Source organism: Nyctereutes procyonoides, unplaced genomic scaffold (genome assembly GCF_905146905.1).
Source record: "Nyctereutes procyonoides isolate TBG_1078 unplaced genomic scaffold, NYPRO_anot_genome, whole genome shotgun sequence".
NCBI lineage: Eukaryota > Metazoa > Chordata > Mammalia > Carnivora > Canidae > Nyctereutes > Nyctereutes procyonoides.
In genome coordinates, this window is record NW_026575048.1 from 36,210,391 (window position 1) to 36,483,760 (window position 273,370).

The 273,370-nt window shown below is 43.1% G+C and overlaps 4 protein-coding genes, 1 long non-coding RNA gene and 1 pseudogene across 7 annotated transcripts; 3 read left to right on the forward strand and 3 right to left on the reverse strand.

The window, feature by feature from the left end:
• Positions 1-7,407: 7,407 nt before the first annotated feature.
• On the reverse strand, positions 7,408-8,494 carry LOC129511058 (actin, cytoplasmic 2-like; annotated as a pseudogene).
• A 13,079-nt stretch (positions 8,495-21,573) lies between these two features.
• Positions 21,574-136,239, forward strand: MERTK (MER proto-oncogene, tyrosine kinase). The gene is made up of 19 exons (XM_055327181.1): positions 21,574-21,833; positions 53,601-54,012; positions 64,335-64,435; positions 66,361-66,534; positions 83,588-83,674; positions 87,169-87,284; positions 92,650-92,833; positions 97,357-97,508; positions 105,852-106,005; positions 108,372-108,525; positions 110,981-111,066; positions 112,756-112,851; positions 113,526-113,606; positions 116,861-116,953; positions 118,303-118,421; positions 126,218-126,327; positions 128,504-128,663; positions 129,321-129,457; positions 135,174-136,239. The coding sequence occupies exons 1-19, from the start codon at positions 21,773-21,775 to the stop codon at positions 135,685-135,687; spliced, it is 2,991 nt and encodes a 996-aa protein (XP_055183156.1). The 5' UTR covers positions 21,574-21,772; the 3' UTR covers positions 135,688-136,239.
• Positions 136,240-153,260: 17,021 nt separating this feature from the next.
• Positions 153,261-205,913, forward strand: TMEM87B (transmembrane protein 87B). 2 transcript variants are annotated; one of them, XM_055327183.1, is made up of 19 exons: positions 153,261-153,639; positions 157,352-157,412; positions 163,290-163,381; positions 165,400-165,537; positions 166,630-166,683; positions 168,290-168,380; positions 169,801-169,862; positions 170,109-170,292; positions 174,683-174,782; positions 178,835-178,928; positions 180,495-180,565; positions 185,965-186,074; positions 186,159-186,217; positions 188,839-188,942; positions 190,314-190,387; positions 196,305-196,378; positions 198,665-198,717; positions 201,280-201,310; positions 202,443-205,913. In XM_055327183.1, exons 1-19 carry the CDS (start codon positions 153,481-153,483, stop codon positions 202,500-202,502), a joined length of 1,671 nt encoding a protein of 556 aa, XP_055183158.1. In that variant the 5' UTR covers positions 153,261-153,480; the 3' UTR covers positions 202,503-205,913. The 2 variants fall into 2 exon arrangements, with proteins under 2 accessions (XP_055183158.1, XP_055183157.1); XM_055327182.1 differs by lacking the exon at positions 180,495-180,565 and adding an exon at positions 184,208-184,279 and having other exon boundaries at positions 185,966-186,074.
• On the reverse strand, positions 186,466-188,826 carry LOC129510891 (cytochrome c oxidase subunit 6B1-like). The gene has a single exon (XM_055327184.1). It carries the CDS (start codon positions 187,154-187,156, stop codon positions 186,896-186,898), a length of 261 nt encoding a protein of 86 aa, XP_055183159.1. The 5' UTR covers positions 187,157-188,826; the 3' UTR covers positions 186,466-186,895.
• Positions 205,914-212,031: 6,118 nt separating the features above from the next.
• On the reverse strand, positions 212,032-216,285 carry LOC129510893 (uncharacterized). 2 transcript variants are annotated; one of them, XR_008664713.1, is made up of 3 exons: positions 216,209-216,285; positions 214,553-214,712; positions 212,032-212,525 (listed from the first exon to the last, which is right to left on the reverse strand). It is a non-coding gene; the product is annotated as an uncharacterized LOC129510893 (long non-coding RNA). The 2 variants fall into 2 exon arrangements; XR_008664712.1 differs by lacking the exon at positions 216,209-216,285 and adding an exon at positions 215,543-215,706.
• On the forward strand, positions 215,961-264,065 carry FBLN7 (fibulin 7). Its single transcript, XM_055327186.1, has 8 exons — positions 215,961-216,189; positions 237,166-237,325; positions 241,771-241,941; positions 252,680-252,805; positions 255,715-255,852; positions 256,779-256,916; positions 257,979-258,117; positions 259,587-264,065. The coding sequence occupies exons 1-8, from the start codon at positions 216,109-216,111 to the stop codon at positions 259,957-259,959; spliced, it is 1,326 nt and encodes a 441-aa protein (XP_055183161.1). The 5' UTR covers positions 215,961-216,108; the 3' UTR covers positions 259,960-264,065.
• Positions 264,066-273,370: the final 9,305 nt, after the last annotated feature.

Consider the following 273,370-nt stretch of genomic DNA (forward strand, 5'->3'; position numbering starts at 1 on the left):
GCCATCTGCCAAGGAGATTTTTTTTTTTTTTTTTTTTTTTTTTTTTTTTTGCCAAGGAGATTCTTGATGTGAAGAGCACCAGCACAGTACTTCTCATCTTTCCTGCTTCTTTTCCTCTTTCCTTCATTTTCTCCCTGTGGACTAAAGCATCAGCGCTCATCAAGCTTGCTTCTGGTTCTGTCTTTTAAGGAACGAAGGCAGCACAATCTTATGCTCCTAATTATCCAATCTGTAAAGCAGAATCACTGAAAGGATTCATTCAGCTCTCCCTCCTGGGTGTTCCCCTGCTGCTCACAAATTCTCTAAAGATGCTTCGACCGCAGCCCACAATGTTCACTGTGAGGAAACCAAGGATGATGCTGACATTGCCCCTCCTGTACTCCCAAAGACCATCCATCCTCAGTTGCCAAAGCAGGGCTGTGTTCCCTGCCGAGTGGCCAAACATGTCATTCTCCCCCACTGCGGCACTCCACTGTCAATACCAGGACTGCTTGCACTCATGGTCTGACAAAGTCTCTTAAGGAAGCAAATCTTCTAGCTTCTGCCACTAACCTCTGCTCATGGGGGTCCAAACCACAAATCCAGGAGTTTCAGAGAATGGTCATCTATTATCTCCATCATCCTTCCATTCTCTTCTGTGAGCATTTGAGGCATCCACTTGGCTCAGAACACAGAAGCCTGGTGTAGACTCCCACAACCAACTCACTGCACTCCTGCCATGTCCTCCAAACAAGCATGGATTACCTTTAGGCCTCCTGAGATTGCATTTTGGATACAGATACAGGTATATCTAGTATTATAAAGTAGACCTCTTTTGTTGGTGTACTTACCTGGTAATTAGCAAAATTCTCCATATATAATTGGTGTGCCAAAAATTTTGATAAAATCCCTGTTTGTCACTTTTAATCTGATTATGAGAAAATAGACAAGTCTCTGCACTAATAGCTATTGCTGCATAAAATATTACCACAAAATGTATGGGTTGGAATAATATATTTATTATGTCATGATTTCTGTGGATCAGGACAGGCCTAGATGGGTCTTCTGCTTAGGGCCTCACAAGGCTGCAGTAAAGGTGTTGTTTGGTGTATGATCTCATCCAATGCTCTGCTGGGGAAAGTTCTGCTCCCAGGCTCAGTCAGAATTCAATTTCTTGGGTTCTGGGACTAAGGGCTTCAGCATTTTTCTGGCTGTCAGCAAGAGGCTGTCTTCAGCAACTGGAGGTCACCCATAGTTCCTTGCCACATGGGGTTCCCCAATATCATCAAAGCTTGCAAGCCAAGAAAGCAATAGCATTTACTAGCAAGAAGTCAATCATAATCTTAGTCTAACCACAGAAGGGACATCTCATCACTTTTGAGGGTAAGAAGGAAGTCACACTCAGAAGTGAGGGAGGGTTACATAAGAAAGGAGGGAGCGTTAGGGGCATTCTCAGAAGCAGCCCCCTGCTATATCCAGTATCTGCCTGGTAAGTATAAGAACTTAAACTAACCATTTTAGCTGAGAGTGAATTGTATGCCAGGTTCTTCCTCTCTTCTGAACCCTTGCGACTGCTTGCTCTCTGCCCTTCCTCTCTGGGCCTGCCCGGGGCCCTATATCTTCCTCTCTACCAGGCCTGCACCAGGCCCACAGCTGGCACCTTTCACCCTCCAGTTCTTGACAACTTCATAGTCTCAGAAATTACAGAAAGACTTTGGTTAAAACTAGGTTTTCTGTGTTTTAACTACTGCAGAGGAGAGACAGGGAAAACAAGCTGCACCTCAAATGCGAGAAATCATACTTGATTTTTATAGGCTTGAAGAAAAAGGACCAAAAAGCCAGGGGACAGTTACCAGTTCATTTACACAGTAAGGGAATAACAAGAGTATGATTAATGAGTTATTGCATAATGTTTTATGAACGTATTCAGTTTTCTGATATATTCTGATATACAAATGTGAAGTCAGTTCAAGTATAGGGGTTCAGATTTATAATTTGAAGTAGAGTGACCAGTCATCCCAATTTTCCCAGTCCTTTGTTCCCAGGACACAGGACTTTCAGTTTTAAAACCAGACATCCTGCATCAAATGAGACTACTGGTCACCCTAATTTGAAATGACAAAAGGCAGGCTTTACACACAGTTGAGCAAACCCTTACCTTCTGGGACCTTGGGTATTGGGACATTTCAGGGAATTAAACCCCACAGCATATTAAATATGCTGTCTTCATTTCAAATATAAGGCTAGCCTGGCTGGTCTGACTCTATGTCTCACAGTGTATTTGCAAAAAACAGTTTCAAGATCAGGAACAATTTGGGTGCCTGGGTGGCCTAGTCAAGCATCTGCCTTCAGCTCAGGTCCTAATCCCAGGGTCCTGGGATCAAGCCCCGCATTGGGCTCCCTGTTCAGTGGGAAGTCCTCTCCTCCCTCTCCCTCTGCCTGCAGCTCCCCCTGTTGTGTGTGCATTCTCTCTATCAAATAAAACATTTAAATCTAAAAAAAAAAAAAAAAGATCAGGAACAATTTTCACCATTACATTGAGCAAACAGGAAGCCTAAAAACCTAGGAAATTAGAAGTTTCATTCATTTAATCAAAGCTTGTCCCATCTTAAAAAGAAAGTTCATATTCCTGATCTAAATTTTTTTCTTTACCAAAAAGAAGGTTTATGATATCCTGATTAGACAATGTAAATGCTACTTTTTCAAATAATAACCCGTTTTCCTCAAGAAAAAGACAACAATCTCAGAGAACTGTTATTAGAGATTAAATTGAGAGTAGGTGGCATGTGGAAACTAAATTATAAAAGACTGTGATTTTTTTTTTCCAAAGGCAACTCAGGTTAGTTTGCTTAGTACATTTTATATCAAGTTCTTGCTTCCCAATTCTGATTTTAACCAGCAGTGCTTTATTATTTTAAGCCTCTGGGTCTCTTTACTATTACTATAATTGCTAAATTAGTAGGCCACAAGACTTGAAATGGTGATGGTAATGGAATTCTTCATAGTACAGTGAATATGTTATTGTATGGTACTGACTTGGGGACCTTAGGTACAAATGGCACCAAACAGTCATTCGGTAAATGGGATGACAGCTCCTGTAACATAACAAAAAACGATTAAGGTAGCGCTTTTTTTTTAAATTTTATTTATTTATTCATGAGAGACAGAGAAAGAGGCAGAGACATAGGCAGAGGGAGAAGCAGGCTCCTTGAAGGAGAAGCAGGCTCCTCGCAGGGAGCCCGAAGTGGGACTTGATCCTGGGATCCAGAATCACGCCATGAGCTGAAGGCAGAGGCTCAACCACTGAGCCACCCAGGCGTCCGAAGATAGTGCTTGCTAAAATTCCTCCATGATAAAGGTATTCTTAGCCATCATTCATGCCTAACTAATCCCAGGTATGAAGACTTTACTAAGTGAGGGTGTGTAGTTAAGGTTGGTGGAGAAGGAGTAACACCATATGCTGACAAAGAACTATACAGCTCGAATTCTCACTTGTCTCATTAATAGGTTCAGAGGTAATTTTGTATAGTATTTACATTTCCACCTCTGAAAAAAAAATGCCTTCCAGTTTCCAAAGGTAAATATGTGCTGTACATCATTCTCTATAGCCTTTCAAGAACTCTGAGAGGTCTGAGATTTTACTGTCTGCCTGCCACAGTTCCATGAGTACCAGTAGAAGCTGGAAAACCACTGGGTCAGAGATGAACTTATAGCAGTAGCAGCAGAATAGCAGCATTATTGTGCCAGCACCCTGAGCCCCAATTCCCACAGAGTTCTGTGAAGAAGGCCAGATGACATCTGCCTACACATCGGGTTGCATCACAGGAAAGGAATAGTGAAGTTAAGAAAACCTTATTAATGGAAGGTAAGAATGTCTGCCCTTTGCTTAAAAGAAGACACGGTCTCCGTCTTCAAAGGCTATAAACAAACCTGCCCTTTGCTCCAGAGACAGATACCATTTCTATCTTCCAAAGTTTCCAGCCAAGACTGCCCCCTTGAAAGGCAAGCATAACTGTCTCCCAATATGGTAAAGTACAACTATCTCCACTATCAAAATTTCTTCCAGACAAGTAAATTAAAAGACACAGATTCTAATTTCACAATGGTTATGTATTAGTCATTTCTTGCTATGTAACAACATTAATACAAACCTAGTGGCGATCAACATTTACTATTATCTCAGAGTTTCTAAAGAATGTTAAAATAATGTTTGTTGTTTTATACCATGAAATTTGGGGTCATTTGTTACATACCAATAGATATCTGGAACAGACAACGAAGATTAACACACATCTAAGGAAACTTCTGTACCAGGTTGACTAGTAGCTCCCACACCCACCCTCCCCTCCAAATTCATATCCACCTGGAACCCCAGAACATGCCCTTATTTGGAAATAGGGTCTTTGCTAATATAGTCAAGTTAAGGTGAATTTATACCAGACTTTGGATAAACCTAATCCAATGACTAGGATCCTTACCAAAAAAAGAAACTTTGGACACAAAGGTATAGATACACACAGGAGGAAGATGGTCATGTGAAGAAGGAGGAAGAGATTAGAGTCATGCTGCCCAAAGGCAAGTAACACCAAAAATTACTGGCAACCACCAGAAGCTAGGACAGAAGGATGGGATAATTTCTCCTTCAGAATCCCCAGAAGGAACCAACCAGATCGACATTTTAATTTTGGATCTCTGTCCTCCTGAACCACGAGAGTAAAGTTCTGTTGTTTTAAGCCACTCAGTTTAGGGTAATTTGTTACAGCAGCCCAAATCGATGAATACAGCCTCTAACATTAAAAACAAAAACAATAAAAAGCGAGTTGGAGTAATGGAGAAAATACATAGAGAAGACAATTTCTCAAAAAAAAAAAAAGAAAGAAAAAGCATGGTTTTCAAAAAGATAAGAGAAGTTAAATTATATTTAGTGTGACTAGGAGTAGTATACCATAAAAAGGGATAATCAGAGAGCAAAAAAGAATTCTAAGAAATTAAAAATATAGCTTTAGAAAGAAAAATATTTACTAAAACAGTTATAAAATGAAGATCTCCCAGAAAGTAAGACAAAAAGATGAGAAAATGAAAATGGGTAGGAAAATATAAGAAAATTAGGAGAAGGGTCCAAGAAATCAAAATTCAAACAGGAGTTCCAAAGAGAGAGAGAGAGAGAGAGAGAGAGAATAGGAAAATACAGAGCACAGAATCAATAAAACCAGCAAAATTATCCAGAACTATAGATATGATATACTTATTGAAAAGACCCACCAATTGTCTAATACAGTGTATGAGAAAAGATATACACAAAATCTTATCTCTGAATTTCAGATACATTTTTTTTCAGATACATTTTTGAAGAGATAGAACAGATCTACACAAAGTGTTAGGAGTCAGAATGGCTTCAGACCCATACGTAGTACACTAACTGCATTAAAGGCCCTAATTAATGGCCTCCCCATATCTGTAAGCTTTGTCCTATAACTTTGAGGTCCCTTTCTACTCTGATAATGGCCCTGGCAATATGACTTACATTGGTCAAAGAGATGGTAGTGTTGAGAACACTTTAAAAAGGTAGGGGAGGTCCTTTAGCTCAGAGCGTGATCCTGGAGTTCCAAATTGAGTCCCACATCGGGTTCCCTATGGGGAGCCTGCTTCTCCCTCTGCCTGTTTCTCTGCCTCTCTGCGTCCCTCATGAATAAATCAAAAGCGAGGGAGGGGGAAATCGGTCAGATGATAGATGTGTTAATTAACTTGATGGAGAGAATCCTTTCAAAATGTATACATATATCAAATCATCAGGTTGTACACCTTAAATATATTACAATTGTAGTTCTCAACTATGCCTCTAAATAAAGCTGAAAAAAAAGAGAGTGGGTTATAGGAGAAAAGATAGATGCACAGATCCATGAGACAGGTAGAGTTGAGAAACAGTTACATACAAATAAGGGCAATTGATATTTTTAGGTCAACTTTACTTTCCCAACAATTTAATTTAACAGAAAAATTGCAAAGATAGTTCAGAGAGCTCCCATATATCCCACACTCAGTTTCCTCTATTATTAATATTTTACATTTATTAAATGTAAGGTGGATACAGTAATGAAAATTAATGAACCAGTATCAAAACATTATTAATTTAAAACCATGCTTTAATTCAGATTTCATTAGTTTTTACCTAAAGTCCTGTTTCTGTTCCAGGATCCCATTCAGGATACAATATTACATTTAAGTTGCTGTGTTTCCTTAGGCTCTTCTTGTTGTTTATAACAACCTTAAAAGTTCTGAGGAACGCTGGTCAGGTATTTTGTAGAATATTCTTCAGCTGGAATTTGTCTAATATTTTTCTCCTGATTAGACTGGGGATATGGATTTGGGGGAGGAAGATTAGCCATTTCATCCTATCATATGTATACCAACCACATGACTTTGTTTTGATTTTAACTATGGTCACCTGGCCTAAGTAGTATTTGTAACTTATTCTTCATATACTTTAAAATTACTGTTATCCCTGGGGCACCTAGGTGGCTCATCGGTTGAGTGTCTGCCTTCAGCTCAGACTGTGATTCTGGGGTCCTGGCATTGAGTCCCACATCAGGTTCCCCAAAGGGAGCCTGCTTCTCCCTCTGCCTATGTCTCTGCCTCTCTTTGTGTGTCTCTCGTGAATAAATAAGTAAAATATTTTTTAAAAAATTACTGTACCCTCTTTCTACATTATTTTCCTCACACAATGACGCGTTGCTGGGGCCTAATGTTCTCACATGACAGTAGAAAACCAAAATTTGTTGTCATCTCTTAAAGAATTGAGAATTGTGTACAAAAAACCTTGCATAAATTAAAAGGATGAATAAATTTACAGTTGTAAATGCAAACCGTTTTCCAACTCAAGGCAATTAACCACCCACAGTGTTCTGGCAGGAAAACATCAGGTAAGACAGGAAAGTAAGTGGGTCCTAAGGCTCGGACCTTCCCAACCCTGTTAGACCGGCAAGACAGAAATGACAACTGGTTCAGACTCTTGCCAGCCTCTAGAGAAATCCTGGAATAGGCGGCTCTTACGCGTGAATACCCTCCACAGATCAAGAACCCGATGGTCTTGTGGATTCTCCAAATCAGTGGATTTCTCTCCCATAAACATGTTCTCAACCTCAGCCGTGAAGTGACCGAGCCGCATGTGCTAAGGGTTTAAATCAAAGATATGTACAGGGTATTAAACATATACCAAGGGAACAGTTAACTTGGATACAAGGTCAAGATCAGCAACAAGTTCTACAATCCAGTGCTGATATCAGATACAAGCTTCAAGGACAAATTTCTTTTCAAAGGCTTATTCCAGTTTCACGAGGCTAGCATGAGGTGTATATACATTTGCCAGGGCAAATTCATACTTCGGAATTCACTCATGCAGCAAATGCTACGCATCTGCTCGCAGTCCATTTAGATGGAGCCTCCGATCCACACAGAGTACTTGCGTTCGGGAGGAGCAGTGATCTTGATCTTCGTTGTGCTGGGGGCCAGGGCTGTGATCTCCTTCTGCATCCTGTCGGCGATGCCGGGGTACATGGTGGTCCCGCCAGACAGCACCGTGTTGGCGTAAAGGTCCTTCCGGATGTCCACGCCACACTTCATGATGGAGCTGAAGGTGGTCTCGTGGATGCCGCAGGACTCCACACCCGGGAAGGAAGCTGGAAGAGCGCCTCTGGGCCGCGGAACCGCTCGTTGCCGATGGTGACCACCTGCCCGTCGGGCAGCTCGCAGCTCTTCTCCAGGGAGGACGAGGACGCGGCCGTGGCCATCTCCTGCTCGAAGTCCAGGGCGACGTAGCAGAGCTTCTCCTTGGTGTCACGCACGATCTCCCGCTCGGCAGCGGTGGTGAAGCTGTAGCCACGCTCCGTGAGGATCTTCGGGAGGTAGTCGGCCAGGTCCCGGCCAGCCAGGTCCAGACGCAGGATGGCGTGGGGCAAGGCGTAGCCCTCGTAGATGGGCACGGTGTGGGTGACGCGATCCCCAGAGTCCATGACAATACCAGTGGTGCGGCCAGAGAAGTACAGGGACAGCACGGCCTGGATGGCCACGTACCTGGCTGGGGTGTTGAACGTCTCGAACATGATCTGAGTCATCTTCTCACGGTTGGCCCTGGGGTTCAGGGGGGCCTCGGTCAGCAGCACGGGGTGCTCCTCGGGGGCCACGCGCAGCTCGTTGTAGAAGGTGTGGTGCCAGATCTTCTCCGTGTCGTCCCAGTTGGTGACGATGCCGAGCTCGAGGGGGTACTTGAGGGTCAGGATGCCCCGCTTGCTCTGGGCCTCGTCGCCCACGTAGGAGTCCTTCTGGCCCATGCCCACCATCACGCCCTGGTGCCGGGGTGGCCCGACGATGGACGGGAACACGGCTCGGGGGCCGTCATCCCCGGCGAAGCCCGCCTTGCACATGCCGGAGCCGTTGTCGATGACGAGCGCGGCGATCTCCTCTTCCTTGGCGATCGGCGGAGGCGGCGGTCGCGGACGCGGAGGACGAGCGGCGGGAGGACACGGAGCGCGGGTCGGCGGCGGCGAGCGAGCAGGCAGATCTTTAGAGACAGAAGTAAATTAGTGGTGGCCAGGGGTAGAGAGTGGAACATAGGGTGGAGATAGGGGAGCAGAAAATGACTGCTACTAGGTATGCATCCCAGCATTTCTGGGATGATGAAATGCTCTAAAAGAATGATGTTGGTTGCACAAGTATGTGTATATACTAAAAACTGCTGGATTATATACTTTAAATAGGAGAATGTTATGCTATTTGAAATATATCTGAATAAAGCTATGTTTTTAAAAAATTTCTTAGATAAAACAACAAAAGCACAATCCGAAAATGAAAAAGAAATAGTGAATTGAAAACCTCAACAAAATTAATCCTTTTTGCTCTGCTAAAGACATTGGGTTTTTAAAAAAATATTTTATTTATTTGAGAAAGAGAGCAGAAAGCAAGTGGGGAGTGGGGGTAGAGGGACAGAAGGAGAGGGAGAAACAGACTTCCTGCTGAGCAGAGAGTCCAATTCAGGCTCAATTCCAGGACCCTGGGATCATGACCTGAGCCAAAAGCAGACGCCTAACTGACTGAGCCACCTAGGTGCCCTTAAAGACATTGTTAAGAAAAAGAAAATCCAAGCCATAGATTGGGAAACAAATCTTGCAAGTCATATTATTGGCAAGTATCTTTCATCCAGAATATATAAAGAATTCTCAAAACTCAAAAAAAGGAAACATACCACCTTGTTCCTTGATAAAGCTCTTATCATTCTTAAATGAGAGCTTCATCATGATCATGGTTACACATTTATTTATCCAATTTCAACCTGGTAAAAAAGAAGACAGATTCTTATTGAAGTTACGCAAAAAAATTATGGTTATGAAAGAAGAACGGTAAATATTGTATAATTTTTAGCCAATGTTACCATTATTCTGAGCGGTTTTATAGACAAGAATAATCAATATATACCATTAACCATAACATAAGCTTATTACATGTGTTCATTGTTAGCTTATAATCTCATCTGCACTCTTTATGGGATTGCTTACTCTGATTTCCAATGGGTCAGTTAGTACAAGATATTATTTAAAGGATGTCTCATTCCAGTTTGAACAAGCGTGACAGTAAAATTGATGGCTAGAGATGAAGGGAAAAAGCTTTTGGATATGCTCACTAAAAGTAGAGTATTACCCATAATTAAATCAAAAATAGGTTTTGTAGCTCCTGGGTTAAGCAGTATATTTTCATGCATTTGTCTGCTTCTGGACTAAGTAGTCTGCAAATCCTACCCCAGCCCTTTAGTACAGGTTGACAGCAGTCTATTGACAATGTCAGTCTATTCTGTATCTATGGTACAGTCTTCAACTGTGGTTCTTTTGATGTTTTTTTCCTGAAGACCAATTCCTCTCAGGTAAGCAGAGGCCCTCACAAGGGGTTAATAGCTGGAGTTAATCCAGCTATTTTGTTATGTGCCCTTAGTGATAGCGCTTTTCTAGGCAGATTGTGGCTGAAGTTATAGACATAGCTTTTAAGATTTAATAACACTTTATTGTTGCACATGGAGCTTTCTCCTCAAACTGAGAGACAAGAGAGACATAGAAAGGGTTATTGATAAACAAGGCTTTGTAAAAGATCATCATCTTTTGTGAAGAAAAGGCTTTTGAGATCCCTGGGTGGCTTAGCAGTTTGGTGCCTGCCTTTGGCCTAGAGCATGATCCTGGAGTCCCAGGATCGAGTCCACCCCAGGCTCTCTGCATGGACCCTGCTTCTCCCTCTGCCTGTGTCTCTGTCTCTTTCTCTGTGTCTCTCATGAATAAATAAATAAAATCTTCAAAAAATTTAAAAATTTTACCCATACAAAAAGAACTACAAGCCTAGGTTTTACAACTTCAGCCAAGGGTGAAAAGGAAATTTGAAACACAAAAACACCGATCCAGCAGCTCCAGCACACACACACACACACACACACACACACACACACACACAATTTTTACACCCTTTGTGGCAAGCAAGTACATCAAAGAGCACAGAGAACAAAAGGAGATGACAAAAGTACACATGTCCAAATAAGCAAATAAGGGCTTAGCTGGGTGGCTCAGTGGTTTAGCTCCACCTTTGGCCCACATGATCCTGGAGACTTGGGATCCAGTCCCACGTCAGGCTCCCTGCAGGGAGTCTGCTTCTCCCTCTGCCTGTGTCTCTGTCTCTCATAAATGAATAAATAAAATCTTAAAAAAAAACTATTATCATCGGATTTTTTATTATCTAATACCTGGCAGATCACCAGACAGTCAGCCATTTCTGAGAAACTACCAAAATGAGACCCCTGTAATTTTAACGTATTGTTCAGGAAGTGGAATCTCATATACTTACCATCTCCATTCTGCCAACAAACTATAAGAACTAGAAACTTCTTATTTTCAGAATGGTTTTGGCAAGCAAAATGGAGTTTTTTTTACATGTACTATCTCAATTCCCCTACAACTGCAAAGGCAAATCATTTCAACTACTATACTAGCATTTTTTTTAAAGATTTGTTTATTTATTCATGAGAGACACAGGCTGAGAGAGAGAGACAGAGACATAGGCAGAGGGAGAAGCAGGATCCTTGCAGGGAGCCCGATGTGGGACTCGATTCTAGTTCCCGGGATCATGATCTGAGCCAAAGGCAGGTGCCCAACTGCTGAGCCACCCAGGCGTCCCACTATACTAGTATTTTGTTCAAGAAGCTAAATGGAGTTGCTCATAAGAATCAGTTCAGTTTCCCATTAAGCTACAAAATCTAGATTGTCATGCTTCTGCTATGTTCTGTAGCATGCTAAATGACTCCATACATCCACCATCTCGATGTCCCCCAGTCTTCAAGTGTTGGACGCTTGTACATCCAGAAAGGCTTTATGCTAATCTGAGACTCTGCTAAGCACCATCTTAGTGCCTCAGTGAATTCTAATATCTAGATGTTTGCACATCCCAGATGTTGTTTAGCATGGTGAGAGACTATCTTATCAACACCATCTTAGGTTTCCAAAAGCTGCAAGGGTTGGACACTGGTGCTTCGGGTTTGTCATTTACCTCTCCACATGCAGTCACCTACATGCTCCAATACTTGTACTTCCCATATATTGTTGACTGGGTGATTTGAGCTTTTTTTTAAAAAAATATTTTATTTATTTATTCATGAGAGACGCAGAGACATAGGCAGAGGGAGAAGCAGGCTCCATGAACCGGGAGCCCGATGTGGGATTCGATCCCGGATCTCCAGGATTGCACCCCGGGCCAAAGGCAGGCGCTAAACCGCTGTGCCACCCAGGGATCCCTGATTTGAGCTTTTTAAGTACACAATCTAAATTTGTCCTCCCTGCCCACACCACATACGTGCAAACAGGTCCAGATACTTGAGCTGGATAATTTCCAATCTGTTGTTCAGCATGTGGAATGAGGTAGTTTATATGCTTCATTATCATACCCCAATAAATACAAGAATTGGGCATTTGGCTTTCTAGTATGTAGTTCAGCTTGCTGGATGAATGAAGTGTCATACAAGAATTTTCAGCCCCATAACAAATTACAAATGCCAGACAATAGTACTTCTACTTTTTTTCACCAACTCACTTTTTTTTTTTTTTTGTAACAAATTGGAACACTTGAATACTTGTTCTTCTACTCTTTCCAGGACACCCAGTAGATTCTGTTACATGCACAACATCACTCCCCCAGCAAATTGCAAAAGCCCAACAATTGTTTTATGAATTGTTCAATACACGGAGAGAGATCTTTAAAGAGTAGTATCCCGGGATCCCTGGGTGGCGCAGCGGTTTAGCGCCTGCCTTTGGCCCAAGGCGTGATCCTGGAGACCTGGGATCGGATCCCACATCGGGCTCCCGGTGCATGGAGCCTGCTTCTCCCTCTGCCTATGTCTCTGCCTCTCTCTGTGTGTGTGACTATCATAAATAAATAAATAAGTTAAAAAAAAAAAGTAGTATCCCTTTTCTGAGCTAGACAATTTTATTTTCAGTAAATTTTTCAGCCTACTGAATGGGTTTTCTTGCAAAAGAGTTCCAAAACCCACAAAAGGAGATGCCTTTATTTCACTATGATAATCACTGTGCTGAATGTAAACCTTTACTTGTACCATTTCATTTTGCAACAACTACAAAAGCTATTGTACCCTGAGGGCCTGGAATTAGCCTGGGCTATTTTGCTAAAGTTCTCACATGGCACTGATTCCTGGTCAGGGCTTAAAGCATACTGATTAATAATGTTGCTTTGTAATCATGGGTTTGTAGAGGTTCAAGGAGATTTGTATCAGCTTGTCAGCAATGTTTATTGCAAACAGACAGATGATTTGCACCTGGTCTTAGTGAGACCCGGAGAGGGCTCTGCTACTGAGGCTGGTTATGCCTTGGAAATATGTCTAGGTGACCAGAAAATATAAAAATTCCCAGCTGAGCCTCTATTTTGGGCTCCCTGTTTCCAAGGTGTTCCAGGTGGTTCCTGATGCAAAAGAGGAAATGCAGTTGGCCATATGCCTTATAGAAGAGAAGACAAAAGACTCTGTACCTGGCTGCCCTAGACCCCTTACCACGAAATAATCTTTAACTGTGTCGCATATGCTTACTTTATTTTTGTTGCTATATTGTATTCTCTTTTTGTAACAAACCATAGGGTTCGGATCTGGCCAATCTTCTTTAACAGTGGATTTCTGTGCAATTACCATTTAGTTATACAAGTGCAGTGGTAGATTTAGTATTCCTAGTGGATTACCTTCCCTACAACACAGTCAGGAGCTATACAATTGTACTCCCAATAGGTTGTTCAGCTCATTGAATGGAGACCCTTCCAACACCATCTGTGTTTTCCAAGAAAATACTAGATGCTGTGCTTTCCTTAACATTTGGAGAATTGGTGTGCCTGGGTGGCTCAGTCAGTTTAGTGTCCTACCCTTGCTGTCAGCTCAAGTCATGATCTCATGGTCATGAGATCAAGCCCCACATCAGGTGCCTCACTCAGCACAGCATCTACTTGAGATTATCTCTCTCCTTCTGCCCCTTCCCCCACTGCTACTACTCTCTCTCTCTCTCTCTCTCAAAAAAAAAAAAAAAAAAGATTTGGGGCATTCCGAGTTGACTGCTTTATTGGCACCACCCATTCCCCAGCAAATTTCAAGAACATGATACTTATTTTTACAACATGTAGCTCAGCACACTGAATGGATGAAAAGATGTCAAGAAGCTTAGAATATGTAGTGTTGGAATGTCATTATATGATACTCAAACCACCAAGAATTGCTATAAGGATACTGTAATGGAGCGACTGTGGTGCAAGTACTAAAATCTTCAAGGAATGAGAGAGACCCAATGGTTGGTGACATATGATTAAAGTGACAGACTTTAGGGAGAAGGGACAGGGAATGGTATTAAGCCAGCAGGGAGAACCCCACCTTGAGGCTCAGGGACAGAAGATAATATGAGGATGGGAACAATGGTTCTGCTAAGGATATCCAGGGTGCCATGACTGGAAGACTGTGGAATGACTGCTAAGCGAGTGAGTCCATCCTATGACTAACATGAGGGTCCATGGGACAGGCTCCCTAAGGGAGGTGCTATGCATATATCCCAGGTGTTGGTGTTAACTTATAATTCAACACAAGCTCAATTGATGTCTGTGGAATTCTGAATGAATGAATGGTTCTCTGGCACTGAAAGAGGGATGAAGCCTTTTCTCAGGACATCCTCATTCAGAGTATCCTGAGGCCAAGCCAGGTGTGTAAATACTATATCAGGTGGCCTGAACTATATGAAATTGGACAGAAGGAATCCTCCCCTGAATTGGGAGGTCCATGTGATAGACAGGAGGTAGTACAATGCCAGGACATATAATAATGAGCCTTGCAAATCTCAGAGACAAAAAGAAAATTCTGAAAGCAGCTCAGGACAAGTGGTATATAACTTACAAGAGTAGAAACATTAGTCAGGCAACAGACCTCTCCACAGAGACCTGGCAGGCCAGAAAGGACTGGAATGATATATTCAGGGTGCTAAATGAGAAAACTATGTCAAGAATAATTTATCCTGCAAGGCTGTCATTCAAAATTGAAGAAGAGATAAAAAAGTTTCCAGGACAAATGGAAACTAAAAGAATGTGTGATCACTAAACGAGTCCTGCAAGAAATATTAAAGAGGATCCTTTAAGCAAAGAGAGAGCCCAAAAGTAACATAGACCAGAAAGGAACAAAAACAATACACAGAAACAGTAACTTTACAGGTAATACAATGGCACTAAATTCATATCTTTCAATAGTTACTCTGAATGTAAATTGAGTAAATGCCCCAGTCAAAAGACACAGGGTATCAGGTTGGATAAAAAAGCAAGCCCCATCGAGACGCTGTCTCAAAAGACTCATTTTAGACCTGAAGATACCTCCAGATTGAAAGTGAGGGGTTGGAAAAACATTTACCATGCTAATGGACATCCAAAGAAAGCTGGGGTGGCAATCCTTACATCAGACAAATTAGATTTTAAACCAAAGACTGTAATAAGAGATGAAGAACATATTATATCATAAAGTGTCTACCCAACAAAAGGATCTAACAATTGTAAATATTTATGCCCCTAATATGGAAGCAGCCAATTACATAAACCAATTAATCACAGAATTAAAGAAACACATTGATAATACAATAATAGCAGGCAACTTTAACACCCCACTCACCACAATGGACAGATAATCTAAGTAGAAGATCAACAAGGAAATAAGGGCTTTGAATGACTCACTGACCAGATGGACTTTACAGATATATTCAGAGTATTCCATCCTAAAGAAACAGAATACAAATTCTTCTTGAGTCAGGTGGAACATTCCCCAGAATAAATCAATACTGGGTCACAAATCTGGTCTCAGTAGGCACCAAAACATTGGGGTCATTCCCCACATATTTTCAAGATCATAATGCTTTGAAACTTGAACTCAGTCACAAGGGGAAATTTGGAAAGAACTCAAATACATGGAAGTTAAAGAGCATCCTACTAAAGAATGAATGGATCAACCAGGAAATTAAAGAAGAATGTAAAAATCCAAGGAAAAAATTGAAAATGAAAACATGATATAGCAATACAAGCCTTTCTTAAGAAACAAGAAAGTTCTCAAATATACAACCTAAACTTACATATAAAGGAGCTGAAGAAGGAGCAGCAAACAACGCCTGAACCCAGCAGGAGAAGAAAATTAATAAAGATTAGAGCAGAAGTCAATAAAATAGAACCAAAAGAACAGTAGAACAGATCAACAAAACTAGAAGCTTATTCTTTGAAAGAATTAATAAGTTCAATAAACCCCTAGCCAGACTTATCAAAAAGAAAAGAGGAGGTCCCAAATAAAACTATGAATAAAGACGAAAGATCACAACCAATACTGAAGAAATATAAACAACTATATAGTTGTTCATATGCCAACAAACTAGGCAATCTGGAAGAAACCGATGCATTCCTAGAGACATATAAACTACCAAAACTGAAACAAGAAGAAATAGAAAGCCTGAACAGACCTGTAACCAACAAGGCAACTGAAGCAGTCATCAAAAATCTCCCAACAAACAAGAGTCCAGGGCTGGATGGCTTCCCAGGGCAATTCTACCAAACATTTAAAGAAGAATTAATACCTGTTCTTCAGAAACTGTTTCAAAAAAAAAAAAGGGGGGGATCCCTGGGTGGCGCAGCGGTTTAGCGCCTGCCTTTGGCCCAGAGCGCGATCCTGGAGACCCGGGATCGAATCCCACGTTGGGCTCCCAGGGCATGGAGCCTGCTTCTCCCTCTGCCTGTGTCTCTGCCTCTCTCTCTCTCTCTCTGTGTGACTATCATAAATAAATAAAAATTTAAAAAAAAAAAGAAATGCAATGAAAACTTCCAAATTCTTTCTATGAGGCCAACATTACCTTGATCCCATAACTAGACAAAGACTCCACCAAAAAGAATTACAGACTAATATCTCTGATAACATGGATGCAAAACTTCTCACCAAGATACCAGCTAATAGGATCCAACGGTACATTAAAAGGATTATTCACCACCACCAAGTGGGATTTATTCCTTGGCTGCAAGGATGATTCAACCTCCAGAAATCAGTATGATACACCACATTAATAAAAGAAAGGACAAAAACCATATGATTCTCTCAATAGATGCAGAAAAAGCATTTGACAAAGAACAGCATTCTTCCTTGATTAAAACTCCTCACAGCATAGGGATAGAGAGAACATACCTCAGTATCTTAAAAACCATATGTAAAAAGCCCACAATGAATATCATTCTCAATGGGGAAAAACTGAGAGCTTTATCCTAAGGTCAGGAACATGAGAAGGATATACAGTATCACCACTCTTCAACATAGTACTAGAAGTCTTAGCCTCAGAAATCAGATGACAAAAAGAAATAAAAGGCATTGAAATTGGCTAAGAAACCAAACTCTCACTCTTCACAGATGACGTGATATTCTATGTGGAAAACCCAAAAGACTCCATCCCAAAATTGCTAGAACTCATACAGGAATTCAGCAACATGGCAGGATACAAAACCAATGCACAGAAATCAGTTGCATTTCTCTACACTAACAATGAGACAGAAGAAAGAGTAATTAAGGAGTAGATCTCACTTACAATTGCACCCAAAACCATAAGATACCTAGGAATAAAGCTAACGAAAGAGCCAGAAGGATCTCTACTCAGAAAACTATAGAACATTCATGAAAGAAATTGAAGAAATGGAAAAATGTCCCATGCTCATGGATTGAAAGAATAAATATTGTTAAGATGTCTATGCTATCTAGAGCAATCTATACATTCAATGCAATGCCTATCAAAATACCATCAACTTTTTTCACAGAGCTGAAACAAACAATCCTAAAATTTGTATGAAACCAGAAAAGACCCCGAATAGTCAAAGGAATGTTGAAAACGAAAACCAAAGCTGGTGGCTACCACAATTCCAGACTTCAAGCTCTATTAGAAAGCTGTAATTATCCAGACAGTACGGTACTGGTACAAAAACTGACACATAGATCAATGGAACAGAATAGAGAACCGATAAATGGACCTTCTGCTCTATGAGCAACTAATCTTTGACAAGCAGGAAAGACTATCCAATGGAAAAAGGACAGTCCCTTCAACAAATGGTGTTGGAAAAGTTGGACAGCCACATGCAGAAGAATGAAACTGGGCTGTTTTCATTCCAACGAAAATGGATGAAAGACCTAAATGGGAGACAAAAACCCATCAAAATCCTAGAGGAGAACAAAGGCAGCAACCTCTGTGACCTCACCCACAGCAACTTCTTGCTAGACATGCCTCCAAAGGCAAGGGAAACAAAGGCAAAACTGAACTATTGGGACTTCATCAAGATAAAAAGCTTTTGCACAGCAAAGAAAACAGTCAAAACCAAAAGACAACTGGCAGAATGGGAGAAGATATTTTCAAATGTCTTATCAGATAAAGGGCTACTATGGAAAATCTATGAAGAACTTATCAAACTGAACACCCAAAGAACAAATAATCCAATTAAGAAATGGGCAGAAGACATGAACAGACATTTCTTTAAAGAAGACATACAAATGGCCAACAGACACATGAAAAAATGGTCAACATCACTTGCTATCAGGGAAATCCAAATCAAAACCACAATAAGTTACCACCTCACAGCAGTCAGAATGGCTAAAATGAAGAAGTCAGGAAAGGACAGATGTTGACAAGGATGCGGAGAAAGGGAAACCCTCTTACACTGTTGGTGGGAATGCAAGCTGGTGCTGCCACTCTGGAATGCAGAATGGAGGTTCCTCACAAAGTTGAAAATAGAGCTACCCTACAAGCCAGCAATTGCACTACTGGGTATTTACCCCCAAAGATACAAAGGGAGACCTGCAGTCCAATGCTTACAGCAGCATAGTCTACAATAGCCAAACTATGGTAAGAGCCCAGGTGTCCATCAACAGATGAATGGATAAAGACGATGTGGTATATGTATGCAATGGAATACCACTCAGCCATCCAAAAAATGAAATCTTGCCATTTGCAAAGACATGGATGGAGGCAGAGTGAAGTAAGTCAGAGAAAGGCAATTATCATATGATCTCACTCATATGTAGAATTTTAGAACAAAACAGAGGATCATAGGGGAAAGGAGAGAAAAGTAAAACAAGATGGAATCAGAGAGGGAGAGAAACCATAAGAGACTCTTAGTCATAGAAAACAAACTGAGGGTCACTGGAGGTGAGGGGTTGGGGGATGGGGTAACTGGATGATAGACATTAAAGAGTACATGGGGGAAAATAAAGAGTGCGTGGGATATAATGAGCACTGGGTGTTATATAAGACTGATAAATCACTGACTTCTACCTCTGAAACTAATAATACATTATAAGTTGATTGAATTTAAATAAAAATAAAAATATCTGAAGATATGAAAAATTTATAATGTCATTTAGTTGCATGGTATACATAAAATTAATACAATAGAGCTGATACCCCACATTGTTAGCTACTTTTTCCTATTTGTGGAAGTTATAAAACATAGTTGGAAATTCTTTGACAATTCCATCATCAAGAGGTGAAAGGGGGTGCCTATGACTCTTCTCTGTGAGAGTGGCATTATGAGTGCTTGCACCAAGAAAGTCTAGGGACATGGAGTTAGGTGACCTCTAAAGATATAAGTCTTAAAAGGCCCTACATCTTCTACCTTGTTCCCTAGAATGAATGCCTGCTCTTGGAGGCCCAAATCACCATGCAAGACTTCCAACTGCACTGAGGCCACCATGGAGAAGCCTCATTAAATGCTCTGGCCTGCAGCCCTAGACTTCAGGTCATCTCAATGCAAATGCCAGCCCAAGCCTTTAGATCAGAGATTGACCAATTTTTTCCTAAAGGTCCAGGCCATTTGTGGGCCATCTAATGTCTGTCACAACTACTCAACTCTGCTGTCATAGCACAAAAGCAGCACAAATGGCTATATTCCAATAACACTTTTTTGCAAAAACATGTGATACTTTGGCAGGCTATAGTTTGCTGACCCCTGCTCTAGATGATTCTAGTCCCCAGCCATTTGAGGCTAAGATCCCAGCAGAGATGGGAGAGCAAAGAGATGGGATGTCTCCCCTGTGCCCTGTCCAAATCTCTGACCCATAGAATCCATGACTCTAATGACTGTCTTATCCCCACTATGTTTGGGGTGGTATGTCATATAGAAATAGATCATTGGAACTGTTTTATGCAAGGTAGGCCTCATGAAGAAAGAGGTTTGAGCAAACTTGAAGGAGTAGAGTTAACCAAGAGTGTGTGAGTCTGGGGGAAGAGCATTCCAGGTAGAGGGAACAGTTGGTGTAATACGCTGGGGTGGCAGACTGTGTAGTATATACAACCCATAACTAAAAAATTGTAGAACAACCCTGTTGAGATGTCCTGGGGACGCTGCATATTTCCACATATCCACGTAGGCAGGGATCGACTACAGTCTAACCCAAGTCTTAACACAGTGCCGTAGAATTCCTCCTGGAACAAGAGGAGGTAAGGCTGGTGAGCAGCTCTTGGAAGGCAGTTTCCTATCCCTATCTTGTGGGAGACTGCAGCAAGCCTGTTTTTCTTCCTTCTCCTTAGTTTTAGTTGAGCACAGGACTTTCCATTTCCTTCCTTCCATTTCCATTCCTCCTCTTCCTCTGAAGGCTACAACTGCGGACCCCAGTGTAAGTTCATATTACTGCTTGGCAGTAGTGTAGAGTTGGCTATCCAGCAGCAGAGCAACCCATTGCTCAACTATATACATCTGGCCCCTCTGGTTTGGTGTCCTATGGGACTGGGGACACAAGGAGCTGACACCATGCTGATTTTGCTTTTGCTGCCAGTATAAATAATAACCTGGCTAAAGGCATTCGGGTTGGTTGTCTCTTTATAGCCAAATTTACCTAAAGAGGCCGGCCAGCCTAAAGTTCAGGGACTGTTTGATGGGAAACCAGCTAAAATGGATGTAGAGCAAGGAGATGAGGTCAGACAGGGTAGGGGACCAGATCCTGTAGGACTTTGTAGGCCGTTGACTTTTAGGCAGCGAGAAAGGAAACACTGTAGAGTTTTGAGAGTTTTGAGCAGAGAAATGACAATGATCTGGCTCATGTTGTCAAAAAGGATCACATTCATATAAATTCATCTTGGAGCACGTGGGTGGCACAGTACGTTAAGCCTCCCACTCTTGATTTCTGCTCAGATGGTGATCTCAGGGTCATTGGATGGAGCCATCAACAGGTTCCACTCTCAGCACTGCTTAAGATTCTCTCTGCCCTCTCCTGCCACCCTCTCCCAAATCCATCCATCCATCCATCCATCCATCCATCCATCTTTAAAAATAAAATAACCCTAAAAATGTTTCCTTTAAGAAAATATGTAAGTCACTGTTGCAATTGTCAGTAAAAGTGGCTTCGCTTTCTTTTACGAGCTGCCCTCTTGGCTCCTCCACACTTCATAGCTTCAGGGTGCCTTTCCACTTGCTAGTCGCAGCAGGGTCGATGTTCATCTCCCTGCCTAAGTGTCACCTCTGTTTGGCTCCTCACGGGGGCGCAGCAAAAAGTTCTTCCCTGGAGGCAGTGCGCTCCTCGACGCCGCGGGGCCGGGTCTCACACCTTTGGCCAGGTACCCAGGGGGCGCTCGGCGGGAAGCGGTGCCACGGTGGCCTTCGCCTCTGGGAACGTTGCTGCCAGGGTTTTCTGGGTCGTGTACGTCTGGATTTGGGGATCGCTGCGGCTTCAAGGTGCTGGACCCTCCTCTTGGGCCTGACGGAGGCCTCGGAAGCCCTCCACTTCCCTCCAACTTTCTCCCTCTCTGTGTCTCTCCCACCCACACGTGTCGGACTCCGGGCGGGCGCACAGGCTGGGGCTCCTTCTCCTCCTCCCCTCCGGCCGCCCCTCCCCTCCTTTTCTCTCCACCCCCGCCCCCCATCCCCGGCCGCTCGGGCTCGGCCCAGGGCCCGCCCCTCCCCGCCCCTGCCGTCCAGCCCAGTCCCCTTCCTTCCCCTTGGCGGCCCGCCTCCCCACCGTCCCCCCTCCCTCCCCACCCCAACTGGCTCGGGTCCGCTCGGACTCGGCCCCCGGCCCGCCCCTTCCAGCCCTAGGCGCCTCCTGCCCGCGGCTTGGCGCCGCCACTTGGGCGCTAGCTGCCGGGAGGCCGGCCCTGGGCCACCGCGCTGGCGCGCTCGACCCGGGACTGGGCAGGTTTGGGACGTCCGTCTGCCGTCGATCGGGGAGAGTTTCCAGCCCCGCGGCCCCGGAATGGGGCGGGCCCTGCTGCCGCTCCTGCTGTGGCTCTTCCTCCGCGCGCTCGGGAGGGGAGGTGAGTGGCGATGGGGGCCGGGGGCTCGCGCCTCGGAGCTCCGGGGACGGTGCGCGCCCGCGGGGGCGCGCCGGGCGGCCGGGCACGTTTGCAAACACCTGGGCACGCGCCACGGTGCCAGGGCGTGCAGCGCAGGCGCCCCCACCAGCCCGCTGACCGGGCGCCCAGGATGGGTCGTGGGTGCGCGTCCCGGTGAAGACCCGCAGGGGTGGGCGCCGAGAGCTCCCCGTTACCGCAGAGGAGGAGTTCGAGCTCCGCCCGCTGCAGGTCCCGAAGTTTTCGATCCAGAGGAATTTTGTCGCAGGTCTGGTCTGGAGGGCGCTGAAAACTCTCCTCTAGACGTCGTTGCTTGGTTGGACCCCGGCTCTGGGCAGTAGTTCTGGGAGCCTCGGGCCCCATCTCCCGCGGGACCGGTGCCGGGAGACCAGCAAGCTGGGGAGTGGGGGTCACATTCCTGGTGCTGCGATCGACCGAAGACGGGGATCTGCCCCCCTGTCTGCTCCCCCTGGGTCCTTAAGGGCAATGTTAGCACCTCTTTGTAGGGATCCCCTGTGAGTGTGGGGACCTTGGACAAAGGGAAGCATTCTTTTAACCCTTGTTATTGCTGCTAGGTTTGTCCCGATTCTGTTACATTCCAATAAAGTTGTTCTAGACTGATAGACGCAAGGCAAGGCGGCTTCCTTTCTGCATCAACAGCCTGTTTGGAGGCTAAGTGATTCACAAGGTAAAAGTTTGGTCGCTGTTGCATTTCTTGAGGAAGCTGGGAGAAGCTTAACCAGGTGTTGCCAAAAAGAAAAATAAATTGGTGTGTGAGTGGGGGAGGGGTATTTTGAATAAACACATCCCTGGCATTTTTCCTTAGTTAAAAGTTTTGTATTTCCATTCAGCATGTGTTTTGTTTTGTTCTGTTTTTGTCTCTTGATCATAAACATGGCTGAATAGCGTTTACCTAATTACAGTCACAGATATTTGTTAAGAATACCTGGAAAGTTCAATTTATAGTTAAGCAATTTACTTAAAATATTTTCTTTCTTTCTTTTTTTTTTTTAATGTTTTCCTTTGAGGATTTCCTTTGAAAGCTTAGTCACTCAAAAAATTCTTAAGCAGCACACATTAAGTTGCACATTAAGTTGCATATGCAATTTATAATTTGGAGGCACATAGCAATTTGAAGCAAACATCAAAAGCCAAAACCAATCAAAGAAGTTAAACAGTTCTGTTCTCCACCCCCACCAAACCCTAAAGAATTCCTTGGCATTTCCGCCAGATTTATTTTTCATAATCTGCTGCAAATCTGTTCTATTTTGCTACTAGTGAGGACTGACCATAAGTAGTCTTGGAGGGTAGTGAATGTGGTGAAAATTGTGGGAAAAGCAACAGAAATGATAGTTTTGGTGTTTCTGAGATATTTTTATATCTCCAAAATTTTCTCCAAAATTTTTAAAAACCATAATCAAAAACCTTTTGCAGCAATTAGCTTTAGTCAAATAATCAATCATAAAAGTTCTGCTAAAACCCACCCAGCAGGAAGAATGAAAAATTTTTCTAGTTTTTCTTCTATGTTTTACTTTTTTTTTTTTTTTTTTGAGAGAGAGAGTGAGCTAGGGGGAGGGCAGAGGGAGAAGGAGAGATAATTTTTTTTTAAGATTTTATTTATTTATTTGAGAGAGAGAACATGAAAGGGGGGAGGGTCAGAGAAAGAAGCAGACTCCCCACTCAGCGGGAAGCCTGATGTGGGACTCAATTTTAGGACTCCAGGATCATGACCTGAGCCCAAGGTAGATGCTTAACCAATTGGTCCACCCAGGTGCCCCGAGGAGAGAATCTTAAGCAGCCTCCATACCCACCCTGATGCAGGGGTCCATCTCAGGACCCCGAAATCATAGACCTGAGCCAAAATTGAGAGTCGACTCCTTAACTGAATGAGCCACCCAGGTACCCTACCTTTTGCTTTTTATCTTGAATTTACCAGTAAGGTGTCTGACAATGTTATATCTTACCTTTTGGAAGCTTAAAGGATGGGATTCTCACTGGCAGAATTAGAACAGAAGTAAGAATGCTATGGGTAAAGACTAAAAATGGAAGTTAGACTTTTTGTCCAGTTTTAAAATTTTAGAGAGAGAGGGAAAGAGAGGGAAAGAGAGAGAAAGAAGTACACAGTGAGGGATGTGTGTGTATACAATGGAGAGGAATGGATAAATAATTAAAATTTACATATCACTTTAACCTAGGGACTCCTCCCACCCCTGCTGAATACATATACACAGATGTGGACACACAAATACCATCCCACAAACACACACACACAGAAAACTGAAAATGCTGAACCAAGGGCATCAAGCTTTCCAATCCGTCCTTTCTGCTCAGTCTCTGGATGGGGGAGCCAGTGAGCAGCGAAACCAGGCAAAGGGTGGATCTCAAGAGGGCCAGGGAGAGAATAGAGGAGGAGAAATACGAAAATGGATAGAAGTGAAGGATCTAACCCATGATGAAGCAGTACGTGCAGCTAAACTCAATCCTTTGAACAAATTAGGCTTTTAAAACCCTTCAACATTAGCATTTCCCTCCCAAGCTGATGCCTTAACCCACGTTATAATATATTGTAAACATTCTCCAGGAGAGAACTTTAAGTTGTCCTGTTGTTTACAGGCTTGATGACAATGGCCTCAAATGCTTTTTGGAAGTAAGCAGGGCACACTTTAAAAATAAATACTTTATAAAGGCATTCTGATCTGCTTTTTTTCAAAGTGATGACTGGAACACAGATATGTTTAAAATTCACAATAATTATGTTTTTCAATTTGATTTTTAGAAATAATTTCCAGATAATCTGAAGAGCAGGGCCAGTGAGTTACCAGTCAGAGCTGGTTTTGAACAAGTTGAATCTTTAGATGCCCTGACTCAGGAACATGCTGCTGAGTAGAAAAGCTGAGCCAGGACATTAGTCCTCCCCACCTGCAAATGAACGCATATGTGTAACCGCTGCTTACTGCATAATCGCCAGAATGAAATCGTGAAGATGAATTGGACTGTGTTGTTCCCTTGTTTAAAATTCTCCAGCAGCTCCCCATTCCTCCCATGGTTTGCAAGGGCGTGAAGAGCCTCCCACTCCCTTTGCCCATTTCCATTTGTTCTGATGTTCACACTGCTCCAGCCACAAGTGTCTTTCTAGCACTTTGGCAGTGGATGTTCTGTCTTGCTGGAATCTTTTCCCCAAGATCTCTGCATGCTAGCTCCTTGGGTTTTAGCTCAGATGTCCTAAAGGAGGCCTTCCCTCACTCCCACCTCAACCAGAGTTACACACACATACACACACTTTCCACTGAATTTAAATTACTGATAATACTTTTCACTACCTGATGGTGAGATGGCACAGTGCTTCACCCATTTCAGAAGCTCAGTGAGTATTTGTGGAGTGTACTAAAGGACCAAGCCTCTGTAGATCTCACCATCTGCTCCTCCCGCTACTCTGCTCTTGCTGGCTCACCCAGAAACAGAATGCAGAAGCTCCCCATGCCCTTGTGCTTGGGGCTTCGTTGATAAAAAATAATCTTGTATTTTGCTGTGATGCCAAAGTGATTGTATTACTAGGTAACTTAGGACATCGAAAGAAGATAGATTTTTGGGCTATATTAATCCAATATAGCAATGTTGACATTTTATATTTTCTTAACTATTCTAGGTGGGTGGGTGGGAAGTCAAAAACTGATTTTTCACATTAAAAATAGTGTTAGCAGCTCCTTCCCAGAGGCAGGTTGCCTGATATCCGGCTTGTAACCCTGAGTGCCTTGACTTTGGCCCATTTTCACTAGTTTAATCTTTTTTTTTTTTTTTTTTTTAAGATTTATTTATTTAACACAGAGAGAGTGCGCCAGAGAGCACAAGCAGGGAGAAGCAGGCAGAGGGAGAAGCAGGCTCCTCCCTGAGCAGAGAGCCCAATGCAAGGCTCTATCCCAGAACCCTGGGATCATGACCTGAGCTGAAGGCAGAAGTTTAACCTTAAGACTCAGCCAGTCAGGCGCCTATTAAAAAAAAGAAAAAAATATATATATATATGATTTTCTTTTTGTGTGTGTGTTTTTAAAATTTTAAAATCAATTAGTTAACATATAACGTATTATTGGTTTCAGAGGTAGAGGTCAGTGATTTATCAGTCTTATATAACACCCAGGGCTCATTACATCGTATACCCTCCTTAATGCCCATCACCCAGTTACCCTGAACCCCCCATCTTCCTCCCCTCCAGTAACCCTCAGTTTGTTTCCCATGATTAAGAGTTTCTTTTTTTTTTTTAATTTTTTTTTTTTATTTATTTATGATAGTCACAGCGAGAGAGAGAGAGAGAGAGAGGCGGGAGACATAGGCAGAGGGAGAAGCAGGCTCCATGCACCGGGAGCCCGACGTGGGATTCGATCCTGGGTCTCCAGGATCGCGCCCTGGGCCAAAGGCAGGCGCCAAACCGGTGCGCCACCCAGGGATCCCGATTAAGAGTTTCTTATGGTTTGTCTCCCACTCTGATTTTCGTCGTTTTATTTTTCCTCTCTTCCCCTATGATCTCTATTTTGTTCTTTAATTCTATTTATCAGTGAGATCATAGGATAATTGTCTTTCTCTAATTGACTAATTTCACTTAGCATAATACCCACTAGTTCCATGCACATTGTTGCACATGGTGTCACTAGTTTAATCTTAACTGAAAGCCCATGGCTCTGGGTTGGTATGAGTCTCAGCAGGAGGTTAATGATTATTAAAAAAACCGGGCCGAAAAAAAAAAACCGGGAAAAAGCAGGTTTACCACATGAGCTTCTTGGGACTGGTATGAAAATGTTAACAGGCAGGCTGGGTAGGCAGCAAGCCTGGCTTCATGTCCTACCTGGCGGGCTCCTGGGGAGCCCTGGGGGCCGTGGGTAGCCCAAGACCTCAGTTTCCTGTCTGGTACCGTGGTTCTCTTCCCTAGTCACAGAACCGGCAGGAGGATGCAATGAGCTAAGGACACATGGTAAATGCTCCAAAAATATTAGCCATCACTGCCGCCTCCATTCTTCTGAGCTCAAAATCCGGGGTAATGTTTTTTTTCCTAGACAAAAGGTGTTGCGGGGAAAGCTTCTTCTTTACTCTCTGAAATGTACCAAAGTTGCGACCTGAAATATGAAAACAGAGCTGTGGGCCACCCTCCACCGGTCAGAGCAGTTTAGGGAAGGAGCTGTGCTTGTCGTCCTAGAGACCTAGAGCGTCCAGGTCCTTGTCATTGCTCTTTAGGGCTTTGTTCCTAGTACTGCTTGCAAAACCCATGCTTGTCACTTGTAGCCTATCTGAGGAGGCAGGGCCTGCCCTGCTGCCACTCCCCACCCCTCCCCCTGCCCTGCTTCCTTCACTTATTGAGTTCCGACTTAACATAGTACAGGAATAGCTTCCCGTCATGTGCCTCTCAGGAAGGTATAAAAATGAAGTCCAATTCCTGCTCAACTTTTCCCACATAATGCTACTCCAAAGTGGGTGTGGTTTGTTTTTATTTTTGCATTTGTTTTGGTTTGGTTGGTTTTAAATGTAAACATCCAGATAATCCCTTTCCTTTTTATCCGCTAAAACTCTGTTTTCCAAGTGAAGCCTTCTGGCTGCAGTGGATACAAAATGAGGCTTTGTTTCTTAGATTAACTGTGTACGTGTGTGAGTGTGTGCATGTGTGGGTGGTCCTTGAGCAAATGGAACTACCAGGAGCTCCAGATGTACTCCTGGCTCCTAGGCACTTCCTATTGGGTGACAGGTATGAACCAGCCCCCAGGACCCTGAGGAAAGCCCTCTGGCTCCTCTGCCTCCTACAAACTCCCATTTGCTAACCTCAGATTGAGAAGTAACTTATTCTGTTTACCCCTCTTCTAGTCCTTCTGCCTCCAGCTGAAGGCTGAAAATGCAGCCTGTCAGCGGTTGAAAATTTCATTACGATCTGTGGGCTCCTCTTGGAGAGCAGACGTACTGCCAGCACCTGCCAGTCAGGCACCTTCTCCCTCGCAGGCCTCAGTTTTCTTTGGCTGAATTGTAGCTATTGAATTGTATAAAAGATTCTTTTTTGTTGTTTATTTATTTATTTATTACGATTTTATTTATTGGGTGCCTGGGTGGCTCAGTAGTTGAGTGTCTTCCTTCAGCTCAGGGCATGATCCCAGGGTCCTGGGTTTGAGTTCTGCATCAGGCTCCCCGCAGGGAGCCTGCTTCTCCCTCTGCCTATGTCTCTGCCTCTCCCTGTGTGTGTCTCATGAATAAATAAATAAAATCTTAAAAGAAAAAGATTTTATTTATTTATTTGACAGAGAGAGCACAAGCAGGGGAGTGGCAGGCAGAGGTAAAGAGAGAAGTAGGCTCCCTGCAGAGCTCAATTTCAGGACCTTGGGATCATGACCTGAGCTGAAGGGAGACACTTAACCAACTGAGCCATCCAGGTGCCCCTATAAAGATTTTTAACCCCAGCAAGGCCCAGGTCTTCCTCAGTCTTGTGAGACCTCTCAGCTTGGCTGCAGCGGCACGTGGAGCAGCTAGACAGCCTGCCTTCTTAGCAGTGTTGCTGTTCCCATTCTCAGGGCCTCTGTCAGGCTGCAGGATCCAGCGGGTGTGACCTGCTAGGGAAGCCCTACACTGCCTCATCCAGGTCACCTCCTTAGTTCCTGGTGTTTTATTTATTTATTTTTTGAATATTTTATTTATTTATTTGAGAGAGAGAGAGAGTGAGAGCACACAGATCAGGAGAAGACTCCCTGCTGAACAAGGAACCCAATGAAGGACTCGATCCCAGGACCCTTGGGATCATGACTGAGCCAAAGGCAGACTCCTAATGACTGAGCCACCCATGTGCCCCAGTTCATGGTGACTTAAAGTAATAAATGAAGAAAGTTTGATTATTTCTTATACACATTTCATAGAGAAACTTGCTCAGTTCTTTCACTTAATGGTAAAATGGATTTTCCATGAGTCTTGGGGATAGTTGGGGAGGAGCAGAGCAGGACAGAGAAAGAGACAGAGGGGACAGATGTTGACTTTTTGTTTGGACCAAGATCTTATAGAAATTTTATACCAAAAACTAAGAATGTTTGAGAGACTTATGCTTGGAGAAAACCCATTTCATTTCTTCTCAATTTATAGGCTTTCATGGAAGCAAATTCTGTGCTCCTATGTCTCCTTATACCCAGTCATTAATGGTGTCTTCTGGATATTTTTCAATCTCTTCCTTCAAAGATACTGTCTGGCGTCTGTGGGGTGAGCCAGAGCCCCAGCCAGATCTGATCATCATGGTGTTAGCACCCTACCGTAGCTTGCTCAGGAGGGGGCCCACCCTTAGGACCTAGGTCTCAGGTTGGCATTTGACAATCAGGCAAATGCTCTGGGACAGATCCCTTTTTGTATAATCTGCTCTTCTGGGGGCGGGGGCCGGGGGAGCTCCGGTTACCTCAGCATTCAGAACAGTAAACATCTTAGAATCTGCTTTAGCTGTGTTCTTGCCTCTCATTAGACACACAAAGGAAAGCCTTGTTTATCTTGGAGAAGCGATTGTTTTTGCTATTTTAAGCTTTAGGGCTTGTTCAAGCTACTAACAGTAGACTGGCCTCATTATGGTTTTTGAAAATGATTTTTTTTTTTTACAAGTCGGAACAAGCTGTCTTAATGGAGAATATTAGAACATGGACTCAAACTTGCTGAAAGTTGTTTTCTATCCCTGCCCTGCTTAGTGAATGCACAGTGAGGTGATAAATATTCATGGGATCCCAAGTGCCGCCTGTTTGGGGGGCTGGTTTTCCACTTGTTGCAGTCCGTGGCAGGCTGCCTCCACACAGGAAGTGAAACCAGCCCTTAAGCCTTTTTACAATTCTGGCTCAGGATTTGAAGATTTGTTGATGAAAACAATGTTCTTTGAAAGTTTTGGAGCAAGGAAAAGAGGAAGCTTTTAGCATTGCATCTTAAGCATTAGTTGAAAAATATAACCACTTTGGGAGTCCAGAGATAGAAGTTCTCATCCGAGCTTTGGTATTAACTTGCAGGGATACCTGGGATATGGTGTTCCACCTTTCTGAAACTCCAGATTCCCACCGATCAGTTGGAGGGGTGGATAGGTGATTCTGGGGCACCTTCTGGGCAGAAAACAGATTCTGTCTGAAGGGGAGAGGCATGATGGAACGCTTTCTCACTGCAGTTCCAGACACACTCCCTTAGCTCGAGTGTGAGCCTCCCAGCTATGCACCAGACTCTGACTGTGGGTGTCCTCAGGCATCAGCCTAGAAACAAGCCAGAGGCACTACAGCATCTTTCTTAAAAATGAGTCATGCCAGTGGGTTCTTTACTGTGGGCAGCTGCCGTTCCCTGCCGCCTGGGCCGTTTGTGCCTCCATGAAATAGCCCTTCCAGCTACACAAATGTGTGTTTCTGAGACCTGCCCAAACAAATTATGGCTTCTTACTGTCCAATCTGCAGGGAGCATGGACTCTCGGATTCTGGAAGACCTGGGGATGCTTATGTAGTAGTCTTTCTGGGCTGGGCAGAGCAGAGCACGTCTCCCAGGGTGCACAGCAGAAATCCCAGCATTCAGGGGGAATTTTATCATTTTTAAAAGTCTATTCATATATGATATAATTTTATATTACAATCACAATATTTTATAATGTGAGTTATAGGATGTAAATCTCCTAAGCATTGTGGCTAGGAGGCCAAGGAAAAAGTCTGCTAGGAAGCTTTTTCAAAATACAGAAGCCCAGGCCCCACCTAGGACCTATGGAACCAATCTTTAGGGTGCAGCCCTGACCAGCAGGAGTCTGAGTCATTCCGTGCACATCTCTTGTTACACTCTACCAATGCAATGTGTCTGATTCTTCTGCTTGGGTTCCCCTGGCCACACTGATGGGGGAACACAGGGCTAGCTGAGGACAAGGTACGAGCTTGGGATAGCACATTGGCAAGTCCTTGAAACAGGGAGAGTGACATTCCTCTACAGACTCAACTCCCTCGATGTTCATGCTTTGCTAAGGGCAGAAGGCAATCTTAGCCCGGCCCCCAGGATCTGGTAAGTCTACTTTAACATATTCCTTTAGACATTTCCCTTTATCTCTAACCCCCCAAGATATGTATTGGCAATCATCCTCCAAGCACATGGCCCACCGATACACATCTGAAGGGTTATGACTCAGGTTTTATTAGACGGTAATAAGTGACCTTTCCCAACAATACCTAACCCCCTCAACGTCCTGGAAACCTTGTTTCCAAAATTCCTTAGCAAGTACACTATCCTCAAACCCCTCCCAACTCCCAGGTATATAATCAGCCACCCCTCACAGGCCCGGGGCGGCCGCTCTTCCTGCCCATGGGTCCTGTCCCCGTACTTTAATAAAACTTCCATTTTGCACCAAAGACATCTCAAGAATTCTTTCTTGGTCGTTGGCTCCGGACCTCACCTATATTCCAAAACTTCATCAATCCCAAGCTGCAGGGAAGAGTGACCAATCAAATGTAACAAGGCAGGTTGCTCCCTGAATGAGATCAGGTCCCATTTGTAGGAAAAGGGGGACTGAGCGTTGAGCAGGATGCTACAGCTGCTGCTATACACATGTGATAAAATTTTACGTAAATAGTGTGTTTGCTTTCAGCTTGCTCTCTCATTCTGTGTTAAGTTTGCTAGGCTCGTCTGGGTTGAACCGTGGTGCCCTAGTTTATTTATCTTCATAGGCAAATATGTGGATGTACTGTAGTTTATTTATCTGGTCTCCTTTTATTGGGCACTTGGAGTTTTCTAAATTTTTCTGTTACAGGCAGTTTTGCTGATGTAGAAATGTTGAGGTTTGCAGTACAGTTGAGAAAGAATTCTTGAGACGTCTTTAGTGCAAAAAGGTGGTTTTATTAAAGCATGAGGACGGGACCTGGGAGCAGAAAGAGCTGCACTGGAATCATGAGGAGTGATTGATTGTGCACTTTCAAGTTGGGAGGGGGTTAGGGACAGCACAGGCCTCCCAGGTATTTTGGAAACTAGGTTTCCAGGACCTTAAGGAGGCTAGCTATTGTTAGGAAAGGGTCATGTATTACTGTTTACTGAAAACCTCAGTCATGAGACCCTTCGGATGTATGCTTGCAGGATGACTGACAACATATATCTTGGGGTAGAGACAAAGAAGTTTCCAAAGGAATTTTCATAAAGTAGACTCACAGGATCCTGGGGGAGTCAGGACAATGTCAAGCCAAGATTGCCTTTTGCCAAAGCGTCAACATCAGGCAGCTGAGCTCCCTGAGGAAGGTCCCTCTGCTTGTTTTAAGGACTTGTCAGTAGGCTGTAAGTAGTGAGGAAATATTTTTTCTTTTGCCTTTGTTTCCCACATCATTGCCATGAGCATTCTTGTTTGTAATCTTTCCCTTATAGAGATTTATTTGCTATAATAAAATGCACAGATTTTAAGTGTCGAGTTTGATGAGTTTTGACAAATAGGTGTCAAAACCACTACTCAAGTTAAGATGGCCATCAACTTGCATGTGTGTCTCGCTGTGGGTGGACATGTATGAGTCTTTAAGGGTAGAAATGCTAAGTTGTAGGTTGTCTTGCAATTTCAGCCTCATCAAAAATTGCCAAACTGACATTAGAGTAGAGAAAAGCGTTCATACTGTACATCTTCTAGGTACATTATTGCCATGCAAGATCTCAACTGAGGCATACCTCAAGTATACTCTAGATAGGTCTGGTAATGCTGCTCAGGACTGGTTGTAGGCAGTCTGCAAAGCAGGCTAGACCATCTAAGCAGCACCCACTGGCCTTCCAGCCTCACCACCCAGAGCCGCCCCCCTGAATGTCCCACCCGCCCCTTGCCTGACACAAAGCACACTGGAGCCCCGTTCTGCCCAGCCCTCAGAACTAACCTCAAGTAGAGGCTTAGGAGCTAGGGCTTGAATGTGACTGGAGAGGGGAGGGTGAGTGTGACTGCGAGGAGTCCCTTCACTCCTTCCTGCCTGTGATGATCTGTGCAAGTTGCTTAGCACCTGTGAGCCTCAGGCTCCTCACTAGAACTAGGGGCAATGATACTCCCTGCCTAGGATCAGAGAAGATCGTGCAGGTAGAAAGGTTGGCAGAGGTGTGAGCGCAGGCAAATAATACAGATGCTATGGCTTTTGCCTTAAACATGGTTGGATTTTTAAGATAACACTTAAAAAAAAACCTTATTTATTTATTTATTCATGAGAATACACACACACACACACACACACACACACACACACACACAGGCAGAGACACAGAGGCAGAGGGAGAAGCAGGCTCCATGCAGGGAGCCCGACATGGGACTCGATCTTGGGTCTCCAGGATCACGCCCTGGGCTGAAGGCGGCGCTAAACCACTGAGCCACCCGGGCTGCCCTAAGATAACACTTTTGAGATAATTTTAGATTCTCATGCTGTTTCTAATAAATAATATGGAGAAGCCCCTGTGTATCTTTCCCCTAGTTTCTGCCAAAGGGTAATATCTTAGGAAACTGTAGTACAGGATGGCCGCCAGACACTGACATGGATACACTCCACCAACACAGGATTCCCTCATGGTGCCCTTTCAGAGCCTACTCTATCCCTCTGCCCTCTCACCTCCTTAACCCCTGGCAATCACTAATCGGTTTTCCATTTCTGTAACTTTGTCATTTCAAAAATGCTATATAAATGGAATAATACTGTATTTTCCATTTGCTGCCATGACAAATTACCACCAATTTAGTTGCTCAAAACAACAAAATATCCTGTCTTACAGTTCAGTAAGTCGGAAGTCTGACATGGGTCTCACTGGGGCTGAAATCCGGGTGACAGGGCTTCTGAGTGGTTCAGTGGCTGAGTGTCTGCCTTTGGCTCAGTCGTGATCCTGGGGTCCTGGGATCGAGTCCCACATCGGGCTTCCCATAGGGAGCCTGCTTCTCCCTCCACCTATGTCTCTGCCTCTCTTTCTGTCTCTCATGAATAAATAAATAAAATCGTTAAAAAATCAAATCAGGGTGACAGCGGGGCATCCTTCCTTTCTGCGACTTGTAGGGAGAGTCTGTGTCGTTGCCGTTTCTAACTTTAGAGGCCATCCGTAGTCCTTGACTCCTGGCCCCTTTCTCCATCCTCAAAGCCAGCAAGCATGGATTGTGTCCTTCTGGCATTTTAACACTGACACTAGGTCTTCTGCCTCCTTTTCTACTTGTGTGGGCCCTTGAGATTACGCATTCCTGACAGCATTTGGTGATACCACTGTTGTTCATCGTAGCCATCCTGACAGGTATGAAGTGTGGTTTTATTTTTTTTTAATTTATTTTTTTTGAAGTGTGGTTTTAATTTGAATTTCTCTGATGGTTTATGGTGTTGAACACATTTTCATGTGCGTATTTGTCATCCATATATACTCTTTGGTGAAACATTTCTTCAGGTTTTTGCCCTTTTCTAATTGGGTTGTTGGTTTCTTACTGAGTTTTGAGGGTTCTTTAATAATCTAGATACTAGTGCTTTGTCAGGTAGGTGGTTTGCAAATAACTTCTCCAAGTCTGTGGTTTTGGGGTTTTTTCCTTCTTAATGGGGTCTTTTGTAAAACAGACATTTTTAGTTTTGATGAAATTCAATCTATCAAATTTTCTTTTTATGAATCATACTTTTCAGTGGCAAATATAAGACTCTTTGCCTAGCTCTAGATCTTGAAGATTTTCTTTTTTTTTTCCTAAAAGTTTTATAGTTTTACATTTATATTTATATCTGTAACCCATGTTTAGTTAATTTTTGAATAAAGTGTAAGACTTAGGTCAAGTTTAATTTTTTTTGTCTTTGAATATCCACTTGTTTTAGCATCATTTGTTTAAAAAGCTATCTTTCCTTCATTGAATTGCTTTTGACTTTTGCCAAAAAGTGTGGATATGTTTCTAGTTCCCTTCTGTTCCAATGATCTGTCTCTACCTCTGCCAATACTATCCAGTTTGATTATTGTGCTATGTAATAAGTTTCAAAACTGGGGAGACTGATTCTTCCTATTTTATTCTTCTTTTTTCAAAATTGTTTTAGCTATTCTAGATCCTTTGCTTTTCCACACAAATTTTAGAAGTATATTGTTTTTATCTACAAAAAAATCTTTCTGGAGGGAGGGGCAAGATGGCGGAAGAGCAGGGTCCCCAGGTCACCTGTCCCCACCAAATTACCTAGATAACCTTCAAACCATCCTGAAAATCTACGAATTCGGCCTGAGATGTAAAGAGAGACCAGCTGGAACGCTACAGTGAGAAGAGTTCGCGCTTCTATCAAGGTAGGAAGACGGGGAAAAAGAAATAAAGGAACAAAAGGCCTCCGAGGGGGAGGGGCCCCGCGAGGAGCCGGGCTGAGGCCGGGGCGAGTGTCCCCAGGACAGGAGAGCCCCGTCCCGGAGGAGCAGGAGCTGCACCAACCTTCCCGGGCGGGCGGAAAGGGGCTCGCAGGGAGGTGGAGCAGGACCCAGGAGGGCGGGGATGCCCTCGGGCTCCCGGGGACACTAACAGACACCTGCGCCCCGGGAGAGTGCTCCGAGCTCCCTAAGGGCTGCAGCGCGCACGGAGGGACCGACCGGAGCAGCTCGGAGGGGCTCGGGCGGCGGCTCCGCGGAGGGGGCTGCGGGGCGGGAGCGCGAATCCACCAGCGCAGGCCCCGGAGCACAGGGCGCCGGGACACAGCCCAGGATCCGGCCTCCCCCGGGACAGGCAGAGGCCGGGAGGGCCCAGGACAGCGAGGACGGACGCTCCTGCCCCGAGCTGAGCAGATCAGCGGCCCCGCCCCGGAGCCTCCAGGCCCTGCAGACGGAGAACCGAGAGCCCCGAGCCCCGTAGTTCCTGCGGAGGCTAAATCCAGGCTTCCAGAGTTGCCATAGCAACTGCGGCTGTTCCTCCTGGGGCCCCACGGGGTAGACAACCCCCACTGAGCCCTGCAGCAGGCAGGGGCAGAGCAGCTCCCCCAAGTGCTAACACCTGAAAATCAGCACAGCAGGCCCCTCCCCCAGAAAACCAGCTGGAGGGACCAGTGATACTCCCCCGTGTTCCAATACAACTTGTTTTTGGCCACTCTGCACTGAGCAAAATGACTAGAAGGAAAACCTCACCTCAAAAGAAAGAATCAGAAACAGCCCTCTCTCCCACAGTTACAAAACCTGGATTACACTTCAATGTCAGAAAGCCAATTCAGAAGCACCATTATACAGCTACTGGTGGCTCTAGAAAAAAGCATTAAGGACTCACGAGACTTCATGACTGCAGAATTTAGATCCAATCAGGCAGAAATTAAAAATCAATTGAATGAGATGCAATCCAAACTAGAAGTCCTAACGACGAGGGTTAACGAGGTGGAAGAACGAGTGAGTGACATAGAAGACAAGTTAATGGCAAAGAGGGAAACTGAGGAAAAAAGAGATAAACAATTAAAGAACCATGAAGACAGATTAAGGCAAATGAACGACACTCTGAGGAAGAAAAACCTACGTTTAATTGGGGTTCCCGAGGGCGCCGAAAGGGACAGAGGGCCAGAATATGTATTTGAACAAATCCTAGCTGAAAACTTTCCCAATCTGGGAAGGGAAACAGGCATTCAGATCCAGGAAATAGAGAGATCCCCCCCTAAAATCAATAAAAACCGTTCAACACCTCGACATCTAATAGTGAAGCTTGCAAATTCCAAAGATAAAGAGAAGATCCTTAAAGCAGCAAGAGACAAGAAGTCCCTGACTTTCATGGGGACGAATATTAGGGTAACAGCAGACCTCTCCACAGAGACCTGGCAGGCCAGAAAGGGCTGGCAGGATATATTCAGGGTCCTAAATGAGAAGAACATGCAACCAAGAATACTTTATCCAGCAAGGCTCTCATTCAAAATGGAAGGAGAGATAAAGAGCTTCCAAGACAGGCAGGAACTGAAAGAATATGTGACCTCCAAACCAGCTCTGCAAGAAATTTTAAGGGGGACTCTTAAAACTCCCCTTTAAGAAGAAGTTCAAGTAACTCTGAACGTGAATGGGCTTAATGACCCTATCAAAAGGCGCAGAGTTTCAGACTGGATAAAAAAACAGGACCCATCTATTTGCTGTCTACAAGAGACTCATTTTAGACAGAAGGACACCTACAACCTGAAAATAAAAGGTTGGAGAACCATTTACCATTCAAATGGTTCTCAAAATATACCCTAAAAACTACAGAACACTTCTGAAAGAAATTGAGGAAGACACAAAGAGATGGAAAAATATTCCATGCTCATGGATTGGCAGAATTAATATTGTGAAAATGTCAATGTTACCCAGGGCAATTTACACGTATAATGCAATCCCTATCAAAATACCATGGACTTTCTTCAGGGACTTAGAACAAATTATCTTAAGATTTGTGTGGAATCAGAAAAGACCCCAAACAGCCAGGGGAATTTTAAAAAAAGAAAACCATATCTGGGGGCATCACAATGCCAGATTTCAGGTTGTACTACAAAGCTGTGTTCATCAAGACAGTGTGGTACTGGCACAAAAACAGACATATAGATCAATGGAACAGAACAGAGAACCCAGAAGTGGACCCTGAACTTTATGCTCAACTAATATACGATAAAGGAGGAAAGACGATCCACTGGAAGAAAGACAGTCTCTTCAATAAATGGTGCTGGGAAAATTGGACATCCACATGCAGAAGAATGAAACTGGACCACTCTTGCACCATACACAAAGATAAAATAGATGGAAGATCTAAATGTGAGACAAGATTCCATCAAAATCCCAGAGGAGAACTCAGGCAACACCCTTTTTGAACTTGGCCACAGTAACCGGAGAAGGACAAACAGTGTATGTTCTCATTCATTTGGGGAATATGAATAATAGCGAAAGGGAATATAAGGGAAGGGAGAAGAAATGTGTGAGAAATATCAGAAAGGGAGACAGAACATAAAGACTTCTAACTCTGGGAAATGAACTAGGGGTGGTGGAGGGGGAGGAGGGCGGGGGGTGGGGGTGAATGGGTGACGGGCACTGAGGGGTACACTTGACGGGATGAGCACTGGGTGTTATTCTGTATGTTGGTAAATTGAACACCAATAAAAATTAATTTATAAAAAAAAATCTTTCTAATATTTTAGGAATTGTATGTTAAATCTGTATGTGCTTTTTCTCTGATATCAAATATATAGTTTCGACAACAGCAAATTCTCCATTCTCCGACCTCAGCTGGGCATCTACAATTCAATTCAGTTCTGATACTAACTACCTAGAGTTAGTGTAGACCTCACAGGTTAGGGGTTCAATTTCATAAGACCACTACGCACTTCACACACCAGCTCAAATCAAGTGTCCAGACTACCCACACTTCTGTCCAGCTGACCACAAATTCAGGGGTGCCCATGCCATCCTTTCCCCTTCAGGTTTGGTAGTTCACTAGACCAGCTTAACTCAGGAAAGCACTATTCTTACAATTACAGCTTTATTATAAATGATACCTCTCAGGAATAGCCAAATGAAAGAGATATGTAGGGGAAGAGGTTCAGAGCCTCCATGCCTTCTTTGGGTGTACCATCCTCCCAGCACATTGACGTGTTTACTAACTCAGAAGCTCCCCAAACCTTGTTTGGGATTTTTACATGGGGTTTTATTACATGAGCATGATTGTTTTTAAATCATTGGCCATTAGTGACTAAACTCAATTTCCAGCCCCTCCCTCCTACCTTGAGGTTGGGTGTGGGTCAGAATATTCTAACCCTCTAAATCCCATGTTTTTCTGATGACCAGCTCCATCCTGAAACATTCAGAGGCCCCAACCTAAGTCATCTCATTAGCATGAACTCAGACGTGTTCCAAAGGTGCTCTCACTCAGGAAATTTTTTTTTTTTAAGATTTTATTTATTCATGAGAGACACAGAGAGAGTGAGAGCCAGAGACACAGGCATAGCGAGAAGCAGGCTCCATGCAGGGAGCCCAATGTGGGACTTGATCCCGGGTCTCCAGGATCACGCCCTGGGCTAAAGGCAGGCACTAAACCACTGAGCCACCCAGGCTGCCCTCACTCTGGGGCAATTCTGGGGATTTTAGGAGCTCTGTGCCAGGAACTGAGGACAAGGACCAGTTAAATGTATTTTTATTATACTACAATCTGTATATCACTTTGAGGAAAATTGATTCATACTCCATTTATTTAGATCTTCTTTTATTTCACCTATCAGTGCTTTGTAGTTTTCAGGATATGAGTTCTGTATGTGCTTTGTTAGATTTTTACCTAAGTTATTTCATTATTTGGGAGTGATTATAAATGGTATTATATTTTTAATTTTGATGTTTATATAGAAATAAAATAACTTTTGTGTATTTATCTTGTATTCTGTGACCTTGATGAAATCGGTTATTAGTTCTAAGGATATTTTTTATGGATTCTGTGGGATTTGCTATGTAGACTGTTGTATCTGTAAATAGTGACTGTTTTATTTCTTTCTTATGCTTTTTTATTTCTTTTTCTTGCTTTACTGAATTGGCTAGAACTTTGAGTACTATGTTGACTAAGACTGGGGAATACAGGAACACGTGGATGGGTCAGTTGGTTAAGCATCCAACTCTTGATCTCAGCTCAGGGCTTGATTTCAGGGTGGTGAGTTCAAGCCTTGTGTTGGGTTCCATGCTGAGCATGGAATCTACTTAAAAACAAATTAAGAATGGGGAAAGCAGACATTTTTGCTTTGTTTTTAATCTAAGAGGAAAAGAATGAACTTTTTTTTACCACAAAATAAAATGATAGCTATTGGTTTTTTGTAGATGCTCAAGTTGAGCAAGCTCTCTTCTCTTCCTATTTTCTTAAAAACTGTGGATGGTTGTTGGACTTTGTTAAATGATTGATCTGATTATATGACTTTTTTTTTCTTTAGCCTGTTAATATGGTGGATGACATTGATTGATTTTCATATATTGAACCAACTTTCTATCCATGGAATAAATTCCACTTGATCTTGGTATATAATTCTCTTTATATATTCTGAATTCCATTTGCTGATATTTTGTTAAGGAGCTTTTGCATCTATATTCATGAAGGATATTGATCTCTACTTTTTTTCTGTACTGTGTTTGTCTAGTTTTGGTATCAGGACAACACCAGTTTTGTAAAATATATTGGCTTTTGTCCTCTCCTCTTCTAGTTTGTGGAAGATACTATGCATTTGGTGTAATTATTCAGTGTGAAACCATTTGGGCCTGGAAATTTGTTTTGGGGGGAATTTTTTAGACTATGAATTTAATATTCTTTATAGTTATAGGTATATTCAAATTATCTGTTTCATATTGGGTGAGTTGTAGTAGTTTGTTTCCTTCGTGGATTTAGTCCATTTCCTTTATACTGTCAAAATTGTGTGTAGAGTTCTTCATAGCATTTAATTATTACCCTTTTGATATCTGTACAGTGAATAGTAATATTTCATGTTTCATTCCTGATATTACCGATTTGTGTCTTTTTTTCTTTGTAGTCTTGCTAGAGATTTGTCAATTTCATTGGTCTTTTTTTTTTTTAAGATTTATTTATTTATTTATTTATTTATGATAGACACACACACACAGAGAGAGAGAGAGAGAGAGAGAGAGAGAGAGAGAGAGAGACAGAGACACAGGAGGAGGGAGAAGCAGGCTCCATGCTCCATGTCGAGAGCCTGATGTGGGACTGGATCCTGGGACTCCAGGATCATGCCCCAGGCCAAAGGCAGGTGCTAAACCGCTGAGCCATCCAGGGATCCCCTTCATTGGTCTTTTTAAACCAGTTCTTTGTTTCACTGATTTTCTCTGTTGCTTTTCTTTTTTGCAATTTCCTTTCTTATAAATATATTATTTTTTGTTTTGCTCTCCTTTGTCTGTGTTCTGAGCTTAGGTTACTGAATAAATTTTCCCCTCAGCACTGTATTATGTCACACAACTTTTGATATATCTTCATTTTCATTCAGTTCTATATATATATATTTTTATTTCCCTTGAGACATCCTCTTTGATCCAGAAATTATATAGAAGTTTAGTTTGCAAGTATTTGGAGAATTTCCTATTACTTTTCTGTTATTTCTAATTATTTCCATTGTGGTCAGAGAACACAAACTGTGTGATTTTAATTCTTTTAAATTTCTTGAGAGTTGCTTTATGGCCCAGGGTATGGTTTATCTTGGTTTATATTCCATCGTCATTTGGAAAGAATGTGGATTCTGGTGTTGTTGGGTGGAATGTTCTATAAATGTGGACTAGATTCTTTCCATTGGCAGTGTCACCAAGTTCTTCTATAGCTGTATTTTTTTGCCTCATTTCTCTGGAGAGAAAGAGAGATGGTGAAATCTCCAACTACAAGTATTGATTTATTTCTCCTTTCAGTTATATCAGTTTTTGCTTCACATATTTTGCAGCTCTTTGCTTTGGTACACATTCGTTTAAGACTGCTATGTCTTGGTAGATTGAGTCTTTTATCATTATATAATATGCCTTTCTGTCTCTGGTAATTTGCTTTGCTTTGAATTCTACTTTATCTGATATCAGTGTAGCTATCCTGCTTTCTTTTGATTAATGGTTGCATGATGTATCATTTTCTGTCTTCTGCATTCAACTTGCCTATATCATTATACTTGCCATGGATTTCTTATAAATAGCAGACAGCTGAGTAATGTGGGTTTTCAAAAAATTTTATCCATTTTTTAGAGAGAGAGAGAGAGAGAGAGAGAGAGAGAACAAGCTGGGAGAGGAGGGAAAGAGGGCAAGGGAGAAGCAAACTCCCCGCTGAGCAGGGAGCCCAGTGCAGGGTTCTATCCCAGGACCCTAAGATCATGACCCAAGCTGAAGGTAGACGCTTAACTGACTGAGCCACCCAGCACCCCTGGGTAATTTTTTAATCAGCTGTGCCAATCTTGGCCTTTTAATATACTTAGATCATTTACATTTAACATAATTATTGATATTGATATTATTAGGCATTGCTGTTTCACCAGTTCAAGGTACTTGTAAAATCCCTATCTCCTTTTAAGTTTCTTTACTTCTCTCTTTAAAACATAATTATCTTAAATATTTCTTCTTCATATATAGAACTATAGCAGAATAGCAGACGGCGTTCTAATTTTTCTTCAACTATCAAGCATAATTTAGAAAACTCAAGAGGTGGAAAGTCTATTGTATTAACCAATATTTTTGCTTTCTGTGTTTTTCCCTCCCTTCCAATGATTCAGGTTTCCTTCTTTTATTGTTTTCCTTCTGTTCAGAGAATTTTCTCTAGCTATTTTTTAAGAGTATGTCTGCTGATGACAAATTCTTACTTTTCTTTCATCTGGAATATTTTGGTTTCCCCCTCATTTCTGACAAATTCTAAGTTGAGAGTTTTTTTCTTTTAGCACTTATGCAATGCGCCACTTCCTTCTGTCCTCCATGGTTCCTGATGTGAAGTATACTGCCATTTGGATTGTTTTTCCCCTCTAGGTCAGGCATCATCTCTCTCTCTCAATGCTTTGAAAAAAGTCTTCTTTGTCTTTACTATTCAGAAGTTTGACTATGATGTATCTTGGTGTGGATATTTTTTGGGTTTATCCTACGTTAGGTTCACTCAGATGTTTGATTTGTAAGTTTATATTTTTCTCAGGTTTAGGAAGTTTTCAGCATTATTTCTTCAAGTGCTTTTTCATTCTTGCTCTCTTCTTTCTTCTCTCCTTTTGGGACTCTGTTAATACAAATGTTAGACCTTTGGTAATAGTCCTATAGGTTCCAGAATCTGTTCATTTTTTTCTTAGTCTCTTTTCTCTCTGTTGTTCAGTTTGGATAATTTTTTATGGTTCTGTCTTCCAATTCACTGATTCTTTTTTTTTCTTCTTTAACAGAAGACCCCTCCCTTCTGTTATTGAGCCTACCCATTGAGTTTTTTATTTTGGTTATTGTATTTTAAAGTTCAAAAAGTTGCATTTAAAAAAATCTATATATTTGATTTCTTTACTGTGACTTTATATTTCTTTGCTGTGGCTTTCCATTTTTTTCATGTGTTTCATGTTCATACTTGCTCATTGAAATATTTTTATGATTCTTTTTTTAAAGCCTTTTTTAGGGACACCTGGGTGGCTCAGCGGTTGGGTGTCTGCCTTCGGCTCAGGTTGTGATCCCAGGATCCAGGATTGAGTTCCACATTGGACTCCTGCTTCTCCCTCTGCCTGTGTCTCTGCCTCTCTTTCTCTGTATCTTTCATGAATAAATAAATACAAATCTTAAAAAAAAAAAAACCAAAAAACTTTTTCAGATAATTCTTTTTCACTTGGTGTTGGTATTTCATTCAGTTTGAGATCAAATTTTTTATTGAAACCTCACCTATGGGGTATTGTGTTATGAGACTCTGGCTCTTATTTTTTATCATTTATTATACTGGGTTTCCTCTCGACTGTTCTGGCTGGCTGGGGAACTGTGCTGCCTCTTCACTGCCTGCTGGGGCTAGAATTCTGTTTTCCCTTCAGCCTCCATTGTCATCTGAGTGTGAGCTACTGCTGGTCAGAGGTGGGATGGGAGTTCTGGCTGCCCATTAGGTTTGCACTGATACCTCCTATCTGGGAGGGGCCTTATTACTTCCTAACTGTTCCCCACTTTACCTCCACTGATCCTAGGGGAAGAGGAGAGATGCCTTGCTGGCATCAGTGAATAGCCCGACTCTCTACTAGGCCTTCTCTGATATCACCCCAGTGGGGATGGGGAGGGATGCCTCGTTAATGCTTGATAGGAGTGGAAATCCAGGCTTCCCACATGGTTTTTACTAACATAATCCAGTGAGGCCCAGCTTTCTACTTGGCCCTGTCTGATACCACCCAATGGAATAGTTGTGGCACCTCTTTTCAACCCAGTAAGGGTGGAGGTCTAGGCTCCCCACTTGACCTTTGCTGGCATGGGTGGAGATGGGACCATATTTTTTTCTGGGTGGTTTACTTGGAGGAAAATAGTTTATTGTCTAAAAGCCTTTTGTCTTGATGGACTCTCCCTTTCTTGGTCTTTTGACTGAGGAAAAATGGGTTTTTGTTGGGGTTTTGTGTTGGTGTTTGTTTTGTTTTTAGTAGTGGTCTTTGCCTGGTAACATTTCCAAATTGAGACATATGGAGCCGAAGGAAAACCCAGGGAATTCATCATCATGGTGCCTAGCATCCTGAAGTCCCCAGTTCAGATGCCTTCTCTCCACTTTTCAGAGTAGTTGTTGTTTGTTTGTTTAATGTTTGTTTCTGTTGTTTTTATTGTACTCAGTAGGAAGTGTAGGGAAAAGTATATCTGTTTTTGGACAGCATTCTCTGCCCACTGCCTTTAGAAAAGACTTTGACAAACTATTCTTGTTAGATGTTTGATGTTCCAGAAATAGTCACATTTTAAAAGGAAGTAATTTTTTCTTTAGAAGAATGGCTTTTTATTTTTTTAAAGATGTTATTTATTTATTTGAGAGAGAGAGCACGTGTGTGCAAGTGGGAGGTGGGGCAGGGGGAGACGAAGAGAGAGAATCCCAAGTAGGCTCCAAGCTTCTGCAGAGCCCAACATGGGGCTGATCCCACTCCCTCTCCCCCAGATCACCACCCTAGCCAAAAGTCAAAAGTCTGACACTCAGCTGACTAAGCCATCCATGTGCCCCAATAGAGGCTTTTTATTAGTAGGCATTCAGGTATTGGTGGACTGAAATGTATGTGTTGGGAGTGATATGATGTTGGAATTAAACTTGGAGACTGAGAGTCTCTCCTAGATCTCGTGAAAGCCACATCTGGCCCTTGGGGAGAACCAACCCCAGACACCCCAGGGCAAAATGCTCTACTCTGGCCAGAAAGTGTTCTTTCAGTGTTTCTGTAACACTTGATGTGCTGCCAAAGGGGAAAGAGAGGAAAACCCTTAGTTAAGTAAACATATATTCGTATTTCACTGCCAGAGGCTGAATGGTCTAAGTCAGCATAACTGGTCCCATATGTTCAGCATTGATGGTCCAGACATGACTAGTTGCACCTTTGAAACAAGACAGATCAGGTGTTTCTGTTATGAAAATCTTTCGTGCCATTTATTGCATGTCTGTACATGCCAGGCACTGCATGGAGTTTTATGTGCAGCATTCTATTATCTCTGAAAGAAGGAGGTGTTATGTGTCTTACTTTACAAACAAGGAGACTGAGTCTCATTTGGACCAGTGACTTGTACAAGGTCTTCTGGCCTGAGTGGCTGAGCTGGGTGGGGATAAACCTTCCTTTTTTGACTCCAGAGTTCTTACACTTGTGCTCCCAAACCACAGACATTCGAACCTGAGCCTTCTGGGTGGGGATTCTCAGGCTGGACTCTCAAGAGCTCCCTTACCCAAGGCAATTTGGGCTACTGGATTCATTCCCTAGACCAGGTGGTCTAATCCTGGCTATGCATTAGAATAGCTAGAAGATATGTTTTTTTAAGTCCTGATACCCAAACTGCACCCCTGACCAGTAAACTTGGGTGCAGCTTTGGGTGAAAAGTAGCCATGGTGTTAAAAAAAAAAAAAGCCATTTAACACCTTTCTTGGAGAGTCTGATATCTGCTAGTTTTGAAGGCATGCTGGAGAGTTAGAAGATGATGATGAAGAATCACAGTCAGATTCTGGAACTCTTTTCTGGCTGAATTGGTGTTCCTTTACAGGAAAAACTTAAGGGTTGCCGTCTACTTGGGAAGCTTCTTTTGCAAAGGACTTCTACCAAGAAAAAGTTAAACGCCCAAGTCACAAAGTGGGGTACAGGCTGAAGGATTTCATGAGGGCCTTGGGACTTCACTGCTGAAATGTGTGCACAAGGGGGAAAGGCACAGGTAGGCTCTGCCTTTTTTTCTTTTAAAGACATTATTTTTTTATTTGACAGAGAGCACATACAGAGGCAGGGGGAGCTGCAGGGAGAGGGAGAAGCAGGCTCCGCACAGAGCAGGCGGCCTGATGTGGGGCCCCCTGGGATCATGCCCTGAGGGACTGAGCCACCCAGGCATCCCTGCTTTTTTTTCTTAAGCCAAAAAAATACCAGGGGAAGTGGGGAAGTGATCCTGGTTATTATCATCATTGTTGCTTAAAGGTCTGAGCCCCTTTACACCCTCAGGGCTCAGAGAAGTTGAATAGCGTGATGTGCTAGGGTCCCTGTTTGCCCCTCCAGACCCATCCCAGGAGGCCAGCCTGTGGGAGGGCAACAATGAATTGACTCCTGGTACTGTGGCTGCCCCTGGTTTGGGCTAAAATGGATACTGTGATGTATATTTGACTGAGTATATCCCTGTGTACTGGCACAGTTGTTACTTATCTGAAATTCAAGTGTAACTGGAACATCTTGTTTTTAGCTGGCAACCCTATGCCTCGTTGGGGGCATGTGGAAAATCTGATCTACCAACAACCATGTTTTATACCTGACTTTGGTTTCTTCCCTCTGTGCAGGCATGTCAGCGGGGTTTTGCTGCACTCCCTCTTTTCTGCCGCCATGCCGCAGCTGTGACCCCCTCCATGCAGAAGCAGCCAGACCATACATTCCCCTTGCTTCCCAAAGCTCCTGCCAGGCCCATTCTATCCCGGTCAGCTACCTGGTTTCTGCTAGCAGGGTTTTGTTACCGTTGGTACAAACGGGACTGTTCAGGAGTCAGTTTCATCCCATGAATGGTCCTTTTTTCTGTGTCACTTTTCTCAAGTGGTGGTGTGCATTCACTGGAGGGAAGTTAATGTTTACCATTTACAATCTGGGGACAATTGAGTCAAGTGATCTCAGAGTAAAAGGTTTTAAATTCTTCTCTCATTAAGTATTGTTGCTACTTCTTTATCAATTGAGAAACCTTCATGTTTACATAAAATGAAACAAAAACTAAAGTCACAAGTTTCTGTTTGTTCTGGGTTTGACCTCCGCCAGCCATAGGGATAAAGAAGGAGAGCCCTTAAACTAGATGACAGGGAAGCTGCCCAGGCCATGATTCAAATAGCAGCCAGAATGATGGGGATGGGGGAAGGGAGGCAGTCCTGGCACAGCCCTTTCTCTTGGAGGGGGACACAGGGCACTGCAGGGGAAGGGAGGGGATATGGGCTCCAAAAGCCTTCTTATGAACTGCAAACCCCTGAAGGAGGCCTCCAACTGCAGGGGGACCACTTGATAGTAAAGCCCACAGCAGACAGGTCGAAAGGAGACCCTTAGCTCCTGGGCAAAGGGCATCCTACCCTCTGTTTGTTGCTGCTTCCCTGGGCTACATATGCTTTGCAGGTGGGAAGCAAAAAACCCAGAGGGGTTCAAGGCTAACCCTCACTCTTGCATCCTCCCCTGGGCCTCCCAATTCTGAGGCTGAGCTTCAAAGAGCTCGCTTGACTCCTCTGTTTTGTTGTTTGAGGAAGAGTAGAAAGAGCAGGGCAGTGGGTCCCACAGGCTGGCACTTCAGTCCTGCCCTTATTCCAACGCTCAGGCCAAGGCATTTCTGCTCTCCCTTTCCAGGCACCCAGGATTGTAGAGCAGATTGATGGCACCTGACACCCAAGGCAGGGTTGAATTAAACAGGGCTCGCCAACCCACACTCTTCCTCCTGTAGCACTGCCCCCCTTGCCAGTCCTCCTCCCATGGCTTGGAGGGCCTCCAGGGCCCAGGATGCTGCTCAGTGCTGGCATTCCACCCAGTACCCCTGGACCTGCAATAGTAGCAGCTTCTGCTTCTTTTATCCACCTTGGGCTGTGGTTCCAAGGTTTGGAGAAAAGGAAAGAAGCTCATGTTATGAAAGGGAGGCCACTCAGCCAGACAAAGATACCTTAGAGCCCAGAGCCTTCTGGCCATCACAAACCAAAAATTTATTTTCTCTTCTCATTCACGGGTGGCAATTATGTTGCTCCAATGTTGCTATTCCCCATGCATTACTAAGACCTCTCTGATCAGTCCCAGTACTTATTCCTACAAGGCCTAGGCCTGGCTTCAGAAACCCTACTTCAGGTGGCCAACAGGCCCGGGTTCAGATGCAAGCCAATGACAACAACATCTACCAAAATCAGTAGAATGTGCTGGCAGACCCTGTACATCTGATCATGTCCTATCACTAAGGCACTCTTATCCTTGAAGGGGATCAGAGAGGTTAAAGAGCTTTTCTGAGGTCATGTCTCAGGCAGCAAGGGACTTTCCTGGGCAACCATGGCTTAATCACTAGCCCACCTGCCATCATACACACTTAGCAAGCACTCAGCCACTATTCGTGGATTTAAAGATGAGATGTGCTAGTTGATCACACAGAAAGTCGCCTGTTCACTAGCATTCCCCAACTGACCAACTTTGAGTCTAACAGACTAAGGTCCCTAAATGTCTGGCTCACTGTGGCTGTGTGTGGTTGGTAGGAGGTGCTGCTTCAGAGGCATGTCAACATCCCACCTCTGTCCCACTCCCAGCCTAGGAGTGACGCTCTCTCCCCTGCTCACCCTTCCAAACTCTGCCCACATCACACCCATTTATGAACACACTGCACATTAAATCCATGTCATGCATCCATCCTGCTGGGCTCAGAGGATGTCACCTCCAACTTTTGAGGAAGCTACAAATTTGTTCAGAAATATAAGGCAAACCTGCATGAAACAATGGACTGTATATCCAACCAATTTATTTTCCAGATGAATAAATATTTGCAAATCATGTCCCATAAGCCCATCCCTGTGCTTAGCCCTGGAGGTCGATGACAGGAGCCACACTCCGTCTATGAAACTGATGTTGGAGTCCGGTCAAGGGCTGGTGGTGATTAAGAATGTGCAGGGATGCTCCATCCTGCAGCTGCAGGGCTGGGTGGGACTGGGCCCCTGGGGTTGGCAGATGCAGCTGCGGGAACAGCTGGACAGCTACTCTCCCACCTGGGTGGGAGGCCATTTATCCAAGGCTGCTTAGTAGCAGTTACTTGTTTAAGGTTTGACTTCTCACTTTAGTGGCTTATCCACTCCACAGAAGGAAACAACCTTGAAAGGAGCAAAGGGGAGGGTCAAGTTTCTTGTGAATTCCACCCAAATTACAGCCAGAAGCAACCCTCTTATCTGGGTGTGCTGTATAGAGGGGATTAAATTCCCATTTAGTCTCCCTCAGCTTTAATACATCTCTCACACTGATTGAACATTGTCTCCAGTGTTTCTCCATCCAACAAGCCTTTTGCCATCATAAAGATGAGTTCTAGCATGTTAGGGAGAACGAGAAGGTTTGTTGTACAAGCAACCCTTGTTGGCCTGGTCTACTCCTCCTGCCATAACTCCCCCCAAATATTTTTAAAGCCGTCCACTTCTGCAAGGAAAAACAGGGGGAGGGGTTTCCATTGTACATGGAAGTAGTCAAACAGTGAAAAGATAGCAGCTTAAAATGTAATATCAGAATGGTCATTGCCTAGGCCCTGGGGTCCAAACCTGGGATTGGTTTTTATTTTGCCTTTTTTCACATTGTCCATAATCACTCAGGACCCCTTGTATGCACTGTAGAATTCTGAAGCACTGTCTACATGGACTCCTGTATGAATGGCAGTCCATCCCCCTCAACCCCCACCACACTTGTGCAGTGGGAACCTCACCGGCCTCACCATCCATGAGTTATTCAGCCCTTGGTATCAACCCTCATAAATCAGCTGCTCTCAGGTATTAGACTGTGACAGGTTTTTACTGATTCACAGTAAAATGAGAAAATAATTAAGAAACAGGGGCATCTGGGTGGCTCAGTCTGTTGAGTGTCTGACTCTTGCTTTTGGTTCAGGTCGTCATCTCGGGGTCCTGGGATCGAGCCCCATGTTGGGCTTCCTTCTCAGCGGAGAGTCTGCTTCTCCCTCTGCCTCTGCTCCTCCCCCACTTGTGCTCTCCTCTCTCTCTCTCAAATAAATGGATGGGTAAAATCTTACCAAAAAGAGAGAGAGAGAGAGAAGGAAAGAAAGAGAGAAAGAAAGAAGAAAGAATGAATAGCCAGCAGTTACTGATCCAGACATGGTAATATGTCCTTTCTTGCTAACGGCAACCCTATGGGGGCACCATAATTGCCATCCCCACTTTTCCTGCAAGAAAACTGAACTGGAAGCAGCCTCCTGGCCTGTGTTTTAGCAACAACCAGAATTGTGACCACTCTGGAGAACTTTCCTGTGTTCTGAGACTACATCTTTCCTAAATACTTCGTGTCAGATCAACCTTTCTGCCATGGGACCATGACGATGGCGAGGTCAGCCCCTCGCCTCTCCCCCATGCGTCCTGCTTCCTAGTCACTCTGCTGGTTAGGTCTCTGCTATCTTCCTGGCGGTTTCCCACCTCCTGGCCTCCTCCTTCCTGCTCATCTTGCTCTGGCTCAGCCGGATGTCAGTGCGGGGGTGGGGGTGGGGTGTCAAGTATGGCTCTGATCTCCTCCCTCCCGTGCTCAGAAACCTTCCAGGAATCCCTGCTGTCTCAACCAGGATTCAGGGCTCTCCGCTGTCAGCCTGTATCCACTTGCACTGTCACTTTGGTCCTAGCACAGGAGCGCTGCCCTACAGCTACATTCATGTTCCAAAACTATTAGGGCCTCCTCTTTCTCTTTTATTATTATTATTATTATTTATTATTTATCTACTAGGGCCCACCGTCCCTGCTCCTTGAAACCCTTGTCCACACGCCCCTCCTCTAATTCATGCCTTTACTTATTCATTCACACACTTATTTTGAGCGTCTTCTATGAACTGGCTGTGGTGTGGATGCGAGACCTCTTGGGACTCTCGATCCAATAGAAGAGAAAGAACTGAATGAGGAATCACAGAAGATGTTACAAAAGGGAAGGCCCCAGCACCTAATGTAGGAGGGCTAAGTAGTTGAGGGGGGAGGGACCAGGGCAGGCCTCCCGGACCCTGTCAGTACAGCCCCCCACTCCAAAGAGCTGTGTTCCATTTCCCCCTTTAACTCCTGGGACTCTCTGCTGCTCCTTTTCTGGGGCAAGTGCCTTTCTGTACCCCATCAGACTATCACAGCAAATCTTAGACCCAGGAGGTGCTGTGTAAATATTCATTGGGAAATGAATCATTGTGCCAACCCCTGGCAGTTCAACTCGCGGAGTTTAGCTATCTTTACAGCCATCCATGGTGATTATAGGGTGGGTTTGCTGCTCCTGACATCATCTGAGTGGGTGGCCTTGCCTTTAGTTTCTTCAGTCAGCAGCTTGGCTCGCCGAAAACTGAAGATCATACCCAACTGTAATCAAAGGTTATTTTGCAGAGTTCAGGTTACAAAACAGGTTTCCATTTTATATTTCCTGTGCTTCTATAAATATTTGAATTTTCCACTACCAACTTGGGTTACCTTTATAATTTGGCATTTTAAATGTCGTTAAGTAAATTAAAGAAACCAAAGAATTATTTGCTTCTCCCACTCCACTTATTTGCCTTATATTTAAAGAAAAACAAAGTTACCTGGACATACCCCTGACTTCCAGTCCCATGGATGTCAATGAATAAGGACTATAGGTGATTTGAGAGGCAAAGGTGAATTTTAAGTGCTTCGAAACCTCAAGAAAAAGAGCGTTCTTGTGGAGGGTCTGAAGGCATGAAATAAAACAACCAGAGCATTCATAACCACAGGAAGTATCCCCAGATTCAGAGGAAGATGATGGAACTGGATGGGACCCAGGCAGAGCTTCACCGTTCCCTGCTAAGAACACAGGTCCACACTTGGGCATAAGATTTGGCTGGCATGGGGGTGACAGGAGAGGCAGAGGCCCCTCTCTGCAGAGTCACCCTGACCTCCATTTCCTGGAATAAATGAGCACTCCCATCACAGCACACTCATCTGTCTGGATGGCTGGGCTCATGGCCAGCCTGTGGCTGACCCACATAGCCTCCCCCAAAGTATGCAGAGGGCCCCTGCTCTCCCACAACCATAGAGACCTTGAAGCAAGCTTTCTCTAGTTTCTTATAGTGAAATATCTTCTTTTCCAACCTGGCATTCACCCTGGAGGCAGTTCTCAAATGCATCAACCTTGAGAGCCAACCTGGCATGAAAGAGTCACATGGAGAAGACTCCTTAATAGAAGCTATGACCTTCAATTGAGGAAGATGTGCAGCCCAGTGTGACTTGGCAGGAAGCCAGGCAAACAAATTCTCAGATCCTTCCTTCTGCTTTCAAATCTCCTGCTTATATATCCATTGGCCAAATAAGTGCTTAGTGGACTACTTATGCTAAAAATTATTTGTTGTTCATCTGGAATTCAAGCTTAACTGGGTGTCCTGTGTTCTTATTTGCTATATCTGGCACAACCCTAAACAGAGACCCCCCCCCCCACTCCTTGCACACACATACTCAGGAGCTCGTGAGGGTGTGACATCCTGAGTGTGGCAGAGGCACAGCTGTTGAGTGGAGATGGGCACCTCTTGGTACCCCCAGTCACTTACCCACAAAACGCCAGGCCTGTGTTTCTCCTCCCTCCCTCCCTCTGCCTGTCTCAACCACTTGTGGCCAGCGTGCTTGAATACATAACAACCAGCATAGAATGTATGCTCCAGAAGTACTATTAAAAAAACCAGAAGTACAACTATTGTGGGCCAATACTTTTAGAAATATTTGTGGGTCAGATGAAATCAACATTTCCAGGTCTATTTCAGCAGGCAAGCATTTTACTGGAAGCTCCAAGTTATTCTGTAGTTGGTGATATGAGTGATGGATTTTTTTCCCCCATACCTAGAGATGGGTCATGTTGAGGTGCAAGAATTGTAAACTCCTGTCTTTATAACCAGTAGCAGCCTTTGCAAGGCCACTGGCCAAATTTGTGGCATAGTCTGTGACTGAGAACACAGTGAGAATAGTGATCTCAGGTGCTGTCATCTTCCTGACATGCTGTTGAGTTGGGGATGAAGGACTTCAAATGACTCACAATTTTAAAAAATGGGTGAAAGTTGGGATCCCTGGGTGGCGCAGCGGTTTGGCGCCTGCCTTTGGCCCAGGGCGCGATCCTGGAGACCTGGGATCGAATCCCACGTCGGGCTCCTGGTGCATGGAGCCTGCTTCTCCCTCTGCCTGTGTCTCTGCCTCTCTCTCTCTCTCTCTCTCTCTCTCTCTCTGTGACTATCATAAATAAAAAAAAATGGGTGAAAGTAGTCGAAGGTGCAAACTTCCAGTTTTAAAATAAGTAAGTCCTGGCTTGTAATGTACAGTATGGTGACTATAGTTAACAGTACTGTATTGTAAGAAAAAAATACCATATTGTATACTCTCTACCTAAGAGAGTAGGTCTTTAAAGTTATCATCACAAGAAAAAAATTTTTGTGACTATGTGTTGTGATGGTAGTGAACTAGCTAACTAGATTATTATGATCATCATTTTGCAATGTATACAAATATCAAATCATTATTTGTATATCTGAAACTAATATAACATTTCAATTATATCTCAGTAAAAAAAAAAAAGAAAACAACTTTTAAGGGGGCACCTGGGTGGCTCAGTCGATTAAGTTTCTGACTTGATTTCAGCTCAGGTCATGATCTCAGGCTTGTGAAGTGGAGCCCCATGTTGGGCTACTTGAGATTTTCTCCCTTTCCCTCCACCCCTACCCCCACCCCTGCTAGTGTTCACACACTTTCTCTCTCTAAAAAAAAAAAGAAAAAGAAAATTAAAAAAAGAAAGATTTTTGATGGGGGGAGTTATATTTCTTAAACATTGTTTAGAAGGTAAGTGGACAGATGAATGAACTTGTGAATGAGAATATACATCCAGACATGTATGTTAAATATGTTTCACACAGGACACTGAGGATACCCCATTTCTCTCTCATCATGACCCTAGAGATTGGGAACCTACTGGAAAAACTCCATTATTTAAAAGGCTAAAAATCCGTCGTTCTGTTTTGCAGCTGTTGCAGAGGTGAGAGAAGAAACCATGCCTGACCTGCCATTGCCAGGAGGCCTGCAAGCTGACCACACATCATTTTCCCTTCCTCACACCAGTGGGTACCAGGTGGAGCCTGCCTTGTTTTCACCAGCCCAGCCTGGACGAGCCCATACAGAAAATGCAGCTCATCCTGGGGTGACCTCTGCTGGATCAAAACTCCTACCGCCTCTTGCATTTAATCATACAATTGGCCACATAATACTTTCTGAACATAAAGATGTCAAATTTAATTGCTCCATCAATATACCTAACATGTACCAGGACATTGCAGTTATTTCCTGGTGGAAAGATGGGAAGGAGTTGCTTGGGGCACATCATGCAATTACTCAGTTTTATCCAGATGACGAAGTTACAGCAATAATTGCTTCCTTCAGGTACGTGCTCTTTCTTCCTTTTCTTTTTTAAGATTTTATTTATTTATTCATGAGAGACACAGAGAGAGAGAGGCAGAGACACAGGCAGAGGGAGAAGCAGGCTCCATGCAGGAAGCCCGACATGGGACTCAATCTCGGGGCTCCAGGATCACGCCCTGGGCCGAAGGCAGGCGCCAAGCCACTGAGCCACTCAGGGATCCCCTCTTCCTTTTCTTATTGTTGTTATGTTATTGCTGATTCAAAAGCAAAAACCTCATAAGTTAAAAGACAGAGGCTTTTTTGTTTGTTTGTTTTCAGTGTTAGCAACTGCCCTGGTGCATTTAGAGTGTAGATTAATAGCTGACTATATTGTTGATCTCTTTTACTCTGATCTTGGCCCCCCTGGGACTGTTGATTATCAGATGGGTTCTGGGGAATTACTTGCCACCCGACCTACAAGTCATATCAGGCCCGCTTTACTCAAGAGCCCTCCCAGTGAGTAGGAACAGTGTTTCTTACCTGGTGTGAGGAGATATCTAAATCACCCCTGGGCATGGAGTTTTGAAAACATCCCCATCCCTTTCATTTGCTTTATCCCCCCTCGCCCACTTGTCCCCCCCAGTACCCCCAGCTTCTGCAGATCATGGTGCTGAGATAGCCCTCATACCTGTTGGGGTGGGCAAGAGATGTAGAGTCCAAAGTCTGGGGAAAGGAGACAAACCTTCAGCCAATTGGGTCCCTGTCTCCATGTTCTACTTTGTTGTGACAGGGGCCAGCTGAATGTGCTACAGGGGTGACAGGGCTAAGCCAAGTCAGCATGTATAGCTGGAAGAATCCATTGTCCCTGGGATTGAGTCATTGTATTTTCAGAGTACAGTAGACAGTGAGCCTGCTGCTGCTTCTCCCCCATCCCTTTTTTATTCCTCTCCTCTTTAGCCAGGAGGGGTTTGGGTTTTTTGTTTTGTTTGTGTTTGAGTCAGAGCCTCCTTGAATGTACAACCGTAGAGTTCAGTGAGCCTGTGGTCACTAAAAGCTCAAAATGAGGTCAAAGCCATGCCATTGGAGCAAGTGCCTTCCCGAGTGGAGCCCTCTTTGGTCTGCTACGTTTTCACTTTCTCTGGCCTGATATTTGGGGCAGTCCCAGACAGTGTCATGTCTTTTGGTGAATCATTTTATGTTTCCTTTTCAGAAAACTGCCTCAGAGATACCACAAGGCTTACAACTCCAGTTAGAGTTTAGTGTGTCCACACTTCCACAAAATGCACGTGGTTTTTTTGATATTTTTTTTCCAAGGTGTGGGCTTGGTTAGCAGCAAAGCAAAGAACACAGCTTTCACATTTTCCATTGATTGGTTTAAACTCTGGCTGGGTCTCTCAGGCTGCCATTCTCAGCCAGTGGCTGAGACCACTCAGGAGATTGAACTACATTCTTTTCTGCATCAGCTACAAACCACAGAGGTATTGCCGTGCTATAGACACAGCTTCTGATGAGAGAAGACCACCATTTAATAATAACCAAGGAGCAGTGTAAAGGTCTAAAGAGACAGACAGAAAGCTGGCACATTGGTCTCATCAGGTATCATTATGAGGAAAGCACTGCCTTGCTGTCTGTCTCTCTGGGCTAGGAATCCTGAACAGGGATCCTGCCACTGGCCAGCAGTGAGACCATGGGTGAGCTGCCCCTCTTGCCCCAGGTGGGTTTGGGTTGGATGACCCACAGCTTCAAGTGTATTCTAGGGCCCATGAGATGATTTCAAAGAACCTAAATTGGAGAGTTTTTAAACCTAGAATAAATAGTGTTGTATCTTGGATATATGTCTTTAGAGTTCAGAATATGACCTGGATCCTATTTTTAGGACTTTAGAAAAATAAACTATATTTTTTCATGGATCCAGCTTCATTTTCAAAACTCATTCTGAAGGGGAAAAATTCTTACTTGATCTCTAAACTAAGCGATAAAGCAAATTTAGTGCTCTGAATTCTTAGAAAAGGTGGACACTCTGCTGAATGGAGTAGCTTTGGAGACAAGTCCACCATTATAATATTCTTCAACTGTATTAAAGTCAGGTGACCCAGGAGCTATATGGTGATTCAGTGAAGTAAATTGTAATGACTTAATCAAGATTATACATATTTCGGTAATTTCTTGACAGGAGAGTAAAGACTCTACATTTGATATCTCTTAGATGAGGACCCTGAGGTCCCTATGAGTAGGCTGACTATGACCAGGATCACTAGGGAGTAAGCTGTCACCCTTAAGCAGGGGGCTTGATTTGCACACCTGCAGTGTCCTTTCTTCCCACATCTCGTGGGTCCTAAAACAAATCTACTCTGGTTCCCAGGAACAGTGAAGAGTCAAAAACTCCAGGCTTTTAATATATGGAATTTAATCAGGAATTCATTAGCTAATTGAACACCAATAAAAATTAATTTATTTAAAAAAAAGGAATTCATTAGCCTTCAATTTTGTTGGAGTTGCCATTAATAATACCAGTATGGACTACATGTATTTAAGGGAGTGTACAAAATGCCAATGTGTGCATATTGGCAGGAATCAGAGCAATTATGGAGAGAAACACAAGGTATTTGGAGCTAGGTCATAGGACCATTTTTGTATGAGTTGTTATTATAAGAAAGGCTAGAATTTAGATGAATTTTGAAAATGATGGGGTCTCCAGTTTGAGGCCCCCACACCGGTTTGTTTCAGCATGCATCCTTTAAATATGAAGCATCTGTGAGTTGGTGGAGACTGCCAAGATTGTGGATGTGATTTAACTTTCTCAGTCTTTCTTGCTTCCACATTTCCTCTTCTATATCAGACCTCACACTTAAACTCCCAAACCCCTGTTCTGAAAACAAGCATTGGTCAATTGTCTGGTCTCTGACCCTAAAACAAGACCTGGTTCTGGTTGAAGGTGTAAGTTAGGACATGTGCATCCTTAATGCAGTGGAGCTCTCCTCTCTCTCTCTCTCTCTTTTTTTTTTTTTTTTTTGATTTTTATTTATTTATGATAGTCACAGAGAGAGAGAGAGAGAGGCAGAGACACAGGCAGAGGGAGAAGCAGGCTCCATGCACCGGGAGCCCGATGTGGGATTCTCTCTCTCTGTCATGAATAAATAAATGAAATCTTTAAAAATAATAATAATAAACTGAGGGTCGGGGTGGAAATGATAGAAGTTCATGTTCATTCAAGTACAAGTCCCACCTACTTGGGAAAGGCTGAAGGAGATTTAATATCATGAGTGAGAGTGTTTCTGAAAGATTTTAGAAACTGCTTGGTCTTGATTCTTCTCTGTATATATTTTAAAGTTATTTTTATAGTGATATATGTACTTTGTTAAATACTTAGAAAATACCAAATACCTGTAGAAAACCTGTGGTCCACAACCCCGAGAAAGCTTTTCCAAGCACATATAAATTGAATATTCCTGAAATGAAATTGCCATTTTATGACACAGATGATTACATATCTTGTTTCGTTCACTTAACATTAAGAATGTTTTCCTGTTTTATGAAAAGTCTTCAAAATATTTTGATGGCTGCCAGATGCCTCTGTAACCTGCTATTGTAAAACAGAAGCAAATATGGAAGAATGTAAATTATATTGTAAAGGGAAAACTTTTTGAAAATATTTTTATTTATTTATTCATGAGAAATACAGAGAGAGAGAGGCAGAGACATAGGCAGAGGGAGAAGCAAGCTCCATAGGGGGAGCCTGATGCAGGACTCAATCCCAGGACCCCAGAATTGAGACCTGAGCCAAAGGCAGATGTTCAACCACTGAGCCAAAGGCAGACAGTCAGTCACTGAGCCACCCAGGCATCCTTGTAAAGGGAAAACCTTAAAAATTATTTTCAAAATGCCAACATTGATCGGTGTGTACAAGGGAAGAAATAACTGATATGGTACTTCAAGTCCAGATGTCCTCTCGAACTGGGTCCATTCTATGCTAATAATTCACATTTTTTCCTCTTTCACTTGGACATCTATTATAGGTATAGGAAACGCTCCATGTCTGCTAAGCTAATAGGTTGGAGTATTCTTTTTTTTTTTATTTAAGATTTTATTTATTTATTCATGAGAGACACACAGAGAGAGAAGCAGAGACACAGGCAGAGGGAGAAGCAGGTCCCAGGCAGGGAGCCCACCCAACATGGGACTCCATCCCAGGTCCCCAGGATCACACCCTGGGCTGAAGGCGGCGCTAAACCTCTGAGCCACTGAGGCTGCCCAGATTAGAGTATTCTTAATTGATGGCTTGATACTGAAAATTGTGATTGATACTGAAAATTGCACCTCCACCCTGCCTCCTACCCCACATTCCTGACCTAGTCCTGGATGGTGTGCAGCTTAGGCTGCATCTTCAGAGCTTACAGTTGTTCTCCTTTGCAGGACTTAAGTCCCTGGGCTGGACCATCCGCTTGGCTCTCCAATTGGTATTGTGCCTCATTTGCGCCAGATACCAACTTAAAACTATAGCTCATCCATTTATCCAGATCCTGGGATGCTGCATGAACAGGGGCCTTTCCCTGGAGTCTCTAAAAGAGGGTTGTAATTTTGGGGATACACAGTTAGCTCTACGGTCTGCCACAGGACATAAGGTACTCTGATGTAGGTGGAAACACTTGCTGGTCGGATAAAGCATTCCAGGCAGGCACTAGCCATCAGACCAAAAGACTGGGGAGACCAACTCTCAAACAGAAACAAAAGCCGCTGTTCCTGTAGGCTGCCGGACTCTGCAGATTTAATTTATTGGCGTAATTTGTGGCAAAGGGAAAGGATTGGATATGTTTTCTGTGTAGCCTCGGGATTCCCCTTTGGGAATTAAATTCTAGCTTGACTGTCAGTAGCTAAAGCTGGAAGGACTTTATTGCTTTCTAAAACTTATAGTTCTCTAAATACATTTTTTCATTTTTAATTTTTTTATTGTGGTAAAATGTGCAGAGGATAAAATGTACTATTTTTTTAAATTTTTTTAAAAGACTTTATTCATGAGAAACACAAAGAGGAGAGAGAGAGAGGCAGAGACACAGGCAGAGGGAGAAGCAGGCTCCATGCAGGGAGCCTGATGTGGGACTCGATCCTGGGACTCCAGGATCACGCCCTGGGCTGAAGGCGACGCTAAACCGCTGAGCCACCCGGGCTGCCCAAAATGTACTATTTTAACCCTTTCCGGGTGTGCAATTCCGCAGCGTTAAGTCTATTCACATGATTGTACAGCCCTCACCACCATCCATTCCCAGAACGTTCTCATCCTCCCAAAGGGAAACTCCTTGCCCTTTGAACACTAACTCCTCATCCCCTTTTCCCCCTGACCTTTGGTGACCTCTATTCTACTTTGTAATGCTGACTTATCTAGGTACCTCCTATAAGGGGAATTGTGCAGTATTTGTGCCTTTTGTCTTTCTTTTAAGAAGGCTGTAGAACATAGCTGTTCCCGAAGAGCCATTCCTGAGTGCGGCAGTGGAGCTGGGCTAGGTCTGCGGGACGGGGAGGCTGAGTGTCTGCCGCCCGTTCTGGGGCTAACCCAGCCGGGGCTGCGCTACTGTGACTGGTTTTACAGCTGCGGCCCTGCGGCTCTGTCCAGGTGGTTCCTGTCTAGACGCGGTGGCTGAGTCCCTACAGTGGCTTTGGTTCTCCCTGGTTCAGATGTTTGTATTTGACCTAAATCTGACACGGTTGTTATACCTTCTTTAAAGCGATGCATACACAGGGTAAAATACTCCAACTGTTCAAAAATCTTCTTCCACTCCATCATCCAGCCCTTCCCCAGCAAGGAGCTGTGGTTATTCACTTCTTGGGTATCTGTCGGAGATATTCAATCCATATGAGTCGTGTGTGTGTGTGTGTGTGTGTGTGTGTGTGCGCGTTCATGTGTGCCTGGCCCCAGAGTTCATCTAATAAAATGTTAAAGCTCTGGTTAAATCAATACCCAGGATCCAATGTTTTTTGTGGCTGTGTAAATGCTGTTTCAGCTGAGTCATGTAGAAGGCTGCGCTTACATCTTACTTCTTCTTCTTCTGCTTTTGGATTTTCTTCAATTTAATAGCTTCCTCATTTGTTAGTCTGCTTAAGTTTCTAAAAAGCATCTTAATTTTCTAAAAGCATCTCCTCACAGAGTGATATTCTGAAATCAGGACTGATTTTTTTCCTGGGAGATGCCTGTCCCAGGATAGCTCAAGTCTGGGCACGCTTGCTCCCCAGCTACAGGGTACAGCTCAGTCATCTTTGCTCTCGTACTGGGGGCCTTCATGGCACCTCTTTGCTCCAGGAGCCTGGGTTCCACATGCCTGGCCCCCAACCCTGCCTTTTGGTGGTCACTCCTCCACTTTGGCATGGAGCCCACCCACCATCAGCATGGAATTTGCATGTCTGAAAATGCCATTATTTTTTCTGCGCTCACCTTGAGGTAGTTTGGCTGGATATGGAATTCAAAAGGAAAATAATTTCCTGTTGTGGTTTGGAAGTGATTGACAGACCTCCTTTTCACCCTTAGATTTGTTCTTGAGAAGCATGGTGCTGTTCTGATCATGTGTGGTGCTGCTTTCCTTCTCTCTGGAAGCTTCTGGGATCTCCACGTTATCTTGGAGTTGTGACATTCCCTGGTGAAGCCCCTTACTGGGTCTTTTTTCTCCCACTGTGTTGCCCACCTAAGGGTCTGGGAAGGAAAGTCCTAGATCTCCAGCTCTGGGGCATTTTGTTCAGTTATGCTCCCTTTCCTGTGTTCTTTCTGGAACTCCTCTTACTCAGTTGTTAGAATGCCTAGATTGCTATTCTGAGCTTAGGGCCTTTGCTGGTGAACCTCCAGGGACTAGGCCTGCTGTTTCCTTTAGGGAGAGGGAGGAACTTAAGGACAACCTCTTCTGTCTCCAGCTCACCCCACGCCCAGCCTTCAGCATGCCAGCTTTAACTTGCATGTCTGGGAAGCAACAAATAGAATTATTTGTGGAAAATCTTTCTTGTGCTATAAGTAAGATGGATCTGGACTTGATGATTAAGGCAGGCACATAGCCTTTCTCCCCAGACGATTGCTGACCTCTTCCTGATATGAGTGACTAAAGACAGTTTTGATCATGTTCCCTTTGCACTCTCCTTTTCTACTCCTGGCCTGGTTGGCTTAACTAGGGTTTTTGTGCCTTCTGCATCTAATTGCTACAGCCCCGGCTGTGCTGCTAAGCTGTTACTTAGGCCTGATGGTTTCTCAGTTCCTTGGGCCCTCTGTGCAGTTGTACCATGCATCCATGGGCTGCTTTCCTGGGGCTCTGCCCTGCACAGAGGGACCTCTGTGGCCTTCACTTTCACTCTGATCCCTGGTTCTCTAAGTCATGTGGCCAGCCTGTTGCAATACTGGAGTCCCAGACCCTGTGCCAGAGCCAGATCTTCAAAGGCACAGCAATCCTCAGCCTATCAGATCTCATCATCAGTCCAGCCCCTGAATTTTGCCTCAAAAAAATAACTCCTCTTCTACAATGAACTTTTGAGATCTGTGGAAAGGACCTCCCGTCTTCAGTAGCCATGACCTTAGTATTTTTTGGAACTGCAGAAAAGCCTAGACTGGTCAGCCATGCAGAATCTTCAGGAGCTACCAAGAACAGGGTGTACTATTCAGCCACTAGCTGATACTCCTGATGGACAGGACACCATTCTAGACACATGCCATCTCTCATGTGTCTTCCTGCCATCATGACATCCAGGGAGATTCATCAGAAGAGGGTCAGCTAGATCCTTATTTGGAGATATTTGCCCTTTGAGGTCTCTTCCCATGTTTTCCTGGTGACCTCTAGATGTTGTGACCTTCAGTCCTTGTCCTAAAACGTGGAGAGTATCTGACCTTTCTTTGACCTTGAGTCTTTCCCAAACCCAACATTCATCCATTAGGTGCAATTCCAAAATTATGTCACTCCTACACATGAATGAGGGGAAAGAGGAAGACAGAGTATTCTAAGTCAGTGGGGTGCTAATCAGATTGGCACATCAGGAAATTCAGGTGACAAGTGAGAGTCACGTTTTTCGGTCTTAGAAACAATAAGGAGGTAATGTTAACCTAAACAGCTCTGGTTCCCCTAGTTCTGATTGACGCCATTCTTTTTTCTTTCTTTTTTTTTTTTTTTTTAAGATTTAGTTTATTTATTTGAGAGATAAAAAGCACAAGTAAAGGAAGTGGCAGAGGGAGAGGGAGAAGCAGACTCCCTGCTGAGCAGGGAGCCTGGCAAGGGGACTCCATCCCAGGATCCTGAGATCATGACCTGAGCTGAAGGCAAACACAACCAACTGAGCCACCCTGGTACCATTGATTGACACCATTCTTGACATGTATTTTAGCTACTCTGCTAATCAGAAGCTAAAAGGAAGCTGCAAAATGGCATGTTGAGGGAGAAGTTGTAATTTAAAATGTTCCTTGTTCTAAAAACGTGTGTTCAGCCTCAAGGCCTAGGTGCCTCGTTGTGGCAGATTGGCTCTTGGTACCACTGTGCTGTGTTTCTCCTGGCAGCTGCTCTCTGTTGCCCGCGGGGCCCATGGGCAAGGATGGCATCCCCTCCCACCTTGCCAGCTTCCTAGTCTCTTCTAAGCATTAAGGTTCAGCCCTTGACAGCTTGAGGGATGGGTTTTTATTTTGCTTTAGGATAAATAAATTGTATCAGGGAGCAAGCTGCTGGAAAGGAAGATGGACCCCTCCATGGTTTTCTTCTTTTACTTTTTTTCTCTTGCCATGACCTTTGCTCTGTCTGATGAGTAGAGTAGAAGAAATCAGTGCCTTTGGGCCAGTGAAGAGGACCTCTCTTGGCGAGTGTCTGAGAACATTTCAAAGAGTTCCTCGTTTCCTCACCCCTTCCCACTCCCAGCTAAGGACAGGTAGTGTGGAACTTCCCGTTTATGAACACGTTGGAAGGGTGGAAAGCAGAATTCTCAAGATCTCAGAGCCAAGGCTGCCTGTCTATAGCAGATACTTTACAACATATAGTGTTCAAACTGTAGTATAAGGACAACAAAAGATGGGGATCCCTGGATGGCTTGGTGGTTTAGCGCCTGCCTTTGGCCCAGGACATGATCCTGGGGTCCCGGAATCCAGTTCCGTGTCGGGCTCCCGGGGTGGAGCCTGCTTCTCCCTCTCTGCCTGTGTCTCTGCCCTCCCCCCCCATGTCTATCATGAATAAATAAATAAAATATTTTTTTAAAAAAGGACAACAAAAGGAAAATGATCTATAATAATATGAACATGAACGTGTAAATGCCGGGCCTGCCCACTCTAAGAGAGATAATAAAGTACACTGGGAGGGGCACCTGGGCGGCTCAGTCAGCTAAGTGTCTGACTTGGGCTTAGGTCATGATCTCGGGTCCTGAGATCCAGCTCTGCAGCAGCAGCATTATCAGGCTCTGCAATCCACAGGGAATCTGCTTCTCCCTCTCCCTCTGCCCCTGCCCCCACTCAGGCTCTCTCTCAAATAAATAAATAAAATCTTAAACTTGCATCCTGGCATGCCCCCATGCATATGGCAGCTGCAGGTGGAGAGGTGCTGTCAGTGATCTGAGTCTTGGCCAAGTTCCAAACAGGACAAAGGAAGGGTGGCCCCCATTCTCAGATAATGGCAGCCCTAGGAAATTAGGTGGGTATCAAAATCAGACAAAATTCTTTGTGTGTATGTAAATGGAACTTGGTTCTAGACTCAGAAAGTCATCTGGGATATGAAACAGTTGCCCCTGGTACCTAAAAGTGGCCCTTCACTCCTAAAAGCCACAGTGGTCCCTAGTTTTTGTGCCCACTTAACCCTACAAACTTGTAAAATGCCTCTATAGGGCAATACCCCAGTATAGAGAACCTGGGTATAGAGCCTACCATTTAAGGCAAGAAGAGTGACAGCGTATACATTAGTCATGATTCTTCAGAGAAACAGAACCAAAGAGGGAACAAGAGAAAGTTATTTTAAGGAATTGGTTAATGTGACTGTCGGTGCCTGCAAATCTGAAACATGCAGGGCGTCAGGTAGAGACCCAGGGAAAAGTTGGTATTGCGGTCTTGAGTCTGAAGGCAGCTTGGAGGCAGGATTCCCTCTTCCTTCGAAGACCTTGGTCTTTGCTCATAAGTCCTTCAGTCGACTGGATGAGGCCCACCCATGTTATGAAGCGTCATCTTTACTCAAGAGTCTACTGATTTAAATGTGAATCATACCTGAAAAATACTTTCACAGAAACATCTAGAGTAATGTTTGACCAAAAATCTAGGTATCATGATCTAGCCATGTTGACACCCAAGATTCAACACAACATATGACAAAGAAGTTGAAAAGCGTTATTCCTGTAACAGGAACTCAAAGGGTAAATATCTTTGTATGTTTTCTTTGAAGCATAACCAGTGTACAGCGTTCAGACAATGGGTCATATATCTGTAAGATGAAAATAAACAATGAAGAGATTGTGTCTGACCCCATCTACATCGAGGTGCAAGGTAAGTCCAGAGGCCACAGCGTGGCCTGTATTAATTGCTTTGCATATAAAACTGTGGAGTTTGGTGTGCCCATTTATAATTCTGTATGCAAACTTTGCAAATTTGTAAACACTGACATTTTACAAGGTGATCCTCTTTTTACACTTTAGGAAATAATAAATGAATGACCTGAATTCAGTTCTTGAAGTTTTAGCTCTATCCTCAGCAAAAAGGCTGAGATTATGGATTTTCTTGTCCTCAGGTTATTTGCAGTCTAGAGATCTGGAGACTTTTGTTTAGAAGCAAAATGTATTCCATCATCCATTTCTCAGTGCTGGCATCAGATACCAGTCACCTGATCTAGTGGTGATTTGCCTAGGAGGGTGAGCCATATTCCTTTTTTTTTTTTTTTGTGAGCCATATTCCTGAACTGGGTCAGCAGCTCGATTTGGGACTCGTGTGGGCTCTAGGATTTGTCAGGTACGTGGTTCAATGCAGTTCCATGACGTGACATGAGACGGTTTCGGTGGGGGTAAAAAGTGAGACATGGACTAGGAGAAGGTGGTCTCCGCTCTCAAGGAATGTGAAGTGCAGTGGGGAGTGTGAGTTGACGCCTAGGTAAGCTCAGGTCTTGAGGACCGGGTCTCTGGTTGTGCATGCCTGGTTCTGCAATGGCAGGGTCTGGCAAGGAAGGCTTCAGGGAGGAGGCACCTCTATTATCACCACAGGCGGTCATTCCTCACCAACTCACTGGCTTCCTCCATGGCCCCTGAATCTCAGATTTCTGAGATACTCCTACCAGCAGAAGCATCCAAACACCTTTCTTTTCTACTTTCTCCTGACCCTCCTCACCACAGGCTTTAGAGCAGGTCATTGGCTTTTCAAGGAAGTTCATCTGGAACCATCTCCCACTGAAAGGGTGCTCTGCTACCCACTTTTTTTTTTTTTTTACAAACCTAATCCTCAGGAGGCCCCCCTCAGAGGAGTCTCCTTTAGAGCTTTGCTCTAGGCCCATGCCAGGCTGGACAGTTAATGCCTCCTCAGAGTTATGTAAACATCAGCCCAGGGGTGTTCCTATGTTTGCTGTTAATCTTGGAAAAATATTGAGAGGACATTTAACTTGTCAGAATGCCAGCAAAATGTCCAGGGCAGAAACATGTTAGGTCCAAAAGGAGCTTCACAGAACTTCGAAGCAGGAAAAAAGAATTCCATTTTGCCACACCCGCATCATTCCTTCTGGGACCAGATCTGTGAGTTCTCAACCCCGAAAGAATACAGTTTAAATCCCTGAGGACAGTTAGCTTGACCTGTTAATTTTTTGGCACATGCTCCAAATGAGTACTGACTGTCTTTCTCTGAGATGCTTCTGAAGTTCCCTTATGGCCTCAATTTTGAATGACAGTCGAAGATTTTAGGAATGTAATTTCATAACTGTGTCTACATCGATCTCAGGAGAAGGCACTTTGCAAAGTATCCAGCCCTGCACAAGTGTACAGATTTTACAATTCATTATCACTCATCTTAAAGTGCCACACCCAGTAGATTATCCTCAAAAATAGGCGGACCTATTACGTGGCTTTGTTTTTATGGTGTGTATTTTGGTAAGGAATACTGAAAACGTGCCAGCCTGTCCCAGGAGTTTGAGTAACACCTAATTTCAACACCACCAGGTCTCCTTTCTGGTAAAACCAGTTCTGAATCACCATTACAACCCCTTTGGGAAAGTATCCTAGAAAGCCAGGATACTTTTATTCTAGTTGGGTAGAATAAAATAAGCTTCTCTTCTTTCTTAGCCAACTTTCAGAAGGTGAAAACCGGCCATTTCAGACCTGAGGTGGTATATAAAGAAATCTCTTGCCAAGTTCCAGAACAGTCTCCATTCCCCTTGGGGCTTTGCCTTTGCTTGCAGATCTAAGACATTCTTTCACCGAACTCTTTCTTTACAGGACTTCCTCACTTTACTAGACAGCCCGAGAGCCTGAATGTCACGAGAAACACAGCCTTCAACCTCACCTGTCAGGCTGTGGGCCCTCCTGAGCCCGTCAACATTTTCTGGGTTCAGAACAGCAGCCGTGTGAATGAACAGCCGGAAAGATCCCCCTCTGTTCTAACTGTTCCTGGTGAGTCCGAGTTGTGTGATTTCTTTGTTGTTTTCTCTTGAATAGTGGAAGGGATCAAATGTGTGATGACCACTGCTGGTGAGGTAGAAGACAATGAGACACAAGTGTCACTGAGGTTAGAGACTGGGGACGTAGAGAGGGAGGTGGTGGGAATCTCGGGAGTGAGAGTTCACAAGCCAGGGTTGGGGTGTCTGTGGTTAAGTGAGCAGAATGGTGGGAATGCCTGAGCCCTGGCAGCGGGAGCCCTGCTCACATCTCCTGTCACAGCCGGGGCTTGGCTGGCCTGGCCTGTCTTGCGCTTCAGGAGCCACTGATGTGAGGTGTGATAGCAAGGAACTGCACCGGTCACGGGAGCTGTGGGACAATTGAGTCATTTTGGGATTGTGGCCACACTGACAGTCGGGAGTCATCTAGATTCTCATCTGAATGGAAGCACCCTGGCCTCGTTCCCAGCACTCCCCTGGCAGTGCTCTTGGAATCAAGGCCTTGCTGTTTCCCGTGCTTCTAATGCCCACGGGCTCCCCTTTGGTTTCTCTCATGGCAGCTTTTGGCAACATCTGGCAGAGGTACCAACCCCTAAATCCTTCCTTTCTTCATGCATTCAGTGACTGTGTGGTGAGGGAGTGCTGTATGCCAGAGGCTGTTCTAGGTACTGTGAGCACAGGGGTTAACTTCTGGAAACAGTCTTCCTAGCTTCCTTCCCACTCCACTCCACTGCTCCTCCTCTGCCCTTGACAGCCTCATCCTTGAACCCACTTCTTTTCACTCTGAGACACTTCCCCTGGGACAGTTCTCTGTGTCCCTGGCTTCAATACTGCCTGTGTGATGTGGTCTTGAGCTTTATATCTCTGGCCCAGCCCTTTCTTCTGAGCCTCAGGCTCATGTCCCCAACTGTCTCCTTGGCATTTTCACTTGCTGGTACATAGGCATCTTAAAATGAAACTCTCGATCCACCTCCCCCACGAGACTTGTTTTGCCACAGAATTCCCCATCTTAGCAAATATCACCATTGGCCCATCCTTCCTCTTTCTCATTTCTCATGTCAAATGCATCAGCAAGTTCTGTCCCGCCTTCTACCCTGTGTCCTCAGTCTGTTTTTTCTCCATTCGTGCTGCAGCACCCTGCTCCACATCACTGCCAGCTCTTACCAACACTAGTGCAGTAGCTCCCTAACTGGTCTCTGCTTCCACCCTTGTCCTCACTTGAATCCATCATCCTTGGTGGCTCCCCATTGTCATAGACAGTCATTCAGAGTCATTCTTGCCCCTGTCCATCGGCCCTGCATGCTCTGGCCGCTGTCCAACTCTCCAACCCCACCCCACCCCACCTCACCTTCTCCTCCCTAATTATTAAGCACTGGTCATCCGGATTGTCTGTCATTTCCTCACACACGTGGCCCACCTTCCTGCCTCAGGACCTTTGCATTCTTTCTTCTGTCTGCCTACAGTATTCTTCCGCCTGCCCTTTGTCCCATAATACAACTGAGATTCTTCCAGGAAACCTTGCCTGGTCATTCAACTATTTTAGGTCCTCCCCACCCCTTTATTGACCCCCCAGTCATGGGTTCTTGTGGACTCCATCACTGCACCCGTCACAATCTATCCTCCCCCCATTTATTTGTCTAGCTTCCTTGTCTGTCTTCTCAGAGACTATATACTCAGCAAGGACAAGGACTTTGTCTGTCCCAAGGCAGTGCCTGATTCATAGTAGCACTCACTGAATATTCATGGTGAGAATGGAGCAGCAAGTAAATGCCAGCTCCTTGGATTTATCTCTGAATCACTTTCCCAACTCCTGAACACCACGAGGAATACTATGGTTTTCTCTGCTTCCATCTGAAGTGGCTCTGAGTTTCTCCAAAGAGTTGATAATCAAGCTACTTCTTAGTTCAAAGTCAATTTGAGGAACCTCCATACTTTTTTCCAGAGTGGCTGTACCAGTTTGCATTCCCACCAACAGTGCAAGAGGGCTCCACTTTCTCTGCATCCTCGCTAACACCTGTTGTTTCTTGTGTTGTTAATTTTAGCCATCCTGACAGGTGTGAGATGGTATCTCATCATGGTTTTGATTTGTATTTCCTTGATGATGAATGAATGATGTTTAACATCTTTTCATGTGCCATCTGGATGCCTTTTTTTGAAAAATATTTCTTCATGTCTTCTGCCCATTTCTTAACTGGGATATTTGTTTTTTGGGTGTTGAGGTTGATAAGTTCTTTGTAGATTTTGGATACTAACACTTTATCAGATATGTCATTTGCAATTACCTTCTCTCGCATTATCAACTATGGAGAGAGCCCAAATGTCCATCAACTGATGAATGGATAAAGAAGATGTTGTATACACAATGGAATATTACTCAGCCATCGAATGACATGAATGGAGCTGGTGTGTATTATGCTAAGTGAAATAAGTCAGAGAAAGACAAATACCATTTGATCTCACTCATATGTAGAATTTAAGAAAGAAAACAGATGAACATATGGGAAGAAGGAAGAGAAAAAAAGGAGAAAGGGAAACAAGCCATAAGAGACCCTTAATGATAGAGAACAAATTCAGGATTAATGAAAGGAGGTGGGTAGGGATTGGGTTAGATAGGTGGTGGGCATTAGAGAGGGCACTAACTTGTTATGATGAGCACTGGGCTTTGTATGTAAGGGATGAATCACTGAATTCTACCAATATTGCACTGTATGTTAACTACCTAAAATTTAAATTAAAAAAAAATTTAAATATAAATAAATAAATTGAAAAAGCCAAACAAAGTCAATTTGAAAAATATACCCTACCCTTTCTAGGATGTTGGCTCTGAGTCTCGTAAAGAAAACTTTGTTTTCATTGAGATAAAATGGACATACAGCAAGTGCATAGAACTTAAATGCATGACTCAGTGAGTTTTGATAAATGTAGACACGCATGTCAATGTAGACACTTCAGTCATGGCAGAACATTGCCATTACCCTCATATTCCCTTCCCACCAGTCCCCATCTCTCATAGGCAGTGGTATTCTAATGTCTGTCATCACAGATTAGTGTGCTAGTTCTTTAATGTTAAATGAGTGGAATCATAAAGTGTATATTCTTCTGTGTCAGGTTTCTTTCCCTCAATATGATGTTTTTGGGATTCATCCATGTTGATGTATGAGTAGTATGTTGTTATTACCATCAGGGCTGTATGGTGTTGATATGCTACATTTTGTTCTTTTGTGTGGTGAACATTTGGGATGGTTATGACTGTTGGTTATAATAAAGGACTTACAGATACTTGTGTGTAAGTCTTTTGGGAGCCATATAATTTTATTTTGTCCTGGATAATACCCCTAGAAGAACTATGGGATCATATACTAGGCATATGTTTAACTTTTAAGGAAACCACCAAACTGTGTTCTAAAGTTGTACCAAGTTATATTCCTGGCAACACTGGATGAGTGTTCCAGTTGCTCTATCCATGTCCTTGCCAACATTTGATATGGTTAGCTTTTTTTCATTTTAGACATTCTAGTGGATGTGCAATGGTAAATTTTAAATTTGCATTTCATTCCTCTAACGTCTAATTTAGATTTAGAAAAGGTTTTAGTGGGGTACCTGGGTGGCTCAGTCAGTCAAGTGTCTAACTGTGGCTCAGGTCATAATTTCAGGGTTTTGGGATTGAGCCCCTTGTTGGATTCCCTGTTCAGCAGAGAGTCTGCTTCTCCTTCTCCTTCTGCCCTTCCCCACTGTTGTGCTGTCTCTCTCTCTCAAATAAATGAAAAAATCTTAAAAAAAGAAAAGATTTTAGCAATTTTTTCTTGTGCTTATAGACCAGTCGTATATCCTCTTCATTGAAGTAGCACTTTGAGTCTTTTGCTTATTCTCATAAAAATCTTAGAATCAGCTTAACAACTTTTGCAAAGAGTCTTTTGTGATTTTGTTTACAATTGTATTGAATTTATAGGTCAATTTAGGGAGAGATCACATCTTAATAATATTGAGATTTCCAATCCAAGAACATACTCTGTCCATTTACTTAGGTCTTCGTTAATTTCTCTCAGCAATTTTTTATAGTTCTTGATGTAGAGGTCTTATATGTCACTTATTAAAGTTATTTTTTTTATGTTTTATGTTGTTGATGCTGGTAAGTAGCACATTGGGATTCACTTCCCAATTGTTTACTATTAGTATATAGGAAATAAATGAATTTTTGTATGTTGATCTTATATCCAACAACCTTGTTAATGTCTTAGTTCTAAGAGAGTTTTTTTGGTGTTGCTTTGTAGATTCCTTAGATTTTTTTCTGTAGACAATGTCACCTGCAAATCAAGACAGTTTTACTTTTACTTGTCCAGCTCTTATCTTTTTATTTCTGTCCCTTTCCTTATTTTACTGGCCAAGACTCTAGCACAATGCTGAATAAAAGTGGGGAGAGTTGATGTCTCTGTCCCAGTCACCAACTATGACATAAACTAGGTTTTGATCAGTGCCCTTCATTAGGTTGAAGAAGTTTCCTTGTATTCTCAGTTTGCCAAAAATTTTATTCTTTTTATCATATAATTATATAGTTTTTCTTCATTATTCTCCTAATATGGCAAATTACTTTGATTTGATTTTTAAATGTTAAACCAGTGTTGCATTCTTGGTATAAACTCTACCTGGTCATGATGTATTGTGGTGGATTCAATTTGCTAATACTTAATTAAGGATTTTTGCATTTACCTTTATTCTGTTTCACTGCCAGACTAGAGTAACACCAACCAGGTATACTGAAATTCAGTTCTGATAAGTAAACTGCCCAAGTCTGCCACAAGGCTCACTTCAGATGCCAACCACAAGCCTCAAAAGTGGGGGCTCCCCAGGCCACCTGCACTTCTTACTGACTAGCTATAAATTTGGAGGTTCCCATGACCCCCTCCAGTTTGATAATTTGCTAGACCAATTCACAGAACTCAGGAGAGTGCTATGCTTAACGATTACAGTTTTATTACAAAGGGTTTAGCTAAGGTGATGTCTGGGAGGATCCTGCATGCAGAGCTTCCCTGCCCTTTCCTCTTTGAATTAGGGTGTGACACCCTCTTGGCACATCCAGGAAAAGGACATTCCACTGAGCTTTGGGGTGCAGACTTTTTATTGATGTTTCCTTGCATATGCATAATTGATTAAATCATTGACCGTGTGATTGAATACAGTCTCCAGACCCCCTCAACCCTCTCATCACATGACTGGTCATTCTGATGACCAGTCTTCATCCTGAGGTTTTCTAGGAGCCCATTGTGAGTCACATCATAAACCTAACAAAGCTACCCCTGTCACCCAGGAAATTATAAGGGACAAAAGCTAAATTCTTTATTGTACAACAATGCTCATGAAGGCAATGGTCTATAATTTTGTTTTTGGGATGTCAGTTTTTGGTATCAGGGTATTGTTAACCTCATAAAACTAGTTAGGAATTATCCCTACCTCCTCTATTTTCTGAAAGAGTTTAGTAGCATTGATGTTATTTTGAAAAGACATGCATAAAGTTCAGTGGAAGCTGCAAAATAGTGTTTTGTACACAATATTTCTTTTTTTTAAGATTTTATTTATTTATTCATGAGAGACAGAGAGAGAGAGAGAGAGAGGGAGAGAGAGGGAGAGAGAGGCAGAGGGAGAAGCAGACTCCATGCAGGGAGCCCGATATGGGACTCATTCCTGGGATTCCAGGATCATGCCCTGGGCCAAAGGCAGACGCTCAACCGCTGAGCCACCCAGGCGTCCCGTACACAATATTTTTGGTAATGCAGTTTGCATTACTTTTTTTGATGAAGGTTAATGTATTGATTAATGTTGAGATTGAACTTAACTGAAATCCTCAGGTCTTTTTTCTTCTCAATTACTGCAAAATCAAAGTTCTTCTCCTGTTTCTTGTATATTTAATTATTTTTGGAAGTTCAGCCTACCATTTATCCTTATAAAATTTAAACAATTGTCCCAGCCCACTGGGGCCATCTGGAACCTCAGTCCTTTCCTTCAATTAACAAATCACCCCCGCCCCCTGCTTTATGCCAGCTGCCTTTTGTGTCTCATCCAAGTTGTTGATGAAAATCTAGATTCCACTCTGAGGGCAGAGTCCAGTGGCATGTTGATAAAGGCAGACTCTGAGTTGACATCAGTTCATTAAATCAACTTTCTTGGCTGTTGTTCAACCACTAGTAAATATGCTTGGTTTTATTTTCCTCCTATTTACTTCTCTTTCTTCTGAGATGTTATCACCATATCAGGCAAGTAGCTATTACAGAAAGTCTGGAAATCAGCTTGAAATTCATTTTGAAATCAGACCAGACTTGTAGGTGAGCCAAAAAACCAGATGTGACAATTTCCTGCATTCTTACAGGCACGAGTTTGATAGCCCTCTCTTAAGTTTTATGGTGGATTTCTCTCTCAATGATTCTGTACTACCAGGATCAGTGCCATTTTTCTTTAGGAAAATAGGGACAAAAATCTGTCAATCTCTGTTCATCTAGAACTATTCCTCTATTGCATGTTTTCTTAGAAGGTAGAAGTGTGTTTCTGTGACAAGATCTGCAAATTCGGGGATCCCTGGGTGGCTCAGCGGTTCAGTGCCTGCCTTAGGGCCAGGGCGTGATCCTGGAGTCCTGGGATCGAGTCCCACATCAGGGTCCCTGCATGGAGCCTGCTTCTCCAAATGCCTGTGTCTCTGCCTCTCTCTCTCTCTGTGTCTCTCATGAATAAATAAATAAAATCTTAAAAAAAAAAAAAAAAGAAAATATCTGCAAATTCTTTTCATACCCAAGGCTAAGTATGGTTTGTCTCAGATTGGAGACCTAATTTATTTCTAAATGATTATATAGTCTCACAACCATAACCTATTTGGGGTTGCAAGTTCATTACAATTTTTATTTTACCTTTTTTAATTTGAAGATTTTTTTTTTCCTTTGGTAGGAGAAGATAGAAGTAAGATAGAAATAGAGCAGTTTATAGCTGCTCTATTTTGTTCATTTATGTGTTTACTATTTGAAAGAGAGAGAGCATGCAAGCACGTGCAGGCCGAGGGTGGGGGTGCAGAGGAAGAGGGAAAGAGAGACTCTCAAGTATATTCCACACTGAATACAGAGCCAGATGCGGGCTCCATCTCATGACCCTGAAATCATGACCTGAGCCAAAATCATCAGACGCTTAACTGCCTGAGCTACCCAGGGGCCCCAATTTCAGACTTTTTGTTATAATAAAAATAATATGTGAACACATTTTCATTGTAAAACATTCAAACCATAACAACATACCAAAGCAAAATGGGCAAGAGTCCTTGAATCTCCACACATTCACTCCCTACATAGTTGTCACACACAATGTGTGTGATGACACACAGTGAGCCACTGGTTCACTTTCTTCTAGGCCCTTCTCCCTTAAATATACTCATATGTACGTATACACATAGATGGCCAAGACATGTAGATCTTTCCATATAGGTACTTGTGGGCCTTTCACTATTTATGATAATTGCCTCATTGCATGAGTGAACTATAATTTATTTAACCACTCCCTTGCTGATGAGCATGTAGGTTGTTTTATTTTGGTTGTTATTGTTACTCATGTGGACATCTTTGTACCTCTATGTATTTCTTTTCTAAAAACCTTTCTGGACACCCCTTCCTTGTCTGTGTATCCGTAGTGCCTTTTCCATAATGCTTGTACATCCCCACCACATGGAAGTACAACCATCTACTGACTCCCCACCCTGAATTATTGATCAGTGTGATTATTACATATTAGTTATTAATTACCTTAGCCCTATCACCCAGGACAATGCCTGGTACGTGAGAACTGTGTGAATGAATAAATGAACTAATGAACAAACGAATTATGAACAGACACAGAGTCAGAGATCGTTTCACTGGTACAAAGGAACATAGTGATAATGAAGTAACTTGTATTTTCATAATTGCTTTTGGATGTAAACTTCTTCTCATCTCTTCTCATTTGTATTCCTAACCAGTTCTGTGAAATTAATACAGCATTTTTCTTACACCCATTCTGTAGACAGAGAGCTTAAGGAAGTCCATGGAGGAAGGGCCAACAGTGTAGGTTTCTGACCACAGGGCTGGTGCTGGACACACCAAGTTAGATCAAGTCAGCTATCTGTGGACTATTCCAAAGCACCTGAATTTTGTAACATTATAAAACAACCATAAAACATCATTCTTATTTACATCTGTGTTTCATTTTGAGGATGTTTAGTGATAACCTGAGCCCATCTTAAAAGTTCATGTTTAAGGAACTAGGTGCCATTCTGACCAGAAATGCCAGGGACAGGGTCTGTGCTTCACATGCTGATGTAAAACTGTGCGTATTTGCAGGGAGGGGCCATTCTGTCTTGAAATTAACCCTGAAGTAAACTTTTCTTTTTTCTTTTAAAGATTTTATTTATTTATTCATGAGAGACACAGAGAGACAGACAGAGATATAAGCAGAGGGAGGGAGAAGCAGGCTCCTCTCGCAGGGAGCCCGATACAGGACTTGATCCCCGGACCCCGGGATCATGCCCTGAGCTAAAGGCTCAGCTCAACTGCTAAGCCACCTAGGCATCCCGAAGTAAACTTTTCTAATCCCTCTACCAAGAGAGTGCTAAGTAGGGACATGGTTTAAAAGGTCCTGATTGTTGATGCTTGCTTTGAGCAAGCACATTTGTGAACAGGAAGGCCATATGCTTTTTTTCTTCTTGATACCAGTTGGCTTTTTTTCCCTCTGTCTTTAAGAGACATGAGCTAGAAGTACTTTGTCTAAAGGGCATCATTCTGAGTCAACAAAGCCAATCCAAAGGTTATATGCAGTATGATTCCATTTATATGACATCCTCAAAATGACAGTTATAATGATTAATCAGGGATTAGCTTGGATAGAATGTTTCTAAAACACAAGGGAGTTTGGGTTTTTTTTGTTTGTTTGGTGCTGAAGTAGTATAAATCTGTACTTGTAATAAAATTTCATAGAGCTTTATACCACCCTCCCCACACACACACACCCCAAAATTAAACAGAACAAAAATTGGTAAAATCTGAATATGGTCTATACTTGGGTTTAAATAGTATTGTACTAATGTCATGTTCATAGTTTTGGGCATTGTACTATGATTATGTAAGATCTTATCATTAAAGGAAGCTGGTGAAGGGTGACAAGAACTCTGTACTATTTGCAATTTCTTATAAATTAAAAATTATTTGAAAACAAAATTTTGTTTTTATTTTTTAAAATATTTTACTTATTTATTTGAGAGAGAGTGTGTACATGAGCAAAGAGAGGAGGAGAGGGAGAGAGAGAGAGGGACAAGCAGACGCCACACTGAGCCCAAAGCCTAGTACAGAGCCTGATCCCACCACCCTGAGATCACAACCCAGGTCGAAATCAAGTGTTGGAGGCTCAACCGACTGAGCTACCCTGTGCCACACAAAGTCTTGTTTTTATTTTTATTTTTTAAAATATTTTATTTATATATTCATGAAAGAGGCAGAGACATAGGCAGAGGGAGAACCAGGCTCCCCACAGGGAACCTGATGTAGTACTTGATCCTAGGGCCCTGGAATCATACCCTGAGCCAAAGGCAGACACTCAACCGCTGAGCCACTCAGATGTCCCCAAAGTTTTGTTTTAAAAAGTGCTTTGTCTTGAGCAAAACCAAATTCCAAAATAAAGAACCAAACTGCAAAAGATTTTGCTATATTTTATTTAATGCTGGTAGTTTAGTGGTTGAGATCCCTAGTTATGACATGCACACTAATACTACTTCATTGTTGTGTGTCCCTAGGCAAGTTACTCAACTACCTAGTAGAAAATAGGGATAATAACAGCATGTACCTCATAGAACATTTATGAGGATTCAGTGAAATAATGAGTGGAAGGCCCTTAGTACAGGAGCAACCTATAGGAATAATTCAAATGTTACTTATTACAAAATGTTTATGTTTTTATATGCAGTAGTTACTATCTCATTGTCAGTTTTGAGCTGCCTTTCTATCAAGAGTGGTGGACTTATGCTGATCTTTCTAGTTTTTATTCAAGACTTTATTTATTTACTTACTTTTAAAAATTTTTTTTAAAGATTTTATTTATTTATTCATGAGAGACACAGAGAAAGAGAGGCAGAGAGACAGGCAGAGGGAGAAGCAGGCTCCATGCAGGGAGCCTGACATGGGACTTGATCCCGGGTCTCCAGGATCATGCCCTGGGCCGAACGTGGTGCTAAACCACTGAGCCACCAGGGCTGCCCTTATTTACTTACTTGAGAGAGTGCAAATATGTGTGCACGCACATGCACAGGCATGCAAGCAGGGGTAAGAGCAGAGGAAGAGAGAGAAAGAGAATTTCAAACAGGCTTCACACTGAGCAGAGTCCAACAGTCCCATGACCCTGGGATCATGACCTGAACCAAAATTAAGAGTCAGACCCTTAACCGACTGAGCCACTCCGACGCCCCTGGTTTTTATTTTTTAAAAATACTCATTTTATTTTTAAATCCACACCTAGAAAATAGCTAAGCTAGCTTTATGTTTTAGTTAGTTGGATAGAATTAATAATATTCGTTGTAATCACAACACTAACAATGACTAGAATTGATACAAGTCAATTAATAATTTTCACAATGCTTTCTGTAAAGATTGATCTTGAACTTCATAGCAAGCTGTGATGTAGTTAGGCATTTTTAATGCCCAGTTTCAGATTAGGAAAAAATTTGGAACTAGTAAGGAATCTACTTATTTAAGGTTTAGTCTTTATGTAGCCCCTGCAATGATCCTGATAAAACACAAGTTAGATCATGTTGATCTTCTGCTCAATGCTCCAGGTTTCTCATCCCACACAGAAGACAAAGCAAAGGCCTGTTCCCTTTACCCAGAACAACTCTCCCCCCACCCACCCCACCCCACACCCCATCCCATTTAGCCCATTCCCTTACTCAGAGTCATTCCTCTGAGGTCATTTCCCTAAGCCACCTCTGACCTGAATATTTAAAATCACAGCCCACTTCCCCACCCACCCTTGGCCCTCTGATCCTTTTCTGTTTTTCCATAGCCCTAATCACCTTCTAATAGAGTATGAAGGTTACTTATTTGTATAGGTTATTATTTCCTACCTACTTCCTTCTGAGAATTTGAGCTCTGTAAGGGCGAGGATCTCTTTTCTTTATGGATATACCCCCAAGCACCTAGGAAAATATCTGACACCTAGTAAGTACTCAGTAAATATGTGTTGAATGAATGAATTCAGGGCAGATAGTGTGCTCCAAGTTAATAAGCAACTTCCATTATGCAGGTTGTGCTTCCATTGCTTTGCCTATTTTGCTCTAGGAAAAAGAGAAAAAGAAAAGAAAGGGTTGCTTATCCAGAACTCAAAGAATTGGCCCAACTGGTGCTCTTAGAAGTTGCTTTCTTAGCAATTCTGACTGTTTTTCCCTCAAGGGAACATCCTGTTACTGAATGTTCTTTAAAATATCTTTCAGACCTTGTGTCAGAGGCTGTCTTTTTTTAAACCAGCAGACCAAGCAAGAGGGGCATGAACCATCATGATGTGAGTTAGGTGAGATGTCACAGAGTAAAAGGGGGTGGCCCACTGGAAGAGGACATGGCTCAGAAAGACTGGAGGCTTCGGTGCTAGAGCAGAGAGTGGGTAGTAGGGTGGGGACCTAAGGGGGTGGATGATTTTTTTTCCCCTGGAAAGCCACAAGGGCCCAGGCTATAAAACTTCAAGGTCTATTCCAGTCTGGTTATTATTCATCCAGACAGAGAAGAGGAAAGTGAGAGGAAACAGTCTTTCCCAGCACATGCTGTATTCAACCCAGGCTTGCACATGAGTCTTTAGCTGGGAAGCTAGTGCCATTAGACAGAGGAAGTATATATAACTGAGTACATTAAGCAAAGAAAATTGTATTTTGCCTTCAAAAGTTCTGGCCCACCTACTTTTCGAGAAATTTAACTTTGATTTGAAAACTTCTCGCTGCTGGCATCTGTTTGGCCTGTGGGCAATAACCACCTCAGTGCCCAGGAAGAACTGCTGTAATACGTGATTTAGCTCCTTCTGGGCCATTCTGTATTAATGTGGATTTCTTGTGCCAGAGAATTTGCTAGAGATTGTTTTCCTGACTTTGTGTGCACTTTGAAAAGAAACACAAAAAGGAAAAGCAACTTCCCACTTAACCTTAACATCATGTTCCTGATACGTGGTTTCTCTTTGGGCATTGATAAACCTTGCAGCTCTAAATAACAGTGGACCCCAATTGTCTTACTTAGGGATCTATAGCTTGTCAAAGGAGTTTATGAAATGAATCCATCTTCTTGGTTTTTTTCCCCTCCTGACCAGTTTGGGATGTGATCTTGTATTCTGTACTCAAGTGTTTCCCAAGAGTTTTGACAAGAGTCACTGAAGTCAAATAACTATGTTTAGCTCGACTATATAAAAAATATAAATTGTAAAGCAACTGTATTTTCTGAGCCAAAGCCTATTTTTTTAAATATGAGCCAAGTTTTGCACATTCATGGAGCCTGGTGAAATGGGCATCTTATTTGAGAGCTTATGACCTAGAAGGTTAAAAGTGATTCTTAAGTATGAAAACCAAAGTGTCACAGGTTGGACTGTGAAACAATAGTTGGCAGCATGGGCACCAAGCAGTGGTTTAGAGGGATGAGGTCTTGATTCTCATCTGGGATGTCTGGCTTCTTTTGTAAAATCTGGCCTGACAAAGTTCCTGAAATCCAAATGCTGTGTCGGTGCTTCTTTTCCAACTGCAGCTTCCCAGTCATCTCTCCCTCACTTTGCAAAAGAAGAAAGACCTCTCCTTGACTTATCTGGAGTCACTATAAGGCATCAGTTCTCAAATGCTTTGGTCTCAACATCCCTTTACAATGTTAGAAATTATTGAGAACCAAAAAGGTTTTTTTTATGTGAGTTCTACCTACTGGTAGTAGTTTCTGGTTTCTAATTCAGAAACTAAAATAAAACTTTCAAAGCATAAAAATATACAAGCACATCCTCTTTTACTGATAGAGCTAATGACATCATCACACAACATACAGCCTCTGGAAAATTCTTTTGGAACATTCCATCACATGTTCCTGAAAGAAAGAAAGTAGAAAGGACAAATAACATCTTATTATTGTTAGTGTTATTATTATTATTATTACAAAAATAGTTTTCTTTTCTTTTTTTTTTTTTTCAAAAATAGTTTTCATCATTAGGACTCCTAAAAGGGCCTCTGAGATCCCCAGGAGTTTCCAAATCTCACTTGGAAAGTGACTGCTATAGTGCATTGGCTCAGGTTAAGAAATTTCCAGATCACTACATAGAAAATTCCAAATTTTGTTCAACAAAGGAGTTGCCCTTCCAGTAAAATTCTTCTATTTATGTTTAAGAATTATATACGTGGTTGGGGTGCCTGAGTGGCTCAGTCAATTAAGTATCCAACTGTTGATCTCAGCTTAGGTCTTGATCTCAGGGTCATATGTTCAAGCCCCACAACAGGAGAGCCTACTTTAAAAAATAATAATAATTCTATATATTATTGTGATGAGTTGTACCCTAATAGTTTTGAGAATAATCAATCTAGAAGATATTTTTTTCCCAATTTTAACATATATGTGTATTTTGATTGCCAAGAAGTGTTGTAAGGTGATTAATCATGACTTCTAAACCCAAATACTTAGTGCCATTTGGATAAAATTCTGCAGGAGAAATAGAAAATCATGATGGAAACTTCTGGCTGCTGGGAGAAAATTGTTCCTCACCCACAATCATTGTGGGTGATTTAAGGTCTCCCATCCCTAAATGGGTATGCTACATAGGTACCTTTAAGGGAATTTTACTTTAAAATGTCAGAGTACCGGAAATTACTTTCTTTGCAACTGTTTAAATTATAAAACATTTAAGATGCAAACCTCCAAAATGTATGAGAGCTCCATATATTTTTCAGTTATTTGTGAGGAATATAAGCAGAAGATACAAAGACCCCGAAGGCAGGGTATTAAAGGATGTCCTTTTATACATGTGGTTAATGAGTTTGACATAAATATTCCTCTTCAGTGAAATAAAATTTTTTTTAAACCATCACACAAACTATTAACAGTTTCATCTGTCACTCAAAAGGAAGTGACCAAAAATGTGAAAAGTTATGGCTCCTACCTGAAATTTTAGTTTGTTTGTTTGTTTGTTATTTTCTTTCTTTCTTTCTTTCTTTCTTTCTTTCTTTCTTTCTTTCTTTCTTTCTTTCTTTCTTTCTTTCTGATAGTCACAGAGAGAGAGAGAGAGGCAGAGACACAGGCAGAGGGAGAAGCAGGCTCCATGCACCGGGAGCCCGATGTGGGATTCGATCCCGGGTCTCCAGGATTGCGCCCTGGGTCAAAGGCAGGCGCCAAACTGCTGCGCCACCCAGGGATCCCCGAAATTTTAGTTTCTTAGCTCTTGGAATTGTCAAGAGAATCAAAGCCATCCAATTAGGATTTTCTTCCAATCTGAGGGAAATACTTCTTACCTCAGAAAATTAAAATACCTGAAGTGTCTGTCTTATTTTGACAGAACATTATTTTAGAGAAGTAAAAAGTCACCAGAGAATTGTAGGACAGAGATACATAGGTTTGTTTTTTCTTGAGAGACCATGTCTAGTTAGCAGAACTCAGGTGCCTAACTTAACTTCCATCTGGATGGAAAGGAGCAAAAGCCCACCAGCACTGATATTTCTGTGCACTTCTAAACCTCAAGAGAAGTGCCAACATAAAAGGGATCAGGTTCACATTTCTTCCTAGAACTTCTCCCAGACATGGTTCTCTGGCCATTTGGCCCAACCTAGGGCTGGTCTTCCCCCAGCAGCTTATTCCTCCTTATTTTTTCAAATATTTAATTACTGTTAGTGACAAGCTTTGAATATTAAAATTATCAGGTCGAAATTTTCTTATACAAGTAAATGGATAATGGATAGAAGAAAACAAAGTAAGGTTTTCAGGCAACAAGCAAATGGAGATACATTTTCAAGAATTTTTTCTTTCTCCAGTTCATGATGTGAATTCTGTGCCACAAGACACAGAGAAGTTTCCAGATTCTACTAGATGGTATATATGGCTGTGCTTTGAAAAAAAAAAAAAGAAAGAAAGAAAAGGAAATATCTGTTTTTAAATTTTAGAATAGTTTTAGATTTTAGATGTCATGGAGATAATACAGAGTTTTCCCATAAACTCCACTCCCACGCTCTCCTATTATTAACATCTTATATTAGTGTGATATATTTGTTATAATTAATGAACTAATACTGATACATTATTATTGACTCAAGTCTATATTGACTCAGATCTCCTTAGTTTTTAGCTAATACCCTTGTATTCTATGATTTCATCCAGTATTTAGTTGTCTTGTCTCTTTAGGCTCCTCTTGGTTGTAACAATTTCTCAAATTTAACTTGTTTTTAATGGTCTTGACAGATTTGAGGAATACTGGTCAGGTTTCTTTTAGAACGTCCCACAGTCTGAACTATCTGATGTTTTTCTCCTGCATAGACTTGGGGTGTATGTTTTGGTGAGGAAGACTGCCAGCGGGGAGGGCCACTTTCATTACACCATATCAAGGATACATTCTGTCAACGTAACTTAGTGGTATTGACCTTGGTCATATGGCCAAGGTACTGTTTATCATTTTCTCAACTCTCAAGTTTAAAAAAAATAAATAAAGTTTTGCTTTTATTTCCTTTTCGTATTATCCTTTTTTGGAAGGAAGTCACTATGTGCAGCCCATGCTTAAGGGGTTGGGAGTTATGGTCCTCCTCCTTCAGGACAGAGAATCCACATAAATTATTTGGAACTCTTCTACATGAGAGATTTGTCTTTTCTTCCCCATTATTTAATCATTTATTTGTATCAATATAGACTTGTAAATATTTATTTTATACTTCAGGTTACAATCCAATGCTACTTTGTTTATTTTCTTGATCAAATTGTTCCAGCTTTGGCTATTAGGAGTCCTTTTAGTTGATTTCTGTTTCTCTGTCATCCCCCCATCATTGTGATTGTGTGTGTGTGTGTGTGTGTGTGTGTGTGTGTGTCTGTGTGTTACATGGCGTTTGTGTTAAATTTTATTCCAGGCTCATCTTATATGTTTCCTGCTCCAATCTGAGAATCAACCATTTCTCCAGACTTCCATTTCCTTTTATTGGCAAATAGTCTTAGAAACCAGTATTTGGATTACCTCATCTTTCTATTTAAAATTAATAAATCAACTACTTTTTAAAATTTCTAAGATGTCTTCAAACCTCTGATATTATAGAATTTTTTTCATTCAACGCTACCATCTTCTCTTCAAGTAATCATAATGTCTTGTGTTTATGTAATATTTATGAACAGACTAATTTTTACTATTAAGAAAAGTATTTGGGGCACCCAGGTGGCTCAGTGGTTGAGCATCTGCCTTTGGCTCAGGTAGTGATCCCAGGGTCCCGGGATCAAGTCCTGCATCAGGCTCCTTGAGGGGAATTTGCTTCTCCCTCTGCCTGTGTCTCTGCCTTTCTCTGTGTGTGTCTCTCATGAATAAATAATCTTAAAAAAATTTAAAAATTAAAAAATAAATTTAAAAAGGGATTCATTACAACAGACCATCTGAAATGGTTAAGCACTGTGACTTTTATCCCACTATGTCTGGTGTCCTGAAATGTCATTAGTGTGCAGTATCATATGTACTGTGTGGCTAAGCAGTAGGGGATCATCCAGGTGAGCCTCAAAAAGCACTCTTCTTGATATTGGGGCCAGAGATTCCTATACCTCCTTGCAAAAATTTAAGTCTAAATATTACTGCTTTGTCATCTAACAGCTCACCATCTGGGAAAAATAAAGCATTTAAATGAAAAACAGCTGCCTCTGAGGCCCACAGTTGACTTGCTCCTGGTGGCTAAGGTTTAATCCCAGGTTTGTTTCAACCACCAGCACACTTTAAATATTAACTTTGCATTTATGGGTTGAAGCAATGAACCAAAAAGTAAAGAATGTTAAGACAACCATAGGAGTCTGGTGCCCTGCAGCCTGTTTCTCGGTGGCTGGTCTCACGAGTCCCTTCCTTTCCAGGTCTGACCGAACCAGCAGTCTTTAGCTGTGAAGCCCACAATGACAAAGGGCTGACCGTGTCCAAGGGTGTGCAGATCAACATCAAAGGTAAATATCAAAGTCAAGTCCCTCAAGCACATCCTGGGAGCTTTGTCTTTTCTTCCCAGCATGAGCCCTACAGCCAGCTACCTGGGCTTGAGACCTGTCTTCCCTACTGACTTCCTTTGTGACCTTCGACAAGTCACTTAACCTCCTTGGCTTCAGTACAAAATAGAGATAATACAGAATCTACTTCCTTTTGAGGCTTAAATGAGATAATACAAGTAAAAGCACTCATAACCATGCCTGGTGCATAAGTCTTTGATAAACATTAGCTCGTTTAGTTCTGCTTAGTCTGAGAATAGGCTAAGATGTCTACCCTTGATCTTCTTAGCCCCGGTTTTCACCTTTCCCTCTCCCACCTTGAACTAGTCCCTGTTACCCCCTTGAAGAGCTCCCAGGGATGGGGGTGGCTTAGGGCATCAATTAAAGGAATAGGGGTGCGAGTCTTCCCTAGCTGCTGTCCTGAGAGGGGCAGAAGGGAGGGAGAGCCCAGAGCTCCTGTGCCTCGTCCCCCTGATCTTATTGCCTGAGCTGGGATATAACATAATGGAAGATTTGTGTTTGAAGGTCCCCATGCTAGTGGAGGCATTCCAATTCAGTCACCTGCCTCCTCCTCCTCCTCCTCCTCCTCCTCCTTCCATGGAATCAGTTATTTAAACCTGAAACTTGAGAGTAAATTCTGTCCTTTTATTTCTTTTCAAATCATCTTTCTTACCCTTTGTCATAGAAACTCAAGCAAATTTTATGTTTTAGTATTTGTTTTTATTTTTTATTTTTTTAATAGATTTTTTTAAAGATTTTTTTTGTTTGTTTATTTATTCATAGAGACAGAGAAAGAGAGAGAGGCAGAGACACAGGCAGAGGGAGAAGCAGGCTCCATACAGGAAGCCTGACGTGGGACTCGATCCCGGGTCTCCAGGATCACACCCCAGGCTGCAGGCAGCGCTAAACTGCTGCACCATCGGGGCTGCCCTAGTACTTGTTTTTAATTTACTTTCTTTTTTTAAGATTCTGTTTGTTTGTTTGTTTAAGAGCGAGAGAGTGAGAAAGATAGCAAGAGCGGGATGGGGCAGGGGGTGGACAGAGGGAGAAGCAGAATCAGACTCCCTGCTCAGCAGGGAGCCCAACACAGGGCTAGATCCCAGAACCCTGGGATCATGACCTGAGCCACCCAGGCGCCCCATTTGTTCTTAATTTAAATACGGAGAAGCAAATATTGAGTCCATATTCCTTTTGGTCTTAATCTTGGGGAAACAACACCAGGGAAAAGCAGGATGTGTTTAATAATGAGTTAAAAATTAAGAAATATATAGTGGGGGACTCTTATCATAAAAGAGTTATACTTTATAAAGATGTTGATGGGGATGTGTAGGTGGCCCAGTCGATTAAGTATCCAACTTGATCTCAGCTCCGGTCTTGATCTCATGGGTCATGAGTTCATGGCCCACACTGGGCTCCACACGGGGCATGGAGCCAACTATTTAAAAATAAATAAGTCAAAAGTGCCATTGTTTCATTTCAGCAAATCAACTAGATGAAGGTGATGAGGGGGCATTTTCTAAAAGTTTATTTGAAAAAAAAAAAAAGAAAAAAGAGCAAGCTGAAACTTACTCCTGGAGGAACTGTATAACTTCCTTCCTCATTATAATTCTCATTATTACAATTTTCAAAAGAAATGTTGGGAATTTCAGGAATTCATGAGTAGGCATAAATTGATAAAGACATTTTCATAAAGTATAAACACCTTAATATTTAAATATCTATAAACCAAGAGACACTTTAAAATTTTATGCTTTACACAGAGTCTTAGCTTTTTTTTTTTTAATCCTCTAAAACTTATGTTTTTGGTTTTCATTTATTTAAAAATTTATGTCAAAGCAACCAAGACTCCCTTCTTCCAATCTCTTATTAACTGTAATATATGTGCCAAATTATGATCTTTAAGGTAGGCATTTTAGGACAGTTTGACAAATAATCTATTTAGGGAAGTGAGTCAAAGAAAATGCTGATTCTTCCCCATTCACCAAGCTGTTTGTCTTCTAGTAAACAGAAACTCCTGAATATGGTACCCAGGACACTTCACAGGGTCCCAGCTCTCCTTCCTCTGATCTTCTTCCCACTCTGTCATTGCTTCACATCAGCACCCCTCCCCTAACCCTCCCGCATGTATACCTTCTCAATCTTCCCCAGCCCCATGGAGCAGTGTTATTACTATCCCCACTAAGAGAAAAAGAAACAGTTTAGAAAAGGCATTTAACTGTGACCTGGCCTCATGGCTGGCCAGACAGGAACCAGACTCACCAGCTGGTGCTCACACCAATGTGCTTGCTGCCTCCTGTAACCAGCCTCCAGTGTTCTACTGAGGGACACACACTCCAAGCTCAGACAGACCTGAGTTCAAGTTTCCTGTTCTGCTAATAAGCTCTGTGATCTTTGGCAAGTTTTTAACTTCTCTGATTCTCAGTATCCTCATCCATAAATGAGGATCGTGAGACTACCTCTCTGACAGGGTTCTAGTGATAATGAAGCACAGCAAAATCCATAATGTGCTGGCCCATAGTAAGCACTAGAAAACAGTAGTCATCATTTTTGCTTATAAATGTGATGATGACCATTAATTAAGAATTATATTTAGGGGGTGCCTGGGTGGCTCAGTCAGTTAAATACCTGCCTTCAGCTCAGGTCATGATCCCAGGGTCCTGGGATCGAGTCCCGCATTGGGCTCCCTGCTTTGTCCTCTGCTTCTGCCTACCACTATCCCCTGCTTGTGTGCTCTCTCTTTCTCTTTCAAATAAATAAATAAAAGAATTAAATTTAGCATAAAACAAGATCCTCAAACTTCAGACCCTTCTTAGATTCTAGTGAAAATACCTGTCCATGTCCCACATGTGGCCAGGGTCATTGCACACTGTATGGTATTACCTGCCTACCCTCCCAGCAGATGCAGTTGGTTCTTTGGCTTGAACTGACTCTCCCATTTCCTTGGCCTGGAAAACTTCTCCCCTACATCTACCATACATGCACACTCGTGCTCCCATAGCACCCCTCTCTTCTCAGCACGGGCTCTCTCATCCTCAGGTTATGGGGGGCTCCCCTCCTCAACCAGGAGTTGCACAGGAGTAGGGCCATGATTCTTTGTCCCCATGTAGAATCCTGGCACCCGGCAACATGCCTGTATACAGTAGGGTAGTGAACACGAGCTCAGTGAAGGAAATAGATGTCTCTGTATCCTTTTCCCTCTAAGGTCTCACTTCATCAGTAGGCAGGAAAGCAGGTCTGTGTTCCACTCCTCTGGTCCAGGCACAACCATCCTATCACCGGGAAACCTATCTATAAGCTAATATGATTAATCTCAGACAATGTGGCTTCTTTTTAAAACTTGAGTTGAATTTTCCTAATCTTAAGAAATGGAAACAGGTTTGATACTTGTGTGTGTTCGGTAGCTGTGGCCACCTGTAGTTTATAACTGTGTTTGTATGTGTGTCTTTGTTTTTATATAGTAATTCCCTCCCCACCAACTGAAGTCAGTGTCTACAACAACACGGCACACAGTGTGCTGATCTCCTGGGTCCCGGGTTTTGATGGATACTCCCCGTTCAGGAGTTGCAGCATTCAGGTAAACCTCCAGGATGAAGAGAGAAGTAGCTGTCTGGTGCTCTGAGGTCCTACCTGATTTTTCATCCTCCTGAGGATGCGTGCCGAGGCTTTCCACACCTCCGTTTAGAAGTCCACTGACTCCTCTCCACTGAGTGTCCACCATGCATACCCCATTTTACGGTGTTTGCCCTGGGATGCTGCTTCCTTTTTGCTCATGGTCCAGGGTCCAACCAGAAGGGAAACAGGTTTCTAGGATAGAACATCATGAGACAAGAGAGAATTAATTTTTAAGGTATAAAAACACATCCCTAAATTAGGACTAGGTTGTGATCAGGAGTTCAGGAAAACAAAGTATTCCTCAACCTGGCTTCTCCTGGGCTGGAGGCCATGAAGCCCAGGCAAGCATGAGGTAGGTCATTTTTGCTGTCGAACGTAGCACCTTGGCCCATGGATCCCAGGACAACCTGAGCATTATAGGCTTGCAAAGTCTTTCCCCTTTTTAACCACTATCTAAAACTGGTATGACATTGTGCTATAAGAAATATAGGCTAGCCATCCTAAAATGGTACCTTGCTGTGATGTAGGCTCTGCTTTGAGTGTTAATTTCATTAAAATAGAAAGGGTAGCAGTAACACTACCATTTACTGAGTGCTCACAACGGCCAGGGACTTTGCTGACATCATCTTACTGAAAACCGACACCAGCTCAGAGCGCTCACGGAGTCCTTGAGTGGTAAAACCAGAATTCGAACTCAAAATGCTCTGATGCCAAAAACGATGCTCAGAACCATCTGCTCTTCCATGTCTCAGAAGAGACATTGCTTATGGGAACAGTTGAACATGTGTAGATTATCCACTGAAAACATGAACGCAGTCTGCCTTGTATGTTGTCATACAGTAGGGTCAGAAATTGTTCTTAGTTTCATATATGTCTGGTCTTACTAGCTGAAAACATATTAACCTGACACAGGCCACTCATGCCAGCTCAACTTGAAGCAGTGACTTCTAAAGAATTTTATATGTTGACAACCAGATGTTTTTAATACCAAATGGAATTAGCTTCTCTGTTTTTATTGCCTCCCACTCTTGTCCAACAGCTGTTCCTTCCCTGAAAAATGAAAACATTCTATTATCCCCAAAATAGCCTCCACCCTCACCCCAACAACTCTAACTTTACTTAATTCTTGCCCAACTTTATTTGTAAACCTCTCAAGGAATGGTAAGTCTAACAAAGTCCTTACCAGGGATATCATTTTTTTTTTTGGCAGCTTTTTTTGAGATATATTTCATAGACCATAATACTTACCCATTTAAACTGTATAATGTTGGGGTGCCTGACTGGCTCAGTCAGAAGAGCATGCGACTCTTGATCTCAGCGTCGTAAGTGTGAGCCCCACATTGGGGTAGAGATTACTTAAATAAACTTTAAAAACACAAAGTGTGTAATGTTTATTGGTATATCCACAGAGGTGTGTAGCAATCACCATTGTCTAATTGTGTCTATATTCATAAAAGCTATTGGGCTATAGTTTTCTTGTGTTAGCTGTTTCTGGTTTTGGTATCAGGGTGATACTGGCCTTATAGAATCAGTTGGGAGGTGTTCCCTTCTCTTCTATTTCTTGGAAGAGTTTGTGGAAGATTGATGTTAATTCTTTAAATATTTGGTAGAAATCACCAGTGAAGTTATCAGGTCCCAAGCTTTTCCTTGTGTAGAGTTTTTGTTGTTGTTGTTGTTGTTTTAAGATTTTATTTATCCATTCACAAGAGACACAGAGAGAGAGAGACAGAGACATAGGCAGAGGGAAAAGCAGCCTCCTCACAGGGAGTCCAAAGTGGGACTCAATCCCGGACCCTGGGATCATGCCCTGAGCTGAAGGCAGACCCTCAACCACTGAGCTACCCAGGTGTCCCTGTGGAGTTTTTTGAATACTACCTTAATCTTTTTACTTGGTACAGCTCTACTTAGATTTTTCATTTCTTCTTGAGTCAGTTTTTTTAGTTTGTTTCTAGGAATGTGTCCACTTCCTTTGGGTTACCTAATTTGTTGGTATACAATTGCTTATATTATTCCATTATAAGCTTTTTTTTCTTTGAAGTTAGTAGTGATGTCCCCACTTTCATTCCAGATTTTAATAATTTCAGTCTTCCCTTCCTTTCTTCTGTTTGCTTTGGCTTAGTTTGCTTTTTATTATTATTATTTTTTTTTTTAGTATCATAAGGTAGAAGTCTGGGTAATTCATTTGAAATTTCTTCTTTAGGGGATCCCTGGGTGGCTCAGCGGTTTAGCGCCTGCCTTTGGCCCAGGGCGCGATCCTGGAGTCCCGGGATCGAGTCCCACGTCAGGCTCCCGGCATGGAGCCTGCTTCTCCCTCCTCCTGTGTCTCTGCCTCTCTCTCTCTCTATGTCTATCATAAATAAATAAATAAATCTTTAAAAAAAAAAGAAATTTCTTCTTTAATATAAGCATTTATACTATACATTGCCTTCTAAGCAGTGTGTTAGCTACATCACATAGGTTTTGATATTTGGGGGCTTTTTCCTCATTCATCTAAAATTTTTTTGTTCTTTTCCTTGTGATTTTTTTTCCCCTATTGGTTATTCAGGAATATGTTGTTTAATTTTTTACATATGTAAATCTCTCAAGTTTTCTTCCTTTGCTTATTTCTAGTGTTATTCTATAGTGTTTGGAGGATATACTTAATATGATTTTCATCCTTTTAAATTTACTACGGCTTGTTTTATGGGCTAGCATTTGTTCTGCCCTGGAGAATGTTTCATATGACTTGAGGGGAAGGTATATTCAGCTGTGGTTAGGGTAGAATATTTTATATGTCTGATAGATTTAGTTAGTTTAGAGTCTTGCTCACTTCTTGTTTCCTTGTTGATCTTCTGCTAAGTGGTTTTATCTGTATTGAAAGTGGGAAATTAGGGTCTCAACTATAGTTTTTGAATTGTCTATTTCTCCTTTCAATCTCATCAGGTTTTCCTCCATGTATTCCAGGACTCTGTTAGGAGCAACCAGGGCTTATTGATAGATAGGTAGGTAGATAGATAGATGGATGGATGGATGGATGGATGGATGGATGGATAGATATAATTGAAGCATGACCCAGCCCTCTTTAAAACTGCTGCTGAGCTGTATAAAGAGTCCAAGAAAACAAGAGGCTCCTGCCCACTTAAGTATTGTTGTCTTTAGGGAGACTGTGAGGATGAGTACTACCCCCACATTGAGAGAGTAGGTCTCAGGGTGGAGATGAGGTAGAGCAGGATGGTAGGAAGGTCTGAAAATATCAGATCATTCCTGACGGTAGAAGATTTCACAGAAGCATCACCTGCTTTCTCTCTTTTCTCCTTGGCTTTGGGCTGAGTGAAAAATCATCCAGTGACTGCCAAATTGCAGGCCTTCCTTGTCCACCTTGGATCCTGTGGTGCCAGATGTGATTATTCTGTCTCTGCCCCACTAGCTAGCTCAGCCTCCCTTCACCCATAAAAATACAGTTATTTTGCAAGTTAAATTATAGGAGTAATTTTGTGACATACCTGTACATGTAATTAATTATTGTTTATCTGAAATTCAAATATAACTGGCTACCCTGTTTTCTGTGACCAGTCCTAGCAGGGTTAGTCAGGAGTAGTTCTAGAAGTTACATTTTTATATTTTGCAGATTAACAATGTATTCCCACTTCTGAAGGAACCAAGCACAGTTTTGTGGCACATATCCCCAGTCCACTACAGTTTTAAACTCTGACTTGGTAACAAATGAATGTCTTGGACAAGATTCAGATCCACGCACTAACAGGACACACCCTCTCACTTCCCCTTGGTCCTGATGTTAGTTCCTTTCTTCACCCATTTTTGGGCTGCATACTCCATTTCTATTTTTAACTCTCCCGAGTACTTCTTGCTATTTCATGCCCTTTTTTCCCTCAGGACCAACAGAGAAGTACTGTTATAGAAACCCTGTCTTCTTTCAGCAGTGTGTTCTCAGAGCGTCCCTGTGCCTGGAAATGCTCCACATATTGCTCCGGAAACAGGGCAGGGGTGGAGAGCCAAAGGTTTCCTCCACCTTAGTTTCAGAGGTTGGTCACCAGGAAGTAGGTACATACTCTGAAGTGAAGAAACAAAAAGTCAGTTCTGCCAATAGCCACCACCAAGATAAGCACGTAACTCTTTGTTTCTCCTCTGGTGGCTCCTCAGGCCAGCTGGTACTTTGTTGTCACCCAGTGGAGCCTGCAGGTCTGAGTCAGAGGTGAGGCTTGGCTTGGCCCCCACGTCACCATTATGGTATCCACTAGGGGATTTAGAATTCCAAAATGTTATTTGTGGCCTCTTGGCCTAAATTTCAGCACGTATATCCTGAAATAACAGCATTGTGTATCCACACCCCATGACCGTAAGCCCATTATTATTAGTAATACACACAGGGTTCAAGATTTTTTTTCCTCAGTTACTTTTGGTTACTTGTGTTTTATTCACTATCACTTTCTCTTTTCTGACTTTACAAATACTACATATCGTAGAAATTTTGAAAAATGTGTAGTTTTATCCCCATTCCCAGACAAGAGGTATGCTTAAGGAAAAAGGTAGAAGTTTGGCCTCGGTCTAGATTTTTGCTTGTGAAGAGTTGTATATGGAGAAATTGGTAGAGATTACAGAGGGAAAGATGAAAAAGAACTCAGAGGAAAGAGCTGAGATGTTTTAATAAGATTTGGAGAAAAGTTGGTTGGGTGAGGTGCAAATAGCTCTTCCCTATCTCCGCCCACCAAATAATTTCAGAAAATGTACATTTTATCTATATGCTTTTGGACTTGAATTTATATTGGGGTGGGAGTCAGGGTTAAAGAAAAAAAAAAAAGACGTGTAGAATTTACCTCAAGGCAAGAGCAGAGTTCATCAGGTTGCATAATGAAAAGAAATGCAGAATAAAAAGAGAAATCCCATATCCAATCCCCTGAAGTAGGATTTGGGAAATGATCTCTTCAAAGGGCCAGATAGTAAATATTTTAGGTTTGCCCCCACAAAGAATGTTGGTTGTCTTTGGTGTGTATTCTGTAAAACAGCTGAGAGAAGAAATCAAGAATTGAGGTTCTGAGAAAGAGAGGACTACTACCACAATTATCACATAATAACGATCATCCTTTGCTCTTTTACCTCCCATGGCAAGTACACTTAGTTTAGGTATTTTGCTCAAGTCATCAGTGGCTGCTCCAATAACATGAGTAACACACTGTAATGCTGGTGGGGAAATTAGTGTGTGGCCCGAAAGGAAGCAGGTATTTCCCCTCAGTGGAGAAGAGCCATGTGCATTGAATACATAAGTGCCCCGTGTCTGGCATTCCCACCACCTTACTAATGCCTGGTCCACATTTTTACTCCTCACTTAGGTCAAGGAAGTTGATCCGCTGAGTAATGACTCTGTCATGGTTTTTAACACCTCTGCTTCACCACATCTGTATCAAATTGAGCAGCTGCAAGCTCTGGCTAATTACAGCATTGGTGTGTCCTGCATGAATGAAATTGGCTGGTCTGCAATGAGCCCTTGGATTCTGGCCAGCACAACTGAAGGAGGTAATTCCTGGAGTTCAGAATAAATATTGCCCCTAATGGAATGTGATTAAACAAATCCTTCCCAGTGGCCTCATTTAGAGTTTAAAGTCTGCTTTGTTTGGTCTTTGTTTCTGGAGGAGAATTTTATTGAGGTAGCTGATGAAAATGGAGAAGAAGAGATTTCGTTCTATTTAGTGACAAAGCTTACCCTTACTATGAATATATAATATTTTACAGAGGAAGATAATAGCAACACATTTTATGGCATCTATTATTTTAAACTAAAATATAATCATATAAAAATTATTAATGGTAGCATCAAATTCAAGAAATAATGAACATGAAGGTGGTTAATGTTTACCAAACATCACATGCCAGGCACCACATGAGGTGCTTTGCATGGATTGTTTTATTAGATCCTCAGAGAAGCCCTATGAAGTAGGTTCTCTCTATGCTATCTTATTCATAGCAAATTTTATTTATGTCTTTAAACTTTAAAGAATTTTCTGTGTGCTCTCTTGGATTTCTGAGATTTTTATTATCGTCTATGAATATTGTAATGAATACTGTATTTCTGTTCAATTCAAATCCACAGTTTCTATTCTTCTCCAGTTTAGAGCTTTAGATTGCTAGAACGTCTTTCCTGCCCTTAACTCTGGCTTCACCTAGTCAGTGCTCTGGCTTTAATGCAGATGGGAGGTGGGTGGGGACACAGAACAGGATCAGAAATCTTTAGGGCATAAGCCTTGCACAAAATGACACTTCTAGTGCCAAAATTGTAAAGTATCTTTTTCTCTCAAATGATAAAGAAAAGCCTTTGAGGACAATTTTTATATGCTGTGTTTCATGTTCATTCAGTTCAAAAATACTTTTCTTACATCTTTGACCCAATTAATTATTAAGTTATGTAAGTTCCCAAATATTTGGGGTTTTTCCAGAAGTCTTTGTATTCCTGATTTCTTATTTCATTCTATTGGTGCCCAAGAACATATTCTGTATCACTTGAATACTTTTAAATTATGGCCCAGAACATGGTCTTTCCTGATAAATGTATGATGTTCACTTGGATAGAAAGGTATTGTCTTATGATATGGAGTATTCAATAAATGTCAAGTTGGTTGAGTTGGCTGATAGTCTTTTTCAAATTATATTCTTACTGCTTTTCTGCCTGTTTCTATCAATTATTTAGAGAGAGGCATTGAAATCTGCGGTTATAATTTTGGGTTTATCCATTTCTTTCTTTTTTTTATCCTTTTTTTTTTTTTTGATGTTGTAGCCAGTTTTGCTTCAAACCTTTTGAAGGTCTGTTATTTTGTGCATAAATGTTTGATTTTACTATGCTCTCCTAATAATTGACCAACTTTCTTTCTTTTCTGTGAGATCTACTTTCATATTAATATAGCCATTTTAGCCTTATTTTTTTTAATATTTATTTATTTATGATAGTCACAGAGAGAGAGGGGGGGGCAGAGACATAGGCAGAGGGAGAAGCAGGCTCCATGCACCGGGAGCCTGACGTGGGATTCGATCCCGGGTCTCCAGGATCGCGCCCTGGGCCAAAGGCAGGCGCCAAACCGCTGCGCCACCCAGGGATCCCTAGCCTTATTTTTGAATACGTAATATATCTTTGATTTCTCCTTATTTTTAACTTATTTATATCTTTTTATTTGGTTTGGACACCCTTAAGTGTCAATATTGGTTTTCTGTCCTCTGGGACCACTCACTTTGTCTAGCCACGAAGTGTCCTATTTCCTGCCTTAGGAAACATGGCTGCCGATGCTGTAGGTGCCAGCTGAGGAGGAGGGGTGAGACAGAGTCTTCCTCATTCAGTGTACGAACTCCCACTTATTTCTCCAGTTGTCTGTCTGGCCTCTCATTGTGTCTTCATCCTGACAGTGTCCCAAGTCCAGAGGCTTTTCAATTCGGAGAATAAAGCAACATCCTGTTTCCAGGGGGGTAATAAGGGAGTACCTGGCAGGTGTGTGGAAATAGGTTAGAGGAATCTTGAGGACTAGCTACTTCCTGGTCAGACCTTCAGTCTTCCTATTTTAGTACCTGGCCCACAGTTTCTGAGCCTCTCCATGATCCTTTGGGGAGAACAGGTTGCTGAATTAATTTCACCTTCTTCATCTTTTTCAGCTTTTCAGTATATGTTGACATTTCTTCTCCACTATTAATTAACTCTGCTTTCCCTTATGAGTTTATACTGTTTTAAATTACTTACTGTCATCATAGAGAGATTTCAGGAAGAGCAGACATAAAGACATGTTGAGTTGGCCATGTTTACCCATAAATTCTACAACAGATTTTTTTTTAAGATTTTATTTATTCATTCATGAGAGATACAGTGAGAGAGGCAGAGACACAGGCAGAGGAAGAAGCAGGCTCCATGCAGGGAACCTGATGTAGGGCTCTATCCCAGGACCCTGGGATCACACCCTGAGCCAAAGGTAGACACTCAACCACTGAGCCACCCAGGTGCCCCATTCTACAACAGATTTGAAACTATATGACTCTGTTCATATCACAACTTTAGTTATATGACATTTCCTAAGCAGAAATGAAGGTTAGAGTACTCTTTTGTTATCTTTTTGGGCATATCAGAAATATATAACTTATTCTCTCCTAAATACAAGTATAGACAATGGTTTGGTATATATTATTGCAATTGTTTTTATTCTTTCTATATATATATATAACATTTTTTATTTCTAAAATAGATTATTGTTCATACCTTTTTGCAATTTGATTTTTCCCTCCATCAGATATTTTTTTATGTCAGTACACATGAACTACCTAATTGTTTTCAGTGGCTAGGTAGTAAGTATTCCATTGGAAAGTCTATCGAAATTTATTATATCATATTTATTGACTGAGCATTACTTTTATTCTTTTTTATGCTTCAGTAAATGTAATACTACCTACAGGAGAATGTTCTAGATTAAATTCCTGGAAATAAAATACTTGGTCAAAGAGCATATTGTTTTCAGATTTGTTTTTTTTTTTTAAGATTATTTATTTATTTATTTATTTATTTATTTATTTATTTACTTGAAAGAGAGAGAGAGTATGTGAGCAGGGGAAGGAGCAGAAGGGCAGGGAAAGGGGAAGGGAGAGAATCACAAGCCAACTCTGCACTGAGCACAGAGCCCATCCTGGGGCTCGATCTCACAACCCTGAGATCATGACCTGAGCTGAAACTAAGAGTCAGACACTTAACCAATTGAGCCACCCAGATGCCCCCATATTATTTTCAATTTTAGTAGATACAGTCAAACTCCTCACTCCCAAAAAATTATCTAGTAGTGAACTTGACCTGTTTGCCAAATTATTTTGTCCATATATATGATACATACATACATTTTTTTCAAAGTGCTATAACTTTTATCCTTGTGAGAGATAATAGACATTCTGACGTAAATGGGTATGTGACATAAGCAGAACTTAACTATAAACCAGAGAGTGATTGGGGATCTCTGGGTGGCTCAGCAGTTTGGCGCCTGCCTTCAGCTCAGGGCGTGATTCTGGAGACCTGGGATTGAGTCCCACATCAGGCTTCCTGCATGGGGCCTGCTTCTCCCTCTGCCTGTGTCTCTGCCTCTCTCTCTCTCTCTCTCTCTCTCTGTCTCTTGTGAATAAATGAGTAAAATCTTTAAAAAATATATATTTAAAAAAAATAGAGAGTGAAAACCAGAGTTAAATTTTACATTTTGACATCCAGTAATTACCATTTGATCCTCTGGTCTTCAATAATGAGACATCTTACATATATATAAGATATATCTATATATGTATATATATGTATATGTATGTATGTGTTTGTGTGTGTGTGTATATATATACATTTTTAAAAATTTATTTACGGATCATCAGTAACCTGCCTTTGGACTTTGAAGTGATGGCTTCCTTCTGAGCTCTGCACTGTTCCCTGCCTTATACATCTCCCGTGACACAGAACTGATATCCAGTCAGTCTGGTTGATCTTCCACCCCACAGGTTACTACTGGAGAACCTGTTCAAGTTCGGTCTGCTTTGCTTCTCTAGGAGGAGTCTATGAGTCTATGAGTGCCATCCACCTCCTTTCCTGCCTTTCCTTGTCTTAGTTTGGAAAGTGCTTATGTTTTAAAAACTCAGGTACTATTTCAGGGGTGCCCGGGTGGTGCAGTCAGTTAAGCGGCTGACTCTTGGTTTGAGCTCAGGTCATGATCTCAGGGTCCTGGGATCGAGCCCCTAGTTGAGCTCCATGCTACGCACTGAATCTGCTTCAGGATTTTCTCTCTTGCCCTTCCCCACACTTGTTCTCATGCATTCTCTGTCTCTTTCTCATAAATAAATAAATAAATCTTTAAAAAAATAATAAAAATTCATATAGTATTTCAATGCTCCTTAACTGAAAAAAGGGTGAAAATCTGCTATTAAATTCAGTCTCATTTGAATGCTTTCCACAATGTTCAAAAACCAAACATTCAGAAACTGAGAAGAGAATGTACCTCTATATACTTTGCTCTGTGGTTCCTCATCTTTCTCTCTTCTTTCTCTTATAGCCCCATCAGTAGCACCTTCGAATGTCACTGTGTCTCTGAATGAATCTAGTCATAAGGTGGATGTCAGATGGATCAAGCCTCCAATCAAGCGGCAGGATGGGGAGCTGGTGGGCTACCGGATATCTCACATGTGGCAGAGTGCAGACACTTCCGTAAGTCTGAACTCTGAAGGAGTTCGCTGGTCTCCTAGGATTTGCTCATTTAATACTGTTGTAGAAGCTTTTGTTTTGTTATGAGAAGATCGGATTTTATTGAATGAGGAATCTTTTCCTGAATAGTTAAAAAAATTCCAGAGAAACTTTGGGGCTTTTCTTCCTGACTCACTCATCCATTCATATATGTATTCCGTAAATATGTTTAGGACCCATTTCCATTATTACTTGATTCGTGACTTCTGGGAACTTGGGCTCTTGTAGGAAGATAGTTGAGACCTACACAGATAACCATAGTGGAAGGTCAAGAAGCTATACAGCTTAGCAGTCCAGCCATTCATAGCCCCTTGGAAACTCCAGAGGATGCTTTTCTGAAGAAGAAAGTCAGGGAAGAACCCCAGCCTCATAGAGAATGGCAAGAGGTAACCAGCCTCCAGAGGACAGGGGGAAACCAGCAACAGGTTACCTTAATGCAGCTCCACAGGAGTAGGGATGATGCCTGCATGTGGGTGGGGAGGCAGCTGCCAGACAGGTTCCCTTCCCACTTGGGAAAGAAAGAGAGTTGAGATGACACTGACTTCTTTGTGACACAGGGCATCCTTGGAAAGGCAGTTGCCCTGACCTCATCATCAGGACTGCCTCTTTACCGCCATCACGCAAAGCAGACTTTTTCCTGATCATCCTAGCCCTGCAGATAGATCAGATTTTAGCATCCTCGTGGCATTTGTGGAGGGCACCACGTGAAAAGTAGTGCAGATACTTGGCAGGAGAGAGGGACAGAGCCAACAGCTGCCCCCGCCGATGATGTCCAAGCTTCATTTCAGTCATTTTTCACCTCATGTCATCCAACTTTTACTGAAACTGCTCTTTCCCTAAAGGGCAGTTGGGATTTCTTCTCCTCCTTCTCCTGACTCAGTTTACCTCTCAGGAAGCAGACTCTTGGAAGCAGTAGGTGATGGAAGTAAAGGAAAAGGAAGAGGGCTTGAAGTCCATGACTTTTTATGCCTCAGAGTGATAACAGAATGTTGTTTGTACAAGTCCAGTCCCTGCTTAGGAGTGTTGCAGCTACCAGAGAAGCCTCTTATTTCTTGGTCTTTTGTCCCAAGGCCACTGTGCAGAGTGCTTATTTGATTAACTGTATCTCTACACTGGCTGAATCAGGGGGATCAAATGCTTCTCTCAGAGAAAAGCTCCTTTCACAATGCTAAACTGTGAACTGTCCATGAAGGTCCATTAATTGTATTTGGGTTCAATAGGATTTTATTTTTCTTTGGTTGGCAGAAGACAGTATTATCAGCAGGCACTTGAGAGGTCTAAAAAAAAACAAAAAACAAAACAAAACAAAAACAGTTTGTTTAAAGAGCTGCAGGTCATCCTGTAGTTGGGGGAATCCATTCCTAGAGAGTTTTGGAATTGGCTTCTAAAAGCATCATTGTCGTCTTGGCTAATTCAGAAGAAAATTAGAACAAAGTGAAATGGTTACAGATGTTTAATGGAAAAAAAGCAAAGTAAAGCCTTTTTTCTCACCTTGCATTGGCAAAACTACCTCTCCACCATTTTTGTTTAACTTTTGAGTCTAAAGCATCTTACCAGTAAGTATGAATGTCATATACATCATTATGAAAATACTATTGCTATGAGATAAGAAGCCATTTATGAATGTCGTATACAACTTTAGGATTTGCATTGAATCCTAAAGTTTTCACCTCCTTTCACATCTATTTACATTATACTCCTATTTACTAAGTGGGGAGGGGGCTTCTTTATATAGTGCTTCATCATTAACAAGTCAGTATCTGTTCTGTTTCTGAGATGTTCTTTTCGTGCATTAAAAAAGTTCAAAATTGGGGATCCCTGGGTGGCGCAGCGGTTTGGCGCCTGCCTTTGGCCCAGGGTGCGATCCTGGAGACCCGGGATCGAGTCCCACGTCGGGCTCCCGGTGCATGGAGCCTGCTTCTCCCTCCGCCTGTGTCTCTGCTTCTCTCTCTCTCTCTGTGACTGTCATAAGTAAATAAATAAAAAAAAGAAATAAAAAAAAAAAGTATCCTTGACGTCTCCTTCTAGTGTGGGTGAAAGCCACTTGTTTGGCAGGGATCTCTGGAGCTGAGGCGCGTTGAGGGGCAAGGGTGAGGAGCACTTCACACGCTAAATGCCACCCGCGCCCCGCTGCACTGCGCCTTCTGGTCGCCCTTTGTTCAGAACAGTCCCCTGTGCGGTGAGAACAATACTGCCACAGTCAGGACTGTGACCTTTCCAGTCATTACCTCCTCAGAGATGCTGGATCACCCCACTGAGAACCTCATTTGCATTGTACTCTTGCTATACTTTGTGCATCGTGATGGTCTCGTGACAACAAAGGACTTAGTGGCTCACTTTACTTAGGATAACATTCTGTGGGGCAGCTAAGATTCAAGCTCCTGGGCCACAACTGGAGGTAAATAAAAACACTCAAGAAAAGCCAAGCCTGGGAGAACCCTAAAGCCCCTGCCCGAAGTGAGGTTTGAAATGACCTCTATCCATCACCTCTGTCTCCCTTCATTTCAGGAAAGCAAGAGTTAAACACAACTTCATCTCAGAATTGTCCTCTCATTTCCATTTTTAGAAAACTGAAACTAAAGGTATATCATCTCTGTGCAAGGCAATGAATTGGATATTTTTGGAGGATATTCCCAGGTGTTACTCTAACAAAGGCGGTTTTTTGTATGCAGTTTCAGAGTTTTCTTGGAAGTTATCTTTGGGTGGGTTATTATCTCCCCCTGTATATCACTTTCAAACTAGGAAACTCCTGATATTTACTGTATGCACATTTACTATATCTTGACCTTTTATTGTTCCATTTTTCTTTATATCCCTTGCATTCCAAACCCAAGCTCAAGATCCAAAAGTTGGGATCAAGTGCAATCTATTCTCCTTAAGGTTGGGGCCATGTCTTGCTCATCTTTGTACCATCCGAGCAGAGGACCTTGTTTTCTAGGCATTTATGATGCTGGACTTGATACATGGACCTGACTGATATCCATGCCAGCTGGAGAGTTTCTCTCTGTGATGGGACAGCTTTTTGATGAGTCTGGAGTAGTATTTCCCATCCATTCCCACTCCTATAAGTTGTCTGTATACCTTTCATGAGAAAAGAATTCAGCAAGCAAATAAGTTTGTAAAATATTGTATAGTATACCCCTTTCTGGAAGATCCACAGTATATACTGGCAAGTTTAAGTCTCTTTGACATTTTTTGGTAAATAAGGCTGTTTAATTTTGACCCTGAATTGCCCATATGTTAAACAGAGGCTCATTTTTATATGTGTTATTCTTACAAAGCTCATTATTATGGGATTGTGGCTCTAATGCTGGCTTAATTGTGTTTGGAAAGGGTAGAGATGTTAGATCAGAAGGAAGTTTTATAGCAGATTATTACGGGTCTAGAGACAACACAACATATAGAAGTAACCTCTTAAAAGACCTAGAAAAGCCACAGCACATGCAAGGATTCCTTCCTCAGGCCTAGACCACTGCCTCCTGACAAGATGCATGCCTGGATTTTGGCATGTGCCCGCTGCCTCTTCCTTTTCTCATTGCTCCCTGTCACTCACAGAGGATTTGAGCTTCTGTCACATTCAGGTATGAGAACTAAGTGCGGTTCTCGTGGGATAGGCCAGCCAGGGGTCTGGAACACTTCTGAAACCCAAGGAATGATCAAGGATGGGATATTTGGTCTAGAGGAGAAACCTACAGTGGAGATAAATTCTCTTAATCAGTCAAATAAACTTCTTGGTTTGGGGAACTAGACAACCTTGATCATTTTCTCTCATGTATCAAGACTTGAAAGATACTGCAAGGTTACTTCTGTAAGAGGGACCACAGAAAGGGAAAGGTGATCCACATAGAGCACTTTATAGATGGTATAGGAATAATAATAACCACCATTGATTACTTACTGTGTGCCAGACCGTGCACTAACTGATGTACATATAGGAATTCATTTAAACCTTAAGAAAACACTGTGAGAAAGATATTATTACTTTCAATGTTTACTTGAGGAAACAAGCTCAGAGATGTTCATTAACTTACTCAGAGTCACAAAGCTTAGAATTGGTAGCAATGGGGTAAGAACCCATGCTGGACTGACTTGAGAGCCAGTGCTTTTCAGAGCCCACTACTCCTTCCCAGATGCCCTTGGCTTTCTTCATAATACAGTGCCTCTTGCTTAAATTCTACTCTGTGGCCTCTTAGCAAAAAGAAATAGGAACAGGGCATGTTTGAAGAGTAAGATGCAAGTTTTGCACAAACCCCTGTGAATGTGAAGCCTGCTAAGCAAGTCACCTTTGTTGTTGTAGGATGACAGAAACTTTTATCTCACAATGCTTTCCCATGAATGTCACCATTCTTTGAGGCAATAGGATGGGCCTGGGCCTTATTCTAAATTAGAGTTATGAATTACAGAGCTGTGAATTCTTACAGAGTTGGTTGGAGATATTAAAGTCTTTGGATAACTGGAAACCAATACCTCTGCAGTTGCCCTAACTCTAGTACCTCTTAAGAGAAGAAAGAAATTGTGTCTCCAGAGATGTGCTATTACTTTCCCCAGCAAGCACGGTCCACGTGTTTTCTGGGTAGGTAAAGTTGTAATCAGATGTCATATTATAAATCTGATTATTACCTGAAAAGGCTCTTAGATTTTTAAGTCCTTGAGGTTCCAGGCCTTTGTTGGTGAAGATGAAAAGCTCACAGAATGAGAAAGACGTAGTTAGCCCATGGCGTGTGCCCCAGGACCTGACCACCTCATGCCAGGGAAATGGCCACACCTTCTGTGCTTGGCACCCTGACATCAAGAGAGATAATACACACAGGAGTGGCTCCTACATGTGTCTGGTTTTATTTTTTTATTTTATTTTTTATTTATTTATTTATTTATTTATTTATTTATTTATTTATTTATTTTTTAATTTTTATTTATTTATGATAGTCACACAGAGAGAGAGAGAGGCAGAGACACAGGCAGATGGAGAAGCAGGCTCCACGCACCGGGAGCCCGATGTGGGATTCGATCCCGGGTCTCCAGGATCGCGCCCTGGGCCAAAGGCAGGCGCCAAACCGCTGCGCCACCCAGGGATCCCTATTTTTTATTTTTTTAAAGATTTTATTTATTTATTCATGATAGACAGAGAGACAGAGAGAGGCAGAGACACAGGCAGAGGGAGAAGCAGGCTCCATGCCGGGAGCTCAACATGGGACTTGATCCTGGGACTCTAGGATCGCGCTCTGGGCCAAAGGCAGGCGCCAAACCACTGAACCACCCAGGGATCCCCTTGTGTGTGGTTTTAAATGGATTTCTTTGTCAAATTTCAAAATCAAAATCAATATTTGGGGGCAGCCCCAGTGGCCCAGGGTTTAGCACCGCCTTCAGCCCGGGGTGTGATCCTGGAGACCTGGGATCGAGTCCCACGTCAGGCTCCCTGCATGGAGCCTGCTTCTCCCTCTGCCTGTGTCTCTGCCTCTCTCTCTCTCTCCCTCTCTCTCTCTCTGTCGTGAATAAATAATAAAATCTTAATAAATAAACAAACAAATAAATATTTGGGGATATGGATATGGTCACACCTCTCTTTACATATTTGGCATCAAAAGAATATGGATAAATTACATCCATTTTTTAAAACAGATCATTTTGGGGGGCACCTGAATGGCTCAGTCTGTTAAGCATCTGACTCTTGGTTTTGGCTCAGGACATGATCTCAGGGTCATGAGATCAAGTCTCGTGTCAGGCTTCATGCTGGGTGTGGAACCTGCTTGAGATTCTCTCTCGCTCTGCTCCCAAACCTCCCCCCCCCCCGCCCCATCTTACTTGAGCACTCATGTAGTCTCTCTCTCTCTCTCAAAAATAAATACATAAATAAAAACAGGAATCATTTTTAAACTATCATTTAAGGGGCAGCCCAGGTGGCTCAGTGGTTTGGTGCCTGCCTTCAGCCCAGGGTGTGATCCTGGAGACCCGGGATCAAGTCCCCCATCGAGCTCCCTGCATGGAGCCTGCCTCTCCCTCTGCCTGTGTCTGTGCCTCTCTTTCTCTCTGTGTCTCTCATGAATAAATAAATAAAATCTTTTTTTTTTTTTAAATTTTTATTTATTTATGATAGAGAGAGAGAGAGAGAGAGAGAGAGAGGCAGAGACACAGGCAGAGGGAGAAGCAGGCTCATGCACCGGGAGCCCGACGTGGGATCCGATCCCGGGTCTCCAGGATCGCGCCCTGGGCCAAAGGCAGGCGCCAAACCGCTGCGCCACCCAGGGATCCCAATAAAATCTTTTAAAATAAATAAATAAATAAATAAATAAAATATCATTTAAGGATATTCTTAGAGAAAATGATTACACCTCTACTATAATATTTATCATCCATCTTTCTAATCACTACTTCAGCATTATAGCTCCAGCCCTCAAATGGGAAAATTTTTTATGTATTTCCAAAACATATTAGCTATAAGCAGTAGCTGACATCATTTCCGTACTTCAAGATTCAGAGTGATGACACCAGCAACCACGATGATACCATTGTTAATGAACTTAAGGAATGAGAGGTAGAAATTTCAGAGTTCCTTCTCTGAGTTTTCATAGTAAGTTATAGGACCTATGTGAATAGATATTATCAACTACTGTTACATTTATTTCCCAAAGGACAATTTTGTTTTAGAGTACCTCTTCTTCTAGGGATTGAATTCTTTCTCAATTATGCATGTCCTTTAATCTTGAGATAACTCTCACAAATGATGTCTTATATTTGAATTCTGGCAGTTGAAAACCATGAAGCTGGAAGCAGGCTCAGTGGCCCTCACCAGGCATGACATCTTTTGCACTATCAGGAGCTTTTAGGTAGTAAACTGTGTAGTAGACATGTTATTTCTCAGCTGCCAGCTGGACTCACTGCAGAGCTCTCGTTTGGACCATGGAATGGCTCTACTTGATTCGTCCCCTCCAAATTAAATAGAAAATGCCAACAAACTCATAGTCAAAACTGGGTTTGCCATAAATAAAATGCTGTATTTCTAAAAAAAAAAAAAAAAAGATATTGCCCAAATATACAGAAAAATCTTAATTATTGTTTGTTGACTTAATAAAAAAAAAATCAATGACAGATGTCCTTGGCATGCAGCCCAGTGGCATAGAAAAAACAAAAAATTATAAAGCCCTGTTTTCCCCTTTTATCCCTTGTCTGAGGTTATTTCTGAGTCCTGATGATCACTGCTTGTCTAGATTTAGAAAATCTCTGGGCGGCTGACCCAGGTACCCTCTTGGTCATTAATGATGGGACTGCCTTCTCCCTAAGGGCTGAGCTGACCGCACCCTGCACCACTGTTAGAAGTGATCACTGTTAGAAGAAGGAGACAAGGTGACCAGGGAATAAAGTTGCCACCTGAACCAGGCCCCTCCTCATTGTGATCCACACCCATACCGTATGACACTTCTCTCTTTGTTTCTGTGAAATCAGATTGTCAAAATGCAGAGATTAAAGACATGTTCCTGGGGGGGCCTCATTTCAACCTTCACCAGCCCTCCAGTTCCCATTTGAAAAGCCAGCCCCCAACTTAAAATTAATTTCTTACACCATAGGACAGCATGGTTGAGGTTTGGAAGCAAAGGGGAAAGTGTTATATAAGCACTCAAGCCTGGTTTTGGGGTTTCTTGTGCTGTTGTTGTTGTTGCTTTTTCCAAAAATTATTTCCCCTATGTTTTAATGGCACATGTTGCATGGCAGTGGTTATAAACCAAAATAAGTAAAAGTGAAACCAGATTTTTAGAAATTGAGAAAATTGTGCATGTATCACACAGGAGGGAAAAAAAAACAGTATTAGTGTCCTCCTTAAAGTAGATTTTAGCCAAAACTTTTATCATTGCAAGGAACAGGAGCCCATGCCTATGGGTTCCAGGGAAGTTGGCAGGCGGTCAATGTCAAGGTACAGTGTGGCTCTTGGGCTTTATATTGTGGTGGTTCTGAGAGCAGAGATCTCTAGAGGGGGCATTAACCCTAAGCCTAACTCTTGCCATCCAGCTGCCTCTGCTGCATGCTCTTCCCTTCCAGGGGATTCTTTACTGACCATTCTTAGTGCCATGCCCTCATAGCCTTAGTTGGCCCAGGCCCCAAGGCCTGAGGTTGCTGTAAGCTCATTCTGCATCCCTGCCCACCTTTTGGTTCTGTTAACTATGGCCTGAGTAAGGAAGGGATGCGGTGGAACCACAGCTGCTGCTCCCTGGGATGTGGGTGGGACGACTTCCCTCAGAAGAATTGTGGGCAAGCAGGCGACGTCCCCTTGGCGCCTCAGAATTTCATCTCCCTTCCTTCCTCTTCTGTCCCCAGAAAGAGCTGTCTGAAGAAGTTGGCCAGAATGGCAGCCGTGCTCAAATTTCTGTTCAAGTCCACAACGCGACATGCACAGTGAGGATTGCTGCCATCACCAAAGGGGGCGTCGGGCCGTTCAGTGACCCAGTGAAAATGTTCATCCCCGCACACGGTGAGAGCCAGGCTCCTTATCAGCTGATAGAATGTGTCAGTCTGGGCGGTGCTCTGATTGCAACAGTGACCCATTGGCGGGGGCATCTGGTGTTAAGAATGATAAACAAAGGGCAGCCCGGGTGGCTCAGCGGTTTAGAGCTGCCTTCAGCCCAGGGCATGATCCTAGAGACTCGGGATCGAGTCCCGTGTCGGGCTCCCTACATGGAGCCTGCTCCTCCCTCTGCATGTGTCTCTGCCTCTCTCTCTCTCTATGTCTATCATGAATAAATTTAAAAATCTTAAAAAAAAAAAAAAAGAATCATATACAAAGACCAAAGGAAATTTTTGCAGTGATAAAGATAGTTTTCTCATATACCACTCCCCAGAGCACTGAGACCTGTGAGTCCTCCCACTACCATTACTACTGATGGGATTAAGTTACGACAAAGATTATTAGTCCTTTCAGAATACCAAATTTGACTTGGCCTACTGAGGTTAGTTTAAATGATGTCTACATGACCGTGTACATAGATAGGCAGTGAGGCTCATCCGTAGGGCTCTTAATGGGCTCTGTTTATTTATGTGCTAGTGTTTGTTTCCTGTGTTTTAAGCTTCCTGTGTTATTAATCACTCAAGCTTTGGTGATGTCTTTCGTGATCGATTGGTACAGAACATGAATCATTGCCTACCAAAGCTGTCCTTACACGGCATTGGGCTAACTGAGCTAAGTGGTCAAGCCTGTGTGCTGCCTTCTGTGTGTTGTTGGAGTGTCCTCTGGCAAGGTGCCACCATGGTGCCCCCGTGGCCCCAAACACTGTACTTGCTTCTGTAGTCCAATGGATCCACCTTTTCTGACCCTCACTCCCCCATTAAACTGCTGTCATAAACTCCATGCACAGGCATCTCTATTGATGTGATTTTTGTATTTACAAGTTCTTGCCAAATATGATCTTTGTACCTGTACCAGACAGCACTTGGGAGTGAGCCATTGAGTGCCTGTCTGTGTGTTTTAGTGACCTTCAAACATGCTGAAATGGAACCATTTTACAGTTCCTGCAGCCCATGGGCTGTGTGGTAGTAGTAACTGGTGGTGGCAAGCAAGGTGTGTCTACCTGGTAGAAATTCAGAGGTGATAAGATTCTGCTTCTAAGGGCACAGGTTAAAAAAAAAAAATCAGACTTTAAGAAGACAGAGCTTTCACCTTTATATAACAAACTCAAACATTCTACAAAGCTGAGCTATTCCGGCAATCCTTGCTTTGCATGATTCCAACATACATACATTTCAGCTACCACAATTTGGTTAAATAACACTAGTTTCCCAATCACGTGGTCCGAACTTGAGTTACCATCATGTATTATCTGTGAGTAATTGTGTGAAGTATAAACTTCGCCTCTAGCTGTCTAGTCCACAAACCACTATGTAAATAAATAACAGATGCGCATAGTGATCATGGCTAGTCTTATCAGTTGTTTCAAAGTCTCTCGGTGGCTGGATACTGCTCTTACCAAATGCATGTGATTTGAATAACTTATTCAGAGGCATCTAGTAAGACCTCTAGCCATGATGCCTCCTTATCTCCCAGGAACACACCACACAAGACTTTATAAAAATAAGTTACTGAAAGAGAGAGTCCGTGAACAAAGATAAAGTGCAGCAAAGAAAGTGCAGGAAAGAAAGGAAGAGTGTAAGTGTTGAAGTGAAATTTGAATTGAATGTGGAGTTACGGAAGACACAACTGACCAGCAGTCAAACACTGCTGCCATTTGATTGACTAGCTCTGCAGCCAGGGAACATGGTGAAGGTGACTTTACAACGTGAGCGAAGTGGCTATGCCAGAAAGAAGATGGCCCCGAGGAAGTTAAACTAGCAAAAATCTTCATATAAAGGAACTCTCACAACATTGAAAACATAAAGGGTAAAATGTTGGGAATGAATCCAAACCCAGAAAGGAGTATGAGAATTCTGCAGGGCATAGAAAATATATTCTTGCTATATCATAAGTTATGTGACCAGAAGAAGATAAGTACTATTCAAATCACTCTGGATCAGTATTTTACAAAGAAGTGCAATTTTTTATTCTCAATATTTCTAGTGTCTTAAATTAAATATGAGTAAATATGAGTTTTACCATGTTTTTCAATTCCTTACACATTCATATCTGATGTGAAGAGAGTCACCCAGTGATTATTAGAATCACTGTACATGGTCCCTGCTTGCACCATCAGAATGAGGACTGCCTGCATATGTTGATCACAAAGTATAAAAGGACTAAGTTCTAGAGCTTTTGACTGTCTTCTTTCCCTATTATAAGCCAATGTGTCTTATGTACTCTAGATCTCAAAGAAATGTTTTCAATTATTGATTCTGTTGGTATTTTACTAGGCTGGGTAGATTTTGCCCCCTCGTCAACCCCAGCACCTGGCAATACAGATCCTGTGCTCATCATCCTTGGCTGCTTTTGTGGATTTGTTTTGATTGGGTTAGTTTTATATATTTCTCTGGTCATCAGAAAAAGAATCCAGGAGACAAAGTTTGGGTAAGTGTCCCAGCTTCAAATGTTTTGCCTAGGGTTATCATGTGCTTGTTATGCCAACTCATAATGCCTCTCCTGCTGGCTCAGCTCCTCATGTTCTGCCCAGCTGGGTGCCCTGTCTTATGTCCATCCTGGGGGCAGGCAGTTTCCTTGCCTAGGCCAGTCCTACAGAGGCAGCCAGCGGTAAAAGCTGGCCTTAAAAGGGGCTCATTTATGGAAGAGAGCATTAATAGGCCTTCAGTATTCAAACTTACTTGCCATAAAATGAGGATTTTAGTTGGAAGACTTCAAAATAATGCTAATTCTTTTTTTAAAAAACAGATGAAATGAGGTGCCTAGGTGGCTCAGTCAGTCAGGCGGCTGCCTTCAGCTCAGGTCATGATCCCAGGGTCCTGGGATCGAGCCCCATGTGAAGCTCCCTGCTCAGCGGGAGTCTGCTTCTCCCTCTGACCCTCTCCCTTGCTTGTGCTGTCTCTCTCTCTCTCTCTCTTTCAAATAAATAAATAAAATCTTTTTTTAAAAAAAAACCAAACATACATATAGATAAAAATGCTGGAAGTTCACCAAAGCATCAGCAATTCTGGATAAGTGTGGACGATTCTGCGTTTTCTTTTTTTGCTATATTTTATACATTTTCTGTAGTGATCAGTTAGTTTTCTAACAGAGAAAAACTTTATATTTTCACACTCAAGTGTAAAAGAAGTTCTTGTTCTGATTTTCTATACATCTGACTTTTATAGCAGTAGTCCAGTATCAACAAAAATGGGCAGGCACATGAAGGCAAGCTGGGAAAAGAAGGGTATGTGTGCAAATTTGTTTCTGACTCAGTTTTCTACGCCAGTGCCTCTGTAGTGAATTTGAATTTCCACGAAATCCAGTTTACCACTCATGGGACAGAGGAAGAATTCTGTAAAAGGCAAGTTGTTGACAGCCTAGAATGGGACAGAGTGAGGGAAAGTGAGTGACTCTGTTTTGGAGGGAGCTGAGCAACTTTTGTTCATTGCTACATCTTAGGAATGCTACTGTAATGTTCCACTCTAGGACTTTCCATTGCCGTGGAGGGGGGCTTGAGAGTGGAGGGTAGACTACCCTTTATTTGTGCCCATCCTAGTCTTAAGGGTTGGGTACCTTCAGTACTTACTAACTCTATCCTTATCATTATTATATCTTAGTATGTAGATTCTGACTGTTTTAAAGAAATGACAAAATCTGATCTAAATCCTGAACATAGAGTTGACTGAAATGCACCCCAGAGTCAAGGTGTGTCTCACTGTGAAACAGGTACTGAGAACCTCTGCAAAAGTTGTAAGATAGCTCAGTAAAATGTATTGAAGGCCCCCTAGGTGATAGCCTGGATACAAGACTGAACCAAAGCCAAGCACTGCTCCTGCCTTCTGAGTGCTTACAGTTAATGGAGAATCAAGCAGTAATCACAAGTAAATATAAAATGGCAACTGTTAAATCCTTTATTTTATAAAGGGAAATGTGAGAGTGTATGATGGGAGAATTTGACTGCATTAAGAAAGTCAAAAAAGGTTTCCCTGCAGAAGTGATCTGAACTAACATCTAAAAAGGGGCAGGTATTCATTATGTGAAAGACAAAGGGAAGAGGATTATAGCCAGAAAGAGCAGTACATGCAAAAACCCTGTGGGGGCAGGGAGCCTGGCATACAGAGGGGAAGGCACTAGACTAGAAGATATGATGCTGGGTTCTGGCATCAGTTCTGTCACTTAAATAGGACATAGTTATTTTTCTCCCTTTCCTTAGTGTACTCTTTGAAAACAAGTCAACATGCATAGCCCACACTTACCAGGATGAGTTCTACTTCCTTCACCCTTGAAGGGCATAGTATCCACATAAAATATTTAGGGTTCTTCTACAAAAGTTTGTCTCTACACCTCATTTATGCATTCAATCATAACATAGCAGTATGGACTCGTGGATATTCATTTTATACTTTGGATTATAATCCAATACTAGTTTATTTTATTACTCAGACTGTTACAGCTTTGGCCATTGGGAACTTCTCAGTTGTTCTGTGTTCTTTTTTTTTTTTTTTAAGATTTTATTTATTCATTTAAGAGATGAAGTGCATGAACAGGGGAAGGGGCAGAGGGAGAGGGAGAAGCAGGCTCCTCAACTAAGCAAGGAGCCCCATGTGGGGCTCCATCCCAGGACTCCAAGATGACTTAACCGAAGGCAGATACTTAACCGACTGAGCCACTCAGATGCCTCTATTCTGTGTTTTTGATAGTACTTGGACAGAGTTATTTTGATTTCACCAAGTAAGCCTGAAATAGAGCTAGGGAAAGAAAACTTTTTCTCCCAATGGGAAATGCCTTTGTCATAAAAGAGGTGTTTGAACAGACAGTGGCTTGGTGACATCCTTGTAGAATCAGCACCTGTTCAGGGAGCCCTTTTTAATAATATGAGATGTCTTTATTTTTATTCACCCAGGAACGCCTTCACAGAGGAGGACTCCGAATTAGTTGTCAATTATATAGCAAAGAAGTCCTTCTGTCGGCGAGCCATTGAACTTACCTGTAAGTTAACTTTCATTTCCCTTTTCTGATAAAAGCTAAAGTAGTTAAGAGCAAAGAAAGAACAAGTTAATTGACAGGTTTCTAACAAAAGCCAAAGGAGTCAAAGAATGGTTATTTTTAACATGCAAAAAGTCTTCAGAAACCAGCAAGTAGATAGTCATACGTAACCATGTGCTTCCCTGGTGGCTGGTTTACTGGAAATCTAGAGCGGGCCCTGAGGTGAAGTGGCCAGGGTTCAAGACTCCTAACACCGCAAACAGGAACTCATCACAGTGATAGCAGATGTGGTTAGAGGTCAGAGATTTAAAGAAAACAGCAAAGCAATTGACATAATCTCTGAACTTATTTCCTGCTTTTTTGTGGCAACCAATTCAGAACAATTTCCCAGCATACTTTATAACAATTATGGTTTGAGTTTTGAGGAATCGAACTGGAGCCTTCTAGTGTGAAGAGTGAGAATAAACAGACAGCTGTGTTCTTGATTAATAAAGAAATAGTGTAAAAAGTATGTCCAAATATTTATCAAATTCAAGCTTCTGGATGTTTGCCAAAAACAAAACAACGAAAAACAAATATAACTATGATAGAATACTAGGTGCTATGAAAACAAAAACTCATTTGAGGTGGAATGTTTTTTATTTTATTTTTTTTTTACTTTTCTAGTTTACAAGTTTTGACTTTTAGATATCTGTTCTTATATTTAAAAAAAAATTCTTCATTGAGACCAATTTCTTTCCTTTATTAGAGGACCATTTGGGTGAAATTTTTTCTCTAAGAGCTAATGTGTCTTTCCTAATTACCTACATTTTTTTCTTTCAAAGGCTTTGTTCATGCCTTAACTATGGAGCAAACTGAATCATTTGCCAAAGAGTTATTGATGGTTAATTCCTCTTCTTGGTAACACTTATTGTTGGTGCTGCATACTGATACCTTATAGATAGAAGATCTATTTTCCACTCCCCCCCGAGTCCTCAATTTAGCACTTTTTTAAAAGATTTTATTTATTTGAGATAGCACAAGCAGGGGAGAGGAAGAAGCAGACTCCCTGCTGAGCAGGAGACCCATTGCAGGGCTCAGTCCCAGGATCCTGAGATCACAACCTGAGCAGAAGACAGATGCTTTAACCTACTGAGCCACCCAGGTGCCCAATTTAGCACTTGTTATATCATTATAATGAGGTTCCATATACTATAGGTAGAACAATAGCTAGTTCTTTCAATGTTTCCTATAGTTTCTGTGGCTCCTTTGCTGGCATGGGACAGGGGAGGTAACCCCATGGCTCTTTTTTATATTATAGTTAGGGACAAAATAGCAAATACTCCACCAGAAAGTGCCTCCTTGACTATCTTTCTTCCTCCTTTAAATCAAGGCAACCTCCCCCCAAACCCCCACTCTGCCAGCCTGCAGGAATCTGCTTGCTGGCTGCTGCTACTGCATAGTGGGAAGAGAAACATGGTTCTGATTTTAATAATCCTTCAAAAATTAATCTTGCACTGAAGAATCCATTTTACTCATTTTAATCAGAGTAGAATTGTGATAATTTATTATAGGCTTTTTGTGGGGAGAGCCACGGGTACGAAATGAAGAAATTGTTTAACTCTTTCATAGAACTGTATATATAATTTTAATTCTATTCAAATGAAAGGGAGCATACTGACAGCTCTTATACATACTCTCACTCCTTTATAGTGCATAGCTTGGGAGTCAGCGAGGAACTGCAAAATAAACTAGAAGATGTTGTGATTGACAGGAATCTATTAATTCTTGGAAAAATCCTGGGTGAAGGTATGTAGTATTTTTTAAATGCGTATTTATTATGTAAAATACCATCTTGTGACTTTAAGTTACAAGACAAACAGTTCTATTTTATAACTTATTAAAATGAAAAAGTAAATGTGTAAATACTGGTTTTTGAAACTCAGATTTGGCATATGAAAAGGGCCTCTACAGTGCCTTGCACATGCAATAGGCCCTTAAAAAATATTAATTCCCTTCCTTCATTGAAAAACATGCGATTTATTGGTTGGTTTCTTATATACTCTATCTCTAGTTCTTAAGTTTACTGTTTTGGGCCCTTTCCTAATTATTAAATAGGAACAAAAGTAAAGATACATATTTAATTTGTCAAACTGATGGTAGGATGAATGATAATAGTATTTCTACTTTATAAATGTCAATAACATGTTCCATGTTGCTCTGTAAGTGTCTTGGATTGGCTATAATTCCTAATAAAATGACAAGCTAAGCCGAGCATGAGCCAACCAAGCTTGTGACAAGCAGGAAGCTAGTGCATGGCTTGTGTTCCTGGTTTGCCAATGTGGGTGGCCCCAGCAGGCTCTGCCCCGCTGCCATGTATGGGTCACTCTCAGGCCACATAAAAACAGCAGCTGGGAACTGTAGCGTTTCTGTGGTGGGGGAAAATTCCGCACAATCTATATAGATGATGTCTTACTTTCCAGGAGAGTTTGGGTCTGTGATGGAAGGAAATCTAAAGGAGCAAGATGGGACCTCTCAGAAAGTGGCCGTGAAGACCATGAAGTGTGAGTTATCACTGATGAAATACCTTCCAGTGGATATGGGCAGTTGCTTCAGTGACCTTGTACTCTGTAAGGCCAATGCTGGGGTTCCTGTGTCATGATCTCAGTCACTGATGTGTCAGAGGGCCACATCCAGAACACTACGGTCACAGAGGGAAAGTGACCATCAGGAGCTCTTCATATATTCTTGTACTCAAGGCAGTTATATTTGTTATCTATACCACACCTTCCTCACTGTATCTTTCTCTCTCTCTCTCTCTCTCTCTCTGGACCCTCTCCCTCTTCCCCTCACTCTCATCTAGTAGAGCAAATGACTCCAAAGTAAAGCATGAATTTCTGAGACAGGGCCAACCTGGTGGCAGCCTCTGACCACCCCCCCCCCCCAGGGTTGGTTTGGCTGATCTGGCCAACTCGGTGGGATCACTTCCTCACTTGAGGATGATTGCATAGTCCCCAGGAAGCTGTGGGCTGCCTGGAAGGTATATTTCTCCAAGAGAGAAGACATATTGATGGGTCAAAGGCATGTGAAGAGCAGTGATCTCAAGCTGCCACCTCCAAGCAAGCTGAGAAGAGAGCCTGCAGCCAGGCCTTATAAGTCATCACCAAGAATCTGTTTTTATCCCATGAGCAGGAGAGCACCAGTAAGAGTCTAAAGCAAGTGAGGAATAAAAGCAGATCACATTCTAGAAAGTTCACTTTGGTGACAGTATGAAGGAGAATGAATTACAGTCTTGACAAAGACAGATGCTTGTTAGGGCACTCTGTGCATTTGTCTATCTAGATAAGGGACCTAGGCTCAGAGGTCAAATAGCTTAAAAGGCAGAAGGTTGTGGTGGACTTTTTTATCACCATGCATTGACCAGGCTGCAGTGATGGAACATGACAGCAATTGCCCTCATGCTCTTCCCTAGGAAGTACATTTCCAGGGCCTGGGGATGCAGAACTGTGTAAGCTTTATTCTTCAGGTGTCCAGCTGGGCACCCACAGAATAGACCGTGATTGTTTGGCATTTTACGTATCTTCACAATTCATATATAGAGAGATTATATGAGCTTCATTTGTTAATGTCTTTAACACTGCTTCCTCATTTACCCCCTGTATATATCCAATATTATTTCTGATTAAAGAGTAAAATTGGTTTCTTCCTAAAATTTAAATTCATTATTTCCTGGGCATTGAAACATAAATTAAATTACAAGGATGTAGTGAGACTTTTTAAACAGAACTGGAGGCTGAAATTTTAATTCAGTGACAAAAAGGAACCTTAATAACCAGCCAGTCACAGGGGCTGGTGCCTTCTGTTTTCCAAAGCTTTCTGTGTGTATATAATGGCCAATACTTATGTAATACTCCCTGTGTGCCAAAGGACATCATAGTCATTCCTACATTTCATCAGGAAAACAGGAAGAGGAAATCAGTGCGACTAGGAAGTAGATTCAAGTATTATTCCCTGGAAACCAAGACACCTGCAGTTAGTCACCGGAGCTGAAGCTGGTACAGAGCCAAGTCTGGGTGCTGAGCCACATCCAGCGTCGTTCCTGCCCCTTGCATTATTTTATTTGAATCTGGTCCACATAAAGTCTCCTTCCATTGTCCCCAATTACTGAGTGGAAGGTTTAGGGAACCTTGTAAGGGGGCTAGGCCTGAAATCTGTTTCCTCTCTGGCTTTGGCTATGCATTTCTTTGACTGAATTAGAATAACTTGCATATGAATTGCATCTGTGCTCATTATCAAAGATTGAAAGAGTTGTCTCTGGCCTCTGCATCCCTGGCTGGTGCACGTTTGCCTGGCATGTTGGTCACTTGGCGAGGGGTGGGGGAAGGAGTACAGAGGATGGGAGGAGTTTGCAGGCAGTTTCCACACACCTAGTTGTCTTAGCAAAAATAATAGGTGAGGACAAAGGTAGCAGGCCATTTTGCAGGTCAATATAATTGTTTTTTTTTTTCTTTTTCTTAAATTTGTTTTAATAGAAAGGTGAATGTATACAAAGCCCACAGAATGTATGGACACTGCTAGATGCACTCACCGTGATTTCAGTGAAAACTTACTAGGTTAAAGCAAATTCCCTAAGGCATGCCTGGCTTTATGTTTGTTTTTCTTTGTTTTTAATTGTAGGAAAATACATATAAAATGTACCATCCTAACCATTTTTAAGAGTACAGTCCAGTGGCATTAAGGACATTCACCTTGTTGTGCAACCATCACCACCATCCACCTCCAGAACTTTTTTCATCTTGGAAAACTGAAACTCCAGATGCATTCAACAACTTCCCATCTCCCCTGCCCCCGCTTGCCCCTGGCTACCACCATCCTCCTTTCTGTCTCTGTGAATTTAACTACCCTAAGTCCCTCAGAAAAGTGGAATCACACAGTACTTACCTCATGTGGTTTACGTCACTTAACATAATACAGGATTTTAGGTATCTCTCTCAAGTTGGCTTAATCCCCAAAATGGTATGGTGTGGAAGTTGGGAAAGTCTGTCCAGTTCACAAGGCATGATTGAGCAACCAGCCTTGCAAGATAGAGAAAAGCATGTGTTCTTTCCCTTTTTTGAGGCAAAAATAATTGCAACAGATCAGTTGCATTGGACTCTCAGGGTTGTTGTTTTTTTTTTTTTTTTTTTTAGCTATTATACTTTAATTTTTAGTGGAGTTTTAGGCTTATAGAAAAATTGGGCAGAAAATACAGAGCTCCACCCTTTCTCTTCACAGTCTTCACTATCTTTAAAGTCTTTCATCAGTGTGGTGGATTTTTATTTTAAAGATTTTATTTATTTATTCATGAGAGACAGAGAGAGGCAGTGATATAGGCAGAGGGAGAAGCAGGCTCCCTGCAGGGAGCCTGATGCGAGACTCAATCCCAGAACCCTGGGATCACGACCTGAGTCAAAGGGAGATGCTCAACCACTGAGCCACCCAGGTACCTCAGTGTGGTGGATTTTTTCCAAATGATGTACCTATGTGATACATTATTAACTGAAGTCTATAAGTTACATTTAACATTCACCGTGTACTGAACCTTCTATAGGTTTTGACAAGTACAGCATCCTATATGCACCATCACAGTATCATACAGAAGTTCCACTGCCCTAACATCTGTGTGCCACCTGTCCATTCCTCCCTGCCCACCTGTCTATTTCCTGTTGCTGTAGTTTTGCCTTTTCCTGATTTTACTTTTAGAGAACAAAATTGCTCTTACCTTTCCCTTTCACTGAGTAAATTATTGGTGCCTACCATTTTCCATCTTTTCTTTTAGTGGACAACTTTTCTCAGCGAGAGATTGAGGAGTTTCTCAGTGAGGCAGCGTGCATGAAAGACTTCAACCACCCAAATGTCATCCGACTCCTAGGTAACTTCAGAGAAGTCTGGGATTGGGGGGATAGCGGGGTCTGGCTAATCCACTCCGTACCAAAGGAAGAGTCTCTGGGGCAGATAAGGTTATACTCTGTATAACCCACAGGAATTGATAATACTGAGTTTTTTACCCCAAAGACTTACTACAGTTATATTTTCTGAGGCTGACGGTAGAAATAGGCTTGCATTATCTGGACACTCCAAGGGCTCAAGAACACTTAGCGTCCACAGAATTCTAGGTGACTATGGGGTAAAACAGGGCCCCCATGTTACTCCCAAGCCAAGACAAAAGCTTATGCTAAATTATGTTACAATTTTTATTATCCATGAATCAAATACCAGTGCGATAAAGCTGTCAAAGTAGACAAATTCCATAGATCATCTCTGAGAAACAATTTATTAATATATTTTCAAGTATCGATTTCCTAGGACCTATACTGCTGGTTTCATGGGACATGGTTTAATAGAATTTCGTTTTGTGGCCCTGTAGCTATCAGATTGCTGTGTGAGTGCCACTATGCCAAGATAGAAGAGCAACCTAAAAATTCTAAATTCTTTGGGGAACTTTCAAAGTTTTATTATGGTCAAAGCTGCAGGGAGATGTGAAAAATAATGCTTGGATACAATATCATTTCAAGGAAACCACTGTTACTTCTATGTAGGTATTGATTTTTGCAGACTCTGAGAACCATCATGCTTTGCGATTAATGGGCCGTGATGTGCAAGAGCTTTGCAAGCCTGACATTAGGTGACAGGCCCTCGTACTAGGTTTCCATGATAAATGGTGTTTCCCGTGTATAACTTAAAATTTAGAGGCATAAAAAAAAAAAATTAGAGATGTGAATTTTACCTATCCCACAGAACTAGTTTGCCCTTGAATTTTATTGTAGTCACTACCCCTCACTTAGGCTCAGTGTAACAAAAGATGGCCACATTTGTTACAGATTAATGTTTGAGAACTCTCATGCAAAGATTGGCACTAATCTGAAAGAAAAAAAATATCAAGAAGTGGACCAAGCATGTGTTCCATATTCTAATACTCAGTTTGTGTGAGTTACGGATATTTCTTTTCTTTCTCTCCTTATTATTTTTTTTTTAAGTAGACTCCGTGCCCAGCATGGAGCCTAAGACAGGACTTGAACTCATGACCCTGAGATCAAGACCTGAGCCAAGATCAAGAGTCAAACTTATAACCAACTGAGCCACCCAGGCGCCCCATGTTTATTTATTTTTTTAACTATTACCTCAAGAGCACATGGTTTCAATTTGGCCAGTGCTCCTGCAGCGCTTTTCTGGTTACTGGTAACAAGGGCTCTTTGTAACTTTCTCTGGTTTTAATTTCAGGTGTGTGTATAGAAATGAGCTCTCAAGGCATCCCAAAGCCCATGGTGATTTTACCCTTCATGAAGTATGGGGATCTGCATACCTACTTACTCTATTCCCGACTAGACTCAGGACCCAAGGTAATTACCCCGTCGTATTGCCTCTGAACTGGGCCTTGGGCTGCCGTGACAGGGCCTGGGAAATATCAGCCTCTAACCTTGAAAATAAAGTAGGGAGGGAGAGGATGTGGCCTTTGTTCAATGTTCATTGTGCACCCTGGGGATTGAAATGTGGTATCTGTCCTCACAGCAGGCCCTTCTCATAGGGAGGAAGAAGCTGGCTGGGCAGCTGGGTGCACAATCTCATGGCTCAAGCCTCATGGCAATGAGGGCAGGGGACAGGGCCCACATGCAGAGTGGCCTCTTTCTTTTGAAGTCTCCTCTTTCCAGCTCGTTCACTCTGAAATCACTAGAAGCAGGATCCGTTTCATTCCCAGAGGGTAGTTGCACTGAGCTGTTTTTCTGGACACTGAGCATGAATGTATTCCATCCACCTTTCCATTTATCAAGAGCCCTTCTGTCCTCAGGATCAGAAAGCATGTGAATTAGGGGGCCGACATGCTTTCTTTCAACAGTGCCCCTAAGAAGGGTGGTGGCCCCACAGGGCAAACGCTGCCTGAGTCCTACAGCACAGGGAAACCCAACAGAAGCAGGAGCTTAGGCTAAAGCACCATGCCCACTGACATTTGGCCACAGGTCCCACCCAGGTGACCGACCAGGGGCCACAAGAATGGTGACAATGGGACTTAAGGGAGCAAGTCCTTATCCCAAGAGACAGGCAAATTTGCAGGAACAGCCATATATTATATTTGGCAAGGCACTTGAAAACGAAAACAAAAGCTTGAGACCAAATTTAGGGTAAACCTATTCTGGAACCTTCTTTCCTATGTCCTGCTGACCCTGTGCATTATGGATGTGGAAGGTTATGTTTTTGCTTTCCTTTCCTTTTTCTTCTATTTGTTTGGTTCTTCCAAGGAAGACATAAGTGATCTTTCTTTTTTCAGTTCCCCTTGGTCTCGTGCTCAGATTTTTGTTCTCTTCCTCATGACTTCTTTTAAGTCTTCCACCCACACAGTTACTAACTAGAGTTAGGAAATGGTAGCCACATCTCAGAGCTATTATAAAATCACTGAGGTGGAGGGCCTAATCCAAAGTGGGGACTCAACATGGCTGAATGTGTTTCTTCCCTTTTTCCACCCAAAAGAAAGATGATAATATTGTAAGAAGTCTGGAAAAGAAAAAAAAAATCCCACAATATCCAACATCTTAGCACAATCATTGGCATCTTCAGACATTTACATTCCAACTGTTCATTCCATGCCTATGTGTTTCACAGGCTGATGCCCAGCAGGTATGCATCTACCTACAGGCCATCCTCAGTGCTAGGATTTCTCAAGCATCTAATGGACACCAGCCTGTATTTTGCATACAGTAGTGCAGTAATGGCACAACAACCAGAGAAAGTACTTACTGATAGAGTCTCAGGTGAGGAAACCGAGGCACAGATCAGGCAATGGTGGAAGCAGGACTGGCCCCCACGCTGCAGAGCCATTGCCTTCAGTGCTTCTCTGATGGCCCCATCCCATGTGCACCCCTCCCCAGCAGGGCAGCCTCCAGACAGTTGTCTGTGAATGGCTGCACGGCATGGCATCCTCTTGAATGGATTTTGTTTCACGTTGGTGGGCAATTTCACTCTCATTTAATTCTCTGGTATGTGGTATGATTTTTCCAATAATTTTTGGAGGGATGGGAATTTCATGTTGCAGAGGAGTGGATTCTATAGTAAAACATAAAAATGTGCAGGGCTGTTTGATGGCCAACAATCATCTGTTTTTACTTGTTCAACTCTCCTTCCTCATTTGAACCCCTTCATAAATAGAGGAGCTTCTTAATTGGGACTTTTTTCTTGAATCACTGTGGAAGAGGTAGAGGCCATTTATAATCTTTATAAAAATCTTTTTTAGGGATCCCTGGGTGGCGCAGCGGTTTGGCGCCTGCCTTTGGCCCAGGGCGCGATCCTGGGGACCCAGGATCGAATCCCACATCGGGCTCCTGGTACATGGAGCCTGCTTCTCCCTCTGCCTATGTCTCTGCCTCTCTCTCTCTCTGTGACTATCATAAATAAATAATAAAAAAATATATATATAAAAAAAAATAAAAATCTTTTTTAAATTATCATACAATATTATTGACTCCTTTTCCCTTTATGATGTACTGTTCTATGAATGTTAACACATCATCACAGTCAGGATACAGAACAGTTTCATTACCCCAAAACACCTCCTCCTGCTACCCCTTTGTAGTCATGCCTTGTCCCCATGGCTAACTCCAGGTGACCACTGACCTGTTCTCCATTACTATAATTTTGTGTTTTTAAGAATGTTATATGAATGGATTCATATAGCTTGTGACTTTTTGGCTCCCTTTACTAAGCATTATGCCTTTGAGATCCATTTAAGTTGTTGTCTGTATCAATAGTTCATTCCTTGTTTGATTGCTATGTATCTTCTATTGTGTGGAGGTGTACCAGTTTCCTTATCCATTCATCTGTTGAGGGACACAAGGGTTGTTTCCAGTTTTTGGCAAGGATGAATGAAGCTGTTATAAAAAATCATGTACAGGTTTTTGAGTGAACATAACTTATTTTTCTAGTGTAAAAACCAAGAAGTGGGATACTAGGTCATTTGGAAAGTGTATGTTTAATTTTATAAGACACTTCTAAACTATCTTCCAGAGTGGCTATACTACTGTACATTCCCACCAGCAGTGTATGAGAGATTCATTTGCTCTGCATTCTTGTTAGCACTTGATATAATCAGTAGTTTTTTTGGTTTGGTTTGATTTGGTTATTAGCTGCTGTGATTGGTGGGTAGTGATACCTCATCATGGCTTTTATTTATGTTTCTCTAATGATTAATGATGTGAAGCAATTTGTTTTGTGTTTATTTGCCATCTTTATATCCTCCTTGGTGAGTGTCTATTAAAGTCTTTTTTTATTTCAGTTATAGGGGCAGCCTGGGTGGCTCAGCGGTTTAGCACCGCCTTCAGCCCAGGGCCTGATCCTGGAGACCTGGGATCGAGTCCCACATCGGGTTCCCTGCATGGAGCCTGCTTCTGCCTGTGTCTGTGTCTCTGCCTCTTTCTCTCTCTCCATCTCAAAAAAAAAAAAAAAAAAAAAAAAAGTATTTCAGTTATAATACCTCTGTCAGATATGCAATTTGCAAAGATTTTTCTCCTAGTTCATAGCTTGTTTTGTGTTTTCTTTCTTTCTCTCTCTCTTTCTTTCTTTCTTTTTTTTTTTTTTTTTTTTGGTCTTTGTACTCTCATAACATGAGTAAAAATACTTAACTTTTGCTAAATGCAGTTCATCAGTTTTTTCTTTCATGGATCATGTTTTCACGGCCATGTCTAAGAACTCTTTGTCTAAACCCAGACAAAAAAATTTTCTCCTATGTTATCTTCTAAAAATTTTGTGATTTCACATGTTACATGTAAATCTGTGATACATTTTGAATGAATTTTTATATAAGGTGTGAAATTTAGTTTAAGGTTTGCTTTTTTTTGCATCTGAATGACCAATATAATTTGTGAAAAGACTGTCATTAATCCACTGAATTACTTTCGCATCTTTGTCAGAAGTGAATTGCCTATGTAAGTGTGAGTCTGTTTCTGAGTTCTCTGTTCTGTTATACTGTGTGCCCATTCGTTGCCCCACCACCTTGTCTTGATTACTATAGCTTCATTGGAGCATATGAGTTGGGTTTTTATATTACATGCAAAAGAAGCCACCCAAAAGGTGACCCCAACTTATCTTTCCTGCTTATCACCCCATTCTCTCTGCCACTTTGCTTTTGCATGAGACAACCTCCTTTTCCTTTTTTTTTTTTTTTCAGCCTCCTTTTCCTAAAACACATGTGTGCTCTCAGATCACTAGGTCTTTGCTCATTCTGATTTTGGCTGTGTGCTTCTTTTAATTTGCCGTATTATCCCTACCCCTCTTTTGAGGACAGCCACAATGACAGCGTAGAATATTTTTTAAATTTTTCCAGGGGCGCCTGGGTGGTTCAGTTGGTTAAGCAGCCAATTCTTGGCTTCAGTTCAGGTCATGATCTCATGGTTGTGAGATAGAGCCCCACATCCATCTCTGCACTCAGCACAGAGTCTGCTTCAGATCCTTTCTCCCTCTGTCTCTCCCTCCAGCTCACATTCTTGCTCTCTCAAATAAATAAAATCTTTAAAAACATTTTTTCCATGAGAATTAATTTCTTTGCTGAGGTTCTGGAGCAGGTTACTCTTACCTCTCTGCTTGATGCATATGTTATTACAGCCTGCTTCCCTTTGGTGTGTCCACCCCGTGAGAACCGGGGTCCTGTCCTGTCATCTTCCTGTCTGCCCTGCACACCTCCAGAAGTGCTATTCCCATGGAAGATGGAGTGGTACCCCGGGCCCAGCATTCAGGCCCTGTTGGGGAAGCACACTTACATAACTGAGACATAGTCTCAGGCCATGCTAGCAGGAAGCAGGAGGATCTCACTTCCTACCAGCAGAGGTAGGAAAGGCCAGAGGTAGGAAAGGCCAGAGGTAGGAAAGTTGTGCCCTCAAGAGAATCATTACATGTCCACAACTGTTCCACCATTGTGCTTTTTCAGCTACAGCTGCCCCTTCACATGTCCTGACAGTGGCACCTCCTCCAGGCATGACATCCTCACCCACCAGCCTCCAGAGCCAAAAAGAGACAAGCCTGTCTTCTCTCTTTCCTCTTCTCTCTCTTTCTCTTTTTCTGGAACAGTAATTCCTTTTTTTTCATAGCATCTTTACTGAGATGTAATTCAAACACCATACAGTTCTGCTGTTTAAAGTGTACAACTCAGTGGTTTACTATGCTCAGAGTTTTGCACCCATCACCACAGTAAATTATATTTTCATCACCTAACAAAAAGTCCCATACCCTCTAGCAATCACTTCCCAATCTCTCCTCCCTGCCTTGTTCCCAACTATAAGCAACCTGCTTTCTTTTTTTTTTAATTTAATTTTTTGGTATTTTTTTATTTTTATTTAAATTCAATTGATTACCATATAGTGTATTATTAGTTTCAGAGGTAAAGTTCAGTGATTCATTAGTTGCATAAAACATCCAACACTCATCACTTCATGTGCCCTCCTTAATGCCCATCACCCAGTTATCCCATCCCCCCAAACCCCTCCCCTCCAGCAACCCTCAGTTTAAGCAACATGCTTTCTATTTCTCTAGTTACCTATTTGGGATATTTCAGATCAATGGGATCATAATTTGTGGTCTTTTGTATCTGGCTTCTCACTGAGCGTGTTTCGAGGTTCATCCACTTTGTAGCTTCTACCAATACTTCATTCCTTTTTTATTTTTTTTTAAAGATTTTATTTATTTATTCATCACACACAGAGAGAGAGAGAGGCAGAGACACAGGCAGAGGGAGAAGCAGACTCCATGCAGGGAGCCTGAAGTGGGATTCGATCCCGGGTCTCCAGGATCGCGCCCTGGGCCAAAGGCAGGCACTAAACTGCTGCGCCACCCAGGGATCCCTTCATTCCTTTTTAAAACCAAATAATACTCCATTGTATAGATATATTATATTACATTTATCTATTGCTCTGTTGATGGAATTTCAGGTTGTTTCCACTTTTTGGCTTTTATGAATAATTCTAAGAATTTTATACTTGAGCTCTTACATTAGGTCTTTGATCCATTTTGAGTTAATTTTGTATATGATCTCAGGTTGGGGTCCAGTTTCTTTTTTTTTTTTAAGATTTTATTTATTTATTCATAGAGACACAGAAAGAGAGAGAGAGGCAGAGACACAGGCAGAGGGAGAAGCAGTCTCCACGCAGGGAGCCTGACACGGAACTCGATCCCGGGACTCCAGGATCACACCCCGGGCTGCAAGCGGCGCTAAACCGCTAAGCCACCAGGGTTGCCCTGGGGTCCAGTTTCATTCTCTTGCATATCCCACTCACCTGTCGCATTCTTTCCCCCACTGGATGATCTTGGCACTCTGTTCAAAGACATTTGACCATATATTTATGGGTTTATTTCTAGACTCTTAATTCTGTTTCATTGATGTGTGTGTTAGTATCCTCATGCTAGTACCGTATTACCTTGTTTATAGTTGCTTTCTAGTAAATTTTGAAATTAGTAAATGTGAGGCTTCCAACTTTAGTCATCTTATTCAGGCTTGCTCTGGATATTCTAAGTTCTTGAGTTTTCATATGAATTTTAGGATCAGCTTGTCAATTTTCTACAAAGAAGCCAGCTGGGATCCTGATAGGGCTTATGTTAAATTTGTAGATCAATGTGAGGAATTTTGCTATCATAACAATATTACGTCTTCTGATCCATGAACACAGGATGTCTTTCCATTTATTTAGATCTACTTTAATTTCAGTGTTTCATAATTGTCAGAGTATCAGTTTTGCACTTCTCCTGTTAATTTATTCCTAAGTGTTTTATTTTTAATTCTTTCTATATGAAATTATTTCCTTAATTTTATTTTTGGATTGAACATTGCTAGTGTATAGAAATACAATTAATCTTTGTATCTCAATCTTGTATCCTGTAACCTTGTTGAATTCATTTCTTAGTTCTTACCACATAGTTATCTTTTAAATTACTTTTGGTCACAGTCTGCAAGAATAACATAAATGTTCTAGGAAAAAATAACACAAATGAATAGTACCTAAAATGCACTACACCTTCACAATGTCAGCAGAATTTTATATTCTTTAGGACCCAAATCCTTTCCTGGAAACTATCACCTAGAAAATTAAATGCCTCAAATATACAGAACAGAGGCATAAGAATTTCCTGCATGATTTATTTACATTTTTTTGTTTACTTGTCTTTTAACAACTCCAGTATGTAAAGGTAAAGGATAATTAAAGTGTTTTGTTATACAGACAGTATCTAATGAACACATATCTTAGCTGGGAAATACAGATCATGAAAAATTCAGTGTCTTCATGAATACCACTTTGGAAAAGTCATGTTCCATAAAGAATAAGCCATGACAAATCTAATGCCTTGGGGAAAATTTGTCATGGATGCACTCACTCATGACTGACAGAAACTTGTGGTAAACCCTTTTCCTCAGGGCCCTTCCCTTCTTGTGCTAAAATGTTTAGTTACAACACAGAGTTCTTCATCAGTCATCAGCCTCATCTTCAATTCCACGAGGGCAGGTTCTCTAACATAGCCATCTGGTCTGATTTTTACAGCATAGGCTGTTGACCCTTACAGGAGGGCTCTAGAGAAACAAAAATGAACATTCCTGAATACTTCCTTGTGGTCCTTTGGTCCTGTGATAAGGGGCAAGACTGTCCTAATTTCTGTCTGAAAGAAAAGTATCTTTGCAAGCATTTTCAAAGTAAGATTATTGCATATGCATGCATACTTGGAGTGGGCTGAGTGGGCTTTCTGCCCTCCCCACTGAAGGCAGACCACTCCTCTTTTCCCCTCTTTGCCTGGCACAGGTGCTCTGTCCTGCTGCCACTCTGAAGGACACAGAGGATGCCATTTGACCTCATAACTTGGAAAAAAGAATGTTTATTCACCATCAATATTTTTAAAGACAGGGAGGATATGAAATTTGCCAAGAAGTTTTATGTCTTTTTTTTATTCCTTTTCTAAAAATTTATTTGTGAGATGAGTGATATGGAAATGAAAAGTTTGTTTCCTTATTTTAGGGCCCAACTTTTAAGAAATACAAATACACAGATACAAAAAGAAAAAAACAAAAACCCCAGAACAAAACAAAAGCACTGTTTCTCCCCTCAGATGGAAATAACTCTCCAAGTTTAACTTCTAAAAAATATTTTGTCTTCTTGTTTCTCCTTCCCCTCCCCAGCATATTCCTGTGCAGATACTACTGAAGTTCATGGTGGACATTGCCCAGGGAATGGAGTATCTGAGCAACAGGAATTTTCTTCATCGAGATTTAGCTGCTCGAAATTGCATGTGAGTCCTGGCCCAACCTAGGAGGGGTTAAGACCTCATTGTGTTAAATATCTGGGGGCCAGGTAGGAATGGGGGGTGGCCTGTTGCTGTCAGAATATGCAGGAGAGGCAGGTTTGTGAGGGGAGCATGTGACTGGCTCTGAAGATGGGGTTTCTATGGCTCTGTTGTATGACTGGGTCTTTTCACAACTTATGCCTCCACGAGCCTGGTTGCTTCCAAAACTTCCCCCTATGATTCTTTTTTAATTTTCACTCTCTCAGCTTAGAGAGCTGGGTATGACCTTTGTGATCCTTCCCCTTTGCCATCGGCTAACTTTGGACCAGAGTTATATGAAAGTCAGCTAATCATGGAGACAGTAAGGAAAATCATAAAGGTTTTGTCTGTCTGGCTTCATGATCCTGCCTTAGTCAGCTAATCATGGAGATAGTAAGGAAAATCATAAAGGTTTTGTCTGTCTGGCTTCATGATCCTGCTGTGCAGTTTCATACTGCACGGAGATGCCTGGGTGGCTCAGTCAGTATCTTGGGTCATGATCCCGGGATCCTAGGATTGAGCCCCGCATCGGGTTCCCTGTTCGGTGTAGAGCCTGCTTTTCCCTCTGCCTCTGCCACTGCCCCTGCTTGTATTCTCTCTCTTGCTGACCCTCTCTCTTAAATAAATAAAGAAAGAAAGAAAATGAAAGAAAGAAAGAAAGAAAGAAAGAAAGAAAGAAAGAAAGAAAGAAAGGAGAAAAGAAAAAAAGAAAAGAAAAACTGCACAGAAGCTTTCCTTTTGTAGCAGAGAAACAAGGACTTCTACAAAAACTCTGAACTCAAGCCCCACCCCCCACCTCCCCCCGCTCCAGCAGGACCATTATCAGCAATACATCTTTTTTTTTTTTTAATTTTATTTATTTATGATAGTCACAGAGAGAGAGAGAGAGGAAGAGACACAGGCAGAGGGAGAAGCAGGCTCCATGCACCGGGAGCCCGATGTGGGATTCGATCCTGGGTCTCCAGGATCGCGCCCTGGGCCAAAGGCAGGCGCCAAACCTCTGCGCCACCCAGGGATCCCAGCAATACATCTTTAAAAACAATAACTAGTTCTTGATTTTAAGTTTATTATTTGCAAGAAGAGAGAGTGTTCCTTAAATGTATTGCTGTTACTCATTTTTCTTGGTTGGATATGTGACCATAGGGCTGCCCCCCAACTCCTTGCCTAGCTCTCCACAGGCCTCCTACCACTTGTACCTCGTTTTTAAAAACACTGAGGGAGAATCATGAAAACCTCCCTTTGCACTTAATATTTCCTTCATGTTTTTCCCATCAGGTAGGGTGACCAACCATCAACTCTGCCTGGAACTGAGGGATTTCCCAAGAGGGAAGACTTTTAAGTTTTATTTTATTTTTTTTAAAGATTTTATTTATTTATTCACGACAGACACAGAGAGAAAGAGTCAGAGACACAGGCAGAGGGAGAAGCAGGCTCCATGCAGGGAGCTGGACGTGGTACCGGATCCCAGGTCTCTAGGATCACATCCTGGGCTGAAGGCGACGCTAAACCGCTGGGCCACCGGGGCTGCCCGAATTTTCAGTTTTAAAAGCCAGGGTCAGCCAGACAGGAACAAAGCAGTCATCCCACCTCCAGACCACTCATTTCTCCTCCTTTCTCCTTCTTCTTGTCTTGATACCTGCTTTAACAGCTTGGGCTATAATTACAATTGTATCCCTTTCATTTTCCAGTTCATTCCTCAAGCACCACCTGGCTATCTTAAAAGGAAGTTCAGGGTCCCCCTCTTGTGGCTTATATTTCTCCACCTCCCCTAAACTGGCAGGAGCCAGTGCTACTTCCAGACACCAGGCAGGAAGGCCACTGGGTGGTAGATGAGTCCACCAGCGGGCCCTAGATTTGGGCCACTGCTCTTCTCCTCCTTTGCAGCATCTGTTCCCTCCAGGAGGCTCCACTCTCTTTGCAAAGGTGCCCTTGCTGATCTAGGTCCCCACACAGACCACAGAGTGCAAGGTTATAATGCTCTGTCACTTGATCTGCCTTTGGTCCCAAAGCAGAACCCTCACAGGCTGATGGGGTCTCTCTTTTTTGGTTACTTAGCCTGAATGTTTCTAGTTGTGTCTCATCTAGACCTGTGATTTAGGCTTTGCCTCTAAGGTCTCTGAGGACATGAACTTGCTCTCTGTAGGTTACGAGATGATATGACTGTCTGTGTTGCGGATTTTGGCCTCTCTAAGAAGATTTACAGTGGTGATTACTACCGCCAAGGCCGCATTGCTAAGATGCCTGTGAAATGGATCGCCATAGAGAGTCTTGCAGACAGAGTCTACACAAGTAAAAGTGATGTGGTATGTGCAGAGCTTTGATTCGGAGCCCTACATTGCAAAGATGAAGGCGCATAGGAAGAAGGGACTTAAGCTGGTATTGCAAGACATTTTACTCTTTGATAAACTGAGAATTGGGAGCATGTTCACACCCTTTATTTATCACCAGATTCTTTAATTCAGGTAGAACACTAGAGTCTGCTAAAGTAGCTTGACATTCAGAAGATGTTTTTTGCATAGGCCTTTAATTTATCCCCATCTTTTTTGGGGGGCTACAATATAGTGACTTGTTGCCTACAACTAAGACATTCACATTAAATTTAATGAGTTCATCCAATGACTCTTTGTAACCAAGACACTATATAAAAGATGCTGCAGAGATTGGGGAAAAGAAGACACTCGACAGCAGGAGGGAAGGGAGCATTACAAAGAGCATTGACACACAGAGAGAAGGCTGTATCCACCTTGGTCAGATTCCCGGGAACAGCCTCAGTATAACCAGGGAAGCGTGGCTCTCTGACCCCTCTTATTGCCGCATCGGGAAAGTAGCATGTGTCACCCATAATTGTCAGCTTTGTGCACCATCATCAGACTTTAAGGAAATGACCTTTCTAAATGAAAAAGTCCATTCAGGCTTTCTGAAAAGGCTTGCATCCTAACTTGTTGTTGCTTTGTTCTCAGTGGGCCTTTGGCGTAACCATGTGGGAAATAGCAACACGCGGAATGACTCCATACCCTGGAGTCCAGAACCACGAAATGTATGACTATCTTCTCCATGGCCACAGGCTGAAGCAGCCCGAGGACTGCCTGGATGAACTGTGAGTGAGCTTCTCCATGTCACTGGGTGCTCTGCACAAACCTGGGGACACACGGCCTCAGCTCAGTGGGAGGGGTCACTCTTAGCCAGTATGTGGAAGATGGCATGCAGACACCCCAGGCCAGAAGCCTCTCTTGGTGTGGCAGATGGTGTGTGCACATCTCCAGTGAGCCTTCATGTGTTCTCAAGTTCTGGAAGCACCTCTGGGAGATCTGTCCTATAGACAAATAGGTAGGCTTTATCCTACATGAGGGACTTGAATGATTATATAACTGATTCCTCATCCCTGTGCAGAGGTTGTGACTCTGTTGGTACAAAGTGGGCCTAGATGTGTATTTTAAAACTCCCCCTGGGAGACTGTGTGCTTAGCCAGGCGTGAGAGCCCCCATCTCCAAGTGTGCAGGACCACACTGCACACCTGTCCCAGCAGGCCCTCTCTCTTAAGGGTGGGCAGTCTAGAAAAAAGCCTGAGACTTGCAGCTAGGCACGCTGCTGCCTCCTAACCAGCCACGTGTGTGGGCAATCACAACTGACTTGAACTATTCATGCCTCATTATTAGCCACACACACACACACACACACACACACACACGCACACACACGTAGAGTCATCTATTCTTCAGAGAGGGATTGGGGAAAAAAGTTGAAGAAGAGAATGAGGGGGATCCCTGGGTGGCGCAGCGGTTTGGCGCCTGCCTTTGGCCCAGGGCGCGATCCTGGAGACCCGGGATCGAATCCCACGTCGGGCTCCCGGTGCATGGAGCCTGCTTCTCCCTCTGCCTGTGTCTCTGCCTCTCTCTCTCTCTCTCTCTGTGACTATCATAAATAAATAAAAATTAAAAAAAAAAAAGAAGAGAATGAGTGGAATGCTCAGCCTGCGGGATGTCCATAATGTATCAGTCATTGGTAGCATTATTATAGATTGATCTCTCCAAACACCAAACACAATTATTTTGCAAATAATTTCATGGGGCACTACCTCTAGCTTGGTGATTTGAACCTTCCTAATGGTGAGTTTCTTCCCAACATCACAGGGGTGGTGGACTTAGGGCATTTTCACCATATTTTAGCAAGAATGTTTCAGAATGGTGAGCCTGCATGACTGTCATGGAACACCATGATGGGGCACTGGTTGAGAAGGCATATGTGGGACACCCTCACACACACACACACACACACACACACACACACACACACACTGGCCCTGCTTCTACACAAGTGAAAAGGCTCAGGTCAGTCTGCATGCAGGCCTCCCAGATCCCGTCCAAGCCAAGCAGAAGGAACTTTTTTTTTTTTTTTCACAGATGCCCAGGGGGTCCCCACAAGGAAACTTTATTGATCAGAGCCTCACCCTGCCCGGTGGTGGTGGTGATGGTTGTTGTGGCTGTAAATATATAACATTGACAACAGACACAAAAAAACATAAGTCCATTAGGAATATCATGAAATCATAATTAAATTAGATTTGGGGTTTTATGGTAGTTTTAAAAGAGACCACATTAATGAAATGTTTGCTTCTGAAAATGAGGGAGCAGTTTCAACCAAATAATATTGAATAAACAGTTTTGTTGCCATTTATTTCTTAGCTTCTCTTGTGCTCCAGAAGAAGTTGGTATTTGCAGTGATTATCTGGGGTCTTAGCAAGGCCTAAGCTGTGTCACATGGTGGTTTTGAAACATTTCACATAGAGCCAAACAGGGAATGCTGAGTCGGTGAGAACTTTTAGGTGAAGGAGTCGTAGACTCTGCGTGTCAGGGAAGTCAGGCAAAGCAGATGGGTCCATGGTCCCCACGTTGCAAGCTTGCAAGGGTTCTGGTGAGCCAGACCCTCTTCCCAGGAACCCTCTGGCATCTGGATGCTAGAGAGCAAAATCTCCCAAGGCCTCTGTATTTGCATATCTGCATTTTTCTAAAAAAATGAAACAGATACTCCTAAGCTTCCCTTCTGTGTTTGTGGTCTAACTGTAGTTGAGATGAGTTCATTCTTGTGTTTAGTTGCCCCTTGGTCCTTTCAAACTCAATTCTAAGAATTATAACAATGTAAATAGCAGAGTACACTCTGTGCTTGCTCTCCGAGCCTGCCTTCTGAGGATCACCCCTACCTGTGACTGACCAGGCTGCAGGCCCTGCTCCCCATCACCCAAGAGGCCACTCTGTGTGATGTCCTTATCTCCTACGTGGGACATTGCCTTAGCTGAGCTCATGATGTCCTGGCTGCAGCCCTCAGAACATCTCCTACCCGCTGACCGCTATGGTTCATGGCATCTCTGCTGAGTGTGACAGTGTGACACCTGGGAGCCACCGTGCTCTTCCTTTATCCTGCTGAGTCCTATCAGCCATCAGATGTCCTTCAGAGCCCCCTCCCCTCCATTCCTACCCCTAATGCCTTCAAACCATGAAAGCCCAGGGCTGGACGGGGCCTGGGGCCATCTGCTTCCACTTCCTCATCACGTATGTGGAAACAGTGGCACAATGGCACACATATGGAAACAGTGATATCACAGTATACCTAAGCTGGTCAGGGTCATCATTGTTTCCCATGGAATAGTATGGGCCTACTATTCTCCTTACCCCCAGGCTCCTAATACATCCTTTGGCTGGCAACCAAAATGATCTTTCTGAAATTAGCCTATTCATGGGATACCCTAAACATAATCTTTCCATAGGACAAAAACCAAACCCATTGGGATCTGACCTGTGGCAGGCAGGCTGGCTGAATGGTTAAGAATGTGGACGGTGGTGCTAGGTGCTCCTTGCTTTAGGTCACAGCTTCGCTCTTGTCCTGGGGCCAAGTATCACCCTCTTAGTTCTGTTGTCTGTAAAATGGAGATAATGGTACCTGTGTGCTAGGGCATGCTGATGGAGCAAGCTACTATCTATACAGATCCTTCTCGTGATGGCCATAGGATAGTGAATGGAAAGAAAAGGTCAGAGATTATGATTCTTACTGAAGCAGGTAGAGGTCATGGATAAGAATGGGGGCTGTGGTGTTGGACAGACTTGAAGCTGCCACTGACCACGCAACATCAAGGAGTCTCTCTCCTTCCAAGCCTCAGTAGTCCCATCTGTGAATGGGAATGCATTTCTTCTCCACAGAGCTGCTGCTGATCGAGCAGCGTCAGATGACTGAGGCTCATTAGCCCTCCACACAGCTGGCACTTGCCAGAATGTTGTCCATGTCAGTGGCCCTGAAGCTGTGGCCACCCACACTCAAGTGCTCTCACTGCCCGAGCCTCACCGGCCACTGTCACAGCACTGCCCTCATGCCTCACACACCTGACCACCCCAACACCAACCTCCCAGGTTCTTTCATTGTGCTTCCTAGGGCCTGGAATGACAGCAGGTGAAGAGCCAGTCCTGACTCATATATCTGCTGCTCATCTGCTCCAAGGACCCCAGGTCACACCCACCTTCTCCCTCTCAGAAACCCTCCTTTACTTACTGATCCATCCCTCCACTTCTACCTGAGGCATCCAAGGACCTGAGCAGGAGGGAGATGGGAGTCACTGGTGGCTGAGTGGCACAGCGAGGATCAGACTCTGGCTCAGCCTGTAGAGACGTGTGCAGCTCATGTGATGCCTACCTTTCAAGCATCACTTCCCTGAATAGACTTGAAGCACTGTGCCCAGCCGTCTTCAGAGCCAGGGACAAAGCAGGTGCTTGACAAATATGGGTGAATTCATACACTTATAAATTTTGTAAATTTGTATGATTGCATCTTTTTAAACTCCTCTGTTAAGTAGTGGTAAACTATAGATAACAAAACCATTTTTAAGTATACAGTTCAGTAGTGCTAAGTGTATTCACTTTGTTGTCCAACCATCACTACTCTCCATCTCCAGGACTCTTTTTATCACATGAAACTGAAAATCTATACCCATGAAACAACTCCCCATTCTCCCCTGCCTTCAGCCCGTGGCAACTGATAGGATTATCTCTTTTATAAAAATCTCAACAGAAAATAAAAATGACCATTTACAAAGGAACTTCCAAACCTTTTTTTTTTCTTTCCACCCATAAAATTGAAATTACTAAACCTCACAGCCCCCCCCATTAATCTCCAGGCAAAGGCCTTCTTGTTTCTCTCCTTGGCCTGCTACTATGGCATCACCCTTTGGGGGAGCAGCTTAGACAACTACATGCTCACCTGTCTGTAAAAGCCATGTTCATATTTTTAAGTACATCACAAAGTACTGCAAGTGAAAAAAAAAGTTTCAAAGTGATATTTTGACTTTTTTTTTTTTTTGGCTAAAAAAATAATAGATTATTCAAATGCTTTCTCCTAAGACCTGGAAAAATTGATAGTAAGTTAAATAACACAGCACCTTGATGAAGAAATGGAAAGGAGAGTGTATCTCTAAGGACAGAATTCCTCAAAGCTCATTTCAGAGTACCAACAAACTAGGCTTTGTGGAGGAGAAAAAGGAAGTCATGCAAATTGATTTATACCATAAAAACTTTGAAAATGGAAACAAAAACTATTTGTCAAGTCTAAGTGGCCATCTGTTGAAGGTAAAACCAGGGAGAGTAAAAAGCACTCCGAAGCCTGATGTCCAAGTGAGAATCAGGATTATCAGAGAAGGGAATATGCCCCTACTGCTACCTCAATGTCTTCTGTTCCTGGCTGGCTCCTTGGTAGACAGAGTGCTTTGCAGATCTCCACCTCCCAGAAGCATGCACAAGTGTCCATAGAGACTGCAAGAGTAAACAAGTGAAAAGATATCATTATATCTCTACATAGATGAGATCTGTATGTGTGTGAACTACCACCTGCTGCTACAGTTAGCCAAAGTATCTACATCACGTGTTCAATGTAAACACGGGAGTCGCATATTTATATTCATAAAATTGCGTCTACTACGTGTGTGAGATGATTTAAATTTGGGTTGTTTTCTTATCAGCGACATGAATATCAATTTCTCAAAACAAGAAAGAATCAAAATAAAAGAATAGTATAATTTACTCTCCATCTCTGGCCAGTAGTTCATAATTCAGTCACCTCTTTGTTTTATTGCATTCATGTAAATGTCCCTCCATTGTAATTCTTAATTATATTAGACACTGGGAATGAAGAAGCTACCCAGAAGAGAGAGTTATCTATACAGAACACAGCAGAGGGGGTCATGAGCCCCTGGGAGTAAGAGCTGTCCAGTCGGAGGCTGGTTCACATACTGCCCACACAACCATGGCATCTGTGACATCCCTGAGCCCACTCTCATTTATATTGCAAAGTAACAATGATAGAGCTATTGAGATTAAATGTAGTGACACACACGGGGCACCTGGGTGGCTCAGTGGTTGAGCATCTGCCTTCGGCTCAGGTCGTGATCCTGGAGACCCAGGATCGAGTCCCACATCGGGCTCCCTGCATGGAGCCTGCTTCTCCCTCTGCCTGTGTCTCTGCCTCTCTGTGTGTGTGTGTGTGTGTGTGTGTGTGTCATGAATAAATAAATAAAATCTTAAAAAAAAAGTTAGATATAACTGCCACATATGTTCTGTATTCCTGGAGCCAGAGAATCCTATCACCTGCCTGTGGGACATTCATAAAATTTAAACAAATATTATCCACAAGGAAAACCTCAGTAATTCCCCAGAAGTAAAATTCCTGTGGATTAAAATGGGACAGAACCCAAGAATAGGTGAATACAAGGTACAGATTGCGCTAAGGACCCTGGATGCTGGGCCAGAAAATAACTCACTCCTCTGTTATTCTTGTAGGTATGAAATCATGCATTCTTGCTGGAGAGCTGAGCCCTTGGACCGACCTACCTTTTCAGTGTTGAGGCTGCAGCTAGAAAAATTCTTGGAAAGTTTGCCTGAAGTTCAGGACAAAGCTGATGTCATTTACATCAACACACAGTTTCCCGAGAGCTGTGAGGACCCTGGAGAGGGCCCCGCACTTGCTCAGCTAGACATGAACATCGATGTGGACTCTATCATCGGTTCTTGTGCTCCCAGCGCTGCCGTCAGTGTGGTCACGGCAGAGGTTCACGAGAATAGAGCTCACGAGGAGAGGTACATCCTGAACGGGGGCAATGAGGAATGGGGAGATCTGGCTTCTGCTGCTCCAGCAACAGGCACGACAGGAAAGAACTGTGTTTTACCAGAGGACAGACTTGTGAAGAATGGAGTCTCCTGGTCCCAATCAAGCACGCTGCCCTTGGGGAGCCCGTCACCAGATGGACTTCTATTTGCTGACGACTCCTCAGAAGACTCGGAAGTCCTCATATGAGGAGAGCCAAAAGAGACATTTGCAACTCAAGAAAATTCTGCTTTAGGAGAATCCCTATACACTCCATGTGTTTGGAACTTGTCTTCCTTACCAGTCAAGTGCCATGGCAATAAAGCACCAGGTGAATGTTGTCAAGTAAGTCATCATTAAAAATACATAATATATATTTATTTAAAAAGAAAATACATATATATGTATATGCTGGGAAGAGACAAAGATCTATTTTAATAAAACGTGACTTATTTCACTTGCTTACCTTGCAGACCTAAAATTTCAGCTTTAATGGCCTCATCTCTACAGCTGTTCCCTGATGTTAACATTTGCACAGTCAGTGTTATTTTTTTTAAGTTCTTTTCTTTTTTCATGACTATTAAGTGTAAAAATAATTTGCAAAATGAAATGCTATATTTGACTTTGCTTCTGGTCTTATGAAAGATCTGATAATATTACATGAATCATCTATTTGATAAGAATGATTTATTTAATATTTAAAGTTTTATAACTGATTAACTCTTTGATATGACTTCCTAATAAAATATGAAGGAGAAAGGATGGGTTGTACTTACTTGGAAAGATAGTGGTCACTGACCAGCAGCCTCTGTACCTTTGCAAATGAATTCCCTTATTGCCTGGCCCTCGATACAATCGTTTTGACCAATCTTAGCATTTTTCTAGAAGAGATGTGGAAAAAAAGCACTCCAGAATCTAAAGATGAAGAACAAAAAATATTGAAAAGTATGATTTGGGTGGATAGATTTAAAATAACTTGTAGAAGACAGTCTGGCAGGTGGAGTGCTTCTCTGCGTGGGAGTCACAACTTGCAGGAGATAGACATGGGTAGTGGGCATGGTACACCCTTGCTTACAACTCAGCACCTCTGAGTTCACATCCAGGCTCTGCTGCGTCTTGACAGCCATTGTTCTTGAGCACTTGCTATGCTTCAAGTACTTTCCCTGAACTGCCCTATTTAATCTGTATATCATTACCATGGGTACTAATGCCATCATCATGTATGGGCCAGGAAACCGAGGCTGGAGACTTTGAGTAACCTGCTGTAGCCCACAGCTAGAGAAAGGTGCAGCCAGAATTTCAGAACCAAGTAATCTAATTCTGGCTGGCTCTGCGTGTGATTTGGGGTTTGCTCCAGAGCCTCTCAACCTTTTAATTTTATCTAATAGACACATAGGAAATACTTACTATGTGGCTATGCACAGTACTCATTTCATCCCAGTAACAACCCCAGCAGGTAGGTATTGCTACTATTATCTCCACTTCACAGATGGGCAGGCTAAGGCAGAGACACCCTAACTTACTCTGCTGGTGAAAGCAGTAGACTGATGCAGTGTAAGCATTGATCCCTTGGGCCTCTTGCTCCTCACTTGGCGAGCAGCCTCACTCAAACTACCATAGCTTATGAAGATCAGCGTGTGTACTGGGCCCAGAGGTGAGGCCCCCAAGCCTGGGTCCTAGTCCTGGCTGGCTGCCAACTAGAAGCTCCAGTCTCCAACATGAGCCAACTTCACTGTTACCGTGAAATGCTTCATACAAGAAAGTTCTGGGGCTCCTGGTTGGCTTGTTGGTTAAGCATCTGCCTTCGGCTCAGATCATGAACCTAGGGTCCTGGGATCAAGTCCCACATCAAGCTCCCTGCTCAATGGGGAGCCTGCTTCTCCCTCGCCCTCTGCCCCTCCTACCTGCTCATGCTGTCTTGCACACACATGTGTGTGCACTCTCTCTCCCTCTCAAATAAATAAATAAAATCTTTAAAAATATTTTTAAAATAGTGAAAAAAAGTTCTGAGGGTTTGAAAAGGATCTGCACTGTTGTAGAAAATGCCAGCATCACATTTTAACATTTTATCAGTGAAAAGCAAAAAACAAAAACAAAACAAAACAAAAAAAAACACAAAAAGGCTGTTAGAACCTATAAAGATAATTTCTACTGTTAGAAATTTTGGAATGGTTGTTAAAAAAGTGAATAAAAAAATTTATATCACCTACTTGTGCAAAGTTTCTTATTGATGGAGACTATCAAGAATGTGAATAGTTCATCATTAAATTCTTGGTCAGGCACTGACCAGCTAGTTCAAGCAAGAAAACCCAATATAGAAAAGTAGGTTCACATCCATAAGATAAATAAGCAAATTGAAAAACTGTTATTTGGGGCACCTAGATTGCTCGGTCCATTAAGCATCTGCCTTCCTCTAAGATCATGATCCCAGGGTCCTAGGATCGAGCCCTGCATCAGGCTCTCTGTTTGGCAGGGAACCTGCTTCTCCCTCTCCCTGTCTGCAGCAATGCCTACTTGTGCGCTCTCTGTCAAATAAATAAAATCTTAAAAAAAAAAAAAGCATTGAAAAACCTGTTATTCAGATGTTTCATATAAATTTAATATGAAATATCTAAATTAATATACTTTGTGCTTTATATTTCTGGCTTTAACTGTACAGTATAAACAGATAATAAATAGCTCATTGAATGCCCACAGCCCCCAAATCCTGCCCAGTTGGCTCAGTATGTGCCATGTGGCCTGAAGAGGGCTGAGCAGCCTGGACCGGTTCTGCTACAGAAGAGTGTGGAGAAGTAAGCATGCTGAGGCTTCTGGCTTTTCTAGAGACATCAACACAGTAGAGAAACTCACTTGGTCTCCAACCCACCATAATGCACCGGGCTCTTGATTAAATGGAATGCCGGGGCAGTGCCTTCCCTTCCCTGCTTTCTTTTCTCAAGAGGTAAATGAAGCTGCACTGTCCTGTCATTATTCAGACACTTCAGATCTCCTCACTGAGAACTTTGGAACCACGGTGGTTCTTTTTAGCCACATTCGAATGTTTAGAAGTTCTGAAAGAACTAACTTTCAGAGGACCCAATCATTGGGAAACTCATACCATCTCCTGAGCCTGAACTGAAAAAGAGCCTTTTTAATTCTCTTTTGTAAAAATTCAAATTGCTTTTGTAAGGTGGCCCTTATAGGCAAAAAACGGGGGAGAGAAAACAAACAAACTGGGTTATTGTCTTCAGCTGGCTGGGACAGGGCTGGGAGGCCAAGAGGGCAAGAGAAATGACAAATACCAGAAATACTCATGACCTACAGGTTGGGACGAGCTCTGCCTCTGCCTCATGAGGGTTTTTCTTGCCCACCCCACCCCACTCCCTCCTTCCATTTCTTCCCTTCCTTTCCTAAGTAGAAAGGAGAAGTGAAGATCAGAGCCTCATGAGCTGGGTCACACAGCCAAGGGCAGAGGCTGGACAGGAACCAGTCTTGTGAGCACTCCTTGGGCAGTCTGGGCAGGTCACTCGGCTCCCCTGGAGCCCAAGTTTCCATAAGTGTACAGTAAAAATAGCAATCCCCTCTCCTGCAACCCCCTGGGTGGTTCCGTAGGAAGGGGAGGAGGCAAGGTCTTTGAAAGAGTTTTGTTTGTACTTAGTAGAGGCCTTTCCCGATTACAAGCTTCTCCTGGTTTCATTTTTTATGCAGTACAAACTCACCATTTGTCATATTAGAAATACTTTCCCTGACTTGTTATTAGCTCCCCCCAAAATAACACAAACTCACTCAAAAATAAAAGAATTTCATCATTGCCAGGGATACACACAGGTGAGGAAGTTGGCAGAGTGAAAGGAGCTGGGCCATCATCCTTCGACGCAGATGGCTCTTGGGCTCAGAGGCAGGCAACTCCCTATGCCCTGATGCCCAGAGGTTCCTCTCTTATCCATCTCATTCTGGAGTTTGGTTCTTACGAGCCTCAGTGCTCATCCATCTCCATAAATGGGTGACGGCAAGCAGTAGTGGCCTTGTCAACAAGATTCGGGGACCTGAGGTGGGTCCAAGTGCCGTCCAGGGTTGGGGAAACTCTCCCTTTGCCTCCATGACCCCAGACCAAGCAGAAGTTACTGCTCAGGAAACAGGCCAAACCACAGTTTCTTATCTTGCAAGTCAGATTGACTGTGGCCAGACTAATCCTGACTCATGAAAGTTAAGACCTTTTTGACTTCTCCTGGTCAATGGCAAAAACAAGTGGGAACTTCTGCTGAGTCAGTGGGAAAATAAATGACCCAAAAATAAACCAGCTATGACAGCAACTTAACTTCTCTAAAGACATTTAGTTACCTTGGATGACAAACGGAAAAAAGGGAAGTTTTGTTTTCTTTAATGAACATTTCTGGATTGATTACATGATGTTTCTATATGTAGATTTTACCTTCTCTTAAAAAGCTTCCAGAACAGAAATAAAACTGCCCTTCTTTTTAACGTAAGCATGTCTAAATTACCTAAATTAATTGTATTTAAATATAATGAGGGGCACCTGGGTGGCTCACTCGTTTAAGCATTGGACTCTTGGTTTCAGCTCATGTCATGATCTCAGGGTCCTGGGATCAAGCCCCATGTTTGGCTCCGAGCTCAGTGCAGAGTCTGCTGATCCTCCCCCCTCGCCCTCTGTTCCTCTCCAACTCCCCAGTCCACCCCACATGTTCTCTTTCAAATAAATAAAATCTTTAAAACAAAAACTTTTTAAAGAAATGTAATGATTATTTCTAAAAGCTGTAACCCAAAGACACACTACACTTCAGAATATTTTCATGTACAATGTGTTCTATTAAAATGAGATTCCATATATAGATATTTGAAAGAGCAACTTGATTGTTCTCTATATTAACCCTTCCTACTTCTTAAGACACACGAATATTAAATTAATTAGTGGATTTATTGAGACTGCAGAGTTACAAATTCTAAACAAGGCAGTGTTTTTAAGCAACAGTCCTATGAGGACACATATAATCAATTTATCCATTTACTAATATACATTGAGAAGAAGGCTCTTTTCTGAACTCTGGGATTTGCAAAGAACAGCCTTGCTGTCTTTAATAACAGTCCAGAGGAGGGAACACAGGGCTTCAAATGAATACTTTCTTTTAAAAAGAATATTCCTCAGAATGCTCTGACTTGCACATTTTGTTGAAGCCAAGCCTGCAGAGCTGATGTTTAGACTCTAACAAACATCAGAACTAGAGAGCAAGTGCTTTCCCTGGAAGCAGGCTCTAAGGCCCTGCCCAGTAAAATTTAAAATTAAAAGACCACCCATTGGAGTTTCAAAACCAAAATTCCATTATGCCACAATGATCTGAGTAGTTTAAAGGAATGTGGACTGCTGCCTTAACTCCATGAGTCCTTATTGGTTCTTTTAACATAATTTGTCCAAAGATAGAAAATAATTTCTTGTCACACAAATCTGTAGTTCTCTAAATCTTTTTCTTCCTGTACATCACATTAGAGTATTTCTAATGATCTATCTTCAAATTTGCTGATGCCATGGGACGTCTGGATGGCTTACCAGTTGAACATCTGCCTTTGGCTCAGGGCGTGATCCCAGAGTTCCGGGATCGAGTCCCACAGTGGGCTTCCTGCATGGAGCCTACTTCTATCTCTGCCTATGCCTCTGCCTCTCTCTCTGTGTCTCTCATGAATAAATAAATAAACTCTTTAAAAAAATTTGCGGAACACCTGGGTGGCTCAGCAGTTGAGCATCTGCCTTTGGCCCAGGGTGTGATTCTGGAGTCTCAGGATCCAGTCCCACATCAGGCTCCCTGCATGGAGCCTGTTTCTCTCTCTGCCTATGTCTCTGCCTCTCTTTCTGTGTGTCTCTCATGAATAAATAAATAAATAAATAAAATCTTTAAAAATAGAATAATTAAATAATAATAATAATAAAGTGCTTTCCAGGGGCACCTGGGTGACTCTGGTTGTGTCTGCCTTTGGCTCAGGTCGTGATCCTGGGGTTCTGGGATTGAGTCCCACATCAGGCTACCCACAGGGAGCCTGCTTCTCCCTCTGCCTATGTCTCTGCCTTTCTCTCTGTATCTCTCATAAATAAATAAATAAAATCTTTAAAAAATAATAAAATACAAAGTACCTTCCAGGTAGGAGACTTTAGTTTTGTCTGGTCCCTATCAAATCATTCTGAACACCTTCTAGATAGCTATCAAATCATTCTGAATACCTGTGAACTCAACCGGAGATCTAAGAAAAGAATTGCTGCAATTCTACAAATAGAAAAGCAAGCAGTTTCTGCAAGAAAGACAAAATGGAAATATTCAGCTCAAAAAAGAGGACAAGAGGCAGTGCTGACTGCCAGGGACCTAATCACTATGGATATAAGATGTCAGAACTAGAGTTCAAAATAACAATTATAAAGATACTAGCTGGGCTTGAAAAAAAGCATAGAAGACACTAGAGATTCCCTTTCTGGAGAAACAAAAGACTAAAATCTAATCAAGTCAAAATTAAAAAGGCTATTAATGAGATGAAATAAAAAATGGAGGCTCTAACGTCTAGGATAAATGAGGCAGAAGAGAGAATTAGTGATATAGTAGACAATATGATGGAGAATAAAGAAGCTGAGAAAAAGATACACAACTATTAGATTACAAAGGAAGAATATAAAGGATAGGTGACACCGTTAAACAAAATAATATTAGAATAATTGGAATCCTAAAAGAGATAACAGAGAGAGGGGAAGAAGGTATATTGGAGCAAATTATAGCTGAGAACTTCCCTAGTCTGGGGAAGGAAACAGGCATTCAAGTCCAGGAGGCACAGAGAACCCCCCCTCAAAATCAATAAAAATAGGTCAACGCTGTGACCTATAATAGTGAAGCTAACAAATCTCAGAGACAAAGAATATCCTGAAAGCAACTAGGGACAAGAAGTCTGTAACCTACAAGGGTAGGAACATTAGCCTGGCAGCAGACCTATCCACAGAGACCTGACCAGCCAGAAAGGACTAACATGATATATTCAGAGTGCTAAATGAGAAAATCATGCAGCCAAGAGTACTTTATCCAGCAAGGCTGTCATTCAAAATAGAAGGAGAGATAAAAAGCTTCCAGAAACTAAAAGAATTTGTGATCACTAAACTAGCCCTGCAAGAAGTATTAAAGAGGATCCTTGGGATCCCTGCGTGGCTCAGTGGTTTAGTGCCTGCCTTCAGCCTAGGGCATGATCCTGGGGTCCTGGGATCAAGTACCGCGTCAGGTTCCCTGCATGGAGCCTGCTTCTCCCTCTACCTGTGTCTCTACCTCTCTCTCTACCTGTGTCTCTCATGAATAAATAAATAAAATCTTAAAAAAAAAAAAAAAAAAGAGGATCCTTTAGGTGAAGAGAGAGCCCAAAAGTAACATAGACCAGAAAGGAAGAGAGACAATACACAGAAATAGTGACTTTACAAGTAATACAATGGCATTAAATTTATATCTGTCAGTAGTTACTCTGAATGTAAATGGGCTAAATTCCCAAATTGAAAGACACAGGATATCAGGTTGGATAAAAAAAACAAGACCCATTGAGATGCTGTCTGTTTCAAGAGACTCATTTTAGACTGAAGATACCTCCAGATTGAAAGTGAAGGGTTGGAAAACCATTTATCATGCTAATGGACATCCAAAGAAGGCTGAGGTGGCAATCCTTATATCAGACAAATTAGATTTTAATCCAAAGACTGTAATAAGAGATGAGGAAGGCCACTATATCATAATTAAAGGGTCTATCAAATAACAAGATCTAACAATTGTATTTGTGCCCCTAATATAGGAGCAGCCAATTATATAAACCAATTAATCATAGAATTAAAGAAATACATTGATAATAATACAATAATTGCAGGCAATTTTAACACCCCACTCACTGCAATGGACAGAACATCTAAGCAGAAGAGCAACAAGAAAACAAGGGCTTTGAATGACACATTGACCAGATGGACTTCACAGATATATTCAGAGCATTCCATCCTAAAGAAATAAAATTCACATTCTTCTCAAGTGCACAAGGAACATTCTCCAGAGTAGACCACATACTGGGTCACAAGTTAGGCCTTAACTGGTACCAAAAGATTGGGATCATTCCCTCATATTTTCAGACCACAATGTTTTGAAACTTGAACTCAATCACAAGAGGAAATTTGGAAAGAATTCTAATACATGCAGGTTAAAAAGCATCCTATTAAAGAAAGAATGGGTCAACCAGGATATTAAAGAAGAATTTTTTAAATTCATGGAAACAAATGAAAATGAAAACACAACAGCTCAAAACTTTTGGGAGGCAGCAAAGGTGGTCCTACAAGGGAAGTATATAGCAATACAAGCCTTTCTCAAGAACCAAGAAAGATCTCAAATATACCATTTAACCTTACATCTAAAGGAGCTGGAGAAAAAACAGCAAATAAAGCCTAAACCCAGCAGGAGAAGGGAATTAATAAAGCTTAGAGCAGAAATCAATGAAAGAGAAACCAAAAGAACAGTAGAACAGACCGACAAAACTAGATGCTTATTCTTTGAAAGAATTAATAAGTTCGATAAACCCCTGGCCAGACTTATCAAAAAGAAAAGAGGAGGGCCCAAATAAATAAAATTATGAATGAAAGAGGAGAGGTCACAACCAATATCGAAGAAATACAAACAACTGTAAGAACTACATGCCTAATTTGTTGGCATATGAGCAACTATATGCCAACAAATTAGGCAATCTGGAAGAAATGGACGCATTCCTAGAGACATATAAACTAATAAAATTGAAACAGGAAGAAATAGAAAACCTGAACAGACCCATAACCAGCAAGAAAATTAAAGCAGTCATCAAAAATCTCCCAACAGGGATGCCTGGTGGCTCAGCAGTTGACCGTCTGCCTTTGGCTCAGGGCGTGATCCTGGAGTCCAAGGATCAAGTCCCACATCGGGGTCCCTATACGGAGCCTGCTTCTCCCTCTGCCTATGTCTCTGCCTCACCCTCTGTGTGTCTCTCATGAATAAATGAATAAAAAATCTTCTTAAAAAATCTCCCAACAAACAAGATTCCAGGGCTGGATGGCTTCCCAGGGGAATTCTACCAAACATTTGAAGAAGAATTAATACCTATTCCTCTGAAACTGTTTTAAAAAATAGAAATGGAAGGAAAACTTCCAAACTCTTTCTATGAGGCCAGTATTACCCTGATCCCAAAACCAGACAGAGGCCTCATCAAAAAGAATTACAGACCAATATCCCTGATGAACATAGATGCAAAAATTCTCACCAAGACAGGCCAATAGGATCCAACAGTACATTAAAAAGATTATTCACCACCACCACCAAGTGGGATTTATTCCTGGGCTGCAAGGGTAGTTCAACATCTGCAAATCAATCAGTGCGATATACCACATTAATAAAAGAAAAGACAAGAACGATATGATCCTCTCAATAGATGCAGAAGCATTTCACAAAGTATAACATTGTTTCTTGATTAAAACTCCTCACAATGTAGGAATAGAGGAAACATACCTCAATATCTTAAAAGCCATATGTAAAAAGCCCACAATGAATAACATTCTCAATGGGGAAAACCTGAGAGCTTTTCTCCTAAAGTCAGGAACATGACAAGGATGTACAGTCTCACCACTCTTCAACATAGTACTAGAAGTCTTAGCCTCAGAAATCAGATGACAAAAAGAAATAAAAGGCATTGAAATTGGCTAAGAAACCAAACTCTCACTCTTCACAGATGACATGATATTCTATATGGAAAACCCAAAAGACTCCATCCCAAAATTGCCAGAACTCATACAGGAATTCAGCAACATGGCAGAATACAAAACCAATGCACAGAAATCAGTTGCATTTCTCTACACTAACAATGAGACAGAAGAAAGAGAAATTAAGGAGTAGATCTCACTTACAATTGCACCCAAAACCATAAGATACCTAGGAATAAAGCTAACCAGAAAGCCAGAAGGATCTGTACTCAGAAAACTATAGAACACTCATGAAAGAAATTGAAGAAGACACAAAGAAATGGAAAAATGTCCCATGCTCATGGATTGAAAGAACAAATATTGTTAAGATGTCTATGCTATCTAGAGCAATCTATACATTCAATGCAATGCCTATCAAAATACCATCAACTTTTTTCACAGAGCTGAAACAAACAATCCTAAAATTTGTATGAAACCAGAAAAGACCCCGAATAGTCAAAGGAATATTGAAAACGAAAACCAAAGCTGGTGGCTACCACAATTCCAGACTTCAAGCTCTATTAGAAAGCTGTAATTATCCAGACAGTACGGTACTGGTACAAAAACTGACACATAGATCAATGGAACAGAATAGAGAACCGATAAATGGACCTTCTGCTCTATGAGCAACTAATCTTTGACAAGCAGGAAAGACTATCCAATGGAAAAAGGACAGTCTCTTTAACAAATGGTGTTGGAAAAGTTGGACAGCCACATGCACAAGAATGAAACTGGGCTGTTTTCATTCCAACGAAAATGGATGAAAGACCTAAATGGGAGACAAAAACCCATCAAAATCCTAGAGGAGAACAAAGGCAGCAACCTCTGTGACCTCGGCCACAGCAAATTCTTGCTAGACATGCCTCCAAAGGCAAGGGAAACAAAGGCAAAAATGAACTACTGGGACTTCATCAAGATAATAAGCTTTTGCAAAGCAGAGAGTCAACAAAACCAAAAGACAACTGGCAAAATGGGAGAAGATACTTGCAAATGTCTTATCAGATAAAGGGCAATCTATGAAGAACTTATCAAACTCAACACCCAAAGAATAACCCAACCAAGAAATGGGCAAAAGACATGAACAGACTTTTATTTAAAGAAGATATATAAATGGCCAACAGACACATGAAAAAATGCTCAACATCACTTGCCATCAGGGAAATCCAAATCAAAACCACAATAAGTTACTACCTCACAGCAGTCAGAATGGCTAAAATGAAGAAGTCAGGAAAGGACAGATGTTGACAAGGATGTGGAGAAAGGGGAACCCTCTTACAATGTTGGTGGGAATGCAAGCTGCTGCCACCACTCTGGAATACAGAATGGAGGTTCCTCAAAAAGTTGAAAAAAGGGATCCCTGGGTAGCGCAGCGGTTTAGCGCCTGCCTTTGGCCTGGGTTGCGATCCTGGAGACCTGGGATCGAATCCCACGTCGGGCTCCTGGTGCATGGAGCCTGCTTCTCCCTCTGCCTGTGTCTCTGCCTCTCCCTCTCTCTCTCTGTGTGTGTGTGTGTGACTATCATAAATAAATAAAAATTTTAAAAAAATTAAAAAAAAAAGTTGAAAAAAGAGCTACCCTATGACCCAGCAATTGCAGTACTGGGTATTCATCCCAAAGATACAAATGTAATGATCCAATGTTTATAGCAGCAATATCCATAGTAACTATGGAAAGAGTCTAGACAGATGAATGGATAAAGTAGATATGATATACATATTCAATGGAATACGGCTCAGCCATCAAAAAAATCAGAGCTTCCCATTTGCAATGACTTGGAGGGAACTAGAGGATATAATGCTAAGCAAAATAAGTCAGAGAAAGAATTATATGATATCACTCATATGTGGACTTTAAGAAACAAAACAGGATTATAGGAGAGTGAAACCAGAGAGGGAGACAAATCATAAGAGACTCTTTTTAAAAATATTTTTATTTATTTATTCATGAGAGACACAGAGAAAGAGAGGCAGAGACACAGGCAGAGGGAGAAGCAGGCTCCATGCAGGGAACCCAATGTGGGACTCAATTCTGGGACCCCAGGATCACACCTTGGGCTGAAGAAAGGCGCTAAACTGCTGAGCCATTCAGAGATCCCTAAGAGACTCTTAATCATAGAAAATAAACAGGGTTGATGGAGGGGAGAGGAGTAGGGGGACGGGGTAACTGGGTGATGAACAGTAACGAGGGGAGGTCATATAATGTTCACTGGGTGTTATATAAGACTGATGAATTGCTGAAATCTACTTTTGAAGCTAATACTCTTAATGTTAATTCATTGAGTATCAATTTAAAAATTTTTTTAAATAATAAGGTGACTTTCATTTAGGCAAGATATAGTTATTTTTTTAATCAATCTGACATCACTTCCTTTTAATTAAGATAATTAGAGCATTGGCATCTGATATAATTATTGATATGGTTGAGATTCAGGCAACCATCTTGCCTTTTGTTTCGTATTTGTCCTATCCTTTATTGCCTTTATCTTCTTTTTCTGTCTTCTTTTGGAATAATCAAATAGTTTAATGAATCCATTTTATTTCCCATCAATTTTTGTTCTTCTGGCGATTATCTCAAGATTTATAGCTGTGTGCTTAACTTATCACAGTCTCTGTTCAGGAGATATATCATTTAAAGTAGAGTATAAAAGCCAATCAATAATGTACTTCCATTTCTCCCCTCCTAGGCTTTATACTATTGTTGCATGGTTTTTATTTCACATGTGTGATAAACCCAAAAATAGTGTTATTATGTTTCTTTAAATAGTAAAATATCCGTTAATGGTGTTTCAATAAGAAAATATCTTATATATTTACATGTTGTTATCATTTCCACTACTCTTTATTCCTTTGTGTAAATCCAGTCTTCCATCTGGAATCATCGTCTGGTTATTTCTTCTCAAGCTGATCTTCTCATGAAGAATTCCTTAAGCTTTTATAGATCTGAAAATGACTATTTCTCATTTGTTTTTGAAAGATATTTCTGCTGAGTATTGATTTCTAGATTGAAAGATTTTTCCTTTCAATACTTTTTAAAAAGTTTCTCTGTTGTCTTCTTGTTTGTATTGTTTGATATGAAATTTATGTTATTATCTCTTCGTTTCTTTGTAAGATGTTCCTTCTCTGTCTTTTAAAAAAATTTTCTCCTCTTAATAATGTCTCATATTTTCCTGATTCTTTGCCTACCTGGTGATCTTTAATTGGATGACAGACATTGTGATTTGATCTTCTAAGGTGCTGGAGATTTTTTTATATACCTATAAATATATTGGGCTCTGTTCTAGGACACAGTCACTTGGAAACTATTTGACCTTTTGGGTCTTGCTCTTAAGATTTGTTCATTGGACTCAAGAGCTTTGCTTTATCTAGGACTAATTAGTCTCCACCATTGGGGCAAAAAACTTTTGAGTACTCTAGACAATTCCCTATAAATTATGAAATTTCCTAGGTTAGCTGATCAGACTAGGCCCTTTCCCCAGCCTCTTCTGGTACTGTTCCTTCTTATTCTTTTTGGTGAATCTTTTTTTGGCCTCAGGCAGTTTTTTCATATGTAAAGACTGATCGGTTCTTGCTGAAGATTTGAGGAGGACCATCTCCAGATCTCAAGATTCCCTTGTACAGCTTTCTCCTCTCCATACTCAGTCCTACAAACTAGCTGTGTCACTCACATTGGATCCCAGATTAGTCTTCTAAACTCTGATAATCTGCCAGGCTGTGTTTTGGTTTCTCCTCCCTATATTTTGGCCTGGAAACTTTCCCAAGCTAATAAGCTGGACCAATCATAAGACCCATCTCCCTCTCCCCTCCCCTTTAGAGATCGTTGTCCATTGCCTGATGTCTGGTGTCTTGAAAACTGCTGTTTCATATATATGGCCTGCTTATTGTCGTTTTAAGTGGGAGGATAAATTTGGTCCCTACTGCTTCATCTAGCAGGTGTCTCTAACGTACTTTCTCCAAATTTTTTATTATGGAAAATGTGCAACTTACACAAAAGTAGGCAGGATAGTCATGTAAATGCCCATGTACCCATCTCCAAATTTTAGAAAATGATCAACTCATGGCCAATCTTGTTTTTTCTGTGTCCCCACTCACTTCTCTCACTCTGGTATTATCTGAAAGCAAATACCAGACATTGTGCAAACTTACGCTGTTATATCAGCGTCAGTGTCCTGCCTGTATTTCTCCTGTCCTTTCACTTCAGTGTGCCTGACCTGACTCTAGCTCTCATGGTCTTCATCTCTTTGCTTAAAGTCTTTCCTTAAAAGTGGGGGAGAACTACTGTGCCCTGCTTGCAGCAGGCTAGAACTGCCAGTGTCATTGGTGCTCTCCCAGGGACAGACCCTAACCAAGGACAAATGGGCATGAAGATATAAATATCTCAGCTTCTTATTCCCTTGTGTGAGATGATTCTGAGGCATGGGCTTCACACTTTTCTCGTAAGTTTCTCAATGGAATTACATTCCTTTTGCCCACAGGAGTAGCGGATGTGATAATGCCCCCTTTATTATCTGTATCCCCTTTCTGTCACATTTGCTTACTCTCTGAATCAGTTTTCCGGGACTGCCATAACAAAGTACCAGACTGGGTGACCTAACATAATTTATTTTCTCATGATTCTAGAAGCTAGAAGTCTGACATTAAAGTGTCAGAGTTCAAATGTCAGCAGGGTTGGTTTCTTCTGAACCTCTCTCCTTGGCTTTCAGAGGACTGTCTTCTCCCTATGTCTTCACATAGGGTGTGTGTGTATTCATGGGTGTGTGTGCATGTCCTAATCTCCTCTTCTTATAAAGATACCAGTCATACTGGAGTAGGGCCCAGCTATACAACTTCATTTTTACCTTAATGACTTCTTTTAATGCCCCATTTCCAAATACAGTCACATTCTGTTGGTATTGGGAATTAAGACTTTAGCATATGAATTTTTGGGGAAAAATTCAGCCCATAACATGCCCCTATTGGTGTTTCCTGCATCACTCAAATGATCTACTTCTACTCAAATCTTTATTTTGGGGACTGCTTCTAGGCAAACTCAAATGAAGGAAATCTCTAAAAGATAAAGGATTCTTGGGATGCCTGTGTGGTTCAGTGGTTGAGTATCTGCCTTTGGCTCAGGTTGTCATCCTGGAGGCCTGGGATCAAGTCCCACATCAGGCTCCCCTTGGAGAGCCTGCTTCTCCCTCTGCCTATGTCTCTGTTTCTCTCTCTCTCTGTGTGTCTCTCATGAATAAATTTAAAAAATCTTTAAGATAAAGGACTCTTGAAAAAAATAATCAAATTACCCCCATACACTCTTGATATCCATGCTTCAAGGCTTTACTTGTTCTGCCTTGTATAATTGGCTTTTTTACATGTACACATCTTTTTACATTTTTACATCCTCACAGTGATAGCAAGAACTATGCTGCATTGTTTTTATCCCTATCCATGCAGTGCCTTCGATGCAGGAGATACCAATGCTGCTCAATTTGCGGAGTTAATGAGAGTAGTTCTAATCTGCCTTGGAAACTAGGTTTTAATAGTATAGCCACAAAACCTAAATGACAAAAGTATTTGTACTTTAATAATGTAAAATCCTGGGACTCCTGGGTGGCTCAGTGGTTGAGCTTCTGCCCCCATGGCTCAGGGTGAGATCCTCAGGTACATAGGGCTCCCTGCAGGGAGCCTGCTTCTTCCTCTCCCTGTGTCTCTGCCTCTCTCTGTGTGTCTCTCATGAATAAATAAATAATATCTTTAAAAAAATAATGTAAAATCCTTGCTGAGTTCATTACCGGCAATCTGTACAAATGTACAACATCCAGAACTGAGGCACACAATATTTGTTGGTTGAATTAAGGTTTTAATTATTTAAATTAGAGGTAAATATAACATCATCAACTGAAGTTGGAAGCTGAAAACTCTTTATTATGAAGACAGTTATTGTACACACGAGTTAATAGAAAATATCTTCGAACTGTTACTGCCACCTACTGATGAGGATTGGCCAGTGTTCCAGAAACCTATCTCTCAGGGCTTTATTTATTTATTTTATTTTTATTTTTATTTATTTATTTTTTTTAGGGCTTTTGAATTTTGATGGTTGTATAAGGGGCCTATATGAAGCACTAGTAAACGATAAATCTGACACAATAAAAATATCTATATATAATCACAAGTTTCTTGTGAAAAGGAACTATTCAGTCTTCATATTTATATACACACGAGCCTCAACTCAAACTCTGGACTAGACCCTCAGTAATTACTAGTTGAATAAGTGACTAGGGTGACTGATAAGGCAGAGAGAGCCTCGTGACTATAAATCAATCCTATTTTACGTTATAACCATATTAATCCAAGACTACATTCTTCCTCTGGACGTTACTTACATTTGATAATAAAGTAGTTCTCTTTGGGCAGCCCCGGTGGCGCAGCGGTTTAGCGCCACCTGCAGCTCAGGGCGTGATACTGGAGACCCGGGATCGAGTCCCACGTCAGGCTCCCTGCATGGAGCCTGCTTCTCCCTCTGCCTGTATCTCTGCTTCTCTCTCTGTCTCTCATGATAAATAAATAAAATCTTAAAAAAAAGTTAAAAAAAAGGTAGTTCTCCTTGACAGCAAGCTTTCAAAGGCGAATATGCTGGGCGAAGTACACAATAAGACGTATGTAAGCCCTGCCCCTTTCAGCTTTAAGTAATCAGGCGGCTTTATTTGTCTGAAAATTGCTGTGTACCGACCTTATGCTTACAACACAATGCCTTGGGTTCAAGGGGCCCTGATCTCAAAGTACTTTCCAGACCACCGTCCACGAATTTAGAGAACAATCGATGGGAAAACTGGGGTAGGGGCACGTGCAGAGGATGCAAGAAAGTGAGATACAAGGAGCAGAACTTTTTAAAAAAATATATTTATAAATTCATTTTTTATTGGTGTTCAATTTGCCAACATATAGAATAACACCCAGTGCTCATCCCATCAAGTGCCCCCCTAACCCATTCACCCCCACCCCCCACCCACATCCCCTTCTACCACCCCTAGTTCGTTTCCCAGAGTTAGGAGTCTCTCATGTTCTGTCTCCCTTTCTGATATCTCCCACACATTTCTTCTCCCTTCCCTTATATTCCCTTTCACTATTATTCATATTCCCCAAATGAGTGAGAACATACACTGTTTGTCCTTCTCCGATTGACTTACTTCACTCAGCATAATACCCTCCAGTTCCATCCACGTTGAAGCGAATGGTGGGTATTTGTCGTTTCTAATGGCTGAGTAATATTCCATTGTATACATAAACCACATCTTCTTTATCCATTCATCTTTCGATGGGCACCGAGGCTCCTTCCACAGTTTGGCTATTGTGGACATGGCTGCTAGAAACATCGGGGTGCAGGTGCCCCGGCGTTTCATTGCATCTGAATCTTCGGGGTAAATCCCTAACAGTGCAATTGCTGGGTCGTAGGGCAGATCTATTTTTAACTCTTTGAGGAACCTCCACACAGTTTTCCAGAGTGGCTGCACCAGTTCACATTCCCACCAACAGTGCAGAGGGTTCCCCTTTCTCCGCATCCTCTCCAACATTTGTGGCTTCCTGCCTTGTTAATGTTCCCCATTCTCACTGCTGTGAGGTGGTATCTCATTGTGGTTTTGATTTTGGTTTTTTTTTTTTTTTTCATTGTGGTTTTGATTTGTATTTCCCTGATGGCAAGTGATGCGGAGCATTTCCTCATGTGCTTGTTGGCCATGTCTATGTCTTCCTCTGTGAGATTTCTGTTCATGTCTTTTGCCCATTTCATGATTAGATTGTTTGTTTCTTTGCTGTTGAGTTTAATAAGAGCAGAACTTTCACACGAAACCATCCCATACTCTCCTCTAAGCATCGAACCACATGCACTGAACAATCTGGGACCTGAGTTTTCCGCCTCAGGCTGGCCCCGCCTCCCGGCCCGCCCCTCCCCCTCCGGAGACCCCGCCCCGACCCCGCCTCCCCCTCCCGGCCCCGCCCCTCCCTCCCGCTCCGGCCCAGCCCCGAGGCCCGCCTCTACGCTCTGACCCGCCCACCCCCCGAGCCGCGCTCTGGCTTTTTTAGCTCCACGCCGGGGCCCGGGCCTGAACCCGGCTTGTGGGGCCCGAGCCGCACCTCCTCGCCCAAGCCGAAACCTCCGGTCCACCTCCCAGCGTGAGCCCCGTCACCCGACGCGAACCCGCCTCCCGGAGGCGGAGCTGCACCAGGTGCGGACGCGGGGCGTGGCGGGCGCCTTGGAGCGCCAGGTGCGGCTTCCGCGTCAAGATGGCCGCCGCCTGCCGCATCGGGGCCCGGCTCGTGTCCGGCCGCCGCCTTCCTGCCGCGGCTGCGCTGCTTCACGTCGCCCTCTGCCTCTCGTGCTGGGCCCCGGCGGTTGTGAGCGCCGTCCCGGAGCTCGGGCTCTGGGCAGCGACGGTCGACGACGTAAGTGGAGTGTGGAGACCGAGGCGTGGCGCGTCTCGGGCCCTCAGGGTCCGCGCGGAGCTCGCTCGGACCCCCGGCCTGGCCCCGGACTTGTTCATCTGGTCTTTGCCGGGCCTGGCCGGGGCTCCTGACACGCTCGCTGAGCCCCTCGTCTGCCAGCGACGAGGAGAGCCCCCCTCCGGCCCGACCTGGGCGGCGGGGAAGCTCGCCCTCACAAGCTCGTGCGTGGGGGCGGCTCTCCCCTCCGAGCGCCGGCACCGTCCTAAATTCCAGAATCGCCTTTCCCCAAGTGCCGGCCCGCCGCGGCGCCTTGACGCCCCCTGGCTCGATCCCTTGGCGCTCGGTCGGTCGGGCCGGCGTCTTGGCCGTTTGACCTTACCTCGGGGCTCGGGTGCAGCCGCAGGGCCACACCCGTGAGGCCACAGAAAGGGCTTTCCCAGGCTTCACTCTCAGCATACACTTAAAGCGCATGTGCCACTTTTTTTTCCCCTTTTTCCTTTAAATGGGGAGGAACTCTGCCACCCCCACCCCTCGTTCGCTCTTCTGGGGTTCCTGAATTTCTCTAGGGCTCCTGTCTCAGTGGCGGGAATGTGTGTGTGGAGATGAGGTGGGACACGTGATTAAGGAGCGTTTGAGAGGCCAGTCTTGGGCACGAGGGTGTGTAAACTTCCCTCCTAGGACAAGCCATTTGAGAACTTGGCATCCGATAGTTACATGAGATGATGCAGGAGCGATGCCGGAGTTGAATTTTGGAAAGTCTTGTTAAAGAGGCACGGGAAATCGGGAACAGGCCTTATCTCCTGCTTTTCTAGTCAGATTATTCATCCAGCTGTGTTTTGAGATGAATATTTTCCACATGCATTAAAATGACGTTTGAGTTCTAAGAGCAAAACTTATATTTTGACTTAAGGAGAAAAATTTAGTACCGGAGGCTGCAGATAACTTCCTACAACGTAGAAGCTATACAGGAAGGAAAATAAGGTCTCATTCTGAATTTTTAAGACCCAGCGCTACCATTTCTTCTAGGATTCTTCTGGGTTTTGGTGTCCCATTCTATGCATCAGTGATATAGCATGCACTTCTCTATTGAATTTCTGAGAACCACACTTGTGGTTTCATGCTGCTGCTTTAGTGAATGGCAGTATCATAAACTAAGAGTAAACAATATTAGAAGTGAATGAGCTCTGTACGGATTGTTAAACTACTTGACCATATCTGTAAGGATCTTTGCCAAGTATACTTTGGATGATGAAACGCCAGAGGCCCTGGAGAAAGAATAACTGCTTCCTGTATAAGGAAGATAAATTTTTCCTTGGGTCCCACTTTCAGGTCAGTAGCCATAAAGCCCTTTTTTGCAGAGAATACACTGATCTCTCCCCTCATTTCAAGCTGTTAGAATTCGTCCTTAAGAATAAGAAAGGAGAAGGAGATTTTCATTTATTTGTACTACAGATGTATCAAGAAATGCTTCTTTTGATTATAAAGATCAACAAACAGTTTGTGTGCCTTCTGCACATAATGTGCTAGATTGGCCATTCCTGTTGCAAAGATGAATTAAGACAACAGCCTCTTCTCTCAAGAAACTTATATAATAGTAGGGACAACAGATTCATGAATAGTAGTTGAATACATGGCAGCATTCTTGGGATGTTAGTGGAGCACTAAGAGGGTCACCTAACTCTGCTTTCTAGAGGTGATGTCTGGTTGGGTCTTGAAAGATGAGTAGATGTTACCTGGATGAAGAAGGAGGGACTAGAGAAGCAGCAAAGCAGGAAATTCTTAATGTTTCTGCTGAGTGAGGTTCTGGTAGGAGTCTTAGAGGGGACTTAGGCTACCGTAAGCCTCCCACAACTTGTCCCTGAACCTGTGGCCGGGGGTCTAAATTCCAGGACCTACAGGGTCTGAGGCCATTGGTATCAGTGAAGTGAACTAGAGTCAGGAGGTGCTGGAGAGCCATGGCCTATAGATTATGTGCTCCTTCAGAAGAGGTGGCTGCCGTTTGGTTCCAGCTAGTGGATCTTTTTTTTTTTTTTTTTTTTAAGATTTATTTATTCAAGCAACAGACACAGAGATAGAGAGGTAGAGACACAAGCAGAGGGAGAAGCAGGCTCCATGCAGGGAACCCGACATGGGACTCGATCCCTGGTCTCCAGGATCACACCCTGGACTGAAGGCGGTGCTAAACTGCTGAGCCACCTGGGCTCCCCCCAGCTAGTGGATCTTATATGGCAATGTAGACACAGAATTGCTGAATCTCCTTTTTTTTTTTTTTTAAAGCGAAAGCCAGAATCCATATTTTTATCATGTCAACTAATTCAAAAATTTTTTTAAAGTTCCCATGTGAGCCAAACAAACCTCATTTTATAGGTTGGCTTAGGCCACTGATAACTAATTCTGGGTATGAATGAGGGAGAGCCATTGAAGGATTTTAGACGTAAGTACCAATCACTGTGGCTGAGAACTTAGGAGGAGTTATAGGCTCAGATCTAGTGGCAGAATTACCAATTAAGTTACTGCAGAGCAGGGGGCAGAAAATGTTGAGAGCCAGAATTGGAGCAGTGGTGACAGGGATGGAGAGGAAGAACTAAATTTGGAAAATGTTTGTGAGATAAAGTGGGTGTGCCTTGGGGATTGGGCAATGGAGCTCAGAGACTGAATGATGCCAAGGCTGGCATGACTAAAGATGGCATCACCCCCAGCCAACATGTATAGTATGGAAAGAGTTGGGAAGGAGCAGTGTCTGCTTTAGGACAGGTTAGTGTGGAATGTTTGGTGGACATCCTAGTGGACATGACCTTAAGGTAGTTGGGTATGTGAATCTGGGGCTCGGGGGGGGGGGGGTCTTGGCTGGGAAATTTGTTGTTATTGTTGGAACTGTGTTAGGGTGGGAGGTTATCAATCAAGAAAGAGTTGCCTGTACTCTGTGCTTTTCATTCTTAACCACTCATTTATTGAACACAATCCCTTCTCACAGCATTTTTATTCTTGGTGAGGGCAGACATTAAATAATTAAGTAATAGATTATTTCATTTTAATTGTGGCAAGGGTTGTGAAAGATGGGACCTAGAGACCATGTAAGGGAGGGCCTGGTCTGGTATGTCACCTGGCGGGAAGACTTCCTGAGGCTCTTGAGCTGGGCTGAGAAGCGTTAAGCAGTCATTAACAAGGTGAAGAAAGAGGACAGGGAAGGGTTTTTAAGTAAGTTTGCAGGTTGACTACTGAAGTCCTGAGAGCTAGAAGGCGTTTTCTGCTTTTAAAGCACCTAGAGAAAGATGCTGAGAGGTGGGCAGGACTTGATCATGCAGAGGCCTGTGACCAGCAATAAGAATTGGTCTGTTAAAAGTACATAATGAAGAACCATAACAATTTAGGGACAGTGATGGTTGTTTTATTAAAAATACTGAGAGAGACAGGTCCCCTGGCTGAGCAGCAATAACGAAAAATGGTACGTGGCAGCAGCACATCCTGTGTTGCTGATCCCCGGCTGAGACACTAGAAGCAAAGGCATTCAGGAGCCTCTTAGAGAGTAGATATGTGGGACAAGATTTTGAGCAAGTGGGTGATATGACCGGGTTTACATTAAAAAAAAAAAAAAAATCACTCTGGTCACAGGAGTGCAAGGGTTAGAACTACCTATTTTCAAGGTAAAACTATAAATAGAAAAAAAAATTTTAAGTTAGATCTTTATATATTTCCTTGTGCTTCCTTTTAGAAATCAGGACCTTTGATATTTAGAAAAACTATGTTTAACTCTACTGAAATCAAGTTTTCTGGTAAGTACAGTAAACTAATATAATACTAATATAACAGTATATTATAAATGAGTAATGTTATATAACATAAACTGATATATTAATATAACATTTTAAACTAGACAAATATTTTGTTTTTAAGTGGTTCTAACATTTTCAGGATTTCTTTTGTTTCAATCAAGTCTTGGTTATTTTCAAGAATAGATTTTTCTGATCCTGTCTCAAAAAATGTAATATGAATCATTCTTTAAAAATTATAAAGTGTAATAAAGTAGGCTTCAGCAAAAAAAAAAAAAATGTTTGACTTCTGACTTCTGTGAAATTTGACTCTGAATCCCAGCTTAAATATATTCCTTTTATATATGAAATGTCATGATTGTGGTAAAGTCCTTATGCCCTTGAAACTTTTATAAATATACCCATGATCATAGAATACAATAAAAATTACTAGGCACTAGCATTTTAATTAGGATTTTAGTGCTTATGAAAGTGAACATATTTGTTAGGGACTATGTTTTCTCTGTAAATACTGTAAATACTGATGTGTAAGAACTACTGAGTCCTACATCTTGAGGTTTTCAATATTTTTAATGGGTTTATAGCAAATCACATTTACTGTGGTCTAACTCCTCTTAGTGTATCCAATAACTTGACTAGGTAAATTGATTGCAAGGGTTAGTTTTGGGATAAGGAGTAGTTTTTTGTTGCATAGAACAAATTGGCTTCCTGGGGATCCAAAGCCATGCCCCTTTTCTCTATTACACCACGTTCAAATAATTTGTTGGGTGATTCTGTCATATGTAGGTATTTGCTGAGGGAATTGGCCAGCCATCAGCTAGAAAGCAGAAGTGGTTCAAAGCAGCTCATTTATATCAGATCATCAGTGGTGATAACTTGGCAAGAGGAAATTAAAGTCCAAAGTAGGCAAGGAAAAAAATTTGGCATCTATTTGTTTTAATGAATTCAAATCTCATTGTCTAGACAAGTAAGATCTAGGAGGTGCAGCAAGAAAGTTACATGGGGGAAAATGATATGGACCGTGAAACACATAATTTGATTTAAAAAATCAATATGTAGTGTTTGCAATCAGCTAAGAGTAGACCACACTCAAGACAGTGGTGCACCTGGGTGGCTCAGTCAATTAAGTGTCTGCCTTTGGCTTGGGTCATGATTTCTGGGTCCTGGGATTGAGCTCCGAGTTGGGCTCCCTGCTCAGTGGGGAACCTGCTTCTCCCTCTCCCTCTGCCAGTTACCCTGGTTTGTGCTGTGTCTCACTTGCCTTCTCTCTCAAATAAATAAAATCTTAAAAAAAAAAAAAAAAAGACAATGGTATTAACATCTGAAGAAAGAATGAGGCAGCAGAAGGGAGTTAGGAGCAAAAGCATAAAAAAATATGAAGGTTTAGTCAGGGTAAAGCAAATGTCTAGCAGCACCAATGGGAGAGAAATCTTGAACTATGACTGTAGATATGACATATCACTGCCAGGTATAGAGGCAGCATCCATCTGAGCCACCTCATTCTGGTGCCATGCTCATCAAGCAATCTTTATCACCTTTGGGTATTCGGGAAAGCATGCTGAAGGGAGAGAGTTAATCAATCAGTACACAACCACTTTTCAATTACTGTTCATTTTAAATGAGTAAGTGGGCATTCTAGATTATATGTCTACATTGATGGTGTGGTGAAGGAGTGAGACTGAGTCTCTGTTTTCACAGAACCAGATTTTAGTGCCTGCAAAGCTAATAATTAGCCCCTTGGATATGTGTCCATGCTCTTTGGTGGATCAGGCATCTATCTGGCTTTCCCTTCAGTGACCCCGTTCAGGATGTAGTCTTGTGGAGTCACTGCTGAAGATTTCTCAATATAATTCACTGTATAAACAGAATAAAAGAAATATACTATATAATCATCTTGATATGACAGAAAAGCATTTGAGCATTTGAAAAAACTCAGTACCTATTCCTGAGAAAAACTCTTAGAAAACTAGAAATAGAAGGAGACTTCCTCAAGTTGGTAAAGGCATCAGGATGCCTGGGTGGCTTAATGGTGAAGTGCCTGCCTTTGGCCCAGGGCATGATCCTGGAGTCCCAGAATTGAGTCCACATTGGACTCCCTGTATGGAGCCTACTTCTCCCTCTGCCTGTGTCTCTGCCTCTCTCTCTCTCTCTCTCTCTCTCTCTCTCTCTCTCTCTCTGTGTCTCTCATGAATAAATAAATAAAATCTTAAAAAAAAAAAGTTGGTAAAGGCATCTATGAAAAATCTATAACTGGGGCACCTGAGTGGTTCAAGTGGTTGAATGTCTGCCTTTGGCTCAGGTCATGATCCTGGTGTCCTGGGATTGACACCTGCATCAGGCTCCCTGCAGGGAGCCTGCTTCTCCATCTGCCTAGGTCTCTGCCTCTCTCTGTGTGTCTTGCATGAATAAATAAATAAAATATATATATTTTTAAATCTGTAACTAACATTATACTGTCAGTTTTCCCCAGATTGGTCTATAAATTCAATTAACTTCAATCAAAATTCAAGCTGACTTTAATGTAGAAATTGGCTATTTCTAAAATTTATAGCAAATACAAAGAACCTAGAATACACAGAGCAATTTTTAAAAGGAACGAAGTTGAAAGACTTTTACTATCTGATTTTAAAACTTACATAAAGGTACAATAATCCTAACTGTGGTACCATATAAGAGTAGACATACAGAATAATGAGACAGATCAGAGAGCCCAGAAAGACACCTACATAATAAGGTCAATTGATTTTCAATAAAGGTGCCGAGGTAATTCTTTAGAGAGAAGATAGTCTTTTCAATAAGTGATCCTGATCTTTTCAATAAATGAACAACTGTATATCTACACTGAAAGAAATCTCATCTCTTACATTGATCATGGATTTTTTTTTTAAAGATTTTATTTTATTTATTTATTCATAAGAGACACATGGAGAGAGGCAGAGACACAGGCAGAGGGAGAAGCAGGCTCCTCGCAGAGAGCCCACTGTGAGACTTGATCCCAGGACCCAGGATCACACCCTGAGCCACAGGCAGGCGCTAACCGATGACCCACCCAGGTGTCCCAATCATGGATTTAGACACTTACCAGCTCTGTCCTGCTTTTCTGGGACTCCATTTGCACCTATAGTATACGGCTTGATAATTGTCTCACAGGTCACTGAGACTTTGTTAAATTTTTTCAGTCTCTTTTTGCACTACATTTTGGATCTTTCTGTTGCTCTGTCTTCAAGTTCAGTGATCTATTCCAGTATTTAATCTGCTACTAATCTCATACAGTAACATAGAAATTAAATGAATGTATTAAGCAACTTTTAGTTAACTATAATAATGAATTTACCTCATTTTGCAGTGAGTTTTGGGAGAAATTAGATAATCTACTCAAAGTTTTTACTTGGATATTGTATTTTTTTAATCTCTAGAAATTTGGTTCCTTTTTTAAATTCTCTTCTTTCTCTCAGTATTTTCATTTTTTCCTTTACATCTTTGAGCATATGGAAAATATTTATAGCAGCTGTTTTAATATTCTCTGCTAATCATCTTTGTCATTTCTACCTCTTCATAATGACTAATCTATCATGATTATGACTCAGTTTTTTCTGCTTTTTATAGCTAGTGTTTTTGTTTGGATGATGAATATCATGAATGTTACGTACATTCTTAAGTGCTCAAATGTTGTTTTCCTTTAACAACCTTGTTCTGGCAGACAGTTAAGTTTCTTTTAGGTCAGTTTGATCCTTTCCAATTTTGTTTAATTTCTTTTAGGGAGGATCTGGAGTAGCCTTTACTGATGGCTAACTTAGCACCACTTCTAAGGTCTGACCCTGCTACATTTCTCCTGAATGCACGGTATATTTAATGAGGCATTTCCATTTTGTCTAGCTGAAACTCAACTAGTTCCCAGCCCTGTGTGAACTCTGAGAATCATTGGGCTTCTTTGTATGCAGGCGCTGTCTGCCATGCAGGGCAGGTTCAATGGCATCCCTGTCCAGATTTTGTTAACTTTTTCTCTGTGTAGCTCCCAACTCTTGGGTATTCTGCCCCAGAAAGTCTACCAGTCTTAGACTCTTGAACTTCAGTCTCAGTGCTCAGTTTGGATTCCCTCTGGTTACCAGTCTTTGAGATAGCTCACAGTGATCCCTGCCTCCTGGTCTTCATGACTTTATATAGTCCCCTACCATATTATATCAAGGTTGATCTGACCAAGAGAATATAGCAGAACTAATGGCACATCACTTCCAAAACTGGAACGTAAAAGATACTGTGGCTTCTTCTTTGTGCATGCTTGCTCGCTGTCTTTCTCTCTCTCTCTCTGATGACCTACTCTGGGGGAAGCCAGCCGCCATGTTGTGATGGCACTCCCAAAAGAGCTTTTTCTAATTCTAAACTTTTTTTTTTTTTAATAAATTAATTTTTATTGGTGTTCAGTTTACCAACATACAGAATAACACCCAGTGCTCATCCCGTCAAGTGTCCCCCTCAGTGCCCGTCACCCATTCACCCCCACCCCCCGCCCTCCTCCCCCTCCACCACCCCTAGTTCATTTCCCAGAGTTAGAAGTCTTTATGCTCTGTCTCCCTTTCTGATATTTCCCACACATTTCTTCTCCCTTCCCTTATATTCCCTTTCACTATTATTCATATTCCCCAAATGAATGAGAACATACACTGTTTGTCCTTCTCCGATTGACTTACTTCACTCAGCATAATACCCTCCAGTTCCATCCATGTTGAAGCAAATGGTGGGTATTTGTCATTTCTAATGGCTGAGTAATATTCCATTGTATACATAAACCACATCTTCTTTATCCATTCATCTTTCGATGGGCACCGAGGCTCTAATTCTAAACTTAATCCTTTTCAGTCTGTCTGATCATGTTACCCTCCTACCTGAAATATATGAAAGTGTTTTGTAATATTCAAAATAAAGGAAAACTCCTTAGCTGAGCATATTACGCTCTGTGACTTTTCCCCAGGGCTCTTCTCCAGCTTCAGCTCTTCTCCTTTCCCCAAATGTTTGTTCTGACCATAGCAGACCATTTTCAGGTGCTCATATGCATGCCTGCTTTCACTTACCTTGGCCTGCACATTTGCATATATGGTTCCACTGTCCTCTTCACCTAGCGAATTCTGCTCTTCATGTTAGTCTCCTTCTCCAGTAAGCCTGTTGGTACCCTTCCTCATGGTCTCCTGGACCATGTTAGGTGCCCTGCCCAGGGCTCCCTTGACCCCCTGTTCTCAGGCCCTTATTCTAGCAAAGGTGCCTATTTAATTATTAACCCTCTCCTCCCCAGTACCTCTTATTATCAAGGACAGGGATTGTTTTAGTTTATCATTATGTCTCTGACACATAAGGAATGCTCGCTCAGTACTTTTTGAATGAATAAGTCAGTGAAGAGAACAGTGTAGAGTGACTTTACAGTAAGCAGTGGCAGCATATTCGGTTATTCAGTTGATTTTAACTCTAGGTTTAACATAGAAATTAAATGAGTGTATTAACAACTTTTAGTTAACTATAATAATGAATTTACCTCATTTTGCAGTGAGTTTTGGGAGAAATTAGATAATCTGCGCAATGTTTCATTAAAGTAGCCTATTTTAAATTGCATTCTCGAAACCTTAAGCTTATATTGGAGTATATATATGTGATTACTATAAAATGAGACTTTCTGGGCAGCCCCGGTGGCCCAGCAGTTTGGCGCCGCCTTCGGCCCGGGGTGTGATCCTAGAGACCTGGGATTGATTCCTGCGTCAGGCTCCCTGCATGGAGCCTGCTTCTCTCCCTCTGCCTGTGTCTCTGCCTCTCTCTGTTATGAATAAATAAATAAAATCTTTTTTAAAAATTTAAAAAATAAAAAAATAAATGAGACTTTCTTTATCCAAACAGTTAAGTCATTCAGTTGTTCTGGGCCTGTGAAGTTTACCATAGAGTGGCATTTGAAGTATCATACCTGTCAAAATGAATATTCTAAGCTGGAGGTAAGTAAAATGCAAATTTTTAATGTATATAAAGCTTTGAAGGAAAAATTATGAGTATAAAGATTTATTAGCTCATCAAGTGAGGAGGCCAGAAATATAGATTGTAGTTTTAAAAGTTTAAAAAGTTTTAAAACAGATTAATTTGGGACTTAGGCAAGAAATGCTTTTACTATATCAAAGTATATGCTTTCTGAAAGGGAAACATCTTTTAGTTTTCTTTCATCTTATGAAAAATATTAGTAAATATTTAAATCAGACATATATGAATCAATAAAGGGGTTGTGGGTCACATACAAACAAAAATCAACATAGTTTAAGGAAGAAATGTAAAAGGTTTACTTCAGTCAAAAGTTGGTTATAGGGTATCTAGAACTTTAGGGAGGCCGAGCAGCTTTAGTGAGTAGAAGCAGATTCCGAGAGGTGAAAGGAAAGGAGGCCCCCAGGGAAAGGAGGGGAAGCATGTGAGATGAGGAAAGAGGCCAGGGTAGGCTTTCTCCTACCCCTGGCATGTCCATTGGGCTCACACGTTCCTTGGAAAGGTGCTTCACTTGACCATTCTCCACATGGTTGCTCCCGGCCATTTCCTGTGGGCTCCTAGCTTGAATGACACATGGGTTTCCATACCTTTATCTGCATTGTCTTTCCATTTGGGATGAAAGGTGCCATTTTCCTCAAATACTGCTTTTGTGACTCTATCTCCAAATATTTTACCCCTTCACACTAAATACTTTGGTGTGTATTTCCTAAGAGCAAAGATACTTAGATTACACAGCACAGTGATAAAATTTAGAAATTTTAACAATGATACAAAACTATTATTAACTAATAAACAGATCTTATTAAAGTTTGGCCAGTGTCCCCAAAACATCCTTTTTAGCAGTTTGTTTGTTTTTATTGTTCCTTCCCTGGTACAAGATCCAATCCAAGATCACACTGCATTTCTGCAGCTTTTGTTTTGTTTTGTTTTTGGTCTTTCCTGACATTGACATATTTGAAGTGTACAAGCCATTTATTATAAAATACCATCAGTTTCCAGTATTTCTAATACTTCCTCATGCTCAGATTCAGGTTATGCTTTTGGCAGGCATACCGAAGAGTTCTGGTTTGTCCTATTTTTGGGACATAAAGTGTTAACTTTAAGGTCGATTAGTTAAGGAAGTTTCTACCAGGTTTCTCCACTATAAAGTAACTATAAAGTTGCTACTTTTCTCCTTGTTGTTAACAATAATTTGTGAAGAAATATTTTCATATTTGTATATGAATATCCTGATTTTTCATCAGTCCTTGTTTTAATATCCTTTGATTCTTGCCTGATGAATCACCTATTGCTTTGATGATTGCTAAATGGTGATTTTCTAATTCCATTTTTTTCTTCTGCTTTGTTAACATTTTGCCATCAGGATGAGCTCTTTCTTTTCCTCTTTTCTTACCTGTCAATCAGCCAACTGAGCAATCATTAGCATGGACTTACTGGTTTTTGCTTTGTTGCATGGGTTATAATCAATTACTATTTTTTACTTATTTTGTTCACATTGTCTACTGTTTGGCCAGTAGAAGCCAACTTAACCTTTTCTTGATGGCTAGAAGCTAGGCCATTGGGAGCCTGCTTTTATTCATCCATCCTTGGTTTAACTTTCTTTGTAGTTAATGCTGCTTTTGTTTCTCTGTAAAATCTTTTATACATGGGATAAAATGAAAGTAGCCTCAGGACAGAGTATTTCTTTCTCAGTGAACCAATTCCTGTAGTAACACCTTAGTCACTTCTCGTCCTGTCCTGTAAGACTATCCTTATATTATGTGTTGCTGTATCTAAGCACCTTGGAATGGCTTAACATTTGTTTATTACCTCGTTATACTTAAAATTATATCCAAAACATTTTTCTTTTCAGTGTTTTTTTCTGCATGTTTTCCCTCCAAACTGAATAAATCTTTGATATTATTTAGGTTCTAAGTTTTACTTATCTTCTTGAATAAGAAATGTGGAAATAAATTATAACATAGAATTTTACCTTGGGTAGGAGGAGCTATCACAAAAACATGATCTTAGTGTTGATGAAGACTTATGCGGCCATTACTTCAAGAATATTGAATGTTGGACAACAAAATATGAAAACTTAGACTGCAACAGTGACTTACAGGTGTTTCCATCGCTGAATGTGAGTATCTGTCTTGCCATGTAAAAATGGAATTAACTTTACTCTCAGTGGGATCCCTGGGTGGCTCAGCAGTTTAGCGCCTGCCTTTGGCCCAGGGGGCGATCCTGGAGTCCTAGGATCGGGTCCCGCGTCGGGCTCCCGGTATGGAACCTGCTTCTCCCTCTGCCTGTGTCTCTGCCTCTCTCTCTCTCTCTCTCTCTCTCTGTGTCTATCATGAATAAATAAATAAATCTTTTAAAAAAAAAAAACTTTACTCCCAGTTAATACAAGTATTAACTTCTATTTTATCAACATTTTGATAGAGAAAATACTTAATTTGTTAATTTTAGGAGCAGTTTAATTTAGGTGTTAGTTTAGGTGTGGTAGTACCTAACAAGGAAGATCCTAGCACCATGGTTTATTTCATTGTTTATAGCAACACCCTTGAAAAAGAACTTTTCATTATCCTTTCTTGGTCTGCTGTCAGTTCCTCTGTTATTCTCTCTTCTATCTATTCCAGTGAGACCTTTGCCCCCCATCATTCCATCAGAACAGCTAGTCAAGGTTTCCAGTACTAAAGGTCTGCCAGCTTAAGCATCTAACCTACTTGAACACTCTCTCCTCCGTTATGCACTTACTCCCTCCTGGCCTGGAAGATTTGATTTCTGAAATGTTAATAGCAATGGGTTGTGAGGCTACAGGTAATTGTAACTTATGTTTTTGTTTGTAGATTCTGAAATGAATATATGTCTTCAGTAAAAATAAAAGGACTTAAAAAATTTGTATTGAAGTATAATAAACATAAAGTGTGCATATCAGAAGTGTATGGCTTGATGATTTTTAGAATCTGAACATGTCAATTTAGACACAGATCAAGTACAGAATATTTTAGCACCTAGACCCTCCTTTTAGTTCCTAATACCTTCACCATCAAAGGTAACTACTATCCTGATGTAAAAAGTAATTTTTCAAAACCAGGATTTTGTTTGGGCTACAAAGAGATGGGTTCTCTGGTTCTTTACCTTTTTCATAACAACTTTTTTCTTAATTGTTAAAACAGTTTCCCCATAGAAATGCAGCAATATAAATGGGATTATTGTATTTTTTTTCCAGAATAAAGAACCAGTTACAAATACCAAAAATGTTTCGAACCAGGAAAGATCAACGGTAAGTCATTTTATTTGTCTTTGAATCAAATGTATACAAGTTCCAGTAAGTCTGAAAAGAATTTGTGATAGATACTTGGAGAGCGGTATATAGTAGTGTGATTAGAAGCAGGGAAGAAAAAAAGCATTATTTCAAATAGTATATTTTTTTTATGTGTGCCTATATGAATTTTGTGTATACTTATTTCTGACTTTGTTTAAAAATTCCTTTGAGGTTGTAATTTAAGGTTAGCTTCTATGCAGCCTTTCTTTCAAATGCCTAGCACAGCAATGGGCTGGTCTGGATCATCATTAAGGATGTAAAGAGGGACGCCTGGGTGGCCCAGTGGTTGAGCGCCTTCGGCCCAGGGCATGATCCCGGAGTCCCAGAATCGAGTCCCACATTGGGCTCCCTGTATGGAGCCTGCTTCTCTCTCTGCCTATGTCTGCCTCTCTCTGTGTGTCTCTCATGAATAAATAAATAAAATCTTTAAAAAAAAAAAAAAGGATGTAAAGAAATAGAAACCATGAATGTAGCACCGGGGGAGGGTGGTATTTGGAGGAATTCCTAAAAGTCAGAAGATGAAGAGGTGGAGAGGGTTGAAGCGGTTGTGTGTACGGACTGAAGGCAGGTTTAGGAGGGCTTAATGTTTGCTTTTTTGCTGTGACTCTTCACGTTCCTTAAGTTTTCCAATGATCTTAAAGAGTAGTTTCATAGTAGGAAGGCATTCCACTCTGCACAGGACAAACTCTTTGCTCTGCATGGACTCTGTTGCAGGTAGAGGAGTAGGAAATGAAAGAGAAGGAATAGGAAATATTCTGGAAGGATGAAGGTGAAAAATTTAATGCAGTTATGTGGAACATTGCAGCATTCATAGGCATTTACAGTGGGCAATTTCATTTCCCAGAGGGACGACTAGTAACATAGATCTTAAGGAGTTTAAGTAATTGAACCTATGTCCTGAAACTGTACAATCTTTCTAACAGTATTATCTGACTTCTTACTACCCCAGTTCAATTTTTTAAAATACCCACATTTAACAACTGAATGCTTGATAATTAGTTTAAAATATGGGAAGAGTAATATTAGAAATATTTGAATGGTGATATTGAGTAAAACATAGAATGGTCACATTTAAGGGAGATTCTTTAGAAATATTGAAAGAGGAAAAATTGAACAGTAGAAAAAGCTTCTTTCCTCCTCTGTTGTTTTGGGTCTGAGAGGACGTCCTCATGGAGAAAAAAGAATGGGAGAAATCCTATTGTCTACTATCCTTCCATTGCTTACCATTCCTTTTCATTCTTTTATAACAGTGGAAAGTAACTCAATTTAGTTGCTAAAAGTTGTTTTATTCTTTTTATTAAAGATTTTATTTATTTATTCATGAGAGACACAGAGAGAGGCAGGGATATTGGCACAGAGAGAACCAGGCTCCTCGCAGGGAGCCCAAGGCAGGATTCAATCCTCTGACTGGATCATGCCCTGAGCCGAAGGCAGTCCCCCAACCGCTGAGCTACCGAGGCATGCCCTAAAAGTTGTTTTAAAATGTGGTGAACAATTGTTTAACTATAGCTTATATAGCAGTTTTTAAAATTTAAAATTAAAAAAAATTTTTTTCCTGTTTCAGGATGTTGTAGCCAGAACACAGAAAGATGGGTTTCACATCTTTATTGTTTCTATTAAAACAGAAAAAACAGATGCAAGATGGAATTTGAATGGTATAGTTTAACTGCATGCATGTTTGTTGTCTGCTTTTACTGTGTTCTATATTTTTGTCATTGATCCAAATCTACAGTTTCTATTAAAATACCTCATTCAAAAATGAATTTCTGTTACTCAAAAATAAGTGATCTGTGTATCTGGGGGGGACTTAAAACTTTATGCTTATCTTAACTGTAATATTTGTTTTTTAATAGATTGGAAATTTAAAATTAAGACAAATTTTTAAAATTTCAAACTATAGAAGATATAAAATTCTTTATCCTTTCAGATTAAAAAAAACTTTTCTAATATAGAAGTAGGTAGATAACATTTTAATTGTATTTGAAGTAGATTACATTCTCTCTCATGAAAATGGCCATTATCAGGGGTTTAAAATTTTTATTTTAAAGCATCTGTAGCTTGGGAGTAGAAGTAGCCTATTTGGCAACTGTGGCTTCTGTGGGTTTGTGAGCAACCTGCCCACCCCGTGACCCCCAAGGTAGGCCCTCTGTGTCTCATTAAGCTATATAGTTCCTAGTGGGCTTACAATAAGCAATTTTTAAGGGAACGAATGTTTTCACAGCTCTTAGAATTGCTTTGGCTGTCATTTTCCAGAGTGAGTGTCTGCTGGACCAATAGTAGCCAAAAAGCGTGTGAAGTGCCTAGGGATTTGCAAACTGCTCTGATTCATCCACTAGGGATACAGAAGCGAAGCCAAGCTTTGCCTTTGAGAGTTGCCCAGTCCAGTGGGTAGGCAGAAAGTATTGAGGTGACATAGGTGTTGCTTCAGAGGAGGCACAGGACTGGCGTACCACAGGGGAAGCTGGTGACGGTGGCTGCTCTGGAAGAGTGGGAAGTAGGGCCTCTTCCCAGAGATGATATAATGGGCCATATAAGAGAGCCAGACACCTTGAGGCCATTCTGCTACCTAGACTTGTGGGTCCCCCCCACCTTCCCAGGTATTGTGTCTTTTAACCTAATGCCAGCAGGCAGTTTTAAGGCCCCACTAGTTAGTAACTGGAGCAGTTACTGAGACCTATAAGTCTTGTACTGTATTTGGTACTCTGTTTATTATTGTTGTCCCGGACAACAACCCAGACTGGGAGCTTGAATTCAGTAATTTATCCCAAGTTACATTAAGGAAGAGAGTCCTCAGTGAGGTCAGTGACTTAACATGGAGCCAGTCAAAGGCCAGTACTACTCTGCTATCTGCATAAGATCAGATTTGGCCCACTTTTGACAACAGCATGTATACAAGTAAAGGTATCTTGGTGAGATTACATGCCCAATGACTGGTTATATAATATCTTATGTGTGCTAGGTAAACAGCATTTGTTAACTTGATTTGTGTTCTTGGAACCTTCTGGAAAATGAGCTTACATTTAAAAATATAAGAAAAGACTAATTCTTCAATTTCTTTATCCCCATCCTTACCAGTTTCTCTTTCTATGATTGGGCCTCATGGATATATTTCTGCATCAGATTGGCCTTTGATGATTGTAAGTACTTCCCATCATTTTTTCCTTTTTTTTTTTTTTTAAATGAACTTCATATCCTAATTGGAAAATTTAACAATTTAAAGAGCTCAGTGGTGGGTATCTTTTAGTAGCTAATGCTTTAACATACTCTCTATTTCTAGTTCCAGAGTGACAGCAAAGTAAAAGATTAGATACTTGAAAGAAGAAATGTCCATTTTCAAATGATCACAGACCTTAACTGACTTAAAATTGCTCTTCTTCCTACAGTTTTACATGGTGATGTGTATCATTTATATTTTATATGGCGTACTCTGGCTGACGTGGTCTGCCTGTTATTGGAAAGATATATTAAGAATTCAGTTCTGGATTGCAGCTGTTATTTTCCTGGGAATGCTGGAAAAAGCAGTTTTTTATACTGAATATCAAAACATCAGCAGCACTGGGCTATCAAGTAAGCTGTGACTTTATAAGTACAGTACAGTGCCGGAGGTCCCTAGCATTTGTGAGCAGGGCAGCGGTTTGGGAATAGTTGCATTAGAGATGAAGAGGATGAGAGCCAAGAAGGGAATGTCAGAGTGGGGCTCCAGTCTAGGCTAGTGGATATATCGTCCTCATTTTCTATTCCCCCGCTTTCCTTCACTTTCCTTCTGGGAAGAGTAAACTCCCATTCCAGTGACTGACTTAAAACAACAGAAGTTCCACATATTAGGTGCTGCTGATCCTTCTAACATATTTCTCTGTGTTCTCCCCATAATCTTTCTTCTCCTTTCTGCTCCAGAAAAGAAGGGACATTTGACCCCAGGGAGTAAAATCAGTAGTGCGAGGGTGGATGGTGCCTGCAACCTTCTGGCGTTCTCTATGTCTTCACTCTCACAGAGAACTGCATGTGGGCCATCAGAAGCCCCTCATGGTTTATATACGGAAATGTGTGAATCAGGGAGGGCCAGCAGTTGGGCATCCTCACATGTGTGCCCCAGATTTCTAGAAGGTGGCATGCAAAACGGCCAGAAGTAGAGAAGTAAAGGTACAATCTCATAACCAAAGCTTTGGAAAGGGAGGTAACTCGAAAGGATTGAAAGTGCTTAGAAGTGTGCTTCTGAGTGATCTGTTAACGTGATCTTTGTGCAGATTTTCATAGGGTATGGTTATGTCTGTTATTTTTGTAATACTCTAGAAAAAAAAGAATTAATATAGATTTGGCATAAGTTGATAATTATTGAAGTTGAGTATTGGGTAAATAGGAGTTGACTATATCCCTATCTCTGTGTTGGGGAACGTTTGTAATTTCCCACAATAAAAGGATATGTACAAGAGAAGAAAGAAAGGACAAATATCCAGGGAGACATATGAGTGGTATTATTACTCTATAAGAGGTTTTAGTGATATTTGCATGCGTGTGTATGTGTATGCTCTAAACCAAATAATGAAGGAGAGGCTGCTGCTCATGGTTGGGGAGGAAAGCATTCTTCAATGTCAAGTAAGGCAGATCAGCTCCTTTGCTTTTAGTGGTGGTCATTTCTTGTTGAGGGAAGGTGGAGGGTGGCCTAAACATCGGTGAGGAGCAGCAGAAGGGATACATGAAATACATGAAGGGATGAGAGGCCACGTGCCATCTTCAGGACTTGAAGCCCTCTGTCTGAGATGACATGAGGCATTGGAAGAGAAACCCCACATTGCTGCCAGTGTCTTTGAGGAGTCCTGTGAAAAAGAGAGGTGCCAGAAGACAGCATGGCTGCTGCTGTTTCTAATTATCCCAAGTGAGAAGTCTGTAACCCAGGCTTTTTCTTGCTTAGCACTGATCCTAGAAGGATAGATTTTAGAAAAAGATTGCAGAGACAGGAAGTGGTGATTGTTAGGACCCAGCATGGGAACCTTAAGAATAGGTCATGGCATATTGACTTCTTTTGTGCTTCTAAACTTAGTATTTCTGGACTTCTTCAAGGTATTTGACAACTGTGATTTCTTGTGGACAAGGTGGAGAAATGTGAACTGAAAAGTGGTTGTGCGACCATGTCTAAAGGGCTCATGCACATAACCACCATCAGTCTTGTCAGTATAGAGCTATGTTGTCCAATTGTAGCTAAAAACCACATCTGGCTGTTTAAGTAGAATTAATTTGGCAGCTCACTTCCTTAGTTGTCCTGCATTTCAAATGCTCAGTAGTCACATGTGGCCAGTGATTACTTTATTGGACAGCAAAGATGTAGAACATTTCCACCATTCCAGAAACTTCTACTGGACAGCCCTGGTCTGGAGAATGGTTCTCATTCCTGGCTGCACATAAGCATCACTAAAGAACTTTAAAATAATATCAGTGCCAAAGATTATGGTTGGCATAGGCCTAAGAATAGGTTCGGTTTTTTGTTTAAGATTTTTTTATTTCTTCATGAGAGATATAGAGAGAGGCAGAGACATAGGCAGAGGAAGAAGCAGGCTCCCTGGGGGGAACCTAATGTGGAACTTGATCCCAGGACCCCAGGATCACAACCTGAACCAAAAGCAGACGCTCAACCACTGACCCACCCAGGTGCCCTGTAAGAATTGGTTCTGTTCAGAGGCTTCCCATGTGATTCTAGTGTGCAGGATTGAGAATCACTGGTTTAGAAGGAGGTTTTGAAGGACATCTGTCTCACAGGTTTCAGACCTTGTTGCTGGTTTATTCTTACGATTCACCTGACATTTATTGCAGACCTTTGCATATATAGAGAGCATTTGCTAAAATTTTGTGGATGATGTGACATTGGCAGAATTGTTAATACTGGAGGTATAGAGAATAATTTTAGATGGACCTTTCTAACCTCGGTACTTGAAGGAATGCGAAGAGTTTTGATATCTTGAATGGAAAAGTGAAACTTAATAGGCAAGACGTTGAACTTGAAGTTGAAGTACAAGTTGCAAAAATACAAGTGGGAAACTTTTAAAGGATTTAAAGGTTGAAGCTGATGAAGAGTAAACTCAACATAGGCAATTATAGAGTGGTTGCCTCCCACCAGCTCCTACAACCTTAGGTTACAATAGGAGGGTGAGCAGTGAAGATGTTGAGTCCTACTTTGCAGTCCAACTGTACCAGGAAGGTTGTATTCACTTTCCTCCAAGAGGGAAAAAGTCCAGAGCAGCTCATGGAGGAATTTGAAAACATACCACCCTTAAAAGTTTGTCATCCTATACCTCTTCACACTCTGCATGCTGTCTTGGGGAGCTCATCCATTGTTTTCCTCCTAAAGCTTAGAATCTCCTGGCCGTATGTCTGTCCTAAGCTGCAGACCTAGTAGCTGGTCACCTGCTAAACAATCTTCTGAATGTCCTGCAGACTTCTCAGTCTCTGTATGGCAGAAAAGGAACTCACCTTTTCTGCCTTTGTACTCGACTCACTTCTGTCCAAACCTAATGCTCCTGTCAATGGATGGCCCTGCCTCCATTAGACCTTGGCTCCATCCTCTTGCCACCCTCTTCCTCTCCCTCTAGTTCCACATCTGTCTACAAGGCATTTGACAAGGTCTCTTATGATTTCTTATGGATAAGTTGGAACTGAAAACAAGAATAAGTAGGTGGATTCACTACTGGCTTCTGAATGTCTTTCTGGTTTTCTCTTCACTGCCAGGACTGTGCTCTCCTCTCTTACCTGGGTTTCTACAATAGCCTCCTGAGCATTTTCCTTGCCTGTAGCCTAGTTCCTTTCCAAACCATTAGGTAGAACAGTCTTGATAAAATAAAGCTGTCGGTTTTACTCTAAGAATCAGCAAACTTCTTTTGCAAAGGCCATATAGTAAATATTTTTGGCTTTACAAGCCATACACCAGTTTCTTACTACTAGTCATCTCTGCTATTGTAACACAAAAGCAGCCACATGAAGATGTAAACAAATGGGCGTGGCTGTGTTCAAATAAAACCTTATTAACAAAGGTAGATTTAGGGCCAGATTTGACCTATGGGCTGTAGTTTGCCAATTCCTTTTTTACTCCCTTGTTTACTATCATTGACTTCCCACTGCCCTTAGCATAAAATCTAGACTTGTAACATGGTCTGAAAACCTTACGTGATTGTCCCTACCTCTCACCACCTCTTTTTTTCACATCCCTCATTACACTGTGCTGCAGACATACTGAACTTTGACGTCCTACAGTGTATTTTACTTTTCCTCCTTCATGCCTTTTCATAAACCATTAATTTTGCTTTCCTCTTTATTTCCCCAAAATAGTTCATTTTTACTAGGCCTTCCTTCAAATCCTGACTTAGATATTACTTCCTCTGAGCAGCTTTTCTAGATCCACTTGCACCTCCCTCAAATGTAGATTAGGTTGGCTTCCTCACAGTCCTAGGAGATACTATGTTGCCTCTAGCACTCACCATGCTGAGTTCTGTCTATCTACTTGTCTTAACCAGAGTATAATCTTCATGAAGGAAGTGAACATGGTGTCTCTTTTCCTCTTAGAGCCACACAGTAGGAACATAAACAAATAAATGATGAAGGCATCCTGGAGAAAAGAAAACTCTAGAGGACCTTATGGTTTTCAAATATTTGCAGGAGAGAACGAGGTATATAGTTGTTTGTAGCCTCAAGGGGAAGAACAAGAACAGAGGGAAATTGAGGGAGACAGCTTTTAGATTGATGTAAGCAAGTTGTATCTAATAGAGCTAGCAAATATGGAATGAATTCTCCAGGAGGTTATGAATTCCCATTTACTGAGGTTTTCAAACATCAGTTGGATTAGATGACCTTTGAAGCAAATAGAGTTAATTCATCTGAGGTCCAAATATAGTTATACACAGTACATATTTAGAATTTTGATGACAAGCCTCTAGATGTACACAGAATGATTTCTTATCTTTCCTCCCATCAGCCCAAGGTTTACTGATATTTGCAGAGTTGATATCTGCCGTTAAGAGGACATTGGCTCGTCTCCTTGTGATCATTGTGAGCTTGGGCTATGGCATTGTGAAGTAAGTATTGGTGTGTTGGAAAGATACTGTGCCTCCAATCTGGTGACTCCTCCCTTCTACATTAGGAGCTCTGTGAAACTGAACACTCCTCAGTATTATAACACAAATCCTATATGAAAATACCTGCAAGAAGGTGTTTTTAAGGGATTTCCATGTACTTACCACTTTACCCTGTCCTCAAATAAAGATCTTGAGGGATGCCTGGGTGCCTTAGTGGTTGAGCGTCTGCCTGCAGCTCAGGGCGTGATCCTGGGGTCTGGGATTGAGTCCCACATTGGGCTTCTTGCAGGGAGCCTGCTTCTCCCTCTGCGTATGTCTCTGCTTCTCTCTGTGTCTCTCATAAATAAAATCTTAAAAAAAAAAATAAAGATCTTGAATTTGAATTCCAGTAGCTTTTTATAGTTAGATGAATAAGTAATACACCTTAAGGATAGGAAAATTTTAAATGATTCTTAAAGTTCAAACCATTTTCTATTTCCTAGACACATAGTTATTCTTTTGTTGTTCCCCCCAGTGAGGGGCTTGAACTCACAACCCCGAGATCAAGACCTGAGCTGAGATCAAGAGTCACTCAACTGACTAAGCCCCCCAGGTGCCCCAGGTTACACTTTTACAATTGTATTTGAGTATTTTAAGGGGGAAAGGACTAAACACCAGGTTAGCAGATTTCAGACTACAACCTGGCCGTTCAGTGAGGACCCTACTCCTTCCAGACTCTCTCAGGCCCATCTTTTATGTCTCAATCCTGAGAGTTAGTAAGAATGAACATAGAAGAGCTTGTCCTCTTTATCCTCCCTGCCCTTTTTTGGGTACCATTGTTCTTTATTCTTAAGATTCTCTAATTTCTAGAAGCTCAAGCTTTCAGATTGGATCACCTGCTATATCTTTTCACCGCAATTGCCTTTCAAGTTCCAGATTTCTCCCTTCAGCCCTTAACTCTCCCAAGTATTTGCTTCACTGTCTTTCTCAAAGCTTCATGTGTCAGAATTCCTTGTGATTTCAGTATCTCTGTGTGTGATCCTATGAGTAACCTGATCTCACCTTCTCACCTCCACTGCTCTCACCTCTCTCCCCCATTACTGATTCTTACTGCCACTTTCTAGACTTATTATATTGAACTGTGCCCTCTTTATCATTGTAAATGTTAAGCAATCCACTTTTCAACTGTCACCTTGTTTCCTGTTTACTTTTCCTAATAGATCGGCCTGTTCCATTCTTTGACCCTGGTGTGGCCTCTGACCTTTTGATACTGCCACCTTCAATCCATCCTGCAGGATGCTGAAAGTCTGCATATACCTGAAGCCCTCTGCCTTTCTCTTCGTCAGCCTCCCTCAATAAATCCATCTTCTGTCCACTTCAGGGTCATACCCAAGCCACAGAATCTGTCTGAGAAGAACACCCGACCATACTGCAGGCTCATCTCACTTAAAGTGCACCCTGTGTGCCCCTGGCAGTTTCTAGATCCTCTTGCCAATTGATGGTCCCTTTCCCACTCTGCGGAAGACCATTATCCCCCCTACTCTCCCCTCTAACCTCAGACTCCCTACCCACGTCTGTCTTAGCCAGTCTTGTTTCTTTTCTCACTGAGGAAATGGAAGCCATTAGAGGGGAATTCCAGTGCATTCTGCCTCCAAGTCTGTACCATTCCCCCCATATCTGGACCACATACAGCTCTTTTCCTCCTCTTGAAGGACACGTGGTAAAGTCCTTCCCCTGGCCTCAGTCCTGGATCCTGTTACCTCCCACCTGTCCGTAGGTTCTGTTTCCTGTGGTGTCATCAGCTTTCCTGCATCACTGCCATCAGCATGTGGTTGGTTCAGTCATCTTCCAAAGCATACCTCCCTCAATCCCAGCCAACCATCTCCACTGTTTCTCCTTCATTTCTCTTCATTCCTGTGCAGCATCATTTCTCAGATGCATAGTCTGTACTTGCCACTTCAACTTCCCTCATTTTCTTCTGAACATACCCTGGTTTTGTCTCCATCCTCCATTGAGACTGCTCTTGTCAATCACCTGGACTTCTGTTGCCAAACCACATGGCTTTGTTCAGCCTTGGTGCCAGGGTCCTGTGGCAGCTTGAGTCTTAGAGCCCCTGGCTGCTCCTCCCCAGTGCCCCCTGCTAGACTCTCTTGATCTTCCTTAGCTCCAGCACTGAAGTGCCCCAGGCTCAGGCCCCAGACCTCCATTCCAGTGACTCGCATCCCTGGGCAAGCTTATCCAGTTTCTTGGCTCTAAAATCAGGACACATCATCCACAGTGAACCCACACCTCCTTTCCACAGCCACCACCCTGGGTCCAACCACCATCTTCTCTCCCTAGATGACTTCAGTACCCTCCTAACTGGTTTCTTGCATCTGCCCTGGTCTCCTCTTGGTCTTTTCAGACACAGCAGCGGCAAAGATGATCCTTTTTAAACACAACTCTGATCTCCTTACATTTCTGTTCATCTCACTCAGTGAAACTCTAATTCCCTTCTGTGGTTTTTCAGATAGTTGACCTTACCTCCTACCATTCTCCCTTTTGAACCCTCTGCTCTGTCCTGTTGCTGTTTCTTAAAACACAATAGACATTTCCTCTCAGTGCAGTAAAGACCTCTGCCTGTAAGTATATTCCCGCAGATCCAGGCATGGTTTGCTTTCTCACTCTCATCTCTGCTCACCATCCTCTCCCAGGGAGGCTAGTGCTGTCAAGATGCCCAGTGTGGTGCACACCTTCGTTCACTCTGACCCTCACCCTTTGTATAGTGCCACTTGATGCATATGTTAGGATTTGCTGTCTCTTCTCCTCCCCTTGGATATGACTTCCGTAGAGTAAGAGCTTAGCCTGTCTTGTGCCCTTCTGCTTAAGGCCCCAGCACAGTCCCCACAGCACATAGTAGGCATGTAGTAAATATGCACTGAATGCACACCCATATACTTGTGAGCTTGAGATTGGTATAGTTAGCAAGATTTTAGCCAGAAAACCTTTTTTCCATTGGGTATTTATTGAGATTCCTTCTTAAGTGCTTTTGGGGTTTTGGTAGGTTTGTTTGTTTTTGGCCTTAATACAGTATACAGACCACAGAGTCCTCATATGAAATCTTGTACCCCACAGTTCTAGTTACGAAATTAGAGCACTCATAGTTCTGGCCGTTGGAAGACTCTAGTTAGGGGGCTATAACGAGTCAGAATTTAGATGAACTATATTAGATACAGAGTCTTAAATATAAGCTGTGGATATTAGTTTAATTTTTAGTTAGAGTTTGTTTTAAAGTGACTACATTACGTATTTTTCCAAAATCAGTTTTTTTCTTCTAATTACTCTGGCAAGAGGTTTTTGAGCTAAAACATTTGTGCTATGTGATTTGCAAATTTCATGAAATTTTAGTTCTGTTTTCAAATTACTCATCACAGAAATCACCGTCTTTGCATTTTCCAAAATCATTGATATTTTTAAAGAATCAAAATGTTACTTTAATTCTTTTCAATGTAAAGAAGGGAAACTACAGTGTGATAGCACTCTTCTTTTGGGTATTGAGAGAAGAAAGGGAATAGAATTCAATATCCTAATATTCCTGTTCTTTTTCTGCCTAAATCAGAAGATCAGTGAATTATCTCTTAAAAAAGAAAAAAAAAGTATCCCAGAACAGTTTTTAATTAATGTTCATGAAAGAATTAAGTTACTGTTCCTGCCAGTGACACGAGTTGCCACTGAGCCTCCTAGGTTTCCTCAGGCTACTCTTCTGTCCTGTGCAAGTGAATTCCTGAGTTATGTTAATCCTCTGGCACCTGGGTAGCCTCAACATGTTGCTTTATGGGTATCAGTACAGCATCTAGTCCTAGAGAAGGAGGCCTGTTTCTCCTGAGCCTGTTTTGCCCTGTTCAGAGGAAATAAACTATTTCTTAAAACCAAGGAAGCAGTGGCTGGATTGGGGGGAAAGGGGCTGATTCGATTCGATAATTATTTCTCTGTGTTGAAAATAGAGCCATTTACTGTATTCAAATGCATTTTATTTACTGTTGCTTTTCTTTCTTTTATTATTATTTTTTTCTGTTTCCTCTCCCTCATTCTAGACCCCGTTTAGGAACAGTCATGCACCGAGTGGTTGGACTGGGAATTCTCTACTTTATCTTTGCAGCTATTGAAGGCGTGATGAGAGTTATTGGGGTAAAAACCACACAATTCCACTTACATCCCTTTTTGTTGTTGCTATGAAATAAGATTACTTTATATCTCCTAAGATACATTTTTAAAGATAGAACATTTATGAAAAAGGCCTAATTTGAGCTTTTTTTCCCCTATTGGACTATTTCCCTTTTTAAGTACTTCCTTAAAGTAGTAAAAGTCCAGACAGAGTACCTCTTAAAACATGATCAATTATGAAGGCATTGCTTGATGTCATCTTAGGAATTAGCTCCATCTCAAAACCCGCCTGGTTATTCTTTATAAAGAAATTTATCTTTGTCATTATGCAGTCGGAACACATTCATTTCTTCCTTAACCCTTGGTCTGAACATGTGGAAGTGAACGGAATCAACTGTACCCTTTACACATGCAGATATTACATCTCATCACTCTTAAGTTTCATTTGATTATAAGTAGTCTCTGACTCTCATGGACTCAATGTTTGGGGATTCAGCAGACTCTATTCTTGGAAGAATCACAAGAAGGTAGTATCTAGGGGGAAATGACTTGGGTAATGTGGGCAGCAGTGCTTTACTCTCTAGAAAGAGGCAGAACATAGATATCGGAGAAAACCCCTAGGTTTCTAGCTCTTGGTTTTTCTTAGTAATATGGTTGGTGACTGAGTGATTAAGCAGCACCTTACTTGATTCAAAGAACGTAGTAATTTTTACCTAAAGTGTCTTTTGAACTAGTTGTGTAAATCAGATCACTGCACAGAGTGAATGATCTTATGTTGCCATATAAGTTTATTTCATGTATTTTTTATTTTGAAGCAGGCCATTTGTCCAGTTTGTTAAAAGCCTCATTCTTCTTTTTTTCTATTATCTTTGATACATCTGCATTCTGTAATAGATACACCTGCTCTATTCATCTTTGACTCTTTGAAAGGTACATTTATTTTTACTTCTACAGAGTAGTGAAAAGCTTTGCATTTATATATATATAATTTACAGGAACTAGTCTTTGGTAGAAAAAAAGAAGATAAATATCGCACATAAGATGTAGTATATGCATTGTATTTCTTTTAAATTTTGCATAGCCAACATCTTAGATATAACTTTTAAATATGATTTTTTGTCAAATTTTGATTAAAGTATTTCATCTATGGTTTGTTTTTACCCTTCCATGGTCCCCCAGCCCGTTTTTTTTTTCTTTCTATGTCCCTTCACAGGTAGTAGGAAAGATCAGGAATCCATTTCATTAGTAGCTCTTGGTGTGGATTTGGTGTGGAGATGGGAGAGATTGAAACGGTTGACCTAAGTAGGTCTGGAGACATGACATGTTTTATTTGCCATTCTGTAATACAATTTTACATTATCATTGAACCAGGTAGATGACAAGCTAACATCTGTTGCTGCCAAAACAAAAATTTCCATATGCTTAAACACAATTTTATTAGGAATAAAATTTAAAAAGAAAGGAATAAAATTTTTATGTGGCTTTTGTAAAGTGATGAGATGAGCTAAATTGTTTTTCTTTTTCATGTAATAATTTCTATAGTATAATGAAACGTTTATATTCAGATTTCCCTCCGTTTTTATCTTTCAGGGTTCTAACCATTTAGCTGTTATTTTTGGTGACATTATTTTGGCAGTTATTGACTCCATTTTTGTATGGTTCATATCCTTTACTATGTCCTTAAGTACTTTGTTGTATCATTAAAATCCGATTACTTTCAGTTTGTAATAATAGTAGTAATAGAAATATAGGTATACATTATTTTTAATCTCAATATAGGAATTTAGTTGAAGGTGAAAAAGCAACAGTTCCCCAAAGAATATCTTTATTTTTTCTCTTCAGCAAACTTAAGTGCTCAGTATGTACCCCATACTGAGGAGGCAAAGAAGATAAAGTTATTGTCCCTGCATTTAAGAAATTCATATTCTGGTAGGGAAGACAAATATATAACTAGGAACAATATAGCAATAGTAATTGCCATCTTAAAGAGGTGCTATGCTAACAGGGAAGAAAAAGTAATTCTAGCACAGAAATCAGGAAAGACATCACAGAGATGGACATTAAATTGTGACTTGGAGGACAGATGGGATTAACTGGGCAAAGATTTGGGGAAAAGGCATCCTGGGAAGAATTGGAAACATATAGTTGGAAGCATGAAAATATGGGGGCATTGGTGTAATGTCCCAGAATAGCTTGGACATGTGGGAGAGAATTGAGGAAAAGGCATCCTGGGAAGAACTGGAAACAAATAGTTGGAACCATGAAAATATGGGAGCAGTGGTGGAATTTTCCAGAATAGCTTGGACATGTGTGGGAGAATCACAGAAGGAAGGAAAAGATAGAATGACATGCTCAAGAGTCTCAAGTTCCTTCTGTGGGGAGAAAGGAGAAGGGAATCAAAGCCACACGGGTGAGTAGCATGATGAAATCTATGTTAGAAAGAACTCGTGAATGACATTTAAAAATGACCTGGAAGGGGCACCTGGCTGCCTCAGTTGGAAGAGCATGCAACTCTTGATCTCAGGGTTGTAAGTTCATATGCCATGTTAGTTGTAGAAATTATTTAAAATCTTATAAATATAAAAATTACCTGGAAAAGGAGAGTCTAGAGCCTAGAGGTAGAAAGTCTAGTAAAGAGTCATTTGCAGTGGTTCAAAAAAGAGATGGTGAGAATTAAAAATAGGGCAAAGACTCCAGATGATAGACTTAGTAGCAATGGGTGGGAAAAGAAGGAAGAGTGCTCCAGAGAGGTACTGCGTGTCTCATTTGGGTTGCTGGGGACAGTGTTGCCATCCCCAAAGCAATGAATTTAGGGAAGGGAGGGACCATGATGGGTGAAGTTTGAGCTGCCTAGGGCATTAGTGTTAAGTACAGTTGGAAATCCCAGTCTGGGTTTATAAAAGGAATTGGAAGTGATGATAAAGGTCATAGGTCATCTTCATGAGAGAGGTTACAACCCTTGGAAGCAACCCAAGAACATGTAGACCAGTGAGAGAGGAAAGGACCAGGATGGTGCTTAGTAGGGTAGAAATGTGCATGAAAGGGACACCAGGGTGAAGGGAGGTAGAAGAACCCAGAAATTGTCCTGGAGTAAGACTGGGTGAGCTCTGGTAAGGAGGGGTGGTCAACAGTGTACAGTACTACAGAGAGAGTAATTGGCGAGATGAATTGGCAAGGTGCACCTGTGTGGTCATTCCAGAGGTCATAATGAGACAGCAGGAGAGCAGGTTCAGTGACATTGGTGGGGCAGAAGCCGTATTACAGTAGGAGAAGTTTTAGAAGCATGGTAACCCATCCTTGAGGACTCCTCACTGCTTCAGTGACTTCAGTGGAGTCTGAAAAATTCCATCCTTTTTAATTCCAAGGCAGAGCCCTCTAATATGCTTTGTGGAAATGGGAGGAACTCTAAAGAAATTGTGACCTGCTCAGAGCAGAATGCAGTGTTATGCATATCCTAGAACATTATTTTTATCTTTTTCTTCTGCATTTACATCCTACCTGAAATTTTTTTCTATAGATTTTCTTTTTACCAAGTTTTTTTTGTTTCCACTGTCTTCAATACTTATCTTTTAGCTTTTAATATTAAATGTTATTTCATTTCCTTGTAATTTCTTTCCATTTTCTCATCATTGTTTCTCACAGGAAAGCCAGAGGGCTTGAGTCTGCCGGTGTTCTTCCTGTGCAGGCATGCTAACAAACAGGGCCTTTTCTGAGGCCCCTGTAGGTGGTTTCTTATAAACCCAGTCCGTCTGTTCTTTAAACTCCGTTTGTGAATTTTTAGTACGCTTCCACGTTAAAAACAAAACAAAAAACCTTGTATTTACTCTCCTTACTCTCTAAAGCAATGATTCTTACCCTTGTTTGGGTACTGGGACCGAAGATACCTTTGAAAGTCGAATGAAAGCTGGGGAACATCTTTTCAGAAAATTATAAACACACATCTCATAAAAGTTTTGCCTGTGGTGGGGCATTTAAAAACCTCCAAAGTTATATCCATGGATTCCCTACTGTCTGAAGAGTATCTAGTTAAGAAATAATACCTCATTTAAAGAGTTGTTTCTGACTGAATGTGCTTAAAAATAATCTGTCATACTTCTGTTTGAATCCAGGTTTGTTGAAAAAAAAATACATCTTTTCAGAGAATACCAATTTTCCTATAGCGTAATTTTTATATTTTCCACATGAAAAGATATTGAACTGTTCAAAAGGTGAACTACATTCCTCAGTTCTGCCCACAACCAGTGCTCTGGCCGTGAGTGCTCATCCCCAGGGGCTGTGGTTCTTGTTCCACTGCAGCCACATCCCTTGTTATTGAAGCTCAGCTGACCTGAGGAGAATGGGCAGGCAGGATGAACATACCTGGCATCAGTATAGGCAGAATTGCAGTGAAGGTGAGCCTAGCTGTTAGTCTCAGCATTATCAGCTCCAGATTCTTCTCTTCTGTCATTGCCTATTTAGAAAGTGAGCTTAAGATACCTGCTTAATATGGAATGGTCTCTACAATTATATATGCTTGGAGCCTTTCATAAGTGAGCAAGTATGTTCTTCAGTCAATTAAACTATAGACATTGCATTTTTTAAAAATCTGTATTGTCTTTTTTCCTGGTAATTTATAGATTTGTATTTCCTGTTCACCATCCACAAGGTAGTTCACTGGGAAAAACAGTAATGCATGCTACTTGGCAGAAAATTCCAAAGATAAGCAGCTCTAAAGGCCCATTTTCATCTGGATTTGAATGAGAGCAATTTATCATCTGTACAGAGAATGTTGACTTTGGTCCATTCCAACATGTAGGGAACCAAATTGGAGTGGAGAGAGAAGGAAAACAGCCAGAAGATTTAGTTTGCTTAATGATGAATATTTTTAATAAAGGTGTTCGAAATAAAAGTCATAAAGAAGTCCAGAAATTAAAATTATCTTGGTTAGTGTTTCATGGTGAGAGAAAGAAAATTTAGTATTGATTTCAGCTTGAACTTGAATTTCCTGTTTGCTTTTAGATAGCTATTTGGCAGTTCTCTTTACGGAGATGAAAAATCTGCATTTTCTTTACAGGAAGAGTAGATTTCTTAAAGGATTACAAATGGCAAGCAAAAGAAGCAGGTCTACATACAGCATTGAGTGCTTGCATAATGACCCTGCTTCCTTTGCTTTGATGAACCTAACAGAACTATCCTGTAAGAAAATGATTCTAAAAAAAAAAGAAAAAAAATAGCTTGAAAAATTCAGAGCCGTAGTTTTTCTCATGAAGCCCTCTTCCTCTTTTTTTTCTGCTTGTTTTTAATTTTTTGCTGTTTTGCTGCAGGCAAATGATTCTGATCTTGTGCTTCTGGCCAGCCTCCCTCTCTCTCTTCTTGACTCTGGCTTGTGCTGGTGGATATCCTTTTCCTACTGCAGCAACATGTTCACATTGCTTCTCACTTCAGGATAACCAAGCCTGTTTGCTTTCGTAACCACTTTCCTTTAATGGAAGAAATGATCTAAGCTTTACTTAAATTTAATAATGTCTTGGTAAGTGGAGGTTTAGGCAGTTTTGAATTTACTTTTGATCTTTTTATTCCTTGGCTTCTAAGAAATACTATTGAATTATTAAATGAGACCATATTTTTAACATAGAAAATTCATTTTAGTCAAGAATTTAAAATATTTGTCTTGATAATGCTTTTTTATAAATTCTGACAGTAACCTTAATTGGTTGAATTGTGTTATTTTAGAAATTGATCTTTTGCAATTCACTGGTCATTTAAGAGGACTGAATAGCAGTTTTGATAATTTGAGTGCTTCCATGAAGGTTCTGATTTGTGAAGTATTTGGAATTTAAAATAGGCATAAATACAAAATTTGCCACTTCAGTTCTTTTGCTCCACTCTGCTATTTTCAGCATATGGATCACAAACAAAATGTGGTGATGTGTTCCAGAGGAAGCACCCCTTTTACAAAGAGAGAACTCTGGCTTGAATCCCAGCTTCACTGCTGAGGAGTCAGTAGAGAAGCCCCTTTTTGCTTCTTCATACTTAACAGTGTTGAGCTTTACCTGATCCCTGTGCTCATAGAAAACAGCCATGGTTAAGAAAACCCCTACCCTTTCATCTTCTGCGGAAAAGGCTTACTACAAAGGACCTCCCTTCCCAATAGGACTTTCACGAGACTCCCAGATGCCCCCTTGTTACCTATGTCTGGCCTTGCCAGACACAGACCCTCCTGACCATTCTGACCAGAACACCAGCCTGGACTCAGACACCAATCTAACCAGACCACCAGCCGTTTCCTTCCCCAGGTCCCTGAGCTTCGTCCAGCACAGTCCTCCTCAGTGCCCCTCTTGAGAATCTGCACACCTCAGGGAAAGTCATTCCCAGAGCAGCTGTCTAGTCACGCCACCCACTTCCCCACATCTGCTTTCCAGTCTTGTTTTCCCCTCCCTGTAAAAACAAAGCCCTGTCTGACCTGACTTGTGGGACTCTTGCAGATCTTAGAGTTAGAACATTCTCCCCATTGTAATAAGCCTCATCTGCAATAACCTTTTGAATGAAGTCTCTCCTGGCCTAAGTCCCAATTTGTTTTATTTGACATATTTCATTTTTCAGTTCATACAATGGAATTGATAGATGACCTAACTCTTAATTATGGTCATTGAGAGGATAAAATGAGAGTAGACTAGAAAGAACAAAGTAAGAAACAGAGACAAAGGCAAAAGCCAAAGAGCATGTCATAATATGATCTGTAAGTGTCTGACCTAAGTTGGGCTCGTTGTTTAGTGTATATACTGCTCTGCCCTGTTTTGGGAGCTTGACATTGAAGGAGAACATCATAGAGGTTCTTGCTTGTTGTCTTCCTCAAAGTTTATTTAGTTCAGACCATGGTAAATGGTAAAGCAAAAAAAAAAAAATGGTAAAGCAAAATCTGTGATAAAAATCAATAACATGATCATACAGTATTGGCTTAAATAATATTTTCTGTGTTTTTATAGGAACTATAGCAGTACTAATTTTAGAAATGTAGACGATTCTTTGTTTTTTAACTGTTTATTACTATTTAAAATGTTTTTCCTTAACTTTTTTTGCACATATTTATAAGTTTGGCACAAACAATGAAGACTCTAAGGCTAAGAAAGAACACAGTGAAATTTTCTTTATACAGGCACTTTACAAATACTCTGATCTTTGCCGTACTGGGTAAGCTATTTAATTTTTTATATTATAATAAATTATTTCAGTATTGCATGTTCCTTTAAAGATGACTCTTTTGATGTGTTTCAGCTTCTATAGTGTTTATGGTATGGACAACTAAGACATTTAGAATTGCAAAATGTCAATCAGTAAGTATAACCTTCCTATTTAAATAGTTTTTCATTTTTAATTATACCAGTTTGGGTAATTTTGAAGAATGTAGTTTGTGTTTGTAAACAGAGGCAATTTAAGTGGAGATTTTCAGTTTAGTTTGAATTATTTTACATAGAATTATAAGAACTTTTGACTCCTTTAAGTGAATCTGAAAAAGTTCCTCCTAAATCTGCTTTTCAAATTATGCTCTTCCCTTTATATATATATATTTTTTGATGGGTACACAATTTTTATTACGCTATTTCCATGTGGTTCAAAAATTACATAAGAAAAGTTTTTTGAAATTGTATAGGTGATAAAGGGGAACATACAGATAAATTTTTGCACATACAGGGGCCTGAGGCTATAATCACTCACTATATTGTCTGGTATAAAGAAGGTGGTCAATTTAGTAACATAAAACAAAGCAAAACAGAAAAAAAGCAATCCCCCTGAAGTCCCTCTTTTTGGTCAAGGTATTAATTCCCATCCCAGCTTCTTGCCCGATCACCCAGTTCTTTTACACATACGCAGTCTTACACTTTTCCAACGAGTATTTGTTATAAGTTAAGCCATGATTCAGGATCCCAGGGTGGGAATCACCATGTACCCAGGTCCCCCTTCACCACCCTGGGAGAAGGATGGAGGACAGAGGAGAGGTGGGTGGAGCCAGTTCAGATCTTCCCAGGAAATGTGCCTTCTGCCCAGAGGTCATCCCAGGCCAACACCCAGGATATGGGGCAGAGGGACTTGTACACATGCCGGTACCATTTGCACATGGAGACATCACCCCCTTTAGCAGTCATTGCCTTCTCACAGCTGTGGAAGTCCAGGTAGTTGTGCCAGCAGTTCCTAGTCTGGTTCTGGTTGGGGAAGTGGCTGTCAAAAGGGGCAGTCTGGTACTCCTTGATTTTGGACTTGATGTCTTCTCCCATGGTGCTGACTCTAAAGACACCCCTGCAGCACCTCGCAGCTCAGTGTGACCCTCAGCAAAGACCCCCTTTATATATTTTGAAAAAATATTATCTTTCTATATAACTTAAGGTAACAGGAAATCTTCTTGCATATCATGAAATTGGGTTGTTTTGTATCTAAATGGTACTGTAAACCTTTAGTCTGACATGCTTATAGGATGGTACATTCATTATGAACATTCAGGAGATACTCTCCGTGGGTTCTCTAGGTAGAAGATAATGTTTCTTAGACTTAAAATTTAAAAGGCCTTCAAAAAAAAAAAAATGTAAAAAGCCCTCATTGGGGCTTCTGTATTTAAGCTAGTTTCTAGTTCTAAATAAACATTACAAACAGTCCTCTAAGCATCCTAGATTTCTGCCTTAGGGATAATTTAGTGAGAGAAGAAACTGAACTTTCTGGAATTTCTTTTTTCTCCTCCCCTCACTTTAGGGTTTTTCACTTGGAGTTCTTAAGTGTATCTTTTGGATTTTTATTTTTGTTTTCTAAATCTTTCTGTTGGCCCTAAAATTTTATGGAAAGGCACATTCATCATGTTAAATAGCCCTTTTTGAAACATTTCAAACAATAAATAAAATCTCCTGTCTCATTGAAAGCAAGGTATCCTATTAGAAAAAATACTACAGGGGATCCCTGGGTGGCTCAGCGGTTTAGTGCCTGCCTTTGGCCCAGGGCGCGATCCTGGGGTTCCAGGATCGAGTCCTGCGTCAGGCTCCCAGCATAGAACCTGCTTTTCCCTGTGCCTGTGTCTCTGCCTCTCTCTATCATGAATGAATAAATAAAATCTTTAAAAAAAGAAAAAATACGGGATCCCTGGGTGGCGCAGCGGTTTGGCGCCTGCCTTTGGCCCAGGGCGCGATCCTGGAGACCCGGGATTGAATCCCACATCGGGCTCCCAGTGCATGGAGCCTGCTTCTCCCTCTGCCTATGTCTCTGCCTCTCTCTCTCTCTCCCTGTGTGTGACTATCATAAATAAATAAAAATTAAAAAAAAAAAGAAAAGAAAAAATACTACATTGAGATATTCAACATCAGAAATTCTTTTTTTTTTTTAACATCAGAAATTCTAATACGATATGGATGTCAAAATACCCATTGTGAACTTGCTTCTGGTTCTTCTTTTAACCTGCCTCATGATTGTTCTCATTTAGAAAATAGATCGAATGACCTTGAAAGCCCCTTTATGATGCTAATTCTTTATGATACTGTAGTATATAATTTGTGTTAGAGTTTTATTTATCTGATTAGTTGTAAGGCTGAAGTAGGCATTCATGTTAATAATTTGATAAAGATAGTGTTTCTTAGTTTTTATTTTCTTAAAAAAACATATACTTATTTCAAAGATGAACTGGTAGGAAAGATTTCATTAGTATTTATCATTGTACACTATATTTTTAAAAGATTTTATTCATAAGACACAGAGAGAGTGAGAGACCTAGGCAAAGGGAGAGGGAGAAGCAGGCTTCCCAGGAGTAACCCAATGTGGGACTCGATCCCGGGACTCCAGAATCACTCCTGGAGCTGAAGGCAGATGCTCAGTTGCTGAACCACCCAGGTATCCCTGTCATTGTACGCTATTTGAATGGGAAATCTATTGATGTTGATCAGAAAATTAACATTTCATGTTTGAATTGTCCTTGTTACAGGATTGGATGGAACGCTGGGTTGATGATGCATTTTGGAGCTTCCTTTTTTCACTTATTCTTATTGTAATCATGTTTTTGTGGAGACCATCAGCAAATAATCAGAGGTACCTAACATGGGAAAATTCGAGTTTGGCAAGCATTTGTTGATCACTGCTATTGTGTTCAAATAAAAATGCATTAATAAAAACTGAGGGAGTAGGCCTCGCCTTTAAAGGAGTATACAGTCAAGTAGGGAGACAGACATAACGCAAGACAGTGAAATAAAAGGTATATAAACTTGGAAGTCCAGGGGGAAGACCAAAGAGGGATGAGGAAGACTCCTTGAAAGGCAGAATTTATGTTCTGCCTCGAGGACATGAGCAGAACAGTGGAAATTGAGCTGTGAAAGAATGTACATTTTCTGAGATAGTGGGGGAAGCCATGGTATATTTTGGGGGTCATTAAGGCATGCATCTTGGTTAATACCTACTTACATTGGAGAGAAATAAAGCTGGAAAGGAAGGGTGGGACCAAAACCATGAGGAGATTGAATGGTGGGTTCAGGTAGACCATTGATGGCATATGATGGGGAAGCTCCACCTGCCCCTTGCCTCACTCTTTCGCAAGGAAGGGGCCGTGAAGTTTCTTGTATGCCCTTCTAGGAAAAAAAGAAAATGTATATACCCGTGTGTGTGTTTCTCTCTCTCTTTTTAAAAGTATGTCATAATTATACATACATATATACATGTATACACTGTTCTGTACCTTGTCCACGACGTATCTTTCCATATCATCTTGTATAGATCTGCCACATTTTTTTTTCTAGTCCATCGCCTTAACCACTCGGCCACGACTACACCGCCTGCCACATTTTTTTTTAAAGTAGACTCCACGTGGGACTTGAACTCATGACCCTGAAACTGAGAATTGCATGCTCTGCCAACTGAGCTAAGCAGGCACCCCTTGATCTATCACATTATTTGTAATCGTTCTTTGGCATTCCATAATATGAATGTAGCCTAATTTATAGAACCAATCCCTAATTATTAGGTACTTTGTTTCTAAGATTATTGTTAGTATCAGCAATGCTTTCTGAATGCTGTTGGACCTAGCAAATGTGGCTCAGTCATTATGCTTTATTTTCACCAGTCAGATTAGCAATTTTGTTAGTGGGTAAATTAAAAAGTAGTGGGCAGGGAGGGTAAACCTGACATGGAGAAGAAAGTAGAGCAGGAAGTTCCCTTCCCTGAACATTGCAGAACTGCTTTCCAGAAAGATCTTACCCAGTTATGCTTTTACCAGCAGGGTTTGGAAGCTCTAGTTTCAGTTTCATCACTAATAATCTTTCCTAATTTGAGAGTAATTAAATTTTTGTTATTTGAATTTTTAAGAAATGTTTAAAACATAAATATTTTTGTATGCAATTATGCTTTTAGATATGAACTGAAAACTGAAAGCTTAAATGTTAGTAAAAATACTCCTTGTTTCTGATGTAGATATGCCTTCATGCCATTAATAGATGATTCTGATGATGAAATAGAAGAATTCATGGTACCATCTGAAAATTTAAGTGAGTGATATGTTTTTATTAAGTGGCCACTGTATTGTACCTTTACTTGTGATGCAAGGTCAGATACATTTTTTTCCTGTTAAAATAATTTAAAAACCCTATCTACAAAACCCCTATTATGCTAAACGATCATGAAAAGAAAAGTCGGTAATGAAAATTTTAAGTACATCATAATGTACTTTAAGCCTTTGTTACCTGTTTGCTTTTAAGGCCTAAGTATTAAAGTAGGTATACTGTTTCACATTAATAATTTAGTGTGTATTGTTCTTAACTCCTAATAATCATTTTAATGATGATTGCTAAATTTCTGTGAATCACCTCTTTTTGCTCTTTAGAATTACACATCCTTTTAATTTCCTGATCATTCGCAAAGCATTTCTAATTACAGTTTTAGTGCTAGTTTAATCTTTCAACTAATTCCTACATTGCATTTTATCATTTTATTAATTTTACCGTAATACTTTAATTGTTAAGGCAATGTCAGTACATCATTTAGTTGCTGAAAATAAGTGTGTAGAACCATACATGTTTATAATTGTAACTCTCAATATTATTAAGCAGTCAGTTCCACAAACTGGTAAGTAGAATCAGTACAATCCCAATCATAATTCTAACTGACCTTGGGGGCACCTGAGTGAGCTCAGTTTGGCTCAGGGAGTGATCCCGGGGTCCTGCGATCAAGTCCCGCATTGGACTCCCCATGGGGAGCCTGCTTCTCCCTCCACCTATGTCTTTGCCTCTCTCTCTGTGTCTCTCATGAGTAAATAAATAAATATTAAAAGAAAAATAGTTCTGGGATGACTGGGTGGCTCAGTGGTTAAGCATCTGCCTTTGGCTCAGGGCATGATCCTGGAGTCCCGGGATGGAGTCCCTCATCGGGCTCCCTGCATGGAGCCTGCTTCTCTCTCTGCCTGTGGCTCTGCCTCTCTTTCTGTCTCTCATGAGTAAATAAATAAAATCTTCAAAAAATTAAATAAGGGATGCCTGGGTGGCTCAGTGGTTTAGCGCCTGCCTTCGGCCCAGGGTGTGATCCTGGAGTCCCAGGATCGAGTTCCACATTGGGCTCCCTTCATGGAGCCTGCTTCTCCCTCTGCCTGTGGCTCTGCCTCTCTTTCTGTCTCTCATGAATAAATAAATAAAATCTTTAAAAATAAATAAAATTAATAAAATTAAATTAAAAATTAAAAAATAATTCTAACTGACCTTCAAAAAATACAAATGGTTAACCTGATTTTATTATATTTTTAGAGATTTTATTTATTTATTTTAGAGAAAGAGCATAGAAGGAAAAGGCAGAGGGAGAAAAGAATCTTAAGCAGACTCCCTACTGAGTGCTGAGTCTGTCTGACGCAGAGCTCAATTTCTGGACCCTGAGATCATGACCTGAGCTGAAATCAAGAGGGGGACATTCAACTGACTGTGCCACCCAGGCACTCCAGTTAACCTGATTTTAAAATGTATGTGGAAATAAATAAATAATATCTTTAATAAGTAAATAAATAAAATCTTTAAAAAAATAAAATAAAATAAAATAAAATAAAATAAAATAAAATAAAAGTGGAAAAGCAAAGAACCTAGAAGACCCCAAACATTTTTGTAGTTACAACATGGACAAATCTTGAAAACATGTATGCTAAATGAAAGAAGCCAATCATAAAGATCACGAATTGTATGACTGTGTTTAGCTGAAAAGTCCACAAAAGGTAAATCCATAGAGACAGAAAGTATATTGGTGATTGCCAGGGGTTGGGGAAGGAGTAAGTAGTGAGTGACTACTGATAAGTATGGGGTTTCTTTTTAGGGTGATGAAATTCTTCTGAAATTAGTGGTGATGATATATAATTCTGTGACTATCCTGAAATCCACTGAATTTGTACACTTCAAGATGGTACATTTTACAGTGTGGGAATTATCTCAATAAAACAAAATTAATGGACTTAAATTAATTTCAAGTCTATAAAAATTTTAAGTTATACTAATCAAGATAGGGTGGTATTTGCAGAAGATTACAGAAACCTATCATTGTATCAAAATAGAGTCCAGAAATAAGTCCACACCTATATCGTCAGTTGATTTTGTTGTTGTTGTTATTACTTTAAGCAACAACATTTTCAAGAAGGTACTTTTTGGAAGTACCAAATTGATTCTATGTAATAGGTTACTAAAATGTATTTTATTTTATTTTATTTATTTTTAATTTTATTCATTTGTTCATGAGAGACACAGGCAGAGGGAGAAGCAGGCTCCATGCAGGAAGCCCAAAGTGGGAGTCGATCCCAGGACTCCAGGATCACTCCCTGAGCCAAAGGCAGACGCTCAACCACTGAGCCACCCAGGCATCCCTGAAATTTTTGTTTTAAAAAGGAATGCAATAGGAGTACCTGAATGGCCCAGTCAGTTAAGCATCTGACTCTTGATCTCAGGGTTGTAAGATTGAGCCCCCACATCAGGCCCTGTGCTGGGCATGGAACCTACTTGAGATTCTCCCTCTCCCTTTGCCACTCCCCTCCCTCAAATAAATAACAAATAAATTAATAATAATAAAGATGCAATAATTATTTTTTAAAATATTTTTATTTATTTATTCATGAGAGACACAGAGAGAGAAAGGCAGAGACAGGCAGAAGGAGAAGCAGGCTCCATGCAGGGAACCTGACGTGGGACTCCATCCCAGGACTCCAGGATCACGCCCCAGCCTGAAAGTGGCGCTAAACCGCTGAGCCACCCGGGCTGCCCAGGATTGCAATAATTAAAGTAGCTCCAAGCTGGAAATCTCATTTGTCAACTGATTTTTGAGAAAGGCACCAAAATGTTATATGAGGATAGAATACTATTTTCTCTCTCTTTTTTTTTTTTTAAGATTTTATTTATTTATTCATGAGAGACAGAGAGAGAGAGGCAGGGACACAGGCAGAGGGAGAAGCAGGCTCCATGCAGGGAGTCCGACTTGGGACTCAATCCCGGGTCTCCAGGATCAAGCCCTGGGCTGAAGGCAGTGCTAAACCACTGTGCCACCCGAGCTGCCCCCGAATACTATTTTCAATAAAGAGTGCTAGAATAACTAGATAAACACATGGAGGAAAAATCAGCTGGACTCCTGCCACAGATATCACAATAATAATTAATTCAAGATGTACCACAAACCTAGATGGAAAATTTAAACATAATTCTTCTGGGGGGAAAATATATAATTCTTCTGGGGGTGCCTAGGTGGCTCAGGTGGTTAAGCATCCAACTTTTGATTTCAGTTTAGGTCATGATCTTAGAGTTGTGAGATCGAACCCTACACTGGGCTCCACACTGGGTGTGGAGCTTGCTTAAGATTCTCTGTCTCCTCCTTCAGCCCCTCCCCCCCCCAAAAAACCCCACAGAAACAAAAGAATTATAACTCTTCTAAAGGAAAACAAGAAAATATCTTTATAACCTTGGGTCAGACAATTTCTTGGGACATAAGAAGCAGTTACCATAAAATTTTAAAAACTGGTCAATTAGGGGATCCCTGGGTGGCGCAGCGGTTTGGTGCCTGCTTTTGGTCCAGGGTGCGATCCTGGAGACCCGGGATCGAATCCCACATCGGGCTCCCAGTGCATGGAGCCTGCTTCTCCCTCTGCCTGTGTCTCTGCCTCTCTCTCTCTCTATCTCTCTGTGACTATCATAAATAAATAAAAATTAAAAAAAAAACTGGTAAATTAGACTTCACCAAAATTAAAATATTTATCAAGAGAAACTTAAGAAAATGAAAGGCCAGGCTTAGAATAGAAAAAAGATTCTCTGTACATGTATCTGACAAAAGACTTATATCTAGCCCTAGACTGGAATAAAAGATCCTCAGTGCATATATGTGAGAAAGGACTTGTATCCAGGATATAAGTAAAATTCCTTTAAATCAATAAATTATAATTTGTAAAAAAAAACAAAAAATACTTGAATAGACCTTACCAAAGAAGGCAAAGGAATAACCAATCAGCACATGAAAAGGTATTTGGTATAATTGGTCATCAGGGAAATGAAAATTAAAACCATAGTGATATACCACCACTTATCCACTAGAATGATTAAAATTTAAAAGACTGACAGTATGAAATGTTGGAGAGGATGTGGAACGGCTAGATCACTCACAGTACTAGAAGGAATGTAAAGTAGTAAGACTTCTTTGAAAAACAACATGGTTCTTAAAAAGGTAAGCATATACCTACCATACAACCTAGCCATTCCACCCTAAGATACTTACCCAGAAAAAATGATAGAAAGTAAAGCAGATTTTCACAGAAAGACACTAATGTACACTATTACTTTCAGTAGCTTTATTCTTTGTAGTTTAAAACTGGATATAACCCAATGTCCATCAACAGATGAATGGATAAAGTATTTGTAGTATACCCACACAATGGGCCACTGTTCGGTATCAAACCAAAGTAACCAAAACGCTACAACATAAATAAATCTCAAAACCTTTATGTTAAGTGAAAGCAGCCAGTTCCAAAGGAATATTGAGTCCATGGATTATGGTTCTATTATGAAGTTCCAAAACAGAAGAACTAAGCTATGATGATTATGTAAATTGCAACAATGGTTGCTTCTGGTATGTTTAGGATTGACCATAAAGGAATTTAAAGAACCGTCTGTGATGATGGAAATGTTAAATGTCTTAATTGAGATGGTAAACAAGTGTGTATGTTTGTAAAGTCTCTTAGACTATATACTTAAAATTTGTGTATTTTATTTTATATATTGTGCCTCAATTTTGAAAAATCCGTGTATTGCCCCACTAAGAGAATAAATCTCAAATGGTGGAATTTTAAATGCCCCCTGGAAATATTTTTTGATTGAGGAAACTCATTTTCATTTATTATATCAACTTATGATCATAACGTACCAATTGTCCTTGTTTTTAGAGAAGTACAATTTGCAAATTATTGAAATAACTAAAGTGAATACTTATGGAATATAGATTACATATCAGGGACCTTATATACACTAACTGCTTTAATGCTCATCAGAACTCTATAAGGTAGATATCAGTATTATCCCCATTGTGTAGTTGGGGAAGCTGAGTTACAGAAAGTTAACTGCTTTGCCTAGGGTTGCATAGGGAGAGCCAGACAGTCTAGCTCCGAGACTCATGCTCTTAACCTCTGCTCTAAAACTGCTGGCAAAAAGGAGAGCCTTGGTCAAATAGGAAAGGAAAAATCCTTCTCTTACCTTTTTTTTTTTTTTAATTTTATTTTATTTTTAAAATTTTTAAAAAAGATTTTATTTATTCATGAGAGACACAGAGAGAGAGGCAGAAACATAGAGGAAGAGGGAGAAGCAGGCTTCCTGCGGGGAGCCCAATGCGGGATTTGATCCCAGGACCCCAGGATCACCCTGAGCTGAATGAAGGCAGCCGCTCAACCACTGACCACCCAAGTATCCCAATCCTACTCTTTCCTATCTTATTTTTACCATAGGCACATTCCACAAGTACACATTGGAGAAGTAAAGTAATAGCCAAAGATGTGTTTTATTCTTGAATATGATACTGCAAATTGAATAATTTTTTAAATCTGTAAACTTTAAAATGTATTGAAACTGTTTAAGGAAATATGTAGGTATGTTTGATTGTTGGTTTAAACTCCTCTAAATTGGAATTCAGACTAGCCTCTTGAAAACCTGGTTGTTATTGCAAACATTTGTGAAATCTATTAATTTTTGCCATCCCTTCTGTATTTCCAAGTGGTATGTTAAAGCCAGCACCCTGCGGAAGCTCCTGCTATTAACTCTCCTTTAAATATATACATATATAAGTAATTAGTATATACGTAAATCTCTCTATATATAAACATATATAAATCTTTATTGGGTTATTAAATGTGAGATTGTGAAGGAAAATAATATTTTATAATTTTATGTATTTCCATAATGTTTCTCATTATAGCTGAAGGAATAAAATTAAGAGTCTCTAAAACGGTTTCCAATGGAACAGCTAAACCTGCTACTTCTGATAATTTTGTGAGTATAGTATATATTTGATAGAGTTTGTGTCACATTCATTGACTGTCAGGAAAACATTTTCTACTGTTTTTGTATGAAAATCAATATTACCAAGCAGTGATACTAGTTAAGTCTGATGACTGTAATTGCTGTAGATCCTGGCTTCTCGGGTGTGTTTCTTGGACCAGCAGCATGACTATCACCCAGGGGTTTGTTAGACATATAGACTCAGGCCCACCTCACACCTGCAGAATCTGAATCTGGTTTTTGTTTTTTGTTGTTTTTATTTTATTTTATTTATTCATTCATGAGGGACACAGAGAGACAGAGACACAGGCAGAGGGAGAAGCAGGCTCCATGCAGGAGCCCAATGTGGGACTCAATCCCAGGTCTCCAGGATCAAGCCCTGGGCTGAAGGCAGCACTAAACCACTGTGCCACCCAGGCTGCCCCTGAATCTGCTTTTTAACAGGATCCCACAGATGACTCATACACACATTAAAGATTGAGAAGCTTTGACATAGTAGAAGCTTGTATTAAAGTGATTTTTGAAAGTGATTCAAAAAAAGTGATTTTTGAAGCCATTTCAGATAACATTTGTTATCTAATAAGAAAGGACTTTATGTATTGCCTATGCAATTAACAAAATTAGCATTTGTTATAGAACTGTGCAAGCTTGAATAATATGGTAAAATAGAGAGGAGTTTTTAAATATTTTATGCATATTAGGCATAGTAGAAGTGCCTATCATAATTTGATATTCTGCTTTCTTATAATTGTATTATGTTGTGATTAATAGAGTATAAAATTTATGGTTACAAATTCTAATAGGTCAGATGATCTATGAGAACAGTTTGATCTTTTGGTTTTGGTAAATTTTTTCATTTTTATTTTTGGTAATCAGTAATTTTTTTAAATGTGTTCTTTGAATAGTTTTATGGTGATTCAAACATTTAAAAAAATTATATCAGTTTTAATTATCTGATGTTAGAGCTGTTAAACTTTAAATTCATTAAGATATTTTCCTTTTGTTTTAGGAATATGTCTCACTTTATTTTAAAACTCAATGCGGGGCAGCCTGGGGTGGCTCAGCGGTTGAGCACCACCTTCAGCTCAGGGTGTGATCCTGGAGATCCGGGATCAAGTCCCACGTCGGGCTTCCTGCACGGAGCCTGCTTCTCCCTCTGCCTGTGTCTCTGACTCTCTCTCTTTCTCTGGTCTCTGATGAATAAATAAATAAAATCTTAAAAAAATAATAAAATAAAACTCAATGCTTACAAACATATCAAGGGTATACTTTTTCATTTCCTTAAATTACGGGCAGTCATCTCTTGACCAGAAGCCCAAACTCATAACCTAATTCTTCTTGAGACACACTCAGAGAATTGGGGTTCTTGTTAATACTGGTTCTGTCACTTTGTAGGTGAGCAAAATGTGATGAATACTAGAAACAGAGTATTCCATGAGCCAGGTAGATCACAAAGAAACATTTGATTTATATTGTAAATCAAAATACTTAATATACCCTTTATTTTTCTTTCTCTCAGTGAGATAACCATTAGCAAGTTCTGTTAAAAAACAGATACCATGACTGACCTGCTTTCCTTTTCTTGTCTCTGAAGAGATGAGCATAAATATAAGCAACAGAAATAAATAAGCTTTTGTAAAATTAGAGTATTGTTACTGTCATCTTTTTCTGTTGAAAAATTACAAACTCATGATATATAAACTTGAACAAATTAGGTATAATGAATGCTGGGAGCAAAAAATAAGACAATAAAATCAATATTCTTGCTGTTCTCTGTCTTATGAATCAAATGTGTTCTTTTTTTCTTTTTTTTTTTTAAGATTTTATTCATTTATTCATGAGAGACACAGGCAGAGGGAGAAGCAGGCTGCATTTAAGGAGCCCTTTACAGGATTCGATCCCAGAACCCCGGGATCACGCCCTGACCTGAAGGCAGAGGCTCAACCACTGAGCCACCCAGGTGTCCCTCAACTGTGTTTCTACTGTGGTTTTTCAGGACACAAAGTAATACCTATGAATCTAACAAAAACCAGGAAGAAGTACAAAATTTTGAAATCCAAATTTTAGTTTGCTATTTAAGAAAATTCTGGCATAGTTTCTGTGTGGCATTAAGTGCCAACTTCTTAAGATATGTAGAAATGAAAAGAATCGTGCATTTGAATTTAAATGTTTGAATTTATATGCAAAAAATAAATTTATATGTATTGTATTTTAACATTCTACTTTCAGGAGATACTAACTAAGCAAATGCTAATATATAAATATTTACTTCTACAGGATGAAGATTTGAAGTGGGTGGAAGAAAATATTCCCTCTTCATTCACAGATGTGTAAATATCCTCTGTTAACGTTTGAGTCTAAAATTTAGCATATCGTATGAAGAGATAATTTTCATACTTTGTCATGTTCTTTTCGAATGTTGTACCTCTATATGTTGGGTTTTTTAAATATTTATTTATTTATTCATGAGAGAGAGAGACAGGCAGAGGGAGAAGGAGAAGCAGGCCCCATGCAGGGAGCCCAACGCAGGACTTGATCCTGGGACTCCAGGATCATGCCGTAGGCCGAAGGCAGGCGCTGAACTGCTGAGCCACCCAGGGATCCCCACCTCCATATGTTTTTATAGGCCCCCATCACTAGCGAATGACTGATTTCCTGTCAAACTACAAAGAAAACACAGCCCTGCCTTTTTTGTTTCTCCTCCATTTTTCCCTGTACAGCAACTACTTTAATACTTGTGGCCTATAACCAACTCCAACTTTCCCGATCTGAGTTTTTCAGGATTAGAATCATTTTATTTTGTTTCAACTTTGTATTATGAGAAAGTACAAACATACGTAAAACATTTTTTTCAAACACATGGAACCACAATACCATACATGCTGGGGAAGCCTTTGGAGGACAAACATGAGCATAGGAAAAACAGAGTGCAGATAAAGCCCCTCAGGGACTTTGAGCTAATCAAGATGAAGGTTCTGTTTGACATGAGAATTCCGTGTAGCTATTTCCACAACAGAAAACAAACAGTGGGATAGCCAGATATGATAACCTTTTCATATGCTTTTCTTTCCTTTCCGTGCTCTCATTTACTTCCTGTTTAAGCAGTTCCTGTCTAGTATGAAATTCTGTTTGCCTGCATTGGACAATTTGAAAAAAATCATGAATTACCATGTGATGAAGTCTATCATGAGATAGACATTATAACTTTTTCTTACCTCTGATAAGCTATAAAGGACACAGCAGAGTTCACCTCCCTCTTCAATGCACTGAATACATATTAATAAGTTTTAAATAGTCATTAACCTCACCAAGGAACTGTTTTTAAGATTGCTAGTGTTCTTCACCAAACACAGTGCTGAGCACCCAACGGTTGGCTCCTGACAACTAGGTTCTGGTTCATGTTTCCCCTAAAGCAATATTCTCCCCTGGATTTTCCTTAATAGTAGTATTACCAACAACCTAACCTGGTCCTTTTCTCACACCTGGCTTGTCTCTCAGTCCTTGCTTCTACCTCCACCATAGGCTACTCTGTAAATGGCATCCTGGAAGTCTCGCAGTAATGGGAGTTGCATGTTGCAGAGAGCTATATAGACTTTTCCTTTAGGCTCTCCCTCTCAGCGAGGGCGATCATCACACATTGAGGCTATACACTCAGCTTTTCTTTTTACCCATATTATATTTCCCAAGCAAAGGTTGTATTGTATAACTCTCTCTCCAGTACCTTCACTGGTAGACCTCCAGTCAGTAGTAATAATGATATGGGAATTAAACAAATACTTGACTCCATAAATACCACCTTTTTTTTAAAATTTTTTTTAAATTTATTTATTTATGATAGTCACAGAGAGAGAGAGAGAGAGAGGCAGAGACATAGGCAGAGGGAGAAGCAGGCTCCATGCACCGGGAGCCTGATATGGGATTCGATCCCGGGTCTCCAGGATCGCGCCCTGAGCCAAAGGCAGGCGCCAAACCGCTGCGCCACCCAGGGATCCCCAATACCACCTTTTATAATATGTTTATTCATCTCTTTTTTTTTCTTAGTGTATATATAAAGTGTACATGATGGTTTGCTCTACATATGCATAATGAAATGATTACTAGAGTCAGGCTTATTCATCCCTGTTAAGTTCTCACAAAAACACGCAACATCGGTTAGATAGTACATCACTACTCAGGTACTTGTCCAGCTGTATAAAGTAAAAAATAGCAGTGGCTTAAAAAACAAATATGTAGTTAGGTGTCAGTTATGTTTGGAATTATTCATTTGTATGCTGTATTCATTGATATTCTTCCAACATATTTGCCTCCAGAATTTTTTATCTTGCCTTGTTTACATTTTGTTTTTTTGTTGTTGTTGTTTACCTTTTGAAGTTACGATTTATTGATTATTTTAAAGTATAGCACACACACTGGAAGGTGTAGAATCCTAAGCTCCAATAAATTTTCAATAGGAGCACATTTGTATAACTAGCACTCAGGTAAAAAAAAAAAAAATAGAACATCACCAGGGCCCTAGAAATCTCTTTGCTTTCCTCCCAGATCACAAGACCACTTTCCAAAATGTGCTGCTGTTTCCATGTCTCTAATGGTAGATTACTTGTATCAGTTTAAAAAATGTATCCCTTGACAAGCCATTCATTTTCTTTGCTGTATAGTATTTCATTGCCTGAATATACTACAGTTCACCTATTTGGTTTATTTTCAGTTTGGGGGCTATTAAGAACAATATGAAAATTCCTCTCTATGTTTGCTGGTGAACCTAGGTGTTTATTTCTGTTGGCTGTGTCCACCCAGGAATGAGAACTTGTAGACACAGAATATGCATATTTTCAGCTTTAGTACATACACTAGTCTTTTAAGAACATTATTAATCTGTTTTTGTTTTGTTTCAGAGCTCTTCCAGTGTTAGTGGATTCAGATGAGGTAAAACATATTTTTTGCTTATTTTCTTAGTGTTGTTTTCACAGAGTAAAAATGTATTTCAGAAAGAAATTCTGGAACTTTGTAAAATGATTACGGATTGAGCAGGTTGGAAGACTGCACTGATTTGTCAGTAAAGTATAAAGGAGCTCGATCCTCATTTAAAACAACAGTGAGATAAACACTTGTTGGTGTGAAGGAAGGGAGAATTATTTTATGAGGTTTCAGGACTATGATTTTCCAACATCTTATATGTTGATAAGAGTTTAGAATACTTTGAGATGGCATTTTGTCTGAATTAATGTCTTACACTTGAGCTGTTTTGCTGAGGAATTAAGTAGAGTTTCTATCTCATTTTCATTTACTAAGCAGGAGATAGGATTTAGAGGATATAAATTTGGGAAGGTTTGGGGGAGAAAAATGAGTTATGGATCATCTGGACATTGAAGGATGGCCGAAGATGGGAAGTCTGAATTGTAAGAATTAAAGAGTGGATGTAGGGAACATGGCCTTACAGGAAGAAACAGTAGAGGGAAATGAGTGGTAGCTCAGGTGTGATTTAGGTGATAGCTGTGGAATAGGAGAGAAACTGCAGCTCTATAGACTTGAAGGTAAGAGGTGAGCAACCACAGCAGGTTGATCTGACAGTGGCGGGAGGTTTCAAGGAAGCTGCAGTAGACATGCACCTGGCTATAAAGCAGTTGAACTTCAGGATTTAGAACTCTACAGAAAGATACACTATGAAAAATTACTTTTAAAGGGGGGCATTTAGAGGATTCATGTCATAAATAATTTTATAATTTCAAAATACATGAGTTGTATAAAGTGAGGCAGGTGCCTAGGAAATCCATGTTAACCTCCTACCTGCTTCTCACTGGTAATTCTGAACTCCAGATGTTTTCCAGCTAGCAGGATGTTCAAGTTTTCTGAACTTGTCAGTGACTATCAACCATACATCACCAGGAAGTGTGGCTTATCCAGTGTTTTTTTTCTATATCTAATATTTCTGTATGTATCGTGGAATATATTAGTTCCCCACAAAATTGTGACTGTTGAAAGATTAGGGAATTTTGTTATGTTCTGGAAGGAGTATTGACATCTGGAAGCATATCATCCCCTTTTTTTTTTTTTTAAGGAAATCATGACCAGATCTGAAATGGCAGAAAAAATGTTCTCTTCAGAAAAGATAATGTGATTGGAACCCATATAAATTAAACCTACTTAACGGTGAAAGACTTCCTCAAGACTGAAAAAGAGCTTTGTTTTGATACAGTGCAACAAGGTTTTATTGCATTATCTTGGAAATTTGTGTATTACAACAATTCAGGTGGTAGGGGGGTTTGGTGACCATTTTAAGCTACTCTGGAATGTGAGCTTAATGTCCATCATATTGTCTGGATTTGGAAATAATCTAAGTATTATGATAAAGAAATATGCCCAGATGCCCTTAGCTAAGAGGTGGCAGGGATGTGGATTTGGGTTTTCTCTTCTCACTGGAAAATATAACAGTTCCAGATTTAAAAATATTTTTTACATAAACACTCCTACAATTCCTCAACTACCTTTAAGGTAGATGATGTGGTTCTCCTGTATGGTAAAGCAGCGTTTCCATTTTGTGGGTTTAGAGTTACTAGATGCAGTAAGAATTTTCTTTGACTTTTATACTGAAGTAATTTGAAATTAAGTAAAACTTGGTTAGCCTTAGAACATAAGCACGTTTGTATGGTTAGGGGTGTGTGTGTGTGTATACATATACATACGGGTCTGCACAAAGTCCTTGTTTGTAAATATCACCATGTACATCAAATCACAGAGCTAGGTCCTCTCTGTCTGAGCTCAGGGGAATACTAGTACACAGGAAAGAGGCCATGATGGTCACTTCCAAGGATTAACTCTGCCATTGTCCCCTCACTCAGGCTGTAAGTACACGTGCTGCTGCCGAATATGTTTGGGGGTCACTGCATAGCTCCCCAGAGCAGTTCCTCTCCAGGCGGCTGGGGGCTCATTACCAGTGAACTTTGCAGACACTAGAACATCTTTTACATAATCTTGGCTTATCTGGTTTCATAATGAAACATATATTTACCTGCATAGTACATCTCTATTAATCTTGTAATTAATTTCTTAACCTTGAACCATGTTTTACACATCATTTTGTTACATTACATATGTAATATATGATTTGAAAATTTTTTGTTTTAATATTATTTTAGGTGCAGAACAGTCAAAACTTGAAAGGTAGTTGAATGTAGTATGATGGAAATGTGACTATTTTGCTGCTTTTGTGACCAAAGATACAGGGCTAGTGAACATTAAGAATAGGAATAAAAGTTAGAATCGTATATATCTTTATTTGAAGGTGTTCTAACCTTGTGAATTGAGAATGACTTCTGAGAATTTTGATTGAGAAGCATTTAAAGTCTTAACCAGTACCAACACTTAAATATAACCATTAATTTTCATCGTGAAGCCATAAAACATTTTCTTTCAAGAGCCTACCTTTTCAATTTATTTCTCATTTACTCATGTCATAGGAGTTAACAAAAAAAATTTATAGTAGTAATGTGCCTTGAAAGATACTTTCAAATTTATTTTCAGTAGGGAACAGGGAACAGTTTGGGGCATCCTCCCTAGGAAAAGAGTGTCAGTTACTACAGGTTCCATTCTTTCCTTCCATTTCTTTTTTTTTTTTTTTTTAAGATTTTATTTATATATTCATAGAGACACAGGCAGAGGGAGAAGCAGGCTACATGCAGGGAGCCCGACGTGGGACTCGATCCTGGGTCTCCAGGATCACACCCCGGGCTGCAAGAGGCGCTAAACCGCTAAGCCACCAGGGTTGCCCTTTCCTTCCATTTCTTACACAATAATAGGTCCCCACCCACTACATTTCCCAGCATTTATATCCATTCTGGTTTTGGTGTGTTTTACCCTGGGCTCAGTAATTTCAGAGCTGGAGGCAACCCTGCCTTCTCATTCCTAACATTTTTTAATCTAATCCCATTCCCAGACTTAGAGGCAGACCTCTAGCTCATCATATGGCTCCAGCTGAATTTTGAAATACAGGGTGCCAGCCTTCCAGCCTGTAGGAGCTACAAATGGAGTGGAGCAGGAGTGGGGAGTTGATGGTGAGCAAAAGGGAGACTGCCTCTTGTATAACCTCAGTAGCAGGTGTGAGAACACCTTTTTCTGCAGCTGTAAAGATAAAGGATATGATGTGTATAGCTCAGCTACAGGCTGAAATGCAAACTTTTCTCATCTTCTAGAGAAAGTAGGATTCCCTCCTGATAACCTCATCAGAAATGTTGTTTTTCAAAGGGCATATGCAGTATCTATCACTTTCAGTGATACTTGTGTCATCAGTTGATGTCTCTTGACCTGAATTGAGTATTCCTGTGGAGGGTCCTCTTAGCTCCCTCATATAAACAGGAGGGGTGCCCTAGGGCTGTAGCTGTAGTTCATCTGAAGGACACTGGGGAGAAGTGATACCCAGGGCCACTGTACAGCTCATTATCCCAGCTTCTGCATGTAGTGTCCAGAAACTGGTCATCCGGGCTTTTGAGGCTATCAGATCAGTTTATTCTTGGGATGCCATCAAGACGGTTCTTACTCTAAATGAAGGGAACTGAGCATAAGAGTTCAGTTTTATGTATTTCTAGACAAAATGCTAAAGTGTTCTTATGCAAGTCATGTTGGATTTATGTGATGTGTGGAATTTGTTTATAAGGGAATTTTCATGATTTGAATTAGATTAATGTTTAAATGTCTGCTTTAAAGGATTGTTAATTTATTTCAGAAATAAAAAAATAGATGAATATGTGCATTTTTTAAGACAGAGATGATACTCCTTTACTTTTCCTGTAAAGAGATCATTTTAAAATCTTTCTTATCCTATAGAGAAAACCAACTTTTCCTCTGTGATACAGTATGTTTGCACTACTACTTGACATTTCAAGACTGAAAGTATAAAAAATGTACATATAGATTGATTTTTCTCCTTTTTTAAAAAAAGGGGGTTTGAGGTGCCTGCCTGGCTCATTCAGTAAAACATGTGGCTTCTGAACTTGGGGTCATGAGTTTGAGCCCCATGTTGGGGGTAGAATTTACTTTAAAGAAATAAAAGGGGTATGAGTCCATTGCACTAAGCTATACTTGACTAGTGTAAAGTGGAGAAATGTTATGCTAGATTTAAAAATCACTAGTTTTCTTAATATATCTTTTTATGATCAACAGCATGCAATAAGCAGTACAAAACCCCAAGCCTTATACTTAGAAGACAGAAGTTTAACATATTGGTTAAAGTTCTAAACATATCAAATGTATATAAGTAACAGAAGTAGGATTTTAAGGAAATGTACAATATATATAGAAGCTCAGTACTGCATTAAGAAACTTCTCTAGAACTAGGAAATCATTCATGTATTTGAGGAGAAAACGTAGGGGTTTGAGAAGTTATATTTTTCTATTTAAAAGGGTTAAATTATTGTATAATTTGGAAGAAGTTGCTTTGAATGTAGGACAAAACTTTCGAATATTTTTGTTTGAAAAGTTGATGTATTTTTGTGCCTTAATATTCTGACTTTTAATAAAATGCTTTCAGAAATTCTGGATGATTGATTCTAATATCTATTAGTGCTAGATTATATACAGCTGCCGGAAATGTAGACCCAAATAGATGGCAGGCCATAAACAAAAATCTTAAAAGATGCAAGTAATTAACAGATATGGAAAAGTGTTCAACCTCAGTAGTGAACAAGGAAATCCAAAATATGGGGCGCCTAGGTGGTCAGTCGGTTAAATGTCCAACTCTTGGTTTTGGCTCAGGTCATGATCTCAGGGTCATGAGATCAAGCCCCGAGTTGGGCTTTGCGCTTAGCAGGGAATCCACTTGAGAGTCTTTTTCTCCCCCTGTCCCTCGGCTCCTCCCACCACTTGTGTTCTCTCTCTCTCTCTCAATAAATATATAAAATCTTTTTTTTTTCTTTTTTTTTTTTTTAATTTATTTATGATAGTCACAGAGAGAGAGAGAGAGGCAGAGACACAGTCAGAGGGAGAAGCAGGCTCCATGCGCCGGGAGCCCGATGTGGGATTCGATCCCGGGTCTCCAGGATCGCGCCCTGGGCCAAAGGCAGGCGCCAAACCGCTGCGCCACCCAGGGATCCCAAAATCTTTTTTTTTTCAATGCAAAATACAAGAGGGGAATTTTAAAAATTAAATTAACAGGTTTATACTAATACATTTGTAAAATCCATTTGCATGCAAAGTCTGATGGAATGAAAACACTCATTAATGATAGTAATGTGCTTGATTCAGTCTTTGTGAAATGAAGTTCAGCAATGTGTCTATAGCCTTTGCTGCCAATTCTGGTGATGTTTTAAAAAATGATTCAAACTAGAATAATGATTCTACATAAAAATGTTTATAACACTACTTACAGTAGAATTAGAAACCAACTAAATGTCAACAATAGAATAATAAGTGAATTATTGTCTAGCCAGCTAGTTTATGGGATACTACAACCATTAAATTATGAAGCATTCATAATAACATAGAAAATACTTACAAGAAATAAGGCACAGAGTCACTGTTGTGAACTCCTGTCCGTGAAAACACAAAGTAGAGAAAGGATTGAGTGGAAATGGTTAATGTTTAGATTGAGTTAAGCTGTGGTCACAATGTGATTCAACGTCTCAGAATGTTAAGACAAAAAGTTTATTTCTTCCTTATGTAACAGTTTTGGGATGGTATAGAGGTGGGCAGGGCAACCTACCTCCCCACATCCCTCAGGGACCCAAAGTTTCTTTCTGTCTTGTGGGCCCCCTAGTTCCTAGAGACTATCATCTACATGTAGCCACAGAAGGAGAAAGGACAGCCTCAAGTTTTGTGGAGCAAAGCCCGGAAGTGGTGTTCATTACTTCTAAGCATATTCCATGGGCAGACAGTCACATGGCCACACTAACTGTCAGTCATCTGGGCAATAAGAGCCGTGCTATTTTACCCTATGAAGGAGAGGATGGATTTGGGGGACAGCTAGTGGCTTCTGCCACAGATTATTTGGGTGCAGTGGACAAGGGAGACAAAAACTTCTTTCTATTTTCGAAGGTAAAATATGGAGAAATAAATATCTAAAAAGTGATAGTCCAAAAGTGCATGGTCTCAGAACACAGCTTAATCCATTAATAAATAAAATCCATCCTGCCCCAAGTAGATGGAACATGGAGAACATTCTTAGAAATTCTCCCAACTTTGGGAGTGGCCAGGATGTGTATTCCCACGAGGGAAAGGAAGCTTGTAATAACAACACTGACAGTTTAGAAAGGTTGGGAATGCTCACAGAGTGGCCGACTCTGCTAACCATTGTAGTTTCTGTAGCCAGTGAGGTGTAGGTATAGCCAGTGAGTTTATAAAGGAGAAAAAAGGATTCAGCATGGCTAAATAACTTGCCCAAAGTCACCCTTCTGACAAATGGAAAGCTAGTATAATACTGATGGGAAGCACCCTTGAAAGATTTCCACAAAATTCTGGGCAGAGAGGAGACATGGTTGCTTGTTAGAGGATTAAGTTCATGTATCTAAAGTGCTTGGTACTTAAGGCTTCACAACACAGTGAAGTTTAAAAAAAAAAAAAATGCATCAGCGATTGGGAGGCTGCTGAGACCTATCTGAAATCAACTCCATATGAAAATCACATTCTAAGATTTATTTACATATGTTGCGATGGAAGTCTCACAGGACAAGTTATGCCCCTTAAGTAATAGTGGATTTACAGCTAAATTCCTATTAACATAAGCTGGTATGGTACTGAATTCAGATGTAAATAATTTTGACAGTATATTCTTTAAATCATGGTGGAAAAGTAATAAGAAACTGCAAAGGAAGTTTATGTACAGGAAAAGTTAAAAGCTATCCAGCAGATGGTGCCAAAGTAGTTTCTCTGAAGAGTTCTGACCTCTAATTCTTGCCTTTAAAATTTTCTTTAATTTACTTACCAAAGGCCACTAAACAAACATAGAAGTGAAATTAAAAAAAAAAAAACTTTTTGAAAAAGTTACCATTTTGGTGCACTTCCTGTTCTCTCAGAATTAGAACTTGGAAGCTGGACCGGGCCTCTGAGATCATTTACAGGTGAGAAAATGGGGAACCAGGAAATCTTCTTTGGCTCCAGATCCCTCAGGCTAAAATTGAAACCTGTATCCTCTACTTGCTTTTCTCACCTCTGGATCCTTGGGGTGAGAGGGAGTCTAGTGCCATGGGAGGATTGAACTGCATATCAAAACTTGAAATACCGTTGATAGGCTTTGGTTATCCCTTGCTACATCATTTTATATGACTGTTGTCTTTCATTCTAGCCTCCAAACTGTGTTGCTACAATAAAAACTGTCATTCGGATTCTCTACAGCTTAATTTGGGGCATAGTGGAGTCCAGAGAGTTACTGCCAGTGTCTACTTTATTTTCAGCATCACCGAAAAGAAAATATTCCATAAACTTTATCTTTCCTTTTATTAAAAAAGTAAGTTTGGCCATTAATGTACCTGCTTCCAAAGAATTATTAGACATTTCTGTTAAGGGAATGAACAAGCTGCCCTTTCACTATGAAATTTTACATCTTACTTTTTAATTTTTATTAAGATGGAGAGCATGAGCCAGAGCAGGGGGAAAGACAGAGGGAGGAGAAGCAGCGCCTCTGCCCCACTGAACAGGGAGCCCCATGTGGAGTTCGATCCCAGAACCCTAGGATCATGACCTGAGAGCCCTTTGGGGGTTTACTTTTTAAAAAATGAATTGTAGGGGATCCTGGGTGGCTCAGTGGGTTAAGCCAGGTCATGGTCTCATTCAGGCTCCCTGCTCAGTGAAGAGTCTGCTTCTCTCTCCCTTTGCCCTTCCCCTGAGTCATGCCTGTCACTCTCTCTCTGAAATAAATATTTTTTTAAAAGATTTTTTATTTATTTACTCATGAGAGACAGAGAGAGGAGAGAGAGGCAGAGACACAGGCAGAGGGAGAAGCAAGCTCCATGCAGGGAGCCTGATGCGGGACTCGATCCCAGGACTCCAGGATCATGCCCTGGGCTGAAGGCAGGCACTAAACCACTAAGCCACCCAGGGATCCCAATAAAATCTTTTTAATTAAAAATAGATAAATAGTTGTGTTATTGTAAAATGCATTTGTGGATGTCAAGTTCTGATCATGGATAAGTATCTTCTACTGGGCCAAAGTTCCCTACACATAACAACTCTAGACAAAACTTAAACGATAACTACATGAAGACACTGAAGACAGACACAAAGCAAGAGGCATAGGAAGGGACTCAACACTTGGGGAAGCAAACTGCACTGGGTGATTTCCGCCCCCCCCCTTTTTTTTTTTTTGCTTTTACTCTGATAGCAGGCTACAGTTCTTGCCAGGTATAGAGATTAAACCCAGATACAAACCCTGATCTTTGGGATGCCTGGGTGGCTCAGCGGTTGAGTGGCTGCATTCTGCTCAGGGCATGGTCTGGGGATCTGGGATCAAGTCCATGTCGGGCTTCCAACGAGGAGCCTGCTTCTCCCTCTGCCTATGTCACTGCCTCTGTGTGTGTGTGTGTCTCATAAAAAAAATAAATAAATCTTAAAAAAAAAAAAAAAAAAACCCTGATCTTTTCCTTGCTGAATTGGAAGAAGACAGAGATTAGAAGAACAGCAGCTGGAAAGTAAGATAATTACTGAAAGAGAGAAACACAGAGAAGGTAAGCACCATATTCTGTGTATAAACCTCCCAAATCACTGGCTCACTCTGTACGATGCATGTATGGGACAGACTCCAGGCAACCTATCCAAAGCTAAGAAAGTAGAACTGGAGATTTCTGCTAACATAGGAAATAAAGTTTGACTTGACCCCAACCAAGTAAACCTCCTGCTTAAGAAAATGATGTGGGAGTGACATCAAAGATAATGAGGGACTAAGGACCTCTGGGAGTTTGTCCCTTCATAAAAACAATGAAAAATTCATAAAAACTTTCAGGACTAACTTTCAGAACTCTGGAAATTAACCAGTCTTGCAACAACCTAAGGAATATTTACTCAAGAAAAAAAATGCCTGAATTTCAGGAGGAACACCAAGCTTTCCTTCCATCTCTCCTATTCCCCTGCTTTGTTCCCCAGCTCAGTAGTGGCCTTCAAAATTAAGGGCCCACACACCCAGTACTGCAAGGTGCAGAATGGAGCCGGAGATATTTCAAAATCTCATTACCAAAGAATTGGTGTTCATTGATGGGTCTAGTTCCTTGGAATTCACTGCTAGAAAGGCTTGTCTTCATTTGACCTGGACCAGAGCTTGCCCAGTGTTAAAAGCTTTTTTCTTGGGGGTGTTTGTTAAAAAACATTTGCAGTCAAATGTTTTAATGTTGTAGCTGCCCAAGGCAACAAATAACAATGGAAGCAAATAATAGACTAACCAAAAGCCTCAAAAAGTAAAACTAAAGAGAAAAACTCCAATGCATTTCTGGGAATCCTAAAGGCCATGTGCACATGTAGGGCTCTGCACAGCACAGTATAAGCAGAAAGTGAAGGCCAACACAGAGTTGTCAGCCGGCTGTCTGAGCATTGAAGATGTGTTCTCATCATCCAAGACCGGGAGATTTGTTGGTTCCAAGAATTTAAGGAGAATTCTGTCCAAGGATTAGCTGACCACCAGATAACTGAGTGGAGACTTCAGTGGCCATGTATTACAAAAGATACGGATGTTACAGAATTAGTTCAGAGAAGTCACTAAACAAACATTACAAAAAGCAGGAACAGCAAAAAACCCTGGGGAGAGGGAAAAATCTGATTTCCAGAGTCGCTACATTATTTAAAATGTCCAGTTTTCACCAAAAAATGACAAAAGCAAAGAAACAAGGGTGGGAAAAAAAGCAATCTATGTAAAATGTTCTTTTTTTTTTTAAGATTTTTTTGTTGTTGTTATTTATTCATGAGAGACACAGAGAGAGAGGCAGAGACACGGGCAGAGGGAGAAGCCAGCTCCATGCAAGGAGCCCGATGCGGGACTGGATCCTGGGACTCTGGGATCACACCCTGAGCCAAAAGAAGACACTCAACCACTGAGCCACCCAGGAATCCTTATGTAAAATGTTCTTGAGTGGCTCCTTATGTGGCTCAATTGGTTAAGTGTCTGCCTTTGGCTCAGGTCATGATCCCAGGGTCCTCCTCCGTCTCCCTCTCCCTGCCACTCCTCTTGCTTGTGTTCTCTCTCTCCTTGTCAAATGAATAAATAAAAACCTTTAAATATATATATATATATATATATAATGTTCTTGAGAAAGACCAGATGTTGCACTTACTAGACAAGCACTCTAAGTCAGCTATTTTAAATATGTTCAATGACCTAAAGGAAACCATATCAAAAGAACTAAATAAAGTATGAGAATAACAGCTCACCAAATACAGAATATCAGTACAGAAATAATTATAAAAATGAGCCAAATGGGGCACTGGGTGGCTCAGTCAGTTAAGCATCTGTCTTCAGTTCAGGTCATGATTGTGGGGTCCTGGGATTAAGCCCCACATCGGGCTCCCTGCTCAGCCAGGAGCCTGCTTCTCCTCTGCCTCTGCCCCTCCCCTGCTTGTGTTCTTTCTCTAATAAATAAATAAAATCTTTTTTAAAAATAGCCAAATAGAAAGTAAATAGAAACACTTTTCTGTTGAGAAGTAAGTACAGTAACTTTCATTGAGAAATGAAAAATTTACTAGAGGCTCAATAGCAGTTTTAAGCAGGCAGAGTAAAGAATCCGTGAACTTGAATATAGGTCAATTGAGATTTTTCAGTCTGGGGAAGAGCAAGTAGAAAAAAAAAAATGAACAGAGCCTCAGAGGCCTGTGGATTATCATCAAACATATCAATATATGCACAATGGGAAAATCTGAAAGAGAAAAGAGTAGGAAAGAGGGAAAAAGAATATTTGAAGAAATAAAAGCTGAAAACTCCCCGGTTTGGTAAAAAACAACAACAACAAAACATTAATTTATGCATCCAGGAGGATCAACAAACTCCATGTGGTAAAAACTCATAGAGATCCATACTGAAATATAAACTGTCAAAAGACAGAATAAAGACAGAATTTTGAAAGCAACACGAGAGAAGCGACTGATCACATACAAAGGATACTCAATATGATTAAAAGCTGTTTTTTTCTTCAGAAAACATGGGGGCAGGAAGGCAACGGATGACATATCCGAAGTACTGAAAGGAAAAAACAACAACAACAAAACTCTGTCAACCAAAAATTCAATATTCAGGCAAACTACCCATCAGAAATGAAGGAAAAATAAAGACACTCCCAGAGAAATAAAACCAGAATTCTTTGCTAGCAGTCCTGCCAGACAAGAAATACTAAAGAGAGACCTTCAGGCTGAAATGAAATAACACTAAACAATAACTTGAATACACATGAAGCCATCAGTGGTACCAGTAAAGGTAATTATGTAGGTAATTACAAAGGAAGGTATAAATATACTTTTGGTTTGTAACCGCTCTCTGTGTCATCATTTCAAAGAACAAAATTTGGCTCACTTCCTTGATGTAGTTCACCCAGGACTATGCCCCAAGTTGACACTGAAAATAAGATTTGTGTAATGAGTGAGCTGACTAGATCACCCCCCACCTCTGTCCCTACCATGTTACCCTGGGTCAGGCTAACATTCTGGGCTTTGTTCCTAGGATCCTTTGTAGGTGTTTGGTGGGGGCTGATGACATTTGCAATCACAGATGTAGGGTGAATGTGGGCACTGGGAACAGGAGTTTAAAGCAGCCAGAATGAGCCAACAGGCAAAATAAGCATATGAATCCTCATAGGGTAAACAACATGGTGTGGGACACCACAGGGGACCCAGAGAACCCTACAGGACTGCTTTGGAATGGTTGTTGCAGGCTGGGTGCTGCTTCTGATTGGGTGTTAAACAGAATTCTACAGCAAATCTTCCTGCCTCATTTTGCATTTCCACATTACACAAGGAGCACAGTTGTATCAACAAAAGCACTGATCCACGAGATGGTCATTGATTCTGTCAAAAAACTTTATTTTTTTTAAAGGACTTTATTTATTCATTAGAGAGAGAGGCAGAGTCACAGGCAGAGGGAGAAGCAGGCTCCATGTAGGGAGCCCGACACGGGACTCCAGGATCAGGCCCTGGGCTGAAGGCGGTGCTAAACCGCTGAGCCACCAGGGCTGCCCTGATTCTGTTAAAAAAAACTTTAAAAATAATTTCTTTTTTTTTTTAAGATTTTATTTATTCATTCATAAGAGACAGAGGGAAAGAGAGAGAGGCAGAGACACAGGCAGAGGGGAGAAGCAGGCTCCATGCAGGGAGCCTGATGTGGGACTCGATCCCGGGTCTTCAGAATCACACCCTGGGCTGAAGGTGGCACTAAACCGCTGAGCCACCCAGACTGCCCTAAAAATATTTTCTTTAGATTTTTTTTTTTTTATTTATGATAGTCACAGAGAGAGAGAGAGAGAGAGAGAGGGGGGCAAAGACACAGGCAGAGGGAGAAGCAGGCTCCATGCACCAGGAGCCCGACGTGGGATTCGATCCCGGGTCTCCAGGATCACGCCCTGGGACAAAGGCAGGCGCCAAACCGCTGCGCCACCCAGGGATCCCAAAATATTTTCTTTAGATGTATAGACCCTCCACCACCACCACCAATCCCTGACATCCTGGAATGTTCTCTTAAAAACTAAAGATAGAAGAAACAGAAGAACTAATATAGAGGACAAACCCAATTCGTTTTAAGTCAAAGGTTGGTTTTTGGAGCCCTGAATAACTTGGCTTATTTTCAGTCTGCTTTCAGACAGCCCTAACAGGTCCTGGGCTGCAGGGGGGCTGCCTTGACCACTGCAGGTCCAGAGGGGTTGAGGACAGAGAGAAGAGGCAGTACTGCTGGGGCAGTGGGACCTTAGAAGTTTAATTCAGAGCAGACACCAGAGCTCCAAGTGGAAGGCTGCCATAGGACCAGGGCAACAAACAAACCAGTAGATAGGGGAATAAAATCCCTGCTGAAATTTAGAAATGCTTAAAAATATATAAAAAGAAAGAAAAGGGAGGGAAGAAGGAAGGAAGGAAAGGAAAAAGATGATACAAATTCTATAACTAAAATTCCTGAAATCCTCTGCTCATGTACTTAAGTGAAATGTGGTGAGGTGGAAGGTGGTAGCCTTTGCTGGAAACAGCACAGCTCCGGGAGGGAGCCTGAGTCTGGGGTTTACATACCTTGGGCAAGTCACTCAGTCATGCCTAGATTCAGCTTCGTGAATGCACAGAGAGGGCAAGAGAGGAAAACAGAAGCTTCCTCAGATCTGCCAAAGTCTGGTTCCCAGTGTGCAGCCAGAAGATGGCCAAGAAGTCTGGGCCCTCCAGGGGAGGTCACCACCTAAACACAAGGTGGGATAAACACGTGTTAAACATGGAACCAAATCTTTCACTAGTGGGAGGGAGAGAGGAGGGTAAATGAAAGGGGCTGGGGGGGGCGCACTGGCTTTGGCATCAAGGGCAAAAGACAGAATGAGGCAGAAAACCATAATTTCCACAGGCTTCCTGGGACTGAGCCACTGCTGCCCAGTCCCTGCACTTGGACAGGGAGAAGCAATGTTTCCTGGGTCTCCAGGAATGCAGAATAAGATTACACGGCGCTGCTCTACTTCCGGCGACAGGAGGGTGGAGGGAGAAGCACAGGCGAATTTCCTGGATAACGAGTGCTCAGGTGGCCAGCCTACAGCACACCCTCACTTTCCCAGGGGACTCCAACCCCCCCTGCTGCCTTCCAGCGGAACTCTTGGTCTGAGATGACGGTCTTCTGAGCTCCGGTCCTTGAGCTCTGAGTGGGCTCTGCTAAGTGAAGTGCGGGGAGGAAAAACTGGCCAGACTGGGTGTGCACCGCAAACATCTGCAGTGGGGACACGCGGGTGCCTCAGCGGCTGAGCGTCTGCCTTCGGCCCAGGCCGTGATCCTGGAGACCTGGGATCGAGCCCCGCATCGGGCTCCCTGCTCAGTGGGGAGCCTGCTTCTCCCTCTGCCTGTGTCTCTGCCTCCTCTCTGTGTTTCTCAGGAATAAATAAATAAAATATTTTAAAAAAATAAAAATAAACATCTGCAGTGTGGCCTCCCGCAAACATCCCTCCGGGAAGAACTTGGTAGTGTTTTCCAGGGGCTGGGGGCTGAGGCCGTCCGGTTCCTCCCGCCGCCCCGGGGTTTCGCACCGACCTCAGCGGAGCCTCGGGAGCCCCTCTGAGCCGGCCTCGTCTCCCGCGGGGCTGCTCCTTCCGGGTGGGGACGGGAGAGCTATCGGGTCGGGGGTCCCTCGCCCGCGCGACGGCAGCCCAGTCCGCGGCAGAGCGAGCGGGCCGCGCGCCCAGTCTCCCCGTCGGGGCCCGGCCGCCCCTGCCCGCGAGGCCCTCGGACCGGTGCCCGGCTCGTCCCCGGCGCGGCGCCCGGCCTCCTCGGGGAGCCGCGCGGGCTGGGCGCGCTCCCAGGCGCATTCCTGGCCGGGCAGCCCCCCCTCCCCCTCCCCCTTCCCCCCTCTCCTCCCTCCCCTCCCTCTCCTCCCCTCCCCGGCCCGGCCCCGGCCCCGGCCCCGGCCCCGGCCCCGGGGCTGGCGCCTCCCCGCCTGGCCGCGCGGGCTCGTGCGGGCGGCTGCGGAGGCTCGTGGCGGGCGGCTGCGGACGCACCTGGACCCGGCCCGGCGCCCGCGCTCCCGCCGCCCCCGCCCCGGCCCCGGCCCCGGCCCCCGCGGCGCCTCCCCGCCCCGGCCCAGCGGCGCCCCCGGCAAGATGGTGCCCGGCCGCCCCCGCGCGCCCCTGCTGCTGCTGCTGCTGCTGCTGCTCGCCAGCCCCGCGTCGCGGGCTTCCCAGGTCGGTGCCCGCCGCTCACCTGGGCCGGCCGCTGGGCCCGGGACGCTGGGCTGGGGGCGCCGGGCGGCTCTCGGGGGCCCCCTCGCGTCACCCGGGGAGGACCCACGGGGCGCGTGACGGTCGTGGGTGCGGGGCGGGCTCCCGGGGTGCCCCGACGTTGGGCTCCGGTGGGCGGGGGCCCCGGTCCCCCGTTAGGGTCGACGGTGTCCCCGCCCCCCCGCCCCGACGTTGCCGCCTCTAACTGAGGTCTCGCTCGCTCCACCGCCGACCCTGAAGGCGCGCGGCCTCGGGGATGCGGCTCAGCGACCGGAGCGCGGGGCCGCCCTTCCCCTCCCACCCGCGGGCGGGCACCGCGCCGCCTCTTCTGCCGCCCGTGTCGGCTGGGGTCCCGCTGGACCCCTGCATTCGGCCGCCGCCGCTCTCACACTAACCGGCAAGAACCGGTGGTTAAAATGAAGATAAGAATCCAGGTAGCAATGACGTCCTCCGAAAGGTGGACCGGGACCCGGAATTGCTGGATTCCGCGCCAGCAACCGCCGGCCGCGCTCGGGCCGCGGGACCCCCCCCCCCCCCCCCCCCCCCGTCCCGGCCCCGGCCCCGGCCCCGGCCCCGGCCCGTGGCGGGCGTCCGGGCAGTTGCAGTAACGCGGGCAGCAGCAAAGCCTGCACGCGCCTACTGAAAGCCTGATGACTGCCCGGCTCTTTGCTAAGCATCTTCCAAGCTCTTAATTCTCAGCCCTGTGCGGTGAGGACCACTGTCTGTCATCCCCATTTTGCAGAGGAGGGTACCTAAGGCCCAGGGAGACTGTGACTTAAGGTCCCACAGCCAAGAAGGAGTAGAGGAAATTCAGTCGGTCTCCTTGGGTTCCAGACCTTTCGCCTTTCCCATCCACACGCCTTTACTGTCTAAATTCCTGAACCAGGCAGGCACCCTCTTGGTCACCTGGGGGTCCCTGGGGTGCGGGAAGGGATTCCAGGCCGGGAGACTGCAGTTCAGACCAGAGGTGGGTAGTGGAAGTGCACAAGTGGTCAGGAAAAGAGGCAGTTGATGGGGAAGGGGGCACAGCTGGCAAAGCGTCACACACTTGGTTTCTGCTCAGGTAGCCATCTCAGGGTCTTGATCTCAGGGCGGTGAGATCAGCCTCGGGTGAGGCTCCTGCTCAGGACTGAGTCTGCTTAAGATTCTCTCTCCTTCTCCCTCTGCCCCTCCTCCCTTGCACACAGGTGCATGCTGTCTCGCAAATCTTTAAAAAAAAAAAAAAAAGCAGGCAACTGCAGGAAGCCGCTCAGCAACCAGGCAGCAGAGGCTAGTTCGAGGCCACAGTGGACCCACCAAGAGAGCAAAGTCTCTCCCACCCACTTTGCAGAATACAAAACAGAACAAAACATCAGGCCCAGAGCGGAAGGCCAGAAGCATAGGTGGGCGCATCCAGTCCCAGCCGTCAGAGGATGGACAGGATGCACAAGGAGATGCTGAGGCACCTGCTCTGCCGCGGTCTCACCTTCTGGGGCCTTTTTAGGTAATCTCCAGATTACCGTAAGACAGGTGAGACCCTGGCAGTTCTCAGATGTCTCTGGCTACTACAGAGGCAGAAGAGTGAGCCCTCTCAGGCTCTGGTCCTGGGGGATCTGGGTCCAATCTCTGCCTCCCTGGGCTTTGTGAGGGGGAAATCAGGAGCAAAAGGGATTGTCCAGAGAAGCTGGTTTAAAAATGCTAGTGAAACTGTCCTTCACACAAAGTCTTATGTGTTGGAGGGGTCTCTGCCCCCAACCCCTGCCTGCGGGAGCCTGACAGGTAAACCATAAAGAGGGCCCCAGGAACTCTCCTTACCTGGCTTCTTTTCATCTCTTGGTCCTGCTCAAATAAGCAGAGGCCTTCCCAACACCATGCTAAACGGATCTCCTCCTTGCCTTTGTGCTTCCTATTGTGGTCCTATGAAGGGCTCTGGAATAGGACTGATCACGTTGGTAGTGGGCTCTTTTGGTAAATTTTGAGGGTTTTTTGTTTGTTTGTATTTGTTTTTACATTTTGAGTTTATTGTCTGTCTTCACTACAGGCCTCAGGGCTAGTGATCTTATCTGAGATTTTTAACCAGGGACCACACATCACAGGAGTTCAGCAGAATGAATGGAGTATAGTCACACTGGTGTTGCTCTGAGCAGGACCAAGCTGGGCAGCCTCTGGGTAAACCTTAGCTGCACATCAGGTCACCTGGAAAGCTTCTAGAAATCTCAGTGCCAGCCACATCCCAGAAAATCTGCTTCAACTTGTCTGGGCTGGGGGTCAGGCATCAGGATTTTAAAAAAATTGTCCCTAGTGATTTTAATCAAGCACATGTATGAGACCCAGTGAAACCCGGTCTTTCTGACTTAAAAGTGGCAGACCTAGGAGAGGGCCAAGAGCAGGGGAGTTCAGAGTGGGCAAAGGATTGGACTCAGGAGGACCCAAGGTGATATAGCATCCCTGGAGTTGACTTGATCTGAACACAGTGTGAACTCTGGGGCTCTTGGACCCGACAGTAAGACCTGCCGGCTGGTGGAGACTCAGCTCATGTCTGGAGAATGAATGGCACCCATGGGACTATGTGCTGCCACAGAGGAGATGGACAGGGTACATGACCACCCAAGGACCTCTAGCTAGAGGCAGTAGGCATTGCTTGCTGGCAGTGCTGCACAGTGCTGTCCGGGGTTCCTCTGTTTCCCAGGAAATGTGCTTACTTTGTTCTGTCAGGTGAAAACCCACAGGAAATACGATGGGTGTGTGTTTGTGAGTATGTGTGCGCATATCTGTGTGCCCGTGAAGACACACGTGTCTGTGTGAAGGAGCGGTTGTGTTTACTGTGGCCTGTGTATGTGCATGCATATCTATGTGTGTCTTTGTGTGAGTATGAGTGAGTGTGTGTGTGTGTGTGTGTGTGTGTGTGTGTGTGTGTGTTACCGGGTAAGGGGAGGCTGATGTCTGCAAGGGTCTGGAGCAGTGATCTCTTGGGGATGGACAGTATCATCCCCTCTCCTGTGGCCCTCCATGGCTTTCCACTTCTGTCCCTCTTGTCAGCACACCTGTCCTGAGTCACTTTGCAGGGTTTTTGTGATTAGCTGGATGGGAGCAGGTGGTCATGGGGAGGGACAGCAGGCTTAGCAATGTGGGGATCCCACAAGTGGGGGCCCTATCTTAAAACTGCTACATACTCTGTGGTCTTTCCACTGGAAGAGAAACAGTTCTGTTGGGGGAGACAAGAACGGGAAACGTGTAACAAACCCCTGCACCTCTTGTCCCCACAACAGCCTTAGGTGAACAAGGAGGGCAGGGTCTCAGCATCCTTCTTGCCTATGGGGTTATTCAGAAGGCTTCCCCTTCCCGAAAACTTCTCCTTGTGAACAGATGTCACAGGGTTCCAAGTTCCACCGTTAGAAGTTCATTCTTTTGGTTATGGTCTCCCATTTACTTTTTACAGTTTAATGCAAAAAAAAAGTTTTTGGTATACATTTCCTTGATTTTTTTCCATGAAACTATATTCCATATGTGGTAACCCCCACCACAGTCGGGATACTGTTCCACGACCCCAGAACCAGTCTGTCCTTCATCACTGTATAGTTTTGTCTTCTCCACAATGTCCTGTAAATGGAATCAACAAATGCATAGCCTTTTGAGTCTGGCTTTTTAAAATTTAGCATAATGCATTTAAGATTCTTCTGTGTTGTTCTGTGTCTGCATAGTTGTTTTTACTAATACTATGACTGAGTCATATCCATATGACTGAGTTGTACAGATGTACCACAGTCTCTGCGTCGGTTCACCCACTGAACTGAATGACACCTATGGTGTCATTTCGACTTTTTGGCAATTATGAATGGAGCTGCTATTATAAATGATTCCCAAGAGAAATATTCATTTCTCTTGGGCAAATATGTAGGAGTGAGATTGTAGGGTCATATGGCAAATGTATCCTTAACTTTGTAAGAAACTATCAAACTGTATTCCATTTTAGTTGTATCATTTTACATTCCTACCAGCAATGTATAAGAAGACACTGTCATCCTCACCACTTAATATTGTCAAGTTGGTTAGTTTGTTTCCAAGTCATTCTCATAGGTATGCAGTGGCATCTCACTGTGGGTTTTATTTCCTTTTCCCCAATGACTATAATATTGGAAATCTCTTCATGTCTTTATTTGCCATGAGTAGTCTACAGGTAAAGTGTCTGTCTGCCTATTTTAAAAATGAATTAATTTCTTATGGTTCAGTTTTGAGTGTTCTTTGTATATTTTCATTACAAGTCATTTTCAGATAAGCAAACTGCAAATATTTTCTCTCAGTCTGTAGCTTATCTTAATGTCCACCCCAGAGCAAACATTTTAAACTTCGATGAATCTAAACTGATCGGTTTTTTATTTTTATGGATCATGCCTGTGGTGTCAAGTCTGAGAACTCTGCCCAACCTCAGGTCCTGAAATTTCTCTTCTGTGTTTTCTTCTAATTGTTTTTTTTTTTTTTACAGTTTTGCATTTTTACATTTAGATCCGTGATCCATTGGAGTTAATGTTCACACAGTGTGAGTTTTATATTGGGGATCACTTTTTGCATGTAGATTTCCAATTGTTCTAATATTGCTTGTTGAGAAAAATGCTTGAATCGCCTTTGAATTATCTCAGCAACTTTAACAAAAATCAATTCATCACACAGGTATGGGACTATTTCTGCCAGTCACACACTATCTTGATTACTGTAATTCTATTTGAATTCTGTAAGATTCAAATCAGGGAGATTTTAAGATTTTGTTAGTCTTTTCCAAAATTGTTTTGACTATCCTAGTTTCTTTGCCTTTCCATTAAAATTTTAGAATTAGCTTGTCTATATCTTGTAGACAAGAAATCCTATTGGAATTTTGATTGGGATCACATTAATGCTATTGATTGATTGGGGTGAATTGGCATCTTAACAATACAGTCTTCCAATTCGTGAACATAATATGTCTTTTTTTTTAAGATTTTATTTATCTATTTGACAGAGAAAGAGAGAGAAAGCACAAGCAGGAGGAGAGGGAGAGGGGGGGAAGGAGGCTCCCCGCTGAGCAGGAAGCCCAGGGTGGGCTCCATCCCAGGACCAGGATTATGACCCAAGTTGAAGGCAGACACTTAATGGACTGAGCCACCCAGGTGCCCCAATATGTCCTTCCATTTATCTAGATCTTCAATTTCTTTCATCAGCATTTAAAAATTTTCAACATAAATATGCTTTGTCAGATTTATGCCTAAGTATTTCATTTTTGGAAACTTTAAATGGTATTGCTTTGTTAAATTTTCATTTTCAGTGATATATTCCTAGTATATGGAAATCTAATGGACTTTTTTTTAATATTTTATTTTATTTATTCATGAGAGACATGGAGAGAGAGGCAGAGACACAGGCAGAGGGAGAAGCAGGCTCCACGCAGGGAGCCCGATGTAGGACTTGATCCCTGGTCTCCAGGATCACGCCTTGGGCCGAAGGCGGCACTAAACCGCTGAGCCACCCGGGCTGCCCTAATGGACTTTTTCTATGTTGACCCTGTATCCTGTGACATTGTAGAAATCGCTTATTAAAGGTTTTTTTTTGTTGTTGATTCTCTCAGATTTTTTTTACATAAACAATTGTGTCATCAGTGAATATGGGCAGTTTTATTCCTTCCTTTCTAATTTATGTGTCATTGGTTTATTTATTTAGCCCTATTACACTGAAACCTCCAGTACTATGTTGAATAGGGAAGTGAACATCCTTGCCTTGTTCTAGAACTTAGGAAGAAAGCATTCAGTTTGTATTTTTTTTAAGTGTGATGCTACCTATAGGTTTTTGTAGATGCCATTTGTCAAATTAAGATTTCCTTCAAATCATAGTTTGACAGAGTATTACAAATGGATGTTGAATTTTGTCACATGCTTTTTTCTGCTTCAACTGATATGATCCAAGGGGTTTTCTTCAATTTGTTAAAAAGGTGGATTACCTTGATTGATTTTCTGATTTTGAAAGCAGCCTTGCAGTCCCAGATAATCCTAATTGGTTGTAGTTTTATTCCTCTCTCTCTCTCTCTCTCTCTCTCTCTCTATATATATATATATATATATATATATATATATATATATATATATAATTCTGGATTCTCTATATTTCTGCTAATATTGGGTGAGAATTTTTGTCTGTTTTCATGAGGGATATTGGTGTATAGTAGGAGTCAGCAAACTATGGCCCCTGGGCCACATCCAGCCCACTGCTGGTCAAATCTGGTGACATCTATTCATTTACATATTTCTGCAGCTGCTTTCTGCCCTACAACTGCAGAGTTGAGAGGTGGCAACAGAAACCATATGGGCTTCAAGAAAGAAAATACTCTCTGGCCCTCTGCAGATAAGTTTGCTGACCCCTGGTCCTGTCTTTGCGGGCTCCTGTTACCAGGGTAGGGCTGGCTTCATAAAGTGAGTGAAGTGTTCCCTTGTCTTCTGTTTTCTGGAAGAGATTGTGTAGGGTTTGTGTCAGTTCTTGAAATATTTGGTAGAAGTTACCAATGAAATCACGTGGGCCTGGAGACTTCTTTTCTAAAAGGTTTTTAGCTATGAATTCAGTTTCTTTGACAGATACAGAACTACTTAGGTTAGTTTTCTTCTTTGGGCGAGTTTTGGTAGTTTGTGGCTTTGGGGGTGGGGGGTGGGGGTGGGAATCGATCTGCAGTCCTCTGCGTCTTGAGGCAGTTGTTTTTGAATGCCCTGGAGGTGACTCCACATTTCTAAACAAGGGATCTCCTGTAATGACAGATAGATACTCTGTTCCTTTGTTAACAGCTGAGCCAAATGGTCTACTATGATCAACTTTGTTTCTTGTGCAACCCTTTGGCCATCCTGAAGTTTTCCCCCCTCTGCCCTCAGTCAGATACCTAAGCACGGTGATTTCCAGAAGCTCTTTCCCATTCCAGGTTATGTCAGGGCTGCTTTCCCTTGGAGCCTGTACTCTCCAGCCGGGCTGACCCTGACCGGCTGCCTCCTCCTCCTCCTCGGAGCTGGAGTCTGTGTTTTATAGATCATACCTCTTCCTCTTTCTTGGCTTACTCCCTTGTTTTTTTGAACGCGTCCCCAGGAAAATGCTGGTTTAATCTGCTCTCGTTAGGCACTCCCAAATCACTGGCTTACCGTAGATATTACCCCTTTCCACGCCGACCGGTTAGAGCAGTCCGCGGGAGCACCTTTACCCCAGGCTGTCGATGCGGCGCCTGCCGCGCGGGGCAAGCCGGGCCACGGGGAGAAGCGAGGGACGCAGCTGCCCCATCACTGTCCCTTCGGACTGCGGGGGGGGGGGGGGGCTGGTGGAGGGGGTTCCAGGCGGAGGTGACCAGGCGAGGTGCGGCGGGGAAGCCGAGCGCTCCTCCGCCCGCCGCAGAGCGGGCTCCGCTTATCCAGGCCGGGTGCACCGCCTGGGCCCGCCTCGGGCCGACGCTGGGACGGCTCGCTGCTCCCGTAGGAGCTCGGAGGGAGAGGACACCGCGAGGCACCAGGGGAGTCCGCACGCCGTCCTGGGGATGGGCTGGGGCGGCAGGCACACGTGAAGCATCCAGACCTAAAATAGGGGTACAGCATCCCCCACTCGTTGAGAGTCTGCGTTGCGCCACTTCGCTTTTAGGAATGACCTGATTTCACTATCGGGAGGAAATCCGAAGAGGATTTTCGCTGTTTTTGAAAAAGGCGAAAAGCAAAAATGAGCGTTCGGCGTTGGTTTTGCGGCGAGCCGGGGTAGCGGGCGCGGGCGCGGGCGGAGCGAGAGTGGCGCCACCCAGCGCCTTCCCCGGGAACTGCACTCGGCTTCTCGCCTCCGGCCGCCAGAGCTTTGCCTGGGGTCCGGGAGCATCTTTGCTCCGTCTGGGAAAGCTCAAAAGAATTTCCATATAGATGAATTGTAATTGCATCTTTGCTTTACGCCGCCCTGGCTTACAAAAGGTTTCCTAGGAACGCTCAACTTTCAGATGGGAGAGCAGAGGGGTGGGAGAGAATGGACCTGTATTTCACGGAGCAAGGACTTGGTGTGCCTCCCATGGCCCAAGGATCCAAACAGATCAGGATCCTGCTTTTGGTTTTAAAGAGCTGCCCTGGAGCTGAATTTGACAAGCCAGGATGGCAATTGGAGCTAGCCTCAGCTGGGCTGTTCTGTAGATCTGCTCCAGACTCGGCCCCTCTGGGCTGGGACCCCCTTCATCTGTGGGCAACTGCAGGTTACTTGGGGCAAGTTGGTCTAGGGGGGCTCATCTGGTGGTCTCCGCTCTGCCCCACACAGCCTCTTATCCTCCAGCAGGCTAGTGTGGCCTTTTCACATGGTGTGGTGGTTGAGGGCTGAAGCTGAGCACAATGCACAGGACTTCTTGAGACCCTGTTCCAGAATGAAGCTGGGATTTGAGGTTTATCCAGGTATGGTGATGCCAGCAGATCAGGAGACAACCGCCATTGAAAACAGTTCCCAAGCAGATGGGGCATGCCAGACCTTAGGAGGCCTCAGGAGAGAACAGCAGGCAGAGAGAGAGAAGGGAACTCCTAGAAAGCCTTTCCTGGGGTTTCTGAGGGAAGGAATGGGTGAGACAGGGTCAGGGGGCTAACCAAGTTGGGACTGACTAGTTTGACTCATTTTAGCAGGATTGAGGTGTAGGGCTGCCCCAGCTTACCTGGTGCCTGACCCCAGGGTTACTGGAGAAAGGAGGAAAAGATTGGGGATCAGGGGGTGTTAGAGCCAGATAAGGCAGGGGGAATGGTTCTGGACAGGTTGGCTTGCATGTCAAAGGTGTGCTGGCAGGTGGGTGCAGGGTGTTGAGCTGTTTGCTACCTCTAGGAATTGGCTAGTCCTGAGAGGGGCAGTCTCTCCCAAGCCAGCAAGGCCCCACATGTCAAAACATCAGACACCAAAACTAGACAACATGGTTCATCTAGATCCAGCCTTGGAACTGGTATATCACTTCCACTACATTCTGTTGGCCAAAACCAGTCACAAGCAAGTCATAAGGCCAGCATAGCCCCGAGAGGTGGGAAAACAGATTTCCTTATGTGAAGAGCAGCACAGTCTCCTTGCAGATGCTGTGGATGCCTGGAGCGGGGGTGGGGGGGACTATGGCTGTTTCTGCAGACTTTCCCTCACAGTAACCCAGAGGTGTACTCTGCACAGGCACTTGCGTCCAGACAAATGCATGCAGTCTGTGAGGACAGGGGAGAGAAGGGCTTTCCTGGGCATCTCGAGCCTTCTCTAGCCATCTCCTCCTCTTCCTGGCACCTTCAGGAAAGGGACTCAAGTCATATCTGGGACTTAATTACAGAGAAGAGTGGAGGCCCCTTTGTTCCCCGAGGGTAGTTTCTGGCTCCAACCTTGGGCAGTGGGGACTGACAAAGTGAACAGATGTGGCCTGCTAGGAAAGGAGGACAATGTGACCAGCGGCACCATGCTTTCTTGAGTCATCTAGAGTCTTTCAGTTGGGAACCAGTGTCCTGCCAGGCCTGCTCACACCAGAGGATCCGTCCTCACTGACACCACCATGGTTTGATTCCAGGGAGATCAAACCATCTTGGTCTGTGGAACTGCTCCCATCACTGTCTGGGCACTGGCCCATTCTCCATGCCCACCCAGTCCTGCCTCCAGCCAGCTGCCCGTGCTCCTGATGTCCCAGGAGGGATGGCCATCACCTGATTGTTGATATAAGCCTGGATGTGCCGCCAGCCATTCCCTTGGTCCCTAGGGACAGTGGCAAGGCTAATGGACTGCTGCCAACCTTCCCAAGGCTTATGCAGCCCTAGGGTCCTGGGGACATCAGGGTAGACTCCTTGGGTGGGTAGAACTTTCTACATCCTTTCCTACCCTCCACCAGAGTCTTCCATGCTTTTCAGTAACTGCCTAGGGCCTATGATTAGGCCATTACATTTCCATGAAACAAAAATAAATTCCCTATACTTTGATACAACCCAAATCAACCCATTTCCATAAGTAAAATCTATACCTCAAGAAAGTAATCATTTATTTTAACCATATGTAGGAAAATGTGTGCCCCTCTGGCAGTCTGGGCACCAGGCTCTCCCTGGGGAAGCACCTAAATGGGAAGCAGGGCCCAAGGCACTCATCACAGGGTTGGGTTTCCAAGTAAGATTGAGATATGACAACTCTTTACATCAAAGACTGAAGAGGCTAGGGGAGAGGCTGGTGGCAGTTCAGGGCACCTAAAAGTCCCCAAGCTGAGTGTTGGCCCCACTTGGCCCTCTGGATTGTCCAGTGACTCAGACATTTCTCTTCATGCTGGAGATTAAAGTACCTCTAGACCCTCCAAGCCCAGGAGGAACCCTTTCCTCTGCCCACTGGGGCTGTGTCCCCCATCTCTGCAGGAGGGGCTGAGGTCAGAGAGCATCACCTGTAACTGGGCGCACTGTCCAGGGAGCTGAGGGCATCGATGCTTCCCAGCTTTTCTGAAGGAAGGGAAAGCACCACAGAGTTCTGGGGCAGGAAGGGGTATCTGTAGTTTCAGAGACAAAAAAGAAACAAAGCTGTTTCCAGAGAAATACCAGTCATTTACACTGTAGCGAGAAAACAAACAAACAAGTTAGAATCAGCTAAACATGTTAGTTATCACCTCAGGGGCTCCTGTGATTTAGGCTTTTTGTCTGATTGCATGATTCAAGACTGTACTCTCCAAGAAGGGAATCTAACTTCAACAACTATGTCCTGAGAGCCCATCCTGCTGCCAGGTCCGGTACTGTGGGCCTGGGGAGGCAGCAGGGCCCAAGGCAGTATAGCAAGTGGAAAAAACTCACAGTACCTGGTGGGTGTCTGGGCTACCACTCTTCCTGTCTGAATGCCCTGGGCAAGTTCCTGCCTTTAATGAATCGGTTTCCACCCGTGAACAGTGAAAATAGACATACACGTCTTGTAGGATTGTTTTAAGGAGAAAATGCACGACATTCAAAGAACGGGTTCATAGTAAATGCTCAGTATGTGGTAGGGGAGGGGAAGCCGAGGCGGGCATAGGCCCTGCTGTCACGTAGCTTACCAAGCAGGGAGAGAAAACCAAGATAAATGTGAAAAGTATCCAAAGGCAGACAACTGAAGTGAGGTGCTGTTTTGAAGGAAGACCAGGAGGCTACTGTACGCTAAGCAAGCAGGTAAGGGGACTTCTCAGTCAAAGTGGAAGGACAGGACCTGACTTCTGAGGACTAGGAGCAGATTTTCTGAGCAGAGGAAATAGCCAGTGCCAAGGCCCTGAGGTAGAAACAAACTTGCTATAGTGTGTGTGGAGAAACACAGAGGCGGTCCAAATACTGGAGTTCACTGGATAGAGAAGGGCGCTCAACCTGGGCACAGTTGGCAGTGGCAGGTCTTGATCACACACAGCTCTGTAGGCAGAGTAATAGCCCCCAAAGATGTGTATGTTCTTACCCCTGAAACCTGGGAATCTCACCCTGATTTCAACCCAGTGAGAGCCATGTCGGACTCCTGATCTACAGAGCTGTAAGACAATAAATGTACATTGTTTTAAGCTGTCAAGTTTATGTTGATTTGTTACAGCAGCAATAGGAAAGAAATACGCTCTCAGCGCGGTGGTGAGGAGTTGGCCTTATTCCCATAGGTGGGGAGCCATTGGTGACACTTAAGCAAGGAAGTGATGCCGTCTGGCCCCGACCTCTGACTTTGGGAAGCAGGGATCCTAGGGGGAAGGGTGAGGACATGGGGAGAGTGGGTGGGACAGTGCCATGGGCCAGTGCCCACCCACCCAGAAACACTTGGGACTGTTGGCTAGAGAGTGTAGGAAGATCCGGAGACATAGCACAGCTTTCATTTAGCCTTCACCATCATCCAGGCTAGTTATTACTCTTAGAATAATGACTCCCAAGACTCCGAGTCTCCCACCATGCCCAAGCTCAAAGCAGCCATTTTATACATGCCTTAGCTTTGCGCATGTCCACGGGGATCAGGCCCTCCCTCCTCAGCCCTCTCTCCTCCCCATCTTTCAAAGTCAACCACAGGAGACACCGTTTTCCAGTAAAACCCAGATGTCAGTTCTCATGACCTAAATCTTGGGTCATGTGTGAACATGCATACACATGTGTGCCACACACTGAACAACCAACAGCCCATTGTGAATGTTCCTGGAAGGGTCTATGTATGTGTCGGGGGACAGCCTGGGGAACTTAGAGGGGTCACCAGCAGATGGGGAGACTTCTCTGAGACCCCTACCCTGGTTCCCATAGGCTGAAGAAAGAGGCAGGACATGCTTTCTGAACGGGTGGGCTAGATGCAGTGTGGCACACAAGGTGGTCACACCATCCACCAACTGAGTGTCCTTTAGCCTCAGTTTCTCTAGCTGTAAAATTGAGATAATGGTACCTGTCTAATAGGGCTGCAAGGAGGACTGAGATAAGGATGGTTCCGTGTTTGCAGCAGCACCTGACTTCAAGTAGGGGACTCGGTAGATATCTGCAGAATCTAAATACATGAATGAATGAAAAGACGCACTCTCTTAAATTTTGCATAACATGCCCCATTTCTGAGGTTCTGAGGTCCTCAAGTAGTGGAGAGAGGGGAGGGGAGGCCTGCATACCAGGTGGGCTCCAGCAGGAGACTGCACCTGGCTGTGCAACACGACTCTGTGTGTGTGTGTGTGTGTGTGTGTGCACGTGCATGCATGTGCATGTGTGGGAACTGAGCTCTCCACTGGGCTGGGCATTATGTGTGCTAAAGATAATTCTGATGCTGGTAAGGCACAACCAGGTCTGTAGGTGAAGGTAGTGACTGGACAAAAGTTAGCTGGGCAGCAAGCCAGTGAAAGAGTAAGGTGGGTCTGGGCAGTGAGATGAACACAATTGTCCCGGCCGCACACTTATTTCATTTCCTCACTCCTTGTTCATCTGTGAGGTGGTTTGTTGGTTCATCTATTGCGAACGCAGATACTATGCTCAGTGATGAGGATTCCAAGTTGTCCACAACTTGTTTTCTGCTCTCACACATGCAAATCAGCCAGGGTAGAGGTGGGCTGGGAGGGTGTCCGGGTGGTGGCCGTCAAGGCCAGCAGGGGGCCGGGTTTAAACTGAGAGGAGTCAGGAGATGGACAGAGGTGGCACTCCATGGATCCCTCTCTAAAGTAGACCCTGCCATCCCATCACATTAGGGTCTGGAGAAAGCATGCTGGGCTTTAAATTCTGGATGTGTCACCGTAGCCAAGTGACCACTTGACTTCCTTACCTACAAAGTGGGCATAATAATGTGTCCACATTCTGGCGTTGTTGTGAGCATCTAACAAGTTACTTGGTGACATAGCTGGGTCTAGGCTCCCTCTGTTGTCATCGCCCATTTGGTCATTGTAAAAGATACTCAAAAAGGGGGATTGGGGTGTAAATACAGAATTAGGGACAGCTAGAATAAAAACCCCAAATGCCCTGAGTACCCCAGGGGTCCAGAGCCCCAAAAGGAGACTCTAGCTGATGGACTGTGGTGGCTAATTTTATGTGTACACTTGACTAGGCCATGGCACACACAAATATTTGGTCAAACACCTAGAATCTAGATTTTGCTGTGAAGGCATTTTTTTTTTTTTTAAGATGTGATTAGCATCAAACCAGTAGACTTTGAGTACAGCAGATTGCCTTTCATAATGTGGGTGGGCCCCATCCAAAGGACCAGGATCCCCCAAAATGGAGGGAAGTCTGTTTCCAAACTGCCTTTGGATTCAAGCTACATCAGCTCTTCCCTGGGTCTTCAGCCTGCCACATGCTTTGCAGATTTTGACTTCTCAGCCCCCATAATTGCATGAGCCAGTTCCTTAAAATAAATCTGCCTCTCATCCTCTGTCTCTCTCAATAGGATGTGTACGTATACAACATGCATTCTGCTGGTTCTGTTTCTCTAGAGAACCCCAATTAATACAAGGGCCTCAGTCAAATCCCCAGGCAACTTCTCTCATTTCCCCCCAGAAGCATCCACTTTCTCTCCGCTTCCTGAGTCCTGGGTAGAGGTCACTGGGATGAAGTTGAAGGAGTTCTAACTCGCTTCTGACTTGGTCTAAAATTAAAATAACTTCTGGAGAAAAAAAACATGCACGAATCCGACATGACTCAGACGCGGAGGGCTTCAAGCCTTGGCTAACAGGCACACATTTGGCAAGTGTGCTCTGTCCTTTCCTAGACCTAAAGGCATCAAAACATCTGTGTTCCCATTAACAAAATGCTGACGTGACACATAGCTGTGGCTTAGAAGAAACCAGCTCAAGAGACAGCCCCTCTGAAGTCTGAGGGGTCATCTGTGGCCACCTGAAGGGGTCTCGAGGCACTACTGTCACCGAGGTGGCTGTCGGGAATTGTCACTGTATCAAGACTGCCACTGTAAGAAAGACCATCAAGCCAGGTCATGTGAGAACAAAAGCTTCAAGGACCACCCCCCCGAATCGTGCACACCCCTGGAGTTTCACCCATGCCCTTAGGTGCCTTGAGAGCTGGCTCTGAGGCTTGAATTTCATTTATAAATTGAACCCAAGTGGCCAGAAGGCCTGGATGTAGTGACAGGGGTGGCAGGCCTCCTGGGTTCTGGCATGGTGACAGGGTGAGCTGAGGTGGGGGGCACATAACGTCTTTGTCTTTGTCCATCCCTGGCCAGCCCAGCAGGTAGGGTCTTGAGGTATAAAATGGCTCTGGAGGCCCACTCTACCGGGACACTGGTTAGTCTCAGAGAAAGGGGAGTGTCGTAAGTTCTGAGGAGTGTCCGTTAGATCCTCCAGAGTAAATACTGTGAGAGAATGGGTTGGGGGGAAGGTGGGCAAGATTTTCCCGGGGGTGGCAGGATGTGCAGAGCATAGTTCTGTAGCTGCATTACCTCCAAGAGCCCTTGGACCAGTGCCTCTACCCTCCCAGCTCTCGGTACTGGCCCGTGTGTTCCAGAACCATCTATGCCACCTCCACCCCGCTGGGGAGCAGCTAGGTGGGGTGACTTCTGCTGCTACTTCTTTCACTGGCTCACGTCCTCTCTGCAAACACTGCCATCCGCACTGGGTGACATGAGGTGCCTGCCCCTTTGAGGGGTTTGATCACAGACACCGTAAATCCTGGTGTTTTCCCCTCAAAGATGGAAGAGGTTCACCGCATGTCTCTTCCTGGTTCCATTTCAAAGAAGGTTATTAACTCCAAGAAATGGAAACTATTTTTCGTTATTTATTGTCAGTGGCATAAGCCAGGCGCGGGGCCAGGTTTAGAAGGGATGGAAACTTAGACCAGTGGAGGGGATCTTTTCAAGAAAAATATTAAAAAGGAACTTCCCTCTTCAGCCTCCAGGGTCTGCCCATCCCTCCCTGCAGGAGCGCTCACCTCGCCAGCCCCATCTGGATTTGACCTTGACCTCGCCCGGCGTGGCTGCTGTGCGCCTTCCCACCGGAATGGCAGATTGGCTGTGAAAGGGCACGTGGGGCCTGCCGTGGGTTTACAGTTGGGGTCTGGGACTATGAGCTGGGTAGAGGTGGCCCCAAGCCAGCCTTCGCTGTGGCGGGGCCAGGCTGGCGGTGTAGGTTGGGGACCCTGGGGGTTGGGCCTGCTTCCCCCTCAGGCCGACCTTGCCAAGGGCCACGTTTACAGAGAGGAAATGACTCGTTTCCAGGCCACTGCTCCTCAGTGGCCCAGGTCAGGGGAGGGTAGTGGGTGTGGGAGGGGAGGGGGGCTGACAATTGGAGCCCGTTCCCCAGACTGAAAGGAGCACGGGGCCAGAAGTGAAGTGGAGGCCCAGGGTCCTACAAGTTGCTGTGCTTGTTGACAGGGAAACGATGCCACGCTCCAGTGTGGAGAAGAAAGAGCAATCTAGAACCTGCATTCTGTGGTCCAGGGTCTGCAAGATGATACTTGTCTGTGTGTGCCTTTGTGTCTAAACCAAAAGCTAAAAACAAACAAGAAGTTAACAGTGGTTGTCTTTGGTCATGGGACTTGTTCTTTGTTTTGTTGTGTTTTCAGGATTTTGAATTGCTTGGCAGGGAGTAATGCTTTATTTTTATGATCAAGCAAGAGGCTGAAGCTTTCTCAGTTTGGAAAGGGGAAGCACGTACCTCCTTAGTCCCGTCCAATGACCCGTTTTGTTCCCATAACGCAGACCTCTTGAACACCTGACTTGGTCTGTGAGGACTCCAGCTTCAGCACCCAGCTCTGCAGATGAACCCAGTTAATGCCTGTGCCAAAGTCCCACTCCAGGTGACACATTCTGAGCATGGCTCTCAAAGGATCCATTTCAAGCACTTTGGGATCAAGAAGGATCCCGTATTAGTAGCAACTGTCATACAGGCCCATCAAACCTCATGTCAAAAGGCAATAATTCTCTGCTTTCCCTGGCACCCTGGTCCTGACCCTGGCATGCTGGCTTACCAAGATCACAAGGATCTTTCTTTCTTTCTTTTTTTTTAAAATCTTAGGAACTTTATTTCTTTTATTTTACCAGTTTTATTGACATATAATTGACATATATATTGATATACATATACATATTTGTATACATATATATTGACATATATATGTATATGTTGCGAAACAATCACCACAGTACAATTAGTTGACATTAGTTCACATAGTTACACGTTGTTTTTCTCTTGTAATGGGAACTTTTAAGATCTACTCTCTTTTTTTTTTAATTTTTTTTAATTTATTTATTTATGATAGTCACAGAGAGAGAGAGAGAGAGAGAGGCAGAGACACAGGCAGAGGGAGAAGCAGGCTCCATGTACCGGGAGCCCGACGTGGGACTCGGGATCCCGGGTCTCCAGGATCGCACCCTGGGCCAAAGGCAGGCGCCAAACCGCTGCGCCACTCAGGGATCCCTAAGATCTACTCTCTTAGCAACTTTCAAATGTACAATACATGCTGTTAACTAGAGCCACTATGCTGTACATCACATCCCCAGAACTTATTTATCTTATAACTGGTATTTTGTTCCTTTTGACCTTCTTCATGCATTTCCTCCACGCACCAACCCCTCAACTCAGGCAACTGCCAATCTGTTTGCTATAGCTTTGGATTTGGTATTTTAGATTTTACATATAAGTGAGTTCATGTAGCATCTGTCTTTCTGGGTCTGACTTATTTGGAGGTCTACGCATATTGTCTCAAATAGAAAGATTTTCTTCTTTTTTATGTTAGAGTAATATTGCACTGTTTATGTATACCACATTTTTTAAAACTTTTTATCCATTGGTGGGCATGAGGTTACTTCCAAGCTAATGTGAATAATGCTGCAACAAATATGAAGGTGCTGATGACTTTCCGAGAGAATGGTTTTTTCCCTTGAATATATGCCCAGAAGTAGAATAGCTGGATCATATGATAGTTTCATTTTTAAGTTTTTTAAGGGATCTTCATACTGTTTTCAACAGTGGCTACACCAATTTTCATTCCCTCCAACAGTGCATGAAGTTTCCCTTTTCTCCACATCTTCTCCAACACTTGTTATTTCTTGTCCTTTTGATGCCAGCCTTCTAACAGGTGTGAGGTGGGCTCATTGTGGTTTTGATTTACATTTCCCTGATGAAAAGTGATGTTGTGCATCTTTTTATGTGCCTGTGGGCCATTTGTATGTCTTTTTTGGAAAAATATCTATTCAGTTCCTCTGCCCATTTTTAATTAGTTTTGGTGTGTTTTTTGTTTTTTGTTTTTTGTTTTTTTTTTTTTGCTATGGAATTAAATGAGTTTTTTTTTTACATATTTTGGATATTAATCCCTTATCAGATATATAATTTGCAAATATTTTCTCCCATTCTGTAGGTTGCCTTTTCATCTTGTTGGTGGTTTTCTTTGCTGTGCTGGAGCTTTTTTAGTTTAATGTAGTCCTGCTTGTTTATTTTCCCTTTTGTTGCCTTTGCTTTTGGCGTCAAATCCAAAAAATCATTGCCAAAAATGATGTCAAGGAGCTTATTCCCGCTGTTGTCTTCTAGGAGTTTTATGGTTTCAGGTCTTATGTTCAAGTCTTTAATCCAGTTTGAGTGAGTTCTTGTGTATGGTATCAGATAGAGGTACAGTTTCATTCTTTTGCATGTGGCTGTCCAGTTTTCCCAACAACTCATTTATTGAAGAGGCTGTTCTTTTCCCATTGGTTGTTCTTACCTCCTTTGTCATAAATTGATTGACCGTAAGTGTATGGGTTTCCTTCTGGGCTTACAAAGTTCTTTCTTATACCTTCTTTGTTCTGTCAGCTTCACCCCAGTGAAATGGAAGGCAGGGATGGGCCAGGGTTTCGAGATTTTCCCTCTGCAAGTCTGCCTGAAGCCCTGCCATCGCCCTCCCGACCTGGGATGCAGCCCCACTGTGCTTGGTCTTGAAGGTCTTTCCATTGTGCCCGGCCAGGTGAGCACATCTCATCATCTCAGGACAATGAGCTTATTGTCCTATTGTCCACTGTGCAAGTGCTGGGAAGGACTCCAGAAAGTGCCACTAGAAGCAGAAGACAGCTGTGCTTGGACCCAGGAGCCAGTTAGACATACTTGGAGGCTCAGTGACCAAGCAGAATCTAGGCTTCTTTTCCGCCACATACTCTGACCTTCTTTCTCTACTTACTGGAGCCCCATGGCACCACCCTCATGGTACCACTCCCCTGGCAGAGGCCTTGGCATTGCTCTCCTCTCCCCTACTTCAAAATGTAGCCCTTCCATGTCCCCTAGAGCAGCTGTGGCCCAGCGAACCCTCTCCCAGCTGTCAAGACCCTGGACACCTGTACAAAAGCAGGGCAGCTGCTCACCGGGCTCAATGTGCTCAGGGATGTTTCCTCCACTCCCTCCCCACCTCCACCCCCACAACCCTACTCCCTCACCCGAAACTTGCACAAGAGTCTGAATTGCACTCCTGTGGGATATTTTGCTTGGGTCATAGAGTTATTAATTGCTAGTACAAATTCATCGATCAGACCATTCACCACACAGTGATGTGTGAAGAACAGATGAGACAGGGCATGCGAGTCTACTGGGACACATGAAGTTGAGGGTCCTGGGACTTGGGGCTGGTGACTCTAGGATGGAGGTCACCAGGCTTCCCATTTTGGTTCTATCACTCCTAAGCTGCATGATTTAGGGAATGTTGCTTGACTTTCAGCCTATATGTTTTCTTTTCCTTTTTTTTTTTTTTTGAAGATTTTATTTATTTATTTGACAGAGAGAGATGGAGATAGAGAGAGAGAATAGCACAGGCAGGAGGAGAGCTGCAGCAGGAGAGGGAGAAGCTGACTCTTCAGTGAGCTGGGAGCCCTATGCGGGGCTCACTCCCAGGACGCTGGGATCATAACCTGGGTGGATGGCAGACACTTACTCGACTGAGCCACCCAGGCACCCGCAGCCTGTATATTTTCATCTATGAAAGAGAGGCAGTCCCAGGCCTTCATAGGGTTGCTACCAAGTAGTCTCTGAATCAGAATTAGCTTTGTAAACTGTGAGGAACTTCACGAATGCAAATTACACACAAGTCACGCAGCCATCTATAAAAGCAGCTCCTAATCATGTCTAGGCCTTGGGCTGAGATCGAGCGTATAAGCAGCAGCAGCTTATACTAGAAGGGAGTGGATGTGTTGTGGGGAATCAGGTCTGGGTGAGATGGCTGTGCGGTGCTGGGCAGGTAGGGGATTGCAGGAGGTCACTGCCCGGGGACCCCAGAACCTGCATGGGAAGGACCACAATGAGGGAGAAAGAAGGAAAACAAACAAAACTTCCCTTCCCAGCAGTTGCATTTGGGGCTAGGCCCAGTCAGGCCATGGTAGGGTGGAGGCCAAGGAGCCCCCATGGATTAACGAGTTCCAGGGGCAACTGGGGATTCAGCTGTGTCAAAAGCATCCATTGAACCAGGCCAGTGAGTCATCTGTTTGGTGAAATCCCCAAGGTGCAGCGGCCTGGCAGCCTCCCCGGGAGCAGCGGCCGTGGCTCTGTCTCCACCGTGGCGGCAGCGCTCCACTGGCGAGGCTGGAAGCCAACCAGCCTGCGGCGGCCACATGACTTCCAGCTGCCCTGCTGCCTTTTTGAAAAATTTTTTAAATTATAAAAACCAGTACTCATTGTACAAAAAAATAAAATAAAAATTAGGTACCAAAAAATAAAATTAAAAAATGATCCATAAGCCACTCCCTGGAGATAACCTTCATTATCTCCTTGATGCTCTCCTTTGTTCTGTGCAGGTCATGCGAGTCAGGTTAGACAAGGCTATGCCGAGGTAACACACAGCTCCCAGGGGACGGCCCCCAAGGCCAAGGGCCTACTGTGTTCACCCCCTCCTTTACTCCTTTTTATGTGCTGGCTCTCAAAGGTAACTGAGACTGGAAAGCTTGAGATGTTTATCCCTAAGTGTGATGCTGGGTGTTGCTTGAAGTGAGACAGTTTATCATGATAAACACGTGCCACCTTTTTCTGTTTCTTAAGCTTTTTAGAGACCATTGAACTGGGTATTGACTTTCACTGAACTCTTTAACTCTACTGAGTTTCTTTCGTCTTTGCCTTGATGCATTTTTAAAAAGGTACAGGAAGCATTGAGTGTTCCTGTTTTGCCTGTTTTATACATTTTGTCATCTATCTGTTTTCAACAATGTTCACAGGAGAAAGAAAGAACAAGGTCACCAGGCCCAGATTTCAGAGCATTGATTCAGAGTGAAGAATGAGGGAGTCCTTTGAAGGAACAGACTACTGACTGTAAGGCCCTTGGTGTTGAAATAACTGCTCAACCACCCGATTGTTTAGAATCATCAGTTCTGCCCTTTGCTCCAAAAAGCAGGAGTTTTGTTTTTGTCGAGAAGCGAACTGGCGCTGTGATCTGTGTGCTCGGGGCCTCCGCCTGGTGACCCAGCTCAGCACCAGATGTCGGGGAGTCTTGTGAGGCCACCCTCGCTCATGTTGTGCTTAGGGAGCCGCCTTGCCATAGGACCTACAGGTGACCTCTCAGAAGCTGAGAGTGAGAGTGTGGCACCGAGGTGGCCGCTGCGATGGTGACACCGATTCTCTCTCCCCCGCAGAACTGTTTCAACAAACAGCAGCTCCTCGCGGCCATCCGCCAGCTGCAGCAGGTGCTCAAGGGCCAGGAGACCCGCTTCGCCGAGGGCATCCGCAACATGAAGAGCCGGCTGGCCGCACTGCACAGCTCCGTGAACAGAGTGGGCCCGGGCGCCCCCCCAGGTAAGGTCCCCCCATCTGTACCACTGGGGCCGCAGCACACCCAGGCCCTTCCCCTGTGGGTTCCCTGCCCATCCCACCTGCATGCCTCATCCTGTCCTGAGGCAGGTCCCCAGGCCTTTCCCTGCCTCCCGCAAGGGGCCCATTTTCATAGCCTGGTTGGTAGGGAGCACAACGCAGTATATCAAAAAAGCATCTGTGGGCTCTCCTTACTATCATCTGAATGTCACCCACTTCCTCTCAGACCTGTTCATTCTAGGCTTGGTAACTCCCTCATCCACCTGTCATCCTTGTAGAACTGTCCAAAAGCAGAGCTTTTAGAGCATGAGCTGCTTTCCCCTGCCCTGTCCTCACCCAGGTAGACTCCAGGTGGTTCCTTTTTTTTTTTTTTTCCTAACAGTTTTAAGTTCACAGCAAAACTGTATGGAAATCACAGAGAGTTCAGTCCCCAAACACACACTTGACCTCCCCTCCATCAACATCCCACACCAGTGTGCCATGCCCTCTACGACCCATGAAACAACACTGGCTCCAGTTTTTCAGGCATGATAGCTAGTCCTCTGACGTGAGTCCCCCATTGGTGGTGGGTGCGGTGGGGGATGCTGCTGAGGGCAAGTCCCATTCAGTGAGGTTCCAGTGGCCCCACAGACTCCCTCCCCAGAGCCTAGGACTCTGACTGACCCTGGGTGTTTCCCTGGTGGTCCCAGTAAGAGCTTTCACTATGGAGCCATTGGATGGGTTTCCAGTGGATTTCTTTTGGCTGCTCCTCAGGGTGGTAGGGGTCGGGGGGCACTCATCATGTTTGCTCTAGGTCATGAACCTGTGGCACATCTGATGTCATTTACTCACTTGAGACACACTTAGTAAGGGCCCTCTCTGTTGTGTGAGATGACGTTTCCTGGGAAAGGCATTGGATTTCCTACATTTTCAGAGAGTGTGGTAGCAGATCCAGAGCCTCCCCAGCACTGAGTCTGCGGTTGTTTTCCTTGGCTATACAGGTGCAGAGCTAGACCTGCCTGCCAAGGTCCTCATGCTTTCCAAGGCACCGTGAGGCCCCTGCCTTCAGGGGGGAGGGTCACCACAGCCAGACCCTGAGAGGCAGGCGGGGCATCCTTCTTTTGTGTCTTAGATGAGGAAATGGAGGCCACCAGAAGTGAGGTAGCAGTCCTACGTACCAGATCTGACTCTTATTTTTATTTTTTCCTGCTAGAGGCTCAACAGCACAGAGCTTTTCTGCTTTCATAGGATCATAGTTCCTATGGTCCCTGGGAGCTTCCAAAAAGAACTTGCAAGGGATCATTCATAAAACAGCCCTGCCTCTGTGTTGTGTTGGAGGCCTCTGTCCACTAGAACAGATGGACAGGTAGCTATGGTTACATTACTGATCTTCTCATTGCCAGATGTAGGGTCTTTCTTCCTTGAAACCTACAAGATTTTTTAAAGTGGCCAATTCTCTTTTTAGATACCGCCATGGTATGTTTGGTCTCTCCTGTGTGCTGGACGTGGAGGCAAGCAGCTGTCAGGACCCTCACCACAGGGCAGGGGCTGGGGAGCTGGGTCTGTACCTGGAGGAAGCCAGAAGCTTGCAGGTTGTAGGGAAATTGTCTCCCCCCCCCCCTTTTTTTTTAAGGGCATTTGCTAGGAGTCAGGAAGAATAACTTTTGGTCCTGGAGAACTCTTGGCCTTCTTCTTTCTGGCTTTGAAGACTTGCCCTTCTATCTTCCCAGCATCTCTTTCTGGGGAACAACACACCCAGTAAGCGTCAGGGCTTATCCAGGCAGCCTCGTTCCATTCGTTCCATTCGTGTTCCCAAATCTCTAGGATTACTCCACTGCCGATCTCACAGCTTACCTAGTAACCTCATTCCAGAAGCTGCAGGAAGCTTCCCTGTGGCTCTGTAGCCTCATCACGTTGTGCTCAACATGAGTCAGCCAAAGGGGCACGTCCTTCCACAGGACAGAGGCCTTTGGCTCCCATATGAGAAGTGACTGGAAATGGATTTGCAGTTGGTCTTTACCCGTTTATTAATTTCACTGACATTTACTGAGCACCTACTGTGTGTGTGCCAGATTCTGCTGCGTTGACTCAGGCATGATTCACCTGTGAGTTGTCCCAGCAGGTAGGTTTTTCTTTTGGAGGATTTTAAAGATTTCTTATCCCCAAAGAGACCCTACTCCTTTCCCCTAAAGCATCTGCAATCCCTTTCAGCACAATAAAGTAAGTTGATATTTTAAGAGAGCTATAAAGGCATTTATTTGCAATCTGGGAGCACCCATGCACTGGGATGTGAGCTCACTGTGGCTTCCAGCTCACAAAGTGATTAACACTGGGTGCCACGTTGAAGGCTTACTAAAGGAAAGGGGTATAGTGATGGTCTCCCAATAACCAGGGGGCACCGTGAGTGCTCAGAGGGGCTGGATCCTGCCATCTGTCCAGGCCAGCCTGCCGTGGCTGCTGCATGCAGGATGCGGGTGGGATATGTGGGCAGAGCCGCAGCGGCCTGCCTGCTGTCTTCTGGAATAGGGAGGCTTGTCAGGGCCTGAGCTGTGTGGGCAGAGCCAGTACAGCTGAACCAGCACCTTCTTTCCCATCTGTCTAAAACCCAAGAGCATTTTCACAAATGACACTTGGAACTTATTTTAAAGCGTTTTAGGAGTGGCTCTGAATTTCTAACTAAACAAAATCTAAATCCAACCTGTCCCACCTTTGGCACTTTCACTCAACAAATGCTGGCCACGGGAGACTGCCCGGCCACAGGTAGAGGAGGAGTGGGAGCTTCTCTGTGTCCCCACAGCCCACAGCACACGTTTGGGAAATCCACTTGGTTCTGCCTTCACAGCACAGCCAGCATCTAAGCCGCCTGTCTCTGCTCCTAGTTCCTGCCCTGGTCCACACCAGGCTTCATCTCAGGCTTGTGCCTCCTCCTTCCTGCCTCATACCCGACACCTCACGCTCAGGCTGCAGCCAGCTGGTGCTGTCAGCATGGAAGTCGGCCACTTCATGCCTCGGCTCAAACCCTCTCTGACTCCCTGATGCCTCTCTGACTTCCTCCCTGACTGTTTTCCCCTCGACTGCAGCCACTGTGCTCCCCTTGACAGTCCTCAGACCTGCCAGGCACAGTCCCACCACAGGCCTTTGCACCAGCTCGTTCCCTCTATCTTTCCCAGATGTCTGCATAGTTATGCCTTCATTTCTTCAACTCTGCCCCAATGAGGCCTACCCGGACTACCACATTCAAGATGGGGCCCCTCCCCTGGTATTCCCAAACTAACTCCCTATCTTTACATGACACTCCCTACATGACACTTACCACTTCTTATCACCCTCTGCCATCTGCTTATGGATCTTGGTTATTGATGGTCACACCTGTTAGAAGGGGACTTCCCAAGAGCTGGGTTTTGTCTGTCTTGGTTACTAATTATTCCAAGCACCTGATATAGTGCCTGACACATGATAAGCCACTCAGTAAACAATTTTTCATTCATTCGTTCGTTCAAGAATTATGTATTAGGCACTCACTGTGTGCCAGGCACTGGGCTGGGGCTGGGGCCACATCAAGGGTACAAGGCCAGGTAAAGTCCTTGCCCTCTCGAGCTGCATTTGGAGGAAGAACACTGACAACAAATACATCAAGAAGACAACTCTAACAATTACACATACTAAGAAGAAAGCAAAGTCAGCTTATGGGGTAGAGAGTGCCTGGGGAGGTTTTAGTTAAGCGAGGTGGCCAGAGAATACTCTGGGAGGTGGTGGCGTTTGAGTCAAGACCTGAAGAGTGAGAAGGAACCAGAGAGGGGATGTTCTGGGGAAAGAACATTCCAGGCTGAGAAGAGAACAAAAGCCAAGTCCTAGAAGTGGGCCCGACCATGGCCTGTTCAGAAAACCTAAGAAACCCAGGGTATCTGGAGCTCCTGGGAGGCCGGAGTGGGTGGGCCAGCCGCACCTAGTGGTGAGGGTGAGGGGTAGGGGTTGTCCCAGCTCTGACCCTCCCACGCTGCCCGGCTCTATATTCAATCCTTGGTGTCTCTGAGGCGCCAGCTCAGCTTTCACTAGTGGGCATGTATCATCCATGCCTAAGAGTACTTTGAGGATTCAATGAGACATAGCATTAAAAATGTGCAGCATTGGGGCATCTGGGTGGTGCAGTCAGTTGAGTGTCCGGCTTGTGGTTTTGGCTCAGGTCATGGTCTCAGGATCACGGGATCGGCCCCCAAATCAGGCTCTGTGCTCAGCAGGGAGTCTGCTTGAGACTTTCCTTCCCTCTGTGACACCCTCCCTCAATCTCTCTCTCTCTCTCTCTCAAATAAACAAATAAATCTTAAGAAAGAAAATGTCCAGCGCTGAGCATAGCCTAGAGGAGACACTCAACACAGGAGTACTTCAAGATGAGAAGCCTTGTAACAGAGAGAGATGTTAAGTGACTGTGGGCCTTCGTTTTGTCCTTACAGTGTCCTGCCCTGCTCTGAACGCCCCTCCCGATGGCAGAAAGTTTGGAAGCAAGTACTTAGTGGATCATGAAGTCCATTTTACCTGCAACCCTGGGTTCCAGCTGGTTGGGCCCAGCAGCGTGGTGTGTCTTTCCAACGGCACCTGGTCAGGGGAGCAGCCCCACTGTCAAGGTACAGACCCTTCTTCTCATCTCCCTCGCTGGACCCGTCACAGCCCAGCAGCAGTCTGCTGGATAGAAGGGTCATTCCGCAGGACACTTTTTGCCTGATGCCTCCACCATTCCTCAGCTGCAAAATAGTGGCGCACATGTCCAATGACTTACCTCCATGCCAGGCCTGGGCTGGTCAGCATGAGCTCTGCCAAACCCTCTCACCAGTTTAGTCTTGTTTTGCACATGGGGAAATTGAGGCAGGGAGAGGTGGGAGAACTTGCCCCAGACCACCCACCTGGGGAACAGACTAAACTGATTCATTCCCAGACACGCTGACCCCAGAGTCTGTGCTCCTCAACACCTCACTCTGCTCTGGGCTCTGGTGATGGGCTCTTACCGATGTCCTGGGGCTGTAGTTTGCAAGACTGTTGATGACCAGTAGGGTTAAGGAAATGCCCAGGTGTCTTTTGTGTCTGCTTTGGGACTTGGGATAGACAGGCTCCAGGAGAGAGCCTGGATGAGGGGCAGGCATGAAAGTGTTCCCTTTCTCTCTGCTCAGCTCAACAGCAGTACTTTCTTAATGTAGAGGAAAATCAGACTTGGCATTCTCTATCAGAAGAGGTTTTTCAAAAGTCTATGGTCAAGTCATGGATCTTCATCAAGTCATGGATACCAGTCATTTTTAGAGCAGGGCTCATAGGATGTCTATAGGGGCAGAATGTCCATGATTTTAGCCCAAGAGTTGAAAGAGAAATGCACATGTTACATAAATAAGTCTGTCGTCAAGAGCAGTGTAGAGAGGATTTGAATACTTGAAAATACAATGGAACATTAGGAAATATATCATCTCAGGGCCCCTGGGTGACTCAGTCACTTACACGTCTGACTCTTGATTTTGGCTCAGGTCATGATCTCAGGGTTGTGAGACCCAGCTCCTTGTTGGGCTCCATGCTGGGCAATGGAGTCTGCTTAAGAGTCCCTCTCTCCCTCTGCCCCCCCCACCAAGCTCTCCAGAGACAGCTTGTGTGGGTTGACATGCAGAGCCCAGGGCAACCAGAACCCATTCATGGATTTAAGACTTCCATTTCCCATCTCCTGGGAAAAACAATGGTTTGAAGGTTGATTGCAGGTACCAGCTCTCAGACCTAGCTGGGAACCAGCCAAAAACCATCAACTATGTAATTGGCAAACACAATGGGGGAATGCCAGTATCTGGATTTACCCCAACCCTGAAAAATCTCCATCTAGGGTAAGCACCTTATGGGTGACAAACTATGGCAGCAGAGGTGGAAACAGAATGACATCTCATGTCATTGCTTTGGATGTCTTCATTTGTAATTTACAGATTGAGTTACAGACTCAATTTGTTATTTCTTTCTTGCAGCACACTGGTGCTCCAATGGCTGCATCATCCTCCATGGGATTCCCCCAGCCATGGCTGCCCGGATGGTGGTCAACTCCCCACCACCATAAATGGTGCTGGCAAGGTCCTTTGATTTCCCCTCTGTCTCCAGGGCTATCTCTGGGTTTGGAGTTGGGGGCAGCTGGCTGCATACTCACTTCCTTTGAACTAAGCACTGCCATGCTGCTCAACATATTTTGCCCATGCGTTTTCTGTCTTGCTCAGGTATTGTCCACGTATTCTGATGTCAGTAGTGATAGGCATTTACAGTGAGCACGATGTGGTTTCAATGAAAAGATGAGATCATCAGAGGAGATAGCTGAAAGAATGTGTTTTTAGGCAAATGAGTAAGAAACACCAGAGGGTCAGGACCATAGTTACAAGCAACGGCTTGAGCAAAGGAATACATAGCAGCTTAACAAGGGTAGAACCCCATAATGCTCCCCACAGCCCAGCTCCACCTTAGCAGCTGGCTAGGATGCCTCCCTGAGGATTCTGGGCACATCGGCCAGCTTCCCTCTTGAGCTTGCATGTGTCAGGTCACTCTGTCTCCCTGCAGCAGGACCCCTCTGTGTAAAAGAGCATCCTACTGTACCATGATTTATGTGCTGTGGTTCTCAAACAGTCAGGTGCTCCAGAGTCACCAAGAAAGCTTGGTAAAAGGCAGGATCTGAGGCCTCAAAAGACCTACAGAGTTGGGTGAGAGCTTTAGAGATGAGACTTTGGAAAACTACATTTTTATTTTTATTTTTTATTTTTTTTTTTAAAAAACTACATTTTTAATGTGATTCTGACGTTAACTCAATTTTGAGAAACACCACCCTACTGGTTCTTGGCCACTGCCAGAGGGAGAAGATATTGAAAGTTTTGAAGCATGGATGCATTCTGGGCCCTCACCAATCAGAATGCTGCCTGCAGCAAGCCAAAGGTAGAGCCACGTCCTGACTGGGCGTGTGTCAGCCCTGACGAGGTGAGACTTACCTGCACGTGCTCACATTCACCTGCACTGACATTTTGGGAAGGCCAGGCTAGCCCTTACAAAGATCAGGCCACCCTGCCCCACTGAGAGGTCTACTTTCCTGAGATGCAGAGATCAGACTTTCCCTGGAGGACCAATGCCAAGTGTGGCTGGCAAGCCTGCTGGCCTTCTTCATTGTCCAACACGGTGCACTTCCTGACTCGCACCCTTGAACTTACCACCTTATTCCAGATTTGCCATGCATTCTTTGTCTCTCCTCTCCCTCAGCCTCCTTCCTATTTGTCCTTCTTCCCTGACACCCCCCCCCGCCCCCCGCTGCCTGAGGATTGCTTGGCACTGTCCACGCTGGACTTCTACTGGGACCACATTAACTACCTAAAACCCGGGAAAGATTGGCTCAGGGAACGAGGCTGTGGCCATTCCACATGGAGACCCCAGATAGATATTTTTCATCTCTTTAAGTGTAAACTAGTCATGGGAGTTAACCTGTGATTGTGATGGGCCAAAAAGACTCTGATATGTCACAGCCCAGGGGCTCAACCAGCTATGGCACATGACGTCTCCTTGGGTTAGTGGCTCGTCCCTGTGTTGACACTTCTGTCCCTGGCAGGAATTGATTTGACTCATGGATGCTGTCTCCAGTAAGAGCCTCAAAGGGATGCCACCCAAGCCTGTCAAGAGGGAGAAGCAGAACTTCAATCTGCTGTTTGGTGACCTCTTGTAACAGTGTTAACAGTGTGGGCAGGACATGGGCTGGGGTTCAGCAATCCAGTGACCACACACACACCTCAGATGGCCCTAGAATCTTAGCTACACATGCACCCGCTTCATTTTCCATATCCGCAATCCTGTGGTCATTGTGTTGTGACCACAGAGAGAAAAGAATCTTAATCACAGGGGATTCATTTCAAGACCCAAAATGTCAGTGACAGTGAAAGATTTAGAAGCTCTGTAATACTTGTCCCCACCCCATCCACAGCCAGCTGCTTGGAAAGAAGGTGATGAACCCAACTTGGCATGGAAGGAAATTGCACATAATCCTGCCATTAGAAAGCCCTGTGGGCAGAGAGGTAGGCTCCGGAGCTCCAGAATGGAAAGCAGCCATTTGGCTCCCTGGATTATTTCCCTTTTTCCCTTTCTTTCTCGGAAGGGTATGTTTTTAAGATCTGAAGCTTTCTGCACTGGGAGAACCATAGCCACAGGCCTTGTTGCTTTGACAACACTGGTAACCAAAGAAAAAACTTGAGAGAAATAAATAACTTTTCCCCTTATTTCCATGCTAGGAAAAAAGAATTGTTTGGGGCAGTCACCTCTTCCCCCCCCCCTTTTAACCTTTATTCATTCATTTTAACTTTTCATTCATTCAACCAATTTTCATTGAGCAACAGCAATGCACAAAAGATTGCTAGAGATTCACACTGAATCTAAGAGACACTGGCCAACCTTGGGGGGGAGGCGCTCACCTGCGAAGGTGGAAGCAAGCAAAGCAGATGGGCAAATACAAAGGCTAAATGGGGGTTTGTGGTCAGTGCCTTGAAGGGATCTAAGAAGGGACTGAGAACATGATGAGGGCGGGAACACAGGAGGGCCTCTCTGAGGCTGCTGTGGGTATGCAGAGATGCGGAAGGGTGTGTGGGGTCCAGTCACATGATGAGCAGGGTGTGGGGTGGCAGGGGAAGATGCTGTTTCAAGAAGAGGGAATAACAGGTGCAAGGAAGCCCTCAGGAAGGGAAGAATTTGGCATGCTTGAGGAAACAAAGAAAGAAGGTATAGAGTCTTGCTCCTGGAGCAGGTATGAGCTGAGCGTGAGCAAGGAGAGTGGGGGGACACACAGGCCAGCCCTTGCAGCCTTGGAGGCCGTGCAGGAGGCGGGGTTGTAGTCAGAGCACAATAAACAGGTGTAGGATAGACATGTGGTAATTGTACTTGTGTGTTGCTGCTTTAGAAAGTGTGCTAGAGGGGATAGGAATGGAGTTGGGAGACCACGAGGGAGCTGCTGAAGTCCAGGGAGAGAGATGACAGAGGAGGTTGAGAGCAAACCTAGAGACAGAACTGATGGAACTTACCACGACCCCATGTGGGCCATCTGCATGGAAGAGAAGTCAAGGCTCCCCGACTCCGCTTGAATGTTGGGGTGCATGGTGTCATTTATAGAGATAATGCAGACTGAGCAACGAGTGGAAGTTTGTTTTTAAGCAACCTGTGGGGGGCGTCACTGATCAGAATACCATCAGGAGACCCTCGGGCAGAACACCCCATTACCAATCCCAGTGAGGACGCTGGGCACTTCTGGCCACTGCATCTTAGTAGTGGAGCCACCGAGGGAAACACAGCACGGTCAGGCACCGGATGGAACAACATGTGGCTCATGTAGGGAGGAGACAGAGGAAGATCTGCCTCAGTAGTGGGTGCCGGTTGAGGGTGGCCAGCAGGTGTCTCTCAGCAGCTGACACGGGCAATCCCTAGGTGTGTACCCCTCTCCAACCCCTTCCCATGGAGTCTGAATGTTTGGAAGCTCAGGGTCATTGACATGCACATGTGAGCAGAACCAAAGAACACTCGTTGAGCATGAACCAGGGAAAGGAAGCTCTCCCAAGAGGTGCAGAGGCTGCAGCGGCTTGGGATCTTTAGCACATGTTAAGGAAACGTTCCAGGCCCAAGGCCCATTCTCATTCAGCCAAATGGGGCTCCAAAGACCACGTGCCTGAGTCTGGCTCTCCCGACAGAGAAGGACAGGCGGACGGTGGGAGATACACACTTGTGAGTTACTAGCACAATGACAGGATTGAAATTCACAGACCGTGGTTAAGAGCAAGGGTGAGGAGAGTAGAGACAGAAAGGAAGTGGCTCAGATGGAGAGGGAGGGCCCAGGAGACAGGAGAAGCCCACGGAGGCCCGAGCCCCCAGGATACTGGAAAAGCAAGGCTGTGGCAGTGGAGCAAGGGCTTGGAAGGGTATTTTGCAGTCAGATTAGAGCACACTTCGCTCAACTGCTGCATATGAGGCCTTTTCTCAGAGATCTTTAAAAAAGGATTTGAGTAGGGGCTCCTGGGGGTCTCAGTGGTTGAGTGCCTGCCTTCAGCCCAGGGCGTGGCCCTGGAGTCCTGGGATCGAGTCCCACGTCAGGCTCCCTGCTCAGCGGTAAGTTTGCTTCTCCCTCTCCCTCTGATCGTGCTCTCACTTCATCTCAAATAAAAATCTTTACCAAAAAAAAAAGTAGGGGGCACCTGGGTGGCTTAGTGGTTGAGTGTCTGCTTTGGCTCAGGTCATGATCTGGGGGTCCGGGGATCAAGTTCCCCATCGGGCTCCCCGCAGGGAGCCTGCTTCTCCCTTTGCCTATGTGCCCTGTCTCTCACGAATGAATTAAAAAATCTTAAAAAAAAAAAAAAGATTTGAGTAGACAGCTTCCTTTGCTACAGTAGCCACTTAGTAGTTACTAAGAGACCAGCTGGCTAATTTACCCAATGGTCGAATGAACGAATAAGGGATTATGTTTAAAAAACTGTGAATTTGGGATCCCTGGGTGGCGCAGCGGTTTGGCGCCTGCCTTTGGCCCAGGGTGTGATCCTGGAGACCCGGGATCGAATCCCACGTCGGGCTTCCGGTGCATGGAGCCTGCTTCTCCCTCTGCCTGTGTCTCTGCCTCTCTCTCTCTCTGTGACTATCATAAATAAAAAAAAAAAAAAAAAAACTGTGAATTTCCTTGCAGACTTTTATGTAGGACTGTATATGCAAGTTTAACATCACCTATGTATAGATATTAATACAAGAAAATCTTCATTAACTCTTCCTTCTAAACAGAACTTTAATGATTATGAAGCACTTCCTTATAAGGGCTATTCTGCACTTTACTGAACTATTCCTTTGCTATACCCAGGTTTTTGTAATCATAAATAATGCTAAAACAAGCAATCTTAAAACAGTATTCACTATGGACAATTTCAACTGCACAAAAGTGGAAAGAAACAGTATAATGATCTGTACATACTCAAATATAGCAAATTCCTTTATTATCTTCAAATATCTCATCAGGGCAAAAATTTCTCCAGTTGTCTCACGTGGTTTTAACACTTTGGTTGAACCAGAATTCATTTAAGTGCCACACTACCATTGGTTGATATGTCTCTTACACTTTTTTTTTAAGTTTATGGGTTTTTTTTCTAATTTCTATCTTATTTTTAGTAGAGAGGGAGAGAAGGGGGAGGGGCAGAGAAACAGAGAGAGAGTCTTAAGCAGGCTCCATACTGGGAGACCTTTGGGTCTCCTTTGTGGAGACCAACAAAGGGCTAGATCTCACGACCCTGAGATCATGACCTGAGCCTAAATCAAGAGTCAGAGGCTTAAATGACTGAGCCACCCAGGCACCCCTTTCTTATGCCTTTTTATAGAAGTTTACCGTCTCCTCGTCTCCTCCTTTCCCTCCTTTTCCTTCCTCCTGCCACCCCACTTCAATCCCTTGTAGTTTATTTGTTGAAGAAATTGGTTTCTTTCCCACGGCCTTGATTTTGCTAACTGCATCCCTGTGGGGTCATTTAGCGTGATCTTCTGATATCTTTCTCCCCCACCCCAGTTTTATTGACATACAATTGAGATCCAGCACTGTGTTAAGTGTGCAGCATAATGACCTGACCTACATTTACTGTGAAATGATTACTGCACCAGGTTTAGTTACCATCCATCCTCTCATATAGACATGCAAAAAGAAAAAGGAAAAGAAATAGTTTTTCCCTTGTGATGAGAACTTTTAGGATCTACTCTCTTAACAACTTCCCTACACACCAACCCAACAGTGTTAGCTACAGTCACCATGCTGCAATCGCAACCCCAGGGCTTACTTATCTTATAACTGGAAGTTTGTACCTTTTTGGTCTCTGAATTTCTTATAAACTGGTAGCTAACTCCAGAGGCTTGATGAGATCCAAGTGAAATTTTTGTTTTGTTTGGGCCAGGCAGTAGACGCTGCTGCTGGGAAGCCGTGCTGTCTGTTATCCCTCCTTGTGATGCTGTGCCTTGGGGAGCCTCACTGCTGTCCTCATGTGGACATTTCCCCAGCCTGTTCCTGCAGAAGGACTGGGGGCCATTCCCGGAGCTCTTGTCCTTTCGGAGAGTGTACCACTTTCCCACTGGATGCCAATTTGGTTGGACATCAACTATCTCACATCTTCTTTCCCTGAGCATGTTAAATGTGCCTCCATGTCTTCTGTTGCAGCTGGTTCTGCTGCTGCCATCCATAAGTATCTTGGTCTTCTTGCCTGGATGCCCAAAGGATTTTTTTCTTTTTCTTTGAAATCTAATAATCTTATTAGGATCTGCGCCAGTCCTGGCTTTCCTGGGCCAGTTTTCGCAAGGGCAAGGCGCAGCTTTTCAACACGAAGTCTCAGTTGCTGGAGCGCTCTGCTGGCCCAGAGGAACTCTCAAAACTTTCCAGGACAAAGCCCCGTGTTGAGAAGATTCTCATGGGAGGTGGATCCAAATGGAGCCCAACTAAGAAAGTCAGTGCAAATGAAAGAGATGGCCCAGGGAAAAGCAGGAGAGGAGCACAAAAGGGACAGAGCAGAGAAATCCTGAACCATGGGACCCCTGGGTGGCTCAGCGGTTGAGCGTCTGCCTTTGGCTCAGGGCGTGATCCCAGTTCAGGGATCGAGTTCTGTATCGGGCTCCCCGTGGGGAGCCTGCTTCTCCCTCTGCGTGTGTCTCTGCCTCTCTCTGTGTGTCTCATGAATGAATAAAATCTTAAAAAAAAAATGGAAAGAAAGAAAGAAAAAGAAGCCCAAGGCAGACAGTCTGGAAGCTGGACCAGCCAGATAGGAAAAGTTGTTTCCCCTAAACATGAGGAGCAGAAAAGGACTTTTGTCAAATCCCATACAAACTATTATAAGAAAAAAAGAGAATAAAAAGTCTCTACAGACAATGAGGAAATGCCAGAAAGACATGGCCATGAAACAGATGAAAACTATTACCTAATATTGCCAAACAAGCTGAAAGAAATTTGAAAAAGATAAAAACTATGAAAGGACAGCATAAATAAAAACTAGAAAGCTTCAGCAATGAGGTGATTGGAGAAATGGAAAATCTGAAACAAGATGACAGAACATAGGAAAGGATTAGAAATACAAGAGGAAAAGCAGATCGTGCGTGTAAAACACACAGCCTAGCTCCAGGGAAAAAGTAAGTGCTCGCTAAACGGTAGATTAAAACAGAATTATCCTGCATGCTTTTGGCTTGGCAGCCTCTTTACAGCTCTGAAGTCACCCTGCACTGAACTAAATGCCACAGCCTGGGACAGATGTGAACGTGATGACAACTGGACTTCAATCAGGACACAAATGGGGCACCAGGTCTGGGCGTCAGGCCATGGAACACCTCCAACAATGCACCAAGATAAGAAAGAAAGAGTCTGTGGGGAGCCGTCTAGAAATAAGAAGCCTGGACAACAAGATCCAGACAGGGAGATGGACCTCAGGGTCCTGGGGCACCTGTGCATTTCTCTGTCAGGCCGATGACCCCCCCTCCCACCCCACTACCACCCCCCCAGGTGCAGCTGGACCCCGTCTGTCCCACTGGAGGCCCAGAGGGGAGAGACAATGGAGCTGCTCGTCCCGGGGCCAGACTGCAAGCTACCAGTGTCGCACTTATTGGCTCTCTACCCACCATGTCACAGCCTGTGGTCTGCCCACTCTCAGACTCTGCTGGTGAGCAGCGTTGGGGCTGAATGATGGGCAGAAACGGGAATTTCAAGCTCTGTGGCATTTGTGTGCAGTGTCATTCCAGACACATTCCTGGAACCCGGTCATCTGCGAACAGAACGGATGGGGAGAGCACAAGCAGGCTGAGGTTGCTGAGAAGCTGTAAAGGCTCTGTCCCCAGGGATAAGCAGCATCTGGACGGCCTGGGTCCCTTCACGACAAACAGCAACCATACAATAGTCCATCTAACATCCCAGCGGTGAGGAGGAGGAAGGGAAGCCGAAGCCCCTGCCAACCCACCCACGGCAGGGCTGCTGTTCTCATCAGGAGCAAAGCACCTTTCTTCCTCTTGATAGATACAGCAGGGAAGGACGCTCGTATGCCAACAAGGCGAGGTCTCCAATTTCCTTCCCCGAGATGCTGTGGTCAATTCAGTGAACTGACAAATCTCTCTCTGGTAGAAAAGGCCTGTGCTCTGTGCATTAAGACTGGGCTAAGGATTCCTAGCAAGCAGATGTGGCCTGAGGCTTTAAAAGATTTTTTTTTTTTCTGATTAGAAAATTTATTGTGGAAAAGCTCATTATGGTAAAACAGAAGAGTATAAAAAAAGTGTAAATAAAGAAAAATTGCCTGGAATCCTACCACACAGAGAGAAATCTATTAAATTTGTGTATATATATCTCTATCTATAGCTTTCCCACAGGACTGCTATGTGTATGAGCAGAGAATATTTCTCTTTTCTGCCATTGAGGAAATTCAAGAGTCAAAAGGAAGTCTTCCTTGGATGCACAGGAAATGAGCACAGGAGGGCTACTGGGTGGGGATTTGGAGAGACTTTGTTTTCCCCTTCTCTGAAAACTGCGGTGGACCATCTTTCCCTCTTATAACTCCCCTAAATTGGGTTCTTATTCAAAGGGTGTTCTTCCCAGGGCGGCTGGTGGCTCAGTCAGCTAAGCATCTGACTCTTGATTTCAGCTCAGGTCATGATCCTCAGGGTTGTGGGATGGAGCCCTGTGTCGGGATCTGTCCTGGGTGTGGCATCTACTTGGGATTCTCTCTCTCCCTCTGCCCCTCCCCCTGTTTGTGCTCAAAATAAATAAATAAAATCTTTTAAAAAAAAGTTGTCCTTCCTGGGTGCTGGCTGCTAAGGGCAGAGTTGAGGGCGACAGTATGGCTTGACTCAAAGGCAGATGTGTCAGGAACTCGGGGAGAGGGCTTTTCTACCCTTTGACCCCTCTGGTTCCCTGATGTGGTTCTCTGGGACGGAAGTTAGCTCTTTTGTGTAAGCAAAGTTTTGGTCCTTTTTATGGAAGAAAATGAAGGTAGAGGGATTGCCCCCTAATGTGAAAGCACCCCAGACTGGGGTGCACACGTGGCAGTCTACCCTGTAAATTAGAGAGTGCGTCTGATGGAGCATAGCTGGGTGACAGGCCAGCTCCTGCAGGCAGAGCTCCAGGTGAGCAGAGTGTGTGCCAAAGGGTACGTGGCTTGCCGAATGGTGGGTGGGCTGCAGCTCAGGCCCAGCAGCCCCTCTCCCAGCTCTTGCTGCTCGGGGCAGCAGGGAGGGCAGAGTGGGCGAGCAAAAGCTGAAGTCATCTTGTCATGTGAAGACAGGTAACCGATCTCTGGTTTGGGTTCCTTTTAGAATTAGAACCCACCTACATGTATTTGAAAATTATTCCTTTCCTAGGCATCAGCGAATGCTCCAGCGAGCCTTGTCAGAATGGTGGAACATGTGTAGAAGGAGTCAATGAGTACAAATGCATCTGTCCTCCAGGGAGGACTGGGAGCCGTTGTCAGCACCAGGCCCAGACAGGTATGTGGCTGCTGTGGGGCTGCGGGAGGACGTTCCGCTGCAGAGGGAGGGCAGCCTGGTTGTGGGTCACCAGATGCAGATGTGTCAGGACCTTGGTTGCCCACCTGGGGAGAGGGCTCTTCGATCCTCTGGTTCCCTGACGTGGTTATCTGGGATAGGAATTAGCTCTTTTGTGTAAGCAGAGTTTTGGTCCTTTTTATGGAAGAAAATGCAGGTAGGGGGATTGCCCCCTCCCCAATATGAAAGCACCCCAAACTGGGAATTTGGCCCAAGAGGTTTTGTTGTTCCACCTTCACTTGTTACACATTTTCTCTGCAGATCGACAGAATGGCTCTTCATTTCAAATGCTTCCCTCACACCCTGTAAAGTCAGTAGTTAGTGAAACTAACCCTCAGAGCTGTGCAACTAGATATTTGACTGATGGTGAGCTTTTTTTTTCTTTACAGATTTTATTTTTATTATTTATTTGAGAGAGAGAGAGAGAGAGCATGAGCAGGCTGAGGGAGAAACAGGTTCCCCACTGAGCAGGGAGTCCGATGTGGAGCTCCATGCCAGGACCCCGAGATCAGGGACTGAGTGGAAGGCAGACGCTAAACTGACTGAGCCCCAGGCCCCCCTGGTGGTGAGCTTATTATCCACATCTTGAGTCCCAACACATCCCTAGCCAGGTGTAGAGGCTATGAAGTGGCTGTTTTTGCAGATGGCAAGACAATCCAATAAGGAATCTATGAAGGGTCTTACACTGTGCTGTAACCAACATTTCCTATATAAAAAAATCAAATCCTAAAGATGTCCTCTTTCTTTGCCAGAAAACTCTGGCAAACTCCTGTCTTGTTGTCTGGATTTCTATGTGGAATCTTGGTGTAGGGAGGAGGAATTGGTAGTTAACAGCAGTGTCCAGAAAACAGGAGCTTTGTCAGTACTTGATATTCTTGCATCAGACCCAGTGCAAGGCCAGTTTTAAATACTGCCCCCAGAGATTTGCTGCTTAATTGTCTTGGTTCCATTCAGCTGAGTCAGCCTTGCTGGGAGCTTTCTCAGAAAGAAGCTGCCCTCCCCAGGAGCCCAGAGGCTCCCTGCCAGCCCGCCCCTATCCCCGTGGCTGCTCTCTCTGGAAACAGAGACCAGAGGCAGGGCCTTCTTGACAGCCCCACTGCCTCTAGTCCTACTTAAAAACAGGAAGGAAAAAGAAATGGGCCTTCTTTCAACCCAGGTGAGCTGGTACTGGGTCCTGAATGTTCTAAACCCTACATGTCAGGGTTTCTGCTGTCAGGACCTTAGGCAGTTGCTCCTCAGGTCCGGGGGGCACTTTATATATAAAGTATCCCCATGACAAGAATCTCCCCGGGAAGGGGAAGAGGGAGTGAGGAGGTGCATCTGAAGCCAGCTTATGTCCTCATGGTCTCCTTGAACAGCTCAGCAAAGGCCGGGGTTCTTGCTCACCCGGTCTCCCAGCCTGGATCCTTCCTTCCCATCGGCTCTGCTCATGTCTGCCCAGCTCTGAGGGGAGCCTCTCTCCAAATACTTTTTTAAATCCATTCACCGGGATCCCTGGGTGGCACAGCGGTTTGGCGCCTGCCTTTGGCCCAGGGCGCGATCCTGGAGACCCAGGATCGAATCCCACGTTGGGCTCCCGGTGCATGGAGCCTGCTTCTCCCTCCGCCTGTGTCTCTGCCTCTCTCTCTCTCTCTGTGACTATCATAAATAAATAAAAAAAATTAAATCCATTCACCATTTCCCCCTATTATAATAGAATATACATACATAAAATTTACCACTTTAACCATTTCAAGTGTACTGGCCAGAGGCATTAAGTGCACTTACCCTGTTCTGCTGCAACCATCCACCTCCACTTTTTCACCTGGCCCTTGAAACTATAATTCCCATTTCCTCCTCTCCCGGCCTCCTGCTTTCCCAGTCTATGAATTTGACTACTCTGAGAACCTAGCCTCAGTGGAGTCACACAATACATGTCCTCTGGTGTCCTCTTCTATGTCATTACTTTCACTACTGATTCCTCTACCATCTCCCCTAACCTTGAGATCTCCAAATCCTTTGAAAACTTTCAAAAACGAATTTATTTTTTCTGATTAGAAAATTGATGTTCCTAGGGTGCCTGGGTGGCTCAGTCGATTAAACATCTGACTCCGGCCCAGGTCATGATCCTAGGGTTCTAGGATGGAGCCGGAGTGGAGTCCCTGTCTCTGATCAGTGAGGAGTCTCCTTGTCCCTCTGCCCCTCCTCCTGCTCAGTCTCTCTCTCTCTCTCTCTCAAATAAATAAATAGGGATGCTTGGGTGGCTCAGTTCACTAAGCATCTGCCTTCAGCTCAGGTCATGATCTTGGGGTCCTCCCCTGGAGCCTCATGGGGTGCCCTCCTCAGTGGGGAGTCTGTTTCTCCCTCCCCCTCTGCTCCTCCCCTGTTCGTGCTCGCTTGCGCGCTCTCTCTCAAATAAATAAATTCTTTCGGAAAATAAAATCTTTTTAAAAGAAAATTGATGTTCTTAGTTTAAAAACAAAAAGCTTAGATATTTTAGTAAAGTATAAAAATGACAACAAAAAAAGACACCCTACCCCACCCCCTCCAAAGAAAAGTTGTGTTTTACATTCCATAGTTTTAAACTCCGGGGATCACTGTTAGCATTTTGGCGTTTGTTCAGCCTTTGGAAGGGAAAGCGTGGATTTCAGAGCCCTGGGGTCCTTCTGTGCGCCGTGGCCGGGCTGCGGGCTCCTGCCAGGTGCTTCTCCCGCCCCCCGGGGCGCCGGCTCCTCGGGGTGGCCCTGGGCGCCTGCGGGTGTCCGGTCGCTCACTTGTCTTTCAGAGTAAGCTCTGAGGGGGGCCGCGCCCCGGTCTCGGTTCTCCTCCGGCCCCAGCCCGGCAGGTGCACTGAGGGTGTCTTCTCCCCGCAGCGGCCCCCGACGGCGGCGTGCCCGGCGACCCCTCGTTCAGCCGCGCGCCGCGCTGCGCGCAGGTGGAGAGGGCGCAGCACTGCAGCTGCGAGGCGGGATTCCAGCTGAGCGGCGCGGCCGGCCACGGCGTCTGCCAGGGTAGGCGGGAGCTCTGGGGGCGGGGGCGGGGCGGGGCGGGGGCGGGGCTCCCCGCGCCGCCCCCTGCCGCGGCCGCACCCGCACGGGGGTGGGGCGGGGCGGGGCGAGTCTCCGAAAGCCCCGCCCAGCTCGCCGTCTAGGTGAGCGGCGACCTAAGGGCGGCCGAGACGCAGCTCTACGCCACAGGCGGTAAGAAGTCAAGGCTGGAGAAGCGGCGGAGCGCAGGCTGGGCCCCGTGTCAGGAGCCCGCGGGGCGCTCCAGACGGCGCGCACCCGCGTCGAAGGGCCTCGCGCCCCCCTGCCGCATCCCCGCTGCAGAGAGAGCTGGAGTCCTGGTGCGTCAGGAAGGCCCCTGCGCTGTGCCCGGCAGGGGGACTCCGCCCCGGCCCCCTCTCTACTTCGCTCTGTGGACCCAGCCAGCTCCAGCCAGCTCCAGCCAGCTCCAGCCGACCTCTCTTGATACCAAAGTGTCTCTGAGAAAAACTCACACCAAACGGGCCCAACCCAGAGAACTGGCCAGTTGGGTGCGAACCGCCTCGTTTTACAGCAGCAGAAACGAGACCCTCGTTGATGAGGCCAGTTTCAAGTGGGGCTGGGACCCAGGCTGGTACTCTGGGCTGCCCACCTGATCTGCCAGCCTCTGCAGGGTCCCCCGTTAGTCTTCAGCCTTACGCGGAGCAACCCCTCTGGGGTCTACTACTAGGTCCCTGTCACCCCTCCCTTCAGCCCTCTGGGCCCCTGGCTGGGGAAGAAAGAGGCATATGCTTGCCATTCTTCTGGGTGCTCTGCTGGGGACAGGGCACTGGGCCCAGCCACTAAGCCACAGTGGCCATCGCCTCGAAGAATTGAGGCACAGCCATCCTGGGTCATGGTTACTGGATGTCCACCTCGTGGCTTCTGGTCATACCGGGCACTTCTGTCTCCAGATGTGAATGAATGTGAGCTCTACGGGCAGGAGGGACGCCCCCGGCTCTGCATGCACACCTGTGTGAACACCCCAGGTTCCTATCGCTGTGCCTGCCCCAGCGGGTACCGGATGCTGGCTGATGGGAAGAGTTGTGAGGGTGAGTGATGCTGCTGTAGAGGCAGGTGGCTGCAGGGCTCGAGGGAGAGCCTGGCTGGTCCAAGACAGTGGCTCCAGCACTGGGAAAGAAGGAACAGAGAAGGCAAGGGCTCGTCCATGTGGAATGTGAGAGGAGAGGGGCTTCCCAGTGATGTCCTAGTGGGGCTCTGCTGCAAGGATCCTAGAAGTGGGTAACCTGGGACTGGAGAAGACCCTTCCATCCATCCCCCATTTGTCCACACCTCCATCCATCCCTCCTTCTCTCCCTCCCTCTCTCCATCCATTCATCCCTTTCCTCCATCCATTCTTCCATTCCTCCATCCATCCATCCCCCAATCATACACCCTCCATCCATCTCTCCTTCATCCCTCCCTCCCTTCCTCCCTCCCTCCCTCCATCCCCCTTCCATCTCTCCAACCATCCATCTCTCCTTCTATCCATTCATCCCTTCATCCATCCTTCCATCCCTTCCTCCTTCCATTCATCCATCTCTCCATCCATCCCTCTATCTATCCATCTCCATCCATCCCTCCCTCTATCCATTCATCCCACAAATGCTCAAGAAGGTCCAGGTAGGTTTGTGCAGATTGGGTTCCAGCTGAGGGAAGGCAGCAGCAGAGAACTCCTACAAAGGAGAGTGGAGACATCTGCATTTGGGGTGGGGTGAGCCTGAGGAGAAAGCCTTTCCACAAGATTTGACTCTTAAGGGGCCTAATAACAGCTATTGAGGGGAGACTCTAGGGCATTTAGGCTGAGGAGGAGGCAGGTCTGAGTGAAGCATTGTGACCTGTGACCTGTAACACTCCTGTGTTTTTAGCACCTCTGTAACCTGTCTACCTTGAGGAAAGACAAGATCTCAGGGAGGGGGGCTCCCCTGTACGGTTCTGCAGCACTTCCACAAGGTCTGGATTTCAAATAGTTAAAGATGACAGGGTTTCCTGTTTGAAAAATAAGTATTGGGTATTTGGAAAGCTCACCACACTCCAATGTGGTTTTTCATGTGGTCGTGTGATGGAAGGGACCTTAGGGGATCTTCACCCTTCCTGGGTGTCCCTTATTTCAGATGTTGATGAATGTGTGAGCCCACAGCTCATGTGCCCCCGGGGGACCATGTGCATCAACACCGGTGGAAGCTTCCAGTGCGTTAGCCCGGAATGCCCTGAGGGCAGTGGCAATGTGAGCTACGTGAAGACTTCTCCATTGTGAGTATAGCTAGGGCCACCCATGGCTGGGCACATTTGTCCCTCACCCAGGCCTCCATGGTTGGCCCCCCTGCCTGGGCCAGATTCAGAGGTTCTTAGGAGAAGATACAGTTATATCCAAGGAAAGATGGAAGGCAGGGAGCTGGAAGTCCGGCTTCTCTGAACTTCCATTTCCCTTTGGTGGTTGCATTTAATGCAATGCTGCTGTGTGCAGCCATAACCCAGTTTGCCCTCATAGGAGTAATGTTCCAAGTGTTCCCTATGGACATGGAGGATGATGGATTATAGCCACCTGGGTGCAGTACTGTTGGGCATGGGGGTGGCCACTGGAGAGAAGACTGCTGTGGTGATGTTACCAGGAGGGTAGGTAGATATTACACAGATTTGGGAGAGGATTGTTTCCTCATGTTCACTTGGCTAATAACGGCATTTCCAGTCACACTGCATGTCCTGTGCACTTTGTGTTCTATTGATCTACTTTTCCACTGGTTTAGGAGGTTTGAGTTCCGGTAATCTAAGCACCTAATGGTTTGTGGGTGTTTTTTTTGTTTTTTTTTTTTTCAAAAGGTGGGAGACAGGCCTTTCAGGAGAATAACAACTATCACAAAATACCTCTATTTTCTTCTGAAAGAGATCACAAGAGCCTTAGCATTGTCTTTAGAATGAATTAACTTCACAAGTTCAGATATTTGAATTGCTTTCTGGGCTAGAAAGAACTATCTATGCTGCTTTCTGGCAGCATAGAAGCATCAAGAAGGTCAGTGGCACTGAACAGTGGCAGTTATTTACTGAGACCAGAGGCAGCAGGATCTTCCTCAGAAGTCACTCAGTGAAGGGACTGTATGTCATAGCCTATGGGGACAACCCCGATTATCAGCCAGGTGCAATATTCGACCTACATAACTGTGATAATATGAGTCACTAAATATGTTAAATCATATCTGTGTGTTGGATAAAGTAAAAAAATATCAGAAGCACTTCCACAAGATCCTGATTCCAAATGGTTAAGACGAGGTTTCCTCTTTAAGAATAAATACTGGGTGCTTGCAAAGTTCACCTCCTGTAGAGCAGCACATTCCAGGGTTTTGCCGGCTACCTGCTGGGGTCCCAGCATTGCTGAGAGAGGTCTTGGCATGTATAGAAGGGGTGCCTGGTTTGAATACCAGCATCATCACTACTTCATCTTCGTGGCTGTATCTGTCTGTAAAAACTACAGTAACAGCATATATAAATATACGTGGACATGCATACAGATGCAAATGGGTCAGGGGAGCACTTCTTCCCTGGCCACACCTGCCGCCCGCCCCACTCACTGGCCAGTAGCTTTGAGTGCCTGTGGTGAGGGGCTGGTGGAGAAGGTCACTCTAGTGGCCTCTGCAAGAAGGCAATGGGGCAGACAAGCCAGGGCAGAGCAACCTCTCCTGAGTCTCCCCAAGACTGACTCCCTACTTTTGGCCTCTCTGTTCCAGCCAGTGTGAGCGAAACCCCTGCCCCATGGACAGCAGACCGTGCCGGCATTTGCCCAAGACCATCTCCTTCCATTACCTTTCTCTGCCCTCCAACCTGAAGACACCCATCACGCTCTTCCGCATGGCTACAGCCTCTGCCCCCGGCCGACCTGGACCCAACAGCCTGCGGTTTGGGATCGTGGGTGGGAACAGCCGGGGACACTTCGTGATGCAGCGCTCGGACCGGCAGACGGGGGAGCTGATCCTCGTCCAGACCCTGGAGGGTCCTCAGACGCTAGAGGTGGATGTCGACATGTCGGAATACCTGGACCGCACCTTCCAAGCCAACCACGTGTCCAAGGTCACCATCTTTGTGTCCCCTTATGACTTCTAGGGCAGCTGGGGGGTCACGGCGGTGCAGAGATCTGGGCTCATTTCTCTTCCTCAAAGATCCAGCTGAGGGCCCTGCCAGTGACAGCTCTCTCTCCCCACCCTGCCTTGCCCCTGCCCACCCGTCTGTGCCCCCAGGTTCCTAGGGCAGTGCTGACACTCTTCCACGGAGTGGCACACATGGCAGCCACAGGACCCAAACTGCTGCCATCACGGTTTGTTTTGGTTTTTTTCTGCTTTAAGCTCTTCCTTTAGATTATGCATGAACCTTCTCAAGTCTTTTCTACAGGGAAATGGGCAGTTTTTCAAAATGCTAGGTAAATGGCAGTGTGTGTTTGTACCAGCTGGGGAGGGAAATGCTTACGGTGTGTGTCTGAAATGACTGTCAGTCCTCTGTATCACTAGAGTCAAGCCTCGTTATGAAGCTGCTCTAGCATGCTGAGGGCCGGATCATGCCCTTGCAACGTGGGGCATAGGGAGTGGGTCTCCTGCCACAGCCTGGCATGCTGTTCTCATCTGCATTCCCTCTGTGACATGCCTGCCAGCCTTTTCACAGAAAGCCATGGCAAGGCCTAGTACCCACACACAGATTCTTCTAGACCAAGGAACCGACATTAAAGCATAAGTGCTGCCTGAATGAATTCCCTTTTGAGAAATCATATCTCAGAACATAACCTGGTATTACAACTGAAGAAATAAAGTCAGTTGCTCCTCCGTGCCCACCTGGCCTGTCCCTGAATGGGAGTTAGCCCAGTTCCTTCTAGGAGGGGATACCTGGCTCTCTATCTAGGCTGGAGCCACTGGGATAAATGCAGAAGAAAGAAAACATGGAGGTAACCTTGAGATTACACCACCAACAGAAATTTGGCTTGGCCAAATGGGAGAAGGCAACATCTGGCTGTGGCGAGCTTACGAAAATGCTTGAATTTACATTGATTCCAGGGCCTCCTACTTCAGGTGTAGGAGCCAAGGGGCAGAGCCCTCCAGGTGACTAAAGAAAACAAGCACTGGCTTGGACATGGGGTAGGGTGGAGGAGACCATTCAAGTTAAAACCAAAAAGCCAGCTGAACTGGGAGGAGCCAAATACATGTTAATCTAGGTGAGATTTCATCAGATATTTTAATTAAAAATTCTTTGTATTTGCCTTGGTGAGATGGGGCCAGAGGAAGTGTGTTGCCCAGTTAGTGATTAAGCCATATACCAAGATGGTTTCTAGGAAACACCTATCCTTGTCTTATTGTGTCAAAGAGTGAGACCCGGTCAAGAGTTGCTTTTGACATGTTTCTTCTCTCGTGGGCCCGGCTGCAGTCTCTCTAACAACAGAATGAGGGCCTGCAAATCTGCTTTTGTGGCCTGTTACAAGACTGTAGTCAAAATATTAGCCACAGCCTGTGTTTTCAAATGGTGCTATGACTGGGGTTAGATCCTTGCATGCCATCCAGTCCCCTGTGCAGAATGCCAAGGAGGGCAGTCCAAGGGCATGGCCATGACCCTGAAAGTACAGTGTCACAGCAGTGCATTCCTCCCTCCGAGAGCAGGACTGGTTTTGAGGGACAAGACTCTCACCTCCCAGCAGGTGAGGAGTGATTTGGGAGCTACAGAGCACGTGCCCTGCCTAGACTGATGTATGATGATGACTTGGATGCCATGTAGGCCCAGTCTAAAACAGTGGTTTACATCACCATGACTGCTGTCATCAAAGCTGCTTCCCATTTATGGATTCCCAAACCCAGCCCTGTCCCCACAGTACCAACATATGAATGCCTGATGGCTTGGGACCCCATTTTGTGGATGATGCCTGGGCTCTTCCTCCCTGGGCAATACCTTGTCTCTGCACTCTTTCCACTACTCACTTTCCTCTGGAAAACCAACTTCTCCCTTGTCCTTTCCTAGCTGTAGTATGCACTAGGCCAGAGTAGTGAGGAGTTACCAGAGAAGCTAGGAGTTGTACCTCTCTCTAGGTAAGACAGCTTCCTATCATCGGCATTGTAAAACTGTTACCATGCATAGTTGCAAACACGTACAGAAGTAGAATAGTATGATGAACGCCATGTGGAAACCACCAGCTTCAACAATTAACAATTGTTAATTCAACAATTAACATACAGCCAACTTTCCCCTACCACGATGTTTTTGAGCAGATCCTGGACATCATATCATTTCATTGGTAAATATGTCAGCATATATCTATCTCTAAACCACACAGGGACTTCTGAAAAAGCATAACCTCAATACCAATCACGCTTAAAAATCAGTAATTCCTTAATACCTTCAAATATTCAGTCATTTGTCAAATTTCTGAGTGGCTCATGAGTTTTTGTTTGAGTTAGGTCCATGCTCTGTAATTTGTGGACATGCATCTCAAGTCTCCTTTAAATGTAGCAATGGCTCTCACCCTTTAGCACATACTGGAATAACATTGAGACTTGATAGAAGATGGTATTGGATCGTGTGACCTGTAGAATTTCTCAGTGTGGGTCTTCCCGAGTGCATCTCTGTAGTGTCTTTTAACAGGTTCCTCTGTCCTGTTTCATATATATATATATATATATATATATATATATATATATATATATAGTTGTATTGAGAGATTTAGTCAGAGTCCAGTTGTGTTTATTTGTGCAAGACTACTTTATTGGGGGTGACAGGTACTTCTGGTGGGAGCCATACAATCTCTAGTTGCCTCAATTTTCTGATGGTAGCAGCCATTCATGATTACTGCATAGACCCGCTACTTCTTCAGGGGTTGCAAACAGTATTCTTCGATTTAATGCACAGCACAGTATTCTAGTGCTGTTGTTTCTTGTTAGTTGGCATACTTTATAAAGAGAAACTTCTTTTATCAATTCTTTGTTTGGTTAGTCTGAAGTTTGGTTTGTATAGGAAGGCAGCATAAATTCTTGATTTTTTTCCCCTTCCTTAGTTTCCATGGTGATTTTCTGGCATCTTTCCAAGCTCTCCAGTGAGAGTTGTTTTCTGCTTTGAGTATATTATGAACTTATGGTTTAAACATATTTCATGTGTGTTTCAATCCATTGCAGTTGTATCTTTACTGTTACTGAAATTATCTTATTTTTGGCTCTTGGGAAGTGTGTTAAGTTGGCTGATTCCTTTTGATATGACCCTAGTGGTCTTTGATGGTTCTGTAGTTATCTTGTATGGCAAAATGTTTCAGGTTCATCTTTGTATTTTATGCCCTAGCTCTGAAGTCATCCAGTGGTTCCCAGGGGCCTCTGGTTCCTCTTAGTAGGCAATAATAATTAGAGACCAAAATCTGGGTGTGAGAAGTGCTCACTGTAGTGGTTTGGTCACTGTTTCTTGGTGTTAGTGGACAGATCTAGGAAATATGTACTATGAGTTTATAATGATACTTCCAATTCAGTTCAGGAGTATAGGGTTTTTAATGTAACCTTACTGATTTTACATCTGCTCTTCTTTTACTCATTCTGAAAACCTCTTTCTCAAAATCACCAAAATAACTGCATATTGTTTTAAATCCTCAGAATAACAATGCCCAAACTACCATAAAAATAGTTACTAAAAACAGTTAAAATTTTCTTTTGCAGTTTTTGTCCTTAGGGTTTTGCCATTAGGGATGTCCCATCAAATTACTATTTTAAAATAACTTAGAATAGTGGTTATGTTTCAAACTTAAATCAGGGTTATGGTTACTTTATTTTGCTTAAAACTTTAGATTGCTTTTTTATTTTAATTTTTTTATAATTATGTAAACTATTTACATGGCTCCAAAGTCAAATCCACAAAATGAGCTACTTTCAGAGAAATCTGTATCGTGACCCAGTCCCCTCCCCCTCCTTCTGCCTTAGATAATACTTTTTTCCCATTTATTCTTCCATTAAAAAAAAAAATATATATATATATATATATAGACGAATGATAAATGATAGCACAGTATTTCACACTTTCCTTGGTCTTGCTTTCTTTTCCCCATAACAATATACTGAATATCATTCCATAGAACAAGAGAATGTTCTCCTATTAAATGCTCCATTATGAGGTCATACATACCATTGTTTATTCAACCAGTCACCCTTGATTGACAATTGGGTTGTTTCCAATCCTTTGCTATTAAAAGTATTGCAGCAATATGCATTTGTCTTCTTGTATTTTTGCCTTTTTATCTGAGGTCAATTTTTCCTCTATAAGAATTACACTTCCTGTCTGCAACAGTGTATGGGAGTTCCTATTCCTGAATCAAAGAAGGCCCCAGTGGTGTCCCTAATTCTCATAACTGCACACATACCATATGTCCTCCTTTGGAAGGACATAGAAGACTGAATGTAGGGATATTCCACAACTACCCCACCTGCCTGTCCAAGACTTCTAGCAGTCAACAGTCACCAGAAAGATAAGAGACCAGCCAACTGGATCACAGACTCATGACAGATGGAAAGTTAGCTAAGTTTTTGGATAACTTTTAAAAGTCATACTTTTAAAACGTAGCACCTCCAATAGTAGCCACCCCCCCAAAAAAAAAGGGGGAATATGAGCCTAGAACAAAATATCACTGCAGAGACATAGTAAACTTGATAGGTTTACTGGAAATCTGAGCATGTGCCCCAAGGACAGACGTGAAGAAGCAGACTTGAATGGGTTACCTGCCACCAGCCACTGCCTCAGCTTTTACCACACCCACACTGCAGGGATGGGAAGATGGACTGTCATGACTTTTACCTTGTACATATGAAAATCTACAGGTATTTATAAGGTACATAAATATTCCTGAATGTCTACTCTGTTGCAGGCACTGTTTTAGTTGCCTAGGATACACCAGTTGACAAGATTGACAGAGATCCTGACCTCATGGAGCTTATGTTTCAGCAAGTGAGATGATAATACACATGAGATCAAGAAAAGTACATAATTTCAAAGAGGGATGAGTGCTATGAAAATGAAAGCAGCACAAGAGGGTGTCAGCGTATAGTAAATGCACGCACTAATCCACGCAGACAGATCATCTAGGAAGCCTAGATGTTGCAAACACTGTAATCGTGTGTGGTGACAGTGAGATCTGACCTCTCAGTGTTTGGAAATATGACCCAAAATATCTAGTGTTTGAATGAAGGAGTGATGTAAAGCAAGACCTAGAATGACCACATTGGCTCATGGGCATGAAGGAAAGCCATATACACAGAGAGAGAACAATGATGTTGACATGGAAAGAGGAAACGAGACCATGGGGACTTGCAAGGGGAGCCTAATTTTGTATTCTGTTCATTCCTGCTGTATAGCATATCCCATTATAGTATTATACTCTTGGATTCTGTGGGTCAGGAATTCAGACAGAGCAGAGTTTGTATTTGCTTCCACACTGTTGGCACCTCCCTCAGCTAGGAGGACCCCAGGGCCGGGGCTGCAGTTACCTGAGGGTCACTGACTCACTCACATGTCTGTTTTATTTTTTTTAATTTTTATTTATGATAGAGAGAGAGAGAGAGAGAGAGAGAGAGAGAGAGAGAGATAGAGAGAAAGAGAGAGAGAGAGAAAGAGAGAGAGAGGCAGAGACACAGGCAGAGGGAGAAGCAGGCTCATGCACCGGGAGCCCGACGTGGGATCCGATCCCGGGTCTCCAGGACCGCGCCCTGGGCCAAAGGCAGGCGCCAAACCGCTGCGCCATCCAGGGATCCCTCACTCACATGTCTGACCTGGGCTGGGAAACTTGAAGACTGGGACTGTTTCTCTGCTTCTTGGATGTATCTGTCCTCCCTACTCAAGCCACCAAATGCCATCAGAGGAAGTTTGTTTCTCACCCCTCGCCAAGTCCTCCCATGGGTTGATAGATGTTACAGGTTCCTTCATTCCCGCCTTTGGCCAGGCCAATAGAGGGTGGCAGACTGGGTTGCAGCTTGCATGCTGGAGATAAGAACACTGCCCTCTGTGTGTGTTGGGGGGGGGGGGGACAACCCTTTCTCACTCCAGTGCTGATTTTAGGTTACAGATGTATCTGTAACCTGGCCATGTGGGAATTCAACACATTCCATGTTCAATCATAATTGTAGTATCTCCCCAAAGGCAGCTGGATTCTAGAATGTAACCCCAAATCCCGAGAGTCCTGAATGGTCTGGCCCCTGCTGACCTCTGGGACCACTGCTCATGAAGTTCCCAAATGCACTGGCTCCTTTCTGCCCTTTGACTCTGCCAAGCTCATTCCTGCCTCAGGGCCTTTTGGCTTTGCTGCTTCCTCCCTGCAGTGCTCCTCGCTTAGCCCTCACTGGGTGTAGCTCAGACATCCCTTCCTCTTGAGGGGCCGTTCCAGCTGCCCTTGCTAATGCTGCTCACCCTCTGTAGTCCCTCTGGATTGCTTTCCTCTGCTGCTTTTTCTTATTTTAAAGCATTTTTCACTATCTGAAATAATTGTATTTGTTACCTGGCTTTTTTTCTCTCTCCCCATTGCACAGACCCTGTTGGTTGCCCATTCAAGATCCATTTTCCTTTTCTACCTTCTGAAAAGAAGGTGGCCTGTTTTGTTCGGGCCACCTTCTCTTGTTGATGTGGGCTAAATTCTGTCGCCCACACCCCAAAATTCTATGTTGAAGTCCTAAACCCTAGTACTTCCAAATGGGACTGTATTTGGAGACAGGGTCTTTAAAGAGATGATTCAGTTAAAATGAGGTGATGAGGCTGGTCACTGATCCAGTATGACTGGTGTCTTTATAAAAAGAAATAAGGAAAGAGATACACACAGAGGGAAGACCATATGAGGATAGAGGGAAGAGAAGATAGACATCCACATGTCAAGGAGCAAGGCTTCGGAAGAAACCAACCTTGCTGACACCTTGATCTCAGACTTCTAGCCTCCAGAACTGTGAGAAAATCGTGTTGTCACATCGCCTGGCCTTCGGTACTGTTATGGCAGACCTAGCCAACAAATACACTACTTATTCCAGCCTGTGTCTTAGGGGAAGAGGACCACCACACCCCACTCCCCTCTAGGCTCCAAGGCAACACAGTGCATTACCCTTGACAGATGAGTATCTGACACCCAGACTGGAGCCAGCCATGCAGGGCATTCCCCAGGTGAGTGCTGTGTCCCACGGAGTGTCCCAGGCAGAGTGAAGGGAATGGGGCTTTCTTAAAATGTGGTTGGAAAGGTCTCTTTCTTTTCCACTGGATGGAAGGAAATGTCATCACATTTGAAGTGGGAAGCTTCTCTCAATGAGAGAAGAGAGTTTAAGGAAAAAGGTTCCTGGCTGAAAGCATTGCCAAGGGAACCCAGTTAAAGATGTCCGAAGCTTTCCCACCTGTGGACTTCCTGTCCTTCCATAACGTGGTTGTGGTGTAAGTGGGCTGGAGATGGAGTTCTTGGTGTTTGAAGCCCAATACAGCCTGGATCTAACTGGCTTGACTCCTGACTCCATGAGAGCAGGCAACTTTTCTGCACGCCTGCTACCGCAGCCCCAGCCTCTGCCTGCTAACAGAAGGTGCTCAATACTTGTTCATCAACTGATGACTGAAAAACCTTTCGTCATGAGGACTGATGTGAATACATTAAGGGGGGCCACCCATGGCTGCTATAAACAACCTGGCTTTAATTCAGTTTGGAAAGAGGAGGGCTGGGACAGTCGATTGGGAAGGGAATATTAGAAAGAGGAACAGGAAGGAAACAGGGGTGAGGGCCTCTTATAGATGGAAATTCTTAATGACAGACACTGGTGAATTCGGGGAGACCTTTCCTATTCTCCTGTCTCTGGAGTCGTGGTAGGCCTGCACTTCCTTCCCCTGTGGCTGGGGGTGGGACCTGTCCTGGCTAAGAGGGGGTACATGTCTCTTTAGGGCCAAGGACTGAGCTGGGCCAGTGGAACCCCTGAGTTCTCTAGCCTCCAGCATGGCGAATGGTCCCACTCACATGGAGGCTGCCCTTTCAGCTCAGGTGCCTGATGCAATGAACTGCTGACCTACAGCATGAACAGCATGAGCATAACATCATCCTTGTGGTTTTAAGCCATGGAGATTTTTAGGATTGTCACCCCAACATAACTATCCTTACTGCTTCAGGGCAGAAAGGGAAAAAATAAATGAGAGAGAATTCCTCCATCACTGGATGATGAGATTATGCTGTGAACTCAGAATGGAGTAGATTCGACTCCTTCTACCTGCTTTACAACAAACAGACATGCACATGACTTATATCTTAAATTGCAAAACTGGGCTAGAATGGTATGTCTCAAAGGTTGAGGTAGGCTTCCCAGCACCACAGAAGAGTATTGGGAGGTTGTAGAGGCCAAACCCCAGCTCTGCCCCCAAACTCCTACCTTGGAGAATAGGCTTTGTGTTGTTGGTTGAATTGTGTCCTCCTGAAAAGTTATGTTCAGTCTAACACCTCGTACTTGTGAATGTGACCTTGCTTGGAAATAGGGTTTTCACAGATATAAGCAATTAAATGAAAATGAGGGTGGACCATAGCCCAATGACTGGTATCCTTATAAGAGAAGACAGATGCAGATTGGATTTACACTGTCATAGCTAAGAAGTGCCAAGGATTGCCAGTTATCACCAGAAGCTAGGAAGAGGCAGGGCAAGATCCTGCCTTAGAACCCTCAGAGGGGGTGTGGCCCTGTTGGTGCCTTGATTTTAGACTTGTCACTTCTGGAACTGAGAAGAAATTTCTGTCGTTTTAAGGTACCCAGTTTGGGGTGCTCTGTTACAGCAGCCCTAGGAAACAAATACAACTCGTATGTTTCCCCTCCAGAACAGCTGCTGAGGGTCGATCAGTTTACCTGCTGGGGGACTCCCAGGGAACAGGCTCAGTCACTGTCTGCCAAGCACACATTTCAGAAGTCCACATCCTAGCCCAGCCATCCCTTTCTTTTTCTTTTCTTTTCTTTTTTTTTTTTAAGATTTTATTTATTCATTCATGAGAGACACAGAGAGAGAGGCAGAGACACAGGCAGAGGGAGAAGCAGGCTCCATGCAGGGAGCCCGACATGGGACTCCATCCCGGGTCTCCAGGATCAGGCCCTGTGCCGAAAGCTGGGCTAAACCGCTGAGCCACCGGGGCTGCCCAAGCCATTCTTTTGTCAAAGATGATCACTTTCTTAGTGTAAGTGCTGCTAAATTTAGAGTCCCAGGGCACTTGGGTGGCTCAGTGGTTGAGCATTTGCCTTTGGTTTAGGGCGTGTCTCTGCCTCTCTGTGTCTCTCATGAAAAAATATTTTAAGAATTTAAATTTAAAATAAAAAAATAATAAATTTTAAATAAATAAATAAATTTAGAGTCCCAGAAGAAGGCCATTTGCAATGAGTACAAAGTCACATTGGGGACATTTCAGAGGCTGATTTTCAAACATGGTGTCCTTCTTTTCTTTTTTTGAAAGAGAAATTGGCTAATGTTATAACTAGTAATGATAGAATTCTATTTCTTTCCGTAGTACCAGCTGAAACAAAGGGCCCCATCAGCATATTTCATAAAGGGAGTCATTGAGTCCAGGGATAAGCAAGGAATTTGGACTCTTAATCCTAACCCTGGATTAGCCTAGAGGCCTGGAAACAAAATCAAAGCCCTTCTCCCCTGGGGTCTGCCCCTCCCCTGCCTCTCTTCCCCCTCCCCTGCCTCTCTTCCCCCTCCCCCCTCCTCTCCAGAGGCTTCCCACAGAAGGGGTGTGGCTCTTACTCCCCCAGTGCACCCTCCCTCTGTGGCTTGCCAGTGAAGAAGCACTGCCCTGAGAGTCTCTGCTTTCATCAAAATGAAGTGACATTAGAGAGCAAGGGGAGGACTGGATTACACTCAACTTGTACACTAAAACACAGAATGCATGGCCTGCATTTCCTTTTCCACCTTTTTTTTTTTTTAAGAATTTATTTATTTATTCAGAGAGAGACAGAGCGGAGGGAGGGGCAGAAGGTAAGCGAGAGAGAGAATCTCAAGCAGGGTCCCCGATGAACTCGGACCCTGACATGGGGCTCAATCCCAGGACCCTGAGATCATGACCTGAGCTAAAATCCAGTCAGATGTTTAACCAACTAAGCCACCCAGGCGCCCCACTCTTCCTCTTATACAAACAGAAGATACAATTTGTAATCTAGATCAAAAGCGAGGCGAAACATACACAGATGGGAATTCCACAGAAACTCCTCCAAGGCCAGGCAGGGCCTTCCCCAAACCTGAGACATCTCCCTGGCAGTCTCTACCGGCACCACTGCACACAGCTCCCCCTCTTACTGTTGGCAGGGGATGCAGTGGTCAGATCGGCAAGACATTGCCTAGCATTCCCTCTCATGGCTCTCTTTTGCCACACTCTCCCCTTGATAAAAAGTGAAAAACTGGAAGGCTGGGTGGCTCAGTGGTTGAGCATTTGCCTTTGGCTCAGGTCGTGATCCTGGGGAGCTGGGATTGAATCGTGCATCAGGTTTCCCAACAGGGAGCCTGCTTCTCCCTCTCCCTATGTCCCTGCCTCTCTCTGTGTATCTCTCATGAATAAAATCTTAAAAAAAAAAAAAAAAAAAAAAAAAAAAGGTGAAAAACTGCTCTGCTGCCAGCCAGGCTGTGGAGAACCAGGGAATTGAAACAGAACCACAACTTGACAAAATGCAGTGCTCTAGGACTTACACAAGCCATAAACTGCACCCCTTCACAGCATGCATGTCACAAAGCATCCAAGTATAAACTCCTAACACCTGCTCACTCACAGACAAGACCAGTGACTCTGCCAGCAGCTCTCTAGTTGACAAAATCTGACCCATCCCTGCCAAGACTATCCCATGACTTACTCTAGCCTCAAGAACTCAAATTATTTTTCCTTTAACTCTCTCCTATTGAGAGGGCCCCCAGCCCCCTGAAATGCAAGCTTTCTCTCACTACAGTAAATAATAAACCTGTCCTAGTTGACTCCAAGTGGGTCCCAGGTGGTCTTAGACCAATGAGCATCAATTTCCAATTTGGGCAACCAGCAGACTCCACCCACAGTCCCTGGATCCACTGGTGTGCAGAGCTCAACCATGAGTGTGTACCATATAGTTGGGGATGACACTGGTTAAGAGTCCTGAGTCTGCAAATGAGAAAGGAGACTGGGTAGCATTTAGGTAAAATTGCAAAGCCTCAAAGGCCTGTCACATGTTATGTGAATGTCACATACAGACCTTCCTTGAATTATGATGGCTATAAGCCCATTCTAAGTTGAAAATATCATGAGTCAAAAGTGCATCTAATACATCTAACCTACTGAACATAGCGTAGCCCAGTCTACCTTACACATGCTCAGGACACTTTAGCCCCTGCTCATGTGCTGTCTTAAAAAAAAAAATTGGGGGGGGGGGCTCAGGACCCCTCCCTCTTTGGGAGCTTTGTACTATCACTCAGTAAACTTTACAAAATTCAATAAAAATAAAAAATAAGGGGCAGCCCTGGTGGCCTAGTGGTTTAGCACCGCCTTCAGCCCAGGGTGTGATCCTGGAGACCCTGGATGGAGTCCCACGTTAGGCTCCCTGCATGGAACCTGCTTCTCCCTCTGCCTGTGTCTCTGCCCCCCTCCCCCTCTCATGACTAAATAAAATCTTAAAAAAAATAAATTTTGATAATGATTTAATGAATACTGAATGAGGGTCTTCTATGCACCTGATCCTTGCAGGGAATCCAGCCGTGAATAAGACAGACATTGAATGCTCTTGTGTTGCTTCCAGAATATCAGGGAGGACAACTGAGGACAAGGAGTGCCAGGGCTGCTGAGTCCAGAAAGGGTGGAGGATGAAGGGCGCCATGCCTGGTATACCTTAAAGCTGGGCCCTGACGACAGAGATGTGGGCCAGGCCTCAGGGGATAGCAGGCCAACAAGAGGAATAACACCTGCAGGCATGTCTGACATCCAGCACCCCTATTTTCCAATACTGGGATTTGACCTGGGGGCTGAACAAGAAGCCTTGCTGATTGGAGGGTGGGCCCAGGAGGCTGTTTCACAATCCTTCACGCAGCTCCCATACCATGGCCTAGTCACAGCTATGGTATTCTGAGATTTAACAAAACGGAGGCCATGGGCACAAACAGTGTCGCTCCTTTTGGTACAGGGCACCCTCTTCCTCTGTCTTGCCTTTTGGCCCCTAGATGGGGCAAGGGGGATTGCACACCCCATTTAAAAAGTCAGAGTCATTCTTCATGTCACCCCCCAGCCCCCCACCCCATACAGATTTAGTTGGAGGTGCATCCCAAAGAACACAGCCCTGAAGAACTGCTGGCAGGCCAGAGTGGCAGGGGCCAGGGGAGGCCAGGCGGGTTTCTGTTTCCGGAGTGGCCGCGCACATCATCTCCCCAGCTTGGGGAGAACATAGAACCCTTCACAGCAGCACAAGGACAGGCATTCAGGCTCTGAGACAATCAGGAATTCACTGGGACCAGGTTTTCCTTCTTCATGGACTGAAATGACTGTTTTATGTGCATTTGGCTGAAATAAGGAGCATTTCTGTTGATTCCGGGTTCACCTAACAGAGTTCAGCTACACATGGAAGTTTAAATTGGCTTGCAATCTGCCGGCATACAGAAAGCTGAAAAGAGCTGGTGTGTCAGCAGATATGGGGCTGAATCACAAATTTGTTCAGGAAGTCCAAGATTAAAGTCTAGTTTATATTATTATGTAACAAATATACCTGCCAAACAACACATGGAGGCAAATAAATTTGAAGTATTTTTGCATAGGACTCAGCTAGGATATAAAATTTATTTATCTAAGACTTACTTATGTGAATGGTAAATAAAGACCACTTCTGTGGAACTCCTAAAAAAGGTAGTTAAAAATTTGGAACAGGAGTGAAGGTCCTAAAAACTCAGGAACAAGGAGTATCCTGCCAGAAAGATGAGTCCCTGGATGGCAAGGCAGGAAAAGGGGGAATTCTGAAATAAAAAGAGTAGAAGCTGGCACACATTCAGTCTTCATACCAGTCACAAATATTTCTAAAGCACAGATAAGAGGGGGGAGAAAAGAAGGTATTATGATGTCAAACAATACTTAAAAGTGAACCAGGGTTTCTACTTCCGGAATGGCAAACTAAGGATCTCTAAAAATCTACCATTCCATATAAGGCACAAGAGAAATGGCAAAAACAGTCAAAACCAATTTTTTTCAGAATTCTGGAAATTAAAGGCTTACAACAGAGAGAATGTACTCAAGAAAAACAGCTGAATCTTGGTAAAATGCCTTGTGGCAATGACTTGCCCTAAGCTCATTCTCTCCCCAGCTCCACAGCAACCTTGTAGATTAATAGCCCCACAACTACAGTAACTGTGAAAACCAGAACCCTAACCCTAGTGGTCACCAGAGAGGGTAGGACAGATTCAGAGCTCCTCAGAAGCCCCATTCCCCCCAGGCTGTCGCTTTTTGAAGTGTGTGACAGTTTACACTATATTCTCAGGGCCTGTCTTCATCTGACCAGACTCAATAGCACTAAGCATACCCAGCACCTACATCTTG

What these genes read in the sequence shown, in the direction of transcription:
- MERTK (XM_055327181.1), top strand. Translation starts at nt 21,773, where the DNA reads ATGGGGCGGGCCCTGCTGCCGCTCCTGCTGTGGCTCTTCCTCCGCGCG. An exon ending in GCAATAATTGCTTCCTTCAG is followed by an intron (nt 54,013 to 64,334) that starts GTACGTGCTCTT and finishes TTTTCTTTGAAG; the next exon opens with CATAACCAGTGTACAGCGTT. An exon ending in ACACAAGTAAAAGTGATGTG is followed by an intron (nt 128,664 to 129,320) that starts GTATGTGCAGAG and finishes CTTTGTTCTCAG; the next exon opens with TGGGCCTTTGGCGTAACCAT.
- TMEM87B (XM_055327183.1), top strand. Translation starts at nt 153,481, where the DNA reads ATGGCCGCCGCCTGCCGCATCGGGGCCCGGCTCGTGTCCGGCCGCCGC. An exon ending in TACTGAAATCAAGTTTTCTG is followed by an intron (nt 157,413 to 163,289) that starts GTAAGTACAGTA and finishes TTATCCAAACAG; the next exon opens with TTAAGTCATTCAGTTGTTCT. An exon ending in GACTCCATTTTTGTATGGTT is followed by an intron (nt 180,566 to 185,964) that starts CATATCCTTTAC and finishes ACTTTTTTTGCA; the next exon opens with CATATTTATAAGTTTGGCAC.
- LOC129510891 (XM_055327184.1), bottom strand. Translation starts at nt 187,156, where the DNA reads ATGGGAGAAGACATCAAGTCCAAAATCAAGGAGTACCAGACTGCCCCT.
- FBLN7 (XM_055327186.1), top strand. Translation starts at nt 216,109, where the DNA reads ATGGTGCCCGGCCGCCCCCGCGCGCCCCTGCTGCTGCTGCTGCTGCTG. An exon ending in TCAGCACCAGGCCCAGACAG is followed by an intron (nt 252,806 to 255,714) that starts GTATGTGGCTGC and finishes TTCTCCCCGCAG; the next exon opens with CGGCCCCCGACGGCGGCGTG. An exon ending in TACGTGAAGACTTCTCCATT is followed by an intron (nt 258,118 to 259,586) that starts GTGAGTATAGCT and finishes TCTCTGTTCCAG; the next exon opens with CCAGTGTGAGCGAAACCCCT.